The sequence below is a fragment of the Copadichromis virginalis genome, linkage group LG2 (assembly GCF_057382275.1).
Source record: "Copadichromis virginalis isolate Kocher_CV1m ecotype Utaka linkage group LG2, C_Virginalis_male_GT1.1, whole genome shotgun sequence".
In the NCBI taxonomy this organism is placed as follows: Eukaryota; Metazoa; Chordata; class Actinopteri; order Cichliformes; family Cichlidae; genus Copadichromis; species Copadichromis virginalis.
Genome location: NC_140619.1, coordinates 31775529 through 32036751, shown reverse-complemented (window position 1 = coordinate 32036751; position 261223 = coordinate 31775529). Strand labels below are relative to the sequence as shown.

Below are 261223 nucleotides of genomic sequence, written 5' to 3'. Positions count from 1 at the left end.
ATTTCTGTTTTGAATTGAACATAAAACACAAACTCATTTCCTTTAAACTTCTTTTATATATTGTAAAACCCCCCAAACCAAAACATCTTAATAGCGATGAATCTACCAGAGTTATCACAGTTTTTTATTTTCTAGTTTTGTATTTTCTACGTAGTTATTAATTTTATTTCGTTTTGAGTTTTTGTTTTTAACTCAGTTTCTAGAGTGGATTTTCTTGTTTTGGTTTATTTTTTATTGAAAATGCTTAGTTTTAATTGTTTTTTTAATTGTTTATTTAGTATTTTCAGCATTAATTTTAGTCTTTTTAGTTGCAGGGCATATGTCAGAGGCAGGATTCAGGAAAAAGACCAAAGGTATTACAATAAAAATGCAGAACTTTTTGAAAGCAGTTTAGTAGACCTCCGGAGTCTCAATAAATGCGTCCATCAGTGACTAAGAAATACTGAAACTAAGGATCGTTTCTCTATTTTAACTAAATTTTAGCTTTTCAAGTTAACAAAAGTGTTTTAGTTAGTTTTAATTTTTCCCCAAATTTTTATATTTATTCATATTTTAATTAAAAAAAATGTTTTTTTCTACATCTAGTTTTAGTTTTTAGTTAATTCTAACCTCGCCAAGCATAAAATTCAATAAAAAATTTAAATGTTGAAATTAAAATATAATGTTCAACTGCTTTTAGTTCAAATATTGAACTAGCCAATCACATGGCAGCAACTTAATGTATTTATGCCCGTAGACATGGTCAGGACGATGTGCTGAAGTTTAAACCGAGCATCAGAATGAGGATGAAAGCTGATTTAAGTGACTTTGAATGTGGCACGGTTGTTGGTTGTTGGTGCCAGACGGGCTGATCTGAGTGTTTCAGAAACTGCTGATCTGCTGGGATTTTCCCACACAACCGTCTCTAGGGTTTACAGAAAATGCTTCAAAGAACAGGAAAGATCCAGGGAGCAGCAGTTCATTGGGAAAAAAAATCTCTTGTTGATGCCAGAGGTCAGAGGAGGCTGACCAGAGTGCTTCGGGTTAGAAGGAAAGACAACAGTAACTCGCTTAACCCTTGTGTTGTCCTCGGGATTCCCATATACTTGTTTGCCATTCGCCTACGGGTCATTTTTGACCTGAGGACAACAAAAGAGCATATCTGGGCAATCAGCCATCAGCAACAGAAGACCACACCAGGTGCCACACCAGTCAGCTGTGTGATGAGTCTACTGAAACATTTGAATGTTCAGAATTTGGCATAAACAACATGTAATAGCTGCCATCAGCCGCAATCCAAATGCTTTACAGCACGGCAGATTTTAGAGCTCAGTGTATCTTTGTTTATTACCTTAATTTCCTTAAAGATTGGTTATGTAGATTACTAATGAATACAAATATAGAAAAGTTGATCAGTTTAAAAATATATTATATCCATGTCATCCTCCTTATGTGTAGCAGTTGGTCCTTCTAGTACTTCATTGTCCATCAAACTAGTCTGGGTCTTTAATTATGTATCAGGTCATAATAATTGAACAATTTGTCCATTTTATATATGTTTTATTAATTAAAAACAGGTCTATGATTTTACAAACAAGCTTTTACACTCGAAGAACAAACACTCATATAAAAATACATCTAAAAAACTGAAAATGGTAAATGTGAAGCTGCTGATATGTTTGACATATTTATCTACTGTACATATTACACCTTTAAATTCGTACATGTGCAGTCTTTGTTAGCTACAACAGTTTTTTTGTTTCATTACTTTTTAATACAAAAATATAATTTGAGATGCATGCTCTTAAGAGCAAATGAAGGATGTCCACTACAGAGTAGTGTGATGCTTAGCCAGCAGTTGCGTAATGTCTGTCTGACACGTGGACTGGTCAGCGGGACATCATTCGCACAAACTCTGAAAGAGACGAGAAAAGAAGTGAGAGAGAAACAGAGGAGGATAAACACGATCAGTCAACTGATCCCATCAAGGCCTTCCCACACCTTCAAAGTCCACCAGGCCATCTCCGTTCAGGTCAGCGTCTTTGAGGATCTCGTTGATCTCTCTGTTAGTCACTTGTTCTCCCATCAGCTTCTTCATGGCCTCACGCAGCTCCATTAAACTGATCTGGCCATCACCATTAGAGTCAAACTGGATACAGACAGAAAGAAACAGTCCTTTTAAGCACAATTATGAATATTCTTCAATTATTTACTTATTATATTTATTGTGTTTTGCTCATGCATTTGTGACTTTAATTACACAAAATATTAAAGTTTTATAATCTAGGAAATCTTCATTTTTAACAGAAATATTCCTCATGCATTGTTGTAGGTTTGTCGGCCACTAACATGATGAGAAAACTGCCCTGAAAGGTCAAATGACAACTAAAAACAGTGAAGGTTTCTTTCCTCTCAGACGTTTGTTTTGCACTTACTGTGTTTCTTTTTGGATTCATTTGCTGTAGCCTAACCTTCATAGCTCTCATTTCTTTATATGTGAATATATTTTAGTATTTCGGACCTGTTTGGCCTTCTATAGCAGGAAAAATGAAGGTGTCATTAAACACAGATGTGTTTGTTTTTGTTGGTTTGTGTTGTGTATCTGTATGTTTTTGCTTATTGTTTTATGTTTTATGTGACCTGCCCTGGGACATAAGGTGACGTTTAATATTTTTGCTATGAACTGACATGCTGACATCTAACGTATCTGGTAAATTGATGCACATTAACATACAGTATACTATTCAAAGGTAAAAATGAAGTGGCTCTGTTTGCTATTCCAGTGAGTGAGCATGCACAATGCCAGGATCCTGAAACGGTCTAACCTGAGTGAATCCAGCCATCATTAAACTATGCATACCTGTGATTTTTCTGCTATGAAATGTCACAATATCTGCTGTGAAAAAAGCCTACCTCCCACTTATGGTTACAAAGATCGGCCTGTCTATTTGAACCCATAATGAAGGTCTGCAAAGGAGAAATGAGCTTGACTTGTTCCATAAACAAACTGCACAGTAATAAATGATTATTTTTATCCAAGTTTCATTCCAGAAACTCCTGCGTGCTTCTATTTCTTCTTTTATATTTGAAGGGTTATGCTTAGTCTTATTTGTTTATCGTTCCCAATGGATTCTGATTTACAGGCCTCCCCCACAACTGATATTTTCATAGCAGCAAAGTCACATGCTACAATCCAATGCTGCTGTTAATAAAGTCACTACAATTAAATTTATGTTTAGGTCTTTATGTTGTAAATGACAGCATGTCTCTTGACCTCTTTGAATGCGTCTCGCAATTCTTTGACTCCGATCATGTCAGCTGTCTCTGCCAGCATCTTGGGTCCCATCAGCTCTACAAAGTCCTCAAAGTCCACTTTACCGCCACCTGAAACACACACACACACACACACACACACACACACACACACACACACACACACACACACGGTTGCCATCTATTTCCACTCTGTTCTGCTGTCTCGTGTATTTTAGGCTGTTGCTGCACTCACAGATCTGCTGGCTCAGTTCAATGAGCTCCATCTCTGTGGGCATGTATCCCATAGTCCTCATACACTCGCCCAGGTCTTTGTGACTGATGTAGCCATCTTTATTCTTATCAAACTCCACAAATGCCTCACGGAGCTCTGGTAAGACACACACACACACACACACACACACACACACACACGCAAAACACGTGTTATTACTGGTAAGGCGGGTATCATATCAAATGCATGTACAGCTAAAAAAAGCGGATAAATCACCTCACCTTCGATCTCCTCTGGCCGCAGCTCTCTGTCCTGCCGTGGGGAAAGTTTTCACATATTAGCTTCATGTTTCACACAGTTATAGATTTCCCCTCACCTTGCAAACATTCATACTGAAAATATTCACAATGTTTGTTTGGCAATAAGACAATAAAAAGTAAACGCAGGCATTGAGGAGCACAATCTAAGCACACAGACATACAGCTTGTGTCACTTAACACGTGATGCTAGACAGAGCACAGATGAAAAACAGAAGCACCAAGTGAAACAAAACAGAAAAGATGAATAATGAGAGGAAATGTTAAATATTTTTTGTTATGTATAATTAGCGTCTTGACGTCTGGCCAATGTTTTTGGACAAAGATTCATTTTTTGAGAACTATGAATCACAATGATATTTATGTTCTTTTAACTCCAGGGTGTTGCACATCAATGAAATGCTGAAAATGATCCCTAAGCTGCATTAGATAGAAAGCTCCAGGGCATCTACATGGATTAAACCGTATATCTGATTATTGTATGCAGGGATTCCTGCACCATAGATTACAGTGAGTACCCAGATTACTTTTTGGAGGATGCCAGGCTGCAAACATCTAGAGACTAGGACATGTCAGAGGTTTAGTTTTAGGAATATGTCCACTGTCCGGATGTATGTGTCCGTACACTAAATATATACATTACTCAAGCTTGTGTGTGTAACCCGAATTATTATTTGATTGAAATTGTTTTGATCAAATTCTCATTTTCACACAGTAAAAGAAATACTGACAATAAAAGTAGAGCAAAGCAACGTTGTGGCTAGCATTCCTTCCAGCAAGAATCCCCAAGCGTTCCCAGAAGTGTTGCACTTCCACTTTGATGTGAAGTTTTCTATTCCAGTTGCCCCTGTTTGGGCAGTCTATTATTTCTCCTAATCCAATTAAAAAAACATCCACTAAAAAGGTTTAGACCATTATTTTATTTTATTTTTGTCTTCACCTATATGAAGTGAAGCAAAGGCCACAGGTCATCAGTGTGATTGTTTCACAGTTCACACAAAGGCCTGCATCCTTTCTTTACCAAGGGCACGTACAAGCTCCACAAGGCCAGTCAATGATTTTCCAATGATCTCTCAGTGATTGACCCCTTTAAGCTTGCCCGTTGCCTGGGGATTTTAATTGTCTGACCCGAGCCACTAATGCAGGGGGGGATGACACAGCTGGTAAAGAGCAGGAGGGTCAGCCACGATGTGGGGATGAAAATGAATCGACACAAGTGGAAAAAGTTGCACTTTGGCTGTGGTAGGACACAGTGTGCACACTTCTGTGACTTCCTGTTACATACGAGCGTCCTAGCAAAGCCCTGTTTAAGGAAGATGCAGGCCGGGCCCACGATGTTGTGCAGCATGTTGCAGTTCTTCACCAGCGCACCGAGGGACTCCTTGGACGGTTTATCCTCTACATCCAAATCCTCATCTCCCTCCAGCTGCTGGCTCATTGCCCTCACCTTACGATGGAAGCGCCAGTGTATCACCCGCTTTGGAAGCAGATCAGGGTGTTAAACCACCAAACTTACTGTCCGTCACACCAAATGTGCGACTGATCAAGCAAGTCAATATCTTTTCAGAGGCAAAGTAAGACCCCTGCTTTTCTACAGTCAAACGTTGGAAAGGCAATAAGCCAGAACTATAGGATAGATACAGCTGCTCATTATTGCAGGAGGCCCTCATCAGCCTCAGTCCTCACTGTGAGAAACCAGTTTGATTTGAAAATAATCTATAAGTCTCAATCCTGCTGCTGCAGCTTCAAGCTGCTGAAACTAGCTGATGTGAGTTTGCTAATTCTCTAGTGTAAAGACTGACAGCTTAACTACACGTCAGTAAGTAACACGGCTACAATAGTAGGAAGCAGTGAACATTACAAGTAACAGTAAAAAAAAGCTAAATAAATAAATATGGCAATCATGGATCTAAAATCACTATTAAAATAAATGCAAGCATTGATAAGCTCATCATATATATATATATATATATATATATATATATATATATATGGATTTTGTATTTATTTATCCTTTAAAATGCATAAATAATCTTGAGAAAAGTATGACAAATTAATTTTAATTATTAAATGGAGGATAATTAAAAAATAAGGAATAAATGAACAAAAACTTATTTTCTAAAACAAGTGTGGACAGTAAATAAAAAGGACAAATAAATACAGATCCAAATACAAAGAATATACATTTTTGTAAAATTAATTTATATGTTTTAAAATTTTAATCTAGTCTTACTTTAATCTATTATTTTGATCTCTTTAATTTGCACGTTTCGATTTTCTGCACACAAACAGTGTGTCCTTAAATAGCACTTTAAGTGATGCAGTCTGTATACTAAGCTTTCCTGTAACTACCATAAAAGGAAACAGTTTCACTGGTGGAAAAAAAAAGGAAAGCGTTAGAATTTCGACAATATATTTTTTCCTGTTTTCTTAATTTACATGCAATCGTTAAAATGATACAGTGAGACAACATCCAAAGAAAGCTGCGGTTGTCACGGAGGCAAAAAGCTTCAGTCAGCGAGTGCAAGCAAGAGGATTAAGCTGCAATGAGTTCGAATCTAACAAAGAGGAGATAAAGTACACTTACCTTCTTCATTTTATCGTTCAGAGATGGTTTGTTCCCCATTACCAGACCTCCCCTGTCACTTTTCTATGTTCCTATTTCCCTGCGCTCTTCTTCTGTGGACCTCTAAAGTCAAGTTCAAGCTCACAAGCTAAAAAATCCCTCTGAGTTTCCCATTCTGGTTAATAGTCATCATATTGGATAAAACAGAGATGGAAAAAGAGGAACGGCCCTCATCCATTCATGGTCATCTCCACTGACCCAAACCAAACTGAACACGTTACCAAATGATCTTCCCAAAACAAAAACAAACTGGATGACTGAGCAGAAGTGGAGCGCACTGAACACAGCTCGCTTATGTGTCACTCCACAGAAACAGCATCACTCTCGGCTCTTCACGCGGTGCTTTTAATCCCCCCCTCATTCCTCTCTGTCACTCGGTCTTCCCTCCCCCCTTTCTCTCTCTCTGTCTCATGTCAACATGTTGCACGAGCATTCAAATGACTTCATCTACAGTGTGAAGAGTTTTAAAGGGAGAATTAAGAGGACACGAACGGAGCGGGATTAATCCATGCCCTTTCAGATTAAAGAGGAAAGGGTGATAGAGAGAGAAAAAAGGGAAGAGAATACATTAAAGACATTCAAAGGAAGAAACGGAAACAGACATACTTTTCTCATGTGGATAAACAAGAATCTAAATATTTTAACTTGGCCTGGAAATAGAGCATGCACTATTTGAAACCATAAATATTAAAAACAAGATATAAAACAAATTCTTGGCTAAAGATGAATATCAGAGGTGAAGAACACCAGAGGGTTTTATTACTTTAGATGTCTTAAGGCTTGGACTTTTTGTGGATTACATATCACTGCATGTGTGCACTATGTGGTATTAAAGAACACATGATGTAAAATGAATGTAAATATGATGATGTTTGTCACATCAGGTTGACCTCTTGTTGCCAGTAGGAGTGCTATAGCTGTTACCTAATATCAACGTCAGGCTGGGACAAACTGGACAGTGTACGCTCACTGGCCTCTTTATTAGGCACACGGTTTCAGCTTCTCATTAACACAACATTTAATCAGCCAATCACATGGCATCAACTCAATAGGTTTAGGCATGCAGAGATGGTCGAGGCGACCTGATGAAATTCAAACTGAGCATTGGAATGAGGAAGAAAGGTGATGTTAGTGACTTGGAATGTGGTATGGTTGTTGGTGCTGACGTATTGGGGTTTTTGGATTTTCCCACACAACCATTTCTAGAGTTTACAGAGAATGATCCAACAAAGAGAAAATATCCAGCGAGTTCAGTGCTCTGGGGCAAATTGCCTTGTTGATGTAATACCCACTCGTCATTTCTTGAATGTGGCAGAGTTCACTATACTTAAATGACCTCCACAGTCACCGGATAAAACAATGTATGTCAAACATGTGGCATTCAACACATGCAATAAATGCAAAAGGTGCTTCTATATGATGTTCTTCTTTTGGCTTCTCCCTTTAGGCATCACCACAGTGGATCATCTGCCTCCATCTCACTCTGTCCCTAGCATCCTCCTCTATCTCACCAACCCTCTGCATGTCCTCTGCATTTTATTTACAACAATAAAAGAATCTTTATTTATTACATTTGTTGTTATTTATTATTATTTTATATTTATGATTTATTTATGATGTTTTAGAGTGTGATCCCCTTCTATCAGTGGTCATTTGTACATGTAGCATGAGGGCTAATGCAAAACATAACATGTACGTTTTCATTGCTTTGTCATGTATGTTTAAAACATGTCCAAGCTATTAAGGGTCCCTGTGACACTCAGTTCATGGGCCCCAAAGATCACAAAAATGGGTACAAAGTGTACAAAGTGTACCAAATGTAAAACGTGAAAGTGAAAAAATGAAACCTGCTAAAGTAACAAAAGAAAAACTGAGTGTTTGCGTTTTTGAAAAATATAAGAAGTTGACTTAGCTGTGATTTGTGAAGTATTTTCCAACAAGTATTAGATGTGTTTTTCAATTATGTGGTAATTAAATTAGAAACCAATGGAAAAATACAACAAGTGAGCTGTAATGCTTCACAAAATGACAGCTTATGCAACTCACAGTGAGACCCTGGTGGCGTTCAAGTGCGTCAGCTCACGTCGAACTGAAAAGCACAATGAACTTCAATTTGAACTTCAGCTCTTACATCCATGGACTACTTTGGCTGAGCTGTCAGTTATAATGGCATAAAGTTAAAATCTCAAGTGGAGGTTATGAGAGCAATGCTAAGTGGTCATCTGAGCTTTTACAAAGCATCTGCCGGCAAATCTCTCCAAAAGCAGATTTGGCATGCTGCTTACTACAGTGCATCCATACGGCTCGTGTGTGTGTGCTTCTGTGTGTGTCACTCATCTTTCTGTTTAGTCACATTGTGGGGACTCTTTTAATTTTAGATTTTAGGGTGACGACTAAGGATCAGGAAAAAGAGATTCATAGGGTGTGTGTGTGTGTGTGTGTGTGTGTGTGTGTGTGTGTGTAAAACACTGCAGGAGGTAGATTTAACTCATCCAGTTTTGGCTCTTGCTGTTCATTCTCCAAATTTGTCTCTCTTGTACTTTTCCGTACTAAATCATACACCCAGTTAGCAGTTTATTATTAGCTATTAGTTGCCCTAATTGATACATACAGTGTGGGGTGGAGAAAATTATAGAAACAGCAGTGGATACATCTACAAGCGTACAGTTGAATGAAATACTACTCTCAGTCAGCAACAAGAAAACATGAACATAGAACACTAGAGCACAATCAGTGTGTGCAGAGAGAGTTCTTAAACTCATTAGCTAAAACTAATGGCAACTCTGCATGCATGCGTTGTCTATTGCAATAAGCTCCAGTGACCACTAGAGGCCACCTTAGGACCGGTCTAACATCAGTATCACTTGCCAGCTGCAGCAGTGGATGTCTGGGAGAGTACCAACTTTTTATTTGCTTGTTTATTTTTTAGGAGATACTTTAGGCAGATTAAGCAGTCATATATTAGAAATGGAAATCTAGATTTCTAGTTTTCCTTTTTTTTCTGCAATAAGACTCTTATTGTGATTGATAAACACGGAATGCCAACACTGGAATTAACGAGTTTGCAGCTTAAGAACGCTTTTGTGGCATGAAGATAGATCACTTCTCTCAAAGAGCTTTCATGTGATTTGATAGAAACAGATTATTTTATTTTACAAAGGTACATGAGGGAGTCACTACAGGAGATGTTTGGGATGTAAAGCTTTTCATCAAAGTGGTGGTCACATGAAAACTGTTTAACACAGTTGCGTGTTTTATACACGTTTCTGTGCAGTGGTTCTTATAATATATAATACATCTTAAAAAAACACACCAGTTGTTCTGGGTTCTACAGGGAAAAAACAACAAAAAAGGGAGTTTTTCTTCCCACTTTAGCTAAGTGTTTGCTTAAAGGAGGTCGTCTGATTGTTGTTGTTTTTTTTAATCGATTATAGGGTCTTTTCCTTTATAATATAATGCACCTTTAGGTGGTTGTTGTTGTGATTTGGCTCCTTAATAAGTCAAAATAATAAAATGTGACAAAAATATTAGACGTCATTTATTTTTTAATTGAAAGATCCAGTTTTACACATCTGTGAGGACATGTGGACAGTCAGTATCAGAAGTCTGATAAACACATATCATGTTCTTCATTTACCTCATTCAACTGTGCAAAGATCTACTGAGTTTTAATTAAATAAATATGCAGAAATATTCAAACTTTTAAAGGGTTCACTAACTTTCAAGCACTGCTGCAACTCCTCTAACTGGAGCCCAAGCATCACTTTATAGTGCAGATGTGCTGTGATTTTTCTTGCAAAGCTTTCAGTGCAAGACTTTCTGTATTTTTGATTTGTACCTACAAATCAAAATTAATTTGCAATCAATTAATAATTAACTGTCATTTCTAAGTTTTACATTTTTAGCTGTCTGAGATGGAAAACATATTTCCGAAAGTACCAACCTTGTACAGACTATTAGTATTAGTACAAATTAGTACAAACCTTGAGTAGAGTATATACAATTCAACCTTCAAACTTACATACATTCATTTAATAGATAAATATGAGTATCAGTTTTTCAGCACATAATATTAGCAGATTAATCACTTCTTTCTGTGAGCTCCAGCATGATTCACTCTATTGGCTGCACATTGAAACAAAACTTAACACCAGTAATTGCAACTGAAGACACCATTAAATCTGATTAACTACCAGGTTGGGTCTCTCTTACTGATGGTTATAATTAATCACGTAAATGAGATGGTCTTGAGAAGTGGGCGCACACACACACACACACACACACACACACACACACACACACACACACACACACACACACTGTTCCTGGGTCCTGAATACTCTTTAGTTGCTCTTCTCAGGACATCAGCGCTCAGCGACTGTCATGCTTGCAGTCTGTGGTTAATTTGAATGCACACACACTTTTAACTTAACACACCGTGCATATGTGCGTGTGTGCTGTGTGTATGATAGAGATGTGCCATACTCAGGTAACGTGACTCTGTCTTTTGTTTTGGACTCAACATACTCTTGATCTCTGATGTGAGTGTGATCTGGTGTCAGGTGTACATCAGCAGGTTTCCAGAAATGAGAGCTGTCGAGACACCGGGAAACACTAGAAGAGACAGAACAGACAGAAAGTGAAGAAAGGAGGGAAGGAAGAATGGATAGAAGGAAGGAAGGGATGAAAAAAGGAAGGAAGGAAGTATAGTTGTAGAGCTCCCTTAAGACTTAAGACTGTCTAAAATAGAGGCCAGTGCAGAAGTCTATTAAGCCTGCCTCATTTCTAATGGCCAGCAGAGGGAGACTGCTTTGGTTCCAAAATGAAGTCAACAGCATTGTAAGTTTAGACGATAAAACCTGCAGCTCGCTTGGTCTGTGCCCTCAGTGAAAACTTTCTGATGAGTTTATCATCTCACTTGGAAAGTTCAAGTGCATGATGTTTCTTATTAGAGCCAAAACATCAATGTCAATAAAGCGGTGTGTGCCGTGTCCCTTCGTTTGTGATTCACCCTTCCCATGTGGCGGCTAGCTTTAAAAAAAGCTGACAGGATGATAATGATGAAGTCAAAGTTTCAAAAATGTGACTTCACTAACTATTACTATGGTGTAACCATCTTTTATATACAATTCATGCTTCAGACGCATTCATAGTGCAGGAAATGTTTGGTTTAAAGTGAGGATGCTGCACCGTGTGCACATGGTCCTCACTCGCTCACATGAAATCATTGGACTGTCACCTGCTTTGTTCTCACATGGGCTGGATTACATCACATGAACTTCATACTAGAACGCCGGCAGGTTAAACGTCAGTTAACGTTCAATTTGTGCTGCGTTGCATGCAGAGCAACTTTCTGCAACCATTTGCATATTTTAGGCATGCTTTTATAAGCAGATGCTTTCATGTATTGTTATCAAATTCATGTTGAACATATCGTCGTGTTGATGGATAGTTGTTATTCGGTTAGTGAGGGGGAAATTACTCTTACTTGGGGTTTGTTCACATAATTCATTTAGAAATTCAGTTTCTGACCAAGATCACATTCATGTGACCAAGGGCCCGATGGTGCACTCACTCACAGCTCTTAAAGCTGCTCCTTCAACACTGGTGTTAAAATTTCAGGTTATTTTATGTAAGCAAGTGTGATCTGAGGCTATATTACATATTGTTGCACTTGAGTACTCAAGCTTCTCTTCTCTCCGACTTTGCTGGCTGCTTTCTCCCACTCACTTGCTGCTCTCTCTTAATTTGGATCACTTGCATCACCACTGACATCACTTTTTTTTTTTTTTTTTACATTGCTTTCCTGTTTCTAACCTCAGCCCCACTCATCGTCACCCTCCTCAGAGTTTGCTGACGCGATCAGGTGGACATGACTCTTTCTACATGTCAAGAAAAAAAGAAAATACTGACTGACTCACAAGCCATGCTTGAAATCAGCAGCAGGAAGCGGGTAGGGATTTAACTTCGGTGTAATCCCTTCTGATTTTATTTTCACACACAAACCGCTGTCTCACACCGCGAGCCCACGCGTCTGGCCCTCGGGTTACAGCGCTGTAATGGTGTGGCCTATCGTGCCGTGTCATGTGTCACCTCTTAGCATGTGATTGATGGGATGTGATGCGATATGGAGCTGATAGAATGGCTGCAGCGATAGGGTGTCCATCAGATCTCTGGCTGACTTTACTGGTATCTATTACGGATTACACTTTGGTAATGTTTCCCAAAGTAGAGCTTAAATCCTCTCAAACTCACGCTATCATCCTTCTACTCATTGCGCTTTGCAGCTCTGGCTTTTTCCACGAGGGTTAAACTACAAGGCAAAATGGTTAATGTTCACCTTGCCGTTGTGAATTTAGCTTTGTGTCTTTCTGAACTGCCAGATCAAAGAGAGCAGGGCTGCGAGAGAGACCGCTACTTTACAAAAGCTGGACCACAGCCACCCTTTAAATTTGAAGTGAAGGCTTAGGCTTAGGGTTTCTGTGAAGCCAGACATTCAATCAGCCAGAGAACTTGATGCACATGCACACACATTTATTCACTCACACACACTCTAACACACACACACACACACACACGGTAACAAAAGTGTCAGACATACATACAAGAACGCACACATACACGTCCACTGCAGAGTATGAAACAGATGAGCTTCACACACATACACACTCCTACCTGTCCAAACACCGAGTCCACTATGGGCAGCAGGTCGACGGGCTCCTCTTCCTTCTCCTTCTCTCTCCTCCGCGGTCCTTCCATCAACTCCTCCAGCTGTTCCTCCAGCGCTTCGCTGTCCTCACCCGCCTCTGCTGCCGTCATTGGGGGTAATTTGGATTTTTGATTGCGAGCAGCAGCTTGAGCGTCTCCGCCACCCCCGCCCTGGTCGTTGGTTCGCTTCTTTTGCTTCTCCACCTTCTTCTTGATAGCAGCCTGCACCTGTGGGAAGGCAGGGGTGGAGGAGAGTAGAACAGTACACTCAAACTTATATCAATATAAAGCATGACCGATACTACTGAGACTGTAGATGAAATACAGTGCCACAGCGCTCACTGCCTGAAACGTGAGATGTTTAGTTTATAACATTTGCTCTAGGAAGATGTGACATGAACATACTTTGTAAGGAAGATGCCAAAATAAGAACAATACACAACTTGCAGAAGTCGAAATGTTATGAAATGCATGCATTATAAAAATCTTTTTAAAAAGATCATTTTTAACCTATTACATAGAAATCCTTTAACCCATTTACAGTAATCCAGTTTGTTTTAAAACTTTAATAAGTTGTCACATATGGGTAACATGTGTTTTCCACAAGAAATCAACAGTTCATCTTTTGTATCAATGACTCTTATCATTCTTTCGGCAAAACAAAACTTCAGCATGCACAATATAAAATGTGATATAGGCACACAGCATGTAAGGATGCACACACACACACACATACACAGACACAATTATATATATATCTATCTGCACCCACTCACCTGTTTTGCGCTCCTCTCTGGTGGCGCGCTCATCGCTCCAGCGGCTCCCCCGGGTGCCGGCTCTCGAATGATCATGAACATCTCGGTGTCACGGGCTAACACACACACTCTCTCTCTTCGTCGCTCGCCCTCCCCCTCCCTCCCCCTCTCGCTTCCCTCTCCCCTGCTCTCCTCTCCTCTGCTCTAGCTCTTTATGTCTTAAGTGTAATAAAACTCCCCCTCCCACCACAAAAAAAAGTCAGCTTGGACCGATTTCTTTTCTTAAACTCTGAAAAATGTGTTAAAAATTCAGTCCCCTTCACGCAGTGATTGCAGCTGTCTCTTTGTCCCGGGAAACACAAAAGGAGTTAAAATGCTACGGCTCAAATGTTCTCCTGCTTCCTCCTTTCCTTCCAAGTATTTCCTCCAGTTCTTTTCCTCAGAGTTTCATCAAGCTTCTGTCCATCTCTCTCAGGTGAGGAGGTTTTTATCATCAGCTGCTGTCTTGGCTCCGGGATTGAGTTCCAGCACCTCTGCCCCCACTTGCTATCTCCAGATAATTTAGGTGACACTCTATACCTCCCGAACTTTAGCTCCCTCGCGTTTTCTACCTGTAGTGCGTTGACCTCTCTCTCTCCTTCTCTTCCTCCCCTTTTTCCACCTTTTCCCCTTCATCACAGGTAAACTTCCCTCCTCTCTGCCGGGTTCTCTACCTCAAACACAGGCTTTATAAAAATCTGCCTTTCCTTCCCTATAATTCCCGTAATCTCGTTATTCTCTCGTGTTTTCCCGGTCGTTTACACTCATCTTTTCCCATCTTATCTCAATCTTTTTCCCAGAATCCTTCTTCCCCCCATCTTTTTCTCTTTCTTATCACCATCATTTCCCCCTGACAATAATCCTCGTCGCTCCCTGTGCTTCTCCTTCTTCTCGTCTCTTTCTCCCAATCTATCTGCCCTCAATCCCCTTGTCACATTTGAAGCCTTTGTTGTAAAACAAATTGGATGTTTTTCTGCAGTGCCCAGGTCAGCTATTCATTTAGAAACAGTGAGAGATAGAAAGAGATGAAGAGTTGCAAAAAAACAAACAAACAAAAAACCAACCTCAGCAGCCATACGATGATGAAAGGCTTTCAGTGAGCAATAACACATCACCTCAGGGAAACCTGCATGCATAATCTCATCCACCAAGCATGGCTGAGCCCACACACGTGCATGCACAGGTGAACATGTAACCACTGACCCCTATTTTTAGACACGAATGTTCTCATAAGCATGTAATGTTGTGCTTTTCAGCTCGCTAGAAACAACTCCATAGCCTTTTGGTGTTCTAAAGCAACTAATTCCACTAAAAGCATCATCTTTCTATAAATAAAACCCATCAATCAACCCCGTCCATTTCACTAGCAGCTTTGAGCTGATGATGCATCTCACTCCCCCCCCCCCATTTTGTTCCTAACTGCCTCCCCTGAAAGCTCCCTCCATCGCCGCTCTGCCCCTCGCATCTCCAGTTAACCTCCGATAGTGTGCGTTCTCCAGACGCGCTGATAATGTATAGCTTCACTTCTCTCCAGTTCCTAATGAGGTTTCCATTAATCATCTTAACCCTGTCTTTCGGCTGTCTTTCTTTAGCCCCTCTCCTCATTGATTATTGATAAGATGGAGAGACAAATTCTTGAGTGGAGGCAGAAAAGAGATCCATTACAGAAAAGCCAAGTTACACGACTGAGGGTTAAAAATAGCGGCTCATATTTTGGGAACAGACCCGTCATCTGATCGAGGAAAGATGAAGAATGAATGGACGAGATGGAAAGAGAAATTAGAGGTTAGGGAAAAAAATGTGTGTGTGTGTGTGTGTGTGTGTGTGTGTGTGTGTGTGTGTGTGTGTGTGTGTGTGTGTGTGTGTGTGTGTGTGTGTGTGTTTGTTCATTTTCTTTCATCTCAGGCTTATCTGACCTTAAAGAAACTCAAAGATGTGATGAATGGCAGTGGGAGGGCCAGCTGAGCAATAATGTAGACGTGAAGGCTTGTGTTACTGCGTGTCGATCAGCCTGTAATAATATCTAATTACAGATCAGAACAGTTAGAGAAGAGAAGGGTTCGACTGAAGGCTGTACGTAGCCCTGACAGGTCAGTCCCGCAGTCTGTGAGTAATGTATGCAGATGACACACAGAGATTAAACAGGCAGAACAGGTACATTTTATTCAGGTCAGACTAATTCTCATTACTTATTTGGTCGTAATGGTAGTCACAGATTACCGAATTGCTCAACTGGCAGGAGAGGACTCATTAACCTTGCTTAACTGCAGAGTGAAAGAAGAACACAGAGCGTATCTGTGACAGGTAAACACCAAACTCAACCACGGGTAGGATACAGGTAATCAGCTGATTAACACAATGTTGTGACTCAAATGTTCAGCTTTTGTTGAGCTTGTGTCAAAAATGACGTTTGTTTCCACTGGTTGAGGGTTGTTGTGTTATATTGTGATACATGTTAAATGAAATCTCTCTGACGCATCATCAGCAACAAAGAAATAATCACAATAAAGTCCACAAAGGTTTTTATATCAGAAACTATTGACTGTCTTTTTATTCATTCACTTTTATTTCATTTAGCTTTCTTCTCCAGTGAGTTTTCATCCTTGCTTTAATGTTTTGAAGTTTCAGTGTTCGTTTTTTTTATCATAATGTAATACTGAAGAATGTAACACTGTGTAAAAGCCTGAATCACTGTCCTTAAACACATTGAGAAAATTGGGCCAAAAAACCATCTACAGCAGATGAACTGTAGATGCAGATGACACAGGACCAGAGAGATGCTTCTGGACCTTCAAATGATTGTTAGCAATATGTACGGAGGAGATCAGGAGAGCAGGGTAACAGTAAATATCTATAGCAGACATGAACACTTCTGCAACATTTTACCAAGTGGGTCACATGAGAAACTGTACTTTTGCACTGGTGCAGCCCTCCACAACAGTCCCAGTTTCTCATGGTGCCCCTTGGTCAAATTAATTGTCGTTCTGGTTTACAGCCACCCATAAAGCACATCGTTGGCTCTGTCGTGGTTTTCAGGTTTCAGAGATCTTGTGAAAATTGATGGAACGATAAACATGGAAAAGTCAGAAGACGTCAGATTTTGTTCGACCATGCAGTCCCATCTTGACCTGCATATAACTGAAGCAGTGTGGGATCATCCCAACAGAGAACAACACAAAAATCCAGTCAACATCCGAAGAAGAGCTCTGAATGTCCTTCACGAAGCCTGGAGAACTATTCCTGAATACTACTTTGAATACTAATAAATTACAACAAGGCTGGCCTACTACAGTTCAGGCTGTGTTAGAAAATAAAGATTTTTATGACATAAGTTGACTTTCAATCTTGTTAGAACTGTATAAACTTGGTTTTTCCTTCTTCTTCATTAAATCCCCAAATTCCTAGAAAAATATAAACAATCAAGGGGTGGCTCAAGACTTTTGCACAGCACTGTATTTCAGTGGCAGTGTTTAAAGTTACACATTATAACACATCACTTCTTAAAAGCAACGGACTCACATTCATACCGGCACCTTCAGATGACAACCATCTTTCCTATACAGTCTGTGGATAGTTCTTGATATTTAAGTTTATGTTTTACCACTTGCAGCATATTTCTAATTTGTCTGAGCTGATCATTTTTAAAATCTTCATCTAACAGCTTCCAGTGGGTCGCATTTTCATGAGGGTGGCATTCATATGTTGCACAAAAATGCTTTAAAGTTGCTTCATTCGAAGTTAGCTTTGGCTGCCCTCTGCTGGTACTACATGTGCAATCAAAGTTAATTATACCCTAAAACTCTCATGTCAGCTATCTAGACCAGGGGTCAGCAACCTTTAACACCGAAAGAGCCATTTGGACCTGGTTTTCCACGCAAAAGAAAACACTGGGTATTTGACATTTTAGATGTCAAATACTTTTTGACATCTAAAATGAAGATAACACTGTATATATTGTTTTTTACCTTTATGCCTTGTTTGAACAACTAAGGTGTGTTGCTTATGAAATCCTTGAAGTGCTACAGAGAAAATTACATTTTATTTATGTAAGTAACACATTTTGAACTCTTAAAGAAATATAACAAAAGGAAAGACACCCAGCTGAACTAAAATGATCCATGTAGCAAACAAAAACTGTTATATCGCCTTTGGGCTTTTGGAGCCTTGACCTGACTTTTAAAAAATAATTGGAAAAAAAGCACTATGCTGCTAAAAAATGAAAAATAGATATTTGCAAAATTCTGCCTAAATATGTATTTTACCTGGTTAATATGTGTAGCGGGGTGTGGTCTGCAGCGCCGCTGCAGGGGAGGCGGACGCACCTGAGCGGACCCGCAATCACGCCTCGCCGCCTTTACGTCTGTGCTGTTGTGTTGGTATGCGTAAGGCTGTGAGCTAGTGATGGCCAAATGAAGCTTTCCGAAGCACTGAAGCTTGTATTGAAAAACGGTTCATTACTCGAAGCTTTTCAACACAGTCCTCTCCGGTGACATCTGGTGGTGAAAATTTTGAAGAGCAGCTTGAATCTGCAAAATAAAACGGACTGCTCAATTATCAGTGCTCACTCAAGAGTGGAGTTCTCTCTGATATTGGGCCACCGTTCCGTTGCTTTGAACATGTAATTGGTTTTGTTTTCTCGATTGGGGGGCTGAAAAAAATGTAATGCGTATTTGCGTAATACATTTTGATCAATAAACTTTCCCTATTTAAACATGCACTATGGTGTGGCCTTTCTTTGCTCATAACTCCTTGATGTTGGTAAATACAATAAGTGAGCAATATATATAATATACATATGATAATGCACAGCACATTATGGAGTATGCCCCTGCTGTGAAGTCCTGCCTCCATCTACTTGTCGTTTAATCACTGGACAGCTGGACAGGTTCATACAAAATATTAGATTAGGCCAATTGTCCTATACATATTTTTGACCTAGGGGTGGGATTGATTGTGAACTGGAAAGGGAAAATGCTTAGGAAGCTGAGTACGGCTGCATCGTCACTGATTTGTAGAATCATTTTGATTCGATACAGGATCCGATTCAATTTGATTGGAATCTGGAAAGTTTTGCCTCAGTCAGAAATATTACAATTCTGGTCATGTATCAGTATATATCCATAATTTCGTATCTATTAAAAGAAAGCTGACACATGTGAGACTTAATTAGAGATGTAAACAGAGAGTTATGAAACCTGCAGCTGCAGAAGCCAGCGGGGAAAAAAAGAGGCAAACACAGCGCGGACCCGACGACGCACCAAAATCTGACTCTGACGCGTCGGGTCCGCGCTCTGTGTTTACGTTTGTATGCAGAATCCGTAAACCTGCTCCCAGTTACTGTTTTAGCTGCATGGTGTTTGACGACATGTTGTGAGGTTTAACCTGAGATGCTGGCGTTTCAGGCATAATAACGTTAATTTACAAATCGACACGGGATTTTAATGAATCAATATCACTTTATTCAATTTAGCATGGATTGTAATCAGAAAAGCGATAATCAAAACCCACCCCTAATCAAGAACTTGCAAAGTAAAAACATGATCTATGTAAGGTAGCCCTTTTGTTATTTACATTTAAAAAGAGGATTAGTGTTACTGTGCGCTGGCTGAGTCTGTTTCTTTTCTTAGAAATAGTTTCTCCTGCCCTGGAGAAAATCCACTTGCATGGAACAGAAGAGGCTGTGGAGTGCAGGAACTACACTGTAAGTTGGTAGATATGCAGGTATCCCTGGGTCCTGCAGACTATCACCTAAAAACAATAAACAAAATGATTTTCTAAACTGTGTAGCAATGTAATGTACGTATAGTGTCAAATACATTTTTGTAGTCTTCATTAGCTTTAATTCACATGGAAGTGTTCCTAAAGTCATATGCTGTAATGATATTTACATTATGAAAACATGATTTTGGACATTTCAAGTTTTTCACTTCGGCAGATAAAATGAATTGAGCAAAATCAACTCAAAATATTCCCACACGCCAGAACGTCCTCTCTTCCTCGCTGGCTCCATATCTGTCAGTGGAATGATCACCTCGTCGCTATCTGTCACCATCAACACACTCCACGAATCCCGTGGATGATTCACTTCCTTATATCCGTTTGAATCAGGTACCGAAGCAGTTACGTGCGTAATGAAGCTTCGGACGTCACTGGTCACGTGACTTTTGCCAAACGAAGCAAGCCTCGACACAGTGCTTCTGAACCAGTGTGTTGTTTTTTTCGACACACGCTCCGGAGCGTCAGCTTCAAGCGGGCCATCACTACTGTGAGCTGAAAAGCTACAGCCTGCTGTATGTGTCAGCAACCGTGTGTGAAAAGTGGTCAATAAAGACATGCTGAAAAGCATGTTCATGCAAACATCGTCGGGTCTGCCGTGATATGTTTACAATTGGACTTCTGCTCCTGAACCTCTGCGCACAGCGTCTGCAAATCGGGGCTGTACGAAGTCACTTTCATCTTTACGCAGGACTGTAAGCTGTCATCTGTGAGGCGTGAGCGGCGTTTGTTTTTAACATAGCACACGGTGGAGAATAGCTGCTGACATCATGTGGATCCGAAGATCCATAATTGACCTACCTGGGGTTGAAAGTCTCGATAGATGCACGGCGTTTCGGCGGGTATACCGGCTTCCACGAGTGTGACGCTTATTTTGAGCGATGAAAAAAATAATAGAATATAATTTTATTTTTATATTTCAATATCACAATAATCTTCCAATTTAGAACTACAAGTTAAAAAAAGAACTAACATAAATAAAATACACTTCAGCTAAATACTTCTAATTTATTTTCCAAAACCACGCGGAGCCGCAGGACTAAAGAGTCGCATGCGGCTCCGGAGCCGCAGGTTGCCGACCCCTGATCTAGACATTGGTGACTATCACTTCACATTACATTTGCTTTACAACATTAAACTCCGAGGATACAAACAGATGATTAGTAAACTACATTTCAGATTAGTGTTAGACAAATATGAAGGTGGTGGACGAATCATACTGCAGAACTCATACTGTCATAACATACTACACCCATTATGTTTTCAATGGCACTGAGATAAAACAACTGAATACCTTAAAAAAAAAAAAAAATGGTATTGCATTGTTAGATGAAACACAAACAATGTGCCGAATGATAGCAGTAGATATGCTTTCTGTAAAGTACTTTAAAAAAAATACAAAAAGCATTAAAAACTTTGCTAGAAAATCCAGTTAAAAAAGCCAAAACAAACCATGTTTTGATATCATAGTTATAAAAACTCACATTAAAATACAAAATGTCAAAAATGTTTTCTTTAAATGTCTGTGTTTCAACAAAAATTACTCAAAAAGAAGACACAGTCATCTGTTTGGAACTAGTTTAGGTGCAGATTAATATGCATTAGGTGCACTGCTGAATATATCCATCAGAAGGAAGACGTGCATTCGACTGACTGAGAATAAAACCAGTGTGTGTGCTCACCACAATAAAAGACTGTGTCAGGTTGTGTTTATAACAGTATTTGTCAAACAGCAACGGAGCTCGGTGGCACACAGAGGAATAATGGATCAAACAGATTAGGTTTTAGCTAAACAGTTCATTGATTATCTTTTCATGTACTTTCTTTGCAGCTAGATTGATTGAAGTGTCGCCTTTCTTGTCCTTCTGATGTTTCATCCACAGCTTGACAGCCTTACAAGACCGTCGTCATACCCCTAAAAAGTCCTTGTAATAAGACAGATGTGTGAATGCTAATGAGACAAGTCCCTTAAAGTGATTAGCAGCAGAGTCTGCAGTTTGATCCTGAATCCGTTTGATGCGCAGTGTTGGTTCTCTGATGAAAAAAAGGCCATCTATCCCCAGTGTGGCGTTACTATGGTGAGCGGCTCCCGGTTGTGTCCGTTGATGATCGGCCAGGGATTGAAGTAGGGGAAAACAGGCTCTTTGAATTTTGCATCATTGAATGTGAAGAGGTGGCTCATGTCTCCAGCATCATAAAACGACACTAGGCCACGACCGTAGTCCAGGTATATCCCCACTCTCTTCGGAGGTTTGGAGGGATATAATAAGTTCTCCTCTATGTCAGTGCAAGCTTCATACTCGCTGGTGCCGTTTCCGCTGTCCCTCAGCACCAGCGTCCAGAAACCATCATCCGGGCAAAGGCTGATCTCATCTTTCCTGTTGACGGAAGCTGTGGCCACACCCAGTCCCCACGCCGTCTTAGAGCCTACCTCGACCTCCCAGTAGTGTCTGCCTGAAGAGAAGGCTTCAGAGCCCAGGACAATGTTGTAGCGGGTGAAGCGCTCGGGGTTGTTGGGCAGGTTCGCTTGTAGTTTTCCTACCTGGACGCTGGTGCGACACGGGGAAACCCACAGACAAGGGTAGGCTGTGTCTGGGTCAAGGGTCACAGGTGTCACAGCTGGGAGGACATGAAAAACAGAGACAAACCAATGAAGGTGAAACATGTTTACAAGAACTGACACCACCCAAACTCCTCTGGAGTGACCTTCAGCAAGATACTGAATGCCAGCCTGCGCAATTAGTGTAAGACGAGCATCAGCTACATGGACGCAAATTAAATATAAATAACGTGGCTCCGATGTATCCAGAGATTAAATAAATTTCTGGAGAGCAGCCTGGTTTTACAGCAGTGATGTTTGAGGTCATCACAGACCCAAAGTAAGCATGTGTACGCTCGACTAACAAAGAGGTTAAATTCAGAGAACAAATGGAGTCACGCTTGAAACTCACTGCCAGTCAGAGCAGGCTGAAACGAGACTGAACAATGAGTTGAATCACAAATATGTCTTTTCTAGACGCAGCCAAATCTTTTTAAAGGAGTATTCCAACAAATTTTGATGTCACACCACTGTTTGTCATAAAAAGCATTAGTGAGTCTGTGAAATCAGTTGTATAAGGCCTTCTGTTGCTCTGCGGGGGCTTTGAAGTTGGATTTGTTGTATTGGGGCCTGTGGTTTTGGTTTTTGAAGGATACTAGAGGCTACAAGCGCTGCGTCAGTGTTTTTTCCAGACTAGGCAGTTAATGACTAATGAGCACTATTGTTCTCTTGACCTTGGTTTGCATGATGTGTGTTATCTTTATACCTGGCTGAAGAATTGAGCTCATTTTCCTCCAAATCCTGTACTGGAGAGGTCCCAGAAAGTCTCCAGATTGCAGGTCCACAGCCATCTCTGCAGGGCGCTCAAACAAGCTCTCTGCCCTGAGAGGGAGAGGGAAAGAAAGTCGTTTTAAAGATTATGAAACATCCAAAACTATATGCTTGTGAACTTGTATTTTATAGCATATTCGAAGTATTTAAGTAAGTACAAGTAACCTTCATTTAAGAAGAAACTAACGAAACCTTTACTCTCCACATTTGAAATGAAATTTGAAACTGAAAAAAATGTGTTTCTAGCTGGAACAATCACAACCTCTCATTCTGTTCGAAAACAACTCAAAACGGACGTGATTGCCTTGTGACTTTTGGACAAAAGTCATGATGAGATAAATGAGAAGATGGCCTAGATATTTGATTAGCTCTGACAGAACTTCTTGGATAAGATTACAGTAGTACTCACCCTCCAATAAAATCTTTGATCCCCTGAAACAGATAAAAACAGGCCTGTGATTACAAACATGGGACTTCCATTCATTCTTTATTCAGTATTCTTTTATATGTGCTCCAGTTATTAGCAAAGTATACTGAAAGATTATGAGAAATATGTAGCTCGTCCATAAATCCTTCTCCTCTGCCCCGTCTCTTCTTCTCTCACCTTGAGTTGCTCAGGATTTTCTTCTTCTCTAAGTTTGAGCCGAAGTTTATCGGCTGTAATCTCCAGTTGGCTGATCTGCTCCGTGGACTGAGTGAGCGCCTCCTCCAGCTGCTGAAGCTTCTCCTCCTTCTGCTTCTGCAGTTTTTCCTTTATGCGCTCCTCCTCCTCAACGAGGAACTCCCTCATACGGCCAAACTCTGCAGAGACCAGCTCCTCCAAATCTCCCGCTCGCTCCTGAAATGCAGCGAGGAATTTGGTCACAGAGAGCAAGAACTTTGCCAGTCAGTAGGTAAAGCACAGCTGATTTGTACAACTTTTTTTCTTTTTTAACCTCCTCTAACCTGGCGTCCACATATGTGGACATCCAATTTTGGGTTGTCTAGACCACAATACTACATTTTGCTCTACAAGGGCCTGATGTCTCTTACGAGGACATTATACTGCCACTGTTTTATCGAAATTTAAAACGAATGTCCCCATATGTGGATCTCTGGCCCTTGTAGACCAAAATCAGATAAAAAGATAACTCTTTGTTTTTTAATCGCGTCCCCCAAATAGCAAAAAGAAATTAAAAATGCATGCCATGAAAGAGTTCGGGTCTTAGGAGGTTAAAGCAATAGCACGACTCAAAAATGCCCCTTAAAGCTGACAGAAACCAAGTCTGTCTTCAAAATGCTTAACTGCTTTAGAGTTTGTATGATAACGATCTCTGAGTCTTTTTAAGCTCTTCCTGGGGTGGAAAAATACCGAGCTATGCTGTGACAAACGGTGGGGTTCAGTTTTATTTTGTCACAATTGAAATTTCTGTTACATACTGTTGTTTTAATAGGGTTTATTATTAGAGAGTTATTATTATTTAACAAGTATATTATTATTTTTTTAACTGTTGCGTGTCAGTGAAAATGAGGACACACTTAATTCTCATTGACAGCAATGGTGTGACACTAAAACCGGAAGTGTCCTATTTTACTGTTATTATTGAATAAAAATACAGTTTTTTTTTTCTTCTCTGGAGATATGACTACAATCTTATGTTCAACAGATTAAATCAACAACTTTAAACTGTGACCATTCAGACCAGAAGTGGTTCATTAAATAGGAAAAATCAGTATTTGTTATGAGGAGACGATACATTTTATGTCATATGTGGCACAAATTATTATATCTTACTGAGATATAAAAGTTTTTGCTAGCTAGATAGCTAGCTAGCTAGATAGCTAGATAGATAGCTAGATAGATAGATGTCTGTATTTTTAACACAGAGAAGAAAAATTGACAAACTTCCTCTGCTCAACCACATCCTGTCATACTGACAGAGAAAGGGAGAAGTGAAGAAAAAAAATCTGTGAATCTGCATGTAAACTGGGTCAAACAGACAGACAGGAAAATACACCCACTGACACATTTAAACACACAGATAGGAAAGGAAACGGTCTGTGATAACCTGGAGCAGAGCTAGACGAAGTTATCTGCCACGGCAGAAATGCTCCAGTGCATTCTCTAACACTACCCTCATATGTGTGTTTAACACACACACAGCGAGCGTTTCAGTGAACTTCTTCCTGTGCCTGTCGAAACTCTATCAGCTGAGTTCCCTCGCAAGCTGTGTGACATGAAGCAGTTAGGGCACATGCACAGCCTGTGAAAGAAGAGCGCATGACGAAGATAAACACAAAATGATGTGTATGAATGTTCATGAACCTCCCTTTTTAGTCCAGGATGAGCTCCTGATAATCATCACGTCTAAATAAAAGATGAGTAAGAACATGGTGTGTCAGCACCAGTCATTAGTACCACCAGTCATCCCTCTGTCTTGACAGGTAAAGGTGGAGGAATGCGTCAGAATGTTGCCTGGCCGCTAGAATTTCTGGTTATATTTAGAGGACAAACACACTGGAGTGTTTTTCTTTCACAGTGCTTCACAAAGAAACAGCCAGCACACACAGAGACGTGATACCTTAATGAGGAGGATCTTTTCATTGGTCTGTTTTTGGAAGAGTGTGGCCTCCTGTGTCTGCACCTGAACCCTCTCCAGAACCACAGACAGCTTACCCTGCAGGACAAACAGATAATCACATAAAAACGTTTGTTGAGAAGAGGTTATATAAACCAGATTACGCTTCAATCAACAGTTAATTTGATTTGTGCGTCAGTCCGAACAACGTCCCGTCTTTAATGGGAGTCATACATCCGCCAATCCTCAACTGAGCGCCCTGACCCCAAAAATCTAACAAAGCTGGAATTTAGCACTGCTTAAACATGTTAAGACACACAGAGAGGCCTCTCAGAGCGGGTCTCCAAACAACATGATGAAGGTCAGCTGCCAGGTTTGAAAGGTAGTAAAGCTCACACAGGCCTGCTGAATTCCTGTAATGCACAAAAATACCCAAAGGCTCCTGGGGCAGACAGGGAGTGTGCTCTTTAAAGCACAACTGCTACATATATGAAAAGCCTGCTTGCTACATTAGAGCAGTTGAGTTTTGTAGTAAAAAAGTAGTTTTGACTTGACTTATAGGAATACTTGTGAAACTTACAGTAATGTAGTACAATAAGAGGAGTGTCCAATAAGCATTGTAAAGTATGGCACTCCTTGAAACTCTGATTGCTTGTTTTATCTAGAAGCTCCAGCTGTTACACTATAGAGGAAAAATAATACAGTAGAAAAATAAATCAAATTTGGTGATTATGTTGGTCAAATCTCAATACCATGTCTGTGTATGCCTGATTTAAGTTTTTGGAAGACCGGGAGCCTTAAAAACGAGCCAATAACAAAACAGTACCCTGTAGCTTTCAAAAGCCTCTGTAATGGGGATGACATTGTGGTTCTTGTGGTCTCGAGACATCCCGCACACTAGGCAGATGGGAAGCTGGTCATCCTCACAGTAGAGCTTCAGCTTCTCCTCGTGCTCCTCGCACATATCCAAACCCATTCCCAGGCGTGGCCAGTGCCCGATGGACGAGGCCACGCTGCTCATGCTGGAACCCCGCTCGCGGTCCTCGGGCATCTCCAGCGTACCTTCGTGGTCCCACACGCACATCCCCGCGGCCGCGTCCATGGCGCGGGCTCTGCGCACACTATCCACCACGTTGCACAGGAGCGAGTTGGGTCGCAGTTTCCGGGCGCACGACTTTCTACACTTCGGGCAACTCGAGAGTTCGTCCGCCTTAGCTTCCCAGCACTGGATGATGCACACCTGGCAGAAGTGGTGCCCGCACTCAAGGATCACGGGATCACGGAAGAGTTCCAAACACACCGGGCAGGTGAGCTCCGACTGTAGCTCTTCAAGCGCGCTGGCCTCCGCCATCATTTACTGCGCTCATACTTCTCAGAAGACACGTCTGTGGGAAACACTGTGACAGGGAAAGAAGACTAAACTGCTCTTCCGTTCACATTCAGAGAGGGAGTGGTCTGACGCTGACAGCAGTACGACTTTTTTCACGGAAGCGACCAAAGGCGTGTAGAAACACGCTCGGCTGGGCGTGATGAAGGGCTCCTTTAAAGGGCGCAGTGTGTTTATGATTGCCCTGAGCGAAAGAGGGTTTCTTAGAAGGAAGAGAACAGTAACAAGAAAGGTCACGTTATTGCTGCGAGGAAATATACGCGGAATTTTTAAAAGGGGGTTGTACCAATTGTCTTACTTGTTGGTTTATAAGTTTTTAAATTATTAAACACTTACAGGAAATAAATCAGAAACGTGTGAGCGGAAACTTCTGTGTAGTAGGGTAAACGACACAAACAAAAAAGTGATTTCCCGTATTTTCCAAAAAACGATTGCCCGTATATAAACAGCTCTGAATAAGTTGTTGGCCTATAAACTCATACAAACATATGGCAAACCTATCTCTTTTTGAGCATATCAAGTCATTTTGAGACAGAAACATAATTCCTGTCATAAAGTAAAATCTGCAATTAGTGTTTGCCATAGTTGCTTTTATTTATCCTTTATTTATCCACCGAAAAAGTTTTTATTGACATTAAAAATGTAGGGTTTTTTAAAGGTCTTGCCAAGAAGGCAGCATAAATTGCAACAATTATGACATCATAGCTCTATAAAGATGTTTTAAGTGGCCAAAAGGGGCTGGATTCATTACAATGTAGCTACAATAACGCAGAAATACTTTTACTAATTTCTATATTTTATGTATAATCTCTTCTTAAATCCTATTGATCACAGTCTATTTACAAATATAAGTAAAGACATTAAACATGGAAACATACAGAGACATTAGAAATCAGATGATCGCTTTTTGGAACAACACCCATCTCAGACAGAATCAAAAGCATTTAAAGGCTTTTGAAGATTGAAATTAAGTTTTGAAGCATTGAAATGCATTTGAGTTTCCTTCTTCACATATACATCACAGGTTTTACCCTACATGTTTTCACAGTGACGGTGTAATCAAGTCCCATTCATGGCATTTATGGATTTGACTGCATTACACTGTAGAGGCGCAGCTACTTAATATAGACAGCACTGAATAAATGTGTGTTAATACTCATGTAAGAGAGCATTAGCGTACACGTATAAGGGCTCTTCAATTTGGCCTTTAATTGGGATTTAAATTAAACTTGTCTCCCCAGGTTATCCCCAAGAACACACACACACACACACACACACACACACACACACACACACACACACACACACACACACACACACACACACACACACACACACACACACAGCCTTCCAGTCAGCAAAGCATGACACAGAGCAAGGAAGAAGGGAAGGGAAAGTAGCTGACACCAAGAAAAAAAAAACACTCTTGCCAGCATTCTTCAATTAAAATTATATCCCTGCCTGTCCATGGATTACACGCTAATACAAATAAAGTCTTATTAGTCTCAGTCAATTTTATACACGTTGCATGATTAATGTCAGGGTCATGTAGGTCATCCTGCCACCTGCTGTTGTTCCTCTGAGTGCTCAGTAGATGGCCCCGATGATCAGTCTACCAGGTGCATTTTTAAGATAAGGACTGATGCAGTATTTGCTCCTTTTCTCCTGGATTTTTTCCTCCAGACGCTAAATTTGAGACCAGCTTGTTGTAAACTGTATCCATTTCACAAATTAGTTATCAGAATATTTTGGGAGGGAGGCGATATAATAAATATTATAACAAGTTTTCCATTCTGGTGGTTTTCTCATGAATATTAAAAACATTTTCTCAACAAATGGTCTCATTTCTAAGATTATTTAGGGGTTTCTCAGAGAGGTGAGATTACGTCTAAACTTTTGTGTGCCCAAAAACTCAAACAGCTTGTGAGTCTTCTTCTTCTTTCCACTTCTCCCTTTAGGGGTCGCTACAGTAGATTATCTCACCCTGTCACTAGCAGTGTTGGTCAAGTTACTTGAAAAAAGTAATCAGTAACTAATTACTGATTACTCCCCCAAAAAAGTAATCCCGTTACTTTACTGATTACTTATTTTCAAAAGTAATTAATTACTTAGTTACTTAGTTACTTTTTAAAAACACGATTTACAACCTGAAGAGGTGATAAAGTGATACATCTTTCAGCCCAATTCTACTTTTTCTACATAATCCATCATACAAAATGTAATCAAATGGAAAAGTCTCTTTTTAAAACTTGTTTTATCAGTTTTAATCTTTTAACTTTATGCATCAAGCAAAACATTTAATTATATGCAACATTCTCTGACTTGAATAAATTAGTTTAACATTTAAACCTATTTTCTACACATTCCAGCACATAAAATAAAATATTTTTTGTGTTTTCACTCACTCTTTCAAACAGATGCAAGTAAAACACAGCAGAAAATAAATAAAGTCAAAGACTCAGCGGTCCTTTTGCTCTATTTTCACCTGTAAAGCAGGAGCAGGGTAGGCGGAGGGTTACCCTGGTGTAGGTGTGCTGCGGTCAGTTGAAGAATCCGCGCGAGTGTCTCTGTGAGTTTCCCATCACGTCGTAGCTACTCGGTGCTTGCTCGGAAGTTTAGGGGTTTTTTTCGCTGTAAAAAGAAGTTTTCTTCCCACGCACGATGAACACTAATGTTTTTGTCACTTTTTATGGAATCAAACTCAAAGTAAGGTCAGTACTTCCACACTTTAAACGCTGCACGCTCATACTCTCTCCCGCACTCAATATATGATCCATTGTTGATCTGCACACAGCTGCTGTCACCAACGTCGCACTTGCTTACGTCACTGTCATGAGACATTCTCGCAAAAAAAATCACGGTTTTAGTAACGCAGTAACGCAGCGTTCCTACGGGAAAGTAACGGTAATCTAATTACCGATTTTGCAATAGTAATCCCTTACTTTACTCGTTACTTGAAAAAAGTAATCAGATTACAGTAACGCGTTACAGGTAACGCGTTACTGCCCATCTCTGGTCACTAGCATCCCCATCTGCTACAACAGTCCTCTGCATGCCCTCCTTTCTAATCCAGAGAAAATCTTAACATCTTTAAATCTGCCACCTGTCTTTTTGTTAGTCCCACAGTCTTCAAAGCATACATCATAGCACGTCTTCCTACCTTCTTGTAAATCCTCCCTTTCATTCTTTCTTCTATCATGCCACAAATCACACCTGAAGCCCACTCCACCCTACCTGCACTCCTTTCTTCACCTAGAGCATACCTCCACCTAGGCTCTCTTCCACCTGCTCCCTACACCCGTTGTCAAAGGAGACTCCAGACTTCATCTGTCAGCCTGTCCATCACCATCTTAAGTAGGAAGGTCAGTTCCCTGATGTAATGCCATCCCCACATTTCACTCCTACCTCACACCTCACCGCTGTCTCGCTGTCCTCATACATGTCCTACACCAGCCTCGCATACTTCTCTGCCACTCCTGACTTCCTCTTGCAGTCCCACAGTTCCGCTCTAAGCTCCCTGTCATGTGCTTTCTTTAGATCCACAAAGACACCGGTCCTTGTACTTGTATACTTCTCCATAAACACTGTGAAAGTAAATATGGCATTTATAGTTTTTGTTCTGCATTTGTGTGCGTTCTGTGTTAATTTTTCACTACACCGTAACATCCTGCATTTCTGTAGAAACAGATCAATCGTGGCTAGATGTAGAGGCAGTGTGTTTCACACATTTAAAATCCTATAAATCATAGAAAACTGAAACCAGTAAATATGACATTTTCCCAATGCCCACAAATGCTGTAGATAGTGAGAGAGTAATTCCATGAGGTTTGATGGCTGAATAATACCAAGTAATATGCGGTCAGGCTTACTAAAACCAGAGGTAATATGTATCCAATATGTATAATCTTAAATATGTATACATTTAGTCAGTTTCAGTTATTATGTAAATATATTTTCACCTGTGCAGTACTGTGAAAAATTAAATACGTCCTTACTACTGGAATTAAGTGGGTAAGAAGTAATTTAATTATTTCAATTTATTTATATAGCACCAAATCACACAAACAGTTGGCGACAGTGGGAAGAATCTAACTATCTATCTGCTATATCAAAAAGAAACGTTTTAAGACTAATCTTAAACGTAGAGAGGGGTCTGCCTCCTGAATACAAACTGGGAGCTGGCTCCACAGAAGAGGGCCAGGAAGCTGAAGGTTCTGCCTCCCATTCTACTTTTAAAGTGAAGTAGTCAGGCACTGCTAATCAAATGCAAGTATGACCGGCTCTATAAAAGCAGAGGTTTAGAGCATTCAGATGTTGGTTAACACAATGCCATAATCTTCCCAAGATTGGAAATTCCAGCAAATTCACTCCAAAAATTCGCAACAATGCAAAACTGCTGAAACCCCAAAAGCTCTCAGACTCTACAGGCCTCAGTTAGCATGTTAAATTTTAAAGGTCATGACCATTAGAAGAAGAATAAACAAGTTTGTCTTGTTTGGAAGGACTATCAGGAGAAAGCCTCTTTGCTCTAAAAGAACATGGAAGCACCCATTATTGTGATGACTGGGCCGTGCAATAAAACAATGATCCCAAGCATAGCAGCAAATCTACAACAGAATGGCAGAAAAACAAAACCATCAAGATATTGCAATGTCCCAGAGAAATTTCAGACCTTAAATTGATGTCCATGATTAAACAGATGGACACAAGCCGTCTTCTTTGCAACCAACGCTGTAAAGAAGAGTGAACCACAATTCCTCCAGTGATGTGAGATACTGATAAAGTCATACAGAAAACCATTACTACAACACAGAACCAGTAGCTTGTAGAAAACAAACTTTCCTTTCACACATAAGTATCAGGATGTGTTTCATTTAGATGTGTGAAAAATATCTAATCTGTAGTTTTCTGCTGTGATCATGGTTTCTTTCATATTTTTTGCTTTTTCTGCATTCTGACAATCCCTAAATGTAGTGAATCATAATTTGTTTGATTAAAAACTGACTAAAATGGAGAATTTCCCCAAATTGAGCACATAACAAAATAAAGAAGCCACATACTGCTAGTAAACATTTGCTATTTTGGCAATTGAGAAATCGGGGAAGCTCTGCGAGGAGCTTTTTTTGTCTTTCAGAATCCTACTGGTTCTGACATCGAGCGGAGTTTTGATGACAGAAGGAAAAACTGCATTACACCGAAACCAATGAGACAGAAAGAGAAACAGAAATATTTGACAGCATGTGATTACATAAATACATAATTTGTCAAATGACTGTCAATAAACACCTGATGCTGCATTAAACATGTGCTGGAGCTGGTTTAAGACAGTGGTAACAGAAACGAGTGTTTGATTTTCATTATGAAAAGCATCGCATGTCACACCGCTCTGCCTTAAACGAGACACACATCTCAAAGTTTTCCATGATGTTTCTCTTTTTTAGGTACAAAGTATAATAAGGGAGATTCTCCTGGCTATTAAAAATTCTGGACTAAGTGTACTCAAGATAAAAAATCAACTTGTACGAGACAACAAACAGGGAAGGCAATGTCTGTTCCTGTGACTTTACCACACGTTTTTTGCTCTTTTTAAAACTAATATCATCAGTGCATGTTGTGTGTCATCAGACTGACATAGTGTGACAAATAAAATCCCAGGATTTGTAGAACTCAAGGTGTTCCTACAAGTGTGTAGGTCCAAATTTATCCATTTACCTTGACGAAATTTCCAAATGATTAAAATTTGAAAAGAATCCAAGATTTTTTTTAAAAATCTGTGACGCAAACTTGATTCTCAGAAGGGAGCCTGACTGCTCGTTAGCAGGGGAAGTTTGATTGTAAACGTCGATGTGGGTGGGTAAGAACTGTTACCACGCTCTTGGTATAAATGAGGAAACCGCAGCGTTAGATTGCAGATGCAGAACTAACAAACAACAACTGTGGATTATTTTACTCTGGGGATTCGTCTGCTTACTAGAATCTGTTTCTGATCTACAGCTGACCTGCTCATCTGTTACAGAAGATGTCTCAAAGGAATTTGCTCCAACCCTCCATCAGAGCTCTGTTTCTACTTCTTCTTTGTAGCCTGGTTGTTGGCGAGATCGGCAAGGACTTCTCCCACTGCCCTAATTTCTTCTATAATAAAACTCCCCCACAGGGTGTCAGCGCACCAGGATATCAGCCAATATGCCAGCGCTATAGAAACCAGTACCACTTTGCCAGCCTGTATGATCGTCAGCGTCGAGTGCCTTTGTTCTCTGCGTACAGACTGAGTCCTGCTGATGGCAAACGACCCAAATCCGTTTGGATGTATGAACCGCAGGTAAGAAGGAGCAGACACTTATTTTATAGTGTTGTGTTCATTGTTTGTTTTTTTCCGGTGAAAAATAGAGATTATACGTAAAAAACACATGTATGAAAAACACAGTCACATATATGTTTTCTTTTGTGAACCCATGAAGAAAGAGACATTTGCATCTTCAAATGAGGTCATGTTTAAAGCTATGTGACTGTTTAAGTCAAACAGAAGCAGCAAACTCTTTTAAAGTTTCTAAACATGGTCATGTCCTTTTTCCTCCGTCTGTCAGTTGGCATTTTCCGGTGCCAGCCCAGATATGAAGCATTTTGAAACCCCTGTCGACCAGAATGTGATTGAAAGCCAGGCGGTGCTTGATGACTACAGGAACTCCAGCTTTACCAAGGGTCATCTCAATCCCAGCTTGCACCAGAAGACCCTCGACAACCGGAAAGCCACCTTTACCCTGACAAACATTGTCCCCCAAAAAGAGGGCTCCAACTCTGGACCCTGGAACAAACTGGAGAATGACGTGTTGAGAGATTTCAAGATGTTCTGCAACGGGACCATGTACGTGATCACCGGGGCCATGCCATACAAATCTGGGGACCACTGGATTAATAACAGGGTGTCTGTTCCTGAATACATGTGGTCTGCCTACTGCTGCCCATCATTCAAATCTGATCTCCCTAATAATGTGAAGCGGTTTTTCCCCACGTGTGCTGCAGTTGGAAGAAACGACCCGAACAGCGGTGAGGAGATTGTGCCGGTTAATAAGAATGCGAAGCCCAGCGTGCGGGGCTATGATGTGAGGAGGATGCCGTTAGAGAACCTGGAGGGTATCCTGGCAAAAAGACTGGCCATGCCCATCAGTCTGTTTGATAACCGCTGTCAGGCATAAAAGCCTTTAGCTTGACCGGACTCTGATAAACTCGCTGCAGTTTTAATTATCGAGCTTCTGCTTGATTATTGAGGACATGATGGACTGAAATTGTTTTTTCCCCCTGATTGACTTTGTAAAAATGTAATTTCCCCTCCTGCTAAGGTCATTTCACTCACATTTAATAGCATTATAATTTTCCAATTAATCAAGACTGAAGTGTGTGATTTTAATGTTTATTCTCCAATAGATTCAAAAGCCAAACACAGAGAGTAGCAAGCGCTCAGTTCTTTTAAATAAAACTGCACTGGTTTTAACATGAGTCAGTTATTGATTACATATTACAAATGTACATTTGAGCTGGAACACTATCAATAAATACTAAGTCTATACAAATGTCTGATTTCATTTTTTCCTCTTTACAAAAATGACTTAGTGAATTTCAGCATTAAATCATAGAAAACATTTTAGGGGCAGACAAGCTTTCTGGGTCACTTTTTTTCAGAGGTTTGCCACTGACGTTACCCAGTTCAACATTTAATGATGATTGTGTCAAACTAAAGAAAAATAGTTGAAATGAGGAATTTCTCATGAATTATTTGACCACATAAAGAAAATAAATAAACTGCAGACTTGCTGTGAACTGACAGTTGCTAAATAAAGGTCGAAATATGGTATGGTGAGTTTTTATATGTTCAGAAAATTTGGTTCCCACAAGAGAGCGAGTTTCAGTGACACAAAGAACACGGTTCTCAGGCAAACCAGTGTTTACTGAGACAAGAAGAAAAACAAAGATCAAAGCAAATGGATATGGTTTAAATAGTGGTTACCCATAGATAGCATCACAGCATTTGTGCTTGGTGTGTTATTTCCAATCTTTCCAATCTCAAGAAGCCCTAATTTTTATAGAAAACTTGATATAAAGCTGGAGACAGACTCTCTGAAGGAAAATGCTGCAACACCACAAGCACCCCTTCTTTCTTCTGGCCATTTCTTAATTTATCAGCAAGCAGGAACTGTACTGTCACTTGGTAAAAAGCTACAGGAAGTGACTTTATTATCTAACAACATTTATTTTCTAATAAATGAGGTCGTACTCTGGTTCAGATGGGCCGATGATGAAACTTAAATGTCTGAACCGCAAATAAGATGTGATTGGGTTCTTTTTTACTTGTTGTCTTTCCTGTTCCTGCAGAAAATGGCTCGCTGGAGCTGATCTGGTAGTCGTTCCACATTCATGCACCACTCACCCTTACTCTGCAAACAAACTGACCTTCTGACAGATGGACAGCTTTTTTATGCCTTCTTTAAAAAGAAAAAGACTTAATACTTATAGAGACAGTGAAAACATATCTGGATACAGACTCTTTGTAGGAAAATGCTACAACACCGCAACTCCTGCATGGCTCTTCCAGCCACTGAAAACATGGTGCTAAATGGGATGCACATTTCACGTGTTGCATTGTGAACTGTTGCATTGTGCACCACATCTAGCTATACTCGATGTGCACAATCACGTGGCAAACAGCCAAATGATGAACCACTATTTAAATCATATCCATTTGCTTGGATCTTTGTTTTTCTTCTTGTCTCAGTAAACACTGGTTTGCCTGAGATCCGTGCAACACATTTCACAGCCTCAACCCTGACTTTTGGGGGTTTCTTTCTTTATCATTTCCTGATGTTGCAAAAAATGTACCAGTGGAGCCGTCCTGGTTAGAGCTGCCGCACAACTGAGCTGTTCTGGGTCAGGAGGCCAGAAATGAATCTTTCCAGGGTTCTCTCTCATCCAACTTGACTGGCTGAGCTAACAAACACGGCTTGTTAGCTTAGTTTGTAGTTGTTCTACATTCACGCACCGCTCACCCAGAACCTGCAAACAAACCAAACTGCTGAGTGTCATACAGTTTTATGTCTTTTTTAACTTACTCTAGACTTTAGCCGCTATTTAAAAACTACGAAGACACAGTATCTTATGTCAAATACACAGCGTGCCAGGTTATGTCAAAGTGCTGTTTTCATTGCATAATGCAAGAAAGCCCTTCAGTCAATCAGAAATATCAGTAAGTGAGATTTATATCTGTATAACTAGTGCACAAAAGAAACTCTCAACAACAGCCCAACACTTGAATATGTCTAATATGGCAATATTTTTTTTATAATTAATGATAATAATAATAATAATATAATTTTTTATAATTATAATATGATATGATATGATGATATAATATGATCATGACTCAGACAACATAAAATAAGTTGACTTTTGTATGAAAGCACTTCTATTCATCAGCCTAATCTATTTTATTACAGTTTAGCTCAGTAAAGTCTCGCCAGTGCACTGTGAATTAGTTTAACCTTAACAGATCTAGTTTTGACTTTTCCTTAAGGTCTGAAATAGATAAATTCAATAAGACTTCAAATAAAGAGCAGTTTCTTTCTACTTCCGTAAAACGTTTAACTTTCTATTTACTCATAATAACCACAAAGAAGCGACGTAGATAAAAACAGAACAACTCTGGCCATGTAACATGCAACCCTTTCCTTGCATGACTGCAGCCTGCATGCAGGCAGTAATGAACAGCTTTGTCATAAAGATGAAACATTTTTTTTCAGCCAGATTAATACGTGAAGCTCTTCCCAACACGCATTTTCTAAAATGTGACGGAAAGCCAAGCAGCGTTTGAGGATAAAAGCAGGTCTATTCAAACTGAGGGCCCTCTCACTCCCATGCTGCACTAGAAAAGCTGCGAGGCCATCGACACCCTGAGAAACATGATTACACTGTGGGTAGAACTCCAGCACTCGGCCCTTGAGTCATCTGGTACGAGGTAAGTTGAAGATCCCGTCAGAACCAGCCTGAAGTGGGCTGGATAGATGACAAGCAGGGCTGTCGTTAGTGAGCACAGATGGTCTACTTTGCTCTTTCTTCAAATATGAACTTCCTGACTTGGAGATCTTTTCCCCTCGACACACATCATGCTGCTGTGGGAAGAACAGAAATAATCCTGAGAGTGGAGAAGACTTTGCGAATTAGGTTCACCACCTTTCTAATATCAGGACTTAGCTGTAGAGTGGGCGATCATGAGGGAAAACATCAATCTACCCTCACCTACCACTTCACCTTGCTAATAGATTGCCTTTTGCCTTAACTCTTCCTGTCATAGAGTCAACAAGGTGCTGGAAAGTGTTGATCATCTGGGTAAGGAAATCCCAGAAAGTTGATTCTGTTTCTATTCCATGGGAGAAACGCTTCCTCACTTATTCAAGTGGCTTTTTCAGTCTCAGTTGACTAAATAGAAATCATCAGAAACAGAAGTCAGCTGAGACCGAAGACATCACTTGGATGAGTGATGAAATGTTTCTCTCACAGAAACCGCTACGTCCAGATGAACAGAATCAACTTTGTGGGGAGATGCTGGAAACACTCGTCAGAGGGTTTGGTCCATATTGACAAGATAGTTCGAGATGGTTGTGTGTGGGAAAATCCAAGTAGATAAACAGCTTCTGAAATACTCAAACAAGCCCACATGACAACAACAACAACCACGCCACGTTTAAAGTCACTTAAATCTTTCTTCCCATTTCTGATGCTTGGTTCGAATTTGTTGTCTTGACATGCATGAATGCATCCAGTCAGCTGACTAGACACATGCATTAACAAGTAGCTGAACAGGTGTACCTAATAAAGTGGCTGGCGAGCATCTCCATTTGATAGCCATCATTAACAAGAAGTTCTGAAAAAGCAGCAGCTCTTTGAACAGCAAATTTTTTAGTCCTTGAATGAATGTGTAATGACAATGTTGCCTAGCGATGGCTGAAAATTAAAATTTATGATGAAGGTAGTCACACAAAAAAGCTTTATGGCGTATTATTCACTAACTCGAAACTTTTCCTCATGAATTAAGATGTTTATTTTCTAGCAATGTGACGAAAACACAAACATACAAAATACCAAACTGTCAATTATGTCATCCAAAAAAGAAAACAAGGCCATCAGCTTTAACGTACTGATAAAGAGGTATGAATGAACGATGTATTCATCATTATAAATAAGTCCTGGCTGTGCACGTACATACAAATAATAATACTTCCAGTTAAAATGGCTAGATGGCAGAGACTGACTTTATTTCTCTTTCAACACAAAAACACCAACCAGTCCTTCCTGCCAGCTTTTTAAAATGTGCCTTCATTGTTTACTCGACCAAAGTCTGCCATGTATGTGCTTTGTTATCTTAAAGATAATCACAGGGAAAGACATGAGATTGTAACAGTCACATTCATCAGCTAAATTCTACCACAACCATAAAAAAAACTTTAAAAAAAACCACTGTTCTTTCCCTAAACTGAGTTTCTTGTGAAGCCTCTAAAAGCACTGATGGTTCTTCAGTTGCTCCACATCACTAAAGCCCCTTCCACAGTTGGAGCACTGGAGTGTTGCCTTTTCGCTGTTGTGTATGAGTTGGTGTCTCTTTAGGTACTCCACACGGCTGAAGCGCTTGCCGCATGCTTCACAGCCGTATGGACGTTCACCTGTGTGAATCCGCTGGTGCCGTTCCAAATTACCAAGGCGACTAAAGCTGCGTCCACAGTGCTGGCAACGGTGCGGCCTCTCACCCGTGTGCACCAGATGATGGCGCTCCAGCGACCGTGAGTGTGTAAAACGCTTCCCACAGATCTCGCAGCAGTGCGGCCGCTCGGCGGCGCAGGCGCACTCGTGGTTCTTCAGAGCCCAGGCGTGGCTGAACGTGTTGCCGCAGTGAGCGCAAGGGAAAAGACTGTCCTCTGCTCCGCTGCTCTGTAAATGGGCGCCACCTAGTGGACACGGGTGCTCCTCCAGCTCGGCTTCCGAAGTGAAGCCTCCTCCACATTGTGGGCAGAAGTGGAGCAGGTCCCCGCCGCCCTCCTCTTCCCCGGCGCTCTCCCAGACGCTCCCCGGAGCAGATAGGTGGGGCGGATGCTCCGACTCTCCGTGCTCCACCACATCCTCTACAGGCATGACCGCAGCTGAGTCGCTCTCTCTTAACTTCTTTGACCAGCCTAACCTCAGCTCCACATCCCCAGCCACTCCCAACCTCTCGCCCTCCTTCACCCTGCCTTGTCCTATCTGGTCCTCTTTGTGCAGAGTGGGTGGCTGAGGCTCCAGCTCTCCATCCTGCTCCATTCCATCGAGACCAATGTACTTAGGGGCCAAGCTGATCTCGGACCCACAAACCACTTCTGAGTCATGTTGAGAAGCCTGCTCGCGGCCTCTTTCGGCCCTTAACGCAGACTCCAGGCCCCTCAGCTCATCCATGGTCATTCCTCCCTCTGATGGTTCTGCAGAGCCCACCTTCCAGTTCTCCTCTTCACTCTCCCCTGGATGAAGAGTCGGGGGACGGTCTGACAGATCTCCTGAGCAGAAACAGAAGGAGGAGGAGAGAGTGAACGAGCTGGTGTGGGCAATCATTTCCGTTTTCCTTCAAGTACTGGTCTCTGAACATTTTCTCTAACTTGCCCTCCCTCACTCAGTGAGTCCTGGGCTCATTACCTTCACTCGGGGTTCTGGAGCCAGCGTGGAGGTTCTGGTTGGACGGATGCATCTTCAAAGCCTCCTTGATTAGTCGGAGAGAGGCAGGCTGATAACCCTCTGTTTGGGCCAACTGCATAGAGAAGCAGAAAGAGAGCTACTGTACTGGGTAATCGACTGAGTCCAGGTACAATGAGACATTCACTATTAAATTTACTCTTGTTCTAAAAAAGCTTGTTAAATTTCCACATGATATGTTTACAATGCACCTGAAATAAAGATACAGCTAGGTGAAGGACTCCTTTCAAGCGGTGAAAGACTTCACAGAGCAGGGAGGCAAATTTATGCACATTATGCATGGTTTGAATATTCAAATCCAGAAGAGAAATGAAGAGTGGATCAGCGTCCTGCCACTTGGTGATGTGGTGGAAAGCTTTTCTAACAGTAGTGTTTCTCCCTAAAAGCTTGCTGTGCATGAGATATGAAGAGCCCCACTCCTGGCTCCTCTGGAAGCTAAATATCAAATCAATAGGCTTCACTTTATCCACTATATCTCTGCAGTGATCTGATAGAAGAAGAATTTGAGCAAAACTCTTTCTGTATTATTATTGTCTGTCTGTGTCTACATGCTCTCTCAGTGTTTATGAAGCTGCAGAGCAGAGCAGAGATGCTGTGCCACTTTCTCCTCCTACTCCTCCTCTGAGAAAGCCTGTCTCCCTCACCTCCTCTTTGATGTTGGCCTTCTCCTCCCCCTCACCGCTGAGGCTGCCCTCCCTTTCCTCTTCCTCCACCATCCCTCCCTCGTCTTCTTCATCCCGGGGGAACTGGATGAGGTACATATCTTTGGCCTCCTTCCCCCCTCTTCCTCCCGCTCCTGCTACCATGCCCACAGTTGCTCCACTTCCTCCTCCTCCTCCTCCACCACCACCAGCACCGCCACCACCTCCTCTTCCTCCTTCCTCCCACACACCTCCAGGCCACGCTTTGCCATAGGCTGCTGCTGGGCCTTTTTTTGACTTGCCTCCTGTGGAGAAGGGAGGGTGGTGAAGGAGGTGAGAGGAAGGAGAAAGTGAAGGGGAGGGGGAGAAGCAGGAAGAACAGCAAATGAAATATGAGGGGGAGAGAGATAGGTGGGAGGATGTGATTGGAAGGCCAGGGGAGGGAGAGATGAAGGAGAGAAGAGGGTGGAGAAGTGGGAGACGAGGAAGAGGAGGAGGATGAGGGGATTGGAGATGCAGACGGGAACAGGAGTGAGAGCAATGGGAGCAGGCGGCGGAGGAGGAGTGAGCATGATGAACGAGTTGAGGAGAGGGGGCGTGGAAGGACAGACAAGAGAGCGGAAAGGAGAGAAAAACATGTGACAGCGAGGAGTGAGAGAGAGGCGGAGAGGAGAGGAAGAAGTGGAGTTGGTGGGGGTCAAAAGAGGGGCAGGAGGAAGAGGAGGAAAGAAGGAGGGCACGGTGAAGGAGAAAAAGATAAAAGTAGGATGGAGAGTTGAAAAAGATGAGATAGGAAGAGAGAGAGAGAAGTGGAGAGGGAGTGTGTAATTATGGAGGGTGGTGGAGGTGGTGAGAAGCAGGAGAGGAGAGGGGGAGTGTGTGTGTGTTCAACGTGATGAAGTAGAGAGAGAGCAGAGCAGAAGGAGGTGGGGGCAGGGAGAATAAGAAAAGGAGAAGAGGGTGTGAGGAGAAGAGGAGCGGGAAGGGGAGGAGGTAGAGTTGGAGGGAGACGGGGAGAAGTGAAGGAGGTGGGGGGGAGAGGAACCAGGCAGGAAGAGAGGAAAGGAGGGAGTGAGCAAATGCAGAAAGAGCGAAAGGAGTAGGAGGGACAGAATGCAGTGGAGAGAGGAGAGGGGGAGGTGAAGGACAGAGGGAGAGCGATCATGAAGAGGAGGCGGAGGAGGAAGGGGGGTGAGGAAGGAGGAGGGAGGGAGAGATCAGCTCTTGCCAGATGGTTTTCCAACAAAACAAGTGCGTCTTCACATAAACTGCACCTAGACTGCATAGCATTCACATTGTTATTCACGTTAAAGCCACAATCATAGGGAAATACTGCAGGATGTGCTGATAAGCTGCCATTGAACTGTATACATCATGCAAACTAAAGGTAAACAGGAAGAAAAGCTCCAAGTCGCCACACACAGCAAATACTTACGAGTCACGTCAAGTTTTCGCTTCTGCCGGCCTCCAGCTTCCTCCACCGGTGCTGCTGCCGCCACCAGCCCGGCGTTGCGGCGGTTGGCAGCCCAGCCCATGCCGTACTTGCGCTCGGTTCTCAGTTTGCTCTCTGTGAGCCTCAGCCGCAGTTTGAGAGCCTCGTTCTCCTTCCTGTTGAGGGACAGCTCCACCAGGTAGTCGTTCACTGTCTCCTGGAAGAGTTTGGTGATCTCGCACACCGAGGCACGGATCAGGCTGTCCATGACGGCGGTCAGATGCGTCTCAAATGTGGTCACCGATTCTTCCATCATCCTGTCCGCGGGGCTGCAGATCTGATGACGGTTTCACACACAGTTCGTGATCAGTTGTAACACAGCTTTCCTGCTATGATCGCAAAAGTTTTCGATCGTGTGATCAACTCTCCCCCATAGCCGCTGTTGGTTAACTTTACTGGCTAACCTGCTGCTAAAAATTAAACCTAAATGATTACGGCAGTGAAATGAGACAGGGCTCCGTGAATAGCATCACGGTCATTCCGCCTCTATTACAACTTAATTAAAGACTATACCTGCCCGGTTAATCTGTGCAGTGCCAAGGCGGCGATGCTGGTTAATCGACGCCAAAATCACAACCCCCGTCAGCCCGGCTTGTTAGTAAACTTATAATGCTTCTGTGCGTGCATTAATGTTAAAGTACAGCTGGAGCAGCAGCCTCTCCGTAACGTTGGAAAGTGCTAGCAGACTGGCTAGTTTAGCCCTGAATACGCACCATTTGTCGGATGACACCGAGGAGCCACCACGGCGTGAAACAGCGGCAAAGGTGTAATTTCACGGATCACGGAGACGCTCGGCAGCTGTTTGTGTGCCGAAATACGGCGACAAAGGATAGCGCCATCCAACTTCTGCCCTCTCTCTCTCCCTGCCAGTTCCCTTCTCGCCTCATCCAGCACTGCTTTTAATTCTTGAGAACACTACGCATGCCCGGTACCGTAATTACGCTACACTCAAGAGCAGCCGCACCCTGGAAATACCAAGCACTCAGGTTTCACAAGCCACTTTTTATATAATAATTTCAGCAGTGGTGATGATTTTTTAAAGACATAAGGATACAGAAGAGCTTCCGCTTGATATTATTGTTTTTAGCACGACCCATTTGTCACATGATTGCACACGTTTTCTTCTCAATTTCACAGTCAGGGGTGGCGACAGTACAGACTTTATTTACTTAAGCAGAAGTTGAGCAGTAGGTTAAAAAATACTCCAGTAAAAGTTGAAGTAGGCTACTGAAACAACTTTTTGCTTATAAAGTTGGAATTCAGCTAATGAGCCTGAACATCATCAGCTTAAATGCAAATTCATCTCTGCAACTTGATGCAACCTAAGCCTGACCATGAACACCACAGGCACTGTGCACCAATCCAACACAGAGCTTTGCTGTGAATTCACCACATTAATGCAAACGAACCTGTTTATCGTGGACAAAACTACCCAGTATTTTCATGCAACATTTGAATAACACAAAGTTAGTACAGCTTAGCTTGTTTTGCAGGACAAAACAAATATACATAATTTATTACAGCATATTATATACAAATCCAATGCGTGATTGAAAATGATGACATCATATGTAAGATTTAAATCTTCAGTTTATCAGTCCTTACCCTTACATATAACCTGTCTTCTTCCCCTTCTGTCTATCTTTCTGCATCTTTCTATATCAAAGAGAGCTAACTTTCTACAAGTTAGCTCTCTCTTTTGTCTCTCTGTGAAATACATCTGCTGGTAACTAGCAACAGACTGTGCTGCAAAATGCACACAGCTGACAGAAAAGTTGGATTTAAAATTACTACTTAATAAAAACGTAACTCCCTTCATGCTGTCTCCTCTTCTGTAGTGCTAGACAGTTTCTGAAGTATCGCAAACAAAAACACATGCACTCCTTCCACCGACTTTTAACTCCCGAGTATAAACGCTATAGATGAACCAAATGTAAGAGTCTGTTAGAAAATGTAAGTAGTAGAAGTAGTAGTAGCAGATGTGCGGATATTTCTTTAAAAATGTAGGGAGTGTACAGTAACGAAGTATTTGTACTTAGTTACTTCCCACCTCTGTTCATAGTTTAGTAGTTTTAAGACAGAAGTGCGTATACAATTGCATTACCAGTTGCAGAAAAAAACGACAAAGTTAGCATAGTAGAATACTAAAGTTTTTCATGTTCATGTTCATGTCACTTTAAAGGGTTTTAATTGTTTCATTGTTTGAAAATACATTTGTAAATCAGTTTGCCTAAATTTAAAAATAAGACTAGCATAATAATAGTAATAATAATAATAATAATAATAATAATAATAATAATAATAATAATAATAATAATAATGATGCAGAAATAAGGATTTTTGGAAAATAATCTTAAATCATATCCTTTGACAGAGGGATAAGAGTCTGTCATCACTTAGCAGCACTGAAATTGGAGATCAAATTTTTGTGGAAACAAACACAGATAATGTTCTTAACAAGAAAGAAAGCACATCAATTTGATGCTCACCTGCAAGCGCATGGTGACATGGAAAGTTGCTATATACACACAGAGTGATGCAGATAAATGAGAAAATGTTATAAACATTATGTATTTTAGGAGCAGAATGGAGTGCAGATATTGCTGCCCTAATTAGATCTTGAGTATGAGAGTGTGGTTTATGGATCTGCATCAAAAGCACTTCTTGCAGGATTGGATATTGTCCAGGCTTGCTGTGTGGAGGAAACAGCTGCTAGAACATTACTTGTTGAAGTTCAGAGGTCATGGAGACAAAGACTCATCAAAACCAACCTTAAAGATACCCTGGAAATGAGAAGGAAGAAAGAAGTCAAGTGTTAGGAGGGGATCGAGTGGCAAGAAGCATGGGAACATGTGACAACTGGCTATTTTCATACAGCTTTGTTATGGCCTTCAGTCACAATGTGGACATGAAAATAGAAATTGACTGACTGCAGCTCAGGTAAAGAAATAATAAAGCATTCATTTAGTACTTGAGTTTTATCGATGTGGAAAGAGGAGACATGCAAGATATTTTTAAATCGACACTGACAGAGCTGTGGAGAAGGATAAGGGTGCCCATTTTTTTGAGAATTTCACTGGTGTCTGATGTGCCTAAAATCAGAACATGACAGTAATGAAGTGCCACACAAAAGGACCGAATCTAAGACACATACAGAAGAAAACCCATAGACAAATTTTAGCATGGAGCAAATAAGTGGAATTCTGTGTTTGTAGACATGCAAGTGATACATTCTTCTAGATTTCATGGAGCAATATTCTTGAAAGTAAATACTTAAGGAGGTCAGTTTGATTAGATTATTTCTTCATGAAAACCTGAGATATAGACAGAAGATTTCTTAAGCTGCCTACGAGCCTGAAACTGCAGGAAAAAACCCTAAAAATAACTACGATTCCCCCCAGCTGGAAAGATGGTGCAAAATTTCAGAGGAGAAGGAGTAAGTTCGATGAAGCATTAGAAAGTGTTCCACAGGATGGAGAGAGTAGACTTCAGTGGAAACAGAGGTGATAAGGAGGGTTGGGGTAGGTATGGTGATAAGAAGAGAAATGCAAAAGGACAGATGCTAGTGGGGGTTTTTCTGAAAAGGATGGAAATGCCTGTGCCTCCTTTAAGGAGAGCAAGGAACATTAGCTGATGTATAAGATTGGAGGAAGCTAAGCACATCCAAAAGGTGCAATCTCAATTAAATCAGGAGACTGTAAGGTGGTGGCAGGGGAGAATGTAGCTAGACACCATTCAATAGTAGTCTGTAAAATGGCTTTGGATACGAGTGAAGGCAGAGCCATGGATTAACTGGTGGGAGCGGAAGAAGGAAGACTGTTGCACAGAGTTCAGGAAAAAGTTGAGCCAGGCTCTGAGTATTAAGGAAGCGTTAAGACACTTAAGATGACTGTGAAAGTACAGCTATAGTGCTGAGGGAAATGTTGAAGAATGCGTTTGATCTATCCTCTGGACAGAGAAAAGAGGATAAAGAGGCTTGGTGGTGGAATGAGGAAATACAGGAAAGAATTCAAAGGAAAAGGTTAGCAAGGAAAAAGTGGGATAGTCACAAAGATTTAGAAGAACTGGGAGACAAGGCATGTTCTCCCCGTGTCTGCGTGGGTTCTCTCCGGGTACTCCGGCTTCCTCCCACCGTCCAAAGACATGCAGCTTGTGGGGATAGGTTAATTGGATAACCCAAATTGTCACTAGGTGTGAATGTGCAAATGAATGTGAGTGCGAATGGTTGTCTGTCCCTGTGTGTTAGCCTTGCGACAGACTGGCGACCTGTCCAGGGTGTACCCTGCCTCTCGCCCTATGACAGCTGGGATAGGCTCCAGCGCCCCCCGCGACCCTGAAAAGGATAAGCGGAAGTGAACGGATGGACGGACGGATGGGAGACAAGGCATATAGCCTATTTGGTTCATTTGAAGAGTTTCAGTCAGGTTTCAGAGTTCATCACAGTACAGGAACAGTTTTAATGAAGGTTACAAATGATCTGCTTATGGTCTCTGACAGTGGACAAATCTGTGCTTGTCCTACTAGACCTCAGTGCAGCAGTGATCATATATTTTATTATAGCGATTAGAGCTTGCTGCAGGTATTATAGGTACTGCGCGGCAGTGATTTCAATCATATATATCTAATAGACTCCAGTTTGTTCGTGTAAATGGGGAGTCCTCTTCACACAGTAAGTTTAATTATGGAGTTCCACAGGGTTTTAGGGTGCTAGGACCAATTCCAATTGCATCACACATGCTTCCCTTAGGTAGACTTGTAATCAAGACCACCTAAACCAAGACCAAGACAATACCAAGATCAGAGGGTATCGAGACCAAGACAAGACCAAGACCGAGTCAAGACTAAGACAAAGTCGCGAGGAGACCAAGACAGAGACAAAAAAAAGTCTTTAACCTGCAGCCAGACGGCTGTAACTCAGGAGGTAGAGCAGGTTACCCACTGATTGGAAGGTTGGTGGTTTGATCCCTGGCTCCTCCAGTCCTCTGAACATCCAACTCTACCCTTGTGTAACAGTGTTTATATGGTATTATTCCACTTGCCACAAATATCAGTGCAATGGGGAAACAGCGCCCCCCCTCTCGGTGTGGCTGGTTAGGTGAGGCTGGCTGCAGTAATCGCTGCCAGTCTGCCGTAGCCATACGAGAGGTGAGTTGTATTGTTCCGCACACGATATAGCCAAGTAGTACAGACACATAAAACATGTTTGATTAGCTGACGAGCACCGAGTGTAATAAGTGCTTAGTGGACACATGTCCAACACCAGTTTTATGTACTTTTCATTTGTTTATTAATGTGTGAAACTGTATGCTAAAGCGGAATACTAATGGATGCTCTGCCGTAGTGTGCTGTGCGGAGTGGTGTGTGGCGAGCCATTTGCACTGATACAACACCGTTGTTTCCATTCAGGTACATCACTTGTTGTTGCTGTTATTTTATTGTATACTAAAAATTGTAATATGGCTGCAGTAATCGCGGCCAGTCTGCCGTAGCCATACGAGAGTGTGCTGTGCGGAGTGGTGTGTGGCGAGCCATTTGCACTGATACAACACCGTTGTTTCCATTCAGGAAATAAAGTGGCAACGATCGATCAGAGACTCCTTGTCTTTTTAAAAACACAACACAACGCAGAGTCGAGGAGTCTGTTTGGGCCGAACTGTTGCAGCGGGATGAAGCAGAAACCGGTTACACTTGGGCAATATCATTAGAAGGCATAGCATAGATTTTCACCTTTTTCTTTTAAGGACATCCTGATAATAATGTATTACAGTAGTCCAGTCGAGAAATAATAAATGCATGAACTAGTTTTTCTGGCTCTCTTCCACATCGTGTCTTTGTCTTCTCTTCCTCCTCCCACCCCATTCCTCCTTCCCCCTTCCCGAGCCGGGTTTTATCGGAGAATTCTTCCTGTTAAAAGGGAGATTTTCCTTCCCACTGTCTCCAAAGTATTTGCTCAAAGCGGTTCATATGATTGTTGGGGTTGTCTTTGGTTTCTCTATACCGTACAATATAAAGTGCCTTAAGGCAACTGTTATAATATGGCGCTATGTAAATAAAATTGAATTAAATCTCAATGAGAGAGGTGGAGAAGGAAAAGGCCCATAGTGAGTTGTAAGAGGCCGAAGTTGTTTAAATATGTGTTGCTATTAATGCAGGGCCATTAGCGACTTTTGTAATTGTGAAACACTTAAGTCTGGTAGGTGGCGGTAATGCGTCTACAAGCTAGTTGCCAACCCTACAACCAGAAGAAGAAGAAGAAGAAGAAGCAGGAAGGCGAAGAATACCAGCGGCTGCACCTTGAGGGAGAGAAGCGTTGCAATAATGCCGATGTTTGTAGTGAACACCAATGTTGCCAGAGGTGATGTACCGGCAGCTCTCCTGTCCGAGGCTACAGAGGAGCTGGCCAAAGCTATGGGAAAACCTGCACAGGTAGGCCGGCACGCGCTCATTCTTCCACCTACCCTCACGCGATTGTACGTCATAACTATCAATCAATGGCTGTCCCCTTTAATTCCGCATGTTTAGATTTAACTTCTCTGATGAAAGCATATTATATAGAGCTCCACTCTGTAAACTAGGCTGGCTTTGTCTTGTGTAATTATGCAGACAGTGTGTAGACTGCCAGCGCTGGGAGATCATTGATCGGTGGAGTTGGATCACTCACCCGCTTCAAATGCAAGCTTGGCCATAAGAATATCTGGATGGCGCTTCATTACGTCACATTAATACTCTTATAATCAAGTAACCTACTCATAAATAGTCAACATTAAAGGAGACAGACATTTTATTCTCATCAATGATGAGAATAAAATAAAATAAATATATATATAAATATAATTCAATAACATGAGTCATCATGTTATTGAATTATAATCAGACGATTCTATGGTTTCTTTATTAGACTAATTAAGTGCTTAATTAAGTGCTACATAGGCGACAATGTTAAAATATATTATAGAGATTCTCTACTTGTGTACAGAAATGGAAAATAAATGAAGATATTGGTAACTTTTCAAAAATCCACAGCCTTCACTGGTTAATTGTTTTAAAATTTGTTTGCACCGTTTTGTGCTTCTGTCTTGTACACACCAGTACGTATCTGTGCACATCAACCCTGACCAAATGATGATGTTTGGAGGGAAGGGAGACCCCTGCGCACTCTGCTTCCTCTACAGCATTGGCAAGATCAGTGGTGCTGCCAACAGGCAATACTCTAAACTGCTGTGTGGACTGCTCAACAAACACCTGGGCATCTCTCCTGAAAGGTACCAAAGACACACTTTAACCAGCACATTTTTAATAATTTGATGAGTGAAAGTAACATGGTTACAGAAGCAATCCCCACCCCCGTCTGGCTGTCAGTGTCTACTCTCATTGACCTATTTTTCCTTCTCTCTTGTGTATTTCAGGATGTATATTAACTTTATGGACATGGAAGCAGCCAATGTGGCCTGGAACAGCACAACCTTTGGCTGAAATGGAGGTCAAAAAAAAGATCATTCCAGAATTTTCCTACAGGAACTTACAACTGACTAAATGATGAGTTGAAGACAATTGGTGATCCACTTGTAGAAATACTGACTACCTTAAAAGCACTTATCCAGACTCTTTAGCATTGCACTATAACTTTCCCATTTAGATGCAATAAAGCAAATCCTATAAACCATAAATGATTTTCTGTTTTCCTTTGTTTTCAATGAAAAAGGATCCTGACAGGTATGTGTTAGAGCAGTCAGGGAGCTGTGATGGAATCTTACTTTGACTGGAACACTATGTGGACGGCACAGGGGAAATATTACGATTGCATGATAGTGAAAGACAAGCCATCTGTTAATTGTTGTTTATCCCATTTGAAACTATCACTGTAAACTAAGTGCTACTGAGTGTTAATGCTCTGAAAATGTTGTCCATTAATGAGCTAAGCAAGTTGTCCTTGTCATTGTGCCTGGTCAAGTATCAGGTATATTGTCAGGATACATATTAAGTATTATTGAAATACACGGATTCATACAAAACTCACTTTGAAGTGTTCATCATCAGGCCATAGGAGCCAAGCCATTAACTGTATATATCCATGTACCCAAGCATGACAATTAAGCTGTTTTCAGGCTGTGCATACAAGTGTAGATTGTTCAGTCTGCTGTAGCTCTACAAAAATCTATGCAACGTTTTGGCTGGGCAAGATTTGCTTTAATCTTCCGTAGCATAGATTCAACACTGTGCCGGAAACATCAGAGATTTTGGCCCATGTTGACGTATCATCACACGGTGCATATTTGTGAGATTTGCATTCATGACGAGAATCTCTAACTGTCACAATCAAGAAACTAGTTTGAGATGATTGTGACATGGCACATAATCCTGCTGGAAGCAGACAACAGAAGATGGGTATACTCTGGTCATAAATGGATAGACTTTGTCATCAACAATACTCAGTTGTACAAAGAGTTTGTGAAGTAAATATTTCGTCAGTGATGACACTGTAAACCTGCACAGTCTGCTTCCTTTTCTGTATTTCAAACTGAATATTGCAGAAAGAGAAAATAAATCATTAATTTGGGGATCAGGCATTCATGAAAGGGTTTAATTTTCTCAGGTTTTGGATTGTATTTAACTTTGTCTAGCGGTTATTTTTGGGGCTTATCTGTGAATTCTTCAAGCATGGTTAAAATATCTCCACACAGCTTGATGCTTTGCATTCTCATAATAATAATAATATTAATAATAATAATTCAGTTTATATATCGCCTCTTAAAAACTGTCAAAAGCGCGGAATGCCAGGTTAAAATTAAAAGCCAAATATTAGTCAAAACACTTTTTGAAATGGATACGAAACACAAAACTATTAAAAATAAATAAATGTACAAATAATAAATGTCACGAACTCCTACCGGAAATTCGTGACGGGAGGAAACGTCATATCACTGCGCGGCGGGAAAAGTTCAGTCAGGAAATATCAGGTTAAGCTGTGGCCTTGTGTTTTTCAGTGTCTTTGCTGTCCCTAATTGGTTCAATTCAGTAGTTCAGGTACAGAAAAACAGCTTCTCTCGCATGCAGGTAAAAAAAGAAGCAGGTTAGTGTTGTATGTAGCAGACGAATAGACCGGCTCGTGCTGTATTAGATGGTTGCCATGGTAGCCGCTACGTTTGATGCCAAAGATGGCGAGAAAATATAAATATTGCGAACGGAAAATATCTGTCTGTTATTAACTGTATATTTATGTATTTAATTTTCACTTGCTTCAAAAATATTGAGCGTTTTAATAAATCCATGATTACTTTGGGTTTTTTTTCTACTATAAACCGACGTAGCAGTGACGTACCCGTTTCCTTCTTCTTCTCTTGAGCGAAATGGCGGCTGAATATGTTAGGTTTATGTACATTAGCTAACGCAAAACCAATTTAAGACACGATTTTGGTATCTAGGCGCCATAATCGGGTTCCTTCTTTAGTTCTAGTCTAGCAAATTTCTGGGTTGAAGGCGAAGTTCAGAAAGTCAAGCCTCGAAGGAGTTTCACTGTGCCGCACTGTAGGTATTTGGATAGATAAGGAAATCACCCGCCATGTGTTAACAGTAGCCTCTCTGAAGTGGTTATATTTGAGATAAAATGACGCATGCACGTTGTAATAGTGATTATTCGTCTGTTCGACGTTAATTTTGAACCGGGGTTTTAATCTATCACCATGGCTTATAGTAAAAATGAAGTGGTTTACGAATAGCTGTTTATGAATGGTGATCAAATGTAGTTAACCGTCTGGGTTAGGTTTTTACTGCTGTTTTTGTTCAGTTTTTTTTTCCTTAAGGAAATACGGGAGAGTGAACTACTTGTCTTACTAGGTAACTAAACTTGCATGCTAAAATAAATGCAGTTTAAACCTTTCTGTTGCAACATGTGATGGTTTCCATACAGATTAATGGAATAAATGTAAACATGAATAAAATAAAAACCTAAAAATACATCCACCAGTGATATTTTTTAAAAAAAGTATTTTTTAACTAAATCAGGTTATGAATGATAGTTGCTCTACCAGATGGGAATAAGGGAATAAAAACGTGTATATTTGCTGTTTGTAAGTCCTGTTCTAAGTCCAGACCTACTTATCATTTCCACCTAAATACTCTTTTATGTATTTAGCGCCATAACATTAGGTGGAAAGTTATGGGGCAGAGAGGAGACTTTATCAGCAAATATACACTTTAAATTGCTGTCATAATTAATGTAAAGCTTGTAAGAATACCTAACTTCATCTCTAATCCCTGTGTTTAGGAGTGAAGCTACCACCACACACAAATTTATGATACTAGGATATCTGCAAGTCGCTTTCAAAGATGTCTGACATTCTAACAAGAGGGTTCAAGGCCCAGCTGACCACAGCTATGGAATCTATTTCGAGGAGAGCCGTGTTTGAGATAATGAAGATTTTTGAAAACACATTGTATGACAATCAAATGGAGCTGGCACAGAAAGGACAAGAGGTCACCCAACTTAAAATAAAGCTACAGACAGCAGAGCTAAAGCTGAAAGAACTTGAGGATGCAAGAGGAAGACAGGTAAAGACGAATCAAATCCAGACGAATCCGTCGCAAACAGAGGTTGAAGTTGTCACTGAAACTCCAGGACAGTCTTCTGAGGTCCCTGAGATTGATTTTGAAGGTATAATTTTAAATGTAGTTACTTCTTTGACTACATTATGACTAAGTGACATTTATGAACAAATAGGTGTTACTGTTTATAACCTCCAGGGCAGTGGTGGAGTGCGTGTGCAGAGTTGATCATAATTGATTATTTGATTTAATCTTGGTAGACTGTTGCAAGATTATTTTTACTCAGTAAAACAGTTGCCTGGCTTAACTTTAAGCATGTTTGCAATTTTCGTGCATTGGTTTGTGCAGTACCCGATGACTGGTGTTCTCCTCTGGGCTACGAGACAGTGACCAAACCAGATGAAGTTGTGTGTCCCAGTGTACGACTACGGGCGTTGTCCATACCTCTGTGTCATATTACAATCCCCAAGGATGAGGTATGTAGTTGAAGGTAGAACTGTGGATGTAGCATCCTTAACCACCAGAGAAATCTGCAACTTGACTTTTATGTTTTCAGAAGAGGAAAAAAAACATCTTCGTTTTGTGACGACTTGAGGCTCGCTTACAACGTTTCACAGAAAACTGAAATTTAGGAGTGCAATGATGTGTATACAGCTACATAGTTTGTAAGATGAGAATTTACAAATTTGTTTGGTTATCAAATGTTTTTGATTGACTAATTGTATTTAATAATCATATGAGGTGGCATGCAATGCACACTGGTGCATTATTATTACTTTCACTAAGTGGTGAAAACACATTTTTAAAAATGAAACTAATATAAACAATAGCTAAACCTTTAAATCAAACCGAAATTTACAAATGCATACTGAAATTGTGCAAGTTCACCTAAGATGTTGTGGCTCCTAATGACTTGATAAAAAATTAAAATGTTTACTGCACTCTTCTGTTCTGTTACATCTATTTACTTTACTTATTTACTTTAGCTGAAAACTAAAAGAAACAAATTCTTCAGATGATGTTTGTCTCTTTATGCAAACACAGCTCCATGAGCATTTCGTTTACTTGTAAATTGCCCTGTTAGTCTTTGGAGATTATCATCTATATGTATATCTATATTTTAGGGAGTTCGCTGTGACATTGACTTGAACCAGAGAAGAAAGAGTGCCAGGAGATCCAGTAGAAGTGAGTCTTAATTCTTTCATTTACTATTTCATGCCAGAAGTGACAGCGTGCCTCTGTTTTCCATGTGATAATATTGTTGGTGGGTGTTGTGAGCAAAAGTTTCAGTGAATCATCAGATCTGTTTATAGTTTTCTACTCAGCAGATATTTAATTTTGCCTAATTACTTGTGCCAATTAATGGAGCAGCATGATTAGCTGTCTCTTCAGTGAATCTGTCATCCTGAGGTTGAACTGGAACTGCCCCATACTTGAAATACTATTATTTTTCTGATCTGCACCCTCACTGAGCTCAGTGTAGCAGCATGTGAACCGGTTCCCCATCTATTGTTGGATCTGGTTGGAGTGGCCCTATAACTTGGTGCAACTCTCAAGAGCAGAGACGTGTCACAACAGTGAACTGGGGTGTGCAATACAAAGAAAATCCAATGTGCCCAACCTGGGCAATCAAGCTAAGCAGTCACATGAAGGTGCTTGTCAACTAAAGAAGTTGGCACAATCTAGCTATCAGCGTGTTCACATGAAAGGGTGGGTGTTGACAGAGTGTGACCAGTAAGAAATGCGAACCAGTCTACTGACATCAGGGCAACTGATTTTACAGAGAAAAGGTGAAGATGTTAAGTACATAATACAAGCTGAAAGTAACACATCTCCTAAAGACAAAGCAGCAATTTGAGTTTGCGTGGGTTTAAAGATGTTTGGTCATTAAGACTTAAAAAGAGCTGCTGTGTTGTTATAAAGTTCAACCTATTTGAAGTAAGGATGGAAAATAGGCAAAAATGTTGTCTGTAAGTTAGCTGGGTATCACAGCTCTGTCATTAAGACTGATTAGAATTTGATGGATTCAAATTGCTTGTTCATTAATTTGATATGTAGATGTGCATAAGAGAGTTTTAGATTTTACTGTCTCAGATGCAGCCCTGTGGGGTTGAATGGTCTGAGAGAAAAGAATTTATATAAAAACAGAATTCAAATTTAGGTTTGCTTGCATGTGCTTTTGATTTAAGATCAAAAAGTACAAGAAGGTTCCAAGTTTTAGGATCCTGTATTAATGCTTGTAAAACAATGGGATTGTTGTTTACACTAAATAGAACCAATTGTATGCTAAAATAAAAGATACTTTAAGCTGCTTTCTTAAAAAAAATGCTCAAATAAGTCTCCAAATATACTTGTGTGTACTAATAAATCACAAAGCCTTCCCAAGTAAGCCTTCCCTTATAAAATTTAAGCTGCAGCTCTTCATGTGGATGTGTATTACCAGTCTGCAATCTGGCTGATCTAGGAATAAGAAAGTGTAAGAAATATCACCATTTTCCCCTTCATATTTGCTTATTCAGTGCTCAGCTTGTGATATCAGTTAAATGTTTGCATTAGTTTATTTCAAAATGCAAATGCACAGTTTGGCATATAACATTCATGTTATGTTAAATATTTTTTCCATGTTTTTCTTCACAGTTTCAAATTTAATAGAGAGCAAAAAAACAGGTAAGGACAAAAGATTTCCAGCACATGATCATTGGTTTCAGAACATTAAAAATGATGTGAAACTGTTACTCCATGACATCAAAGAGGAATATCCGGACCTAATTGCTTTGGGACATCATAGACGAAGGAGGAGAAAATTAACAGGACAAAAGCAAGAAAATGAAGTGAAGAGCAGAAGAGGGGAAAGAAAAACTGCATCAACTGAGTCCACGTCCAAAGAACATGAAACAATGGAAAGTGGCAGCAAAAATGCTTACTCCTGCAAGATTTGCAAAAAAGTTTTCGATACAGAATTTGGCCGAGATGTGCACGTACGATCACACAAGACGTGTCGAGGCTGCAAGAAAATCTTCCCATTTCCGAGCACACTGAGACATCATAAACGTAATTGTGCAAAACTCAAGAAATTGTTGGCAGCCAGCTCTGAAGGCAAACCAGCTGATAAAAGAGAAAACCGTACGGCAAGCAAAAAACAGGCCGTCAGTGAAGAGCGCACCCGTTCCTCAAGCAGCAACAACAATAAGGAGGGAAATAAAAACGCGGGAAGGTACCCCTGCACGCACTGCAGCAAGTCATTTGATTTTCGGTTCAAGCTAATAGAGCACATGCGGATTCATACTGGTGAAAAGCCGTATTCATGCAGCATTTGTCAAAAGACGTTCCGCATTGCTCAGTCACTCAGATTGCACATGGTGAAAAGACACAACGACCAAAACACGGAAATAAATGGAGACCTATATTGGACCAAACCTTTAGAAGAGATCGAAGAGAACACAGGGGGTTCAGTTTCTCCCCGCAAACACACGAGTGAGGAAATTGTGCAAAACAAAGAAAGGCTTCAGTCAAAGAAAAGCTCCAGATGGCAAACAATGGGCGTGCGGCACAATCGTGGCTTCATGTGCTTATCCTGTCACAAGGTGTTGAGGAGCAAAATAATCTTGATTGAACACTATCGCATCCACACAGGAGAGAAACCCCTAAAATGCGACAGGTGTCCTGTGATGTTTCGTACTAATGCGCAGCTTTACGTGCACAAAAAGAAGTGCCACTCTCCACCGGCAGCTATCCAGTGCAAGAAGTGTGGGAAACAATTACCCTCACAAGAAGTTTATGACAAGCATGTGTCTAAATGTAAAAATTAGAGGACTAAACCAAAGGACTCCTCTAGTACCACTGTGGACATTGAAACACTGAATTTTGTCTCTGGTGGCTTTAAGTTAAACTGTACTGTTTGTTTGTTTTTGTTTAATACAATTACATGATTGTCTTTCATCTCTGGCATATTTTAAAACAATACATAAAACATAATAATCCACAATCAGGTGATGTATGCTATCAACAAATTGGTATGAAGAAATGTCACTAAACTAAGAGTTACAGTTTTTTTAATCCACCTAAAACTTTTTTTCACTAATAACATGAAAATACATTTTGGGGTTTAAGCAGTGGTTCAAGCTAGTGCAAATGTATACTAACCCTCAGGAATTTCAGTCTAAATACTTCTAAAGATGTTTTTGGTTTTGTTTGGGTTTGTTTTAAATATATTAAATACCTCATAAATTGGGATAGTTCTGTACGTCAAAAGTTCTGTAAAACCAACATTACCTTAAAGCAGACTTGCACTTTGACCATAATAGTGACTGCAGTAGTTGTGGTAATGGATACTGAAAGATACATGGATCCCTGCTTGCTAAACTCTATTTTAAAGGCTTACCCTCTTGTTCTTGTTTATAACTTGAGCTAAATGCCATTCTTGGTGTTTTGTGTTTAGCTTGTCCTGTTTTTGTCAACAGGAATTTGAGAAATCGCACGACTTGACCTTTCACATCATCCCAAATTGCCTGATGTGCTTGAGTGCTTGAGCTTTTCATGTTGACTGTATTTACTGGAAAAAATCAGTTATTCTAAAGGTTCAACTTGTTTTATATCTGAAAACATTTCATTGTTCTGAGGTTTTGATACCTTTGCAATTTTTATACAGTTCTAAATATATTTTGTACGTTTGTTCACTGTTTTTTGTTTTTTTTGTCCAAGTTTACAAAAATATGAATGTGTTTTACCTTTTTATCTGCTCCAAACCAAATATGTGTTTTTATTTTGGTCGTGTGGGTTTTTCTTTTTAACCTATATGTAATAGGTGATCTTACAAGCCCGTTATACTTTTTCTTTGTAACCGGACTGTAATTGCTAGATTGAATCGTTGTCACTTTTAAATAAAACCCCTATTTTATACCTTTTGTCATTTATGTATTTAATATGAATTTATAGAAGATTCAAATTGCAGCAATAGGGATTTTCGATGAATACAAATGAATGTGCTCTGAACCATTTAGCCTTGTTATCGCGAGACTTGCGGCGGTGATCACGTCGCAGTTACCAACCTGCTAGCTCAAGAAAAACTACATTGAGTGTTGTTTTAATGCTCAGTGAAGATATTTTCCCACCGACTACTGTCGGCCATTACGGTCCTGTGCTTTTGGTCGTTTCTTCTTCAGTTGTGCTGTGAGCTTCAGGGTTGAATAGTAAAGGCTACGCTTGATTGGCTCCCGTGTTTACACGTTAACCGGAGGTAACGTTAGCTAGCTCGGTGTAACGGCACTGAACGCCTTGCCTGGTCACAGCCAGTTTCTCAACGCTAGACTGAAGTTAACTATGTTTATACTCTTCTTCCATACAAACTGGCTTTTTACATTACAGCATATTGCTTGCCATCATCGTGTGTAACACTAGCAGTAGCTTAAGTGATAAACCATATAGGAGTTTTTGTGATTATTATAACATTACTATGAAGCAGTACACATTGTAGATATCGAGTTATAAATGCTGGCAGCTGTTATAAATGTCTGATGGCGTAATGCTGTAAATTGGCTGTTTAGTATGGCAGCATCTCATGGCAGTTCATAGATGCCACGGCAGAGTGTATAGCGGTAGCCACGTCGTCCGTCTACTCCCTCTGGAGGCAAACCACAGAAGAAAACAGCAGTGGCAACCAGCTGTTGTCATTAAAACAGCATCCACAAAACAAAGGACAATGGAGTCTGTGAGGAGCGCTTTCCATGCTCAGCTGGCCACCGTCATGGACTCACTGCTGGCAGCAGCTGTGTGCGAGATAGCCAAGATCTTTGAGAGCAGCCTGTGTGAACAGCAGGCGGAGCTGGCGCAGAAAACCGAGGAGCTCTCCATCCTCCGGTGTAAGCTGGAGAAAGTGGAGAGGAGGCAGAAGGCAAAGGGTGGAGGGAGCGAGGAAGGAGAGATGTCCTCAGGAGACAGAGAGGGCAGCTTGAGGCAACAGACCCTGACAGGATCAGGTATTACAGCTGTCTTTGATTCAAGCTGGTTCATGAACAACTCAATTTGGTCATCGTCAGGTCATCGTCATCATATCTATACCTGCTCATCCCGTTATCAGCTCCATTGAACCTGTTGTGTTCATCATTATGTAGACCTATTACCTACTGAATTAGTGCCAGAGATGGTTACAAATTACAGTTCTCTCGCACAGGACTGAATATGGGAAAAGATGTCTCTTCTCATTCTGACCCAGTAGGAGTAGTCAGCCAGAGCCTTGGTAAACTGAAGGAGGAGGTCAAAGGTCAGGATGGAGCTTCAGTAAAGCACGAGGTCAGACCCTCCCCTGCCTCTGTGTCATTCAGAAGTTGCCTGTTTTATTAAACTGCAGCAATTAAGTCTTTATGACTTCTTAACATTCACCTGCTAAACTTTCCCTGCCTTTTCTAAGTCTTATAGCTACATTTTACTTTTTCAATTCAGCGTGCTGGGTCACGGCCTGGCCTGGGGTCTTTCACAGCCCAAGCGCCAGAGAGAAGCCTCGCAGCTGGGGACGAGATGCAGATTGATGCCCTGACTGCTACACAAGCTAAGACAAAATGTAACTAAGTCACAATCTATTGCTAAAACAAGAGAAGCTATGAGAATAAATAATCAAAGCGAGAATAATAGTGAGAAGGCTGAAAGTAGCTAAATTGTGGGTGTTTTTTTTCTTCCATATTTCTTTGCAGTATCTCACTGGGATCAGAGCAGTCGTGGTGCAGACCACAGACCCCTTCAGGATCAAGCCTCTGCCCCATTTCTCTCCATCTCCCAGAGTGGGCGCTGCTCCCCCAGACCTGACCCTAGCCTAGCTCAACCAGGTGAGTGGTTACCTGGGTTGGACACCACCCGAGGTGGGGTGTCCAGTCTGGAGAACCTACAGGCAGACACAACCAGCTGCACTGGTGCAGCTAGCAGCAGCTCTGGCACAGATGCGCCCTGCTTCAGGCCTGGTTTTGGCTCAGATGAGACCAGTAACGAAGATGATGACAACTCTTTCCCATTTCTGGACCAGGAGCCTGAGAACCAGAACTCCAACCAGAATGCAGAGAGGGGGGCCCAGCAGGATCAATCCCAAGCCCCACCTGGTGAGTCACTATGGAGACCAAGAGACGAAAGGGGTGGGAGAGCCTCCATGAATAACACCCGGCGAGTCACAAATTTTGGAAACAGAGACCCTCTCCGACCCCAGTCTAATACACAGCTGCTCACTTTACGACACACAAACGCTCTTAGCCACAATCCAGCTTCAAGTGGAGGGAACGGCCGACCTTACACCTGCCCATACTGCACAAAGTGTTTTACGTACCCCTCCCACCAGCGCAGACACCTTTTGCGCCACACAGGAGTCAGACTGCATCCCTGTCAGTTTTGTGAAAAGAGCTTCCTCACTCCCTCTGAGCTCACTGTGCACACTCGCACACATACAGGGGAGCGGCCTTTTGGCTGTGCTCAGTGTGGTAAACGTTTCGCCCGCAGCGGGAACCTGAGAGCGCACCAACGGGACGTTCACATGGGGAAGAGGCCCTTTGCTTGCACAGAGTGCGGAAAGAGATTTGCCCACAGGGGAAACCTTAGGGTTCACAATCACAGAGTCCACCAAGGAGATCCCTACTATATGGATAACCAGCAGGAGCCTGACATAGTCCCAAATCCCATTTAAAAAGATTTTTTAAATTAAAAAAATGGATCTGCACTTTGAATTTCATTTGCACAGTAAAATCTAAAAACTTCTTTGAAGGTTGCCTGTATTAGTGAGCACTTAAAATAGTTTAAAATACTTCATTTTTTTCTTTTATTTGTTTCTGTTTTGAGACAAGTGTTAAATTAATTATCCAAAGTTTAAGCTGCATTTATTGACCCACAGAATCAAAGTTAGTTTCTAAATGTTTTTTTCAGTTTTGACTTATAATTTTGGGTCCCGCAAAAAGAAAGCTTCTTATTTTGCTGTATTGTAAATGAGTAGATGTGATTTTCCAAGAATAAGAAACATTGGCTGCTGATGTGAAAAATGTAATAATAATGATTCTCCAGGCTGACTTTATCTTCCAGTGATGTTCTTCCCTGAATGTGGACAGTTGGTAAATGAATCCAAGCACCTTTTCATTATTTAATGTGACAAAACTCCAAAATAATAATATTTTTTGTAAAGCGAATAAAGAAAGACTAGTTGGTATTAGCTTAGGACATGTGGCATGCAGAGGTAGGATAGCACATCTGTTTCTTCACATTTGTCCTGTACTGCCTATCTCCTCAAACCATTAAGTTGAATGTATTGTGAAAAAAATGGAAATGTGTTCCTTCAACAAGTCCATAATCATGATATTAAAAAACTGTACTTTCCTTTCATCTTGTTTTTGCAAAGTGAAATTAAACACCGTAGTTATGCATTAACTTGTATTTCTCCTAAGCCTGAAAAATCACTTCACTTCAGAGTTTGGTTTTAGTTTCGCTGCACAAGTCTTTGTCAGACTCTAGGGGGCAGTGCCAACACACAAAAGAGTTATAGAAACAGCTTTGGACAGCTTTGCACATTTTGATAGTGTTGCCCTATATTTCAGATCTTTTTCCCTGATGCACGCACTTGTGTCATCGTGCCATCTCTCAAGCTGTGCTTGTTAGGCAAAATCTAAACGAGAGTACCTCAGCTACTGGGTTTAGGTGCTCAAGACCCAATTTCTCTTTAGCCGTTTGGCTTTAAAAGTGTGCAAAAACAGCAGTTTAATTATTGTCAGGGGGGCCATTCTATTTTTACTCCAGTCCATATCTTCAAAAGATGTGCTGAAAGATTTTGAGCCTTTCATAAAACTATATTTGCATATGCTTTTATGAACAACACCATAATAAGTCCCCGTGTGTGTTTTCTTCTCTCCATATAGTTCCTGAAAAAGTTACTTCCTAATTGTGGAAGTGAGTGGATACAGAACCCAGATGTCTCATTCTATGTAAAATGTTAAAAAGTATTTTTCACTCTTAATTATTTAAGTTAAATCAGAATCCATTAAAACTCGAAGTTGGTATGAAATATTCTCTGAGTTACTGCCTCTTTCATGTAGCTTAGGGCTGCAAAAAAGACAGAATTTAGTTCTAATAACACAAACTTAAATAACTTTAACCTCAAGCATGTCTTCTTACGCACAAGCCTAAAAATGCCTCAAGTGTGTAGGTTATGTGGAGGTTGATGGGATATTTGTTCGTGTCTCATCTCAGGAGCTGAGTGATGCCTGGCTGACCTCTGTGTATGTATGTATTCCCCAGGCAGCTGAGTCCTTGCTTTGCTCATGGAAAGATTACATTCAGTGACCTCCCATCCCCCAAAAGGTCACCTGTGTCCGTGTCTCCCTCTGGGTTTTGTGCTCACAGTTGTGAAACGAAAAGAAATCCTGACATTTGTAACAAGTGAACAACCAATTCTGAAGTGAAGCTTATAAAGGACAAAGAGAAAAGCAAGCATGAGGAGTTTTGTGTTTTACTTTATTTGTATTTTTGAATTTGTGAGTCAGATAAGGGCCAGTGCGCCTGTGTGAGTGAACTGCTGTTAATGTGAGCCAATTGAACCCCCCTACTGTGTAAAGCTGCAAGCTCTTACGGTCCTTTTCGGGGCATGCAGTGTTTAAGTACTGTATTTATGACTGCAATGTCAAATGGTAAGCCAAATCTATACATAGACTCAATAAAGGGTTGTGTATATGTGCTTGCATCAACAGGCAGTCAGTCACACAGGCTTTGCAGTGTTTTCTGTTTGTATTTTTAGTTATGTGTAATCCCCTTTCTGGTATAAGCAGCTTTGCCCCAGTGGGTAAAAGCAACAAATGAACAGCTGAGTAGTCTGGAAAGACTATACAGCATTACTGCTTTAAAACTATGCGATAAAAGGTTTGCATAAAGGCAAAATATATATGCAGATATGCTCTAGACTATAGTGCTCTCTGGCATTTCAGCCCAAGTCTTAATAGCTCCATAGTCCATTTGCCCAGTGATCTGATTGGGTAGAAATTCAATTGCTCTCACAGTTGGCACAGAATAATAACTATATAGTGTCATTATGATTATAGTGTTGCCATTCTATATTTCAGCAGGGATCAGGCCATAATGTGCTCACCATCTTTCAGATTATTTGTCTTTAAACTGCTGTACCTCCAGCCACCTCCCTGCCGTAGGTCCAAAGAGTCATTCCATCATCATCCCATAATCCACCAGGAGTTTAAACGATCCCCCTGACACCCAGTGAATGCGCCCTCCTCCCCAAACATGTCATGCAGATGAAAAAATGAAAAGAATAATTTTCCCCCATTGACATATCAGTCAAATGCAACTGTGGAGGATGTTTATTTTTATAGATGCACTCCTCTCTTTTTCATTTTCAAACATTTTCTTGTTATTCTTATGGTTGTATTTATGTGTTACCAGTTTCTTTTAATGTGTTTCTGTCTGTGTGTACGCGTTTTGAAGCCATGAGGGATTTAGCACTGCCCCAAGGCTGTTCGTAATCTACCCAGTCCCACCACTCCCCAGGGGCTGTGGTTTCATGCAGGTTGCCATTACTGTAGTGAAACCCCCCCTTTAGGGGATTGCAATGCTGTCTCCAGCTCAAGGCACTGAGTTGATCCATCATCTGCGGACTGTGTTTAAGCACTCACTTAATGTGCTAATAGTGTTAGACTGGGGAGATGCTGAAGAGCTTTTAACTTTCATCAGCTAAAGCTTTGTCTGTTAGAAATGCTGATTTCATGGCTGCTGAGTCGAAATTGTAAAATATTACGTGAGGTTCTGGTGTTTGATAGCAAGAGCTTTTTATCAAAGAGGCTGATGGGATTGTTTCCATAGATAAAGATGATGCCTACATGGAACCTGAACCAGGGTGGGGGACTCAGAGGGTCACAGGTAGTGGACGGAATCTCCTTCGGGCGCTGGGTTTCACTGAGCCTCTTCACATGCTGGGGTCACAGAGCGTGATGGAGGAGTGGAGTGGGACTACATTATCTTTCCCTTTTTGGAGTTCCTGTGTGTGTGTATGTGTGCGTGAGAGTCTGCACGATTGAGTGTGTTCTCCATAGGCTGTTCTTGGGTTGCTAAGCAACTCTGTGTCTGCACGGTGAAGTGGGGGTGGGAAGGAAGAGAAGCACCAGGTCAAGAGAGGCAGACATAAGCGTCGCTGCTTCTGATTGGATCTACCAGTGCTCCTGATGAATGATGCTGATTGTTATCATATTGGCTGGGTGTAGGCCTGAATCATGTTGGGATATCAAGGTCCATCACCTCCCTTCTTCAGTCATTATCTCTATCAGTATCTGATTCAGATACAGTCCGTTCACCTGTGAGTTTGTGTGTATAAAAAGTGTGTTTTTACTTGAATTAACACAGGTACAACCACACTACACAGTTTAATCTAATACATAGGTCTTAATTCCCCTAATGTCACATTTTAGATACAAGTGTTTCACGTTTGCAAAAGCAAAAACAGGAGGAGAGAAGAGAGAGTTTAGCGATTCAGTTGTTTTTGATCTATACAGGAAATGTTAGGAAAGGATGGGCACGGGGACTATTTTATAGTTTCCTTTCCATACTCACAGATAACTAACCAATTTTGAGTTAAACAAAAATCAGATATTCAGGCAATTCCCCTAAATGAAAATAGCAAACTAAATAATGAACCTATGTGGGAAAATTTGGGGTGTTTTTCTTGAACAGAGACTGACTTTTAAAAGCAATGTGGTCATTAACATTACTCTGATGTAACCTTTGTAATTAGGGGTTTTGTTGTTTATTGGATGGCTTCTGCAAGTAAGGTGTCCCACTTTATATGGGGCTACAAAGCATTTCTGTCATTTGTCCCAGATCAAACATGCCTCACGAGAAACGTGTTGCTCCTAAGGAAACATGCATCCAAACTGAGACCTCAGCAAAAAGTACCTGAGAAAACAGTTTTAACACGTATTGCAACAGAAGAAGGGACTGCATGCGTGTGTAAGAAGATTTTCACATAAGATCATAATAACAAATGTGCATTTGTGCATATTTAACCTGCTTATATGAGACATATGACATATATCCCATCCATATTTAGCTTCTTGAGGTCTAGCAGTCTATTAGCGGGTGTCCTGTGCAATGAATATTGCATCATGTGTGATTCAGCAAATCAGATCTAAACTGTTTACTTCATTTCAGCTAATTCTGTTGTCTCCCACTCACAATCTAATATCCAGGTTGTGATCACTTCAGTCTTTCCTCAGAACAATGTTATATCTTGTCCTTGTCTTACTCACTAGAAATGGCACTAATAATTTTTCATGCCTCCTTCACTTGGATGTTTTGAATAATATTAACAGAGTCTGCAGGGGTGTCCCCACCGTTTCTACTGAAAGAGATAGTGAGAGGACACAAAACAGCTCAGATTCTCTGTGTAGGGCAACGAGTCCAATCAAGGGAGGGAATGATGGGTGGTCACGCTCTTCTGTTACCAAGGTTACAGGATGGGTCCAAAGCCAAGCCTTGACAAAAGGCACCGTCTCTACAGACAGAAGAGAGACCCAAGGCCACACAGCCAGGTCCAGGGTCAGGCAGAGCATGGAAACAAGGAAAAGCTGGACTTTAAATTTACTGCAGCTAAACAAAACTGCTGTAAGTAAGGTGATAATGATAATTACTGTGTGTGTGTTTACTCGTGTTTCCACCTGTTGTAATGATTTGTTTTTCCAACCATAAAAAGTAAACAAGAGGACACTGTAAAAAGTGTTTTAAGCTCTATTATACCTGTTCTTTTATTTTTCATTAATTTACTAAAAGTTCTGACTTTAATCTTAGAATCCTGAGACAAAAGTCAGAATTCTGAGAAAAAATGTCAGAACTTTGACACCCAGTGTACGCTTTATTAGAAAAAAAGTCAGAATTCTGACTTTAATCTCAGAATTCTAAAATTAAAGTCAGAATTCTGAGATTAAAGTCAGAATTCTGGAAAAGAAGAAAAAAAGACATGCCCACTTTTTTTCCCCAGTGGCCCGAATCCTCTTTCGTAATTTTGAGCTAGATAAATTCCTAAATTTACTTAATGCTTAAATGTTCTCTTTACCATTATAGGGAAAATTGCACTGTTGAGGCACAAACAGTTACCTTACATTGGTTGAAAACAGAAGGACTTTGTCACATTTACAAGAATAAAGGTGATTAGTAGTAGTGCCAAAGTTTAGTTTTGCAGTTCGATGCTTTTCATTTGCAGCTTTATAATTTCTCACATCAATTCCTCTTTTGGTCTTGTCATAAGTGCTGTGGCAGGGTATTACTAAAGGTTAATACTTACCCTACTTTTGGATGAGGTCTGTGTAAGCACAGTAGTCCCGCCAACCTGTTGTAGGGACAGCCAATCAGAAGGAATTTGGAATAAAGGTAGGGAGGCTTTAAGGGGAGAGGATCTAACGTGTCTCCTTTTACACAGTGAATAAACCGAAGGGCTGGAAATTCCCAGTTTCAGGGACTCTAGCAGAGTCATGATCTAAAAATGCCATTAGTCCACTATAATATGTACAGGTAGCTATACCTATGCATGGGGAAAAAAGGGGTTTGTGGTATATTTTATGCTGGCAGGGGGCACAGAGAAGGTCAGATATGGCAGCAATGTGTGGCGCATTGCTCATCATTGGTAAGTGGTGGGTGGGGGAGGGCAATGCTGGCAGTCTTGGAGTAAGTCAGATAAACAGCTCTTCTTGTTCACTGGGAAGGGGGAAGGTTAAATCCTGGTGGCAGACAGCCAGCACCAGTGATGACACCAACTGTCACTGGCAGCCCCTCACTCCCTGCTGCTGTGCTAACTCCACTGTGTGTGTGTGTGTGTGTGTGTGTGTGTGTGTGTGTGTGTGTGTGTGTGTGTGTGTGTGTGTGTCCACTCGAGCATTGGTGTGTGAACTGAAGTGCTATTTCCTTTAGCGTGTGGTCATTTTTGATCCCCCGGAGTAAGGATGGGTAATATGGTTGATAAGCGCAAGTGGAACAGCTGTTTAATGAATCCCCACAACTCTGTAGAACAGCTCATCTGAAGCATTTCATTCATGCTTCATATTTATTTATTTATTTGGTACTTTTCTTACTGGGCATTACTGTGCTTTGCTGTTTGGCTACTGTGTTAGTAGTGTGTCAAATCATTTGTCCAGCACATTTGCTCAGACAACTTTGTTTACACTGTCTGCAGCTTATAGTAGAATACACATCATATGAGGATATAGAAAAAGTCTTTTAAGGTAAAATGTGGATGGACAGAGCTAGGATAGTACGATGTGGAACACTTTGTAGAATGGTAACTTGATAAAGTTATTTTTAGACACAGCTCAAACTTGTTAAAACAAACTAACTAAATTATTGCCTGTCCCTGCTTTTTAGTGTGTATTAACTGACTGTATTAGTCTGTCTGCTACTTCAGTTTTGTCTCCAGGTAAAGGCTATAGTCGTCACTCTTCTGTTGTTCATACTGACCACATAGTCAGGCGAAACACTCTCCTGCTCTCTCTGCTTTCTCTCCCATTAATCACAACCTTATTAGACGCTGTACCACTTCCGTTCTGCCACCCACTCCTCTATCCTCAGCTTCTTTATCATTATTAATCACCTGCATTCAGTGGTCAAGCAGATCTCTAGTCTGTGATGATTGGCTGTGCTAGACAGTGGGCGGGGCCCTCGCTGATGCATCATACACAGTACCAGCACAGCAGAAAAGCTCCTCTCTTGCCCTCCCCCTTCCTCTACCTCTCACTCTGCCTTTCATACATACGCCAGAGCACAGACTGCAGCAGAACGCAGGACCAGAAGGATTTTCCTTCTCATACTGGAACAGTCGAGAAACCAGTGGGACAGAGGTACAGTTAGCCAGTGAGGAGGAAAAAGACATTATTCATAGAGGATCCACTGAGGAGTACCTGGCTTTTAAGCTGCCAAAGTGAGTGGTTGTCCCTTTGCGTTTATCCCCACTGTGTATGTGTGTCCATGCGTGTGAGTTTACTGCAGAAGCAGCAGCAGCACTGCAGATGCCACGATCAGGGACTCTGCTCATCCCTCTTTCCCCTCCCCCCATTCTCCTCCTCCTCATCTCCTCTTCTTCTGTTAGAGCATCCATTAACAAGCAGGGACTTTTCCCATTTCTGAGTGCGCATTGATTGTGTATGTTGCATGTGTTTGTGAGAGAGCAGAATCGGTCCGGCCACACCTGGACGCAGCAACTGCAGGGGGGACTCGGAGTGCGCTTGATTTTCCTTGCCTCATGACTAATGTGTGCTCTTGTGAGGTACAAATCAAGCTCACCACTGGTAGTTTTTGAACTGTTTCCAAATGATCCCCTTTCTCCAGGTTTGCATCTGGCTCTCAGAAGCACTTCTGTGGACTCCCTGGTGCATCCATCCCTCTTTTGGGGCTGCCCCACTCCCTCCCCCTCAGCCTTACTTAAGTATAGGATGACAAGCTGTGCGCCCCTGTGCTGAGGAGGCGGGCAGCAGTATGGGCACTGTGCTGAACGGCATCCCCACCACCATCCCCTTCGCCACCAATCTGCCACCATCACGCTGCCCCACCAAGACGGGCACTCCCCCAGGCCCCGCTGATGGGCGAAGACACTGACTCCACCCCAGCTCTCAACCACCACGGCTTCCTCCCCGACCACAACTATGTGACTGAAGGTAAGAAGATGACACAGGAAGCTGTATGTGTCTGTTCTTTGTATTGAAGTATTTCCTTCAGGCAAGTGTGTATCTATGTATTGAACTTTTGGAGTGTGAGTAAGACAGAGTGCGTGACAAAACTAGCTCAGGGCAGCTTCCTAAGCTTCTATAAGCTCTGTGTTAATTATTGTTCAGACAGGAGCTGCCCTAGTCACCAAAACATTCTTTGTCGCAAAATTATATCATCTAAGGCAACTTTTCCCCTCCTCTCACACTATTTCCTTTTTCCCACCCGGCACTTTTCATTCATTATTTTGTTTATGCTACTTTGTGTTACACAGCTATTTTGTCACACCGCAGGGAGGAATTGATCTGGCCCATGCCAGAGTGTCTTCACTTTTGTCTCCAGTTGTGTTTGTGTGTCAGAGAATTTTCCAGAAAAACGAGGCATAAAAATTCCACCACACTGTTTTTGTACTTGCATTGCATGTCGGCTCTTGTATGTGACGCGCGTGTTCTCCCTGTTTGCTCCCCCACTCTTCTATATAATTGGCTCAGGTGTCAGATTGAATACATGATCTAAGACAGGGGGTATATTGACAAACCCAGCAGCCTACAAAACTGTACAAACCACTGAATTTCTTTGGTTTCTTTATAAAGCATAAAGGAGATGGATTATGACCGTGGATAACCACGTTCTACTTATCTTATTACCACCACTAATCTTACCTGCATGCTGGCTTTACCTGTCTGCTTTCCTGCCTCGTCTGTCTGTTTCTTACACTCAGCTCATTGTTCGCTACGCGCCTTAGACCTGAACAGCGGATTATCATTTTGGGGTCATGAACGTGTTGCGAGCTTATTTGTGATCCTCCTATCACTGTAGAAAGGGAATTATGCTTCCTCTGTGTGTGCTGTGGCATAATTTCCCCTTGCACAGAAGCACATGCTGTAGTCAGGGGAGACTGTAGTGCTGCCTGTTGATTGTGCAAATACTCTTGTGTGTATTCAACACACCACTGAAGATTACATTTGTGCATGTCTTTGTCTGTATGTGAAGGTGTGCTTTTCTGTTTCTTCTTACATATACTGTGTTTCCATTAGTAAATTGTATCCATTTCAGGAAAAAGGTTTTTAGTAAGTGACTGGTAAAAGAAAAAGAAAAATTAGCCTTAATACCCCTTAATACCTCTCTACACCCATCCATTATTGCTATAGTAACAGCCAGCAATGCTAAACATGCTGCTTTTCATGCTTGGCCAGAGTGATTGGCAGATCATCTCCACCCACCAATAATGGCAGTATTAATTATTCCACACACACAGGAATTATTCAGGACTGAATTGCTGATGAGCTCACACCAAGGTGGACACTGCTCAGCACTGTTGGTGTGACGGGCCGTGCAGCGCATTGTGAGCTTTAATGGAGAGGACGTTCAGGAGTTCCCCAGATGACCAACAAATATTTCTTCTATCTCAAAAAAACAAAAAACAATAAATCTGGGAATCCACTCCAACTCCCTCCACCTTTCGTCCATGTTCACCCCATCCCCCTTCCGCCTCCCCATTTCCACCTGCCCCTTTTTCCCCTGTCTGGTCTCTAATGCAACACACAGCATTGTTGGGTGCTGAAGTGGCACAATTGCCTAACAATTATCCAACAGTGCTCTAAAGACTGCTCAAACACAGTACGCGTGTCTGAGGGAAAACCGAGCTTGGTATAGACACACAGAAGGAGATGGTACATGTGATTTTTATTCGTGGGTTTATTTTGCTGTCTCCTGGTTGTGTGCCTGTATGTGTGTGTTTCCATCTTTCTTTCTTTTCTTTTTCCTGTGTTTACATTTATATTCGTGTGTGTGTGCATCTTTTTGTTAGTTCAGGTTTGAATTTGTGTGGATGTGTGTCTGCAAGTGTTGTGTCTATGTGTGTAAATGTGTGTCTGTAGATCTTCTAGTGGGGATTCCCCTCCCCTGTAACTCCTACAGGGGAGGGATGCTTAAACTCCCTCTTCCTTGCAGTCCCTCCTCTCTTGAATTACATACATTGCTTACTCCCCATCGTCCACAAACTTCCCTTGCCTTCAAAAGTATCTCATTTGGTTCAATGAATCGAGTAACAAATTCTAATTTTTAAAAATAACCCCATTATTATCCTATGCCTCTATATATAAGAGTGCCCATTATTAATTATTATTATTTACTCGAGCAGAAATTGAAAATAAAAAAATCACTAAATGGTCATATAACAATTCCACATGTATCTCTAAAAATGAAAACTGTGTTACACTGAATATCTTTGGATGTTTGCCCTGTTTAGTAACTTGTAATGGGGAGATTTGATTATGTTCCACATTATATGTCATTAAAGACTATTCTAAGGCAAGTTCTGAGTCATTAAAGTAATTGGTCACGAGGGAAAATGTGACCGAGTAGCCTTTCCCTGGGCCATGCACACTAATGATTACCTGGAAAGCTAAATGAAAGTGAATAAACAATACATGCTTAAGACTTTGTCCCATTAGCTTCCTGTGTTCATCCTTCATGTGTTGCTAGCTTTTCCCACCAAACCCAATATGTTATTCTGTGATCATGAATACACCACCAGCTGATTTTCTTTGGTGAGTACTCATGACCAAGTGTGGTAATGTAGTAACTCAGTCCCTACCCTTAACCCCGCCTTCAACCCCCTTTGCTGCCCTGGTCCTTTTTCCTTCTTATTTTCCTTCCTTCCTCACCCTCTGCTTCCCTGTTGCCCTCCTCCCTTCCTTCCCCCCTCCGTCCATCCTTGCTCCTCTTGCAGGGCTGCTCCTGGCTATAGCCTGAAGAGCTCCGCCCCATCCTGTCCACCCCTCTCCACCCTGGAGTCCTCCCCCAGGATGTTGAGCCCCATCCAGGTCCTGTGCTCCGACATCACTACCCTTTCTCTGGAGCCTGAGCCTTTTGCTTCTTACACTGAAGGTGTGTGCTCTATCCTCTTCTATCCCGAAGGTCATATCTATGTCACACAAATGTGCCACATGACCCCAGTGTGAGATGTGAGAGTTGCATGTGTGCACATCTGTGTGCTAATGGCTCCATGTGAGAGTGTGTGAGTGTTTGAAAGAAGTGTGTGTGTGTGTGAAGGAGTAGTTTGAGTCAAGTGCATTTCCATGTGAGTCTGACTGTTATAAATATCTTAAACATCACTTTGTCTCTGTCTGTCTGCCTCATCCTTTTTTATGTGCCACTATTTTTATATCCAGCTCTTTATTTTTATCTCAGTCTGCCTGCTCGGATTGTGTGTGTGATTGATTTCTTTAAATAGTTTGACCAGATGACACCCCGCCTCCTTCAAAGCATTGCTATCTTAAAAGCATTGCTATCTTTCTTCTATTTTATACTGAGGGAGAAAACACACGGGCACTTCACATCCATGAAAACGAGCACACACGGAATAAAATCAAATCTGTGTAGACATTCACACAAAGGCCTGGAAATGCATTTTTTTCCCATTCTCATTTCATTCCATCACCTTTATTAATGTGTCGTCTGTAAAATGTCTGAAAGTTGTGAAAAAAGCTTTGAATTTCCTGGAGAATTGCTTGGTTTACTTGACAAGCAATCCATATAATTGCTTTGCTTTGTGAAACACTACAGACAACAGTTACATTTAATTTCCAAGAAGATAAAATCAGTGAATTTTCTGCATTTTGTGCAAAAGAAATTCAGGATTGACTGATCTATTAATGCAAATAAATGTAGAAGGCCAGAGGAATGCATTAAAAGGCAATTCTGTTTGTTTTTAAAAAAAAAATATGAAGGATTAATTTTTCAACATTTATGAGCTGTCGGAACATATTCTGAGTTTTCAATATCACTGGGGTCAGACGGGGTGTAAACATACTAAGCCTCTCATCTTTTTTTTCATGCTAGTCTCACAAATCTGCCGAAAAATAGATTTTTTTACAATCAAAAATGAATCACAAGCAGCTTTGAGAACACGTGTAGTCAGAAGAAGCTCCTGCAGCTTGGTAAAACCGGATTACAAGTGTATAGTCTACAGGCGCAGCAGCTCGCTTGTTTTGTAATTCTAATTGTTTATATCTATAACCATTAGGCTCACACCAGCTCCTCTATTCTGCTGATATTTGTGCAGAGAAATGGCAGACTCCCTGCTGTGCTGGGCTTAAATCACTCCTCTCCACACACGTGCATTTCTAACAAACACATGCGCCAGTTCTTTTTCCCAGATAACTCCAAAACTGCAGGACAGGGATCAATTTGCCATCTCCCTCCGGCAGGCTCTCCCCTCCTCCTCCCTCACTCCCTCCAACCCGTCTATTTCTCTACAGGGTAATTGAGTACACACACTTGTGCACACGTATGCAGGAAATGCGTGGTGCTTGAGCTACAGCTCACACACACACACACACACACACACACACACACACACACACACACACACACACACACACACACACATCTCCTGCTGAGTGGTGGCTTGTCCCTGCTTTTAAGGAGCGTATGTTTTTGGCTTGGCTCTAATGGTCCGTGTTTACCCAGACCTAAGATATCTATAATTGGACCTGTAGGATGTCTGCTTCCCTTTCTGCCCCCACACCCCCCAAAACAGGAATTCTGCCTCCCTGTGTTTTTACCTCCACCCTGATCTGCATCTTCGGACTGACAATTAAATTAACTGACTGATCACTTCAGTTCTATCTGTCAGCTATTTTCACTGCTAATGTTGTGAGAAAACTGTGACATCTAAAAAATATTTGCTTTGTTCAACCAGCATCCCCAAAATTCAAGCCATACAATTAATAACAGTTAATTTTGTATTTACTATGTTGTGATTTTTAAGGCACTGCTGTCCGTAAACACTACAGTGTTTGTGTATTTGGTGTTCATACCCTGTGCCTGTTTTATATCTTTCTGTATCATTGGGTTCATTCATGTTTGTGTGTTGTTTTGTGCTGTATGTGTGAGCGCATGCACTTGCAGTCACAGTGTGTTCCTTCAGCTTCTGCAGTGTGGCAATGAGTCAGACTGCTGATGCTAATGGACAGTCTGTGGGAGAGACAGACTGAGGAAGCTTGCTGCACTGTAGCACACTTATCCACAAGACAAAAACCTACAGCTTCACAATGGCACACACATTGCCTTTACACACAAGTGAACTGGACAGCAATACTTCTTGGGAGAGAACCACAGTGATCATGATGGTAGTTATCTCTGCAGTTGTTGCTTAGATTCTTATTAGGTGTTTTTCTCCTCTATTAAAAAGAGTGAAAGACACAGATGGGTGTGTGTTTTGTGTGTGTGCACAAAAAGGAAACAGAGGAACAAAAAGACCAGAAGAGGATCCAGGTTGAGAACAGACTGAGGCTGAGCCAGGAGAGAGTGTGTGCTCCATATTTTATTCAGCTATACTGTGTGCCGCTCCTATGGTTTTGCTTAGCTTAGCTCTTTCTGACTGTGACCTGACTGGAGACACAGTTGTCTGTATGCATCCAGCCTCTCACTCACGCACGGAGCATTAAGCTCACACATTTTCTTTGCCTTATTTTATGCACATGTGCACGTAAAGCCCCTCTGGTGCACATATGCGCGTTTGTGAATTGGACTGCATACACAGGGGTCTGCATGTCTGTGTGCATCCCTTAATTATCTGCCTATCCTCAATTAGGATCACAGCGTCTGCTTCATCTCCTGGTATTAATTTAGCAACATTTGTTAGTGGACAGAACTAGAGCAGCATAATTATTTTACCACGCTCCTTCTTCCTGTGAGGGTTGGATTACTGAATCCCACTTCCTCCTTCACCAGATTCCATATATGGCTAACCTTTACCAGCACCGTCTCCACTGGTTGGCTCTGCTTGTTACTATGGCAACCGCTACACACTGGAGGAGCCCCACCACCACCACTATCACCACCGCTGCCTCAGCTTTCTAGTCCTTTCCCTTCACCATCCTTTCCATTTTACCACCACCAGCATCACCACTTCTTGTGCACACTAGGCAGCAGAGTGCTGTGGGGGAGGGATGAGAGAGGGAGAGAGGAAGAGAGGTGAATGTGCAGAGACAACCAAGAAGAAACTGAGACAGAGAAATGGGGCAAAGAGAGAGATTGGCAAACAGGAGATTAGAGATGACAAAAGAACATGTGGGTTGAAAGGGAATGAGAGAGAGCCTAACATTGAGGGGGAAATTGTCACCGAATAATAAGAAAGGTTCTGCAGCATCTGAGAGATCAAGAAAGTGTGTGTAATAAAGAAAGATGGCTGAAGTAAAGAAAGAGGTAAGAAGTGATACACAGAATGTATGAGGGTGAATGAGGTTGTGTTGTCGTGGAGATTGAAGAGCAGTCCCCGCCTTTCCTCATCATAAAATCTCTCTTTCTCAAGGCCACAACAAAATAGGCAAGGCTACAGCTTTGAATCACTCCGACTCAATAAATACACTCTCCAAGCTCTATTTTTATTACAGCAAAGCTTAGTAAGAGCCATGTTCTTTTCTACCAACACCATGTGCTGTATAGAGAAATCCAGTAGACGCTGCAATGCCTTGTTGTTATTTTTGTGGTCAGCAGTGAATTTTCAGTTGCAGTTTCAGGGTTTTTATCATGATTATTTCCATACTCGGTCAGTGTGTATGTTTAGGTCAGCAGCCCAGTGCGATGCACAAGTTAAACAGTGTTATGTGGGACAGAAACCGAGATTATTGTTGAGATAACTGGAGAAGTGTTTGTTAATGCATTAAATGTCTGGCTGTTGTCAGCAGTATAAATCATCATCTACCTCTTCATCATCTTCTGTGGGGTCATCACAGTGTTTCATCTGCTTCCGTCTCGCCCTATCCCTAGCAGCACCATCTATCACAACAAGCCTCTGCATGTCCTTCTTGACTGCATCCATGACTCTTCTCTTGTTTCCTTCTGCCTGGCCTCTTGCTTTGTTGCCAAGCTGCTAACCTGAGCTATCCCTCTGATATATTCATTTCTATTATTGTCAGCTACTCCAAATGAAACTGAGAATGTTTTCTACTCTGCCACCACTTGGGCTCCTGTATTTTTGTCAGTGCCAAACCACACATCGTTGCAGGTCTCACTACCGTCTTGTAAATCTTCCATTTCTCTCTCACTGCTATATTTCTGTCACAAATCACCACATGTCTCCACCCACTCCACCCTACCTGCAAATTGTTCTTTACCTCTATTGTGCTCTATTCATTGCTTCCGATGGTTTTTAAACTTTACTACCTCTGCCTCTTGCAGTATCTCTCTCTCTAATTCACAACTATGTATTCTGTCTCGCTTCTACTGACTTCCATCCATCTTTTCTCCAGTACATTTCTTCACCTCTTTAGGTTCTCTTCCACCTGCTCCCTACTCTTAGCAAAGGGCTAACGCCTGCAGTAAGATTAATTTAGTAAAAAGAAAAACCATGATGGCAAATGTAAAAACAAATGAAAACAGCCTACATCAGCACATCTAGCACTCCATAGTCATTTGTTACTTATTTTTTGTTCTTTAGATTAAAAAGAAAACAATTTGTGGGTTCGTGAGAGGTAATATGTTGGAACTGTTTCTCGTTCAGCTGCAGTAAGTTTGTTGATTTGCTATTTGTTGAACTTCACACTATCCTAAGTGAGGTTTATGTTACTTCCCGAATAAAGGACTATAACAAAACAAATGATAATAGAGTAAAATATATATATATATTTTAAATGTGTCTGTTCACAATGGCATTCGTGATCTTGGAGGAATAGTACTATAACTTAGCCAAGCTTCCTACCGGGTCAGTTACATACCTTCTCATCACTCATCATTTTTACCAAACCTTACAGTTTAATCTATCCGAAAGAGGTTTAAGCACAGATACTTTCAAGCAGCTTTGTCTCTAAATCTATTGTATGTTTACAACTAAATCTTCAATCTGCTGCACAAAGGCAGAGGTGAAAGGAGGACAAGTGAACGGAGGAACAGGGAGCAGATTACATGCAAAGCTGAACCACACACAGGTCCCAGTTGTCCTCACACGCGCTCACACGCTCTTCTTTTGACGACACAACTGTACACTTTTCCGTTTCATGTTTTGTGTATTGTGTTATACAGAATGGACCACGTAAAGCACTGAGTCACTGCACTAAATGCTAAGTGGATAATAATGTGCCGATATTTTAGCGCTTTAAATGAGCCATTGGGTTATTGTTTAGGGAGCGATGGGAGCTGTGAGGTAAATATACAAATGAATGTTATATGAAATTAGCGATTAAAACTCACTGTGTCGTGACTTTAAACACGCAGTTGTTTATGCCCTTAATAGAGGCCAAGGAGTACGCATTCACCCCAGCATAAAAACATGAACCCGAGTGACTCTGTAGTCTTGTACGTCATTGTGTATGTATCATAGTGGAACACAGAAAGCACCTGTGCCTACTGTGAAACAGCTGTGTGTGCGGTTGATTTCCTTTGTTTTCATGTACTTGCATGTTCTTTATAAAGCTCATTCTTCAATTTCAAGCACAGTTATGCAACAGTTATCAAATATTGTCTCATTCCAAACATGAATTTGCATATTTTAATCCACTTACATGTTAATCCACTGACTGTTGATTTGGTTTAATAATTTAGTGTGAGATGAACATTATACAGATGAATGATGATGTGCGGCTAATGGCTACTCCTCTCTCTTTCACTGTCATTTCCACTCTCATACTGCACATCTCCTTCTCTTCTTCTCTCTCTTTCTGCATTCATCTTTGTCTTTATACTTCCAGCTGATATCATCTCCACTGTTGAGTTTAACCACACTGGAGAGCTCCTGGCCACGGGAGACAAAGGGGGCCGTGTGGTCATCTTTCAGAGGGAACCTGAGGTACTTACACATGCGCACCACACCAACACTGACACACTTGCACTCATGCAGCACGTTCAGATATAACATTTTTCATTTGAGCTGTGAGGGTAGCAATGAATGCACTTGGTTCCCCTCCAGCTACACTCTATATTGGTTGATAAATACTTGATGTCCCTGCTGTGTCAGAGAGTGTGTCATTATAGCTGTGCGGAGTCCATGCCAAGCAGTTTCTGATTAACATCGAGGTGATGGAACATGCACATCTTTCACTTTCATCTACCTTTTTTTCTCTTTCATTTCCTTTTCTTTTCATAGAGCAAGACTGAGCCCTTCTCCCAGGGAGAGTACAATGTCTACAGCACCTTTCAGAGCCATGAGCCCGAATTCGACTATCTTAAGAGTCTGGAGATTGAGGAGAAGATCAATAAGATTCGATGGCTGCCTCAGCAGAACGCTGCACACTTCCTGCTTTCCACCAATGGTGAGAGCTTCCTGCATACACACCCTGGAGAAAACTGGAAGCTGATGTGATTGATATTTTCTACATTTGCTGTGAACCACTTTAAATGATTGCTTTTTCTGAAGGCATTATCTAAGAGCATGTTTCTGAGATACTGTTGCTTCTCCTTTACCCTTTTACACCTGAGCACTGCCAGACCGTATCTTATTAAAATAGTACCTGTCTTCTTAAAAAAAATTAATGAGTGTGACCCACTTTAAAGCTCCAAACAGCTTTAATGGCAAGGCCTCCTAAAACTACTATATGTTGCGTGTCACTTCTTTTTAATTTGCCATTGGAGGTCTTCCATTTCCCAGGCTCTCCTGTATTGTTGTAAAGATGCTATGCTCTCTCAAATTCAAAATTTTGCCTCCCAATTACCACTTGAAGATAAATTTGAATTTGCCCCAATGTTCCTTACCCAATGAGGTTTTTAGGATTGTGGCGCTGTTACTGATTGAACTGAAAAAAAAAAGCCTTTGGCTTAAGGAGTTAACATGTTTGTGTGGGTGAGGAACGTCTCGTAATTAAGCTCTTAAGTCAGAAGCAGATTTTCCCTTGCCTAATCGCAGACGAGTTTCTGTTTGTGTTGCAACTCTTCTCTGTAGTACATTAGGATGTGAGGTTACACTCTCATTTTATGGCTGGAATACCGGTACTTATTTTAGTTTATATTTACCCTGAGAACCTGAGTATTGATTTTTTTAAAGTACTTTATTATTTATAATTGAAGGCATGAAATATGTAGGACCTGCCTCAGCAGCTGAGTAGCAAACATGCTGACATGTTTGTTGTTGCTATTTTCTCAGTATAATACAAAGAGTCCACGCTTCCTTACCAACCTGACTGTGTGATAAATTAGTACATAATATAAATGTTTGTATTTTTTTTTTTATTACAAAACAAAAACAGTTTACTGTAAGTTTTAATGATTGTAGCTTTGATTGTGATGAAATCCCATATTGGTCTCTGGGATTGTTTTTAATCACATCTAGGTAGAGTCTCTTATTATCAAAGCATTTCAACAAGCACCTTTATCTGATTAGTTAATGGCCCTGTTATCCGTTTTCCAGATAAGACCATTAAATTGTGGAAGGTGAGTGAAAGAGACAAACGGCCAGAAGGATACAACCTGAAGGATGAAGAGGGTCGAATCAAGGATATCTCCACAGTCACCTCTCTACAGGTATCTATCTATCTATCTATCTATCTATCTATCTATCTATCTATCTATCTATCTATCTATCTATCTATCTATCTATCTATCTATCTATCTATCTATCTATCTATCTATCTATCTATCTATCTATCTATCTATCTATCTATCTATCTATCTATCTATCTATCTATCTATCTATCTATCTATCTATCTATCTATCTCAGGTTAGGAAATAAAACTGGGTCAGTGAGTACAGATGTGTTTGCATGTGTAAAAATGGGTCACTGGCACAAGGAACATGCGAGTATGTGTGAGCCTGTGGGGGTGGTGAAATCCTCTTTTTGTATCCTTCACTACAGCGCAGGGAGAAAACGTCTACACTGGATCTTAATTAGTTAAAAGCTTCAGTGTTTCTATCAGCAGTAAACTCTTAATAAGAGTAACTCACCGTGCCTCCATATGTCTGGTTATAATGCACCTCTGTCCTTTTGGAGGAGAACCAATGTTAGTGATTCTAACACTGTGCAGTATGCAGAAAAACAAGCCATAAATTTAAAACTAACCATGCAATATTGTGCAGTCCCCTTTTGTGTGGGTGAATTTGTTAAATGTAAGCATGTGTCGACAAACAGCTTTTTAAAATGAAGCTAAATGAGTGAAGGACCGAATGAGCACTTGGACTTGCTAAAGTTTCACTCCTGAGAGTTGCTCCTTTATTATTGATGTCAAAGGAAGTAATGCATTAAATATTAACTATGATACAATTAAATTATTTCAGTTTATTCCACTCTGTATATCTTCTACTTCTTTCATTTCATTCAGAATAAATGTTAAACTGTTCTTTCTTTGGGGTTTTCCAGGTGCCGGTGTTGAAGCCCATGGATCTGATGGTGGAGGTAACTCCTCGGCGAGTCTTTGCCAATGCCCACACCTACCACATCAACTCCATCTCTGTCAACTCTGACTATGAGACCTACATGTCAGCGGATGACCTTAGAATCAACCTTTGGCATCTGGACATCACTGACCGTAGCTTCAGTATCCTTCATGGTTCGAAGCACTCGTGCACAAAGACTGGAGGAGATGAAGACAAACACTTATGTGTGTACGCACATAAAGCAGGCATATATTTGTCAAAGCCCAGGGACTGCAATAATGAATGCATACATTAATGCATGCATACTCAACAATCAATTCCTGCCCACACAAAGCAACAAGCTCTGCAAATCCCACTTTGTTGTATGAAGATATGCACAAAGACACACACAGTGCTGGGGGAGGGGAGTATTATTCTTGAGGAGTGAAAATGTATCTTAATGAATAATTCAGTGGCTGCATAAATATTTCAGCCCTTTTCTGAGTTCTAATCCAGCTCAATAGGACACAGTACAGTCGCATCCCTGACCCAGACAGGATTTATAATATTACAATTTATGTGAATATGGAATTAGTTTTCTCCCAACAATCCCCTCTAGATATATTTATATTGGTTTGCTTTATTCCTGCTGTGAATTATTGATATAGTGTTGGCTATGTATACATTTATATAAACTTTTGTTTATATTTTGTTTGTAGATTATTGGCCTGTGTGTGTTTCCATATTATTTTAATCAGTTTAATTATTTTCTCATTGAGTCAGTTAGGGAGTTAAATTAATAAAAGGATGAATGAATGCATAAATAAATGAATTAATTATGTGCAGTCTATAAAGCGCAGGCCTGAAGAAGCTGGCTCTTTGAGAGTTTTCCTCAGCTGTGGCGCTCTCCATCAGACATTGTGGACATCAAGCCAGCCAACATGGAGGATCTGACAGAGGTGATCACAGCGGCTGAGTTTCATCCCCACCACTGTAACTTGTTTGTCTATAGCAGCAGTAAAGGCACGCTGCGCCTCTGTGACATGAGAGAAGCAGCACTGTGTGACAAGCACTCTAAATGTGAGTAAAACGTGCTGAGAGAAATGATGGACACGCGCATGTTGCATGTTTATAGTTTTTACAGCAAAGATTAGAAAAGATCTAAGCTTTTAGATAAGTATGCTAACCCTTCAAGCAGGCCAAAATTCAACAACAGCTGTATTTTTTTCTTAAATGGAATGGACTGGTACTCAGAGTTTGTCTACTCTATTTGAGCAGTCAAAGTCCATTTATGGATTCACACACATTCAAGCACAAACACTTCTTTTTCTGTGCCCTAGCATTCACATGCTCGCACTGATGGATCAGAGGCACCTTGGGGTTCAGTATATTGCCCAAGGATGCTTCGACAAGCAGACTAGAGTAAACAACCATTTCGCTGCTCTAACTCCTGAGCAGCAGGTGCTCCAAACTAGCAGCGAGGAATGGCAGTGCTTTTTTCTGTAAGCTGGGTTTATCTCTATCCTCTGATTTTTCTTCTAAATTTTTAAAATTGAGGTTTGCATTTGTGGTATTGAGTGGAATTCCTTGATAACTCTTGTGTGCATTTTTTATTGCTTTGGTATTCCCAGACTTTTACTTTACCACAAATTGTTAAAGTTTTTAGGCATTTTGAGCATGTTAGTTCAAAGTGCTGCTGTGCCCAATTTTAAGCTTTACTCATCTACAGCCGGCAAAACTTAAGGTACAATAATACTAAACGAATGGCCTAAAAGATAAATTGTAAGAATTATGATTTCCCCACATTGTAGAAGTATGATTTATCACTTCTGGACCTTTTCTACTCTGTGTAATAATTTTTAGTTCTACCTCAGAACAGGGCTAGTTGCTCCATAAATCTGTCGTCCTTAAGGGGCAACAATTCAAGTCATGGCACTATATTTCTTGTATTTACGTTTTCTCTCAATCACTTTGGTTCATTTCTCAGAACATCGAGTCATTTGTGCATTATAAAAGCAATGTCATTCTTTTAAATAATTTTTTGACGCATTAAACGTGTAAAAGGTTACGTACTATTTCTTTCTGTCTCACTTCCCAAAACATCCCGGCAGTAGTTCACTGTGCAAGTCACCACATGGAAGATGGTTGCAGCATTTGTCACAATATGTGATGTGAATGAGAATTTTTCAGGCCACAAATTCTTCACATCACAGCAGATGTCATGCAAACGACTGTACACAGCCTCTGCAGGCGTCTGCTCTGATGTTTTATTGTATTTTTGGCTTTGAGCTATAAAACAATCTCATCTTTTTCTTTTCTGTTGGTAACGTCGACAAAACCATTTTAGTTCATACACCAAAAATGTAAATGTTAATCCCGACTAGTCTCATACATGCAGTATTGTGTCAGCTTGTTGTTTGGAAACTGATGTATGCCTTAGAAAAATCCCTGTCACTGAATCTTAGCCACGCTTTCCTCGACTGCTTGCGGTATGTTGTCATATATTGACAACATGGCTGCAAAATTTGACTAAAAGAGTGAAATGTTCATTGACATTTTGGTCATAAATAATACTTATGGAACTGTGAGCCAAGCTTTCCTGCCTGTCTTTTCTTTGTTTCCCACTTTTTGTTCCTGTTGTAATGCTTCATCCATTCAGTTTACAGCTTTGATCATGAGTCACTGCTGCAGTGTTCCTGCACAAGCTGTGCTCAGCAAGCAGCTAGATCTTGCATTTTATTTTTCATATTCAGTGTTTAGAGGAACTTTAATAGAGCTCTTTGACATTTGCTAATGTTTATACACTGATGTATTCAGACAGCAACACCTCTACAGAAAGATACAGAAGCCGTGTCCGTGGTCTCTGTCTCATAAATGGCACTTAACATAATGAGTCATCTGAGAGATTTATCTCTGTTCACGAGATAAAAGCACACATATCCAACTGTGTTTCTGCCTTTCATCTTGCTTAACGGCACTCGCTGACCTCTCCTTCTCTCGCCTTTTTGTCTCCCTCCCACTCGCCAGTGTTTGAGGAGCCCGAGGACCCCAGCGCCCGCTCTTTCTTCTCCGAGATTATCTCCTCTGTGTCGGACGTCAAGTTCAGCCACAGCGGTCGATACCTGCTCACCAGAGACTACCTGACTGCCAAAGTCTGGGATCTCAACATGGAGAGCAAGCCCCTAGAGACATACCAGGTGTGTGACTGGCGATGTGTGGAAAAACATGAGGCAGTGTCACAATAAATGACAAGAAACACCAGGATGAATATAATATATTGTATTCTGTCTTACTCAGCTACCATGATGAGAAATGGATAGATCAAGGTTAAGGAGCTCCCAGGGGTCAGGGATCCTTGCAGGTCACAAATAATACAATTGACAATTGGTGTTCTATAACTTTAAGCTCTTCTATTTTATTTGTAGGAGATTTAAAGAACACACTGAACAAAGGAGAAACATTACATATGCACAGCAGGTTCCTTGATTAGCTTTAAGGCTATGAAAACGATCTGCTATGGACTTTGCACAGTTGCAAGAGAGAGGAGGGGGAAGACATGCAGCAAATGCTCTGGGATGGATTCAGCCTGGTGAGCTTTACTGGCACCCCATTTTTTTTGCACATCTTAACCTTACTCTGGACTGATATGTGCAAAACTCTCTACATCATCAAGGCATCAAATGGGGAAAATTCCTTTTTTTTTTTCATTACTTAGGTAATATTAAAAAAACAAAAAAAAGAAGGGAAGGGGAAAAAAGGCCTGAACCTGTTACTGTAGTGGGTGGTGTTACTAAGAAACCCAGCACCAAACTATCAACTGTCATCATTACCACTGACCAAATCCCAGTTGTGTTGTCCAAATGGCGAGGTGACTAACGGTTTACTGAAAGAGGGCATTGTCGTTATGGAAGAAATACAAGATCGGAGAACGAAATGAGTCATGAGCGTAAGATTGTCTCTTACAATCACAGTACTTACAGATGATTCGATTTTTTCCCAAACCTTTTAAGGATAATTGAGAGAAAATGCACTTCCCCTCACTGATGCAGAATCCTCACGACGTTTTTTAATGTAAGATCGTAATCTCTTTGTATGTCAAAGAAATGAATAAACCCAAATTAAAACCGTAAATTATCAGTATGTTGTGTATGCGGGAGTTAATTTACAGGGGCTTAAAAATGCTGTGTTGATATACACATGAAATAATAAGCTTTTTAATATTTACGCATGCTATTATTTACACATACATGCTCAATTTTTCTCCTGTGTCACTTCTAAGTGGCCACGCTAGCTTCTGGTTATGCATTTATAGGCACTAAAACTATTTATCAGCTCCTTTTTTTTCCCAGTATGTGTTTAGTATTCCTGCCTCAGGCCTGTGGGTGAACATGCGTGTTTGTGTATGTGTTCCTGCCTGACGTGTGAGGGCCTGTGAGGCGGCCAGGAGTGGGAGGCTGAGACGCACTGGAGCTATTTATAGGATCCCGAGCCTCCACTCATAAAGTAAAGCGTGAAGGAGGGATACCTTCCACAGTGGCTGACACCTAGATCTGCAATGCAGCAGAGAAAGGGGGGAAGGAGGGACAAAAGGGGTGAGGAATTGGGAGGGAGTATGAAGATGGTGTGATGTGAGGAGGAGAGATGAATAAAAGAGAGTAAATGGTAGGATTAGAGAGAAGGATTGCAGAGGATGCAGCGTACGGTGGCCTCTGAAAATATCTGCATTCAGGTATAAATATGTATAAAAACATGGTCAGGTCTTCATCTAAGTCACAGATAGTGACTCTATTTTAACTATAATAATAATCCTGCTCTTGTTTTTGTTCAATACTTTATTTAAACACTCGGTGTTGTTTGGAAAAAGTATTCCAGCTGCTATGCTAACAGCAGAGTTGATTGGAGTCAGGAGTTAACAGCAGCATCAGCTTTTGGAAATCATGCCTTTTAGAAAAGACATGTTAGAATTTATTGAGGTTAATTTAATTCCATAGTAAGCTGGGCAGACCCAGACAGCTCAAGGCTGAAAGGAATCGGTGAAGCTGGTCTGTTTTATGATGTTATGGAGAACTGAGCCCACAGAAGGAAATCAAAGGAAAACCTCCAGAGAGACACCTCTTTCTTTGTATTTGAAATTTATTAAAGGACAACTTGAAACTGTATGGCACTGCTGGGAAAGTGGTGTTTGGATTGATCACACCATTTGGGAAGAACACACAGTACAAAGGGGCATTGTATAACGATCACAAAAACATGAGCCCAAAGTGTGTAGAGTAGAAAAAGCATTGTGATTTGAACCTGCTTCGACATCTTCCAGTCGAAATCTGTCAGGGAAGACTATTGTCAGAGCGTGGTGTCTGCGCTTTGAGCCTATCACTCCACACAAATAATGATACACATGAAAAGTGAGTACATATTCCTCTGGAGCCTAAAGGTGGATGCAGGGATTGTGGAGGCGTTGAAATGGCAAGCATTGATGCAGGCCAATAGCGGGATGGACTTGTCAAGGGAGAAATTTATAACTTAAAAAGACCATCAAACCAGGAGGGTATCTTTGGTTTGTTATGTGAGGAGAGTGATGCATGTTAGGTGTGCGTGACGAGGCACACCTGGAATTGTCTGCCTGAGCTTGCAGGCTTCACTCCATGTTATCTTTCAGTTTTCCTTTTCTTTGAGGTTCTATTATTTTATTGCTCCAGCACTAGCATTAGCAATTTCATGTTTGTGTATATTTTGTTAGATAGAAAAAGATCAGATTGTATTTCATGACAAATTAATGCAAGAAACGGAGTAATTCCAAATCCATTGTATGTGGGCAGAAAGTGGGTGCTGGGGTGGGGGGGTTTAAAGGCTAAGCTACCTTATTATTTATTTATCTATGGATCTATTTTGTAAATTTACACCTGTACCCCCCCTGGATCATGAAAAATGTGCACAAATTCATGAGGAATGAGGTGCCATGCTCTAAATCAGAAATCATGCGGACTGGGGGGGTGGGAAGAGGACTGTATATTCAGCTCAAGCTGACACGGTATCATTTTCCCCTGTGCAGAAAGACCCAAAGGGAAAAACAAAATTGTCACTGGTTTTGATGTACAACCGTGAGACGACCTCAGTTTGACTGTTTATTGATTGCAAGGTGGCTGCTGGCTGCTGACTTTATGCAAAATGTGGAAAGCGGGGTTGGGGCGGGGGCTCAATGGAGAGAACAGGACCTGGAGGAAGAGGAGGTGTAGATTTCATCTCCTTGCATCACTGGGCAGACACAGTGCTGACACAGGCAGGTCGAATAAAAGCACAAGGAAAAGCAGTTATAAGTCAGTGTATGTGTGCGTGTAAGAATATATGTGTGTCTCTATTATCGCACCCTTGGTAGGTGCGATTGTAGAGAGCTGGATGTTAATGGATTTAGTGATATGGAAAGGAGGGTAGATTAAAATGTACTCCTGGCCCTTGTATTGCTGAAGGTTGGTGTTGTGTCTTATTAGCGTTTCCTTCAGGGAGGATTGTGTTACAGCATGCCCATATTTAATGTGTTTTGGTTGTGCTGAGCTTGGTATGTGTGTTTGTGTGTCTTCTGCTCACTCTTCTATTTATAGTTTACGCTGAGAGTCGATACCTGGGAGTAATGCAGCTGTGAGATGGGCTCGATTGTAATCATATCTGTTTGTGTGTGTTCCTACAGGTTCATGATTATCTCCGCAGCAAGTTGTGCTCTCTCTACGAGAACGACTGCATCTTTGACAAGTTTGAGTGTGCCTGGAACGGCTCCGACAGGTACCTGATGTTTGATGATGGATGTGTGTTTCCAGCTTACAGCCATCCGTTAGTCATACCTGCTTACCCTAGAAATGATGTGATGAAAGCATGAAAACTGCCTTTAGACTAACTGGATCTCTCCTATCCTCGTGCTCTGTACAGTGTTATCATGACCGGAGCCTACAACAACTTCTTCCGCATGTTCGACCGCAACACCAAGCGCGACGTCACCCTGGAGGCGTCACGGGAGAGCAGCAAACCCAGGGCCGTGCTGAAGCCGCGGAGGGTTTGCGCCGCGGGAGGAAAACGCCGAAAGGATGATATCAGTGTGGACAGCCTGGACTTCACCAAGAAGATCCTCCATACGGCTTGGCACCCGAACGAGAACATCATTGCCATCGCTGCCACTAACAATCTCTACATCTTCCAGGACAAACTCAACTCCGAGATGCATTAGTGAATGGATGTCAGCGGCAAAAACAAATGAGTTTACACCCAATAACACACAACTATGCCAGAATGTACACACTATCAGACATGCACACACACTGTCACACGACCAAGAGATGCCTAAAACGCATACCTACACACACAATCAGAACTCATACACAGCGTTTCACGTCCCTCCTTCACCTCCTCCTCAGCCTTCCAGAACTGCAAGGCCCTCGGCAGGGCTAGGAAGGGAACAGGCTGGATTACACAACGGATTATGGATTGCAAAATTGTCCGAACAGTGGATTTCCTGATTGTTAGCCTCTGGATTGATGGTTCGTTCGTTGCTGCAGCTCGGCTTCCTGAGGGGAGGGATCACACCCTCGGCCCCAGAGTGGAGAGACGTTTACATGTTTGTCTTCTTCTTTTTTTTAATTCTTCATGCTCTTTTACTTTTTTTCCACCTCCTCCTCCACCTCCTCTGCTCTCTGTATTTGTGTGCTCAAGCAAATCCTATTCTTATCCCTTGCCCACTGTTTTGTGTAACAAAAACCCTTTGTGGTTGTCTACCAGCGGCACTGATAAGAAATGGGGCATTTATATAACTGGCTTTTTGTTTTAAGATCAGATCATCATTTCAGATCAGCTTTCCCTCTTCTGTTTTATGTAACTTCTTTTTAAATGATGATGATGGTAATTAAAGAGGATGAGGTAAAGTGATTTGCGTGATGTACGAGGATGGGACCCCACCCCCCTTCTCCCTAAGCCCACCAGACGCCTCTGAGCTCTCCCTGAATCAGGAGAGACGACCAAAAACTGGGCTGCGTTCAGCGACGTGAAACATTTACAGTCCTGCAGATAGAGAAGTTAACAGATGATACTATACCACCATGGCCTAACATGAGGACACGCGCTCATATATGGTCCACAGTGCGTTTCAGTAATTCTTGTTTTCCTTGCTCAAACGGACCCGAACGTCTCTGATTTCTGCTTCTGGTCTGAGGCTGCTTTGTGTGCTACTCTGACATTAAACATGTTAAACTCAGATCAAGCAAAAATATTACTAAAAAGAAAAAAAATCTATAAAAGAAATAATTTCAGCAATCAAATGATAAATGCTGCATGTCAAACAGATTTAGCCTAGGTGTTTATAAATTGACTCACTGACTGGCTTGGCTGCCTTCGTAACCATTTTAGATCCAGCTTGTACAAAGGCTTCGGGGGCCCCCCGGGGGGCCCTTTGCAGCACGAGTAACCATAGATGACCGAGCTCCCTTACATTTATTTGTGTCTTCGGACGCTGAAGCATGTTTACCGGTGTTCGGTTCATACACTTAACACGTACTTTTCGAATGAAGCCGTCCACAAAATCAGTTTCTGCTCAGTGAAACTGCAAACTGAGAAGAATGGGGAATGTTTGTGATTAACATTAAAAGAAAAAAGACAAAAAAATCTAAGGGCCTAAATGGTGTCTGTATATATCAGCTCAGTTTTTGACATGTATGAGGTTTCGTTGTTTTTAAACAACCATAAACGGACTGCAGACTTGATCATCGGTACTGATGACTGCCTCCAAAGCTACAGCAAAGAGATGGTACTTTAATCTCTTCGGCCTTCCTCACTGATAACTTTGCTGATGTGTTTATTTTTTAGAAAACAGCAAATTCTTTTATCTGTCCTTTTTTGTTCCTTTTGCTTTTTTCTGTCGGTTGTAGCCTACTCCACGTCCTTACCACACTAAGCCACATATTTTTGTGTTAATGTATGTTGATGACATCAAAATTGTCAAACGAACAGTTATAAATAATGTTAATATGTTTTTTTCTGAATAAAGATTTCAACGAAATTGCATCCAATGGGCGTATCATTGTGATTTTCATTACTGTTTAGTTAGGAAGTCCTAACATTGCTTAACTGTTAATATGTACCCTTTGTATGGCTTTTCAAGTTATGTAGTGTAAGGCGCCACCTTGTGTTATTATGCACTTATTACATGTGGATTTAAAATTGCTAAGGGATTTAATAATGAATGAATTTAATTGAAATAATTACCAAGTTTCATGATTCTGCACATTTTTTCTGTCTGGTTATCTTTCTTCTTCTATCTGCCTAAACTTGAGTTTAAAACCCCCACAATCATCTATTTTATGCTTTAATGACAGTTAATCTGAGCAAAATACATTTCTTCATAATTTAAAAATAACTTGTGTTAACGCTTCATAAATATCAGAAGTTTTTCTTTCAGTCTCTGCTGAAAATCAAATCATTTTGCGTGTTGTTCACCGTCTTCATTGTTCCAGTGTAAATCAAACTCTTCTTATTGGACACATTAACTTGTAGCAGGAAAGGCGCTTGCGTTAAATAATAATTTTAAATGGTTCTGCTCCTATCACAAAGTTGTTTTGCATTGAAAGTCGTGTCAGAATTTGGCGTAATTAAGATGAAAACATGGATAATGAACACTTTTGCCCAGTCATGGGAGTGTAATGATGTGGGGGATATTTTCTTGGAATACTTTGGGCCCTTTACTACAAAATTAATAGCATTTTATTTACAGAGTATTGTTGCTGACCACGTCCATCCCTTTATGCTCACCGTGTACCCGTCTTCTGTTGGCTTCTTCCAGCAGGATATCACACCATGTTCACTACCACGAACATGACAAAGTTCAAATCATCTCAAACTGGTTTGTTGAGCATGACAGTGAGTTCACTGTGAGAAAATCAGTGAGTTCCATCTTAGCACCTTTGGGATGTGGCGGAACAGGAGATTCACATTATGGAGGTGCAGCTGGCAAATCTGCAGCATCTGTATGATGCTGTCATGTCAACATGAACCAAACTCTCTGAGGAATGTTCCCTGAATCTTGCTGAATTTGTGCCATGAAAAATTAAAGCAGTGCTGAAGGCAAAAGGGAGGTCCAGGGTACTAGCAAGATATGATTAATAAAGTGGCCAGTGAGTGTTTAATGCAAGAAAAATCCAATAAATTACATAAGGGCTAGGATCTTGTTTGAATTTTGTGTCTAAAGATCAGTAAAATATAAATGATTTTTTAATAAAACTGCAACACACGCACATTTGATTTCTTAAAATATTTATAGGACACAGTACAGAAAAAAGTAGTGACAACCTAACTTAAACCACATCATCACTCTGGGATCGAAAATGTTCAATATATTAAATCCCTGCACAGCAGAGATGACGACAAATACAGAGAAGACAGACATGAAGGTAAAGAAAGCCAAACCTGGTTAACTGTTCTGTAATAAATAAAAGCTCTGATGCAGCAGAGCTCTTAGAGACTTAATTTAGTCTAATTGCTCCCAAATAATATGCTTCAGAAGGCACTTGAAATCTGTATGTACGTTAAATAATTATAGGCAAAACATATCTATATGACAACCTTGCCTTCAACAGCGGTAGCTACACAACGATGCATGTGCACTTCAACAAGGCAAGTGCAGAAGATCAACACTGATGGTTTTGGCCACAAAAAGTCACGACATACAGAAAGATTTGCAGATGTAGTGTTTGCATAGCATCCAGTAACAAATCAAAATCATGTCATTACTATACTTAAGATGATTAGCTTAAACCGGATGAAATGTTCATAACAAGCTGAACACAGCGAGGTTTACATGACGTTTTTCCTCATGTGGCGTTCGGCAGTAAAGTACTTAAAAACCACATTGTTGTGTGCTTCTTGTTTTTTTAGCATTAACTGTTTCTTCATTATATGTAGTCACGCACGCGCACACACACACACACACACACACACACACACACACACACGATAGATCACATATCTGAAGGTCCATCTACTTTTCTACAGTGAGACACTCAAAAATATTGCTGTCTGATTCTTTTAAGATCAGTGGGTAAAAATCATTAGTGTTCTTCACTGATGACAGTGTTATCCCCCAACCATCTCGTCTATCCTCCCTGCTTTGTCACAACCTCTGCTTCGGTCTCCGTCTCTGAGTGTTGTCCGAGCTGTGCAGTCAGGAAGGGGTTGAAGAAGAAGTCAAAACCGAACTGGAGGGCATTCTGGGCCGTACGCCTCCAGTCATGTTCAATCTTGTACTGTCTGCGGCTGGGAAGGCGGGCGTCGCCGCATGACATGCAGTGAATGGCTTTCAGTTCAAACACAGGCCATTTGGAGCCTAAACGCCCCTCCAGTATGGTACTGAACTCCACCAGGCTGCCAGTGTTTAAGTGTAAAAGCACAGACTTGAACTCGTTACTAGCCCGCAGTACTATGTCCTTAGTAGCGTCTTCATCCTCGATGATCGTCCCGTTCCTGGATTTCCTCTCGAGCGGCATGCCCATTGTAACTTCAAACTTGTATCGGTCAAACCGTTTGATGTGACATTCGTGCTTTGCCAGTTTTTTAAGTTTACACAGAGGATCTTCAGGAGGAGGAGCTGGGGCGGGCAGAGGCTGGGGCTCGGCGGTCGCATTCTTCAAGTCATCACACAGAGGATATGGCTCACCGTACAGGCACCGCATCCAGTTCCCTACAAATACAGGCAGCAGGTTGATAACCGACTGCGGCCCGTTCTCAATGTCGGTCACACGGACATATTTGAATCGTCCCGTCCATGTGACACGATGTCCTTCCAGATGAGAGCAGACAATCTGGGTTTGGGCCATGTTGGACTCCTTCCAGGCCAGAGGGCCGCAAAGGTTGCTGTACTCAGGCCACGTCAGGGTGGAGTTGTACACCTTCATGCCCTCAGACCTGTAGACGTACATCCAGCAGAAGAGCACCACAGCACTGAGCCAAACCAGGATGAGCTTGACAACACTGCTCCGCGACAAAGACCGAAACACCTTGATGGGGTTGAGGCTGAAGCGAGTCCAAAGCCTCAGCACCACCGGCACAAAGCAAACAGTCAGCGTGACCACCATCTTGGTGACCTCCAGGGTGAGAAACCACTGCACTAACTGGATGATGAGCATCGCAGCCATACCCAGTGAAAGTATAGGAAGGGCAAACAGGAAGAGGAAGTAGCCCACACATGTGCGGATGAGTCCTATTGCCGAGGCATTATTAAGGAACACCAAGCAAAGCTCGCACCAAGTGAAGCAAACCAAGTAGGGCACCAAGCACAGATAGGTGCCCTTAAAGCCTCTCAGCTGGGCCATACGGAAGAGGAGATAGACAAGGTGTCCATACAGCAGACATGGCATCCCCAGGTTTAATGCCACGATATCTCCAAGAGGCACAGTGATGAAAGTCTTCCCGAACATTCGGAGGAACCACAGGGACTCCGGGAAGAATTGAGTGAGGGAGCATGCTCCAGAGAGGACCTCTGTGACGAGGGCTTTACGAGCGAAGAGCTGAGCTGAGGCATGAAGGCTGAGGAAGGCGGTAATGGTGAAGAAAAGAGCAACAGCAGCCAGTTCTGAGCAGGGGATCCAGGATTTATCAGCTACAGGGAAGGAGAAAACCACAAAGACCACCGAGAGCAGGAAGTACCTGATAAAGCAAAAAAAAGTAATTGTTCTCCTGCAGAAACAATTCAATTCTTCTTTATGGTAATATTAAAGGAAGAAAAGATCAAATTGAAGCTAATCTTTACATTATTAAACTACTGGCAACTGAGTGATGTGGACTTACAGATAAGGCTCCAAGTGTGTCCATCCAAAGTTGGTCTCAGCCTGCTCCAGGTCGAGACCAGGTTCAAACTGAGCAAGCAGGTCTGTCAGAGCCTGGAAATGTTCCCACGCTTTAGAATTCTGTAGAAAAAAAGGTTTTGTTTTAATAAAACAAAGGTACTATATTATCAGAAATCAATAAATACGTCTAGTACATCGTGACAAACCTGAAATACACGCAGTGTGCAGATGACCATGGAGAAGAACGAGAGGTAGAAAACCAGCAGGGGGATGATGAAGATGAAGAACTCGATTGTGAGGTTGGAGATGATAAAGAAGAATATAAGTGCGTTAACGTGGTGGGTGGGGATCAGGGCGCTGAGCCACTGCATGCCCGCTCGTGACGCCCAGTCGATAAGATGCTCTTTTATCTCGAGAAGGGCGTATAGAGGAAACTTCAGCAGCTTTGAAAAAAACAAGGAAGACAGAATCAGTACGTCGCAGAGATGGAATCAGACAAACAAAATTTTTAAAAATTGAATGACTAAAAAACTTTTTCTGGTGATGTTAAAACAGCTGCCTTGATAAGACGAACCTATGAAACCCACTTCCCACAGGGACTTGAAGGCTATTTAATGTGTTTCTTTGGGGAAATTTATTTATTTATTTATTTTTTAGAAATACGGTGGAAAAAGAGAAGGTGCAGATCTAGTTAATGAGATGATCCTGAGAAAATCAGTTTAGTTTAGACCTGAACACTTAAAACTAGCTATACAACTGATGCTCCCCCCCCCCCCCTTTTGATGAAGCTATTAATTATTATTCATAATCTGGTCCAAAAGAAGCCAGGAATACTCCCCGAAAAAACAAACAAACAAACAAACAAAAAAAGAAGTTCACCGGAAATCTGAAGTCCCAAAAAACATTATCATTTGTGACTGGTTAAAATTTTCAGTGCACTGCAACTTTTAATGTTCATTCAGTGAGTGTATTTGAATTATTTCTGGCTGTTAAATTAAGGATCATATCAACTGACGACTACACAGGTGAAGCTTTGGCTGCACACCTGGTCGTGCTTCAGGTGAATTTATGTCAGGTGAACATTCACATCCTGACTGATCAAGCTTCACTTGAGCTGTTATTATGTGTAATAAACCAGCTTCCAACTGAATATTAACACAAAGGAATGGAAAATGATTTAGAAATATAATTAGATGGTTGATTTTCTTCCACAAAGGCTAATAGTGAAAGAATGAAAACATAGCAGGACCGAAACTGATTAAGTTGCAGAATTTCTTTCACTTTTTCACAGATTTACTAAACTCAAGACAAGCAGAGCGTGAAAAGAAGATGACAAAGGCAGACCACTACCCCCCAAACCACCTTTTGATGCAGGGGCAGTTCATCTGGATTTTTCACTACTATTTCATCATCGTCATCATCATCATCCCCTCCTGCAGCAGCCATAACTGGTGAGGGTGCAATACCCTGGGCGTACTTCTTGGTCATCTCAACAAAGTCATCAAGACCCACATGGGAACTGGCTGCAAAGAAGTACAGAAGAAATATTAGTACTTTTATTTTACTCTGACAGGTCTGTAGGACACTTTGGGCTTGAGGAAATGACAAATTGTGCATGTTTAATCCCATTAGAAGACACATTTCAGACCACACATACCCTCACTGGTGACCATAGTCTCCAAGACTCTCCTCTGTTTCTTAGCAGACCTGTTTAGGGGACCAGGGGAAACTGGTGTGTCTGCAGAGGGTATAAAGTATAATTTAAAAAAATGAATGAATGCCTTCAAAATGTAAATGATTTGAAATACAGTATTATTCCTCTCGGACCCGGCTCTGTGTTAACATGTTCAACGTTCTCTAGCATCTCAGAAACGGGCACCGACTTCTTCCTCTCTGGGTTTAACTTCCAGTACATGAGCAGAGCTGCCTTCCTCACTCCTCTCTCAAAACGAGTCTCTGTACACAACTTCTTCACCTCCTCAAAGTTTTCCAGTGTGATGCCTGAAGAACAAATGAGGATGAATGCACAGACGAACATTAGCTCAATCATGCTCCAGTTTCACACTGGTTCCATTCTTCTAAAAGCTGTGCACTAAGAGTAGCAGTCATACCTTTCCTGGAGGCCAAACACTGCTGCAGCAGTCTGACCGCATCCTTGCGGCCCTGTTTAGCAGCCTGGACGAGCCAAGTGACCGCTGTGCAGTTGTTCAGTTCTTCATCGCTTTCTTCTGCCAATGCCAGGAAGTAGCGGCCCATCTGTGCAGACACACACAGACTTTTAGACTTGCAACACAAGCATTACTGTGACTTAGTGACCTGTCCGTCCTATCAGCATGTCACTCTAAAATAAAATGTATAATTACTTAGCTCATATGCTCTGTCATCACCATATGGCGACTAAAGTCCACAGTGTCTGCAGTATGATCATTGCCACTAACCTTAGTCTGTGCTTTGGCATCACCTGACTTTGCTCTCTCCTCCAAATCCTCAAAGCTGACCTCCTCCTCTGGCTCCTCTGAAACAGAAAATACATTTTCAAAATCCATCCAGTAGATTTTAGGGCTCTTTCAAATCTTTCCACCTTGGACACCTACTAAGGTAACCCTTGTTTTTCTTTTTTTTGAAATCATTGTTTTCTGTGGTATTTCTAGCCCGCTTCCAGAGCACTGGGTGTGCATCAGAGGCCAGTTAGGGTGATATCTGCTTGTACAGCTTACTGGGGCTGGCCTTGGAAAAACTAAGAACCTATTTCGTTTTAAATATCTTTATTAGTAAGCATATATAATACAAGTTATAACTGTTAGGCTGAAATTAATGCTTCAGTTTTTAACCAGTTAGTTTTGTAATTCCTAATAGAAAGCTCTGGAAACTGGCATGATAATGACAGAAACTAAGGGTTACCCCCTAGTAGGTGTCCAAGGGGCAAAGAGTTCATTGAGACCTGCTGGATTTGGAAGGGACCTTTGGTTCCATTGTTTCAGAGTCAATGGGTGATTTGAATAGGGTTTTGGTTAGATCCTTTAAATAAGATGTGTACTTAACTCGAGCTTTAGACATTTTCAAATGTGTTGTTTTACCATATAATATACATACAAATATCACATTTGTAAATTTTGAAGGTTTAATAGAGTGCCAGTCCATTTACAGGGCTAACACAGAGAGACAGAAAGACAACCAATCATGCTCACTCCTCGCCAACTGAAGCCTAACACTAGCCCTTTACTTCTGCCAGCAGCAATTATGATTGAACCACCGCTGAAGTTCTGTTAGTTGTGTTAATAAGGCTGAGCAAAACATGCCAGTGACTTTAACACGACTTCAGTGGTTTTATTTTCCTAAAGTTTTATTTATTTATTTATTTATTTATTTTTAACTCAAAATCATATAGAAAGATGCCATTTGTCCAGGGAACCGAAGTCACACCAACTTCCAGTTTGTCTTACAAAAAACCTCCCTGCTGTACTCTATGTGATCATTTCAGGGACACAGCTTTGAAAGTGAGCACAGCTGTCCCACACAGGGTGCTGTTTAAACCTTCTGTTAGAGAGCAACAGCCAATCAGAGGATGGTGGCCTTAAAGGTAAGAGAGATAAAATAATTTGGTTCAGGCAGTGGATGAATGACGTTGTATAAGAAAAATATAAATTACTTGAACTCTAATTCGCGCAGAGCTAACCAAGAAAAGTCCAAGAATAAACATATGGAGCTTGATATTATGCCCACTTAAAAAAAAACAAAAAAAACCCCAAAACCCAGCTATTTAATATATTAGGTTTTCTTCGGGTTTTTCAAAGGAGCAACTACTCCTTATTACTCTACATTTTTAAATACTCTGCAGATGTTCCCAACAAACAAAAATAGAAACAAGACACCAGCTCAGTGTGGCAATCTGTGACATCAGTGATCCCAGTGCATGAGCATGAGTCACATCCTTCCAGAAACAGCTTTGGCCTTGACAAGACCTGATAATACCACAGAGCCCTCTTGGTTTAATTATCATCTTCCTTTGGCTAATGATTTCTGCTACTCTTAAATCCCAGTTCTCCAAAGGAACAGGATCTCACACCGAAAATGTGTCTGCTTCCCGTAAAGTAAGCGGTCATATTTGTTCTGTTTAAAACTAACAGCAGGAAAAACAGACGTGGAAACACTTTTCCGTCATGCAGGCTGTAAGTGATACTGGTGAGTGAAAGTGGTCTGCCTGTGCCTGCGGATCTCAAGAAGCAGAAGAAATTGTGAAGCATCCAGTAACTTACACTGGTAAAGCCACGTACACTTTAACCATCTGCCTGAGCTCTAAAATAACTGTTTATTTAGCACAGCAAACAGCTGCTGCTCATTCTCCTGGTGTGCAAACACTTCCACAGTGGTGCAGTCCATCTCCCTGTTTTACTTTCAGTACATTCAGAACTTTAAGACACTTAATTATATTATTTTAGACAGTTAAAGAAACTGGAAAGTGTTTACTTATGAAATGACTGAGCAGGTAAGCTAAGTATATAAATCACTGCAAAGGGTTAAAAAGATAAAAAGTGCTATTCCCCTTCAACCAAAAGACGTCTTACTTGCATACCATATTTGTTTAGTTTAAAAAACACATGTGAAACCATCTTTTCTCTTCAGGTCAGCAAAAAGGGAGAGGCTGCTTTACATGCTGAGGTAAATGTCTGTGGTCATGGAAACACTGCACTGCACATACACAGTAACCTGGGAGTGTTGGCTGCACTGATTCCTGAAGAAGTGCAAAGTGAAGGTCGAAGGTCAGTTTTGATTCTCACCTTGCTCTGGTGTGGGAGGAGTCTGTGGAATTGTTGCAGGACCTCCAGCAGCTGATGATCCAGTCATGGGATTCCCCGTAGACGCGGCGTTTAGCTGAGATCTGCCCCCCTGGGAGAGGCTCCTGATTGGTTGCCGAAGAGGCGAGGTTGTCGGTGTGGAAAGGGAGGAAGAGCGGTAAAGAGGATTTGGGGAAGTCCGAGGGGAGGCAGTAGAGGGAGAAGATGAGGGTGTTGCTGGAGGTGTTGGCATTGTGAGTTTAGGATTTGGCCAGTTTGAATTTGTCGTAGTTGAGTTGACAGATGAGCTGCGAGAAGAAGGTCCGGGTCTCAGGGTGGTAGGAGACGAAGGGTCCAGTTTGGAGGCGGATGAACTGGCAGTTAGTGAAGGATCCATGGCTGAAATTACATCAGATTTTTTAATCAATTAGGAATGTTTTGGGGAACAAACACAATCCCTGTGATTTATGAAAAATTATGAACAAAACATTACTGTGGTAATACTAGTAATGCTGCAGTGTGTGAAAAACAGCAATGCATATACAGTATGAAGCACATGTTCAAGGACAAGCAGCTAACAGAGTGCACCTGTTGCAAAGTAACAGGTGTTTTGAAAGGTTGTGTTCCCTCATCATCACATGAGTGAGATTTTACTGGGGGGGGGGGGAACAATCAAACAACCAGTCACAGCCAATGGCTGTCTTCCTTGAGCCTGGTTTTTTGCCACTGTCACCAAGTGCTTACTCATAGGGGGCCATGTGATTGTTGTGGTTTCTTCCCATTTTCAATATTCTAGTGTCTTTACAATATAACGTGTCTTGGTAGGACTGTTGTTGTGAATTAGTGCTATATAAATAAAAATGAACTGAATGCAGTATGTACCAAATATTCATGAGGAATTTTTAAATTAGATTTTTAGTGTGTTTGGTTTTTTTTGTTTTTTGTTTTTTAAGTGTGGAGGGGTGTGCTTGGTCTCACAAAGTGTTTAGGAAGGTGGTATGTCAACCACATGAATACCACTACCAAAACTTCTCAGAATTTATAACAAGACTTTCAATTGTCTTCAGTAAACCTCTCATAGGTTTTAATATTGTGCATAACTGATGTAAAATGTGTCATTTGATTACTATAAAAGAAAAGCTGCTTTCATACTACAGACGAAACCAACAGATCTCAGCCACGTAGCTCAGACTCAGGCAGATTTCCAAAACAAATGTAATATTTACCTCTGTTATCCTAGAAAGCTCCTTTCCTTTTACTAATTAAGGCCAAATAATCCCACACACAATTTTGTTCAGATGTGTGCTACGAAGTCTATAGTCTATTTTAGATATTATTAACCGAGCCCTGGGTAGCTATATTGAGAAGGTGACATCCTTAAAGTGCAATGACTGCAAATCAAGTGTCCTGGTGCCCCTCTTGGATAAGCAGGACAGGGCTCCGATGACAATAACTTTGCCGATAAAGGGGACTTCCAAACTAAATTTAGCACTCTTAATAAACGTTAGCGGCAAAAAGAACGCTATATACACACATACACAATGCCATTTCTATATATAGGGCTACTGCATTTGATATTAAAAAGACAGCAGCAATTGGATGTGGCAGGAGGCGTTAGCTGAAATAACCGGTGCTTTAGGAGCTAACGCTAACGAGCGCTGACATTCAACACTTCTAATGTCGGCTTACCTTTCCCGTGACAACACCAGTTTAATTAAACCCTCCAGATTAAATTGCTTCTCGGTTTGTTCACTATTTAGAGTCCCAACTCATTCTTCCACCCCCCCCCCTGAAATCCGCACGTCCTCTGTTTTTTGTGGTCAAACTCCAAGCACACACGACGCGCCGGAAAGTCTGTCAGCTGCTCCACTCCACGTCCACGCCCACTTTTCATTCTGCGCAATGTGATTGGAAAGCGCCGAAAGCTTGTTTTTATTGATTAGGATTTGATTGGCTGCAGTGGCAGGAAGTTCAAATAACCCTAAAGTCAAGAGAAATCAACTGTCGAACGACTAATATATCGAGAACATTTGTTAGAATTCGTTTAGCATGAGGACAGAAAAAAATGAGTTCAACGGACTACGTCTAACAACGAGTTACTATTTTAGAGCTCGAGGTTCCTTTAAATTCTCCTATTTGTTTTTATGAGTCGTTTATCGATGTATATTTTTTATGCTCGCAAAAACGCAATATTGATTTTGTACCAACAGATGGAACACTAAGATGGAACACTAAACTAAACTTAGCTATAGTCATAATTAAATGTATGGGTTTTGATAATTGAAGTGGATTTGTTTTGTTGAAAAATTATTAGAAAAGAAATGTGCTTTTCTTTAGTATTTATTTAAATACTTTTATTCTAAGTAGAAACATAATCCTTCCCCTGCTCTTTCTCCATATAGCAAAGATTAAATCCTTTGTTTATTATGTATCACTATTATGATATGATAAAGAATGATGCTGTAATGAGGGAAAGATGCAAAGCTAGGACTGTCAAATTGATTGTGGAAATTTGCAAAAATAGTGTAATTTACTGTAAGTCAAATTTAAGAAATACCAGTGTAAGGTGTTACGCCAAACAATTAAGCAATCAGGTTTACTTTAGAGTCTTTCTCCCACAAGCATGTGTAATAATTTTATCCAGACTCCACAGATTAAGATCCACACATAGAGTGCAGACAAGTTAAAGCTATTTACAGGGTAACATAATAGATTTTTTAAAAAGTGTGACAGCATGCCACTAAATATATGAATGGAATGGAATAAACATCTTGCAGGTTTCATTCTGTGAAAAATAATGTGTTGATTGAGATCAGACTATAAGATCTGCAAGAGTCTCAGTAACAGACAAGAAAAGGAAAACATTCAGTTCAGACTATGCTCGGAGGAAGGGCACTTAGTAAAAAAAAAGGAAGGAAGGAGTGCAGACAATTAAAGGAGTTTAAAGACATTGGGACTCGGGGGGGGAAAGAGTGAGATTAAAGTTCAAGTGTAGAAAGTTCAAGAGTAGATAGCACACTGTGGGAAAAGATGGAAATGAGGGCAGTAATTGCTTAACTGCAGTTGCACTAAAGCAGTTATGCAAATGGTTCTCGATTAGTAGATTAACACAATCCAGTTGAGAGGATAATCAGGACCCTTACAGTGCTTTTGGTCTCTCACATGTATGCACACCTGCAATCTGCATACATCAGGAAATCTGTCTTTTAAATGGGCTTAGACACACATGCACTCAGAGATGTGTCTCTCCTAAACTAAGCAAATCAGCTCTGGATAGTTATTTGTATTATTTAGCTTGTTATGAGTCCAGATCTTTTGATTATGCAAATCCCCTTTGCAGATTTGTCAGGACTGCACTGCCCGTGCCTGAGACGGTCACAGTCAACAGTTGTGGGTTTTTAAAATGTGGTAATTACTGAGGTAATTGAACCCTGAAACAGGCTGTTCTTAATAACTCCAGTCTGCTTGCTTTCTCTCTCACTTTCAGTGTATACCCTCCAGGAAGTAATGACTCAAGACTCAAGCAATGGAGACTCCCCATCATGTTTTCTGTCTGGTAAACTTTCTCATGCAGCTGCAGTGATTGGAAACGGTTACATGACACAACATGGCACTGAGAGATTTTGTCCAGGATGCACTTGAATCGCCTCCTCTGTCTCTAGGTAACAGGTCTCTGTATGTAAAATAGAAGCTTCGCCTACAGAGTCCCCCTGTAAACCCAATATCTCTCACAGGAAGAGCGATCTGAGAAGGAGGAGGAGGAGATGAGGTATGGTCTGTAACCATAGCAACCAGAAGGGTTATATGAGAACGGACACTGACTGGAGTGAAGGTGAGTATTTCTAACTCAAATGCAGCCCAGTCACTGTTTTGACCTTTGAAGTTGCTCTCTGTAGAGAAATGGGCTGCTGTACTGGGTGCACTGCATCCAGCTGATACTTTGGTCAAATACAAGACCCAAGGAACATTTTTGTAAAGCACATAGTCTTTACGTAGCATTTGTTGATAAGAAATATATAAACGACATCACAGGCAAGCAACATGTTGTCCTGCAATCCGCTTTACATTGAGGATTGAAATGAAGTAATCCAACTCTCATACAGGGCCACTGTCTAAATATCTTGAAACATGAACCACTTGGATTAATATAACTCCAAAAAGTCTCAACGTGCTTAAATCACTGGAAATTCCAACAGGCTTTTTAAATGTGGAAAACTCAACTCCTTCCCATGGGTTAATTCCCAGCTTCAGGCAGAACTCACATATTGATCTGGCAGTTTTGAGCCTTGAGAGAAACAAGGGTGGAGGAAAACACAGCACTTACACAATGACGGCAGAAATAATTGCATGGAAACAAGCTTTAGTTGTAACTGTTTAGATCTTGGTTGTTGATCTTGATATTACGTGCTTTGTCTCAATAGATGAAAACGCCACAATACTGGTACAGAATTTAATGTGATTTTAGATGCAGTAATTCACAGTGCATAGCATAAATACAAGCTCTAAAGTAAGATTTCTATCTTAATATCAGAGGTTCAATTACAAACTGAAAAGTTATGCAACACATTGTTTAAACTTTTTTCCACCCCAAAAACGATGCTAATACAACACAATAACTGCTGTGGCTGACTCACACTCCCCGTGATGTGGCTATAATGGCACACTGTATTTCTTGAGCTTTTAAATACTAGTGCTTTCTAGTGGAACATCTGAGTGCTTTTGAAAGCAGTTTTTCCATTAAACATATCGTATTTTGGCTAAATGGTCAACGTAGAGAAAAATCTCCTTTACTTTCTTTGAAAGTGCTTTAACAGGTGAAAACGCCTTAAAGACAGATGAAGTCATTCATTCATAATCTGAACGAAGGTTTTGGAAATAGACATGGAACATCAGGCTCTGATTTTTAGTGACTAACAGCAGTGAGTCATGCCTGGGAATCCTAATTACCTTCATATGAAAGTGTTACGTCAGCATGAGCACTGGAGGCTCGAGTTTACGTTGTGTTAAATAGGTCAGTTTAGTGGATGGCTGCAGACATGGACTAAAAGGTGAATGTTTCACCAGTCATGTGACTGCCTGTGTGTTTCCATAAAATCCTGCATAAACAACTAAGTAGTTTGATATATTCCTCATCTGATTCTTAGGGCTCCCCTGAATACTAAGAGCCATCTCTAAAAGTTTAATCTGCACACAGTCATGAATATGTTAAGCTTATTATGGACAGCTCTCAGGGATATGCCGAGAAGCTAAGATGATTATGTTAAGTTAATAAAAGCGGTGACTTCCCACTTTACCATGTTTCTTATAACCAGACAAAAGAAATGTAAATAAGCTGATTTAACATTTAGTTAATTTACAGAGAGAAATCACAAGACCTAATCACAAGGTTAGATTGACGTCAAAAGGAAAAGTTCCTTTATCCTGTTTCTGTGAACTCTACTCCTGTTGTTTTTTCAGAGTGGGCACTGTACAAAAACAGACTAAAAAAATATAATGCTGGCTAAAAAAAAAAAAAAAGTACCTCAGGCAAATCAATTCACAGAAACAATCGTTACAGTTCTCTCACATTTGCACCATGAGACAATGCTTCACCAAAATAAAACCAAACACACAATTATTTCAATATTTTTTGTTGCTGTTTCGTTTGATTTTAATCACTCCATCTGTGTGTCTGCTGGCCTGAGCAGGAGCATGACAGCAGTGCAGCCAAACTCACCCTATCTGCTTTGCCTGCATTATCTCACTCTAAAATGTCCTGTACATGCAAATATGATCCGTGACAGCTCGGAATAGGTCACGACACAGGCAAAGACTAATGTACACAATTAAAACTCCTTACGGACTGTGTGTTTTGCCTCTTCCACTTCCTGTGCCTTGAAATAATGGGCCGCATATGTTGCTGCCACAGAAAACTGTGAGCATGCATGTATGTGGCCCTGCTGGTGAATGGCAGACAGGCAGGCACAGTGTGGAGAGGCAGAGACAGGCAGCTGTGCGTAAGTAATACAGTCTCTAGAAACTGGGTCACACTCACGCCACTGTCATAATATCAGAGTATTTCACCTACTTTTGTGATCTGACAAGTCATATTGTCCTAGAATAAAATAAATATACCCATACACACATGTAATTACATCATTTAGAGCATCACAGTAACACTATTGAGCACACTGAGGTTGTATGATAAGGTTATTTAGTTCATACAATGAAGCACGGTAAGAAGCACAGTAGGTTTTAAATGAAATATACTGAAAATTATCATCACCATCAAATTTATAATTAATAATTAACACATAATACAAAACAAGCACAAAGGACGATTCAGAGGCATCAATAAAACACTTAAACTGATTGCAAAAGGATATTGGGGGTCATAAGGTGAAATGATGAAAGGATATTAATCAGAAACAGTGTGTTAAAAAGTAAGAAAATAAACTTGGAAACACATAAGAAGACAGTAATACTCAACTTTGGCCTTATAAAGATGTAAAGGATAATGAATCTGAAAATATTATTCATTTTTCTATTTTTTAATTGTATTCCTTATTATCTGGCGTAGACTAATGTCCCAATAAGCAAATATTTGAAATCAATTAATTCTGATAACTAATGAAGGGAAAATATCACACACACCCCCGTTGAAAGCTCTTGATAATTCTGTCGTTCACAATACAAAACACAAACACAGGCTCCAAGTAAAAACTTTGATATTTGTCTTGGCAGAATTTCAATTTACAAATTAAAAAGTATAAATTAAATTAACCATTAATGCGATACTATAACTTTGCTAACATGATGAAACGTTAAAGAAATGCACGTTGAGTCTGTGTGTGGTATTAAGCTCAGATGTTTGGGCTGTGCAATGGAAACTTTGAATAGAGTCACGTCAGTAAGTCAAGATGTGATTGAAGAGTGGACTGTTTTCTTTTTATAAATCCACAACTCATGAGGTTGTCATCAACTTTAGTTGGATTTTTGGGTTTTTGTTGAGCTTAACAAAGCATGACTTCTTTTAAAAAAAAAATTCAAAAACATCAAATAGATCTTTTTTCCCCTCCCACTGCATTCACACATGCATCCACCTCTGTGGTCCATTTACCAGCAACCACTTTAATATTTAACACTTGGAACCATCTCTTGAGCTCTTATCTCGCCAATTTGTCATGAAATACCAAAGAAACAGGCAACCCATTGTTGTAAAAATGTCTGTTGGTCAATGGTTCTCATCAATTGTGCTTTTGAGCCTGTGAAATGGAAAAAAAATGTCAGTACTGGCAGCTAAAGTATTTTTTTGTTTTGTTAAGGCTCTAATTAAAGGTTAAAAAACATCTTGATTACTTGATTTAAACACTAGTGGTATGAAAATTATAAAAAATATGAACATTGTATCACTGTCCATGTTTGTATTTTCATTAAACACCTGGTCAAATCATAAGAAATAGTGAAAAAATCATCTTTATCTGAAAAGCTTTAATAACTCAATCAAGTACAAATTTTATATATATTTATATATATCAGTAAAATAACAGGGGATTTTAAAAAGAGGTCAGATAAAGACTAAATTCAAGTTGTAATGACAACACAGGGTAATTATGTAACAGACTAACTGCTCAAACTGACCAAAATCTTACCAAACAGAGAGCAAAGGGGAACTTTGGTGCAGGCTGATCAGACCAACTTTGAAACAGAGGAGAAACAAAAAACAATAACCTATCGAGCTTATTTTCAATATTTCACCTTAACTGAACAGTAGCACAATAAAGGAAATCAATTCGCTAACTCAACAATCAAATATAAATAATAATATTTTATAAATAATTAATTAAGGTCACCCCCCCAAGATGCATCACTTAGCACATTCCAAGTAAACCTTCCTGTATTTAGAAGTGCTGGTTGCAAATGTGGCTGGATCTCACGTGCTACGTGGACCGACCCGCAAGTAATTTAGCAGAGTGAGATGTTTTAAACGTGGCTAATGTGCTTTCAGCAAATGTGAAATGAACATGAGTACATAAAATCAAAGGTTAGGCGTTGCCATTAATGTGTTGAGTGTGGTAATTGCGGCAGTTATAAGAACACAGATCTTATAGCTGAACCACATCCTGTTCAAAAAGTGCAGGAGTCATGTTATTATTATTATTTCTTGGAGCATACAGGCACATAAATTATCGTGATCCCGGGGGGAGTAGCATTAAAAAAGATCACAGAGTAATATTTGGAAGTGATAGGGAACAGATATCTTTCTTGAGAAGGACCTTTTCAAAACCAGTTATGCAAAGATAGGGGCTTGTTTCAGCACGATACATTGCTATGGTAAATAGAGAATATGTTTGTTAAATACTTGTGTTTGTAAATCAGTTCCCAGGATTAAAGCGCACGAGTCACATCCGCCTTATAAAGACAAAGTAGAGCCAGTTTGTACAGGACACTGCACGTTCCCGACACCACCCTGCGTCAGTCAGGCTCCTGAACACCGGCTGCGCATGGACGTACAAGTCCACGCAATTACCGCGCGCAGTGTCATTCTTGAACACGCAGTCAGGTGTCGCGCTACTATCACGCTACCGGCGACGCCGCCCTCCTCCCACACACACACACACACACACACACACACACACACACACACACACACACACACACACATATGTTCACGGCACTGGAATCGTTTCATTTATTTATTTAATAATTCAGTCATGTGGATGAAATGCACAGGAGCGGATGACGTAGCGCGCGCGTTCTAACGTGTGTGTATGTGCGTGTGGGCGTGGAGGAAAATGTCAACGTGCAGCGCAAGAAGAGGCTGGAGCTGATGAGAGTCATGTTATTACGAAGCTTCAGCCTTCGCGTTAGCTGCTCTAAAATATCTGATATCCGGGGAGGAAAGTTTCTAAAGGGGTCGGCTGTCGGCAGTTAGCGGAGCCCGGGGTGTTGAGGAGGCGGGAGAGGTGAGTTCATTGAGCCCTCCACAGCGAAGCGAAGCCCAGCCTCCCTTCCTGCATGTGAAGCAGATTGGGCAGAGACGTTCACAAGCCTCGGGCCACTTGTGACCGCCGTTGACCTCCTATTTCAGGTGAGTTTGTTCGCTTTGCAAAGCCGGGGAACTTCTAGCGTGTGGTTTGTTGACTGACAGGCGGCTAGCTCCTGTGACACATCCGCTAACGGTGCAGCAGTAACGGATAGAGAGGCACCGTCTGGACCTCATCATTTCTGGCTTTCGATGTGAGTTCAGCCTGCCGACAGTAACTATCAAGCTTCTTGTGGAGATGTGAATATTGTGTTTGTGGTTGAATGCTGAACCGATATGACACAGCTGTCCCACTCTGCCAGCTAGCCAAAGAGGAAGCGTGAACCTCGATGATAACGGGCGATTAACATTCAACTGTTTTTGCTGCCCCCCCTTCATATCATCAGAGCTGTTACATTATCTTCCCGGAACAAGAGAGGCCTCTGGTGAAATATTTAGACCAGATTAGTTTGTGGTCACACCAGCACAAGAGCATCGTGGCCGTGTTTGCTGAAAAAACATCAACACATAACACCGTGCAGCTCTGAGTGCAAGGACAGCCGTCCTGGCCGGAGGAGGATGATGATGATGATGATGCTGCAGCAGCAGCAGCCTCTCGCCGTGGGGTGTGGTTGGCTAGCCGGACAAACAGGTTTTCAGCAGTGTAAAAACCCTCCCACCCGGCGGTAGTCTACCCTTTAATCTCCTATTTGACAGCTCATTAGAGGGCCGGCGACATCGCATTAGACCATCATCTCCGGCATATTCCTCTGCCCAGGCAGCCCACTACCATGCATGTTGTGTTTCTCAGGCTCTGTCTGTCATAACAGTTTTGCTGCTGCTGCTGTAGCAGGCGGCCCCAGAGGCTCGTAAATTTGCCCGAGTGGACACCCAGCATGTGTTGCACACTCACTTGTGTTTGATCAAAAGCAGGGATCCACATTGTGATGCCTCCCTTATGAGCTGCTTAACTGAGCCCAAAAAAGTGGAATTAAAGTATCATCATACAAAATACAGATCTGTCTACTGATATTTTGGTCTGCTCTGTCAGATTTAGCAATTACATTTCCTGGGACCCCAGTGTACGTCACTGTTTCCCCCTCTCTTTCCTTCCCTTTCTATAACTTAATTTGTACACTAATACTTCATTCATAATCCTATTGCTTTCTCCATATCTCTGCCTTCCTCAGTGTAATGTGCTGAGTGACAGCCTGCTACCAGAATAATCCCAGTGCTCTGTTATTCTCATGTGTATAACGCTCTCTTTCCTTATCTGCTGCACTTTCCTCATTCTTATTGTGTTGCAATGCCGGTCTGGAGCGGGATGAGGGTATCACTGCTAAAGCGCAACCATGCATGCAAAAGCATACATACTCATAGAGGTACACAGAGAGGCTGAAAGCTTTCAGCAATGATAATTACGACTATGTTAACACATTAATAGACACCAAAGACCAGAGCCTGTGCAATAAACCAGCAGTACAATGTATGTGTATGTGACACAGTGAGAGAGAGACTATTGTTTGTGTGTTTGGGTTGACTAGTCATTGGGGTCAGTAACTTGTAGTCATTCTCCTGGCATAGTAGTTTTTAGGTCATATGCTCCACTAGTGTTGCTCTTGGCTGGGTTACTCGGCCTCTCGATGGGATCTTTACAGTGTATCTTAAGTGAATCTCTAGACAGCCGAGGGTGTGCGTGTGTGTGTGTGTGTGTGCAGACTGTGGAGGGGTGTCTGGATCATGGCCAGCCTTGTTCTGACAGTCTACACTCTGCTGATGACTGCAGTGAGGAGGCTTGTTTCTGTGTGTGTGTCTGTGTATAGGCCTAGGTGTTGTAACCAATATGCAGTGTAAATAAGATACAGTATATTAGCCTGTCCACACCCTCAGTGTTGATTTTTTTTTTAAACTTGGAAAGAGGAACAAGGAGTCAGTGTTTGAGCTCCTATTTGCTTATGTACTTATTGGGCCTTTATGTTGCTGTAAAGTGTACTTAATGTTTAACCCTCGGTAGGCAAGTGTGATCTGTCTGGCTTTGAGTAGATTCATCTGTTAGTGTGTAATAAGCTTGTGTCCATTCAGAATGTCTGCTCAAGTAAAAAGTTAACTATTAAAGTGCATTACTGTTACACATTCATGCATACAGCACTTCACTATACGTGCTTTTTATCTGTCAGGTGCACACTGACACTAGAAAGGATGAATTGGGAACAAATTGGGGTTTCGTATCTTGGCAAAGGACACTTTGACACCTGGGATTGAGATTGAACCACTGATATTATGATTGGCTCCCAAGCTGTAATTGCAACAAATTCAATGATTAATGCAAAAGAAACAGTTGTGAAGTCATTAGTATGTTAAAACAATTGTATATGTCTGCAACCTTAGTTTTTCATATGGCAGTTGAGAACAGCTTTATTGCACTAAGTACTTTCCGCTCCTCTCTTATTTCCCCTGGGGTCACCACAGTGGATGGAGCCACATGTGTGATTTGGCACAGATTTTACACCAGACATAACCTGACTGAGTTTATGTCTCGCCCAGATTTCAGACCAAAGCAGTCTTACATGTGTAAGGCAAATATGCACCAAGGAATCCAAACACTTCTTTTAAACCTGTGGTTCTCAAACTTTTTCTGGCATACCTGACCTCAGAAGTTGAAAAGAGTTAAGGCCATGGATGGTATAAAACACAGGCATAGCTTTCGGCTGAAAAAGAAAAAAGACGCTATTGCGGAAGTGCTTCAAACCTGCATTCTATCTGAAGGCCACCAGATGGCGTTAGCTGGGGTTGCAAAAAGAACTTCTTGTTGTATACAAGTCTATGGGAAAACTAAAGAATCAGTTACTCATTTGGGGTCATGTTTAATTAAAAATTATGTCTGTTTGTAAATCTTGCTCATACTGTTTGAAAAAAGAGTATTATCCATGGTTCATTGGCTGACGACTTGCTGACCAGTCAACGAGTGAGCAGTTTTCAGTCAGAACTGCTCCCTCTCATCCATTTAAAAAAAAAAGCCAATATGGCAACAATGAAAACTCTGCCACTCTCAATTCAACAGTTAATTCCATATTTTTTTTCCCGTAATCATCCTCACCTTACCTGGAGTGGCTCCACATCCCACCAGGGGGGCCCACCCCACAGTTTGAGAACCACTGCTTTAAATGGATGGGTTAAGTCAAATGTAACTCTAACAAAGTCACTGGGAGCTATAAAGCAGGTAATTAGAGAGAAGAAGATAATTAGTGACACAACAACACACATAAAAATTAATAAGGGTAATCCCTTCACCCAAAAGATGATGCTGCAAAGTTTTGGCATGTCACACAGGTTTAATTTTATTTACTTTTTATTTTATTATCTTACAATCTAAAACATATTTCCTCATTTGGAATTTTTTTCTTTTTGCAGTTATAGTATAGTGATTTAGCTCAAGATGATGATCTCAGAGCCACATTCACTGCACTTAAAAAGGCCTTGAAGGTAGTTTTATGTTGATTTATTGTTCAGTTTATATAACGTGTTGCAAAATATGACTTATGATTGAAGTCATGAGTCATAGTGACATTTTTATTCAGAATGAATGTGGGTTTATATTAGCTAAATATAGATGTTGAAGACAAATCTGTTAATTTTGTCTGGTGAATTGTCTTGTTGAAGGGTTTTGCTTCCTTTTCCATCTCAGTGTAAGCTACACAAACAGTTTACACTTAGAGTGGACGAGGTAATTTAAGGTCTACGATCTTTGCTGGTTTTTGTTTGCTCCTGCGAACATTAAAGGTGGTTCTTAGCTTCTCGGTGCCACTATAAAATTTTCCAGTTTCACATAAAACATTCCTGGCTTTCAATGATCTATAAAACTTTGAGATTTAGCGCCTGGCTGCCAGCTTGGGAACATGATGTGGCTCCAGAAGGCTTTGTGGGAACTGTGGGTGGCAGATGTCTTGTAGTTGCTGCACAAATATTTTAGACTCAGGTGAAATCTTGGCTTAGTATTTGTAAGATACATACTCAACTTATTAGGTACACTTTATGGTTTATTATTACATCAACCATGTTCATCAGACCTTTGGAAATTCTGAGCAGAGATGCCTGTTTTTTTTCCTGCATTTCCTGAGTTGTGTGAGTCACAAAAACAATATAAAATACCATATCTGTGGTCACAAACTTTTAGTTATTCCATGTGTGGGTAATTCTTTACTATTTAAAAATACTCTCAGTGCCACTATAACATATCCCCATATTTTGTTTTCAATGCTCCCCAGTCTACACTCACAGACACTTTTTTAAAGGAACACCTGTTCAATGCAAACATCAAATAGCATGATTGTTGGTGTCAGACAGGCTGGTCTGAGTATTTCAGAAACTGCTAATCTGCTGGGATTTTCCCAGACAGCGTTTACAAAGAATGGCTCAGAAAATATCCAGTGAGCAGCAGTCCTCTGGGCGAAAATGGCTTGTTATTGTCAAACGTCAGAGGAGAATAGTCAGACTGATAGCTGATAGAAGTCAAATAACTCCTTGTTACAAGCAAGGTGTGATGAAGAGCATCTCTGAATGCAGAACACATTGAATTTTGAAGCATATGTACTACAGAAGAAGAAGACCAAACCATGTAGTCTTTACATAATTTCCTCTGGGATTGGCTGGTGCTCCTTAAGATCAAGAGGTTAGAGTTTTTGGCTCACTAAAGGTGGACATTAGAAGATTAGAAAAACATTGCCTGTTCTCATGAATCTTGATTTCCACTGCAACATTCAGGTTACCATAAACAACATGAAAGCATGGCTCTATCGTCCCTTGTATGAAAGATTCAACGATGGTTGTATAATGGTGTGAGGGATATTTTCTTGGCACACTTTGGGCCCCTTACTACCAGCTGAGTACTGTTTTAATCCAACAGGCTATCTGAAAATTGTTGCTGACCATGTCAATCCCTTTATGACCACAGTGCACCCATCTTCTGATGGCTTCCAGCATAACAACATGATGGCACACTAAAAACACGCCATGTCACATAGCTCTAATCAAACATTATCGTGTTTCTTGAACAGTTAGTTCACTGTATTCATATGGCCTCCGCTGTCACCAGATTTCAATCTAATACGGCACCTTTGGGATGTCCTGGAACATGAGATTCACATCATGGATGTTTAGCTACCAAATCTACAGCAACTGTGTGATCTATCATGCCAATATGGACCAAATTCTCTGAGGAATGCTTCTGGCAGCTTGTTGAATCTATACCACAAAAAATGAATGCATTTCTGAAGCCAGAAGGGGTACAGTGCAGTACTAGCAAAATGTACCTAATAAAGCGGCAGATAAGTAGATCTGTGTTTTCTGCTGCTATGACGTTATGCAATCTCATCTCATCATTGATCGAGGCAAAGAAATCTCTGATCTCACTTTATGTCGTGTGCTTCTTCCTCTGTAGTATTTTTGACAAGCAACAAACCCTTGGCTTCCTGTTTGCACTAACTCAGTGTACACGAACAGTCAAGTGTGATATGTGCTTATGGGTCTATCTGTGCTTCCTTAGAATAAGAAGAAAAAAACAGGGAAACCATATGTCATGCCTCTCAGCCATTTCAGCTGTGGCACACCTGGTTTTTGATAACAACACTGACATGCATAAACATGCTGAAAACAGTAGAAAGTGTGCTGAAGCCATTTATTGTTGTTGCACATAAACTGCACATAAATTATATGTGCATGTTTCCACCTCACTTGCCTGTGTGTCAGTTGTCTGTTGCGCTACTGCAAATAAATACCCGTTTGTTACTATTGTGAATGGGGTAGAGGACTTTTGGTGGCTGTGTGAATATGTGTCAGCTGTATCTGTCCCTAATTGTTCAGTTTAAGACTCTGTCTGTGAATGACCTCCCTCTATTGCTTTCTCTGTCTGTGTGAATAAGTGTGAGATCAGTAACATTGCCATGCCTTTATGTAAGTCTGGATAGATGAAGAGGGGGTGGGGAGTTTAAGGGGACAGAGGGGAGTTGGGTAAGAGCTAGTTTTCTTTTGTAGAAGTATGCAATTTCCTTCCTGTTTTACTGCTTTACCTCTACTGTAGGTTATATCTTCCACCTTTTCTCTGTTATTCCGTTTCCCTTCTCTCCCTGCCCCCACTGGTTCCCAGCATTCAACTGTGCACACTGTGTAAAAATTCATGTGGAAGAAAGCTTCCTCGCCCTCCAGCATCCACGCATTTCTGTCTCTCAGTCAACCTCGTCTCAAAGATGCAACCAGATAACAATACCATGTATGCACTTACGTATTCTTTTTTTTCTTTTTCTTTTTTAAATCTGAAACTTCTACACAAATAATGAACTGTATGCTTTTCACATCCACCGTGAGGCTCCTTCTTCCCATCATCCTTTGCTATGAGAGGCGTTTTTGAGAGCAAGTGTTGCCTTGGTAACTATTTCTGCCATCTGTGTATGTTGTATGAATGCGTGGCAATGTGTATGTAGAGAAAGATGGAGGCACCTGCGGTCTTAATGCTCCAGCTTCCTCATTGTTGCATTATTTATTTAATAGTTAGCAGAATGACTGGAAGGTTACTGGGTTACAATCCACTCTGAGAAGAGATTAGAGGAGTCCGCTTTCAGCTCAGAGGATGTGTGCCACTGTAACACATCTGTAACAAAATATGCAAATAAAATAGCTGCTATCATAACCTGGCCTTGCTTAGTGAGTAGGAGTATAAGAGATATTCAGTCGTTAATTAAAATTCGTTGGTGTTTATTTCTGTATGCCTCGCTTTTTTGCTGTTTAGCCAAAGGTGATATTTGATTTGAAAAGCTAATTTGATTATTTAATAATCACATTTTCAATCAAGATGTGACATTGTGGCTCCTGTAATCAGAAAACAATGTTAGTGACTGCCCTATTCTAATATATCCTGTATGTTTAGGGAGTAAAAGGAGACTTTGAGGCAAATGTTGCTCTTATATTGTGCTGTGAATATAGCGGAGGAATCAAATGACAGTAATGCAAGCAGCTTCTGCCTATATTTGGCAAGACAACATGAAGATATCTGCTTAAAACAATAATCTATTCAATAATGGGAAGACAAGAAGAAAGCAATAGAAAGGCAGACATGGACGAGGTGAAATTAGTGAATTGTAACTCCATTAGAGCACTGTGTGAGTGTTTGGCTAATTGTCATCTTAGTGATAAAAAAGTAGTGATATGTCATTAGTTTAGAACAGGTAGGAAAGATTTATGGGATCTGCAGCCTGAAGACTCGTGAAAGCAAAGAAGAGATTTCTTAATCTACAGAAAGGAAGAAGGCTACTGTGAGATGCTAAAACTTTGATAGCCAGACACTTTTTCATGCACTGTGGAGCTGCTAAGTACAGCCCAGGGACTGCAGCCCAGGATGGTGATAAATGGCCCATGTGTATATGTTGGAGAGAAAAGGGTGGCAGAGGAGAGTGCAAATGTTAGTCCCCAAAATAGTTTTTGTTCCCCAGGCTATATTGCGTCATTATTTGGTTGCTTGGCCCCGGAGTATTGTAGTTCTGTGTAACCCAGATTTTAACCCTGACTCAACCTTTTTTTTTCCCCTCTCTGCTTGTCTGTCTGTCTCTCTCTCAGGTAGAAACTCTCTGCAAGCTTTAGCAACAATGTAGACGTCCCGATGATGATGATGATGATGCAGGGCCTTGTAGGGAGGAGGAGCAGCGACTGATTTTCTCCTCAATTTTATCACACCCTGCACTCTATGTCCGTCCCGACTGGGCGGCTAGAGTGCTATGTCATCAACCACACCCCCATCGGCTCAACCGTCTAAGAAGGGACGGAAGCCGGAGAAATCGGAGGTGATGGCTGATTCGGTGCCGGCCACCAATGAGGAACTGAGGAGCAAGATCATGGACCTTCAGATAGAGCTACAGCAGGAGCGCGGGAAGGTGAGGGTGAGGAAGAAGAGGAGGTGGAAGAAGCTGAGAACATGCGTTTAAAGTTAATAAATGTGGTTGAGAAGTCGTCTCCTATTTTATCAACTCAGCAGAAACAGGATAGAAATGGTTGCCAGTTTTATTTATAAATTATTTGCAACCAATGTTTAAAAGCATGTAAGCACACTTATAAAGAAGCAATATCTCTAATAGGACAGTAGGGTTACCTAGCGTGCAGTTTGGCTATTCTGTTGCTGTGAAGCAACAGAATACATATACTTCTTTTTTTTTCTTTTTCTTAAAAAAAGGTCTCCGGGCAGTTTATTACTCCAGTCTGCTCACTGACACACAAACCTCCTCTCTGTGCTCATCTCTCCATCCCTCATGGCTAGTTTGTTTTAGTCTGCCAGGACTTAGAGTAAAAATATGGAAATATGCACAATAGAGTCAGGACAAACTTTATGTAAATACTGATGGTTACTTGTCAGGGGTACTCTAATCTATATTCTGCATTATGTCCTTCTATCAGGTATGCAAACTCCGCGAGCGGCTCCAAGAGCAGCGGCAGGCTCGCGAACTTGAGCAACACAAGCATGCCGTAGCACTCACTGACCTGCGTGCCAAACTCCATGAAGAAAAGCTACGTGAAATCGCTGCCATACGGGAGACTCTGGCACGGCAGCATGAAGCCGAGCTGGCCAGAACAATCAAGATCCGGGATACTGAGGTTCAGAGGCTGCAGGGTCTTGTGAATGCACTGAGAGATGGAGCTGCTGACAAGCTCAAAAATGCCCTTCTTGCAGAGGCTAGGGAGGAAGCCAGGAGAGCCTTTGATGGGGAGAGAATAAAGCTCCAGCAGGAGGTAGGTTTTAGTAGGTACAGGGGTGACAAGTATAACTTTTTCACATGTCAGATTGTGGAAAGTAGAACATGTATAGGGTATATGTTGATCTAACAAAGTTGTAAAATGAGTATTGCAGACTTGATTTTCGAGTGCACTTTGTGTTTAAATACCCTTTGTGTGTGTGTGTGTGTGTGTGTGTGTGTGTGTGTGTGTGTGTGTGTGTGTGTGTGTCTGTGTCTGTGTTTTTGTGGGACTATGCACACTTTTGTAATTTGGTCCTGAAAAACAGGAAGCAGGGTGGAAAAGCCTGTTGCCAACCTATTGTTTCACTGTAGCCTACCTAGATCTGTCATTAAACTTATTAATAGGACAAGGGCAAGTATTTACAAATGCACAGCTGATGTTCTTTTTGTTGTTTTTGTTTTTGTGTATATAAATATTAAAATGTGTGCATCGGGCCATTTCAGATTCAGGAGCAGAAAATGGCTCGGAAGCAAGCCGAAGAGGCTCTTGCAAACGCTCTTCAGGCTGATAAAGCCAAAGCAGCTGATCTCCGCACAGCCTACCAACAGCACCAGGACGAGGTGCACCGCATTAAACGCGACTGTGAGAAAGACATCCGCCGGCTGGTGAGAACACATAAAGCTGGAAGCCACGATACTGTGTACCCTCATTTTTAGATGACTGATAATCAATACAAAAAGTATTTTCTAAAAGACATTTATCAGAATCCACTTAACTGTCAAGCCAAGATGAATTAAGTTTAACTTTAAATTGAATTTCAATTGGCAATATCATAATCACAAAGCCCAATATTAATCAAATAACTCCATTATTCCTAATTAAATAAGCAATAAATAATCACCCTTAAGTATTAAATACTAAAAAATCAGAGCAGATTGGCCTCACCAGGCCAAATCTCACAACTTTCCTCACTGTTTTTAAATCCTGTTGGTTTAAAGACACACAGGCACAAAAATCTACCTTTACTTAAGCTTAAACTTTTTTTTCAGGTAAATAGAGGTTTATGTTGTGCTCTGTTGCTAAGAAGCTGATTAAGAAAGTGTTATTGGGGCATTAAAAGTGTAATAGCCCTCCCTGTTATCACTGATTTTATAGTTGGAGATTAAACGTGCCTCTTTATGTGCATCACAAGGAGCTAACTATTAGTGAAGTGCAAAAACAGGGAGGTGTACTGTGTGCAATAAGCAGACACATCTTACACTGCATCATAAACTAAGCATGTTATGCCTGAGATAGATTAGCTTCACGAACCCAGCAGCTGTTAACGCTGTAGTCCCTGTCTGTCCAGATCATATTTGAATGACACACACACTCACACACCTACATACACACACACACTCACACACCCACACACAGATTATACAGATTGGTTTCCTTCTACTGAAGTTCACTTCCAGCTCGGGGCTTATCTCACTGATGTAGCATGAAGGTTAGGAGCTAATTGCCACAATGTCTGTCTTGACCATGTGGTGCTATCTGCAAGTATAAATGTCTGTGTACCTGCTGCAGTTACTGATTTACCCTATTACATACAGGAGGGCTACAGTAACAGGCATTGTTGTTAGTAAAGGAATGCTTGAGTGAGGAAACTCAAAGAGTAAAGCACGGCTTATTGATGGAGAGCAGGCGGTGCAGGAAATACCGGCATTAAAGAACAAAATACGGAGGGAAGTAGAGGTGGTAACAGCTGTCAGGAGGGGTTGCATGAATGCAGAGCAAGAACAGAGGCTTATAAATTAATCAAACCTAAAGCAGAGTGTTATAAAAGCTAAAACATTGTTAGTCTTCAGCAAACGCCATCTTACACTGAAGCTGTGCACAATGTACATACATAAATTATAAAGAAAAACATTGTACATATGAACTAATATTCACATATTGGAGGTGAAACGAGTGAAATGATTAGATTTAGATTTAATCGAATCGGAGTTTTCTGCTGCTTCTCAGAAATCTCTGCACTTTTGTAGACAATAAGAACAATATTTTCAGTGCTTTATTTTGAAAAATAAGACCAGACAGAATAAGACAAGAGATGGACTCCAGCTGCTTAGATAAAGATGATAAATGAGAGTTGAGAGGTGGTTTACATATGAGTTTGTGATGTGTGGTGAGTGAGAGGGTTCCCCTTTTGATTCATTCTGGCATAACCGCAGTGGAGGGACAATAAAGTGTAAACAGAAAAAAACATTAATAAACTAGTAAAATAAAAATAAATAACATGAGTAATAGAAAAAGAAAAGACTGGAAAAGGTCTTAAAAATAAAATATTAAGGACTTCGGTTAGACGTAAAACCTATTTACTAACTCCTTATAATGGCTATAATCTAGTTCTGTTTCACTCCTTTAGATGGATGAGTTGAAGGCAAAGGACCGGGTGGTGTGCGCTCTGGAGAGGGAGCTGGGGTTACAGGCTGGCTATGCCCAGAAGCTTCAGCTCCAAAAGGAAGCCCTGGATGAGCAGCTGGGTCAGGTACGAGAGGCCGAGAGACACAACCATGGCAGCCCGAAGAGAGAAGTGGTGCCTGGACTAGGAGAAAACCCAGACTTGCTCAACAACCAGGTATACAAGTGTCAGTATTTTATGCTTAAGATATTTTTATATGTTCCGAAAGTTTCCCATATTTACAGATATTTTATATTATATTTTATATTACAAATTTTAATACAAAGTAAGCACAATGTGAGGTATTTCTGGTGAGGAGCTTTTAAAGAAAAATAAGTGATAAAAAAAAAATCACAGTGGAATAGTGATTTTGTAGTGCAATTGATAATATTGATATTAATAACAGATGCCATAGAGTTAAAAAGTGAAATTGGCACATCTGTGAATCCGTGAGCCGTACATGGAGAATTTAATATACGTTGTTGTTTATGCAGCTTTTTCCTGATTCCAGCCAACGCCACAAAATCAATTTTGAAGGAATACTTAAGTTGTCTTTACAGACAAACATTATATATAAACAGCGCTGTATAAATGTGTGACTGGGTGCATGAGAGATGCAGTAGATAGTGCTTTGAGTGCTCATCTGACTAGAAAGGCATTATTTAAGTACCAGTCAATTTACCAGTTCATAAATCACATGGTTAGTGTACTTCACATACACATTCACTCTGTGAACAGCCAAATCATCTTTCTTGCCATCACCTCCTTTTTACTGTCCGTCTCCATTACCTGCATGCCTGCCTGCATGTACTCCCTTTTTCAGTTGTTGTCTTCCTCCTCCTCTTCTCCTCTCCCCACGGCTTCACAGGAGGTGGAGGAGCGTGACATGAGGAGGTTCCAGTTGAAGATTGCAGAGCTCCACTCAGTCATCAGGAAACTGGAGGACAGAAATGCACTACTGGCCGATGAGAGGAATGAACTAGTGAGAAAAACACGCGTGCAGTCATTATAAACATACAATTATACATGCAGACATTTTTTAAATTATAATTCGCATAAGTTTAGACACCATGAAGAGTATGGATGTCGAATAAACCTGAATCCGAATATTTCCTAACTTCCTCACTGTTGATGTTGACTGTCCTAGTTAAGATGGAAATTCTGTGGCGACACTTAAGATTACAATGTCCCCCCTCCCTGTTTCCTTCCTCTGTTCAGTTGAAACGGGTGCGAGAGGCAGAGAGCCAAATGAAGCCCATGTTTGAGAAGAATAAGCGGCTGTCCAAGAAAAATGATGACCTCCTGCAAACACTGCAGCGCATGGAGGAGAAACTCAAGAACCTGAGCCGTGAGAATGCTGAGATGGTAAGTGCAACCAACATGTCTTCCTAAACATCTGCTGATGACTCTTAACTCCCTCTTTTTTTAACCCGAAGATAAAATCAAAAAGTAGTAATAGGATGTAGTAGATATTATAGTTTTATCTAGTCTATTCAAGACGTTTTATGGTTTTTAGGGCTCTCTGAAGGAAAGAGGACCTCTGCTGGTCATTTGATGAATAGCATGAAAAATAATTAGTCCATCTGTTTCCCTCCTGCAGAAGGAGAAAGCTTCCTCCTCTCGGCCACCATCACAGCAGCAGTCTGTTCAGGCCCAGATGAAGCGACCAAGCTCCCTGACCGACCTGACCCACGCCCATGAGGAACAGGAAGTAGAGTTCCTCAAGCTGCAAGTTGCTGAGCAACGCGGCATCATTGATGAGCTCACGCAGGTCAGGACAGGGTTACATGACTGTTAACACATAAGGTCATACAACAGTATATACTCAGATAACATTACTCTGTCAGCTCGTCTGTTAGATGTTTTTAGATAGCTCTCACTATAATATCTCTTAATGTATTGGCAATACATTATGGCAAAAGATTATTATTGTAGGCATAATATTAGGCCCCGACAAATGCAGGAGTATTAAGAGAAGTAACAATATTGATATTCAGTGATTTAAAATCGTATATTCCATTATATCAGCTGAAAATCTTTTTTTCTTTTTCTTTCAGACACACGAAACATGAACAGATTTACATAATATTTCTTATGTGTAGTTATTTATTTACTCATTTAAGCTCTGCTTGTTCTGTTTGGATCATCTGGTTGCTATGTTAAACCTGTTCCAAGCATTTTTATTTCCCACAGTCAACTTGCCCTCTGGTGTCCAAACTGCAACATCAGCACTCCACATTGCTCTTCTGTCCCGTCTTTACTTTTTAAATTAATCGGCCTGTATTGAGTGCCGAGGCCAACAAATCAGCAAACAGTTCTGGCTCTGCAAATGATAATATGATTTTTCATGTGTGTACTTCACTGGAAGCGTATAGAGGTTTCTGTCTTGATATTTTATCTGTAATATGTCAGTGGATTTTTTTAAGTGTGCCAATAACAATATACAAATACATAATAAAATCATCTGCATTGCCATGGCTAGAAGGGGGACGTTTATTGTGACAGTACTAACACTGAAGTTGTGCTTCTCTCTGCGTTTTTGACCCCTCTGGATCAGGGGAGCATACATGTCTTATACATGTCTTATACATGTCAGAAGGATCAATGGTTATATGTTTGTTTGTTTTTTAAAAAAACAAAAAACCTTGAGAAGAATGGCCTAGTCTTTAGTTTTTGCCTATGTTTCCCCTCTTATCTTCTTTACATTCACTGACACTGTCAGTCTGACAGCTTGAGTTATTAGAAGCTGCTAAATTCTTGAATTTACAGTTTAATGCTGTGACTTTATTTAATTTGAAATATAGAAAAGAAATGTAACTAAATTAGACTCTGCTGAACAAAACATTTTATGCTGATGGCAGGTAACGTTTTGATTGATGAATGTGAATCCCGTGCCACCACAGATGCCTCCGATTGCTCTCTTAAAGGTCAGAATTTAAAAATGTTCATCTGTTGTGTCCTTAGGAACGTGATCGATTGGTGATGAGCAAAAAGAACAGGAAGAAACCTTTCAAGCTGCCGAAAGTGAGTTTTCATCAGTGTTTTTACACATCTGTTAATCCAGTGGTGTGTAACTAAGCAACTTCCCTATCTGTGGTTGACTGACCCTTGAGCATTGTTTTCACTTGTGTGTTTGTGTTTAATTGGGCTCAGGGGACAATTATGACACCATCCCTCACTGCTGGGACCATCACAGTGAGCACACACGCAGCTAGTTGAGAATTATTTGTTTTGGGGTTTTTTTATTATAGATTTTTTTTTTATGTGAGTATATTTTTGTTCTTTATAAGATAGTGTTACTAGAGACTGGACATGCATCACAGAAACTGCAAGCTGTATGCAGCATTTCATGCTTTTATCTGTGCCAAAGGGATTAAAGGGATGACAATATCTAATTGGCTGAGGTGACAGAGTTTGAAAGAAATAATTGCTAAGTACTTGTGTGTGCATGTTTGGGCTAATACATCAGGGGACATTTTAGAGTCTGCGATGTTGCTAGGAGGAGGAGTTTGTAGATGCATGACATTTATTTTCTTCCTCCTCCTCCTGGAACCAGTTTGTTAGCTTGGCAGGTTCAGCACTGAATTGGGGCACAGCAGCTTGGCTTTTGGACTTGCACCTGGAAATTTGGCTTTCCTTTTTAGGACAAACCCAGACACTGACCATTTTTTTTCGTAGGAGTTTGATTGTAACCAGAGGCTTTGTTGTCGGCTTTTTAGATTTTGTTTAGGAGTGACAAAAAAAGCTGTTGTACTTTATGGGCTGCACTTCAGTTTTTAGATCTGCTGGTGTTTTTGAAGATATGATAGATGTATATTTAAGATATTATTTGTAGTTTACTTTTTGGCCTGGCAACAACATGACAGAGTACATCCTCTTTATCCTCTATTTCTCTTCTTTCATTTGCCTGTGTGCCCTGGTCTGCCTTTATTTCTCTGGTTGCCAGGAAATGACTTATAAACATGATGGTAAGCACTTTGGAGTCTGGAAAAGTTAAAAGCAAAAAAAAGTAAACAGTCAGTGTGGTCATTCAGTCTAAGTTTTTTAAAATGAGATTACTGACTGAATGACCGTGTCTAGATTTAACAAGTTTGAACTTTTAGTCATTTTTCCTCTTACTTTGCAAAAGTAATTGGATTTCTTTTGGGTTTGATGACATCAATATTTGGTTTAAAAGTTTCCTAAGCTGAAATCAGATGCAGTATAGTTCTGGATAATAATTGTTTTTGTTTCCAACTGCTGATACGCAGAATAACATATGTGTAGATCTGAGGTTGATTTAACCCTTTTCCCCCCTCCACTGCTCTCTGCAGAGGCATGTTGTGGAGACATATTTTGGATTTGATGAGGAGTCGATAGACTCTGAAACCTCCTCACTGACCTCTTATAACACTGACCTCACTGACCGCACGCCTGCAACTCCAGAGGAGGACTTGGAAGAGGTAGGAAAGTCCTTTTGTATCCACTGAAAGAAATATCTTAACATCTTAAACAGCTGCAAGATGTGGAAAATAAATCTTGGGTTAATAAATCAGAAGAAAGTAAGATGGAACGTTAACAGTAATTTGCAGATTAATATATGTGATTATGAAAAAGTAAAGGGTGAAGCTTTATGTGTTAATTTGACACATTCGCTCTTTGATATCACAGAGCATTTCCCGTGAGGAGTCAGAGCTTCGTTTTCGTCAGCTCACTAGAGAGTACCAGGCTCTTCAGCGGGCCTACGCTCTCCTGCAGGAGCAGACTGGGGGGTCTCTGGATGCAGAGAGGGAGGCCAGGGTTCGTATCTGCTGCCACCTTCCAAATGTGCTACGTACAAGTCTAACTTCCAATTCAAGAAAATATTTAGAGCATAGATCCTCATTATGGTTTTCTCAGTCTGCTCTATTCATTCCTTTTGTACTTGGATTTAAGTCTCTGATGGCTCATTTTCCCGCCCACAGACCCGTGAGCAGCTGCAGGTGGAGCTCAGCAGCTGCCAGGCAAAGATCGTGGATCTGGAGAAGGCCCTGGCTGAGCGGGGGCAGGTAATAAAGACAGTGGATGGGGACAGAAGCTCACTGGTCCTGCTCTCACTGGGCCTCCTGCATGTCTGTCTGGCTGCTGTGCTCCTTGGCTGGCGCTTTGCTGACCAGGTCTGCCGCAGATTCCTGTGATGTCACTTCCTGCATGTGTGATGTCAGTGCTGTGCCTGCATTCTCTCCTTCACCCTCTGCCCTTACCGATGATGGTGTTTTATTTTAAATACTTGTGTCTGAGTTACTCATTACAGATTAAACACTTCAACCACCTTGATTCATTTTAGCTTTGTATAGATTAACACATAAGATTTTCATGTGGTAGTATATAACTTTCTGTTAAAACATGAAAATACTCACTTAATACAACTTGATTTTGGTTATTTGATGTGTACGAAAGGCATCTTGGTCTGAGAAGTAAGCCAAACCACTGGATGTGTAGTGGGAAAGCCTCTGGCTTTTTTTTGCTTAAAGAAAGTAGTGAGAGAATCACTGAATTTATCATGCCGAGTTCATATCAGGACACTTTGTTTACTTTTTTGTGAAGCATTTCATTGAGTTACTGCATGTTGCCTGTGGCTTGATCCAGCTGGTATTCTGACTCGCTTTGCTGCTGTTTTTCATCTCAGATTGCCATTTGGTCCTCATGTTGCTGTGAACTCTTGTTGCCTGTGATTGCAGCTCTTTTGCTTTGGTTATCTGATTTGGCTTCATTTGTCTGCATCAATAAACTTGTGCTCCTGCCACCCTGTGCTATCTTTTTTGTGTCTGTTTTGCATTTGCTTGTGTCTTTTAAGCTGCAAGTTTGAGGGATGGGAGTTTTGTTCATCACACTATGTCATTGCAGATCCTTTAAATCTTCTTCTGTTCCTGCCAGTGTCATTTCTCGCTCATGTTGTGTTTGGTTGTTATGGCAGGATTCAAAGTGGGTAGAGGAGAAGCAGTACTTGCTCAGGACCAACCAGGAACTGCGTGAGAAGGTACATTAGATTAGCCTTCTATATCAAGGCATTCAGTACTAGTTGTAATACCTGATTTTCATGATCAGATGTGTTCTTTATTAACCACCTCTGAAAACGTTATATTTTGTATAAACATAAGCAGAATAAAAACTTTTACTGAGAAAATAGTGACAGAGTTAGTTAATGTAGCTGTTTAAAAGATAATTATCTATGTAACTCTCAGTTGATTAAAAAATTGATAACATTTATAAGATAACTAAAAGTAAATACACAATTTAAAATGTATGCACGAGAGTAACAGCTGTAAAGATGTGCTGTAAAGTTTGTAATTATAGACACAGAAAGCAAAGTCAATGCAGTTCCTTAAGTCTGCATTCTGTCTAATGGCCAGGAGGGGGCAGATCCTTTGGCTCAAAAAATAAGTCAGGCTTTATAGAAGTCGATTGGAAATAACCCTCAGCTCCCTTGATCAGTGATCTAAGTTAACAATTTCCAGATGATGTTATGGACTTAATCACTAGGTAATTATTTTAATATAAAATTATGTTCTTTTGCAAAACTTTGGCCCACATTAAAATAAAAAAGAAGCCTCAAACATATTATTTGTAAGAGTGGGCCTATTTGATTGATGCCAGTACAAGTGTGCAGTGTCTCTCAGTTTCACAGTCAAATTCACTCACAATTTTTATATATGGTTTCAAAATTGCAAGAAACTGACAAAGCATTGCAGCTAGAGTGGCTTTGTCCATCTTCTTTATACAGTCTATTACATATTGTGCACGGTGAACAGACTTTTGGCATCTTGGACACTGTCCTCAATATTTACAAACAAGACTTTGAAACATTTCATAGTGTTTAGTATGTGTAACGAATCTGTTGTGTTTGCAGATGAGTGCGCTGCAGCAGGCGGAGTCCCGGCTGCAGGCTGAGGTTCAGGATGCTCGGGACCAAAATGAGCTGCTGGAATTCAGAGTCCTTGAACTGGAAGTAAGAGACTGTGCCAACATCATACTGTCACCAGGAGGTGACAACAACAATCTCAGCTCCAGACGCAAGACCTATATACAGTGACTCATCAGACAGACAGACATAGCCTTAAACACACTGCTCAGTTCTTCACTGTATGCATCTGTGTTTCCTTGTTTTGCATGGCAGCTGTGTACTTTACCCTTTACTGAAATTGAATATTTTTGTCAATGAAGAAATGTTTTGTCAAGAATATAATTTTTAAGTAAATAAAAATATATTTAAGTTCACCATCCACTCCCATTTTTCTTCATTTTGTCTCATTTTTGCATGCATATCCCAATTTTCTGTTGTTGTATTTTTCACAATTTGAAAGTTGATGTATATGAACAAAATGAGGACGGATCCCATGGAATTATGCTTTTGTTTCCTTTTTTAAAAAAAATAAGAATTTGCATACCATACTATTAAGATGATATTTTTTATTTCTAAAGTCCCATCACCCTGATGGAGTCCACTCTCCATCAGTTTAAATAGCAGTTGTATCTCAATGTTGGGAAATGACACGTCACTGGCTTAATTTAGAGTTTCAGCATGTTATTCTGTTGGCTTGGTTTCTTTGACCCCTTTTCCATCGGTTTTCACCGCCCTCCTTTGGCAGATCCTGATCATGTTGTCATTGTCATGTAAGTAAATCCCTCATTCCCTGCCATTTTGCATAGTGTCATTGACTTACACCACCATTTATTTTTCTTTTTGTTGATCAGAACTGCCCGTGGTACAATGAATAATTGCATAGCTGACATTATGTGTGAATATTAACACATTGTTTGCATACATAGGAAAGGGAACGCAGATCACCTGCCCTCAATCTCCACATGTCTGCGTTCCCTGAGAACAGTAGCAGTGCCCTGCAAGTCTACTGCCACCAGGAGGGAGTCAAGGTGAATGCACTAGTAAAAAACAAACAAACTAGAACCTTTCTTCTAAATGCTTTCTTGAGTACCTGCACAGTTAATATAACAGCCTTGATGATTTAGTTTGGGGGTTTTTGCAGGATGTAATCATTCCTGAACTGATGAAGAAGTTGGATATTCTGGGAGATAATGGGGTGAGTTCGAACCCACTGTAAAAAAATCACTTTAGTCTTAAAATTTCTAATGAGTCTTTGTCAATGTTGTATTTTCTAAAGAATCTCAGAAATGAAGAGCAGGTGGCTGTGATCCAAGCAGGGACTGTGATCTCACTCTGTGAAAAGGTGAGTGGAAAGTTTCTCTTTTCTGACACACAGTGGACAAACATTGCTATAACACCCTGTTACCACAGCAAAGCCATTTCATTCAAGCCTGCATATTTGATATAGCAAGGATTTAATGCTGGATGCCCTCACTGATGCAACCCTCCCCGTTTATCCAGGCATGGGGCTGGCACTAAGAGTACATTGGTTTGTGCCACACCCCTTGGCTGGGTTAAACATCCCGAGCAATGGACAGTGCACAAGGTGAAGGAGAGAGTGCAGATAGGGTGTTGTGGGTGGAGTTGAGTGTCAGGGGTGATTTGTGAGAGAAGAATAGCAGCAAGAGTAAAACAGATTGTTGTGAGCTCTGCTATGATGTATGATTGGAAGACACCGTAAGAGTGGCAAACTTGAGTTGGTTTGGACATGTGCAGATTGATATATTGGACAAAAGGATGATAAAGATCGAGCTGCCAGGCACGAAATAAATGAGAATGACCACATAGAAGAGTCATGGAGGTGGTAAAGGAGGATATGCAGAAGCTCAGTGCAACAGAAGAAGATGCTAGAGAAGGGGTGAGAGAGGCAAAAGAAGAAGATAAAGACGGATTTCATTTAACTCATTTTTTGTTTAATTTAGATTAATCTTATAGAAGCAAAATGTGAATCCCACACCTTTCTGTGTCTTCATCTGCAGTGGTTGAAGCAGATAGACAGCACTGAGGCTGCCCTCACGCAGAAGATGATCGACTTGGAAAATGACAAGGTGAGAAAGTTATCTACAAATGCATAAAATTCAGCTTTATACAACATATTCAAAGCAACGTGTTAATATTATAGTCTCCTGTTGTTATTATGTCAAAGAACTTATCAAGACTAATACGTAATTATAACTATACTACTATGTACAACATGCTACCTTCTACCAAGCCCTGCATTATAGATTATAACATCTTATTGCAGGAGCTGTTTAGTAAGCAGAAAGGATTCCTTGAGGAGGAGTTGGACTACAGGAAGCAGGCCTTGGACCAAGCCTACATGGTACGAAGCTTGGAGCAATAATACACAGCGTGCCTTTACCTGCATATGAACACAGACATATCTACTGCTTACCATTGTGTATATTTTTACTTACAATGGCTGATGATAAAGTAATTCAGGAATGCAGGGGTGCAGCATTATCATTTCAGCATGAGATAAACATCTAGGACCCTGTTAACCATCACAAATGCAACATGCTCCATCAAGGTAAAATTTGCTACATTGTGTTGGGATACTGCATCTTTTACCACTGAAGTCTAAATTATTTTAATAATCTTAGCCACTCAGTTGGCCGGGATACGTGGCCACTTGTTTATGACCTAAACCTCGATCAGATTTACTCTCTCTTGATTTGAGAAAGTATGATATGATTCATTTATGAATATCCTATTTAAAGTTGCTCAGGAGAAAGTTAAAAGAGTGAGTTTAATAATAAGGTTTTAATTATATATTTTTAAAGCATGAATCTTAAAGCATTCTCCACTTCCACTGATTTAACTAGACTGTAGCCAGATAACAGAAGTTAACACTTAGATCATTCGCCATATAATTCTAACCATTTTACTTGGTCAGTTTTGGTGTTGCTTTGTGTTTATAGTCCCACTTGATATTGTGTTGGGCTGATCTTGGTTCTTACTTGGAATTTGTTGTTTGAACAATGTGTAAAGAAAAGCACAGTTTGTGTTGTTAACCAAATCAAGTGACCATGTAAAAACCAAGGTTGAATAGCCCTCAATGTAAAGTGGAAAAGTGTTCCCCATATCTGCCATGGTCACAGTGTTGTGTGTATGTGTCTGTGTGTTTGTGTGCATATGTGTATTCCCTTGTTTGTGCTTGTGCATGCCTGTGTGTGTTCCTGCATGTGCATGTGCACGTCCGTGTGTGTGTGTGTGTGTGTGGGTGTATACATGTATGCGTGTATATGTGGCTGGCTGTGCAGAGGATCGAGGAGTTGGAGGCCACGCTGTATAGCGCTCTGCAGCAGGAGCAGCCGGCATGCCAGGCGGTGGCTGAGTCGCTGACAGACAGGCAGAGGGAGGAGCTGAGGCTAGCCGTGGACAAGCTGCGGCGTCAGATTCTCCGGCAGAGCCGGCAGTATGACAGTCAAATCTTACAGGAGCGCATGGAGCTCCTACAGCAGGCCCAGCAGGTAAGGCTCAAAACAAACCCAGTCAGGTTGTTGAGTCCTGCCCTCCCTGAATCTGACCCCTGGTACCTGTCTGGAACTTTTAACCCCACCAGATCTCTGGTGCTTTGAAAAAGATGCAGTATCCCTGTACGTGCTACCTGTAACTCTATCTGTAAGTGCATATGTAAAAGTGGGTGAGTGGAAAGATGAGACAGAATGACCTTGGATTTGTGTGAGTGTTTGTGTGTTTCATTGTGATCTGAATACCCTGACACCTTCAGTATCCCTCCACTCAGCAGCCCTTTCGATACTTTACACCCATGGCTTTTGGCATTGTGTTATCCATTGACTACATGACACTACATGTACTCTAACTCACTAACAAAATATCCTCTAACCGTACTTACTGCACATTTTTAATGTATCTACTAATTAATATGCTCAAACTACTGAACCGATTAGAAATCAACATGTTTGCAGGTCCGAGAAATGCATCTGATTTAATTTGTGATATATTTTACAATAATAACTCTGAGAATTATGCTCACTTAAAAAGTCCCCACAGTGTGGCTTTTATTAACACTCGTTCCAATTTCTCTGTAGTTAAGAAGTGATATTTAACTGGAGCATTCACCTCAACCTCAATTTGATTTGCTGCACAAGATATTAACTTCAAAATGTCATGTATTTGTTTTAAAATATGCCTGCCTGCCTCAGTTGTATTTATGTACTGTATAGTGAGCACTCACAGTGGAAAGCTATTTAAACTAATATGTTAGGAACAAAGAACCGAGTCACTGATGAAGCCACTCAGCTTTTAAGTCTCAAACAGTGTCACTGTTAAATCTGCTCTTCAGTTGCCATGGCAGCTCATTCCAACAGCTGCCATGGAGACAGTATGGCATGATGGGAAAGTCAGAAGACTATTTGGAGTGTCTGCAGGAATAGATTGATAGCAGCCTAACTTAACTGTTGAACCATGTGTGAAATAAATAAAGAAATGAAATGAAATGTTGTTGCACCTGAGGAAATGATTGTGTCAGAATCAATCAGATGTGTTTCGCGTGGCCACGAGCTAACCACTTCTGTCTTTTTGTTGCAGAGAATAAGAGAGCTGGAGGACAGGATTGACTTGCAAAAGAGACAAATAAAGGAAATAGAGGAGAAGGTACACACTCAAATTTGACTTGTTTTTTATTAGTGCAAGGTATCAATGACATCTTCTGTGCGGTGGTGTTTTCTAAACTTTTTGTCACTTTTTTCTTCTCTCTCTTTCCTCACCTGTTGATTAAACCTCTTGTGTTCCTTTAGTTTTTGTTCCTCTTTTTATTTTTCTCTTTAGCATTTATTCTTTGGCCTTAATGAAAATGCCCATGGACCCACATCAGGTAGAAGTAACTGTATAATACTAGAATTCGGCACAGTTTTGATGCCTGCCAATAATTCTTAGGAAAGAGTTCAAATTTTCTTTTCTTTTTCTTAGGTGTTAAGGTGCTGTGGTGGCGAGCGAAGATGAGATAAAACCTAATTGTTTTTTATGCATTTGTAGACAGTTCAACTAAACCTTATGGCCTTTTTGATAAATGTGCACTTTTGCAGAAGACTGGAATGCAAACATATTTGAAAATTTAATAAATAACCAGATATACATGAGAAGAAAGTGAGATTTATTTATAAGTAACATCTGTTATAGTGATCCCTGGACCTGGAACATAAAACCCCAACTCCTCTGTAAAGCAAACACTTTGATTTAACGAGGGAAAAATCTGAATCAGACGATTTACAAACGCAAGAAGAGCCACAGCCTCAGCTGAAGGAATGCCAAGCAGGACAATGGAAGGGGACAAATGGAGAGAGGAGAAGAAGAATGAAAGCACAAGGCTGACTGACAGGGTGAACAAGCTGAGCGCCAACTGGATATGGAGGATTTTGGCAAAGTCCAACGTCTGTGCCGTTTCTAAGGAAACAGCAGTGCGTCTAAGTTCGCTGAGCAGGAGCTGAACTATTTGGAGGTTTCTTGACGCACTGAAAAGGAACGAACGGTGAAAACGCAAAAACAGGTTTGTTGTTTCACTTCACCTTTCAGAAATACTCCTTTGCAAATTTGTCACCAAGGATGGCTTCGATTAAGGTTTTGTGACTTTGTCTATTTTTAGATTACAAGAAATCTGTAAATGATTGAATTTCTAATACCACTACCACTGATTTATGTAATTGCACTGTTACACATTTGCCACACTTGATTGCCAGAAATCTCAAAAACCTTTTCGTGAATAGTTTCAAGTAGGAACTCTTTTTTCAGCTAAACTAATACACTGCCAGGTGGAAGTGGCATGCAAATAGCTACCATAACGGTTCAGCTGAGTGGGACACCGTTAATGCTTACATCCTGTCACGGTGCTATAAGCAGACACCTCGTGTCACTGGTAGTTGCATGCATCTTTCTGCACCTCCTTTTTGGTATTAAGGAAACAGTCTTTCAATATGAATCTGGTTTGTGGATGTCTTTTTAGCATTGCAATCATGATTTCTGCAAAAGAGATATTTAGCAAATGTACTTTTTTACCACAAAACCTCTGTTTCCATCATATTTAAGAGGTGCCACGAATCTCCATAGCTGATACTTCCAAGCCAGGATAACTCAGAGCAAAACAATAGGTAAATAAAAAACACTACAAACAAAAGAGAAAAATTGGTGCTTGTTTAATTTTTGGAGTGGACCGTCCCTCGAAATGTTTAGGTTCACGTTTTTTTTGTATATATCTTCAAACAATATTCAATCAACGATATTACTCAACGCACACTATGTCCAGGAGCAATCATCAGTGCAGACACAAACTGTTGAACTGAAGTGATTGTATGACATAAAACTTTTGTATGTTTGTCCAGTGTGGTACAGTAGGAGGTGCAGGATGGGAGTGGATGATTAGAAGGAGGCGTAACCTGATAGATTATTGTGTGTCCAACAACTTGCTTCCAGGCTGTTGACAGTGTGAATAATACATGACTGTATTTTAAGTGCATGTATCTTTATTGTGTGTGTCTGTGTTTGTCTTAGTTATAGTCTGTACAAATGTGACAGAGTTGTTAACTGGAAACATACAAGCTGCCAAAATGAATGTATGAAAACGTGTATGAGTTTTAGTTTTTTTAAGAATTGAGTTTGACACCGGCAGTTCTTGTACTGCAGGTGAAATTAACTTAGTGGGAATAAGCTGACCCAATGGAGGATCACATGACCTCGTCAGACTCAGCAGGTACCGGATGCACTTCAGTTGCCATGGTAAAGGACTCTGTAGGAGCTGATGTGGACCTGCGTGTGCTGTGTGATCGAGTGGAGGACTTGGAGCAGAGAGCGGTTTCAGCCATCCAGCCTGAGAGCTACCTGAGGAACAGGTGAGAGACTGGGTGAGAGGGGATCCAGTGACACACACATCTGCTACTGTACGCTCACTTTTGGCCAACATAATATCACGTATCACACACACCTGACTGCACTGCATGCAAGCTTGAGAGTGCACCTCTGAAAACTACTCACTGCATCTACTGCCATGTTAGGAGATAAAACTGAATCAATTTTTTTTTAATCAGAGACAGTTTAACATTTAAAAGCTCATTTATATGATATTATACGGTGTTAAGATGATGTAATGCGATCTTGTTTTGCTATTTGATAAGGATCAGAGAGTTGGAGACGTCAGAGAGGAGCCTCCTGCTGGAGCTATATCAGCTAGCGTCTGCCTCTCAGTTCCCCAACATGCATCACTCCCAGAGGCTGGACCAGAGACTCCACATGCTCAGGGAGGAGGTCAGGACCATGGTGAGTGCTGTCTGAGAGATTCAGTGGGTCACTGATGTAGAAAATATAAAATACATTTACAGCTTTGAATATGCAAGTTTTAGAAGATGGGAGTAATATGTACTTCAGATATGAATGAGAGGCTTGTGCAGTTTACTGGGATGGACAAAATAATATCAGATTTTACCTATAAAAATAATGAATTCCCATTAAATGCAAAGTTTTAAAGGCTGGATTGTTAATAGTTTAACACTTTTACTGTTATAATATATTTTGCAAGTAGCACACTTTATATACTTTATACATACCTTGAGTAGTCACATAAATTCACTTACAGGCCATTTTTATGCATTTATTTGGCCAAAACAGATACATACTACATGACTCAGCCACTGTTATATACTGGGTTTTTTTTAACCTACACATTCAAAAGAGTCAAAAAAGTGTAGAGGTTATTGTCTTAGGTCCCAAGATTCATTCATTTTGTCTATACCAAACATTTGCACTGAATTTGGAAAAAGAGCATTCAAATTTGCAGCTCCTATTAGACGGTTACTATCACTAAGGTATTCATTTTTATTGACACTGAAGTTTATCATTTTTGGTTGCGTCTGTGTTTTATTTCTATTGCCTGTCTGGTGTATGAAGTGTATGATTGTACTGCTCTCTTTTGTGGCCAGGACATTCTTGTAAACGAGATTTCTATTCTTTTCCTGGTCAAATAAAGGTTAAATTAAAAAAGCAACAACAACAACATGCTAGTGTGATAGTGAGCATAGAGTTTTTTTATCATCTTTGTTGAGATTACATATCTTTTAGGTATCTTTAAGAAGTTTGAATGATGGAAACTTATTTAAAGTAGTTAGTTTGCCACTGTACAGTAAAACAAATACAGCTGATGATATATGTCTTATAGATATCATATACAGCTAAGACTGTTACTACTACAAATACTAGCACACAAACTAGGCTTGTAGAACATGTTATCAAGCAAGATTCTGTTCTCTGTCTCTCTCAGACTCAGGAGAAGGAGCGAGAGGAGCGAGTGTGGAGGGAGCGACTGCAGCGTTGTCAGAGGCAACTGAAGGCCAAAGAGGGAGAGATGAGTCGACAGGCCCAGTATTTTGAAAACTTTAAAACCCAACTCCAACACAAGCTCAGCCTGGCCTGGGAGAGAGAGCAGAGCCTGCAGAATCGCATCTACACTTTAGAAAAGCAGCTACTTGACATGACTGTGAGTGCCGCCACTGGTATGACAACTATCAGAGCAGTCCGAATCACTGGTGGTACTGTGCAGTGCTTGGAAGAACAAGACAGACTATCTTCCATGAGGGGAGAGGGCGAAGGAGAAGAGGAGACCAAGGAAGAGAGGCGAAAGAAATGGCAGCCAAGTGTTGGAACTGAGAGAGAAGAAAGGCGAAAGGGCGATGAGGGAAAAGCAGAGAACAGCATAGGAGGAGGAAGAAACAGTGACACAAAACAGTCCTCAAATGAGGCAAGGTTACAAGGATTCATTGTCAGCCTGCAGGAGGATCTCAGAGTACTGCTGGAGAGAGAGGAGGAGAGGATGACTGAGAGGAAGAGACTAATGGAGCAGCTCCAGGAGGCCCAGGAGAGCAACCACTTCCTCAGCTGCAGCGTGGATGAGATGAAGTCAGAGATCCATCAGCTGAAACTATCTGAGAACTCGCTATTGGAGGAGCTTGAACACCTGAGAGAGGAGAACCTAAGACTGCAGCAGGTCCTCAGGGATTCGGCTAACCACATACCAAGCCAATCATCCGCATGCCTGAGTCCTGAGACCAGCACACCCAACTCCAGTCTGGCTGTTAATTCTGGGACTGCCAACATTTTCTCATATTCCACTGCCACGGGACAGCCATCAGTGGCTTGCTCAGGAGAGGTTTGTAGGATCCAATTAATATTCCATCCATCCATCCATTTGCTTCCGCTTTTCAGGGTCGCGGGGGACGCTGGAGCCTATCCCAGCTGTCATAGGGCGGGAGGCGGGGTACTATTAATATTAATATTTAATATTATTAATATTATATGAATGTTTTATCTATCTATCTATCTATCTATCTATCTATCTATCTATCTATCTATCTATCTATCTATCTATAATATACTACTATAATAATAACTTAATTAGGTAGTCTGACTGTGCTCTCTGAAAATAAAGCTTGATTACAGCAGGAGAAGTTCCATATTTCAAGTTCCTTTAAAGTTTTAAGTACAAAGTACAATAAGAGAGTCCTCCCGAGTATTTACTTCTGGGACATCAGGAGTTCAGGACACTACTGATATCTAAATATCAGAACATATACGACTTACTGATGCCGGTTTGGAGACAAACTGCTGTTTTTAATGTATTCACTTATTATCACCTATTTGTGAACTTAGGCTACCAGTGTTAATTGTTAATTAATTAAAATGTTTTGCAGTGTGAAAATTATCAGTATTTCCCATAGTTGAAGGAAGCATAGGAACTTTACAATTCTTTGTTATAAGAATTGTTGTTATTCTATCGACTTTGTCAAATATTTTAAAATTGTGATTTTTGTGCAGGTGCAGCCTTATTCATCAGAGGTTCCACTTGTTCACCACCAGGCGACAGCAGAGAGCACACAGAGCAGCACAGAGCATTATTCCTCAGCAGTTAAATCAAAAATGCCAACTAAAAGTCATCCTGTAAACCTGTTTCACTACGGGTCTGAATCCAGTGCCAACTTCAAGTCACTTTCCTTGACTACAGAATCAATAGATGAGTTTAAACTTGGAAGCTGGTGCTCTGAAGGGAACTTAAACGTAGAAGAGAGCCCCAGTGAGGAATCTGATGCCCTGAGGGAAGCTTACAGGAGCTTGGGGCTAGATAGAGATCTTAAAGCTCTTCAGGAGCAACGTGACAACCTGAAGGTTGCTCTGCAGCACACACAGAGTCAGCTAAAGGAGATAGCTGAGGAAAATGCTCAGCTGAAGTTACAACTCAGGAAGCAAGCAGAGGAACTAGAGGCAGAGACTGAGCAGAGGTCTTCAGCAGAAAAGGTATTTTACACGTGGTTTAGTAGTCTTATCATTTTTATTTTCCACCAAAGACATCCAGTATATCACTGATCAAACTCTGTATCTCTGTACAGATTAACACACCCTCTACTTATGGTGGGAATGATCAACCCAGGTCATCTCCTACCCAAGATGGCAACATTCTTGCTCTTGCCCAGGATGATCTTATCCAAAGCCTGAATCAGGAAAACGGGGCATTGGCAGAGAGGATCCAGGAGCTTTTGGCTCACATTGAGCGCAAAGAGGATGACATCACAAAGCAGCAAACCCAACTGATGGAGCGTATCTCCCAGCTAGAAGAGGATCAGGTCAGGCTGGAGCAGGAGAACCGGGAACAGGGGTGTTTGATCTCAGAACTCACCAAGAAGACTGAGGATGATCTGAACACCATCATGGATCTGCAGCAGAAGTTAGTCCAAGGAGAAGAAGCTTCACATTTGATGTTCAATCAAGAAACTGACTCTACGAAAACAGGATCAGTATCTGGTAGTCAGCATAATAATCTCTGTGATTTACTAAAAAGCAGCTCACAAAAAAATCATCTTCATCTTGATTCACAAAAAGATGAAGCAGCCCAGCTGACCAATTCAGTCCAGAACCTCAAAACAGACCAAGAAGAATTGACTAAATCCATAAATTCACTCAGAGAGCAGCAAAGAGAAGTAGCTCTGTCAGTCCAAGTACAGACAGAAGAGAAACAGCAATTAACTCGGACAGTATGGGGACTGAAGGAGGAAAAAGACCACATCTCTAAAGCTCTGGCTGACCTTAAACAAGAGAAAGAGCAGCTGAGCAGGGCAGTCTGTGGGCTGAGAGATGAAAGAGAACACTTTAAAAGGTCCATAAACGGCCAAAAAGAGGAGAAAGAGCAGCTAACCAAGTCTTTATCTGCACTTGAAAGAGATAAAGGGGCAATATTAGAATTTCTCTCAAGTGGAAAAGAAGAGCGAGAGGAAATAATGAAGTCACTGCAGAGTTTACAGACAGAAAGAGACCAGTTAAGCCAGACAGTGCTGTATCTGAAACAAGAGAGAGACAAACTAACCGATTCTCTTAAGTGTCTGAAGGAAAAGAGAGACCAGGAGCAAATATCTCACAGTTTAAAGGAAGAACACGACAGGTTGATGAAGTCAGTAAGCAGCTTGGAGGAAGAAAAAAGAAGAACTGAATATTCAGTCCGTTGTTTGAAACAAGCAGAAGAGCAGATAATGCAGGTAATTCAAGACCTTAGGGAGGAAAGAGACAGCCTACAAGGTCTCAGCATCCAAAAACAAACAGAGGAGAGGAATCAAAAGCAGCAGATGTTGAACTCAAGCAGCGCTGGTTTGACGAAGAAGAGTGAGATTCCTGCTGAGACTGCAGATTATGCTACACAAAGATGCCAGACTAATAACCATGGTGGAAACTTAATACAGGTATTGAGAATGGAGTGCATTTGTGCATGATGTCAGGGCCTGTTGTGTCAGTTTACAGAATATCCTTTCAGTATCATGGCATGATTTTTGAGGCATCAAATTTTTTGATTTATAGCAGGAAGAAAATGATCTGATGAGAGAGATTGAAACTTTGGGAGCAGAGCTAAAGAAGTCACAGGAGGAAATGGACAAGAGCCGTGCAGAGGTGGGTTTAAGCGAGTTTGTTATTAGTTTAGAAAAATTGTATTATGCAGATTTTTTTCATCCTTCTTGTCATCATATTATTTTCTTAGAGAGCCATAATATATGTTTCAAAACCACACTTTCCTCATTTTGTATATATCTTCAGATCAAGAGGCTTCAGGGTGAACTGCGTCATTCAGAAACGAGGAGGGAGGAGGTGGAGAGAAAGGCGAGCCAAGCAGCTGAAAACGCGATGAAGCTCACAGATGTTGAAAATCAGATGGAAGAAATCAAGAAGGAAAATTACAACCTCACAACCCAGGTATTCAACTAGATTTACAGATACAGTCAAAATGATACCAGCCCCTAAATCTGCAACATGTTCTACATGTTAAAAAAGTGCAAAACTTATATAATTAGTGTAAGAAGATTTGATTTTCGAACATAACTGGTTGAGTCTCCAAGGACATTTCAAGATTGGTTGACTGGATTGTTGGAAAACGTATTGATCACAGGGCTTTAATTTTACGCGCTTCAATAGAAAAACAAAATACCAGTAACAGTGAAGTTTACCAGTTCCTGCAGCCACGAAGCATCTCCACAACAGGAGCGGCTTACTTTATACTTCTTAAAACAGGCACACTGGACTTAATTTTTAAGAAATAGAGTTTACACCATAAAGAAAACCCCCCAGAGCTTTAAAGTCCTATTTACATTTTGTCTTGCACATTCGAGTCGACTTTTATGTTCTTTTTGGTTTAGATTGGAGTGTGCTGAAGTTTCCAAAGTTTACACCTTTGCCTTTCAAGTCTACTCATTTATAGTCTTTGATGATACTTTTATTCTCGCCTCCTTCTAGCCCTTCTTCTAAGTCCTTCACAGAAATAGTCGTTTTTCTCACCTGCTGTTTTCAAACATCCCTTCAAAGAAAAGCTGTTCTTTCTTTTGCACCTTTTTCCAAGTGTGTGTCTTTGCCTCGAACTCTGTCCCTCCTCTTTGTTACTCATTTATATATACACAATTATATTTGCTTCACAGTTGAATCAAATATAGTTGTATTAGAGTTCCCAGAAGCTTAATTGGGTTTCACCACCAATTGGTGAAATGATTAAAAAGCAGAGTTCAGGTACTGCAGGTGTTGAATAATTTAGACGTGGCTGTACTACATGAAAATCCATCAAGAATTTTAATCATTCAGTGTGTTTTTTGTCTCTGAGGCCTTTCAGCTAATTTTGTACACAAAGTTTAAGCGTTAGACCTAAAGAGCAGCTGTCTCTGCAGGTGAAGGAGCTGCAGAACAAACTGACAGGCCTGCTCCGGGAGAAGACTGACATGCTGTCACTCAAGGCTCAAACAGAGGAGCGATATAACATCCTCACAGCTCAGCTCAAAGCCAAGGTAAGAATGCCAAAATGCCTTTGTTATTTGGATTCTTATACATCATAAAATACTTCTAAGTGGCCGTATGTGTTGAACAAATTAGCGTTAAACTTAAATCATTATCATGATGCTGATATGTTGTACTAGACTGTAATACACTGACACATTCTAATTCTTGGCTGGAGACAGTTTTACTCATAAGTCGTCTGTGTGTGTGTTGATGTGATGTGTGTGTGTAAAACCCCACAGACTGTTGCTCTAGAGGAGCTGAACTCGGAGTATATAGCTCTGAAAAGAGGACAAGGCAGCAGGGATGACGTTAATACTGTTCTTGTCTCACTCAGGGCACGTTACAATGACATCAGAGCTAAGGTGGGTCAGCTGTAGTTTTGCATCTAAGTTTAAGTAATAAACTGTTCTCTCTTTATACTTAATGAACAATTGTCATGTTTAAAATTTTACTTATTTGTAGTATGATGCGCTGCTGAAAAGGAAAAGCCAGACAGACTTGGATATACCACCTTTAAAGGTGAGGAAATAAAGACTAGATTTATGTTCAGGTTCTGCTCAACAGATTTTAGTGGTTCGTTCTGACTGTCAGGTATTTTGTCCAATAACAGGCCAAGCTGTCTTGCCTAGTGGTGAAGTGTCAGGAGAGGAACAGCTTATTAGATCAGATGATGAAGATCTTGCAGAGACAAGGCTGTGTGAACCCCTACCTCACACAGCAGGTCGAGCATCTGCTCAGCGATGCCGCTCTGCAGGAGTACACTGCAGCATTCACATTGGAAAATAACACAAAGACCTGGGATTACGCTAGTGGGTTTACTCCTGAATTTAGTTCAAAATATAAAAGCTGCACCAGTAAATTCATAACTGATCGGACCTGCCCGGTTGTATCCACCTCTGTAAAAAAGCATCAACAAACTGGAGTCACACCTGAAGCTGGAGTAGAGGGCAGAGGGAAAGAAATTTCCATAGTTTCCACCGAATCTTCAGGAAATCATCAAGACTGCGGTAGTGAATTCACACCTGTACTCACAGGATCGCTAAAGAAAGACGCCAACTCATCTGTGCCATCCTCACCAGTGCAAGAGCAAGCCACCGTCCAGGCGTCAGCGTCACCTGCTCTTCCACCAAATGAGCGAGAAATCACTGATACAGTGCCGGTGAGGCAATGCAAATAAATATAATTAATAAAAGCTTATTTTAAAACCTTAATTTGTAATATTTTTTATAAAAAAATAACATAGCCTCAGTTCCAGATTTCTGTGTTATGTTATTTATTGTATGTTTTCTGCCAGGCCTGCATTTATTCTCACTTCACTGCTTTACAGAAAAGTGTGTCTGTCTTATGTTTTTACAGTGAAAGATAATTTTTATAGAGCAAAAACTCTCTGAAATATTCTTTGTTAGGGAACGCTAACATGACCTCAGTGTGCCAGTGCTTAAATTATCAAACAAAGACTGTACTTTACATTAGAAATTGTAGACTCAGTGAAAGTCTAAGACAGTCTATTCTCGATCCAGGCACAGCTGTCTCCTTCTGCCAGTGGACCGCCCCAAGCAGCCAGTCAACCAGAGAAATTAGTGTTTCATCATCCGGAGATAAAGAAAGAGAAGTCCTCCCTCTGTGCCACCAGTGTGACTGGATACTTGTTGAGTCCTACCATTCCCTCCTCTGTCTCCTTTGCCAGTCCAAAGAGGAGGTTGAGTAGTCCTGAGAAGATCCTTAACCTCCACGAACAGCTACAGAAGACCCTGAGGAGCAGCTTTGAGGTACACTTAGGAGTTTTTTAACATAGAGTAACAAAAATATAGGTTAGTGCTGAATTATACGGAAAGGTTGATATAGATTTTTGCTTTTTTCTGATATGAAATAAAAGCCACTCTAATCTACAATTTGTCCTTTGAAGTTTCACTGACTTAGAAGTTATTTCCACGTAAAGTAAGGTAGGTCAAATCCAATCAGATCTTATATATCTAATGAATTCTAATATCTGTCTCCATCCCAAGGCTCCAAAGAGCAGAGGAAGGGGACAGGACCCCAGGAGGAGTCCATCACTGTCAGCTCCTGCAGACCTGAACAAAGCCTCTCAGACTAAGACGCTGAGCTTGAGTTTCAATAACGCGCAGATCAACTCTCTCACAGTCACCACAGCTATGAGCCAAGCTCCACACACTCCAGTAGTAACAACTAAACCAGTTGCCCCTAACAAGTCACCAACACTTTTTGAAGCAGTTGCATCTAGATCAGTTAATGCAACCTTCAGTCCCAGCATCTTTACTAACCATCACCTTAAAGGGGACACATCTGCTCTTTCTAGCTCTTCTAACTTTACTTTTTTCACCCCGGCTGCAAATAATGTCAAATCCATTTTAAGTAATGGCACTAATGAAACATTATCCTCAAAAATTACAAAGAAAATCACTGCAATCCCTGATGTATCCTATGCCGCGCATAAAGCTTCTCTACAGAGGGTTGCTACTTTTGACTCTGCTGTTACTAATCCAAAAGCCACTTCCTCAGATCCAACTGCCTCTCAAATATCAACTGCCCCTGAAGTTACAACTTTCAACATGACTTCTAAAATGGATGGTGCTATCCCTGAAGTTTCTCAGTCCAGTCAGCTGTCTCACTGCTCTCCTGAGAGATCGAACAAGTTTGCCACAACATTCACCGCTCGTTTAGGAAAAAGACCAAAGCCAGGTACTGTTCATACCACTTGGTTTAGTAAACTAATAGTAAATTCTGGATATATTAAGTCCTGCTATCTGTGTTTGTTTTGGTGTGGTTTAGTAATAACTAGGGAATAATAAAAGCAGCAGAGAGCATAACTGTACTTGACTTTTCTGTGTCCAATCCCCTCCAGAAGCTCCAGCCGAGGTTCGTTCCATTGAAGTCATCAAAACAGTGGGTCAGAGCAACCTTATGATTGGCTGGGAGAGACCACCACTCGATGAGCTGGGATGCAGTAATGGCACGTTTGTGTATGGCTACAGGGTAGGTAAACAATACATAGGATTATCTTCGTTTGTATGTGTTTTTCTTGTACTCATTATGTCTTGTTATCTCTCAGGTGTATGTTGATGGGGACTTTCACAAATCTGTCATGAGCTCAGCATGCACCAAGGTATCCACAGCTGTACAAAATCCATCCTGTCATGATAAATAAGTAAATCAAAGTATGAATGAAAGCAGGGCACACAAAGTAAGTCTTGTTTCTGTCTGTGCAGTGTATTCTTGAAAATATCGACCTGAGTGTCCCTGTCCACATCAGTGTGCAGACACTGGGATCTAATGGACTTAGTTCAGATAGTGTACACACCGTGTTTCGGACCTCAGTTAGAACTGAGCCACAGTGAAGCCACAGTGAAGCCACAGTGAAGCCACAGAGATGCTCAGATCAGCAGGTTGGTCCAAAGATTATTATACCAGTTTTCACCAGGTTTGAATATTAATATGTATATTATTATATTTTTTTGAATCTCTGTAGAAATACTGCAGATTCCCAGTGAGTTTGTGCCATTAGTGATTGTTTTATGCACTATAGCTGCATTTGTAACATAATTATGTACACTGCTAAAAAAAAAATGAAAGCAAATCACTTTGAAAACACACTAGATCCTAATGATCTGGACCACGTCTGGTGTTCTACTGGATGCTGGTCAGGTGAGCATGGGAAAGTCAGTGGTATCAGTTCCTTCATCCTCTAGGAGCTGCTCATATACTTCCACCACATGAGACATGATTGTGCACCAGGGGAACCCAGGACTGACTGCACAAGCGTAGGATATGACAATAGGTCCAAAGATTTCATCCTGATATGGAATCGCAGTCAGGATGCTGTTGCTTAGCCTTTAGATGTGTGTGCGTCCCTCCCCAGATATGGCTCCCCAGACCATCACTGACCACAGCTTAATGCAATACTCAAAAACAGTCAGAAAAGATGAGGGAAAAACGTCAGTGACCTCAACCTATAAAACCATTCCTGTTTTGGATGCTGCCTCATTGTTGTGCCTCTAGTGCACCAGCTGAAACTGATTAACAGCCCCACTGCTACTTAACTGACTAGAAGTTTAATTTGACTTGATGATACACTCTAATAAAAAAGTGTTCCTTTAATTTTTTTTTGAGCAGTATATACATATTTTCATTTTATCGTGTTACAGCGTTCACATTTGAAGAACAACAAAATTCAATTAAAAGTATTTTCTCCTGTGTCCTGCGTGTTGCCGCAATATACCACTAAAAAGACTGTACTGTGATAATCTAATTTCTTTCTGTCCTGCGTGTCCTGTGTGTGTGTGTGTGTCTGTCCTTCAGCACAGAAACATCTATATCTGCAGGCCTCTGAGGGAGCGCCCTCACCTCCGCCTCGACTGAGACACAGTCACACTGCTGGATAACCGCTCCACGTCAGGCTCAGGTCAACCAATCAGAAAAAACTCCTCTCACACGGTTATTGCCAGCCTATGATCATGCGGTGACCTGTGGTCGGCCACTAAACCTCGAAATGATGAACTAAAGATGTCATACAAAATACTGTGTAAGATCCTTGCCTCGGCTCTCAGAGTTAATGTGCATGTAAAAGCAGGTCGATCCTCATTGGAGGACCTTTCTGTTTTACAGTCTCATCTGCTGGACTTCTTAAACGAGCGAGACGTTGTGCTTGCCGGTCCACACGATTGCCAGTTTTCTCATGAAAAACTGCTAAGTGCAAATGTTTATGAAGCCAAGCTGAATCATACTGTAAAACGCTGCCTGTGACACCAACATGTACTAACACTGGTCAAACAAGACATAAAAATGACAAAGGGATGTCTGCTTCTGCTGCACTTTTACACTGTGTTAAACACAGGGAGATAATGTGTCACACTGCTTGTCATATTACTGTCTCTGTGGACTGTGGACCTGAGCAGCTGCCTAAAGGGACGTGAAGTATTTGAAAAGCCTTTTTGACAGCAACACACACTGTAAAATGTGCTGACACAACCTTGTACACAAAGTTCACAGTACTTGATTTTTACACACGAAGCCAAATATTTGAAAAGATGTTTCACTCCAAAGACTTCTCTGTTTCCTTCTCCTCATAGGTCTACAGGACTTCTTTAATCACAGACGGCAGATGTTGTTTAAGTTTGAAAAATTTGCACACAATCAGTATTTAAATCTAGAAGAAGAAATTTTAAAGAAGAGATTATCACTGATATTTTTTTGTAGAGATTATAAAAAAATATGCCAATATACCACACACTGTATGTCTTTTTGTATGAGTGACACTTTCATACCTAATAGATGTCATGTTTGCACGCTTGCATTATTTTATTTTTTTTAAATTATAACACGCTATGTTCTTTTTACTATTAACTGTATGTACGGGTGCAGAGTGATCATGGTGCAGCAAAGGTATTTTTCTATCAGTAATTGATAATATTGTTTTCCCATTGATTCCTTACAGCTGTGCAGAGAATAAATGTTTATATGCAGTCTATCTTTACTCTCTGTCTGTCTGTGCATGTGCAGTTTTGGTTTTAGAATTCAAAAGGTATGACACATCTCTAAATTAAGCAATTTCCAGTTTCTCTGTGGTAAATTGAAGTCTTTAACGCTCCCTTAGTGGCTGGCAGTTAAATTAAATAAGCCATTAAAAAACCTACTGGATTAATACAAGAGATATTTTGGAGCTATGTGATTATTCCAGAACAGCAAGCTTCACTGATCGGGTGTGCAGTAATCTTTCCACGCAGTCAACACTAGATGGCAGGCACTGAAACCATCATTGTGTTGGCTAAGGTGCTCTTACTCTGTGATTGTGTGTATAAATCTGACACCTTTCACCAGAGGTTTAATGGAGTGGATGATGCTGATGTGCACTCAGAGAAAGGCTGAAGTTGCCTGACACATCTCACCGCTTTCCTTGTTCATTACAATCCAGGCACAACACCAAAAAGCGAAGAAGCATTTAGGGGCAGCAAGGTGCCAAATATTCACCTGCTGTAGTCGGCAGATTTGGAAGCTCCTCTGAGAATGTCATCGCTCATGCTCAGCAGAAATAGTGCTAGGTGAAGGGAGGTGGGGGGACTGTGTCTTTGTTTGCACTGAGTGAATGGAGCAGTGACTTAAAAAACATTTCTACCTAGGGTAAGTTTAAAACTTGTGTTTTTATATTTATTTCACCTTTTAGGTCATACTTCTTTTTATTAATTTCACACGCTCATTTTTAATTTCCCTGTTGTAAGGGGTTTGGGAAATGGGTCTATCCTTACTTTGAGGTAAATCACATAATTTGAGGCCCAGTAGAGTTTTTTGGGGCAGACTATGATCAGCTGGCTTTCATTGTTGATTAAGCCAACTGCATTTTATATCATCCTCATCCAGTGTAATACTAGAAACCAAAGAGCATATTTAACTTACAGTCTTTAAGTTATAGTCTTTAACCTAACAATACAGCAAGCATGGACAACACAGTCTGCTCCGTGCCAGTCTAAATTAGTACAACACTGAAATACTTTTCCATAATACTGCAAGCTATTCCTGCACTAATAAAACCTTTGAATAACTCGATATCATTCACTGAAGAAGGCATTTCTAGACATTGTTGAATGTTCTTCTCCATGTACTCCAGCTTCCTCCCAAAGACGTGCTTTTTAGATTAACTGGTGCTTTTGAATTGGCTGTAGGTGTGAATGGTTGTCTGTTTCTCGCAGTTAGCCCTGTCCAGAGAGTCCTTCCACCCACCCTGAATTAAATAAGCAGTTAGGAAGATGAATGGAAAGCACATTTTAGGAATTTCTTGAAATGTGATAACCTTGTTGAGGCAATTTTCAGTTTTCTATAAGAAGTAGGAATGTTAGTTACAGACCTAAATGTTTTAGATATTGATGTTTCGTATGAAACCTAATTATTTTTAACTGCTTATCAAACTTGGGAGGGTGTGGATGGTTTTGGGGGGTGGTTGCTTCCTGCCCAAGCTATCACAGAGTGCAGGGCCAGGTACACAGGTGTGGTGTATGAACAATATAACAATAATGAGTAATTATAGCACAATAAAACTTAGATAATTTGAAAGTGGTGAGTGGAAATGCAATTGGGGCTTGTGTACAGTTTAAGTTTGCAGAACGCAAGAAGGTTTTGTTTCCATGCATAAAAACAGAATTCATATCATTCAGCTGATATCATTTTTCTTCAGAGAATACTAGGGGGCGTATTTTCTGTATTGCATGTTAGTCCCATTGCAGTTGCCTCCTAGATGGCTGGTTTTGACTCAACTCCTAGACAAATGTGGTCTCCTGAAGTCCTGCAGTGCACCAACTAAAGGAGCTTAAATGGAAACTGCATTGCAGATACTTTTACACAACTTGCCTTTAAATTAAAGAAGCTGGGCTAGACCCACAGGGCTGCCCATACCCTCTCCAGGGAGACTCACCTTAATTATTAATATATTCTCCAACATACATGATGCAAAGGCTCAGAGTAGTGGCGTGGGCCTATGGTCGTATTTACGTGAGATCTCTGTTGATCCATTCTTAACGAAGCCCACCTCAGCACTGACTCTTCCCATGGAGGCCAACATGGGGTTTACAGAGATGGAATGGTGGAGAGAGATGGATGAAGAAAGAGGAACTACAGATTAAAAAGTGTGAATGCACAACTTGTCTCAGGGGTGTCAATATCAGAGACAGCTGGGCTCAAGAATATTCTGTAGTGATGCTTAAAGACACATCTGGAGCTTTCTCTGTGTATTTGTGTGTGTATGTGTGTCAGAGTGTGAGAGAGAGAGAGCTCTGCAGGGGATATTTCCTTTTTGCAGGACTGTGTCTGTACATAAGTGTGTCCTAAGCTGTGCATGTGTATGTGCTGTGATCCTGACAAGCAGTTGTCATCAGCAGAATGTCTTGAGGGGGGTTTCTTGGAAATGGAGCCAAAGAAAAGAAAGAGGAGAGGAGGGATGGTGTGTTGAGGTTGTAATTTCACCCAGAGGGGACGTTGTCACTCCATAACTGCCACTGACACCCTGAGTGTCCGGGGCAAAGTGTGGGGTGGTGGTTTGGAGTCGACTTCCAGACCTCCAGGGCAGCATTTGCTGCTCACACCCAAAGACGAGCTCTAAAAGCAGGGTTTCTTCTGTTGCTGTGTCAGGGCAGATGGGTCTTGACGCTTAAGGTTGTTTAGTCGAGTTGCCGTGCGGCAGCAAACATGGATGCGATATCAACCCTGTTAAATGGGTATGCCAATGCAGGCATGTGGGTTGGCAACACTGGAACTTGCATGGATATTGTCATATTATGCAAACACACTTACGTATTCTAAAACTGTCATCACACAAAATCGCACACTGCTAAGAGGTAATTCTTTGCGGACACACGTACGTGGCGTTTTGCATCCCATTTCTCTTCAGTCATGGGTTGAAAACCCTGCTTTATTTTCTGTTGTGTCTGTTGTTGTTGCCCTATCAGTCCATCTCACAGCCCGGTATATTTAGAGGCAAAGCACTATCAGAGCTTACAGCTGGCCGCCTCTGATTCAATTCTGACAGATCTACAGCGTTCAAAGCAATCTCCTCTCTTTTTGTCTCACTCATTTTTCAGCCCATCTCCACCTCCTCTTGCTGTCTCATCTCCCTCATAGTCCCATGTTTTTCCTCCTTTCTTTTCACTTCACTGCTTCCATCTCTTATATTTCTTCTCTTTCTTTTAGCTTTTTCCATTATGTCATTTGCATACCTGTGGGCACTCTCAGATCTGTTTACTGATTTTCTTTATGCATCTCTATTTCTTCCCAGCTGCTTGCAAACCATTTTCATTTTCTAGTCACATCTTTACCATTTTCTCAAATAAGCAGTATATTACTACCCTGGTGTCTTTTCTTCAGCATTTGGTCCCTTTCTGAGTTCATTTTGAGGTGCTTTATTGCCGCCGTGGATCATGAAACTCTGTCTTCAAGCCAGATTTTTCTCTTCTCGCCTCTCTCTCTACTTCCCTTTCAATTTTCTCCATTTCTTTATCATCCACAGTGCCTATCAGGTATGTTTTCTCTCCTAGGCAAAGAAATGAGAGCTCCATCACTTTGAGTGAATCCATGTTGAAACAAACATCAAACAAGGCAACTTCTAATTTGGGAAGAGACAAGCAATTAGCTGCTATTACATCCTTGAATCTGTGCGCAAAGGCAACCCTAATCTCATTAATCATGAACAATGGGGGCGGTAATAGAGAAGCATGTTTATGCAAATTCTCCAACACAGTAATCTCCTTCATGCTTAATAGCCAAAACAGTGGTGATGCCTGAAAAAACAATCCCCCCACCTCCTCCTCCTTCTCTGCTTAGCCTTTTTACCTGCTTTTATTCCTTCCACCCCTCCTCTTTCTTCCTTCTTTTTCTTTCTCTCTGCTCTCATGTCAGTTTTTCCATCCCACCCTCCACTGCTTTCAGAAAGTGTGAGCCAGAACATTTCGAAACTGAAGATAAGCATCGATCCCAGTCCTCTCAGACCCTTTCAGTTTGATAGCAAATAACCCTGAGATGGTACGGGACATTGAGTTTTACATCCCGCCTCCTGCTAACACCTCCCCTCTTCCATCTCTTGGCAAAGTCCCCAGCTCATTCCACGTCGCCTTCATCAATTCTCCCTATTTCTTCTGTTTTTATTCCTTTCATTAGCATTTTTATTGTTTCATTGCTTGCCTTCTCCCCCCATAGGTGTCTGTTTGTATCTATTTCTTCATTTCTCCTCTCTTCACCCCCCCCATCCCTTTGCTCTTATTGTTGTTTGTTCAGTATTTTACATTCCAGTCATTGATCCAGTAGCCATACATGATTTGGAGCCAAATATAGCCCAGAAAGACATTACAAGATTATCTCCCTGCCTCCTCTGTCTCTCCCATGTGCTCCTCTTTTTTCCATCTTTTCCTCTCTGTTTTAGTCTTGTCATCTCTCTTGAGTTATGTGCCACATTCAGATAATGACGATGACAATGATAGCGCGATGAAAAGTGTAGTAAGGATGAATCAGGGGCCATGGTAATGGTCAAAAGCATGTGATCCGTAACAATTATTGTTAAGTACAAATGGATCGATTGATTAGCATGCTCACTGTCTGGCTGAAAACCTATTGATGAACTGTGATTGAGGTCAAAGGAATCAATAGAGTAAAAGCTTGTGTAAAGGCTGAGATATAAAACATCAAGATTAAACTTGCTTACATTTTAAATGAGGTGGATTTATATATATATATATATATATATATATATATATATATATATATATATATATATATATATATATACATACATACACACACACACACACACATATGTTTTGTTTTTAAATTCAGGAATTTTATTTGCAGAGTATTTTTAGATACTGACGTTACCACTTTTTAGGCAGGTCAGAGTAGGACATCATTTTTTTGACTTTTTGCCAGATACTTCTGTTTCCTCCTCCACTCCGGAGACATTCACAGAAGTTAATTTTGATTCTAAATGGGCTGAAGGTGTAGATGTGAATGGTTTACTGTCTCTCTGCGTCTACTGTGCATCATTTCTCTCAACCCATTTCAGCTGGGATGGGCTTCAAGAAAAAGCATAGACTGGATTGGATGAACGTTGACCTGTGACAGCTCCATGGCAGCTGACAGGCAGAGATTGACTCTATATTAAGTTGTTTATTTGGTTTTTAAATGTGAAATCCACTTAAATTTACACGTAATGAGTAAAAGCAAAAATAATAATAATAAAATATAAAAGACAAAAGATAAATAAATAAATAAATGTTAAACACAGTCAAGTTGAATACCTTTTAAAATCACAGAGTTTTTCTATTTCTAATTTTGGTGATAATATTTATAAATGCTGAATCTGGTGTTTGCAGACAAAGCTCATTTCATCAGCGGACGAAGACCAAGTGCCTTCATGTGTTCTGAGGGTTGTGGGAGGGGTTGAAGGAGGAGTGTGTGTGCATGTTAGCATGTGTGTGTGTGCGCGTGTGTTTGCCTACAGAAAGAAGCAGAACAAGCTTAGTGTGTTTGGTCTGCGTGGTGGGGAGCTGTCCATTGTCACCGGTGCTGAAAGTGTATTGCTGCTTCCCCACTTAAAGGGGAACGCATTTGATAAAGAGGAGGAAAAGAAAGAGGAAGAAGAAGGACAGAAAAAGCAACGAAGAGTTCATGAGACTGCTTCATTACTGCAACCCCACAGGCTGTCCGCAGAAGGAAGTTTCATGGAAACTTGGAATGTAAGAGAATCTCTAATAAGCTGTAGTTGTCTTACTCGGACACCAAATTTTACTTCCTCAACAGACCTTCTTTCTCTCTCTCTCTTCCTCTCTTCTCTCTCTTTCTCACTCTCACTAAATGCACATCTCACTAATTTGGACACGCACAGAGGTGAGCTGGAGAAGGCAAAGAAAGAGCGGGGGAGGGAAAGCAGAGAAAAACAGAGGGAGATCACCATTCCTCCTTTCCCCTCCAGCTTAGGAAGACGAAAGGCGACGTAGTAAGCCTCTATCTTCTGCTCCTTTTGCCGGTGTTGGATACATATACTAAGAAGAAGTTGTATTGATCTGAGAGTGCTGCTACTGGTGGTGCTGACTTGGACCTGGAAACCCTGTCCTGCTCTGGCCCTGCTCAGCCTGCTGCATCCCGGGTCGCTGTCAGGATGACAGGGTGTGCAAAACGCTGCAAACAAGGTCTTGTCAAGTTTGCTGTGACCCTTCACAAACTGGTCACTGGGACTCTCATCAAAGGTACGTATGTGCTTGAGCCATGGCTATATTCCTAAGTTCTTGAATTTGCACAAGTTGCTTGCTCAGAAAGTGGGTGCTGCAGACAGTGATAGTGTTGCAGGAAAGCCTATTAGCACACAATCAGAAGTGAAAGTTCAGTCCACTTCATTGTTCATCTTCAGCTCGTGCAACTCTTTTCTTCACTCTCTGCGGTATCTACTCTTGTCTGCTATTGACCTCGTTCTGTTCAGTATGTTCTCCACAGGGGGGGGGGACTGAAAAAGACAGAGATGAAGGGAGTAAGCGACTAATAGAGAGGAGAGATAAAGTTGATACAGAACAGAGTGTGTGCGAGTGTGCTCCTGTGATAAATGTGAGTAATAAAAAGCGTCGGTGTGGCAGCGGCGGGGAAAGGAGTTGCACACACATGTCGAGAGGAAACGAAGGGCTTTACTATTGTGATTTATTAGTGGTTAATATGTGTGTATGTGCTTGCATGTTTCTTGTGTCTTCATGTTACTGGCATGATGTTTTTGTGTGTGCGCGTGTGCAGCATTAAAGCGATCCATTTTACTGCCGAAGCAGGAAAGCAGTGCAGGCAAAAGGCACACAGAGCCGTGCTTCAGAAACTGTTTGCAGCATAGCAGCTGCTTGAAGGCACACGCACAAGCCTCCTCAAATGCACACATACACACAAACACACACACACTTACTGTATAATACTCTTTGAGCCAGCTGAAATTGTTTCTGGTGGGATGGGAAATTTCTAAGAATTCAGTGAAACACATACAGTAGATGCACAATAGGCTTACTCAAATGCATGCACGCACACACTCACAAACATGTCTGTGGATGGCTCAAGCTTTCAGCCACAGTGGGTAGAATTGCCCTTGAGGTCTCACACACTCATAACGTCATGAAGGAGCTTCTGCTGAGGTTTGGTTGCATAACAAATCAGTCTTTAGAAGACAAACCAAAAGAGCAACCAGCAGCAAACATAAAGTGCTCCCCTGTCATGCTCACAGGAAATAAAATGCACACTGAGCAGAAAGTAATCACAAACATACACAAATGAGCACATATATGTAAAAAAACCAGGGAACCAGAGATCTGGCTCTGCAAAATATCAGACACATTGAGGTTCAGGCTCATACGCACACATTGTGTTAACTGAATATGAAAAGAAGATGTGATATGAAGTGGCAGATGAACACTATGAACACTGCAATACTAATTACACCTAGGCTTCGTGCTTGAGCTTTGTTTTTCTGAAATATTTTTTCTTGAGTGCTGGGATCCATTTCAGATCACTTTCACAGTCTGCATCAGAAACTGGATAGTTGTAAACTGGGCGGTTATGAAGCCATTTGGAGAAAAAGGAAAGAGAGTCTAATGTAATGCCGTCTCATTTGGCTCACTGTTTTCCTAATGGTGCTTAATTGTATCTGAAATTCTAATATTTGTTTTCTTTTTAAAGATCAGAATTTTAAATAACTGTATGTGCTGGTGATTTTAGGGTAAACTCCAGAAAACCAATGCACTGCCATTGAGGGACTTTTACTGTGTAGTAATGTCTCCTACAGTTTCTCAACTTATAAGCATCCACAGCTTGTTAGCTCCATGTGCTTATTTTCTCTTTCCTTCTTTAAGAGCAACTAATACTACCAAGAATTACAGCTGTTACCTCTGCACAAGAATGCTCCACTGATCAAAACTCATAAATTCAAAGATCAGATCAGTATTTTACTCTCCCTTAAGAATTATTCGTGATCCGTGAAGTAAAAAATATCATCTACTGAGATATTGATCCAGTCATCCATCCATGCAACCATCTGTCCATCCATAGCAGCAAAGTCCTTTTCTGTTTTTTTTTCTGAGATGCTGATGGTAAAAGGGGACTAGGGTTATTACTTTCTGCAGCCAAGAGGCCTGACAGCATTTTCAACACTTCACTGTAAGTTACAGGCTCTTTTCAGATGACCTTTAAGAGTCAGCATTTTAGGACACTTTAAGAAGACAGTAATAAGCTGCGGGGGACAGAATAGTCTGGTCCTCTCACTGGTAACATGATTTTTATATCAGTTTTTTTTTAAACCAGTAGCAGCATGGCTTTGGAAAGAGAAAATACTTCAAGTGTTTAAATGTATTGAAATGAATTGTAAACACAGGTTTGCTAAGGATTTAGCTCTGTAAAGGCTTTCATAGCAGCACTGACATCTGCAGGTACCTGTGGGAAAATACGAGTTTACGGTGGGGAGAAAATAACATTACATTAAATCGCTAAATTCATGAGTGGTTGTCTTAAGCCATCATCAAATCAGTGACAGCAAACCTCACTAAAGGAATTATGCTTCTGATGTTGCTAATCCCATTTCCCTTTTTGAAATTCATGGCACAAATGTGTTTTGTTATTCTGCAGGAAGACAGGAAAGGGACATTAAGGACTGGGATAAAATAAAATAAAATATATATGCAAATCTGTCCTTTACATCTCAGTAGGACTTTTATGACAGGCAGTGGAGCAGAATTACTTAAAAATTCTCTCTTTTACCATAAAGCTCTCTGACTAAATCAGACTCTGAGCTACACAGCAGCTGAAGTCAGGTTTCTTACTAACTAAATTATAATACCTAAAGCTTTAAGACCTGTAAACATGCTTCTGAAGAACTAAGTTTATCAAAGTCACTTAAGCTCTTTGACACGGCTGACCTTGAAATGGCAAAACATTATGCATGACGTTAAAGACATGAGATACTGCTTGTTACATTTTAGATAGATGTAAAGAAAAATCAGCTAAGAATGAATTTATGCAGTTCAAACAATTAGCAGCTCATTGTGTAAATACTTTGTTGAACATGTTTAAAGATTTATAATAATTCACATACAATTTTTTTATTTCCATAAAACCGATACAAAAAATAAAAATGTGAACATAAAATTGGAACAAAATAAAAACAGAGATCATAAAATTGGAACTAAGTTTCTGTCTGTGCACCTAATGACAGTTCAATGTGCTCCGTTTTCTTAATGGCCCTACTGGGGACTCCATTGTCCTTAGGTGGACGATGACAGTGTGACCTGGAGGGGTGTGATTGGGAAGAATAGACCACCAGATCGGAACCCGAGTCATGTTTTTTTGGCAAACCTCTGTGCTAACAACAGTTTGTCCTGCTCAAACACCAACTGTTAAGCAGAAATGTGCACTCGGCACAACGCCCAGCATCCAGTAGGCCTTTTGCAGCCAGGTGTGAAGCAGCAGGGATGAAAATCAACACCTCTAAGTTTCGGAACATCTGCACACTGGGTCGGGGCTGAGCTGCTGCCCCAAGTGAAGGAATTTGAGTATCTTGGGGTCTTGCTCATGACTGAGGGGAGAGTGGACCAGGAGATTGAAAGGGGCATCTGCAGTGATGGGGACACTCTACTGGTCTGTTTTGGTAAAAAAAAAAAAAGAGAGCCCAGAGTAAAAGCAGAGCTGTCATTTTGCTCCTGCCCCCATCCATGGCCACAATCTCTGGGTAGTGACAGAAAGAATGAAATCAAAGCTGAGGATGCCTCCTAGGTGAGGTGTTTCAGAAATGTCCTGCAGGGACAAAGCCCTGGGGCAATCACATACCATGCTGAACCCAGACAAGTGGCAGAAAATGATGGATGAATGGGTGGATAGTGTATACACTGAATATGATGATTGTAGACTGTTGGTTGTGGGTGTGGAGCTACTGCAGGTGGGGAGTGGGCAGCTAGGTGAAAAATATGAAGTGCGATAAAATTGTTGTTTTTTTTAAGGTAAAGGTATTTTTTAAAAATTCAATACTGTCACCCTTTAAACTTAATTCAACTATTTTGTTAGTAAGTCATAACAACTGTGTAGTCTCCAGAGAAAGAACAATAAGAGGGAATCATTTAACATCATTAATCATTTAACTATTTGCAGACCAAATTATTTAAAAAGTTTCTATTTCTCAAATTCTACTAAAAAACATGCTAACTGGGTTGCTCCAGCGAGTTTAGAAACTTTAATATATCTCTGATGCTGCCTGTCTCGTTTTAGCCAGAGTCCTTTATCTTCGGTGTTTCTTGTCAGTTTAAAAAAAAAGTGTCTAAATAACATTAAAAAAAAATTAGAAATTAAAAAAAACATACTAGTTGAATTTTCTGCTTCCCAGAAATCTCAGCCTCTCTCAAGTTCTGCTTTTTTCTTCTAGCTGCAGGCTGTAAAGACTAAATCCCTTTCATCACTTTGGTTTCCCTCTCAGTTCATCTCTGCCTGTCAGTCACTTTCTGCATTGCCTTAGCAGTAAACTTCTCTTCTGCTTCCTGTCATCTCTGAAAACCCTGTAAACATCCTGCCAAGCAGCTCCAGGCTGTAAACAGCCTGCTTGATTTCACTTTTTCTTTTCATGCAGCCTGCCCTCTGGTGCTTCCTCCTGGCATACAAAAGCAACCTGCCTGGATGTAGAAATGTGCGCTCGGCTGTGGTCTGGGCAAATGCGATGGCACCTGATGGGAATCATCAGCAAACAAAACCCTGTTTGGCTGAAAATCCCCAGCCACGCAGAGAAAATACTACTAAAAAATCTCTTCTTATCTGCAGGCTGAATAAGGCAAGAACCCCTGAAACTACTTGCTTCTCACAATAAATTGAGCCCAATTCGTGACCTGAATCCAGTCTTTCTTTATGTGCTTTAGAAACAGGAGGAGAAAAAGATGTTGGTGTTCACTAATGAGAACAACCCAGCATGATTTTTAGTACCCCAATTATAAATGGCTAATAATATTAGGTGACGAAGACCAGAAATGACCTTTTAAAGAGAACTATGTATTCATGTTGTTGAGAATAGATTCCTTCATATAGATCAGAGTTAAAGAGAATATAGTTTGTGATTTCTTTCAACATTATAATATTGCGGTTAATGAGTGTAAGAATACAAAATAGAAAATAGGCCTGGGATGGGAACAAAGAACTGAGGTACAGGGCAGGAGGACAATCAACCCCCACCCCCAGGAGACTAGCAAGAGTTACTGAGGGTGAGGAGCAGACAAAGGGCAAACGGGCACTACCATAAAAGGAGATGGGGGTCAGGGTGTCAGCACCCTTGGCCACTGTACTAGTGTATTTCCATTGTGGGGGTGTTTACTGTATAGGGGGGAGGAGACCAGAGGTTATAACTGTAACTGTTGTGTGGAGTTCTTTAGATCAGCCTTTAGCATAGGAATGCAGTGTGCTGATCTCCAGATGCACCTCTAAGAATAATGAGTAATAAAATGATTGTGTAAAACATGGCAGCATCTTAGCGTGATCTCTACCAGGACCAAAAGAATCGCAGAGACCAGTGTTGTCTCAACAATGTTTATGAGTAATATCCATATGTTGTATTTGTGTTTATCAGACTGGACAGCAGAGGGCATCAGGTTACTCTTTCTCTCTTTCCTTTCCAGATTACTGTAACCACACATTCCCACATTTTCAGAGCAGATTAGAGAAAAATGTAGTGTTTAAAGCTTTAAATATTCACTATCTCAAAGTGCTGGCACACGAGGCAGCTTTTCCTTTGATGGCTGATGCATGATGGACAGCAAGGCGGATTTTCAGACTCAGGGTTCACAGTTGTCAGCCACAGTGACCTAGCTGTGCATTCCTCATAAGTACTTAATGAAATATTCACTAACTCCTCTTTTTTTCCATCAGATATTTGCTCCAGGCTCCCTCTTGCTTTGAGTCGGGGGTGGTGGTGGTGGGGGGGCGGGGGGTTGGCGACTTGGCTCGTATTTGTATTCAGAAAAGAGGAGGAAAGAGTAAATAAGAACAAAGAGCAAGGAGGAAAGACAAATGAGAAGATGGATGAGGGTGTGCACATGATTGCACATTTTTGCACATATGCTCTGAGTTGGATATTGATGTGTGTGTGCTATTATCTCATTGAGTGTGCTCGACAACTGCGTGTGTGTGTGTGTGCGCGTGCTGCTTAGCTCCAAAATGCTGTCATATCACTTTTAATGTGCCATAGGGGACACGGCGAATATTTAATACAAAATATAATGCATAATAATTTTTATGAAAAAGGCTCTCTGAGGTGGGGACGCCACTCTCCCCCCCTAAACGCTGTAATCAATCCCCAAGCTGCATACAATTAACACCTCCATCACTTTCATCTGCAGTGAGGAAGGGAACGAGACACAGAAGGGGAGAGTCAATAGAGTTGTTTGCATTCAGTTCACATAAACCACTGGGGCACTGATGAAGTAAAGAAATAAGACCTGATTCCCTTCAACAAAAATGTCAATTTTATATTTATTTACAGATGAATACACTCATCTGCTAACTATCTGCTTCCAGGAATAGCAGGCCGGCTAGTGAAGGCTGAATGTGTCTGAGAACAGTAACACCCACAGGCAAGGTGACGCTGTCTGCAAAACATTTATGGCAAATGAAGCAGAAAATATTTCAGCCAAGCTTAAGAGTAAATGGATAAACAGCTTTTGTGTTAGTGCGTCTCTCAGTGTTAATGTCCTGTGCAACTTCACGTCAAGCTGCACAGAGCTTAAAGAGCCCTCGGAAATGTGTCATCTGTGTATCGACCCGGGGGGAAGAAGGTTAGATGGTGTTTTTCACGTTCTGACAGGCGACATAAAGTTTGTGTGTGGCGTATGGCGGTGAATTGTTTTGAGAGATGCACTGTGGGACAGAAAAACAGCAGCCATGGCCTTGAGGAGAGGCTGTTGTGATGGAGAGAGTCTAAAAGCAGCAAAGATTCACCAACATGGGCTCTTGTTGTTTTCAAACAGTACAACGCGGTTACAGCTGTTTTTAGGCTAAAATATACATTGTTTTTGTTACACATACATGTTTAAGATCATCAAATACATTTTAATATTAGGCAAAGATAACCAGAGTAAATAGAAAAAACTTCAAAATCATTATTTTGTTTTTTAGAGCCATTCAAAGGTGATGTTTTGATATTGATTGTGATGAGCTGGGGTGCTAGTAAGCACGATTACTGAGATTAACAGCACGGTTTAGATAACTTATCGTTCAATCAGATAAAAAGTATTTGGACAGTTGCCTCTGCACACCACTACAGAGGATTTTAACTCCCATAATCAAGATGGGATTTAATTGCAGACTTTCAGCTCTAACTCAAGGGGATTAACAAAAGTATTGCATTAATTATTTAGGAAGGCAGTCATTTTTATACATAGCTTTCCATTTTCAGAGGTTTAAAAGTAACTGGACATATGACTAAAAAAACAGTTTCACATCCAGGTGAGGCCATGACTAATTACACAGATAAAGCTTCTGGAGTTGAGTTTAATTGTTGAATTGGCAGCTATTCACTGGAGCGCGCAATAGGAGCTCTTAAGACATGTCGATGCAATGAAGGAGGCCTTCGACGTGTTGAAAAACCAAAACAGTTTGGTAAATTCTTAAACAATAAATGTACTGGCTGGCTCAACAGCACTTGTGGAAAAACCATGGGGGAAAAAAGATAGGTTCAAGGTTCTTTATTTGTCACATGCATAGTTATACAAGTATAACACACAGTGAAATGTAGCCTGACACGCTCCTTGACATGTGCAAAAAAATTGGGGGGGGGGGGGAAGAACATTATATATATATATATATATATATATATATATATATATATATATATATATATATATATATATATATATATATATAGTATATACATTGGGTGAATGTGCAGTAGTAGCAGCAAGCAGGTGAATTCTGTACATTAATATGAATAGACATCTGACTGTTTTACAGGATAGACAATATAAACATATTTAAAATTAAAGGAATTGAAATGTACATTGTGCCTTGGTTTAGTGTCTGGAAGAGTCCTGTCTCAGTCAATTATAGATGATGTGAGAGGATGACAGGAATAAGAAAATGTAGTCAATTCAAGAACACTCTTGAGGAGGTAGGCGCATGATTGCCAAGGTCTGCTACGAAGAGATCAGTTCATGAATGGAAATATGGTGTAGCAGCCCTTGGCATCAAGAACGACAGAAGAGTCTCTAACGGGTGCAGCCATTTATTTCCTCACCACACACGGCTCATTCTCTGGACGTTGAGCACCGTGAAAACTATAAAATAAGAAAAAATTGATACCCGTACAGTACCCTTTGAACTATAACAATGAGCTTAAGTTAATTCAGGCAAGTTCAAACAAGTAATTCTGAGATATACAGTCACAGATTAAATAAAACAAAAGGGGTTACTTCAAACAGCATCAAGGGATTACACAGTTCAGTTAAATAAAATATAACAACAGATCATCTCTCATCACATACCTCAGTCCGCTTGCCAAGGGTGCAAAACTCCGGTAAACACTTAAACACTTCGGCCCGTTTCTCATGGGGTGCTGCTAGCTTGCATGACACACATGTCTAGCTAAAAAATAGCACATGGATGTAAGTAATGTAAATAAAGAATAAAAGGGTTTTCAGATAGCTCACAATACAAACGCAGCAACATACCTTACATTAGAAACACACTTATCATACTTATCAAAGTATTATCGTAACTTACATGGACTTTGTACAACTTATTCCTGCCGCGACAGACTGCTCTATACGCGTTACGGGGCATGCCTCTGATCACATCTGTCCTTAGTGCGACTGCGCATACAGTTCCGACAACCCCCGCAAGGATGACTTATGGTACAGATCAGCGGTTCATTACACTCCCACCAATCATGCTATGATTTACAAACTAGCTAATCATACATGATTTGAACAACAACAAAATGAGACCACTTCAACCAATATACAGGTGTACAAACATCATAGAGCAGGTGCCCCCTGGACTGTTACATTGTTTATGTCAGTATGTCAGTTCCTCTCAGATAATAACATGGTTGTTATTATTCTCTTTCAACAAGAACCACCAGTTTTTGAATAGGCCGCTCGATGATGGGGGGCTTGAAGGCACGGTCCTGTTTCTTGGTCTGACTTTGGACTCCTACTTGAACTTTGACCCGACGGACTAAACCATCATCGCCTTCGATAGTTTCAACGATACGCCCCAGTTGCCACTGACACCTTGGTAACATATCTTCCTTGATGATAACAATGTCATTCACTTTTAGATTACGGCGGGTTTTGTGCCACTTCTGTCTTGTGGAGACATTCATGAGGTATTCTCTTTTCCACCTACCCCAGAACTGCTCAGTTAAGTATTGTACTCTACGCCACCTCTTCGCTGCATACAAGTCTTCTCTCACAAATTTCCCAGGTGGTGGTAGACCAACTTTGGACTTCATCAGTATAAGATGGTTCGGAGTAAGAGGTTCAGGTGCCTTTGGGTCACAGATACTGCCCACAGTCAAGGGGCGGCTATTTACAATAGCCATGGCCTCATAAAACAAAGTTCTAAGAGAGGCATCGTCTAGTCTTCCTGCACACTGAGCAGTAGTGGCATTTAGCACATTACGAATGGTCCTAATTTGGCGTTCCCAGATGCCACCAGCATGACTTGCAGAAGGAGCATTGAAAACAAACTCACACTGTTTGTCTGCCAGGAAAGCCTCCAGTGCCTGCATGTCACATTGTTTGAGAGCCTCTCTGAACTCATTTCTGGCTCCTACAAAGTTTGTGCCTTGGTCACAGCGGAGTTGGCAAACAGCTCCTCTGAGGCTGATGAAGCATCTAAGGGCATTGATGAATGCATCTGTTGATAGGTCTTCTAGCATCTCGATATGAACAGCACGTGAAGACAGGCATGTAAAGATAAGCCCATACCTTTTGTACTCCTTACGGCCCCGCTTGATGGAAAATGGACCAAAGCAATCCATACCAGAGTACGAGAAAGGAGCGGAGGCTTCAGTCCTTTCTTTCGGGAGCTCTGCCATGCGTTGCTCCTCGGTGGGGCGCCGAAGTTTTCGACATTGCACACATTTATGTATTAACTTGGCAACTGCTTTGCTTCCCCCAAGCACCCAAAACCCATTTGCTCTGAGTTCTGCTAGGGTTTGACTGCGACCCTGATGACAGATGGTGGCATGGTAATGAGACAGTATTAGTCTTGTAATGTGACTTTCCTTTGGAAGGATAACCGGGTGTTTTAGTTCTCGACTGAGCGTTGCCTTTGTCAGTCTTCCACCTACACGAAGAAGTCCTTCATCTAAGATGGGATCAAGACAACTTAGGGGGCTAGAGCATGGAAGAGAGTTGCCCTTCTGAAGTGTCTTTATGTCTTGCAAAAAGGCTTGTCGCTGAACCAGACTGATTACTAGTTCACAAGCTTTTCTCCTTTCCTCTACCGTCACAATGCTACTGACACGATCTGACTTCATGCCTAGTCTCTTAATTCTTGCAACTATGATGAGCGTTGTCCAGCTGGAAAAGCGGCTTAGACGGTTCAGAATGTCATTTTGCTCATTGGCATGGGTGGCAAAGGTTTTCACCGATTTAACTTCAGGGTCACAGACTAGCAAATCTGGTGAAAAATGTAGTGTTGGGTGTATCTCAGGTTTCCATAGAAATTTAGGACCCGATAACCAGTTCGTTGACAGAATGTCCCCTGCACATAGACCTCTCGAAGCGTGGTCAGCTGGGTTTTCTGCCGTATCCACATAGTGCCACTGAGCAGGGTTTGTGGTTTCTCGGATTAGCTGAACACGATTTGCGACAAACACATGGAATCGCCGTGCCTCATTGCTGATGTAGGCCAATACAACTTGGGAATCAGTCCAAAAGAATTCCTCGTCAATCTGCATGCCGAGCTCTGTTTTTAACATGACGCTTAGCCTTGCGGAGATTACTGCAGCCGAAAGCTCCAGCCTTGGGATGCTCATGAGCTTTGTTGGTGCGACTCTTGCTTTGGCTAACACAAGGCTACAGTGTACTTCATCCTTTCCATTCTTGTATCTGAGGTAGGAACATGCACCATAACCTATGTTACTGGCATCTGAAAAGTGATGCAGTTCCACCCTCACTATGTTGCCAAAGTCTGGAGGATGGTAGCATCTGGGTATCGCTATTTCCTTTAGCCTGTGTAGATCCCTTTTCCATTGCTCCCACCGTGCATGTAGGCTATCGGGAAGCTGATCATCCCAACCTACGCCCATGCGACACAGCTCCTGGAGAATACATTTACCACTCAGGATAAAGGGAGCTACAAGACCCAGAGGGTCGTAGAGGGAGGAGACAGCGGACAGGATTCCACGACGAGTTGAGGGTTGGTCCCTTTTGTCAATGTTGAAGCTGAAGGTGTCACTTTCTATTGACCACTGAATGCCAAGTACGTGACCCTCCGCTGTTGAATCCAGGCTAAGGTTGAGAGGTCCGGTGGTTACTGCCCTTTCTGAAGGCGCAACACCACATAGCGCCTCCACCTTGTTCGAGTTAAATTTGTGCAAGTGTAAACCTCCAGTCTTACACAGCTGCTGTGCATTGATAATCAGGTCTGTAGCTTTTGTGACTGATGGGACGCTAGTCAGTCCATCATCAACGTAAAAGTTCTTTTCAATGAAAGCAGCAGCCGAAGGATAATCGGCTTCGCATTGCTGTGCAAGATATTTAAGGCCGAAATTGGCACACCCTGGAGAGGAACCAGCACCGAAAAGGTGCACCGCCATTCTATACTCTTGGGGTTCTGTTTCCAGCTGACCGCCCTTCCACCATAGGAACCTCAGGTAGTTCCGCATGTTGGGTGGAACATAGAACTGATGGAACATTTTTTCAATGTCGCAGGTGATGGCTACTGCTTCCCTCCTAAAGCGGCAGAGAACTCCTACTAGAGAGTTTATCAGATCAGGGCCAGTCAATAAGGTGTCATTCAGAGAGATGCCCAGAAACTTGGCTGAACAGTCGAAGACCACCCTAAGTTTATCTGGTTTCCTAGGATGGTACACCCCATGATGTGGGATGTACCAAATTGTCTCTCCCTCATGTGCTGGGGGGGCTGGTTCTGCAACACCTTTGCTGATGGTTTCCTCCATGAATGCTGTGTAATGGTCATGGTACTGCCTGTTGGACCTTAACTTCCTCTTGAGGTGTTGCAAACGAGCTTCAGCCAGTCGCTTGTTGTTTGGCAGCATAGGTGGAGAGCTGCCCTTGAAAGGAAGTGGCATCTCATAGTGTCCATCCTTCCTTTTTGTGATTGTGCTGCTGAGGAGTTTTACAAAATGAACATCATCTTGAGAAACATATTTATCTTGATAGTTTCTTTCGCTGAAATCCATTTCTAGGACCTTCAACACATCATTGACCGGAGGCAATGGCATTTCCTTTACTGCCACTCTGTGTACAAAGCTTTGATGTTCCTTTCTATCAAGATATGGATTTGCTGATCCTATGATGCTCCAGCCAAGCACGGTTCTTTGAGCAAATGGATGGTTTTCTGACCCTACAATGACTTCTAGAGGGGCCAGTGCTGATGGGCAATCATAGCCAATCAGCAATCCCACTTCACAGTCTTGAAGTGGCTGCAGCTTGTTTGCCAGTTGCCTCAGATGTGGCCACTGAAGTGCGGTGTCCTTTGTAGGAATGTGAGACTTATCGACTGGGATGAAATCCCTTGTATATGCCTGGCGTAGCTGAACATGCAACTCACTATGGAGCCCACGAACTTGCAATCCACAAGCCACTTTGCTAGCTATGACTGTGTCTACTGCTGTCATTGTACTGAGCCTTAATTGCACTGGCTGAGTCTTCACATTTAGTGCAGAGACCAGATCTCCCAAGATGAAAGTTGAATCGCTCTGTGTCGAGCAGAGCATATGTGAGAATCTCACTGTGGGGGTCTTCTGCCAATGACACAAAAACTGGAACAATGCTAGACGTAGCTGAGGAGTATCTTGTCAATGTGTGTGACATGACATTGCGGACTTCCTTTGTCTCATTTCCTGCAGATGGTGAATCACTGTTTAACATTTCACTGGCTCCCTCAATTCTCTCTATGTGCAAGCAAGTTGGATGATTTCGACCACATATAGTGCATGTGTGCCTTCTTTTGCATTCTTTACTAGTGTGACCCTTTCTTAAACAGCCAAAGCAAAGACGGTTTTCACGAATGAAAGCTCTCTTTTCATCAGGAAGCCTTGTGGCAAAGGTTGGGCACTTGGCGACACCGTGTGTTTCATCGTTGCAGACGAAGCATGGTGGTCTTGGCTTTGAAATTAAGGTCCCTGGTTTACCTGCAGAGTGCTTAGCTTGAGCATTGGTGCTGAGTGCCTTGGTTCTCTTAGGAAGCCTTTCATCTGTAACTTTAGTGGTTAATAAGAAGGGAGAAGCAATGGGGTTGCAGGCTATTCTAGCTTCCCTTTGTAGAAATCTGGTGAAATGAGCAAATGGTGGATACTCTTGACATCTGTCTAGTTCATCCACAACAACACGACCCCATCTGCGTACCAGCCATTCGGGCAGTTTTTTGAGAAGTTTATGATTTTCTTCACAATCATTTAGAATTGCCAGCCCTTTAACATGAGGGATGGCCTCGGCACAACTTTGAAGGAAATCTGAAAACTCTCTGAGGGCTACTGGGTCATTGGGAGCTATTTTTGGCCATTTCATCAGTTTATCCCTGAAAGCCTTTTGGACGACAAATGAACTTCCATACCTCTCCTGAAGAATCTCCCAGGCACCCTGATATGCATCTTCTGAGTTTCGATAGAAGAATCCTTCGACCGCCTTCCGTGCCTCACCAGCAAGATAACTTTTCAAGTACAACATTTTTTCGCCTGCGGGGAGGGGTTTGTGGCCAATCAATGCCATAAAGGATATCTTCCAGTCTATAAACTTTAAAGGGTTACCAGTGAACACTGTGGGTTCAGGTGCAGGCAGACGGTTGGAGACGAACAAGCTTGCAAGCTCCTGTGTTAAGCTGACCTCCTGTTGCCTTTGCAAAATCTCAGGTGGTGCACACTGAGGTCGAAATGATTCAGCCTGTGGATTCAATGGATTCTGAGATTCAATGATTTGGCTATCAAGTTGTGATTTGTCATCTGCTTCATACTTAAGGCTTTCCAATCCATCGTAGTTGTTGTAAGCTCTCACTCTGGCTGCTGCTACTTTTACCTCATTTTCTGCCTGTAGCTGTTGCAGTTTAGTTCTCTCTTCCTCTAGCTTTGCTGTCATTTCTGCAATCATTTGTGCTTCCTTGATTTTCCACTCATGCTCTAAGCTACTCAACTTGGCTTGCTGTTCATGTATTCGTTGCATTGCCTTCGCCTGTTCTAGTTTAGCTGCAAGGTCAGCTTCGGCATCCACACGTTTGCTAGAAGTCGTAGATGTGGCTCCAGAGTATGAATCTGAGCCCTTTGAATGCTCTGAAATAACTGTTTCTGTTTCAGTTTTCCCAAAAACAGATCCATACTCCTCCTTACTTAATATCATCCTTACACGCTCCTTCTCGAGCCTGTCATTAAAAGTCTTATCTATATCTTCTAGTCGTTTACTAATGAGATCACAAATTTCTGTTGTTAGGGCAACACACGCATCCATTTTCTTGACAACATCTGGAGTAGAAGTATGATTACGTCGGATAGGCTCATACAGTTCATGCATTAATGCTTCTTTAGCCTTAATGTCCGTTTGTGTTCTAACAAGGTCTTCGTTTGAGCAGAAACCTTTCAGCCTTGTTCTAACTCCTCTTGCTAACTCCTTCCAGGACTCATATGCCTTGCTAAATGACCTTTCATTTTTCTTGGCCTCCTGTTCATGCATCTCCTGCCCCTTTTCTGTTAGTCTTCGCTCTCTGGAGCTGGACCTGGCCTCTTGTGCCTCTGTAGATTTGTCTATTTCTTCAACAGGGGACAACATTATTATTAATTTTATTTTTGGCTTGTTGCACCTGCCCTTTTAAGTGTATATATCTTAACTCAAATGGGTTGAGTGGTGGTTTCAAACTTATTAACACTCAACTTAGATATTTACACCTTTAACCTCACAGACTGGCAACAAAACCAAAATAATACTGATGATGCCCTCAAATCAGACAATTTGCCACTTACGTTTTTACAGAAGTACAACTGATAGCATAAAGCCCAGATTCAGTCTTAGACATTCTGATGCAAGAAATGTGGGATATTCAGCATCACAACTTTACATGCTACTGTGTTAAATACAGAAGAGGTCTTTCTTTCTTGCATTACTTTAGACTGCCATGTTGAAGATCATTTGCTCACACAGCTTACAAGATGAAGGTGTGCATGACATTGTATTTATAATGTCCTTATTTTGAGTCCTTTACTGATCCAGTAGTCTCTAGATGATGCGATACACTCCTTTACTCACAGTTCGACGAAAGAATAAGATGAGTGTAGATGGCTGCAAGGCAGCGATGAGTTTTCACTGTAGCAGCCCTTGGCATCAAGAACGACAGAAGAGTCTCTAACGGGTGCAGCCATTTATTTCCTCACCACACACGGCTCATTCTCTGGACGTTGAGCACCGTGAAAACTATAAAATAAGAAAAAATTGATACCCGTACAGTACCCTTTGAACTATAACAATGAGCTTAAGTTAATTCAGGCAAGTTCAAACAAGTAATTCTGAGATATACAGTCACAGATTAAATAAAACAAAAGGGGTTACTTCAAACAGCATCAAGGGATTACACAGTTCAGTTAAATAAAATATAACAACAGATCATCTCTCATCACATACCTCAGTCCGCTTGCCAAGGGTGCAAAACTCCGGTAAACACTTAAACACTTCGGCCCGTTTCTCATGGGGTGCTGAAAAAAAAAAAAAAAAAAAAAAAAAAAAAAAAAAAAAAAAAAAAATGATGATGGGGGGTGGGCACGAACACATAAGGAACACATCTGAGACTTGTTCTTAATGCTCAAAATACTCAGGGCGCCACACCCTCCCCTGCTTAATAAAAAAAGAAAGAAAGAAAGAAATTTTTTCCTAAACTCTTTGAACATGTTTGCTGTTGTCAGTACATTTCTTGTGTACTATTAGTATACCTATCCCTGGGTAACAATTATGGTTACACATGCTTCTGACATCTGTTCAATGAAACATTGCAATTCAACAATTTGCATTCAGCAAATTAAAAGTCATGGTAGAAGCTAATCATGAATCATGTTGTGCCAAGTAACCATTTTTCTCCCTCAAGGTTAGTAAACAAGTTCATCATGTTACTCTGAATTTCTGACTGTAACCAGACTCAATATTCGGCCAACAATACACTAGTCTGTTACCACACTTAACTTTGTTTACATATCAAGGCATCTTTTACAGATGGTCATCATCATCATACGTTCAGCATGTGACAAGTTAGCACACACCATAAGAATGAATGTTAGATTCTGTCCATTGTCTGTTGGTGCTACATTTGCTCTATTCTGCTTGTCACAATGTTCATGTAAATGTCTTCATTTTGGATCAGTTTCTTATTACTGTCTCTCACACCTTGCTGGTATATCTTCAGGCCACCAAGGCCTCCACAGTCTCTGGGTGCAAATAGCTCCCATCTTAACACTGTCCATATCAGCTTGTCTGACTGTGGGTTGTCCTAATATATCATATGTCAGCATTTTGGGCTGACGTCGCTCTCTCTTGGGGTGTCTGAGGACAGGTGACAACCCTTGTTCACTGTTGGAGTCACTGTCTCCTTGCTCATCTTGTTGTTCATCCTGTGACTCCTGGTGGTTGTAATGTTGCTCTGCTGTCTGCAACTCAGGTTCGTGTATCTCTCTGTGGTCCTGTAAGAAAGGGTCGAAGTCAGCTGTTTGAGGCTCCCCCAGTTGTTGTTCACCCACCAGAGATTCCAGGGTTGGAGGGATAATGGTGGTGGTACTGTTTTGCTGTGGAAACCTCCACACAAGCTCACCCTCATCCTCACTCTCTACGTCTGTGTCTTGTTGTAGTAGCTGTTGTTGAGCTTCTACCGTTTTTTGTCTCAGGCTTTTTCTTCTTTCGTTTTGCTCCTGTCTGTGTGGATTTTCCACAGGTAGACTGTCACATGGAAGCAACAGGTTCCTGTGTACTGTGCGGCTTTTTCCTCCCCTCTCTGGCTTGATCTCGTAAACTGGGATGTCAGGGCTTTTTTGACTCACCACCACATACACTGTATCCTCCCAGTATGACCGAAGCTTGCCTGGGCCTCCTCTCTCCTTGAGGTTGCGGAGCAGGACTCTGTTCCCCGGATGAAGTTGAGCTCCGTAGATCTTACGGTTGTAATACTGTTTACCTCTTGAAGCTTCTTTCTGGGCTGCCATAGATGCAATCTCATAGGCCTCCTTCATTCGGGATTGCCATTTTGTCACATACTCCTCGTAGCTTAATTGCTGTTCCTGTGAAGGCAAGTTGAACAAGATGTCTATAGGGAGTCTTGGAGTACGGCCAAACAACAAATAGTACGGGGAAAACCCAGTAGCCTCATTCCGAGTGCAGTTGTAGGCGTGCACCACTTTTGTCAATGATTCCTTCCAGTCTGCTTTTTCAAGGTCAGTTAGTGTTCTCAACATGGACAACAAAGTTCTGTTGAAACGCTCCACTTGCCCATTTCCTTGTGGATGGTATGGGGTAGTGTGAGAGCCACGTAAACCACAGACTTTTTGCAACTGGGAAAACATCTGATTCTCAAATTCCCTGCCCATGTCATGGTGGATTCGTGCTGGGAAACCAAAGTTCAGAGCAAAGTGATTGAAGACCTTATCCACCACTGTTTTTGCAGATTTGTTTTTTGTTGCATAAGCTTGTGCAAAACGTGTGAAGTGGTCCATCACTACCAGTATGTACTCATATCCCTGTTTACAAGTCTCAAGGTGCAAAAAGTCTATGGACACAAGCTCAAATGGGAATGTCGTTGTAATGGTGGTCAGTGGGGCCCTGGTAATCTTACTTGGCCGCTTTCTCTTGAGGCATTCGCAGGCATGCATTACAAAATGCTCCACATCGTTTTGCATTCGAGGCCAGTAGAACCTGTCCCTTATTAAACACAGAGTTCTTTCTGCCCCCAAATGTCCCATCTCTTTGTGCAGTTCCCTGAACACAGTGTCACGATGCTCTTTAGGGAGAAGAAGCTGGTCTCTGCCTCTCACTCTCCTATAGAGGACCCCATCATCATTTATGTGCACTCTGCTCCACTGCCTCAGCAAGATTCTGACATCAGGGGGTTCTGCTGTTAGGGCACGACCTTTTGGTAAGTAGTTGTTGCTTTTGTGTTGTAAAAAGCGACTGATGATGGGATCTTTCTCCTGACTCACTCGGATTTCCTCGGGTGACAGAGACTTTCCAGCAGACAGTGTGACCGCGTCTTGCACTAAACTGACGGCACTCAGGCTGACAACAACAGTTTCATGCAGCAGATTCTCCCTCTGCAATACTGCACTTTCAACAGCAGCTCTAGCGACACCCTGTTTGACTTCTGATGTGCACTGTGCCATATACTGCTCAATGTTTAGTGGTAAGCGGGATAGGCCATCTGCATCAGCATTTTTCTTCCCTGGCCGGTATTTGATAGTAAAGTTGAAGTCAGCCAGTTCACTCACCCAGCGGTGGCCTGTGGCGTTCAGCTTTGCTGTCGTAAGGACATATGTCAAAGGGTTATTGTCTGTGTAGACAACAAAATGTGGGGCGTAATATAGGTAGTCCCGAAAGCGTTCACAGACTGCCCATTTTAAAGCCAAGAATTCCAGCTTTCCCGAATGCATATGATAGTTTTTCTCAGGGGGTGTTAATGTCCTTGAGCCATATGCAATGACCTTCATCTTGCCTGCTTGCTTTTGATATAACACAGCTCCCAGGCCCTGTTGTGAGGCATCACAATGGAGTACAAAGGGCTCTGAGAAATCAGGGTAACCCAGAATAGGTGGCTGTGTTAGACAGTCAGTCAACTCATTTAGGGCATTTTGATGGCTCTCAGTCCATTTAATGGGTGTGTTAGGCGGTGGTCGACCTTTCGGTTTTGTCTTAACCACTTTCCCCTTTGCCCTGGGCACTGGTGGCGGTGCTTTATCTGGAGGCAGTGTCAGCAACTGGTACAGGGGTTTTGCCACTTTTGAAAAGTTTGGGATATAGGATCTATAGTAGGACAGGAATCCTAGGACCCGACTCAGTTCCCCCACTGTGGATGGTGGTTTGTCTCTCAGAGCTTGTACAGGGACTATTTCCGCTGGGTCCATGGTATATCCCTCTTCGGACACCATCCGACCAAGGAAACGTACCTTTTTCTTGAAGATGTCACATTTCTGTGGGCTGAGTTTGACACCATGTTTTTGGTATCTCTGAAGGACGGCTCTGATGTGTTCAAGATGAGTATCAAATGAAGTAGAGTGGACTAGGTTGTCGTCCAAATATGGCTGACAGATTACATCCCGCAGTCCCCTTAAACAGTCCTCCATGCTCCGCTGAAACTCTGCTGGGGCTGAGCTGAGGCCAAAGGGTATGCGGTTCCACTGGTACAAGCCCCAAGGTGTGATGAAGGCTGTCAGGGGGCGACTTTCAGGGTCCAGGAACCCCTGATGGTATGCTTTCCCCTGATCAAGAACAGAGAACCAGGAGCTGCCATGAAGGGAATCTAGCATATCCTGAATTCTGGGAATTGGGTGTCTGTCTGGTACTGACTTCCGGTTGAGTTCCCTGTAATCACAGCACAATCTCAATTCACCTGACTTCTTCCGAACGCAGACGATTGGAGATGAGTAGGGTGACCTAGACTCTGAAATCCACCCACGGTTCAGCAGGTCTTGAAGATAGTCTTTCACCTCTTGGTGCAGAGGCTTTGGCACAGATATGTAGGTTTTTCGAACAGGTGTTGTGTCATGCAATGTGATGTGCATGTTTAAACTGGGGATGCACCCAACATCTTTATCATCATAAGCAAAAGCATGACATTCCTCTCTTAACAGCTGTCTCACCGTTTGTTGTTCATTTTCACTGAGATGGTCCAACTTAACTGGAGGGTCCCACTGAGGTGGCTTATGGCTGGAGGAGGGTGTGTTCATAACCTCATTCACCTGTATAGGAGGCTGTGATGAAATCTGCTCCACTGAGTCTTGTGTCTTTTCAGGGGTGATGGGGTACACTGCTTTTATTTCTTCCAGATGTCCCAGAACAGTGTGAGGGATTAAGTTGACATCCCGCTTGTTGGTATTAGCTATCGCGACTGGGATGTACACTGACCTGCCCTCCATTATGGTGACCAGTCCCTCTTGGATGACAAGACCCTCAGGCAACTGTGATGGTTCATTCGGGACAAATAACAGACTCTGTCCTGAAAACTGGGCTCCAATGTGTGCACGGACATATGTGGTGGTAATCTGTTCAGCAGCGAGACATAGTCCCCTCTTTCCTGCCGATACTGTGCCCACACTTTGGTTTTGGTCTGGTGACTGCAATAGTTTTAGTACTGATTTAGCAGTGTGTACTGATACTGAAAGGATTTGGCTGATTTTTCGAACGTTGCGTGAGCTTGGTTGTCGCTTGCCCCATTTACTCACAACTTCCTCTATTACATTAAATCCAATAATGGGCAGTTGTGCAACATTGGGGTCACTGGATACAAGCATTGGGACTAGAAGACAATTTTCAGGGTTACAGTCCAAATAGAATTCTGTCTCTACCCACCCATCATATGGGATTTCACTACCATTAGCTGCTAAAGCCACTAGAGGTTCTGTTCCCAACAGCTCAGCAAGTGGCCTGACAGTGCTGTGTGGTAGGTGTTGTTCTCGCCATTCATTGTTAATCAGACTTGCCTGAGCTCCAGTGTCCCACAGGGCCTCTACTGGTACCTTATCTAGGTGGCACTGAACTGTGCATCTTTTCCCAATGAGACTGATGAGCTTGGTTTGCCGTTGTGAGGGTATATAACCATTAGATGTGTCACTTGTCAATTTGTTGCTGTTTGGCTCTTTGGGGCCAGTTTCAGTGCGTGTGAAGTCATTTTGTGGTGCTTGTTGATGCGAGGTGTCTTGCCCATAGACAGGATTTACCTGGGACCTGGGTGATGAGTGGGCTACTGTGGGTCCCGGCTCAGTAGCCCCCTCCCGTTTCCCTGGGTGATCCTAGCCTGCCTGCACCCTCGGGAAAGGTGACCCTCCTGACCACAGCGATAGCAGTGTCTACACAGATCACCAAGCTGAGCCTCTCTGCACATTTGGCAACCTCTAGCACGTCTTGTTGTAGGAGAGAACCGACTGTCCATACTTGACCTTACTTTTGTTGCTTCCAAAGTCTCATTAAACATTTTCTTTACTTCAAGCACATCAGCTTTCAGGCCTTCAATCAGCTTAGCTGTCTCTGAATCCAGGCCCTTATTCTGTCCTTGCTTTTTCTTTGTGGCACCTCCTTCACCCCCCTTTGTCTGGGTTTCATCCTTTCTGTCTGGTTCACTGTTCAAAGGTGGCTGAGTGTGGTTGTGCTGTGACTCTGTGTGTACCTCATTTATCCTTGGTGTTTTTACTGTAGTATTTCTCCTCAGTTTATTTTGTCGCTCTAATTCAAGGCTGGCTGCTTCATTTATCTTCTCAATTAGAACCTCATCTGTTACTTGGTAGTTGCTAAGATAAGGCTTTAACTGAAACTTCACGGCTTCACTGAGGAGGCCAGTCTCTAATGAGCGCAGGAACTTGCGCTGAATTAAGTCTGGGCTGAACTGCTCCCCTTCATCGTCATCACCAGACTTCCAGAGCAATTTCTCTCTGAGTTCTATTGCCCTGAACAGAAAGCACTGAGCAGATTCTTTGGGGTCTTGAGATATGCTCATGAGTTGATGAAGCAGGTCAGCTGACGAGTCTACTTTGTAATGTCCCCGTAATATAGTTCTTAGTGTGGGAAGTGTGAGGTCACGCTTCACTTCCAGCAAGTCTCGAAGGTGAAGGCCAGGGCTTACTGCCTTAATCACAGCTTCAATGATTTCAGTCTCTGAGTAGCCTTTCTTAAGCCCGGAATCAATTTGGTTGGTCAAGCTAGTGAAAGATAACTTGTCTTTTTGTCCTGCTTCCCCGATCTGACCCCAGATCCGAAAGTCTTTTCTCAGAGTCACCTCTGGTGTAGTAAAGGGTGCAAGCTGACTTACTTGTTTTTCACTTATCCCAGCTGCACCTCTAAACTCGGTCCCCAACGCTTCAATTTTTTCTTCCAGAACACGTCGTGCTTCTGCTTGAGCTTGTTGGAGCTGACTGTACTCTTGTTTCAGTTTTTCTATCTCACTGAGCTCTGCTCGTTGTATCTTCACTTCAGCTACAGGATGTTCTTGTAATGACTGTATGAATGACTGGAGATCACGGATGAACTGCTGAAACACTTCAGATTCCTCTGTTTTTTCAATCTCGTCCAGAGTACTTTCTGCCAGCCGAATCAGAGCACGTCGGGACTGTCCTTTAAAACCCACCCCTGCTGGTTCGCTGCACTTAAGATGCTGGCATACCTTGGTGAGTTCGGGTTTCCCAAGTGTCCACAAGGCTGTGCTGATCTCATCCTGTAGTTGTTCCATCTTTACCAGATGTTGATTTAACGTGTTCTAGGTTCTTGTCTGGAGCAGGAAATCTGCTCCTGGCTGGTGGCTCGCCAAATTATGTTACACACTGAAGGATGACAGGGTTCATTCAGGTGCACATGAAGATTTATTGCGCTGAAACACAGCAAAACAATTCAGTGTTACTGGCGGCTTCCATTGTAATAACTGGCCTGCGTTACTTTTGTGGCATTACGTGTAATGGCCACGTATTAATCAGCCCTTAACACACAGAGAAAATGACCAGTACACAATAGACAACATAACATGTACTGGCTGGTCTATTTCCTATAACTTTAACTGAAACCCGCTAACAGTTTCCTTTCACCTTACTGATGGAACAACACGTTACAGAGATTAATGCAGGAGGCTAACATGACTTAGCTAGCGCACAAATGTTACTAGGATTACCCACAGATAACGTGAAACAACTCCCTTATTCGCTCACATTAAACACCATATAAACAAGAATTACACTCCAAACATGTTAAATAAGCATCAACTTTACATAAATGTATGTAGTTCTCGTATATTGCTCTCACCTGAAACACAGCAAAACAATTCAGTGTTACTGGCGGCTTCCATTGTAATAACTGGCCTGCGTTACTTTTGTGAAGGATTATTTTGCCAGTTACCCGTTTGGCTGAGCCGCCACTGCCACCTACTGGCGAAACTAAATACCGCCCTCACATCACATCAGGTGGGAGCAAATGAGCTTTTCGCTCTGTGTTATGATGCAAACTATTGTCACAACAAATAGCAAAAAAATGATGATGGGGGGTGGGCACGAACACATAAGGAACACATCTGAGACTTGTTCTTAATGCTCAAAATACTCAGGGCGCCACACTAGCTTGCATGACACACATGTCTAGCTAAAAAATAGCACATGGATGTAAGTAACGTAAATAAAGAATAAAAGGGTTTTCAGATAGCTCACAATACAAACGCAGCAACATACCTTACATTAGAAACACACTTATCATACTTATCAAAGTATTATCGTAACTTACATGGACTTTGTACAACTTATTCCTGCCGCGACAGACTGCTCTATACGCGTTACGGGGCATGCCTCTGATCACATCTGTCCTTAGTGCGACTGCGCATACAGTTCCGACAACCCCCGCAAGGATGACTTATGGTACAGATCAGCGGTTCATTACATATGGGGAGTTTACAAGCAGGTGAAAACCATCCATTGCAAAAACAGAAAGGCCAGATTAGAGTACCATCAAAAAGATCCTGCATAGTTTTTAAAGAATTTTTGGACTGCTGAAACTGAGATTGAACCTAAATGATGGGAAGTGATGAGTGTTTAGTAGGAACTGCTCACTGCTTTTACATACATAAGCAATGCCCATCTAAAATACCACATAGTATATATATATCTATATATAATAGTATTAGACAGTCAATAAGACTATCCTACCATGCTTTTTGAATGCTCAAGTCAACTGAGAGAAGCTGTTGATAATTCTTGTTACGTTCACCGCTACAATCGACCCCTTTCTCACACACATGTGATCGATTTATAGACTAAGATTGATTATGGTGACTTAAAGACTTTCAGAGATCCTGCTTTGTGTGGCCAGCAGCCTAAATCAGCAGATACTTATGCTGCATTTTTATTTGAACACAGAGCACACCAGCAAATATTAGCTAGCATGATTTTTTTTAAATGAACAATAATAAAATCAAAGTCATGAATTTTCTTCTATTTTTTTTTTTATATTTGTGAAGTTATAAACACAATTTCTTTCACTCCTGGTGTGCTGGTTTTGTAGCAGACATTTTAAAAAGGGAAATCTTAAAGCCTGAACAAACACAACTGCATGTCTTAATAGGGGTTATTTGTGTTTTTATGATTTTGGTGAAATGATCCTTTACATGATGATTATGCGGTATGATATAGTCATAGCAACCAAATTACTCCACTGGGCCTTTTATACACTTTGCTTTGTGGTCTGTGTTGGTGCAACTAACACATGCTTGGCTTTGTTAAAGGAAAACCAACATGCGATTGTCTCTTTGCTGCAGAAATAGTCTGCTCTCCATGGCGCTACACGTCTTTCCCGTGTCTGGCAGGATCGTTGAGCTCGTCTCCTTTGCTTCTCACTTCAGTAAATCAATCTGTTTGTCCTGATGACTCAGATGTCACTAAGCCTGTTAGGAGCCAGTCTTCAATCTTGCTTCCTAATACTGCATCTAACTGTTCTGTCTGTAGCTCTCCTTCTTTTCCTCCTCACCTACACCCCTTCGGCCCTCCCTCCTAGAATTACTCCCATCTGGTCTTCAGAATATCTGCTCCTGTTTGTCTTGTTGTCTTCTTGCCACTTCCTATACTCTTTCCTTCCCTCTGCATTTTCCTCTCTCTCTGCCCTAATCTCTTCTCCTCTGTGCGGTTATCACTATGACAGATTCCATTCAGCCTTCATCTAATAAGACCGGACAGCAGCTAACCAGCCAATTTATTATTCACTGCCTGTTCACCACTTTCTGTGCTTGTCAACACCGTCTGTATGCTGTCAAACGCTTTCTACCTTTCAACTCCACAGTCTAACCCCATGTACTTTTCCTTTGCCTCCATTCATTCACCCAGGCTGCCGTCTCAATCCCATAAAAGGTCTGTTGTGTAATGGTTAATAAATGATGAGAGAAGGGTTGGCTGGCACTCAGAACGATCCAACGAAGGCTGGACAGGACTGAGTAGCAGCACACACGATGTCAAGCTAATGTCTTGGAAGGGTTTGGCACTCGGCCTAATGTGATGAACCTGTTGCCGTTACTGTTACTGGACTGCAACTAAACAGTCTAGAGTGCTATTTTAGTTTCACTGTATTAAAATGACTAGAAAGCTAATGGCTCAGTTAATCCGTGTTTGTTATTGTTTAAAGTATTTAAACAAAGGTGATGATTTACAGTAGCTCCATTTCTTAAAGAAATCCTTTAATGATCAGGTCAGCTGATCATTAAAGGATGATTGCATGAATTATTCATGTCATCTTTTAATAAGCTTATGCATTGTCACAACACTTTTTTTTTGCCAAGCTCTCGTATGGATGGTCAGAGAATCATCAAAGTCCAGCACATCCCAAAGATGCTCAGTGGGGTTGAGATCTGGACTCTGCGGTGGTGAACCCATGTGTGAAAATGATGTCTCATGCTCTGTGAACCACTCTTTGATTATTTGATTGCTATGAAATCTGGCACTGTCATCTTGGAATATGCTTGCACCATCAGGGATGAAAAAAAATTCCACTCATGGAAAAAACTGACCATTCAGTTTATCCAGAAACTACACCTCCAGTCCAGGGGAACGTTCTTACCCATTTCCCTTAGCTGAATTTTTTCTTGGCCTTGCAGTGATTTTTACCCGAGTTAATTTACATGAATGACAGCAGCATCATTACCTTAAGACAGACAGCTTTGTGTAACCAGTTTAATCATAGTGATAATTGTTCCCTACCTGAACAGACTAATTATTCCTTTTTCACATGACTACAAATCGGTCCCCAAGAATAACACAATGTTAACCCAGTCTGTGTGCCTCCCTAAACAAGAAATATTTTGTGCTTAACATAACCAGACTTTAAATACTACCTATGTAAAATCAGAGAGCTGTTTTTGTAGTTTCTGGAGGCAGTCATATATAATTGATGGATCTGAAACTCTTTTCTCATTCTCCAAAACAAACATTGTATTTTTTTTTTGTTTCATTTTCCACAATGCTACTGTCGTATTGAGAAATGGTAGATGTACAATTGTCATCGCATTGCCTCAGGAATAACTGTCAAGTGGTTACAATAACTGTGACAGCGACCACTCTGACTGTGAAAGTAAATGTCATTATTTTTCTGCCACCATTTAACGTGCTGACGCCTGGTTGATGACTTTAACCCCTGTCCAATCGATGTCATGACCTCTTTTGGGCAGCTGTTCACAATCGGCTGATGCTGTCTGAGCCCAGTATTTCTTCACTTTCTTCATTTAAAGTGCTGCACGATGGTGACATGACTGCAAAATGACATAGGTCCTTAGCAACCTTGCTTTTACATAGGAATATCAACAAAACACAGCCACTTAGTTACTTGAGATGAGTAGTTGAACAATCTTATTGAGTCAAGTCCCTACAAAGTCACATCACATCAAATCAGGCTTCAGTTATATGCAGACCTTTGCTAATCTGTGTGAGAGTGCTCATAGTGGTCCAAGTTGGACCACAATTGCTTGGAGACAGGTTGGCTTTCACCAGGCGACCTCTACCGTCACCTTGCAATTGCCAGTTGTTACCCACGAATTGAGACTGCTGCATGCTAAGTTTCTGACTGCCAAGTTTAGTCACCTCAACTACTTCCAATCAATCTCCAAATGCAAAAAAACTCAATGCAATCACTGGGAAACCACTAATTTTTCCTGGCTGCATGGAGATGTCTGTCCTAGTTTTACTCTAGTGTGACTGAATGAAGGCAACACTTAGTGTTGGTGTTCTGAGGTTTAAAAATCAAACCTCCACACTCAAAACAACCTGAAAATAAACACAAGATTTGCCCAGACCCTCTGACACTTATGCACTTTCATTGGAGCTTTCCAAACTGATTTCAAAGGACAATGTAGAAAAAAATATACTATTTTATAATAGCACTGAAAATATTGCTGGGTACAGATGGCTTATAGTTGCTGCTGGTTGCTACAAAAAGGAAGCCAGCGGCAGGCAAGTCCAGCAGTTCGATGATCCATCTCCCATCTGTGGACTGTTCCGAAACAGTGCAATATTGTCTTTGTTTCCAACAGACAGGAGTCATAACTCTTTAAGTTCTAACTGAGCTGAGTTGAACATGTACATGGAGGCGTTTGCGTCATTGGAGAAGTGATTGATGCTGCAGCTTTTCCTGTGCAGATGTTCTCACTGTTTCTGGGTTTTGGAATTCAAAGATTTTTGAGAAACTTTTGTTCAGGCTTTTTTTTCCAGAGGACAAACCATTCTCACTGCTATAGAATAGAATAGAATACAATAGAATAGAATAGTCCTTTATTTTGATTATACATGTCTTGTGGGTGTTCCACACTAACTGTTCTGGAATAAAATACGAAAAGTAAGACAGCAGGAATAAATGACAAACAGGAGAACTATATACAATCAAAATAAATATATATAAAAACAAGTAAAAGGCACACAACAGAGAGCACGACAAGATCCACTGAGTAACTGCTTTGGAGGTCTTTACAGACTAAAAAGTATCATCTTCTTTAGGCTTGAGGGGCTTTTGCCCAAGGTTTTTCAGCTATTTTCAAGGTTAAGAATTGACTTTCTATTCTATTCTATTCTGTAATTGCAGCTTGTTTTCTTCAGCCTGTGTTGTTTGAAAACTTGGTATTTGGAAAATGTCAGCTTTGCAGAGACTGATCAAAACAACACGTTTTTCAGCGTTCCCCCTGTGAGCTTTTTCAGTTTATCCACTGGGTTTTCAAAGTGTTTGATCAACCGAAGGCTTTTCTCTCTATTGATGGATGTGTATGTAACCCCTTCACTGAAGTTAAACATCATCACTACAGCAAATCACGCTCCCTTATCTCGCCTATTCAGCCGGGCTTTCAGAATTTAATCAGCATGTCTTTGTGTCATTGCTGTAGTGTGTACTCAAAGACCTGCTTCTCTGTGTTGATTTATTGCCGCTCTTACTTGCTGTAAGCACTGAGTGTTTGTCAGCGTTTGTGCGTATGCGTGCACGCATGTGCAAAATGTTTTTTCCTCTTTAGTGTTTGATTTTGATAAGAGAATCACGTATGATCTCCTCCTTTCTGCAGAGATAGAAAAGGGATAGGGGAGGTGTGAGCTCTTGCATACCCAAAAAATGTCTCTCACCATTGAACGCACTCACTCACGCACACACATACTCCTGCCCTGCAGTGCTCATTTTTCTCACTTTCTTTGTCTATCCACCTTTCACTACCCTGTTCTTAATTTTCTTTTTCTCAGTCTCTTGCACTGCCTTCTTCCCTCTCTTATTTTACTCTGCATTGATCCTGAGCATACAGGCTACTGCAGCTAGCCTTTAATGAATGCCATGCCCTAATGACTTTATCATTGGCCTTGATGGCCTCAGCTCAACCACAGCGATGGCTCAGCTGTAAATTGTTTTCTTAACTAAAGCCATGTGAGGAATTTCAATAAGGGCTGCCATCAGTGGCATCAGCGCAGCCTGCCAATCTGAACAACCGGTGTAACACAGAGGGCACCAAGGGGTTAAGCGTGACTGATGGGAGTAAGGAGTGCATGTATGAGTTGGACTGTGTTGCAGACTGGCATCGCTCTCCTGGGTGTATTGTTGTAGATGGTGTGTGGCCTCTGTGTGTGCGTGTGTGTGTGTAGTTGATGAGTTCATCAGGAGACTTGAGCACAAAAACATGTCTGATACAGCATGTCGATGCAGTCGCTGACAAATGCGAGGCAGCGTTTCTGAGGACGTAGCTGTGCCACACGTAGAGGGTTTTGTCCATGACCCACCCGCGAGCAGAATAATTACACGCACACAATCGCATACACACACACACACAACACCTGCCACACTTGTGCATGTAGAGATAAAGCAGCGAATGCACTCTCCACACTCAGACTGTTTGCCTGCTGAATAGCAAAGGGGGGCACGGATCAGTCTATTCCTCCCTTATCTCCCCTCACCTCTTGCACTCCTCATCTCACTCCATCTCTTTCTTTCACGGTCTTCCCCTCCCACCCTCTCGCCTCCTCACTTTGCCTCCCCTGCCGTTTGTGAATCCTCCTGATTTGTCTCTGTCTCCTCTTTCTCTTCTCCTCACCCTCTCCTCTTTCTTCTAATTTCCTCATCTCTTCTTCCTCCTCTCGCTTGCCCTCTCTTGAGTTTTGTCCTCCTCTCTTGCCCCATCTCTCCCGTCTCTGTCTCTGCCTTTTCCTGTGCAACAGTGTGCAATTCCCCATTCCCCACCAGACAGACAAAGACACGGAGCGACTCAGACGAATGGGAGAGAAAACGGGAGCAGGTTGAAGCAGAGACATAGAGGCAGATACATGAAGAGGCACAGAGGAATTGATGGGATGACAGTCTGGTGACTGGGGACTGGTGGACAAAGAGATAGAAGGGATGTAAAATAGACAGCTTCAGTGGCAGGGTAGACAAAGGCAGTCTGAGAGTGGATGTGTGCCGCTTATTTCATTTACACACGCATACATAGAAACACACACACACACGCATACTCTCTCTCTGTCTCTCCCACTCTCTCTCCTCTCACTCACACTCTCTCTCTCACACACACCCTCGAGCAGAAGCGGCAGAGCTGTGTGGGTGTGAGGCAGCATGAGAAGTGATATCTGTACTTCTACACATACAGCTGGCTGATGGACTAACTTAATCACAAATTTACGCTCACCTACTGTACGCATACTTACTAGCACACCTTGATCATAGGCAGGCAGACCAGCGCGCGCTCATAAACACACTCACTTACGCCAGCACGCACAATCTTCCAGCAGCCAGAAGTCAACATGGGTCTTGTGATGGGAACCTTTTCCATGCAATCCAAGCAAGTGTCCTACCACAAAGGTAAGAATTTGTATTTGAAATGCACACACTGAACACGTTTGAATCCTGAATGTGAGGATTTGCATGTTACTGTGAGCAGCATCCATCATGTTGCGTCATTGTGCTTTAGTGATGGAGTCATATATGTTTGCTCAGAGTGGTGAATATGGCACAAGAAGTGCATTATGGTATTAAGATGAATGTGCTGTAAGCTGAAATAAGAAGTTGTATAAAAAAGAGAAATTGTTATTCACTGTTGCTTTAGAGTGCTCCAGGCCACCTGTCCTCTGTTTGAACTGTGGATTTAACAATATACATGTGTCCGTGTGTGTGCATGTGTGCGCGCAACTGTGCCATTGGGCATGTCTATAATAGGTGATGGTATTTACCCCTGTCTGCTTTCCAAACCAGCCCACTCTCTTTCCTGCCACGCTACTGTTTGACAGGTGCTGACACTTGACACATGCATGCTGTACCCAGTATGTATGTGTATTCTTTGTCCACAGAAAATATTTATGCACCTAATTGACTGCTGAAAATGTAGGCGTGTGTGAAGAATCGTGCATTTTGTGTGTGTGGTGGCTGTGGTATTGTGCCGTAAATCAAAGCGTTGTAATCCATCAGCTTTTGGCCGTGGTCTGTCCTGCATCTGTTGACCTTAAACCTTGATGGCTATCGCTGACAGACACAGCGCTGCATCTCAAATACACACAGCAGAGGTTGGAAAATCGGGAGCCAAATCACATCTCGACGAGGAAAACAGAGGGATAAAATTCAGAAATCTCTAATTGGATCATTAACTGGAGTGAGATCATGCAAAACTGTCTGCATGTTGCATATGCTGTGACAAAAGAAAGAAAAAAACACCGGAGGTGATGTAAATGATGTAAATTATATGCTGTGAATGTCCCTCAGGAAAATGCCTTCCAGCTCTATATTCTCAGTGTTTTCCCTGTCCAACAGTGCAGTCAGACAAAGAAGAGCTGAGAAAAGTCCTTAGAGACCCCATAAATGGGCTCCTGAAATACAAACATATATAGCATGCTGCGTGGGTTGTTTATTTCAGTGCCTGACCTGTACCTCATTTTCCTGCGTGGAAACAGCTCTCAGTCGATATGTGCTAAAGAGATACTCAAGGCACATTTTTAGGTTGGTTGTTTTCTGCAGTCCACAGTATGAACATGCGTGTCAGATACTTTGTGTTCGTGGTAGCTACTTCCATTTCAAACGCAGCCCATTTACTCGTTAGGGAAGGCAACAATGCTTACAAAGCAACCAGGATGTAGGGTAACCTCTAAATAGCAGCCACTTTGAAGTTTCCACTGTTAGGGTGTGAGGCGGAAGTGATAGATGAGTAAAAGTGGGAGAGAAAAAATTGAGAAAAGTTGAGAGAGGAGGCGAGGTTGCTTCTCAGGGGGCTGCAATGTGTGTGTCACTGAACGTGTGTGTTTCGCCATCTGCTGCAGTGATAAAAAAAAAGTGCCCTAATGAAAGCAGGCCAGGATTCATTTTGCATGGAAGGTTGACCCACCCTTGATCACAACTCAACATGAGGCAATGGCCAGCTGAGAAGGACTTAAAGTTAACTAGCTGAGGATTCAAACTTTAGATGAAAATTATAGATGTGGATTTAAGGAAGCTGTTAAATTGACAGGACAAAATCAGAAACAATACTTTTCAGCAACTCACTTCTCTTAGTATTAACCGTTGCCATTGCTGACTGAGGGGAATAATGTTATGAACTAGTAATTTTATCTTTATTTTGTATTATTTTGGAGGACCAGGAAGACTGTATTAGCCCCTTGAACCATAGACTAAAAAGCTGCAAAGTCTGCCCCACTGACTGGGAACAGAACCTCGATCTTACATCTGTATCTTGAGCTCTCAAACGCCAAAAACAAGCCAAAGATAAAGATGCAGTTATGTTAAAAAGAAAGGACACCATCTTTCAGTTTTAAGGTTTTCATATCAGGAAAATCTGACCTTTATCTGGTCTTATTATATGTTTAACAACAACAAAGTCAAAACTCAGCTGTTCGGCAATGCCAACCAAATGTTCTTGATTAACTGATCATTACCAAGTTTGATCACATCTATAAAAGCAGTGCACAGGTCTGGTGCATTCAGGTGTGTGTTAACACAATACCAAGAAGGAAAGATATCAGCAATAATCTGAGAGAAGCAATTGCTGCTGCCCATCAATCTGGGAAAGGTTATAAGGCCATTTCCAAACAAAGTTAAAGTCCATCTTTCTACAGTGAGGAAAGACTACTTACAAGTGGAAAACATTTAAGACAGACGCCAGTAGGGATGGGAATTAAGAACTGGTTCCCAGTAGTCTAGTTCTATTGGAATTGTTAGTCTGCCTTCCTATCAATCTCACTTATCAGTTCTTGCACTACAAGATTTCAGTTTGTGTGTGGAGGAGGAAAACAGTGACACAGTCTACAGCGTGGATATGGACATTACTATTATTTTATTTTATTTAGTATTTTTTTGCCCATAAAAACAAGTGTAATGGTAAAGTGCTAACTGCATCAAGGACAGAAACAGCTTCATTATGCTGCTAACGCAACTTTGCTCTTTGCAAGCATCTGCACAGATAGCATGCTAATGCTAAGCTAGCCAAGAACCCAGAGTGAAAGCTGAGTGAATGCCGACCCCAGCCCAGCAGCCAGACCCTGAATTTCAACAGGTAACAAACTGATGAGCAGTCAGACTCCAGCCAGTTTCTATCTTTCTTTAATAGAATCACTATGACGATCACTTAAAAGTCTCCTCGTGCTGGTTTTCATCTTTTCTTTGTGCTGTTAACTTTTTGTTCTACTGAGAGGCTTTGTGTAATATAAGATGAAGATTATATGTGTGTCCTCATTAGGACAGGGATTTGTGTTGGTGTGTAAGACATTAGCCAGAGCTTTATATTGTGAAACTGTAATTGTGAGACAATGCATTTCAGGTCATTTTACAGAATGACATGAAAGTAATGTAACGAGTAGTAGAAGGAGCAATTAAAAACTCGAATGCATTACTTTAAACAAAGTGTCCTGTATAATAATTACTTATTTGACTAATGACCCTAAGACCGATCACAACAAAGAGGGGAAATACCTCCAACAGGCGCAACCATCTGACCAGATGGTGATGGTCATAGTGGTGACTCTCAAAGCGAAGCTGGTGAGAATCGATAAGGAATCGAATCAATAAGTGATATTGATAATGGAATCGTAATCGCTATATTCTTATCAATTTCCATCCGTAGGTGCTAGTCTTTCCAAACTAGACATCCCAGCAAATTCACCCCAAGGTCAGACTGTGCAATACCCAGAGAAATTGAAAGTGATAAATGCTAAAATTCATGATGGTACAATTGCAAAAAGTCTGAACAAGTATGCCTTCTTTAGAAGGGTTGCCAGGAGAAATCCTCTTCGCTCTAATAAAAAAAAAAAAACGTAGTAGTATGGCCTACATTTGCAAAGCTACTTCTGAGCAAACCAAAAGATTTCAGGAACAATATCCTTTGGACAGATACAACTGAAGTAGAAGAGTTTGGCCAAAATGCACAGTGCAATGTTTGTGAAAAAACAAACACCTCGTACCAGCTGTCAAGCACGGTGTTGGAGGGCTGATGATTTGGGCTTGTTTTGCAGCACCTTGCAGTCACTGAGTTGAAGTCCTTGTCAAGTGTAAGGCCGTTAGCTAAGGCTTGGCCCAAATTGGGTCATGTAACATGACTATTAGCAAATCTACAAAAGAATGGCTGAAAAAATTGAAAATGTTTGGCAGTCTCTCAAATGATGTGAGAGACTGTTGAAGTCGTACAAGAAACAATTGTTTAAAAAAAGTTATTGCTCCTAAAGGTTGTTAAACAAGCTCTGGTTCAGTCAACAGTGTACAGTCATAGGTGTACTCAGTTTTTCCCACACACTGCTTTAACTTAATTTTTATTAAATAAATAATAGTATAGTAATATGTCACTTAGTTTTCATCTGAATTAAAAGAAATCTTATCCTAGTAGGTGTTTACATATAAGTAAAAATAAATAAATAGATAAAGATGTTTTTTACAGTGCAAACTCCACAAATGTTATCACATGGATTTTTGGTTTGTTAGGTCCATTTGAAATCAGGAGCCAAAGTTAACAAACACATCTCAGCAACTGTTTCATGTATTGATGCCTGACTTTGTGCATAGATTGATCACTGAGGTTGTTTAAAAATATGGTGTAATTAAAGCACTGCAACAAGAAAAGGCACTCTTATTTTTTTGCTTGATAGATTGACCTTCTAAAATTGCTTGCTAATGTATAGTGACGTCAAAGGGAGATCAGAAGAATGGTACAGCCTGGCCAACACTATACTATATTTAATCAAAATCTAATGACTGCTAGGTTTTTCCTTTATTCTTTAGCATGTCTATGCATAGCTTTACAATAAATGGCTGTGTGTATTTGCAAATGATCTCTGTGAGCCATAACTCTGGCTTCAGACTGTTTTAATTCGTCTGTTTCAGACTATGTTTTTCTACTCTTGCTTCTGTATGATGTCAGTGAGAGCAGATATCTTTAGTATGGTCATCACAGATGCACAGCTCTAACTAAGAGAAATGCCACCGACTTGCTGTTCAAACATCCTGTTTGGAAAGGCACATCCAATCAGAAGACCTTTGGCTTAAAAGAGGAGGTGCTTATTTTAGACAGAAGTGAACTGAGCCCCAAAATAAGATATCAAGAATTATTTTAAATTGTGAATCATAGAAAGCTACACTAGTAAATTCCATTATTAAAAATATGGAGCTGAAACATAATGGACCCATTACTTTGGAGTTCAATGACCTTGTATACAGTAAACCATATGACCATATGTGGCAAAGTGGGTAAAAAACTATTATATTTATCTATGTCCCACCACACAGAAACTGAGGGCATGTCAATATGTCATAATGGCATCACTTCCTGTTTGGCAACCTTGATTTGTCGACACCAAGTGTGGCATATAGACGTGGGACTTATTGTTATCGGCACTCCCCATTACCCTTTTATCATAATTCATTTGCGATGGCGACTGCACCCTGCTTAACTTCTCGGCTCCCTCATCGCTGCTTGTAGCTAAATTTTTCTGCCACTTTTGATGGATCCAGTTCATGCCAGCAAGTGACAACGGATGTTAACTCCAGTGATCACATTTAGATAATGCTGTGGACAAAAACCCAGAAAACTCACATCATTTCCTACACATACTCACCATTACATTTTTAAAAATTCAGTATGACATTTGTAATATTAAATTAGTTTAGGACTCAAAGCACAAGAGACTCGAAACCCTTTGACTTGGAAAACCGGTTGCTTTGGTTTTAAAAAGCTAGATAAATGCAGTCCATTTACAGTCCTATCCAGCACATATTGTGGTGATGAATTGACTGGAATGAATTAAAACGAGTTGCTAAACTACACAACTATAGTGGGTGCTTTTGCTTTCAGTGTGGGTTTCTAAATGAAGTCAAACTAATGCTGTGGCCTACATAAAGTCATAGCTGTTCCACAAGGGAAGCTTGAAGGCTGAGTTATTAGCCATTGCCCTCACTGGCTCATATAGCCATAGGCTGGGATTAAGGCATTTATCAGTATGTGTCTTTTTTCACCTGGGGAAAAAAAGACATTTATCCATTGCTTGTACACAAACTACTCTTTTCCTATGAAATATTTCCCAGCGGTTATAAACTACAAAAGCTGCACCTTTGCAAACAGATTCATCTCCCGTTCCTGTTTGCTCCATTTGTTTCTGCCTTTGCTTTCAGTACTCTATGCCCGCTCACTTTGTCAAGTGAATTTTCTTTCTCTTCCTGTCTCTCTCTTTGTCTTGCACACTTTCACCTCATTTCACCTTCTCATTTTGTCTTTCATGTGTTGGTCCCTTCAAGTCTTCCCTTTGTATTCGCAACACAGTTCCCTTCTTGATCTATGGCTTTTCGTCCAGCTTTGCTGTTTATCTCTTGGTTCCTTCCTCTTTCGCTCTCTCGAACCCTCGCATCTCTTTGTGTTCTGAGTTTTGCACAGTACAGCCTTGTCCTACTCTAAGATCACTCCAGCTGTTTGAAGTTTTGCTAATCATGTTGGCTTTTAGTTTCGGGGCGGTAGAATACATGCAAATATAATGCGTTTGTGCATGTGGGTCTTCTGGAGAACAAGTGCGTTTGGCTCAACGTTTCCATCTGCTGCAGGGCTAAAGGGTTGAGAAGAGAGGATCTCTGTATCTTTAATGGGCTTTATAGTTTCCACCTCTCTCTCTCATCCCCAGACATCAAAAGAAGTAGACCAAAAGGGCCAATTAGGACAGCAAAAGAGCTTTATTAGGCACATGGCATCACGAAAACAGCTTTCTGCTTAATCTCATGCCCAAAGCACATGTGTGTCTTGTAACAGTTGCTATCGTAATGCAGTGTATCACCACATGGCGGCGCCTCCTGTCTCATGACTGGTGTCACCCCCTTTTTTGTTCTTCTTCGCACTCCTCCTGTAATGGATGCTCCCGTGTGTACGCGGACTAGTGTGCTCTTCAGTAATGTGTGGTAGAGGTAGCACTTATTTTTGATATTGTAAATAAATGAGTACTTTTTGGAAAGTCAGAAGCTGTTGCTCATTCGCTATCCACCTGCACACCTCCGCGGCTGGCTTCATCTCCACCGCACGTTACAACTGGCGCCCGAACTTTTTCCCCTTGGACTTCAGACGATTTTTGCATCCCGCCGAGGATTCTTCTCTTCTAGCACGTGAACTGTCTCGGAAATCCCCCAAGTTTTGCGGACGCTCGGACGTTTTCTCCAGCCATGGCCGCAGCCTCAGCTCAGGTGGGACCCGACTAATTTCTGGATACCGCGGTGTGCCGCTGCTCTGCTTGGGAGAAAGAAAAAGAGAGAAGCTGACTCCGCGACGCGAATGGACTCCGTGGATTTGTTATTTGGACGTGCTGTTGGTTTCGTCTTCTAAGGATTAATTCTTCTGTGGAGAGCCTGGACATGAACATTTCTGCTGGCTTTCCATTCCCCTTTCCCTCTGCTGAGACTGACTGTAGCACATGTAAGTGAGAACTTGGCCGACTACAACCGTTGGTGCTGGTCTTCGGCTCAGTATAACGAAACGATTTAAAATTAATCTTTGCATTTTTGTCTTTCTAGTCTGATCTGACTCTTTTACTACTATATCAATAACTACACTGTGCCCTGGAGCGGCTTAATTTTTTTGAAATCACAATGGCACACTGCCCAGACGACTCTGACTCAGACATGGAACTTACCTCGTTACCTATGTGCCAGATAGTTGAAAATGTGACTCCTAGCCTTAGCCAACAAGTGGTGGAGTTAAGAACTGAGGTGAATAAGCTTAGTGATTGTTTACGTGACTCACTGAACATACAGCAGAGTTTACTAAGGCAGTGGGACCAACTCACAATGGGGAGCTCTCCCCCTCCTGCAGTCCCACAGTCTCCTGTTTTCCCAATGGCCACATCGACACCTCATGTTCCTGCGAGGGACAAAACTGAACCCACCAACAGTACCAATCCGTTCCTGCCCAGCAACCCATTTCAACCTACAAATCCTTTTCTCCCATCTCACTCACTTGAGCTCAGCAGCACTTCCAGAGTGATTGCGGCAGCTTTACATCACGCAAAACTGGAGCCTCCTGTGTATGCTGGGGACGGCAAAGTGCAACCTGAGGACTGGTTAAATGCAGTTGGCACATACAAAGCCTCATTGAACCTAACCGATGGGCAATTGCTAAACGAACTGCCACACTTTCTTGCAAAAGAGCCCGGGAAATGGTTCAAGGCATTGAGCTCCCACATCACATCATGGGCTCAATTCTGTCAACTGTTTAAGACAGTTTTTCTGCCCTCCGACAACCAAGAACGCATCCTGAGAGGAATTTTGGATCGTGTTCAGGCTCAGGACGAACCACTCCCAACCTTTGTTGCCCACATGTTGAGTGAGTTTGACAAACTGAAGAGTCCTCCACCTGAAAAAGACAGAATCGACCTAATTAGTAAACATGCTCTTGAAAAATACAGAGTTGCCCTGTATGGCGCTAATGTCACTTCTGTAATGGACCTGCTGCTACGTGCTCATGAGCTTCACTCAGTGCTTGGACCACAAAGACCACAGCCTGCTTTATGTAGCAAAGACAACTATAAGCCTGAACCTTACTGCTTCAAATGCTCTCAGCCAGGGTTCACCACACGCACCTGCCCAAACTGTAACACCCAACCTCATTTGCCACAACGAGCCTCGAACACCGCTAGGCATGGCCCAGTCCAGCCATTGCCGGCACCTGGCCCCTCTGACCCTGGCCATGAAAAGGTGGAATTAAGCAGCACCACATCCCAGCCACAATACAGGCAGTCGGGAAACTACAGGGGGGGGAGGACATTTCACAGAGGCCAACCTTCCCCCAGTTACTAACGGAGCCTCACACGCCCGATTCACTACGGGGTGGACACAGTCTTGGACACTTGGAAGACAATTTTTCACAAGTCCACTGGAATACCCCACTAAGAACGAAAGTGAACTTCAATGCTTCATCTGTGGATGCTACCCTCGACACGGGTGCTTCCCTCTCGGCTGTACGAACAGATCTCATTCAAGTAAATGACTCTCACCCTAGAAACACAAGTGAGTGGAATGGTCCTGCAGTTAACCTTGCCAATAATGCTCCCTGTATCCCTGACGGTGTTATTTGGCTCAATATTGGATTCATGAACAAGAACTTTTACCAGCGTTTTGCAATAATACCAGATTTGTCCTCTCCTTTCATTCTGGGAATGGATTTTATGGCAAGAGCTTCTGTTTCTATTCACATTCCCACTAGAACCGTCTACATTGAGGACATCCCCTGCCCACTCGCAGACGATGAAGAGGACCTTCAAAATGATTACTCACATTCACCTGGAACACTGATGTCTTTGGACTTGGTTCGCTCAGACTTAACAGCCAAACTGTCTGAAGCAAGTCTCTCAGAGAACAACAAGGATGCTTTACTCAATCTGCTCAGCAAGTTTAGCTCCTTGTTTGATGGTCAACTTGGTCGAACGGCTCTCACTGAGCACGCCATAGAGACTGGCAATGCAACACCTGTCAATCTCCCACCCTATCGCATGTCACCTGCTAAGAAACGTGTGATTGAAGAACAAGTACAACAAATGTTGAAGGACCACATCATTGAACCTTCCACAAGCCCTTGGGCAGCTCCTGTAGTCATTGTAAATAGAGCGGCCACGGAACCAAGGTTTTGTGTGGACTTTTGAGGGCTCAACCAAGTTACCCGAAAAGACTCTTATCCCCTGCCTCGTGTAGATGAGTCTTTGGACTTTCTGGCAAGAGGAAAGTTTGTCTCGACATTGGACTTAGCGCGAGGCTATTGGCAGGTTGCTGTAGCAGAGGACTCGAAGCCTAAAACTGCCTTCATCTCTCACTGCGGTCTCTTCCAGTTTCGGGTGCTGCCCTTTGGGCTTTGCAACGCACCTGCAACTTTTCAGAGACTCGTGAACTCTGTGCTTGCTGGCCTCATTTACAAAACGTGCGCAGTCTACCTGGATGACATTGTTATCGCCTCACCTACCTTTGAACAGCACTTAGTGGATCTTGAGGAGGTGCTGGGCAGACTCCAGGCTGCTGGCTTGTCATTGAAGCTCAAAAAGTGCCAATTCTGCCTCGATGAATTCACCTTTCTCGGGTACCGCATCACATCATCAGGTGTTAAGCTCGATCCAGACAAAGTAAAGGCGGTTAAGGAGTTTGATACCCCAACCTCAGTGAAACACGTCCGTCAGTTCCTTGGCTTGACTGGCTATTATCGACGCTTCATTCAGAATTATGCCCGCCATGCCGAACCTCTTCACGCCATCACCAGAAAGGACAATGCTTTCCACTGGGACGACAGCTGTCGAAGGGCCATGGACACTTTGAAGGATCATGTCACATCAGCCCCGATCCTGTCATTTCCAGACTTCAACCATCCCTTTTCCATTCACGCCGATGCATGTGACATTGGTCTTGGGGCAGTGTTGATGCAAAAGGATGACAAGGGTCGTGAGTACGTTGTGGCTTTTGCTAGTCGCTCCCTTCACAAAGCTGAACTCCCCTACTGCACTTCAGAGAAGGAGTGCCTCGCTGTGATATGGGCTCTGGAACACTTCCGCCCGTATGTTGAAGGTGTTCATGTTACTATCTTCACTGACCACAACAGTCTCAGGTGGCTCATGTCTCGTCAAAACCCAACGGGCCGACTCGCCCGCTGGTCACTTCGTTTGCAGGACTTTGATTTCACAATAGTGCACAAACCTGGTGCACGGAACAAAGTTCCCGACGCACTGTCACGCAACCCTTTGCCTCTGACCTGTGACAGGCCGACTGATCTTTTACCAGATCATGCTGTTATGGGCAGCCTGGACATTCGTACTCTGCCCCCCGTCATTCTGGCTGACCGTTCACAATTGAGACAGCTGCAGTTAGACGATCATGTCACAGGTCCACTCCTCAGAGACATTGAAGCAGACTCTCTGAACAGCTCGGACAATGCCACCTTGTTACAGTATGTTGTGTATGACTCTCTTTTGTATCACAGAGAACCCAAGTCCACATGTGCTTTGCACCCTTTGAAAGAGCTGAAACTGTTTGCCCCTACTTCCATTAGAGGCACCTTGCTGGACTATTACCACGACCACCCCACAGCAGGTCACTTGGGTGTTTCTAAGACATTGGCTAGACTGCGTTTTAGGTTTTTCTGGCCCAAAATGGCAGCTGATGTGAAACACTATGTGATTTCATGCTCAGTGTGCCAACTCACCAAGCCAAGTCAAAAAAAAGCAGCCGGTCTTATGGTTCCCATTGTCCCCCAGAAACCCTGGGAGTATGTGGGTGTGGATTTTGTTGGGCCACTTCCCCGCACCCCCACTGGTAATGCTTATTTGATCGTGTTTGTTGACTATTTGACTAAATGGGTTGAAGCCAGTGCTGTCAAAGAAGCTACATCTCAGGTAGCAGCTGGTAAATTCGTCACTGACATTTTTGCTAGACATGGTACACCCACTTACCTGATTTCTGACAGAGGGTCTCCTTTTGTGAGTGAGCTTTTTGAACATGTTGTTTCTGCATTAGGCTCGGTGCACAGACTCACTACGGCATATCACCCTCAGACAAATGCTACTGAACGCGTCAACCGGACTCTGAAAACTGCAATCCGCGCTTATGTAGGTGATAAGCACACATCATGGGACAAGTTTCTCCCTCAGATTTGCTTTGCTCTGCGCACCGCCCCTCATGACAGTACAGGTTTGACTCCTGCCATGATGCTTTATGGTCGTGAGTTAGACACCCCGCTTGACCTTATCACTCAGCCTTCTACAGCAGGTGTTGATGAACCGGGTGTGCCTTACCCTGAGACTCTGAGAGCCTCCCTGCAGGAAGCTCACGACCACGCCAAAGCAGCTTTGGACTATAGCCATGACAGACAAAAACATTACTATGACTTGAGACATCGACATGCCACGTTTCGTGTTGGTGACCTTGTGAGAGTTAAGACACACCCCAGGTCAGATGCTCAGTCTAACTTTACTGCTAAACTTGCACCACTGTTTCAGGGACCATTGTGTGTATCTCAGAGACTCAGTGATGTTAATTACAGGCTCACTTGGGTGGACTCCGGTGTGGATGCAGGTGTTTATCATGTTGTGAACATGCAACCGTTCCATACCTGGGACTCTCTCACTTCCAAAGAACATTCTGTTTCATCGCCTGCCGAGAGAGAGACCGCAGAGGGTCTGAACTCTGACTCTCAGGCCCACCCTGGCCCCCCTGCTGACACTGACATTGGCTCTGAGCCATTCCCCTTTGATTTACCGGACATTGACTCTTCTTCTGGTGTGGGCGCTGTTCCAGAGAGTGTTTCACCCAGATCTGTCCAGCACCCAGCTGCTGGTGGACATTACAATCTCAGGCTCAGACGTTGCCCCAGAGTTACGTCTGGCTGGAGCAACAAAAGATGGACTAATGATTTTCACACAACCAGGCTTGATCTGAAGTGAAATGTTCTGGTTAAACCTGTTTGATGCTGTCTTGTTGCATTGCTACTTTGAGTCATGATATGTAGATGTTTCTGTTTGCTCTACTTAATCCAGTTTTATGGCTCTTTAGTGTGTTAAGGTTCATTCTTGGCATTTACTTTAAAAACAAAAAAAAGGAAAAAGTGAAAAAACTAAGAAGACTGATTTTCCACTGTACATGTTCGTCTTATTTTCACCAATTTCATTTTTAAATGGTCTTTTGCCCTGTGTGTGCACTAATCTTAGCTGTAACCTCTATGTATAGGGTACTGTTAGGTGTGGTGTGTGCTTTTCCAGCTGTGTATGGCTGAGGACAGCCTTTTTCTCACCAGGGGGGGACTATGTAACAGTTGCTATCGTAATGCAGTGTATCACCACATGGCGGCGCCTCCTGTCTCACGACTGGTGTCACCCCCTTTTTTGTTCTTCTTCGCACTCCTCCTGTAATGGATGCTCCCGTGTGTACGCGGACTAGTGTGCTCTTCAGTAATGTGTGGTAGAGGTAGCACTTATTTTTGATATTGTAAATAAATGAGTACTTTTTGGAAAGTCAGAAGCTGTTGCTCATTCGCTATCCACCTGCACACCTCCGCGGCTGGCTTCATCTCCACCACACGTTACAGTCTGTGTGTTGTTTATAGGCGCAATGATGCGATTGCGATACTGCCGTAGAACCTCAGCTCCCATATTTCTTTACATTCAAGTTTGTGCCGTGCAGATATTCGCAGCAAACATGCTTTCCACTTTTTAAAAAAAAATGTGACCGTAATTGAAGATTCTTTCTCGGTGTTCCAAATTAAACCCACATTCAGGCATTATATTATATAAGAAAAAATCAGCACACTGTATATATAAGGATAATTCATTTGCATAATATTTGCAGGCAAATGCTTTGCATAGTTCTTCAAAGATAAACAATATTTTCCATGCAATTTATCTCTGTAGACCGTTCAGCCTTGTGCTTGCCTCCAGGCCTTTGTAATACCGGCGCCAATGAGAGAAATGGAGATGATGAATATAGATAGCTACTTAGTCCTGACTATATGGTTCAGTCTGTATGCACAGATATGACAGCAGTGATGCACATCACTTGAGCTAAATTAATATGACAGCTGAAATGGCACTCGTATAATGAGAGTAGCAAATGTTGCCAATGTCGCATTTAATGCCAAAAGAACGTGAATTTATATTCAGATCAAAGTTGCTCTGGTTTCAGTGGATAACAGACATCACTTGGTAGCAATACAGGCACTTAATCTGTCCACTGAGCCTAGTTTGTAAAAAGTACAGAGCAAAGAGGCAACGCCTTGTGTTCCGTCTTTTTTGCAAATGAATCCAAAATTAGATTTAGCACATACGCTTTCAGACCAAGCGCTACAGAAAGTGTTTTTGTATTGGTGCAGATATTATGAAGTGCACTATGAAACTGTTTCAGGGTTAAAATAACATAAATACAAATCTCTTGTACATTTTAAGTGGAACAGCAGAGAATTGAGAAAAAACAGACTACAAACAGACCGCCTGTCACCAAGTGAACCCATGTCTCAGAGTTTGTTTTGCGACCCCTGAGAAATAAAGAGCTGCACTGCAGTGAGAAGCCAAGACTAAGATAAGATGAAAAGAATCAATTACCTATTAGATGAAATAAACTCTGCAAGGAAAAGAATATATGGTGGACATCGTTACAATCACTGACATTCTTATCCGTGCCTGTATCTACCGTTTCTGTCACGCTGCTCCTGTTTTTGCCTGAACATAACCAAACTGCAAGTAAAGTAAAATGAAATCCTTTCTGACAGGATGCCCTAACTGCAAGTACCTCAGAGTGACCTTATACTAATCGGGTTAGTGAGTCACAGCTGTCATGCATTTGATACATATTCTTCATATACTCAGGATGGCAAGAAATAAACACGAGCTACCATGTTTAAAATTGAGTACTTTCCCTATTAACTATCAATCACTTAATGGACCGTCATCTATTTTAATCAATGAAATGCTGTCAGCTTTAGCTGCACATCCAGACTGACCTCAAATCTTGTTTTTTTTTTCCACTGATGGTTAAAAAATCTCCTCTAACATCTCAATGTCAAATACGAATATGTTCCTATTCCTGCTTCCTTTGCCATGTTTACAAAGACCTCACATCCCAGGTCAGTCCAGTTAGCTGTAAGACTAACAACTTAGCTCAACTAAGCTACTTCCTCTGCTCACTTTTCTCTCTCTCTCTTCATTGAATCTTCTTTAAACATCTGCCACATTCACATTTTATCTTCTGCTTTGTCTCACTCTTTTGTGCTTTACTTCTCTTTAATGTCTATCCTTCCTCCTTGCTTTCCATTTGTTTGCATACCATCCTCCATCCCTCTTGTTTTTCTTGCTTTTACCCCTCTCCCTTGATAAAAACAGATCAATTGCAGAGCCTCCTTTAATTATCCCCTTTTTTTCCATTCTTTGATGGGCGCCTGTAAGAGACTCAGGATGCATTTGCTAATAAAGATACAGGGAAGCGTCTGTGTGAGAAGTCATTTCAACAGCGATAGATATTAGTATTGATTTTTCTTAATAGACATGTCCCCTGTTCAAAGCCGCGATGCCCCTGATGAGTAATTGCCAAAGCTTTGTTTGCCATGATTGATTCATAATCTATAACTCTTGGGATGAATCCTTCATGTGGAGAAGCAGGTGTTTTTATGGGGGTTTTTTCCCACTGCAAGTTAGCACTGAGGTGGGTCTGAATGTGCAGATTTGACTTTATTCGCTTGATTTTCTAAAGCTTCCAAAAGCATTTGAATCTTAATCAAAATCTTCAGAGTTTTATTTTCCCTCCCCTGGTTTTTTCCCTAATTTCTTTTGTTCCACCGTCCTCATCTCTGGAAATGTGATGTTTGCATGTCCCACTTGCTCTCCTCTGCCTTTTCTTTCTTGCAATACCACTCGCCCACTCTCCTGGCTCTTGTTACCCACTTCTTACTCTTTCATTCTCTCTCTGCATCGCACTCTAATCTCCCGCTGGAAGCTCTTCTGGTATGCTTCTTCCTCCTGATTTTTTTTCCTTCTTCATCCTTTATTGCCAAATATGCTTCCATCTGTAATTCTGCTGCTTTTTCCTTCCTCCTTACATGCATTTTTGAAAGAGTCACACACACACACACACACACACACACACACACACACACACACACACACGCACACACATATATATATACACACCTCTTCCTGCTCTTGCTGTTCTCTCCTCGCTTCTGTCTCATATCATCTTTCCTTTAAAGTCTGACAGGGGTCTTGTAAAACAGTCTGCAGCCATTCACTCACATGCCTGCAGGGAAACACCAGGCAGTTCTGTACCAATATTATACACACAAGCATAAAAACAATCACACACACTCCAACCTTTCACTCCTTTCTCTCTGCTCTACAGACAGACTTTGAAATGATTACTAGATGGAGAAACGTTTCTGTCAACGTGTGGAAACAGGCCTGTCAGAGACCGCGGGGAGATAGGGAGGGACGGAGATTTGAGATTGGAACAAGCTGGGAACACTGTTTGAAACGACAGAAACACTAGGCTGATACAAGCGCAGAGATTTATGGGGAGAGATGGCAAGATATAGGTGTACTGGCGAGGGCTGTGCGCCGGAAGACAAATTCATAGAAAAGGAGGTGTCGAGAGATGGATAGACATAGTTTAAGGCTAAAGAAGAAGTAGGCTGCAGTGAAGATAGAAGGGAATAACTCTGATAGCCTGTAAAATCAGTTATATAGCAGGGCAAGCAAAGCGGAAGAGCAGTTTGTGTGTGTGGCAGGAAATGATTATGCTCTACTGTGCCGACTGCATGTCATTTGGATGCCACTAGCATCCACAGAGACCTCATCCTATGATCAGACAGTCTTTCTGCCCATGCTTGATGCATGTGCAAAATGTATGTGTGTGTATATGTGTGCCTCTTTGTGTGAGTAACCATATGTGTGTTTCCATGTGTGTGTAGGCAGGGTGAAAGCATTACACCCCACTGCTGTCCATTCTGTCTTTCTAGCTGTTGTGAAGAAAAAAAAATGCATCAGCGCATTCATGAGCACATTTTTACAAAAGCAGATTGCAGTTTCCTTTGCTCACCAAACTAAATCTTTTCTGCTAAATCTGCCCATATGGCTTCCTAACAGTCTCGCTTTGTTCATTATTCACCATCGGCAGGCAAAAAAGTGCCCCGTTTTTGAAGCTGCTGCCACATTTGCGGAGGCATTACTACTACGGACTGCTGGCTTGATATAAAAGGACACTGTGACTATTTTCCAAATCGTTTACTAAAAAAACATTTGTGGAAACAACTGCATCTCTACTAAACAATATTTTTTCCCCCCCATGTAGTGAGAAAGGAAAAAAAGATTTTATCGACAAAGAAGACGAAGAAGAAAACCATAACCAGCTAATAGTGCAATTTTTACATGTCGTGCCCTAGTGGAAGCTTCATTCCTGTATTTCTTGCCATCAACAAGCACAGGGACGATTACGCGAGAGCTGTATGAGCTGTATGTAGGATTCGCAGCCTCTGCTCTCTACAGTCATTTGACAGGTATGATAACTGGATATTTTATTGATTGATGTCACCAGTTTAATATCCATTTTAATTATCATTATATAACGCGGTTGCATAACAAAACTTCTGTCTCACTTGCCAGATGGCCTGTAGGGTGAACAGGCTGGGATGGGGTGGGTGTGATGTTGCTAGTGAGGATGCTTTCTATAGCTGTTCTACAAAAAAGTTCTGCAAAAGACTTCCGAAGTTTCCTTAAGAAGCACATCTGTTTGTGAGGGATCTTTATCACAGCAAAGATGGGTGATAACAGTGACAGATTATTGATTCCTTGGGACATAAAACTGTTCACCTCCTCCTCTGCAGTTCCACATGAGCTGCTGATTGAGCTGGGACAAAAATTTACAGTTACTCTTTCTCATGATGCTTAATAACCATCCATTCAAGTATTTTCTGAACTGTTTGTCTAATTTGATTCAATCTGATTACACAGTGGAGTTAGACGCTATCCAACCTTACACTGGGCGCGAGGTGGATTACACTTTGACCAGTCTATCAACTGATATTGTGTAAAGATCCCTTATGTATGGTAAATTGTGTAGGCTGAAACAAAAGATATGCACATTAAGGACACACTTTTAAGAGAAAAAAAAATGTTTTCACATTAATGAATGCAGTGCAGTCCAGCACAGCACCACCTGGCAGAAAGTTGTAGACTTCAGGTTTAAAGTAGCCATGGAGTGACTGTGGCATTTTGGATGGGACTTTGTCGGTAGATCCAAATGCAGGACTCGCAAGACAAGAAACTAAAAAAAACAGCTTTAATTCTGAAGCCTTTCAAACAAATTACAAAAACGAGGCAGGGCTCGCGCCAGGAAAGCAAATCCTCTGAGTCACAGGGAAGCACAGACCAAGGGAGCACACAGCATGATGGAGGATACAACAAAGAACACAAACAAACTGAGGGTTCAAATACGCAAGAGGAGATGAGGTTAGAGTGGAGACACCTGAGGAGAAACATACAGCTGAACTAAATCTGATGAGGAGACACTGGGAGGTAAAACTTAACACGAGACACAGAAAACACAGGGAATGTAAAATAAACTAAAACAAGAATAGAATCCAAAAAAACTCTAACCACTCGCCTGAGAAAGTAAAAAAAGAAACACCAACAAACTATACCACGAAACGCCAAAATACCACAAACTAAGAGTCAAACATCAAAGAACTAAAGTGAAACTTCTAAACTTAAAATGCTGGGTCACAGACCGAGGACCATAAAAAAGTGTAAATAAGATTTCACTTTAAAACTGTACATAATTATATTTACTCTTTGGAATTTTACTTTTAACTGAGTATTTTCATAAAGTGGCGTTTCTGCTTACAGTCTTCAGTCTTTCATGTGCAGCACATTTGGTTTGTCATCTGTGACTGTCTTCCTGTTCTTCTCACACTTCCCTCACTTAGAGTGGTCTACTTTGTTTGTATCGATTAGTCTGTAATTAAAATGTGATTTCATCTTTGTGTGTGCAGCTCTTAAAGGGAATAGCACACACTCCTGCAATATTATCTGACACTCGTCTTGATCCCTCTATTAGAGCCATATTAAATATCTCACTCTTCTCATCCTTTGCCTCCTCTCACTTTAATCTCTCTCTTTTCTCACATCCATGACTTTCAGCTGTTTCTCCTGACCCGTGAAGCCAATCTGCCACCACACACACGCTCCCTCACTCATTCACTCACTTTCCATTCCTTTATCCATCCTGCTCGTGGGTAAGGATGGATTAACAAGAGCGATGGATGAAGTCAGCGGAGGTGCTGATGGACTAAAGTGGCCTTTTCGTGAACAAATCGCAATGCTGAGGAAGCAAAGCTCAGGGCTCTTCGTAATTCCCGTCACATTCACGTGTTTCCCCTTCACTCCATGATTCATATTTACCTCTCCAGTCAGTGTTTGAGCAAGTATCTATTTGCATATTTGTTCTCCTTTAGAAGGAAACAGATGCGTTTACGTGTGCGGATGTAACAGGGCATGTTTGTTGTTTTGTTCAGAGCGATTCATGCGGCGTTATCATCGACAAGTCAATGGGTATACTAATATTAATTTATAATTTAGTGAATCAACATCCTGGCGATTTCATACTGAATCACTGATGCTCCTCTCGGGCTCTTGCCTCGCTGTGAGGGTGGGAGGGTGATAGATGGAGAGAGAGGGAGGGAGAGAAATGGAAAGAGGGAGGGCAACTACAGCCCCCAATGAAAAACAAGGAGCAGGGAGGGAGGGGAGGGAGGGAGTGAAGGAGTTTGGGGAGAAAGGGGGCGAGAGTGAGAGAGAGAAAGAGAGGAGGAGCGCCACAAGATGAAGTGTGAAAGGATGAAAGAGGGGATGATGGAAGGAGGGTTTCTGCCTAGAGCAGCCATTGAGAGAGGAGGTGGAGAGAGAGGAGGAGAGGATGAGAGGAGGAAAGAGGGCGAGGGAGTGCGTGCGTGTGCGTTCTAGCTGCTGAAACACGTGACGAAGAGACACAGACTTCAACACACAGACGCACTTGTTTCCACAACGACGGCGGCAAACATGGGGGCTGTGGTGGGCACGTTGACCATGCAGACCAAGCAGAGGAGGCCATCCAGGGGTGAGGGAATACACACACAAACATGAACGCACGCATAGACATACTCACACACACAAAACACACAAACATAATGTGGGGGTTTTTTCTCTCTTTTTCTAATCGGCACATGGATGCACGCATACGGGCGGTGAAACTTTTGACAGTGTGTTGTCGTTGTGGCTTTCACACACACGCTCACTCCGGCACAATGTATACAGCGCAGGTACGAAAAGCTGCAGAGCGAAGATTAATAACTGCCGGTATTTCAGTTGAGATGCAGTGAAAGAAGGGGAGCAGATGGTTTGTCGAGAGAGAGAAAGGAAGAAATGTAGAGACCAACAGGTGTTCCCAGTGGAAACAAAAAAGTGAATCTGTTTATTCTACAACAAACTTTCAGCCAGGCAGTGTCTGTGCACCCAGGTGATTGTTGTTGAGCTTATCTTTTTTTGACACAGCAAACCGAGGGAGGAATCTAAGAGCTGGCTCTTTTTTTTTTCTTTCTCTTTTTTTTGGTCTGTGCGTGCGCACGCGTGCTGCTCTGTCTGTCTGTCTGGCTGCATGCTCAGACGCGAGCCTCGACACTGGTAAACACACACATGTCGAAGGTATTTGTCACTCTGCTCACACACTGCTTTTCTGTCTTGCTGTTACCTTGGAAGCACCGTAACCATGGCAACAAAAGATGTGGGGTTTGGGGTGGGTGGGGTGGGGTTTGGGGTTTTTTTTGATGAGATTGGGGTTTTCCTAAGTAAGTCAAGGCCACGTGAAAGAGACTCAGATAGTGAGAGATGCAAATTTGCAGATGAAGCGAGAAGCGGGATGTATGAAAACCTGTTGCCTGTAAGAAATGTTTTACTCCCTCGTTACTCATTCTAAAAAAGAAATCCTGTAAACCTCTTTTATGTAAGTCTTACAAATCTAATGTGGCTACTACAATGAATGGGCACAGTGAGCAGGAGATCAGTGCCAGATGGAAAAAAAAAATCCCCAACCCTACCCCCTATTAATAGTCATTTAAACTTATTTGTCAAGGCAGACTGTTATCAGTTTTCTGTCCAAGCAGGACCTTTTCCAAATCAGTGCATATGGCTGGCTTCATCTTTTGAATAAGCTCTTCCACTCCACCACTAGCTCAGACAAACACTTTTCCCTAAGGGTGTTCAAAACCAAAAAAAAGCTAGGCGTAAATTTGTTGCTATTTTGATTGTTGATGCACTTAAGTTGTGGAAACGCATGAAATCTGACTCTTGCTGCAAATGAAAACAAGTCTTTTTACCTCCACAAATACCCAGCGAAGAGATAAAAAAAGAATGGGATGTGGAGCTGTGAAGCTATTTGGGGTTGGAGGGGGAGAGAATTGTGTGTAATTCAGCTGTTGTTACTTCAGCATCTTTCTCCTACTCTGACATGTTAGCTTTATGCGGGATTAGTGCGGCGGGGCTTGTATGCATGCAGGCGCCCGTTTCTTTCTTTGGTGTTGCAGATAACTTATCCTCACAACACTGACAGCAACACTGAAAATGGGGGACAGTGCATGGCTATAATATTGTGAGATTAAATTTCTACATGATTGATCTTCTGGGCATGAGCTCATCACTCCTGTGTCATGACAGAAAATACCCTCGCCGCGTTCGTGTCCTGCACCTGCTTGAATATTTACATGCCTGTCTGGACTGTCTGTTTTCATCAAGGCTGCGTGTTGTTCTCTCAACTTCCTTTATTTTCTGCCAAGTTGTTTTTTCTTCCTTTTTCTGACAGGCTCTTTCTGGTGGGAGTTTTCTCCTACTGTCTTGTCTGCATGGTTTTGTCTGGCAGGCTCGCGCCTGTTTTCCTCCTCATCTGTTGTGGTGGCCTCTGACAACTCATCTCTCCAGAAGAATTTTCACCTGGCATATTTTTTTCCACTCCCTGGTGAATTTTCCATTTTTCACTGCCTCCCTTACTTACTCCCTGCAGCAATGTTGTCTCAATCTCCCTCTATCCTTTTATTTTCTGTCAATCTCTCTCTCCCTCTTATCTTTCTTTTGTTTTGCTAGTTGCTTCATCCCTACCAGCCCCTGAACCTCTTCCTCTTAATGTTTTTTTTCAGTTTCACATCCTCCCACTGCTTTTTCTACTCCCAGTTGTTTCCCCCATTTCTCCCTCCCACATTTGTCCCTCTTCATCTTACTTTCTTCTAATTTTTCCCCACCACACTCTCGCATGCCGCCACCACCATCATAATCTGCTCCATACCGCTCCTTTCCTCCCCTCTCACTTTTATGCTGTTGTTCTTTCTCTCATTTGCTCCCTCTCTGCATCACCCACACTCCCATTAGCTGGTGTGAGTGCTTATTAAGTCATCTCATCATCCTCATCCTCTTGGCATCCAGCAGTGTGTCTCTGCCTGTGTGTGTGTGTGTGTGTGTTTGTGTGTTCTGCAGATTCGGAGTCTAGACATATGTTTACTCAAAAATCAATACTGGCGTGCTGCTATGTGTGTCTAAATGAGCCGTATTTATAACTCCCTCTTTGAAAACATAATCAACAGTAGCCAAAAAAAAAAAAGTGACACACTTTCCTGTGTCTGTTTGAACATACTTTAGCAATCCAAACAGTCCTCCTTCAGCAGGCTGAAGGTCAGTATCCAAGCAGTGATATGTGTGAGTGTTTGTTGTTTTACACACACGGGTGCTTAAATGCTTTGTTCGTCAATAACTCTGGATTTCTGCCTTGTTTTTAGCCCATGTGACTGGATACATTTATTTTTCTGTGTTTATGTGTGTGTCCCCAAATATAACAAGTCACTGGACCTTCAGTGAAGCACTGAAAAGCCAGTAAAGGATTGGCCTTATGTCCCATGACTTGAATATTGACTATGGAAAACAATATGTTTCAGAATGAGGGTTTAAATTCACTGCGTGAAACATGATTATATATTCAGCTTTTCCGGGGTTTATACTGTTGCTTGCAGCTATTTAAATTGCCTCTTTCTTGGAAAGCACGCTCCACCATGCAGAGGCCGGTAAGAGAAACTCCTCTTTAGCCGGCCAGGATGACAGATTAGGCTAATTCAGATTATGCAAATGAGATACTTTCTGGCAAGGATTACAGGACACGGTACTAGAAAGAAAGAGAGAGCATGGCATAGATAGAGTGGCGGACTGAGAGGAGAGTTTGGCAGAGGGGGGGAGATAAGAAATGGAGGAGAAAGAAGGAATCAGTGGGAAACAGAAGAAAGGAAGAGATGCAGAAGAAATTAGCGCAGCATTAAATACCAGAGGCAGGAGTGGTCAGGAGAAAGTTAGGAATTAAATCCTCTCCATGGGCTTTAGGAAGAGGGTGTGTACAGACGTAAGAGGGGCTTTTTTTGTGTTAGAGTGCTTGTTGGGGAGAGTGACAGGTAGTCTTTCTTTGCTGGCAGCTCAGGCCACCGCTTAACACTCTGAACAAGCTCTGAAAGAAATGGGCTCAGGCTGTTGGTCACTGTCAGACACCACGGTTTATAATAGGTTATGCAGCAGATGGAAGTGAAGTTCTCGAGGTTGCTTTCTAGGTTGGGTTTATTTAGGCTTTCTTTATCTGCTAAGTTTGCAGATTTTGTTGTGGAACACGGATGATGTAGGTTTCTAGACCTCACCTGTTCAATGAAAACTTTACAGAAGTTATATGACCAGATATATTCCACCACTACGCACTTTCATGTGTTTAAAAGGAGGTTTCCTGAATCAGAAGACTCCTTTTACATTTGATAATAATCCCGCAAAGGCTCACAATGAGGTTTTGAACTCTATGTAGAGTAAAGACAATGAGTTGGGATTAGATATGTAGAACTGGGTGATATCTCCTAAATTCAATGTTAGTTTACATCTGTAGACATGTTATAATGAATTTACATTGCGAAATGAACTTAAAAGTAACTTTGGATCTTAACTGCTAACCAAGGAAGAAGATCACACAAGCTCGTGTACACAGTCTATTTCTAGTAACTCATTTTCTGTTTTATTGGAGCAGCATAATGCTCGAGCTCAGTGTTTTCCTTTGATCGGGAACCAAACAAGAACACTGTAGCAATTACTTCAAATATTCAATGTGCTCAACACAGCGTAGCACTATCTATTTTATTGTTTTGTAATGCTTCAAAACTAATCAATAATAGCTTTGTAATTCAGTACATGTTGTGACTGTGTATTGATGTGTCCAAAATGTTGTCGATTGTGAAATTCTCACTGAGCACATTCATTTTCTCTGTACCTTATAAATCACTGCTTGGATGAAGAGGATTAGCTACAGTAGAGTAGAATTAGTATGAAATTAGCAAGTCTGTGTGTGTTACTTTGTTTTTGAAGCATGTTCCTCTTTGCTTCAAAATCTATTAGTCCTCTGCTTCCTTAAATGTATTAAACAGTTTTTCTCTCTGAGAAACATCATATTAAAAAATCATAAAAAATCATATTTACTGATTTAGGCAGATTTTTATGAAAATGACAGGATTGTTAAAGTGCTGTATTTTTTTTTGTATTCACAAATAGAAATGTGTGCCAAATTGAACAGTTGTAGTTAGTAGAATTAGAAAATACCTTTGTACAAGGCTGCTCTGTCTTTGTTTTTTCCACACTGTCTCCATCCTCTCGCGCATCAGTAAAAACTCCTAACAGCCTGCGCGGAGCTTGCCAACTGTGTGTGGGTGTGTGCACGTGAGCGTAAACAAAGATGGTGAGCATATGCCAAATGGAAACTGTTAGCTGTTTGTTAGTAAACTCAGTTATTGTTGAAGTTAGAGGCTTCAAAGGATTGATGGTAGGTTGTCCATGCAAAAGTATTATTTCACTGAATATCATATGAAGCCCTGTGATGGATTGATACCTGTCCTATGACAGCTTCACTCGGTGAAGTGTTAGACGATAGTGTGTTAAAGGTATCTACCAATCTTATCTAGCAATAAACTGATATATTTTCATAGACTTAGATGTAGAATTAAGCCATTAAACATACGCAGGAGAGGACACTAGTTTGTGAAAGCTCATAAATAACTCGTAAATAGCTCTTTCAAGCTATCTGTGGCCATTTAGTATTTGTAAATGCATATTTTCATCAACTCTTTCTCACTATGTCATTCTCTTCCTCTTCCACTTCTGTTTCCTCCCTCATTTCCACTTCATCATCTTCCTCCTCTCCTCACGCCACATTTCCTCAACTGAATTCAAGGCGGTAACACCCAAAAACATTCATAAACATGCTTATTCATTCCCAGTATTGATGCAATTATTTATTGTCAGCAGATTAGACATTTCACCCTCTCTGATAACAAGCAAGCTAAATATCAAAAACAGCTCCTTATAAGCTAAAATAATGCCAGCTAATGTTGGGTTCTAGTGTCCTAAAAATCACACTTTCCTTCTGATAAACAGTTTGATTACTTCCTCACATTGTATGAGAGTTTATTCACTTAATGTCCAAGTCCAACACTGTTAGAGCCACTTCAAAGAAAGTTTCACTAATGCTAGCAAACAGCAGCTAACAGGGGCTAATATAGGCTAACTGCAGCTAACACCAAATGCAACAGTGCTTACTGACAGAAAACTTCACAATATCCTCAAAAACTCACCTCAGCATCGCTGTCATTGAGAAGAACTGAGTTTTACTGACTCGTCGACCCCTTTCAAAGTTTATATAGCCTCCTGCAGATTAAATAGATGTATTGACAGATGAGGTAAACAGTGGAATAAAAGCCTACACTCACTACAAATGAGAAAACAGATTTCAGTTTGCTACAATCTACTGACATCTAGTGGTAATATTTTACACACTATACCTTTAAAGTAGACCCTTTTTGCATTTCTTTATCCTCTGTCATATTTATGCTGTTATAATCATGGCAAAAATTTAGAATAATGAGGTCAGTGTAGTATTAGTAGTCCCTGTGAGTCAAGCTATAGACTGCTCTGTTTGTCCATTTTGTTCTGAGGTTTTTCTTCTATGCTCTTGCATCTGCGCAGTGCCATAGAGAGGAGATATTCTAAATCTGGTCACTGAAACTTGGCTTAAAGGGTGGGGGAAAGAACCTGCAGCAGATTCAAATCTGTTTAGTATTCTGTCTGCTATAAAATAAACGCCTTCTCAACTTTCCACTAATAATCTGGTGTCAGCTTGTTATTCTGGTGTGTAACATGTGTTGCAGGGTGTTTGTTGTTTCGCTGTACCTGTGTATAATATCCCAACAGAAATCCCAGTGAAGACAGCTAATGAACACAACTTAAACTACACTTAATCATTTATACTAATGAGCAAATGTCTGACAAATTGGATTAAATTCTACTCTTGCCGCTAAATTAAATTTTCCCCAGCACTGCTACTGTAATTTCACAACAGTAAATAAAGCAAACCTGCAATCGACAACTCTGTGGGAAACCTCTTGATACGGCAGAGCCCCCTGCAGTCTGCAAGTCAGCGGCTGTACTTCAGCTCAGTTGGCTAGTGAAGCTTCTCTTTGCATACACATAAAGACTTTAAATGAGTGCCATCTTGTTAAGAGCACAGAATTTACAATTTAGTCTTTTTTTCACTGTGATTTTGATTGTGTGGATGCATTAAAATAAATCGCATTTGAGCAAAAATCTTTGTTCAGCTTATCAAATTGGTCACTGCACTGATATTCTATGAGAAAGCTAAACATTAAAATGTGCATCACATTTTTAGCAATCATGGTACTGTTCTCTGTGTTAGGTTTTGCTACCCCCTGGTGGTCCACAAAGGTTATAGCAGTTCTTATAGTTCCCAATACTCTTGTTATTCAGGCTTGCTGCAATTTTTATAAAGCCCACAGGGCAAATTAGAATAGATGTTCTCTCAGTGCCTGTATTCATAGGTACTGATTTATACAAAGTGCTGTTTATATTATAGAGTACGGTATATGAAAGGTATGTTTAGAAAAGTCACTTTGTGGTGAATTAGGCCGTCTGTTGTTTGAAGCTGACTGTGTGTCTTAATGGGAGCCATTAATCAAGTCCTGATCTGTTCATGAACTTGTACACAGTCACAAAACAAACACATATGGCGGTACGGTGTAAGGTGAGTTTATCATTGTTACAGTGTGCTCACTGCCCCAAAGAGTGAAGGACACCGACTGTAATACAGGGGGGAGTGGGGCTCTGTGGGGAGAGAGAGGGTGTGTGGGATAGAGCGAAGGTCAGGATAAGAGAGGAAGATGCCCCAGGGAGGAGAGAGAAGGGGGGATAAAAAGACAGAGACAGAGAGAGGCAGGTGAGTGCTGATTTCACTGTGGGAGGAAGCAACATAGATGGAAAGTTTATAATCACGAGAGAGAGAGCAGGAAAGAGTTTAAAAGCCAACTTTGTTTAGAATTGTAGTGAAAAACCACCACCAGTGTTTGAAAGTTTGGAGTTCAATTTTTCCTTATTGTGCAAAGTTAAGCATCTTAAGGAATAAAAACCAGAAGGGGCTAAGGAAGTACGGGAAAAGTTGAAGACAGAAAGCTTCAGGATAAACAGCGAGTCCAAAGAAAAGAAGAAAATAATCAGAATGGATAGAGAAGAGCAGAGCGAGAACAGTTTACATACTATAGCCATCATTCTGCTGTGCTGTGGGGCCGTCAAAATGCTGCACCTGCTGGGAGTCATCACTGTGGAGGGTGAGTCATTATACTATCATCCACCTTTAAGTCAACCAACAAAGTCAGAGTGTTTCCACTGCTGTTGGGCTGTCAACCAGCAAAGCGAATGTTATAGTTTTTCTCAAGACGCAAAAAAAAAAAAAACAGGGATAAATAAAAAAATAAGCAGTTAATAAATGCAAACTGCTGCTGGCTGTTCTGTTGTCAGATTTGCACTCTTACCCACATGAATTCTGAACTTCTGTCATTAACTACTCATAGCAGGGAACTGCTGTAGAGGACTTGTGCGTGCATATTTCTCCTGCTCATTTTAATGATGCGAATCTGCAGTTGACTCATGCACATGCATTGCTTTTCCCACTTATAATAATTCTGCTGCAGTACAGAAACATCATCTGTCATGTACTATAAAGAAAACAGAGCCTCATACAGCCACAGCTCAATAAAAACCAAAGATTTAAGAAAATCTCTATATGTTAACAATGCCACTGGTGTTGGGATTCATTCCAGAACTTTGTAGTCTGAGTTGTTAATTTGACGTTTGCATATTTTAAAATGGATATTAATGCCATAGTGCTGGATATATTACAAAATTTCCCTACATTTGGTTTTACTTTGTTTCATAATGAAATGAAATGAAGAAACTGAGATGATTTTAATCAATGAAGACCACAAGGGAGATTTTCTCTCTGATGATCAGTGGAACTTTTAGTCTCTGGGAAAATTTTACTCTTTAAAGGTGTATGAATGTTAACTAATGCTTCCCCATCTCACCTGTGAGGTATTTGTTCTTTAAATTTACTTACCTTAGATGTATTGATATTAAGGTCCATGAATCACAGATTCTGCCTAAAGGGCTTTTCCAGCTCTGCACAGAATCAGACACCCTCTCTTTTAAGACCTTAGTATAGTTGATATACGTGTTTACACATGCTATGTATGCTAAAACATACAATCTCTCTATAATGGAGCCCTTTGTGATTATATATGATACTACTATAATACGGACGTCGTGTCTGGTCGTTATTTTGCTTGGAGTGTAATGGTGACTGTGCTGGTATGATTAGGCATTAGAGGCCTATCAGATGAATTCACACGATTGTGTGTGTGTGTGTGTGTGGTTGTGTGTCTGTGTGTGTGAGCCTGAACCTCAAAACCTACACCTCAGTACCCCGGTGTGACGCTGACAATGTCTGATCTGCTGGGATGAAAATGACCTTCAAGTGATGTGTGACCGTGTGTGCATGTGTGTGTGTTTGCAGGTAGCTGTGTTTGTGTGCGTTGAACACGTTGAGGGAGGAGGGGTAAGGAGCTATATAAAGAGACTACAACTCAACATTATAAGTTATACAAAGTCATAAAGTCATACTGCTCCCATAAAGTACAAAATGTGAGACCACAATTCAGCAAGCACTTACTGAATTGCGTAATAAATTATTTTGATTTTTTTATTGTGACTTTTATACTTTAAATTGACATGTGCAACGTTAGATAATATCATTGCACATGAGACTGTTCTCACCGTTTCAAAGCATCTCCACAGCCACATTTGACAAACGTGTGAGTCAGCAGGCCAAAGAGTCAGTATATCGTATTTGATTGTAGAATTCAAACCTGCTGATTCAAGCTACGATGGCAAACTTTAGGTTTTTTGTGTGAAGTTCTGAATACTGAATCTGAAATCTGAAAAGTTCAGGCTTAATTTAGCAGTGAGATAAAGCAGTCTTTGCCTTGCTCAGTGAAATGCCATCTCAGTACCCATCATTCACTGGGAGAATAGAACTGAAGAGGGACTGGTGTAATGAAGCTTTACAAACCACTAATGGTTTTGTCACACAGATAAAAATGTCTCATTTCAAAACTGTTAATGTTTCAAAATGTGAACTGCCAAGGACAGAGTGAACCTTGCACCCCGTGACACCAATTAAAGCTAAATGGGAACCATTCAAAAGATTTAGCTTTGTGCCTGTGCTGGACACTGTCACTGTGCCTGATACTGTTCAAAACACATTCAGCTAAATTTTCGTCTGGACAGCAGCCGGCACAATAGTGACTTTGATAGGGATAATGACTAGTGTGCTAAAAGGGGAAATGGTCCATAATTTTCTATGAAAAACAAACTGGGTGATTACAATCTCTCATAGATCTTCTTAACTGATGCAAACACAGGGAAGTGCATAACAGCTTCTACTAATAGGACCATTCACCTTTTTTTCAGCCTTAATTTCACGAGGATAAATGAAAAGAACAAACATTTCTGAGGATTTTCTCAGCTTTTAATGGGATCTTTTTCTTATGCTGCTTAGTCAGACATTAAGGCATCAGCCTTCATTAAACTCAGCAACTCATTATTTCAACAAAAGCAACATCTTTTTTTTTATTTATTTCTGCCATTTGCTAATTTTAATAGTGTCTACTGCTGGAATCTTATCACGCCACTCCATGGCCCTTTTCAGCTTTAATTAGAGCCTGGCTGGATTCTTGTGGCCAATGTCGATACAGATTGTTAGGGATACACTTCATTAGGTACACCTTGGTAGTACTTGGTTGGACTCCCTCTTGCTTTCAGCACCGCCTTAATTCTTCTAGCCGCAGATTCAGAAGGGTGCTGGAAACATTCCTCAGAGATTTTTTTTATTAATATTGAGGTGGTGGCATCACATAGTTTCTTTCTGCAGGTTTATCGGCTGCAGATGTGAATCTCCTGTTCCACCACATCCCAAAGGCGCTCTGTTAAATTGAGATCCAGTGAATATGAATGCCATTTGATTATAGTGAACTCATTTTCATATCAGCTAACCAATTTGAGATGATTTGAGCTCTGAGACAGTATGTGTTATCCTGGTCATAAAGGTCAGATAAACAGATGGACATGGTTAGCAGAAATACTCAGGTGGAGTTTAAACAATGCTCTGTTGATAATGAGGAGCCCAATTAGTGCAGAGAAAGTATCCCCTACGACATTACACCACCAACAGTTGTGTAATGCCAGAGTGTTGTGAGTTCAGAGATGCTGTTCTATATAATTTGGTTGGAATGTAAATGCACTGAGGTCTGTTTAAATGGCGGATACTTGCGTTACCAAGCAGATGAATAAGGGTGCCTAACTGTGTCGCTGGTGAGTGTATATTGGCTGATATTCTTCATATATGCATGTTTTAAAAAACTGGTATGGAATAATGTGAACACAGCATGACTCACCATCTGGTAAGCTGTGCATTTTAATGCTAGTTGTACTGCAGAAAGTTATGGAAACAGTGAAGTATGGGCCATTTTACAAGCTTAACCCAAGCTTTTTTTCCCTGTATTATCTTTTTGCATTAAAAAAATAATAATAATAAATAAAAAAAACTCCACACCTGTTATTTTCTGTTCAGCAAGTCGGCACGATTGCCAGTAAATGTGGTGATAACTTCCTACTGAGCCTGGAAGTTTGTGGAGGAGGCCGCCTACTGATAACAGTCATTCAGTGGGCTGATAACATAACGGGGGCACCATGACCATTTTATCATATTCAGAATTTTTATTACTACTTCTATTAAATTATGCACAGTTATAACACTATGCATAATTATTACATTGTAGATTGCTTTGGGGGGAAATTGTTCACTGGTTTAAATGTGTAAATGAGTGTCTCTAAAAGAGGGCGAGAGAAAATGTCTTAATTTTATATTGTTGTGTTCACCTATAACCACCGTGTGTGTGTGTGTGTGTGTGTGTGTGTGTGTGTGTGTGTGTGTGTGTGTGTGTGTGTGTGTGTGTGTGTGTGTGTGTGTGTGTTAAGTCAGAGTCAGTGGTGTGTCCTCTTTCAACCTCCCCTCCAGCGAGGACAGTAATGAGTTGTTAATGATAGGGCCAGTAAGAGGAGCAGCGTAGAGCTGCGAAACTGACCTTTACCTCTCTGCACCTCCATCTTTCATCCTCTCCTCTCCTTCGCCTTTTTGGTCACAGTGTGTATCATTCTGCTTTTCAGAAAGACAACATTGTTCAAACCCGGTGCATACATATGACTTCACTGAGCTAATGTTGTCCTTTTCTCTTCATCTGAACAGTCACTCCCTTCCTGTCTACATCTATCCTTTTACTCTTTAATACTGATTTTTTTTCCCCTATATTTTTCCCCTTTAGACAAAGCTGATGATGACTTGGAGATGACAATGGTTTGCCATCGACCGGAGGGCCTCGACCAGCTAGAAGCTCAAACCAACTTCAGTAAAAGAGAGCTCCAAGTGCTCTACAGGGGCTTCAAGAATGTAAGTGACTGTAAAAGTGCACTGCAACACTTCACCTCCAGTTTTTTCATCACGACTTTCCTCCCGCTTAACTGTCTGTAACTTGAGTATGAGGGCATAAACAATAAAAACATCTCTTTAAATCAAAGAAAAACACCCAGTAGCAAAAGACATTTGAATGATTTGTATTTATGTAGTTTTTAATTTTTTTTTAACTTTGTATTGGCTTATATACACGGATGATAGCAGAGGTGGTGCTTTTAACCTGTACTGCAAGCAGCAAGTAGAGGGAGATAGGTATATCATAACATCTACCTTTAAATACACTCTATGGGTTTTACTGAGCTGACCTACCTAAATAGCTACAAATTAGTGTGGAGATCATTATGAGCATCCATCATTATATTGGACATGCAGACCTTTTTTTTCTTTCTCTGATTTACAAAAAAATCCTCTGCGGTGCTACATGCACGCCTGTGCAATAACCTGGTTTGCCTAAATCTCGGAGAATATATAATCTCTTCTTTAATACTGAGCCAATGTTTGCCAAAGCCCGGATTCAAAGTACACAACACTGTTACATTTCTTCTAGTGAAACAAAGTGGTTTTATTATCCTCCTGGTTTTCTTTGTGTAAGTCTGTACATTTAATTTCAGTAACAATGACTCTGCTTCATGACAGAGTGAATAATTTTCACAGGTAAATAAATGGGCCAGAGTACAGTCTGCATTTGTGGTCACGCAGTAACATGCAGTAAGTTGTGAGATTAAACATTCCAGGTTTCTTTTTGCGTTTTTGGGAGAGTTTATTCATTTGTCACTTAATTGTAACACTACCATTTTAATGCAGATATACTCTGTTTTGGGTTTTTTTTGTTCTTTACTACTTTCACAGATTTTTGTCGTAAAGTATATTTTATATTGAGGTTGCATTCTTTAGCTTAAAGCTCTTTATCAAAAATAGTCTCATAAGAGACACCCTGCTGTGATAGTCAGAAACTGTAATTAGATGTACCTTTGGTGATTGTCAGGAATTAGACTGTAATCATTTTAAGCAACTTTAATATGGCTTTTTGATGACCAATCATCATCAAGTCTGGATTTATCCAATCTCCGTGCCTTATCGGCTTTTGTATTTCTCCACTGTTACACCCTCCTGTGTACTCTGTTTACTTCGTTTGTGCTTGTTCAGTTTTCACATTGCCCTTAAACTTTGTCCTTTTGTCCCTCTCTCATTCCAGGAGTGTCCAAGTGGTGTCGTAAATGAAGACACCTTCAAGCAAATATACTCCCAGTTCTTCCCACATGGAGGTGAAGTGTGTGTGTGTGTGTGTGTGTGTGTGTGTGTGTGTGTGTGTGTGTGTGTGTGTGTGTGTGTGTGTGTGTGTGTGTGTGTGTGTGTGTGTGTGTGTGTGCTGTGATGTTTGCATTTATGTTCGTCTTTGTCTCTGCACATTTTCCTGCCAGTGTATTAGCAACTTTTTTCTTCTTCTCCTGCAGATGCCAGCACCTACGCGCACTACCTGTTCAATGCATTTGACACAGGACACACAGGATCCATAAAGTTTGAGGTTTGCTTTATACTAACTCATTTCCACTCAATACATCTCAGCTCTTTGATACTCACCTACCATACGCCTCCCTTATTCAGTTTGTCATTCTATATCTGCTTCGTTCTCCATCAGGACTTTGTAACAGCTCTGTCCATCCTGCTGAGAGGTTCTGTCACCGAGAAGCTACAGTGGACCTTTAACCTCTATGATATCAACAGAGATGGATACATAAACAAAGAGGTTTGTCTTAACTTCTTCTTTTTTCCACATGTCAGGTTGTATTCATCATAACTCATGGTGTCTGTGTTCTGTTTCACAGGAGATGACAGACATCGTCAGAGCAATCTATGACATGATGGGGAAGTACACATACCCTGTTTTGAAAAATGACGCACCCAAACAGCATGTGGATGCCTTCTTTCAGGTACCATTATCTGCTTCCTTTATTTATAAAGTAAAAGTAAAGTAAATTTTGATTTATATAGCTCCTTTCAAGATAAAAGTCACAAAGTGCTTCACAGAAGCTAAAACATAAAAATAAAAATCAACTAAAAGCAAGTTTAAAAAGATGAGTTTTCAGCTGTATATTCAATGAAACCGACAACATCAGCTTAGCACTGCCTACTTTACTTATCCAAAAGTCGCTACAGTAGAAAATAAATGACCCATTACTGTTGGCTGCAACATCCACCCAAAATATACAATGACCGAATCTCAACCTCATTGAATATGCATCCATCAAGCCAGCCATCCAGTTTCTGCAACGTATCCCTGTCTACTCTGCTTAGACTGTGGGGGAAGCACTGTAAGCAGAGATGTTCATACATCCATCTCCACAGTCACCTGTCCGAGCTCTTCTGGTAGAACATGAAGGTGTTTCCAAGTCCAATGGTAATTTTATAGTATGTAGGGGTAAAAATTCAAATTTGCTCCGTATATTATTATAGAACTAATCTGACACAAAAAATCCACTATCCACTTGACATGGTCATATCAGCAGAGCTGGACACACTGAGCGGCTCAGCTAGCTGAGTTAACTGATTTTAAATGTCAAAGTAAATAAATTAGATAATGTGACGTTTATAAAATTCATCAACTGTCTCCTCCCTGTAGACAAGGCTAAACAAGCAGCATTTATTTTATGAAAATCAGCTGCAGCTGGAGTGAGTGGATACAGGTGGGGGTCACTTAGGGAGGTCAGGTCTCTCCAACTGTAATTGCAAACTGTAGTATGTCAGTCCTTTGGGGCTCCCACTGACCTGGTGCCTGTCTTGTCTGGTAGCAACAAGCTTCTGTCTAAGCCAGCTAAATTTTCTGTAACTTGCAGCTCGCTGATTCAACTATTGATTTAAATAGGCCGATTTACTAAATGTGTTTGTAGCTTTAAATATCACGTATTCTTCCATCTGCAGAAAATGGACAAAAACCGAGATGGTGTGGTGACTCTTGATGAATTCATCCTTTCTTGTCAAGAGGTACTGGCTTGTTTGCTTTTTCCTTCAACTCACTCTAAAGGCTTCTTCCACTGAGAATAGTTTAACTAATGCAGGATTTGCATATAATGGAAAACATGATGGCTGACTACAGTGCTGTTGCTAATGTTATTAGTGCATTTGCTCTCCGAAATGTCAGCATGTCTGCACAAAAGACCACCACAGTCACAACAGTTTTGCTAACTATTTATTATTATTTACCGAAGGCCTCTTAGATTTTGCAAGTCTCACTGTACACGCTATTAATTATGGCTGTTAGTACAGTTTTCCATCAGTATTTATCTGCAGAGATCATTAAAAATTTATGGACCTTTACTGCCCCCTAGTGGCCAGTAAAACGAATTAAATGGTGATTGTTGGCCGACTTTCTTTTCTCACAGTCACCACTTCTTAATTCTCCTTCATCTTTGCACAGGATGAAAACATTATGAGGTCCCTCCAGCTCTTTGAAAATGTCATCTAGACACGAGGGAGATGGTGCAGCAGACGAAGCACAGAGTGTGAGAAGAGAAACGAACAACAGGAAAAAGAAGGAGGAGAAGGAGTGATGAATAAGAATCTGCAAGCAAAAGGAACAGCCTAACTTGTGAGAGAAGGCAGACAAGAAGCTTGTCAATTTGGGTGTGACTGTTTTCCACAAAACCTTCTGGAAGGCATCCTACTGTAAGAAATCTAAGGCGATAAACCTTCACTGGTTTTGGAAAGCCTCCTTTAGACAAAGTTGACCTTTCTGTGACCACTTCTCTCATCTCCACCTCCCTCCCTCGTTTGTTGCTGTTGTCAGTGTCATCTTGGATGGTGCGCACTTAGTGCCACTATGTAAATACTGCCCCTCTCGCATTTGGTTGAAGGCCTTTCTGAATTATGTAAAATTGTTACCATGCAAGGACTTAAATTCCTGAATGCAACTTAGCAGAGAGAGCATCCAAACCCACACTTTGCTCAATAGAATCTTAAATAAGAGCATTACAAATTTCTGTGTCAATACAAAGAACATGAGCAATATTGTGAAGCATGCACAAGAGATTCCTACAGTGTAATAAATGAATATGTGTCATAAAACTCGGTGGCAATATACACAACATCTTGCTAAATGGTTACGTTTGGGATGCCCGGTCTGTGTGCAGCATCTCACCGAGCCAGCTCGGCCAGTTTTAGACATAAAATCAAACATAGGCCTCTAAAGGTTTGCAGAGCTGAACGTGTGAATGTGTCCCAGCTTGTGACATTCTTAGGTCTTGTGACAGCTTGCGACAGTCCTCAGAGGCCTCCTTAACTCCTAATGTGTGTTCCAGTATCGTCGGTCGGTGTTTGAATGTTGTAATGACTCGACTGTAGATATTTAACTGTTGTGTCTGTGGATTCTTCTCAGTGTCTTGAATCACTGGTGTCTGTCTGTGTGTCTCTGACTACCTGTCTGTCCTTCTGTCAGATTGGATATAACCCTATAATTATTCTACCTGCCACTCGGTGTTAAATAAAGAGCCCATTTAGAGGTTTCCCGGCATGCAGATGGAGAGCAATACGAGGATGTGCACATGTTTGTGTGTGTGGTGTCCCGGTGTGACGGTCCCATTTCCCTGAATATTAAAGTCTCGTTTATTCTAGCATGTAGCTTCATCTTCAAATGAGCTGACTGTGTTTTTGCACGAGAGGCGAGGTTTGTCTTTAACTCTGTCTGTTGAAAACGTCAACTCAGAGCTACCAAAACTTCACTGTGAGGGAGAGATGTTGAAGGGAAGATTGCAGAGGAGGACAAAGCTCAGAGAATAAGACAGAAGATGAAAGTAAAGACCTTTTCACTGATTATGGAGGAATGGAAGCCATGTTTCAAATAAGAGCCATCGTTTTTGAAGACTGAGTAGTGCAAAAATACATTTATAAATGGTTTACTGTCATGCCTACTCACTGTGCTACCAATATAGTGATTTAAAAAAGCAAAAACAAACAAACCCCAGACATACTTTCACATAGACGGACGGATAGACAGGCAAACAGACAGACACACTTAAAACAGTCAGAATGAAATAATGTGTGTATTGAAATACTGTAAAAAATCATTATATTTATCAATAAACTTTTCAAGAAATAAAATCAAGTAACGTCTGCTTTTTCCCCCCCACCATGTTGCTCCATACGGTTTTTCTGTTTTACACCTTATTATATGGTAAAACCTTTAAATAAGCACATGAGCAAAAGGGTCACAACAACATTTTATACTGTACCCATATACAACGTAAGTACAAAAGGACTTGTACATTTGTGCCTCCGTTTCAAAGAACACGGCCCACAAATAAAGCATGATAATGTGCGTTAGGAAAAAAAACCCCAAACTTCACCATCACTGAACATGCATCACTCCTTTTATTCCCCAACTTACAGCTTGTTTCCTATTTTCCTCACTTCGCACCACCAAATCCAAGCATCTATTTTCTGTTTATTACTCCTTAAAATAGCTTTTCTTTTCTGTCCATAATGTAACACTGTTGTTATAATTTTGTTGGAGCGCCTTACAGGTGACTGTGATGGTGCGCTGTAGTCTCGTCAGAGTGAGTACATCTATAAATGAAGGTTTAAACACCAGAACAATTAAGAATTAAAGAGGAAGTAGATTTTATCTTCGTTGTGTTGAGCAGACATTCTTGTTTTGTACTTTGATAAAAACACAAAGAGATCTGGCCTTTCTCATAAACACATTCCAACCCGTGCACTTTGTTGTGTAGCTGCTGGAGTGCAGGCCTAGATGATTATCCTCCCACTAAAATTAAAAAAAAAAAAGAAAAAAAAAAAGGTAATAACAGAGCCAGCTGTAATCAAGTCCACTAAGTAGGGTAGACTAAGGCGATGGTCGCACTGAGAAACCACACCTTTACAAAACACTGATTCTTGCATCTCAATGTGGAGAATTAATTACCTCCATCATGTCTCCTCTTATAAGTACGAGCGCAAGAGGACAATCACATGGTGGCGAGAATTTTTTATGGTGGTAAGTCTTTTTTCGTATCCTTTGAATTTGTGTAGTCCTGGTGTTTCCAAGTACAGAGCTGCAACATTTTGTCCAATAAAGTTTCTGCTTCAGGACTCACCACGACTTCAGGTCCACTTTCACAACCACTCAATCGGGTTCTTCCGTTTTTGTTTTTTTTCTGGTCACACTTTCCCCCCCCCCCCTCCACAGTAAGGATCACAGTAAGTCCTACTGTCCTCATGTAGGTCTAATTTAATTAAAGTATCCTCGCAGGGCTGTTAGAGGATGCTCAGTGATTACCGCTTGGTGTCTGGTCTCTACTCCCTTTCCTCGGCCCAGGGTTGAAGGTTCTGCAGCGCATACAGGGAGGAGTTATGGGCGCACAGTGGATCTGATACCGCTGATTCGCTGAGGGACTTCTGGAGGGCGGACTGCTGCAGCTGCAGGATGAGGCGATTGGCCTGCTGACGCTCCGCCTCCCTCTCCTCGGCTGTCTGCCTCCTTAAAAAAAAAGAAAAAAAGAAAAAAAAGAGAGAAATGAAACATTATTTTTGTTCAATAATTTTAAAAAGGCTGTGTACGATTAAAGGAGAGCGACAGAAAGTCTTGAAGTCGGAAGATTGCTATTTGCAAGATGAAAACAGCAGCTGTGCCTTGTTAGGAAAAAGGATGGCGATGCAATAGATCTGTTCGAAGCATAAAAATGAACTCAGTAAAAATATTTTGGGAATCTGAAAGGTGAATTAAGGGCTTATTAATCAAACAATACAAAACCCTTCCTTGTTATTATTTAATTTAATTAGTTTCACTTATTTGTTTATTTTTTTTAGAAGTTTTTCAATTTAATTTGGTCGGAATTTAAAGTATTTAAACTTTAAAATTATTTCCACATACTAAACATACTACACTAAGCTAAAATTTAAATATTTTCTGTAAATGTATAGTCACATTTATGTATTCGTTTTCTTTTGCGACTGAGTCCGTTAACAGGAAGATGTCACTTGGAAAGTGGAAAGTTTGTGTTTTCAGCGTCTAATAAAGAAGTCAACGATTTTTCCTGGAATTTTTTTTTAAGTTCCTATACGGGCATCATTTTTGACACGTTATCATGACATTTCATACCAACCTCCACTTGGTCCTGCGGTTCTGAAACCAGGTTTTGACTTGCGCGTCTGTCATCTTGAGACTCTTTGCCAGAGCTGCCCGCTCGGCGCTGGCCAGGTACTTCTGTCGATGGAAACGCTTTTCTAACTCACATATTTGAACTCTTGAAAAGGAGGTGCGCGGCTTTTTCCGTTTAGGAGGCGTCCGGTTCTGGTACGGGTGCCCTATTCTCCGCGTAACGGCAAATGGCACCAGAGCCGCTGCAGGAAGGAGAGACGGGGAGACAGCGATAAATATGAGGTGAGATTTTATACAGCAGCAGACAGACGATTTCTGTGTGGAGATCCAAGGCCAAATATCACAGAAATCTGCCCTGTGCGACAACAGTGCCCTGTTTATGCGGTGCATATGTGAAATATGGTGATTTATATTATATTTATTAAGCAAGTTAAATCTGAGCAAATCTTGAAACAAAGCAATAATAAATAGCGAGTAAATATTTCTTCTTGAAGTTGTGTGAACTTTAGATATTCGTGGCACTGGTAATTAGAACAAGAGCAACAACAAGCATTTTGGTCTATCACCGTGGAATTGTGTGTCTGTATATTTACAACTATATATAATACATGTATTATATCAGGCCTGTGGTCATAAAAGCTTCCATTAATCTTCAATAAAATAGGCCACAGGACTATTTGTGTAATAAAAACGTTTCAAATCCTCTTCACACACCCTTATAAATACAGAGAACTGGTTATAGCTTTTATTATTTTACATAATTGTGCTTCAGTTTCCTTGAAATTTATGAGATAAATCACTCCATAGTCCAATAATCAGCTTATTTATAGTTATCTTTAATTCCATAAATTAATGCATTTATTTGAGTTACTTTCATGTTTATTAGAAAACTGCAACAACGCCAGGTTGTTTGGTTTAACTGTGTTAATGCACTGGGCTTGTTTTTCGCAAAAACGTGACGCAGAAATTAAACATTCAAGTTCTACAACTGAACCCAATTGAACAAAGCGGATGATGACGTTTAATGACAGTCTGTAAATGTAGTGCATTCTAGTATTTTTTAAAACAACAACTTGCACAATGTTCTATATATTTACGCCTTTTTAGATAAATAACGGGCAAATAAATTAAATAGGCTTTAGAGTTCTACAGATATTTGGCAGAGGTGCTGGTTTTTGTAATGGCTGAGCAGCACTTACTACCGTTTTAAACATTATAAAATATTAACGAGGGGAAGTCATTAGTTCTAACAGCTGGCCTACCTGATATTCTGTCCTTGGCAAACCTGTTCCCTATCCAAGGGAAGCACAGACCTCCAAAGCCAGGAACAGCGCTTTGCACGGGGGCCGGGGGTCCCGGGGCTGTCACTGGTCTGTGGGCTGGGACGCGAATGACTCCCCGGCTGCCCAGACTCCTGCTCTCTCCGTATGAACCTGAAGCCTCCACCGGAGGCATTACACCGGAGAGGGAGATCGAGAGCGCGGTATATGAGGGCGCGTTGGCCCCAGTCGGGCTTCCCAAACTGTAATAACCGTCTCCGTTACTTAAATCTGATCCACTTTGTCTTCCCGCCGTGCGCGCGTTTTCTGGCTCAGTACCGGCTCCCAGAATCTGGTCGATGCCGAAGCTTATGGGCTCGTGATGGGCCGGTTTTGGAGGAGGGCTCGGCGCGCTTGGTGCTTGCTCCATTCCTCGCTCGGTCGCAAAAAGGGCAAGAAAACTGAAGCAGATGGGGGGTTTTAGGCGTTGTTCGCTGTGAGGTCAAACTGTACCAAAACTCATCATCAGAAGTGTCGCCATCGCTATCCAGCCGTAAACCCAGAGTCCAGCGCGTCCCGGTTGTCTCTAACAGGCCTCTTTCAGAGGACTGGGTCCTCTCTACAGGCTGTGGTGAAAGTTTGATGGGCGTTTGGCGAGATGTGACGTTCTGTCCTCCTCTCAGCGCATCAAAACGCTCCGTCTAGCAGCTCCGTCCTCCTCCATCCCTCTCCACCTTTCATTGGCTGGCACTGGAATGACTGATTGAATGTCAGTGGGGGTAGGCCAACGATTTGGCACAATAATCAAGATTTCACATAACCACGGGCGTCAGCGTGTTATATATATGGTAAGATATGGCATCTTGATGTTGTCTGAGTGAGTCAGTATTTCATTTGGCGTTTCTTGTAATTCTAATAGAGAGCAGGGAGCAAGCAATAACTCTATGAAAATGTAAATGGAATATCGAAAAAATCGGACCCGGGGGGAAGGACCAATGTTCTCTGCTGTTTGGCGATGGATTTGAGCATTTCAACCAAATAACGTTTTGTCATTTACCTGTCAATGTTCTGCTCGTATCCAGAAATACATCCTGAAAAATCACTTTTTTCAAGTTTTGTAGTAAATAAAGGAAAAACTTTTTGCATACCCTGAAGTCTGACGAACTGAAAATTCTGCCCGTTTCCACTTTTCAGGCTAGACGCAAAGTGCGAATCATTTGTCCTCATACTGCTGCTGTCATTTCTTGACACATGTGGAATGTGCAAGAATAATAAGTTCACACGAAAACTGGCTGAAAGCTGTTAGAAAAAAAACTTGGTGATATAATCCCCTACAAATATTCTTCACCTTATAAAGAACTCACCAAAAAGGAAGAAGATACATTCCCAGTTTATATTTAAATCCTTCACTTCGTCCGCACCATATAATCAAATACAAAGAGTTAGTTGTTACAATTTGCATTTTTTAATATTCCTTTGTACTCTGTCAGGTGGGTAAAATGTCGGACTTTTAAATTTAAACCAGTAAAACGAAATTCGGTGTCCGTGAAGTGTCACACTTAAAATTTTAATCTTACCACATTATTGCCGAGTACAGAGAGAGTGTGATCACATTTTCTGGATGTTTAGGTGTGACGTTACTTACAAATAATTTCTAAACATTTACTTCATGCTCTGGTTGAACGTTTCTATTAAATGTGGGAAGTAATATCAGCTTACGAGAGGCAAATAAACACCCCAAATCCATGATAATAGCACTCCAGTGCGTAATTACGCACATCCAATTCATGACATGACACCCATCATGTAGCTCTTTAAAACAAAAAAACGACAGCAGCCTTATTGAACGTTGGCAGAATCACCAGCACCTATTGAGCTTGGCAAAGCAATACACGGCCTTATTTGTTCCTGGTAGCCAGTGCCACATTAAATGACCTGACAAGGGAAAGCCACGGGCTACTTCAGATAAAGTGTCCGGACTCTGGAAGCTGCTAACCGCTCAGATTCAATGTAACAGGCGCCCAAAGTGACCGGGTAATCACATTTTCACTAACTTGTCTCACGGACAGACAAATGTGCGTGGGGTTGGGATGCGGCAGGTGGCTTTTTAGGCTATCACATTACAGGACTTTAACAAACTAGTAGCTACCCAACATACTCATTTATTGACAAGGTGGTTTATATTCGTTGGCTTTTGTTCATGTATTTAATCCGTGATTGGTTTGGAACTGCTGCGCTTTAATTGCCGAATTAATTTATTTAAACACTTTATTTAACATTATATGGATTCTGTTGTTTTCTTGTGTTTTCGTGCGCAATTTTTGCTATCGTCAGTCTATTGTTGTTTTTAAATCATCAATAATTATTTAAGAAACAACTCAATTCATATTTTGTAGTCCACTTTAAGACCTGGGAAAATCTTCGGATTAAATACATTAAAATAGTTAAATTCCAGCTTGTGATACAAAATCAAATGCAAAAAAGGAGCATATATATATATATATATATACACATATATATGTGTGTGTGTGTGTGTGTTTTGTTTTTTTAAAGAACCCATATCTCGCCCTTTACAATAAAGTCTTATGAAGCAATATGCGATGGGACAAGGCCCGGGGTGATTGTTTGGCAATATGGACAGAGTGTTGGCTGGTTCGCCCTGCCATATGTGAGCTCACCGGTGGCTTTTGATGGGGGAGAATTGGTCTGTTATAGCTGTCATCATTTCAGACATTTTTATGTTTCTTCTCTTGATGACATTTGCAAAGATTATTCCCTTATGACGGAGTTGTGAACAGAACACAACACACATTCAGCTTCTTTTAATTGCACGGACACTTTTTTTTAATAGGATGAGTCACACCTACATGGCAATAACTGCTGAATAGCTGTTTCAAGAAAATGAATAATTATTGTATTTATCCTGACTCCTGCACAGAGTGAATGTAGTCCCACCAGTCCGCACGGAGCACTCGTTGCAGATGCTGGGTGTTAGTAATCTGGTGTAATCCAGTGATTATGATTGATTATGACACGTTATCCCTGACCTTCCGGGATTCCACGATGGCACGGGTTGTCCAAAAACAGCCCAGGAGAAACCCCAGCTTGCATTCTGCCAGGTTTGTAAATTCATTGATCGCGTGAATGCTGGATAAAAAAAAGTGCCGGACTTTTTCATTGGGTCGTGGATACAGCAAGAAAAAAAAAATATAAGTTTAAAAAAAGATGCTGAGGGTCCATTTCAAAAGCAGCCTTAAGGTGATCTCGTTTAGACCAAAATATTTAGGCACTGTTTCGGAAAAACCTACCGCCGGTACAATTAAGATGCACATCAATCCTCGTTTTTTTTCCACAGGCAATATAAAGCTGACACCCTGATTCCAAAAGTCCAAAAAGAAACGACAACAAAAGAGTGAAAGAGTGCGATTTGTTTGAGAAATTACCACTTGATCTGCATAATCGGGGGTCTGGGCTGCAGCTCGGTACCCGGGGGCTGCGTTTTTATTGCGCGTCTCTTCGCCGTTATCAATTTCAGCAGCGCGCCTGACTTTTTAAAAGGGGGACGAGGCCGGCTGCTTCTGAATAATGAATGACACGCTTTTATATTGTCGCTAAAGTGCCCGTGATGTTACAATATGAAAAGGCAGCGGTAAGTAATAGTGCATTTAAAGGGGATGTAGTGTATTATTATGATGTAAAAGAGAAGGAGAGAGGCGAGAGGGAGAGAGAGGGAGATGAGTGGAGAGCAGAACCCAGAGAAAGAGAGAGATTGTTTTATTACAATAAGAGGAGATGAGTTTGCCTCGCAGCGAAATGGGGACCAGTTAATGAAACTTTACCGCAGCTAACGATTTCCCCTCCCTCGCTCTAAAAACCGCCCTTATGAAATATTTAAACTATTTAATATAGGTGGTATTAAGCTGAAAGACACTGGCATTGGCCATCTGACAACATTTACAAGGCTGTGGATTTTTCTAAAGTTGGGTAAACAAAGCTTTACGGCCCGCTTTTTTTTTCTCCTCTGCGCACATACACCAGAAGTCGTGTAGTAAATCACGCTTACATTGAGCGCAATATAGTGAAAATGTGTTTTACTGTTGGGAGACTTGATTTAGTCTAATTTACACTCTTCTCCATACCCACGCCATGAGTCCCCCCCTCACAGATGCAGCATAAGCCCGTCTTGTCTGTAACGGGGGGGGGGGGATTGCATGGCCCCAGTGTGGGGGGAGATAGTGTTTCATATTGACATGCTCAGTGGGATTGTTGGATGAGAAGAGAGCAATGGGATCCCCCATCAGGGACACAGACAGGACCATCCTCATCCCTGGGCTGTCACAGGAACACTGCTCTGTGCTCCTGTGTGGACACTCTTATCTGCAAGACACTTAAAAAGCAGATAAACCATGTAAAATGTCACCGTAAATGTCAGTTATATGGCCTGGTAGATATTAAAGGGTTTTAATGACCAAATATGAAGGTTATAATCCCAAAAGGTTCATTTTATTGGAGGGAATCTATTTTATATTTCCCTAAAAGACAGATGATAGCACACCTTTTGCCTTTTAAATGTTGTAGGGGCTGATTATAAAAACGTAGTGGTAGATCTTCCTGTGTTTAGATAAGACACAAGTTTATTATTTATTTATTTATTTATGTATAGGGATGGTATTTGTTTCAGTGAATGTTGCATTTTTTTGCTAAACTCAAAAAACAATGTGCTTTGGTTTTGTGTGTGTGTGTGTGTGTGTGTGTGTGTGTGTGTGTGTGTGTGTGTGTGTGTGTGTGTGTGTAGACCATGTTAGCCTGTCTGATGGTTGAATGCATGGCTGCCTCTTCACGCTGGTTAAAAGTCAGGGAGGGAGAGTCGGAGGGAGGGGGAGGAAAAGAGTGAGAAAGGGAAGTAAGTAACCGCACAGACATGGATTTTAGGGATGGACAAGAGCAAAAAAAACCCAGGATGGGTGGATGGCTAAGACTTAGATGTGAGAGAAAGAGTTAAGGCATTAGTCCGGGAGGCTGATGATAATTGGACACATGGCTTGAGTTTGAACAAGAGGATTCTCAAAGTATACTCTTTTCTTTGTGTGCGTGTGTGCGTGTGTATCTAGCTGTACGTTTGGAAGTTGACCTGTTAGATGTAAGCTGAAGGCTAAGTAAAAGTTTCCCTGCTTTTAAGTCTCTCATCACACTCAATAGCTTTCAAAGGGATCTGCCATTGACAAAATGACTGATGCAATTAATAAGTGAGTGTGTGGGGTTTTTTTTTTTATCTATAATGACTGATTTATGTGTGCATGTCTGAGAGAGAGCGTGCCAGGGTGGGCTTGTGCTTAAGAGCAGCTGAGTGCTCTTGAACGCCCCTGGTCGTGGCACTAATGTGTTAATTCATTACTGCTTGTAGTCAGCTGCATTGTGTCAGTGCAGTGTTTCCCATCTCCCTCTGTCTGTGTTCTCTCCACTTCATAAAAGCCGATTATGCTGCATGTCGCCGCTGTTCCACCCGTTCTCTCATGCCTCTTGACCTCCTCACCCCTCCTGTTGCCTGCCCGCGGGGCGCTCATGCAGGGGAGCAGAGGAGGGAGGGACAGAGGACCAGCTGCCACCAGCCATAGAGCTCTGGTACCTGGCAGAGGCAGCTACTCCAGCACCCTGCTTTGCTGGGCCTTCTGGCCCCTCAGGGTGGGGGCTGGGGGTGGGGTGGGGGGGACACCAGCCTCATGCCACCAGCCCCACCTGTCTTGCCCTAGGCGTAGTGTGACCGATTAGACACACACACTCAGATATATACAGCGTTTCCCTGCTGAATGAGTCTAAAAATTTGAGTTTTGATCCAACGTGAAATGAAAATATTGCAGAGGCCGCAGAAGTTGTGCAGTCCAGGGAATCTTTCATTTCAATTAAAAACGCAGCACTAGTACGAAATCTTTTATATGCTCTGCGCATGTGTCTGTTTTAGGAAATAGGTCTATATTTAAATACAGATTTCCTCAACACACATGCACATATTGACACTACTACAGTCCTCTGCACGCTCACACACACACACACACACACACACACACACACACACACACACACACACACACACACACACACACACAAGGATACACAGAGGCACTTTGCTGTGAGGCGTGAAAGAGCGAGAGCTAAGTGAGGCCACTCTGGAGCACTATTCTCTATATTGATTTCCCATTATCAGACCCCAGTCCCTGTGGAGTCATTAGTACTGGGATCAAACAGACAGACAGAGAAGGAGACTAATACCAGTCACTTACACCAGCACAGGGAGATCACCTTACCTCCCCGAGGGTAGGAAGGCCAGAGAGGAGCATAGGAGGAGAGGAAACGAATGAGAGGGGGGTAGTGGATGCATGAGTGCAATGGGCTAACAGATGGAGATGGCAATGTGTAGAGTGAGAGGAAGAGGAAAGAGGTGGGGTTTCGAAGTGGAACGTTCATGGGCAAATGGTAGACACCTTTGATCACTTTATTTGCCCACTCTGTTTCGTCTGTTGTGGTGGAAAAAGCTTTCGCTCGACTTTTTAGCTATAGACATCTGCAGCAACCCACAAACATTTGCCTTTTGTTTTTTGCTTCGTAGATCTCATTATGTTTTCACAGGTGACTTTTCTCTTTGTCCAACCTTGTAAAAGCTGGCCAATATAGCTCCTCAGCCTCCTCTCTGTCAATAATTTTATAGTAAAGATGCAATGATGAATGGTTTTCATGTAGCCAGCAGCTGTCCCCACACCGGAGAGAGAGACAAAGAGGGAAAGAGAGAGGGGGACAAACAAAGAGAAAGAGTGAAAGAGGAATATGAAATGTGAGATGCTCATTTTGGTCCCTTGCTTCATAATTTCTGTGGATGTATTTATCCTCCATGGATTCAGAGGGAGCAATGAATTCGTCGTATGAATCAACACCATCAATCTTATTCACTTCTGCCTGCCAGTGAGCCCTGGAAGTGGTGGTCAGGCTTCAGTCCGCACACTCAGATCGGGCCACACTGACACACACACATGCACGCTCGCACACACACTGCTCAGACGGGGGTGACCCTGGCCTGACCCCCCTGCTGACCCCCAATCTGTTCCCCAACCTCACACCATGAGAGCCCGGAGCACACTGGGATAGGGACACGCACGCTCAAAGACACACACGCACTGGCACATTGTGCAGCGTGTGATCTGATGGATATTTCCTCAGACAGTACCATGTGTGTGGGCAGAGTGCGTGCGGACACCATGCTTACGTGTGTATCTAAGTGTGCGTGGTGCCATAGCCTCTGCCCCCTCCCACTGGTGTTAATTGATTCTTGGTGCGCTGTGCTGATTGGTGTGAGGACCCCTAGAGGCGGGCTCAGTTCACCCCCCAACACACAAACACCATGCCCCCACCCCCATTTTATGTAGCACCTGACTCACACACATGCACAGTACACACCACACAGACATACAGTATCTCTATGTAATGTATGTCCACAAACTGTTAAGAGCGCATGTGTTGACTGTACCGGTGAGAAAATACACATGCACATGCTCACACTTGTGTCTTTCAGGGGGTTTTCACACCCCGGTAAAGAGGAAGCTGGCTAGCTGACATGAGCAGATTGTGGATCATATGAGACAATCCGCATAGAAAAAATCAGTCTTAGAGGTGATTCGTGAACAATATAGGTGGGCGTAGGTGTGTGTGCATGTGTGTGTGTGTGTGTGTGAGAGAGAGAGAGAGAGAGAGAGCCAAAAGAGACAGTAAGAGAGATGAATCTCCGGTTATTAATTTCCAGCCGCGGCCCCTGGGTGAGATGTTAATATAGGGCTGATTGTGACTAATTTCTTATTAATTGCCATCAGCGATTACACAGTGGCCAGTAATGTGGCTAATTTGTTGAAATGAATTTGGTTTTTGGAGGCATTTTAATTGCTGCAGGTGGGCAGCGTCCTCTGCACACTGTCACTTTTGTTTTTCAGCAGGAAACTTTTGACGTCGCGCCGCTGCTGTGTGTGACTAGTAACAGCAATAATGTGTGAATTATGTCGCATTATCCTAACAGCACAGAATGTGTACATGTCTGTGTATGTGTAATCTTCGCATGCGTTTCTCCCTCTTTGTCTGAGGACATGCACGGAAACAAATCTTTGCAGCATCAGTGTAAATGTCCTTGATATCTTATTCATCAGCCTTATGCATCCTCCGCCTTCCATATATCTTCGCACGTTCACGATCATTACAGCAGGGATGGAGAAACATTTAAGTTGTTGCCTTTGTTTGTTGAATGTTTATAGCTTCCGTTTGCACAGTCTCAACGACCACTGAGGAACCAGTAGATACAAAATCCAAATCCTCCTATAAAAGAGGAGATGCCCTCTGGGCAGCCATAGCTCATAGTTGGCCTGATTTAGTGGCAGCCAGGAATCTGGGCTTGAATAAAGACAGAGAGAGCGAGGGCAGAGTGGGAGAGAGAGAGGAAAAGATAGCTCCCTGTGTGATAAATAGCCCAGGCTCCCTCTATTGCATTAGCCGTCCGGGCCGATAGATTGCGAGCCCAATAGACCCAGACGTATGCGATTGGTTTCTCATATAAAAGTTGCATATTAAATTCCTTCACAGGACTGTGCCCCCCAAGCATGAAGGAGGGAAGGAAGAAATGGGAGTTAAAAAGCAGAAAGTGGAGAAAGCAATGGAAGAGCAAGAAAAAGGCTTTTTATGAGAGATGAAACGAAGGCAGAGTTGGGGAAGCCTGAGAAGAAGCGGGAAAGATAATGGCAGGAGAAAAGTAGCTTGATGGTAGAAAAGACAAATGGTGATGTCATGTATTTAATAAGTCCGTGGATATTGGGCGATGAGTGCGACCGTACGTCCATTTAATCAGTATTGCTTCCCAATGAAGATTTCTCTCCTGTTTGTGCACGCCCGCCCTTCTTCTGTTCTCAGCCGTTCTCCACACACTAACGACCTCTCTAATTGTTTCCAAGCTCATTAAGATGCTGATGTTTTAATAGTAATTAATCCGTCATTTGCCTACATGCAAACGCGGGCCACTGAGGTTTGTTCATCGCTCTTTCAATACACTGATAATGCAGTAGCCTAGTCAAAGGAGACAACATCCTGCTAATTTAGCTCATCACTGTTAATTGGTTGTTAAGTGCCTTTAATTACCAAGCAGGCTTTGGGATTTAGGTCTGCAGAATGAGAGGGATCCCCGTGATTGTCCCTGTTCGTCTAATGAATCTTGAGTGAACTTTGAAAAGTGGAATAAATGACCAGAGAGTGAAAAGAGACTCGCACTGACCCCGTTCTCTTTTCCATCTGAGCTCCCTCCTCATTTCCTTTCTTCTTTTCCTTCCTTTTCTCTGTCCTCCTGTCCCTTCCTCCATCTCTCTCTCACTCCCTATCTCTTTCTCCAGATATTATTAACTCATTAAGTTTTTTTCATTATTTTTAATAAAAGATGAGTTATGGCTTTAGCCTCACTGTGGCAGCATCCCCCATACTCTCGCCCTCCCTCCCTCTTCTCTCTCTCTCTCTCTCTCCCTCTCTTCCCCTTCAACCATTTACTCCCTCCCTTCCTTTTCCTCATCCTCCCATTTTCTCCTTCCTTCTCAGCCATATTGCGCCTGCTCTGATACATCTGACCCCTGAACTGCAGTCTCTGACCTCGGTGTTACCAGTTGCAACCTTCTGTCCGTCTTCTTTCCTTTCGCCACACTCACTCACGTCTATCAATCATCTCTCTTTCTCATAGCGCTGAGCAGTCTTAAGATGGCATTCATAAGATTTATGATTCATGATTCTCTCTCTTCTCCTCTGTCTGTGTGTGTGTGTGTGTGTGTGTGTTTGCAAGATAGGAGAACAGAGAGAAAGAAAAGGGGAGTGCGAGAAAGACAGACTGAGGGAGAGGGAGAAGGAAAGGGGCTTGTCGATGACAGACTTGAATAATGACAATATCTATGATTGATAGCTTATATAGGGCTAGTTGAGTGTGTGTACTGTATTTTTGTCTGTGTGTGCGTGTGTGTTAGAGTGACAGAAAGAGAGTTTATGTGTTCCGTTTTCACCACATTAATCTAATGTTAAAGGAGCCATGATGAATGGTTTTCATGTGGTTTGAGCTGTCAGTGGTCACAGCGATGGAGAAGAGCAGCAAGTGACCAGAATTACCAAGGGACACATGATTTTTATGTAGGAATAGAGGGACTCTAGAGGGAGAAGAAAAAAACAGAATCAATTTTCTCTCTGATATTAACCAACTTTAGTGTTTTGAACTGTGGAAGCCCGACGTTATTCTTTTTCTTTCTCACAATGTAAAGTTTCTTTCTCAATTTAAAATTCCTTCTTCTTCTTTATTTAGTTTTGTATTCATTTATTTTGCAGAGCCACGCTGATAATATACATCTGATAGTAATGTGTGTTTAAAGCTGCAAACTGTCAGGTAAAAGATGGCCACAGGTATGGTCACATCTGCTCTGCTTAACAAGCCTCTCTAACCTGCAGCTCTAAAAAAAAAACAAATATTATGCAACAAATACAGTTGTGGTGAAATGAAAGCACAACCTCTTTCTATTCTAAGGTATTACATATTAGAAAATCATAAACAAAATCTGTTCTTTTAGATAATAACAGATTCAGATGAACAACAACCCATGACATATTACACTGTCATTAGTTATTCTGCAAAAACTAAGCCAAAATGCAACAGCAATCTCTGAAAAACTAATTACACTGTGATTCAATAGTGTTTGCTGTCAGAGAGGTGACCTCACATTTGACTACTTTGATATACAAAGGATTTCATGGTTGACTCGGTGACTGCAAGGTGTTCAGGTCCTGTGGCTGCCAAACATGTCCCAATCACTACCCCTTCACCGCTGTGCTTGACAGTTAGTACGAGGTGTTTGTGCTGAAGGGATGTTTGGTTTTGACCAAATGTGGCATTGTAATTATGGCCAAACATCTTCACCTTGGCTTCATGTGTCAGAAGGAAATTGTTCCTGAAGTGTTGTGGTTTGCTCAGATGCAGCTATGCCAACTTCTACTTTTAGAGAAAATGAGCTTTCTCTTGGCAACTCTTCTAAAAAATTAAAAAAAAAAAACAACTATATTTTTCTAATGATACTGTTATGAAATTTAACATTTAATATGCCAACTGTGTAGAGTCTGAAATGTAGTTCTTGTGTTTTTTGCATTTTCTCTGAGCATTGCACGGTCTGACAAGGGGGTGAATTTGCTGGGACGTCCACGCCTGGGAAGACTGAAGACAGCTGTTTTGAATGATTTTTCACTTGTAAATATCCTCTCTCATTCTACAGTTATGGACTTTACATTTTTGGGAGATTTCTATATAATCCTTTCCAGATTGATAACCAGCATTGTGTTAACACACACCTGAATGCTCGAGAAGCAGCAAACTGTTAACATGTCTGCTTTTATAGAGGGTCTCACTTAATCAAATCCTTTTGAGTATCAGCACCTGGTTGCTGGTTAACCTCCGAATTCCAGTAGAAGCAGTAAAAGTGAACTTCTGCGTCTGCATTTTGGTGTAGGTTTTCTTAAATACATAATTACACCATGTAATTTGTCATGTGTTGTTCATCTGAAGCTACATTAACTTAAAAAAAATGTTTGTCCTGATATGTAAAGGCTTATAATTACCTCCTTCTTTTTTTTTTTTTAAACATAACTGTAAATACGAAGTATGTGACCGGTTAAACTTGGATCTCAAGTTTTTTGAGAAAAGTTTTTTCTGTGGGTTTGTTGTTTACTGCATATGAGAAGATGCACAATGTTAGCCTGACAGCTTGAGGTAAAGCACTTAATTGCTCTCAGGTCAGGTGTTTAGCCTGAGCGAAATATGTCATGTTCTGTACCAGTATCACTTTTTATTGAGACATTGTCCGCGCAGCTGCCAGCTGATCAATGATATCCCATCAATTTTATATAAGAACATATCAACACGTAGTAATTTGCACTTTTACTCGACTGACTCCAAATGTCATCTTGCTGTCAGAACTCCCCTCTCAAACGATTTTAAGTTGTTCTTAAAATTTCGTTGCTTGTCAAAAAGCCCCATCTAAGAGGAGAGAGCCTTTCCTGAAAAACATCCAAGTCTAGTATTTCCAAGCTTACATTTGCTATAAATTCCTTAAGTTATGTTTGGCATAAATGTCTGCAGCTGAACAAAGGCTCTTTTTGATCTTCATATTTTACATAGTCACGCGTGAAAGCAATGCCTTGCTAGAAGACATGAAGAATGAAATACGTATGAGATCTGTTCAGCATTGAGTAAGACAGACTTGAAACAATCAAAACTAATCCGTTATTTCTCTAGAGTTGAATTGAAGAAATGACTCTCCTAGCTATAAACCAAATAAGTGTTTCCATGTGGCGAACTGGATTGTAAAATCAGTTGTTTCCAGCTACAACCTAACATGCATGTATATATATTAGTATACACTTCTGAGTCATTCCTCAAAGGAAATAGCTTGAAGAATGGAGAAGGTTAAGTGTTAATGTGGCAACAGTTTGAAGCGATGTTTGCTGACAGCTGTGATGAATTGTTTCCAATGTGCTTGTGTTCCTTACCATACACACACGTTTTCTGCATCATCCCACAAGATAAGATCTGTTCATGCTTAACGGCCTGTATTGTCTCCAAAAACGGTGGTATGTATCATATTTTTTATTTGAGCTGCTCTTTATTGGTATGTTTGCTTTTTGAGGAACAGTGCATGCCATTTATTCAGTCCATAGTTACATTTACAGTATGATTCGATGCTTACACTTACCAGCTCTGTACCACAAAATGATAAACGGTAAAACAATATATGGAGGGGGCTCCATTCTTTAAAATCTACACATAACATTATTTCACATGCTACACATTGAAAGGTCACATATTTATCAACACATAAATAAGTGTAACGAGAGTCTATTTATCACCTTCTCCCTTCCGTTATCTCATTTTATTGAACATTTTTAATTTAACACCAATTCTTCCTTTTTTTCCCATTCTGAAGACGTGGTATTTTGTATTCCCACTGGAGTGCACTCTTGTGTCAGGATATAAAATATCCAGTCCTTCATAAAATTGATGAACAACAAGTTAATTGGCTGGTCTTCACTGGGTCCTGCTGTGCTTCATTACTATCCACAGTTAGTCTGATTAAGAGCATTTTAGGGCCATATGTTGCCCTGAGTGACAGTTGGCTGCAGTCAACTAATTGTGTTAAACAAGTTCAGTTTTAGTTCCGTCCAAGTAGAAGCAGCATCATTTGTTTGGTCCTGGGTGGACTGAGCTGGCTGTGCGTGTGCAGTTGATTCTTACCGATGAGGCGTAGAGTTGCAGAGATCCTTATCTTTGTATTCATAAAGACACAAATGAAAAGGAGCAAAGGTTTGCTCGTCTATTCACTCACCGTTGGTAATGTATACATACATACGGGGCTACACATAAAAGTTTCAGGAGGTAGGACGGGTCCTGTGGAGGAAATAGCTGTATGCACAAAAAGAATACTGCAGTATTAATGTACAGATCAGACAGCTGACCCAAAATCACAACAATAAAATTATGTAATAAACTAAAAGAGAACTTGTAGAATCTGGTTAAAGTAATTACTGGATGGCAAACATGTTCGAATGATTATGTGCTTTAATGTAGATTTGATGGACTGTGTGTCTGCGCACACTCGTATGTGTGCTTGTTGCTACAGAGCTCTGTGCTCTTGTCGGCAATATGGGCGCAGATTTTGTCCTTTGTTGTTGTAACTGAGTCAGACTTTGAGCTCATGCACATAAAATGAACAATTAAGTCAATGATAGTCACAAAATGCATAGAAAGAAATGATAACAGGATGTGAAACTGGATAATGTAACTCCTTTATTCTGGAAGCAAATTTCTCAGCCTAATAAGCATATGGCAATATGGCCCGATATGCTGCGGATGACACAGCTAAGATGTGTGTATTACAGCTCGTTTGTTCTCAGCTGGACTGGTTTGTGGGGGCTATAGGGATGTCAGAATGTATTTCTACTTACATGATGTACTATGGATGTTTCTACTGTGATACTGGATGCTTCCAAATAGAGGGGGTTGTACATCTTTGTCTATCTTTTGTCTGTTTGTTGCCCTTTTGTCATCGACCTGATGGATTCCTGTTCTGGGTTGTTTTGTAAGCACACCATCCACCTCACAAGCACAAGCTCAGCACAACCTGGGTTCACTGAAAAGAATGAAGAAAGACATATATGTGCATTTGTGTGAGTGAGAAGATTTTATTTTTCAGAGTATGACAGAAACACATTATATGATTTAGTGCAATGACATACTGAAAGCAGGGTATCATATAGAGCTTTTTTCATAGCATCACATTCATCTGAATGTTGGTGCTGCAGCATTGTCACTCCAGTCTGGATGCAAAGCATGATATATTTTTTTTTAAGTACTCAATTTATATATGATGAGGTTTGAGTCATGACTGTGCAGGCAATAACACCAGTACTGACACAAACTCATCTGCAGCATTCTGTATTCATGTTTATGAAGCATAATGTAACAATAGCCTGAATAATAATTTACCTTCCATCACCACTGACATCTGTGGTAGCAGTGCCATTTGCAAATTGGATAGATGTTGTGGCTGTCCTGCTGTTCATTTCTTGAAGCATGACGTTTTGATGTGTTAGACCTGCTCTGCAGGTGGCAGGGGTGTGGCCGCACAGCAGCGTTACCTCTGTAAGCTGGTCTCTGGCTGAGGAAATTCAAGGTAAGATGGAAACTGGGGATAAGGATATACTGTAAAATGTATTGACACTATAATGTTTGCTGTCTTATACAAAACAGTCAGAAACCAAAAACTGGACTGGTGCATTTGTAGTCTTACTGACTTTAGGCTACAAGCCACATTAAACCATATATTCATACAAGGTTTTATTCTGTTGCTTTAAACACATTATCTACCTCACATCCGTGGCCATTTTTGTCATGGCCAAATTAGAAAAACAAATTAACCTAAAATGCATGTATTTGAACTGTGGTTAAGTTGAAATACCTGAAGGAAACGCACTCAGGTAAAGGGAAGATGCAAAGTCCACACGGAAACCAGACACCAGAAACCTTCTTGCTGTAAGTGCTAACCTTTTCACCACCATGCCAGCCAACTCAGCTTTATTGATTTTGTACTCTCCAAGAAACTGATTTTTTTATTCCTTACTTAAACCTGGCAGTGTGACTCAAATATTTGTCCCTCATCAGAGTTTGCCCGGGTGATTACACCCTCATTAGCCAACAGCGAATGAGGAGGAGGTCTCGCTGCAGTCTGAAAATGGTTCTAATGTTGTTCAGAGAATGTTGGATATTTTTTGAAGCAGCTGATTAAAGTCATGAAGAAGGGTCCTTTTTATTGTGCTGTGGTATACCATGCTCCATGAAGTTTTCCAGATTGGTTACAACTGGGGATTTTAACATACAAATTAATGACAACTCTGACGTCTTTGCCAGAGCTTTTATCAGCATCACGAGTTACCAGCATGCTTATGGCCCCACGCATACCAGAGGACACAGACTGGAGCTTGTTTGTACTTTGAGTTTAAATGTTGTTTGGATTTGTTTTAGGAACATTTTTATTTCTGATCATCACTGTATTCTTTTTAAAAAGTATTTGTGCCTTTCTCCCCACTCAGGTCTCAAATTTCAAATTGTTTTTCTGCTGATATTTTTTTATGCTTTCAATTTATTCTTATCCCCTAATAACAATGTTAATCCTTTAATATATGTTATATTAGTCATTGTCTTATCAGTTTAGATAAAGTATGTCCTGTTAAAAATGAGGACGTACTCTTCTCCTTGCATAATTTATTTATGGTTTAAGGTGTTCTCGTCAAAAAGTTGAACTTGTTTACCCATTCATTGCTTTCATTTAAATAATCTTTTAGTTTGTTTTAAAACTTCAGAAGAAATACAATGGCTGCTTGCTTTTCAAACCTAGTTTCAAAGACCAAAGGTAGTCCTAGGGTTTTATTTGACATTGTGATATTGTTACTCCTGCTCCACCTGCTGTCACAAATATTTCAAAAATCAATTATGAAAATGTTCATACTTTCTCTGCAGGAAAAAAAAAACAAAAAACAGAAATGTGAGAAATAATAATAATTCAGCATCTTCACTGTCTGTTCCTGCCCCAGCTGAGCCTGTTATTTGAAGATTTTTACCTATTTCTTTTCTTTATCTGTTGAAATTAATTGAGTTATTGACATCATCCTCCTGTTCTCTTGATATTTTACCTGCAACTCAAAAATGTTTCATTTACTAGTATTGGTTCCTATGTGCCTACTGTAATCGAACTTCAGTGATGGCCGATCAAGTCCCTGCTTATTTAGTCACATATTTTTTTTAAAAAAAAATATTTTTTTAAAGCTTAATCTTTCTCTTCTTAGCACTTTTAAGACCAATCTCAAAATTGTTGTTCTTTGCTCACCCACTGAGCCTAACCTCTTCCTTTGATACTGCTGAACCTCACATTATGCTCTATAGACTGGGATACTGGGTGGGTGTATCAGGTTCTACTTTGTAGTGGTTCTTTTCATATCTGTTTGGATGATCCTTTGGTCTTCTTCCAGTTCTCTATCCATGGTGTGCCACAAGGTTTGATTTTGGGGGCCTTTACCATTTCTGTTATATCAGTTCCCTCTTCAGAACATGGTGATGCATGCATTTTTAAGGATATTTCTTACCACTGCTGCACAGATGTCATTAAGCTGTATATTCTTTTTAAGCCCCATATGTTTCTACATTACAGATCTTGTACAGGTGTTGGATGGCTGACGGCCAACTTTTTCTCTAACATAATGAGGAGAAAATAGAAATCTTTGTTTGTGCCCCTGATAAATTTATGCATGGGCTAATAGAAACACTAGATTCACTTTCCACTTTTACAAGTGCTTTTAGTATCTTGTAGTAGTTTGTGATATTAATCTGGAAAACAGCTATAAAAGTACAAATGTTACTTTTACTTACTTTGAACAGCTTTACCTGCTGATACAGAAGGGGATATCTGCTGGCTCCTCCACCTGCTGTACATAGGGTATCGGCATCTCAGTAGATGGGTATAGGCTGACCTGAAGTCCCTGTTGAGGGCTCCGTAGAGGATTGGATTTAGGGCTGAGTTGGCATAGCCTAGCCACAGCACAATGGAATATTCTGGCACTGTGCCAGGGTCTGGATGCTCCTGTAAGCCCAGCACTGTGAATAGGATGAAATAAGGTAACCAGCACACCACAAAAGCCCCAATCACTGCTGCCAGTGTCACTGTGGCTTTGTGCTCCCGCAGTGCCACAACTGTAATGCTGGAAATCACAGTGGTGGTAGTGGAAGAATTGCTCCTGCAGTTGTAGCTGGTGATGCAAGTGGGCCGTTCACTGACAATGCGCTTGGCCTGTGCACGTGCAATGCGAAGTATTCTGAGGTAGGTCCAGCACATAGCCACCAGAGGCAGGTAGAAGGTGAGGAGAGAGTCAGTAAGCACATACGGTCTGTTCAGTTCAAAACGACATTTCCCCTCCGAAGCCCAAGGCCCGTGGTTCTGCACTGTCCCGTTAACGGTGTTCCATCCCATTTGGATGGGCAAGAAAGACACGGCCAGAGACACAGTCCAGACACTCGCCATGGCTACAGCAACTCTCCACGGTAACACCAGTGATGCATATCTCAGAGGCATGGTCACTGCCAGGTAGCGATCGACACTGATTGCCAGAAGGGTGAGGATGGAGGCAGTGCACAACATAACATCCATGGAGATATAGAAGTTGCAGAAGACTGCGCCAAGTGGCCACTCTTCATTTAGCTGTAGGAGAGCAGAGAAAGGGAGGACTAAGAGGCCGAGCAGCAGGTCTGTCACAGCCAGCGACAAAATGAAACAGTTAGTGAGGCAGCGGAGACGTCGAGAGGCACAGACAGCCAGGCACACAAGTACATTACCAGCGACAGTCAGGAGGATGAGAAGGATCAAGATGAAGGCCAGCATTACTTTGGACAACATTATTGCTGTTACTTCACTGGAGTCAATCAGACGACATCATGACCGCTGCTTTATGTGAACCATTGTCCTGTTTTTGTGTCAGATTTTAATCAGATGAAGGGTGGTTGCTTCAAGGACTCTCATTGATTAAGTGCCACTTAAAATCTTGGCCACCCACATGTAATTCTTTTATCTCCAGCTCTCCCTGTATTTCCAATGTAGGTAGTAACTGATTGTTTCCTGTTGTTGAAAAACCTAAAAAGTATCATATGGACTGATAAGAACAGATTTTCCATACATACTAATGACAGTAAAAAAAAAAAAATCCGACTGGCTGTTGGTTGGTTGTTGAATGGCTTTATGTCTGCAAGGCTGATTAACAGTGGTTCATGGTTCATCTTTCTGTCTTCAGCACCATTTCATATGGATATAGTGACACCTAGTGGGAAAAGACAAAAAGTACAATTAATAAGCCATTATGCCGTACAGTCACAGACACACTTCTACACTCACACGTCAAAAAGATGCGGCTTTCTTATAAATTGGTTGTAACTGTAATTTATGTTATGTAACTGCTAATATACTACTACTGTAATAACCCTTTAATGCCTGCAATATTAAAGCAAAGGCAGCTAGTCAAACAAATGGTAGATGTCATATTAGGACAAACTGGGTTACACTGATAAGATCCTGTCCTGTTTGAACTGAGGAGGTCATGTGAAGGAGCATTTAATTGCTTGTAAATTCAGATTTTGTTTGCCAGAGAGTTTGTTGTTTCTTCTTTGAAAACTTCAGTAGTGTGTCTTTAAAATGACACATATTAACCTGTTGAAATGTTGTTTAAGGTTGAAATTAGTGCTACATATGCTACAGCACCAGCAATGGCTTCACTTTTGTGCAGCTTTAGATGGTTGCATGCATGTCTTACACCTAATGTTTTAAATGTATAATGCATGATGCTAATTATTTCATTGTGAGCTTGCACATAATTAATTCATTACATGCATCATCATATTTTACATGTATGCCACTCTGTATTCTTTTATGCTTCCATTTTACAAACCTGTTTTCAAACAAACAGTCAATCTGAAAAATATCTTTCAGTTATCGGTAAATATTTAAATCAAGGGCGTCTCATACACAGCCTAATTGTTGATATGACTGGATATAAAAAGAGAACTAGAGTGTGTAAAAGATTCTGTAAAACAATATGTGAGCAAATTTTCTATCAATAGCAAGATATTATTAACATAATATATAATAATAACAACAAGAGCACTCAGAAAGTACAACTCCTCCACGAAGGGCAATTGCTAAAGTTTTATGTTTTTATTACAATATGATGACATCAGTCTGTTATGGCATCATTGTGTCGTGATAGGCATCATAGTGAAAAATAAAAAGTTTGTTGTACAACTCTCTTTTTGCCCTTTTATATGATATGTTACTCAATATGTTTTCTCAAATGTTTTTTCAAGGACAACATTGACCTCGGGTGCTAAAAATGATGGTCAAGGTAAAATGCTTAGCCAACCTAGGTACTCATTTCTCCTAGTATATTCCTGTGAAATTTGAAGACAATCCATAGATATTTTATTTATTTATTTATTTTTTGCTAATATGAAGTTTTCACTGGTTTTCACATTTGCTGTGCCCATGACCAACTTGATTCAAATTTTATCAAAATTAAATCAGCTCGAGATGTCATTTAAATCCACCAGCACACAAAATTTGAAAATTATATCTTGAAAACTGTGGTCAATAGACTGCCAACAACAGACAGACAGACAAACCAACAGAACCAATAATATGCTCCCTTCCTTCGAGGGAGGAATTTTAACAAAAAAAAAAAAAAAAAAAAGAGAGAGAGAAAATTGAGCAATCTCTGAATGCTAGTGGCAAAGACCATGACTAAATGGCCGTGATGTTCAGGCCTTCAGGTGCCACTTCATCCATAATACACAATATTGAGGTGGAAATCACCGCAAGGGTTTAGGAGCACTTCTGAAAACTGTTATTACTAAATCAAACTAAATTTTAAAGCAGAAAACCTTGAAAAAAAAATCTTTTTTTAATTAAAAATGGATAGAAGTGAAGTCTTTCACTGTCTTGTGAGCAGAACAAGGAACGAGGTTCATATTCAGAAAGGAAAAGGAAAAGTTTGGGAAATTATTGGCTTATAGAAATGGCTGTCAGGGAGTTTTAGGATTACCTGAAATACCAAAACTTGCCAGCTATGGATATTTTTCCCTGCTTGGGTCAAATAGCCCTTGGACACCTGTTGGAGGAGTTTGTTAACTTTTGGAGGAAAGATCCACTCACAGGTTAGAACTCTACTCTGAAAGGCACTGGGAAAACCAGATCTAGGGCTCAAACATTTATTGTGAATATGATGCAACACCAGGTAAATGTCTCGGCACTGTGTGATAATGCACAGGCTTTGCTGAGGTCTAGCTTCCTATACTAGTTGTATTCTCACCTGGATGATTAGAAGAATCAAAGTTTAATGCACTTCTGCATTGGCTTTCCCTCTAAGTTATATCTTTTACAGTCTATCTCAACCTGAGTCTGAGTCTATAGATGGTGACAAAAGGTAAAAGGCTGTTGCTAAAGATGTGATTTATTTCTCTACAGGACAGGTTGTTCGCTACTGCAGGAACATCAGGAAGGTTCAGTGTTTCTATCACAGAGGAAGTGGAACTTCTTTTTCGAATGCTGTGGTTACGCCAGCCTTCTAAAACAAACATGGCAGCCCATACGGAAAAGAAATAGTAAAAACTTATATGTGATTACTCATGAAAGTGGCCACTTTCGCATTACTTTCATATATTGTTTTAGTAAGTATCCAAAACATACAAGTTTCATTATATAATTTTTCAAGGGATCTTATATCTGTTTTCACACTTATATGCTTTTCATACAAGTTTCACACAAGACAGATACAAACTTTATAAGATTTATATATATCTTTTCCATATGGGAGGGACCTGAATACTTTCTAAAGTGACTTTGTGCCACAATGGTAATACACAGCACAGTGCAAAAGTCTTAAACCACCCATCATTTCTCTGGGTGATGGGTGATGAGTGCACTGATTTATTGAAACATGCAAACTTGAATAGAAATATGGTATAAGTACTGCATACGGTGACAAGTATAATTCAAAAAGAGAGTGGTTATTCTTCAGCACAGCCTGAACTCTCTTGTAATTTCTTCAAGTAGTCTTCAGGAATAGGTCTCCAGGCTTCTTGGTTGACATTCATATTCTCTTGTTTGGATGTTTCCTGCCTTTTGTTCCATTTTCTGGCAAGATGATCCCACACTGCTTTGATTTGAGGTCCAGGTTGGGCAGGTCAGTATTCCATTATGTGTTTTTCTATCAAGGTATCCTTTTATTGCATTGGTAGCATGGAGGGGATCATTATCATGCTGAAACATGAAGCTGCTGCTAATTAGACATTTTTCAGATAACAATTTGTAAGACCTGCAGCGACTGATTTTCAGTACATTTTTCCTCAGTGTCACACATTTCTACCTGTTTCCTTTCCCGTTTCCTCATGGCCACTGGAAGCTTCTTGGCCTTACTAGCATGTGACCCACATATGCAAGTCTAATGCAGTGTCCTGATTTAAATGTGCCCAAAGGTTATTCACTGTGTCCTATCTTCATCTTATTCCCAGCTTTCCTGTCTTTGCCTGTCACAGTCTGGCGAGGGCAGCCTGTATGAATTGATGAGAAGGACCCAAAATGCAGACTCCAAGGAACAGGGAACAAAACTTGAATGTTAACAAAAGGCGAGCCATTTAATGAGGCTGGTAAAAGGTAGTGATGGGACGTTCTGTATCGAGGCTTCGGAGCGTGTGTCGAGTAATGGAGGGGGCGTTTCCGCGAAGCGCGTATCGAGGCTTGCTTCATTTATGGGAGGAGCTGAAAATGATGACGTCCGAAGCCTCGCTGCCCGGCTGTACCACGTGACTGGTTCATGAAGCGGTTCGAACTTTGCCGCAAATAATCATTTTCCATACTGCCAGCATAAATATACACAGTATACTGCCATCACTACACTATAGGTGTTTTACACACTCCTTTTGTTGTTGACATTTACAGGCTGTGTGCAAAATGCCACACTCTTCAAATTCATGCCAGCTATTATTTTTACGTCCAGTAGGTGTCCTGCTAGAGCAAATGAAGCTTCATGAAGCTTCGCGTTGGGGTGAACCAATTGGATGAAAAGCTTCAGTGCTTCATGGGGCTTCATCTGCCCATCACTAGTAAAAGGTACAAACAAAAGGCAAGGCAAACTGAAGCAAAATTAACACAAACCTAAACTGGGGAATCTAAACCACAATATGAAAAAACCTGGACATGAAACCTGGCGTAAAGAACATGGCGTGAACAACAGACGACCTGACAAGGAATGACTGAAGACACACGGACTAAATACACACAGGAGGATAATGAGGGAAACGGAAACACATGGGGAAACAGCTGACACACATGAACATAATGACGTCACAAGGGGAGAGTAAAACTAAAAACATTGAACATAGGAACACAGGACCCCTTCAAAATAAAACAGGAAACATAATGAGACGCAGACATGACAACCTGAACTTGACAACATAAGACACAGACATGAAACACATGAAGGGCAAGGGAGACTTAACAGGGGTTGGAAGACACAAGAGGAAACTAATAACAAATGAAAAGAAAAAATAACGAACTTAACCATATACCATAAACATCAAAATAAACTAAAACTCAAAACACAGAGTCATAAGAACCAGGATCGTGACATTTGCCCCGCTGTCCTATCACAATAACAATAAAAATAAAAACATTTTAAAAATATATATCAAGAAATAGAATGGCATCTTCACAGTGCCCATTCTGATGAGGATTCAGCAAACAGTAGATGAATCAACTGAAGGACAAGATGCATCTCACAGATTCTGTATCAGGTCTTTTGCAGTATTTTCTGCATTTTTTTAAAAAAAAAGACATGACTTCACATACTGTTCATCTGCTAAGGTAGTTTTAAAGCCATTCTTGTTTTGTTCTCCACATCTCACGTTTTCTCCAGTTTTTAAAGGTCACACTGCACACCATGCAGCGATATACCACCAGCTAACACATCTTCGGGAATGACGTAAAAATACTATTTTGGGGGGTCAAACTTGCCTTTCGTCATAGATTAATCTAAAGAACACTGAAAAAATGATGTGCTTTTGTACCAGGCTGCTAATAACAAAATACCTAAAGATACAATTTAGTTTAAAATTGGTTCTCCTCATTGCTAAGTAGTCTGTAATGAATAGACCCAACGTTGGTTCATCCCTTGAGTTAGGTGTCTTTTTATGCTTAAATAATTCATCGGTCAGTGTTAAGGGGTCAAATAAACAAAACAACATAAAAGCTTTCCTCTGAAAATGGACAGGGACTGGACTGAGATGAGTGAATCAACAACTAATTGTCAAAGAAGAAATTTCGAATGACCTTCAGAAAGCTTGGAAAACAACTGTTCAAGACCACTTATCCAAAATTACAAGAAAATCTGTCTCCTTGGAAGCAAATTAGAAAGAAATGAAGGGGGGCGGGGGGGCTTAAGACTTTTGCACAGTACTGTATGTAGTTTTCCATTAATAAATAACAACCTTGAATGACAAATTATTCAAAGCTTTACATCCAGACGTTAATGCTTTGTTTTCTACATAGACCTTGTTTACAGATTTACAGAGCGGTATTTGTACTCTGAGAACACTAATGAGATGTCGGCTTACGCTTTTAATGTGTGCCTGGTGGAATGTGGAAAACCACTACTAGATAGGTAAGAGAGATTGTGTGTGGGCAATGTGTGTCTATTAAATGTGGTTGCGTCAATAGGTGGTGGGTAATGTTTGCCTCTCTGTTTTCTAACACTGTAATGGATAATGGGAGATTTGCCAGACTTGGTTCAGTGCCACTTGCTTATCATGTTAGATAAAGATGCTGAGACTCTGGGCCGATGGCTTCAAATCAAGACAGGAAGAAAGAAATGTTTTAATTAAATCTGGTTTCACAGAAACCAGCACCAAATCTGTAATCTTTGAACTCTTCTAATCTGCACATTTCTATGACTTACTCAGCACTGAGCTACATCCAGAGCAGGGGTAGGCAACTCCAGGCCTCGAGTGCCGGTGTCCTGCAGGTTTTAGATGTCCTTGATCCAACACAGCTGATTTAAATGGCTAAATTACCTCCTCGACATGTCTTGAAGTTCTCCAGAGGCCTGGTAATGAACTTATTATTTGATTCAGGTGTGTTGACCCAGGGTGAGATCTAAAACCTGCAGGATACCGGCACTCGGGGCCTGGAGTTGCCTACCCCTGATCCAGAGCAAACACAGATAACAGAGCCACTAACGCATGAAGTGCATTTCCTAAATGCACGAGCCTTTATGTCTCACAGAACAACAGACAGACCCCAAATTTCACCTATTTACATCATCAAAATGTGTCACTCACTTTGTCTCTCATGCACATTTTCTTGCAGAGAGCTAGAAATAGATTTGGCTTGCTTTCAAAACAGGCCTTACAGGCCTTACAGTCATTTTTTTAAAACAAGGGCAACTTTATCACAATCTTGGGCATACCATACAGAAAATGTATATATACGCTATGTATGCGTGTGCTTTTCTTACTTGCTCTGAGCTCAGTGCATTAGTTCAACTTCCCATGTCACAGTGCATGTGTGAGAACTTAACTATGCTTGCTTCCTGTGTTTATCTTTGCATAAACATTTGTTTTAATTTTAAAAATTATATTATTATACAGCCTTGACCAGTCACTTATAGTAAACACATAATTTATTTAGCACAAGATGCAAAAGACCCACGTACATTTGTCTTTCATCAGTATAAAGTCACCAATAGTCTGTGTAGATAGTAAAAAATAAAGTCAGTCAGTGTCATTCACCTTAATGCTGGGAAACAGAATGTGATGATGTGTAAAAATGAAAGAAAAAAAAAAGATTAAAAAAAAAATCCCTCATTTAGACACTTTATTACTGACCATCTGTTTTCTTTCACAAACCACTCATTAGTTGTCCCTAATGGAAAGCAATGGTGAGTGCTACTGCAGCTGTATGCAGTATATAATAACACACATTCATGCATGCACATGTAGGTCTGCACTGACACACTAACATGACCCAAAACATATGTCTTGGTAATGGATTTTGAGGACCGTAATGGATTGTAATGACTGCTGAGTATTTTGTTTTCCACGGGATATAAAAGGCTGCACTATCCTCAGAAGTTTCTTGCAAAACAACAGTTTAAAAAAAATGTTTTCAGGTGTTGAGGAAAAGGGTCGCATGGGTTTGTGGATATGAAAACAGCACTTTAAGAGTTCATCCTGTGTTTAATAAGGTGACGTCCAGTATTTTGAGGACTTAAGAGAGATGAAATATAAAGTGATTAACTGTTAATTGCAGCAATATTTTCCTGTCTTTGTCTTCTCAATGTAGGGAGATATAAATGAGCTGAAGAGGCTTCATCCTGTCTCACCCAGATCTTTCTTTACTCAGCAAGCTTGTGAAAAGAGTCCAATTTGGGTATAAGGATGAAAGGCAGGCAGAAAAGTACTTAGAACAGTGGCTCTTTACCAGACATGGTCTAAGCTCTGGGATGAGTAATGGAGTTATTTATCTCTCAGCTGGGACTCTCTGCCTAAATTGTGATATTCTCCAAATACCAAGTGTTCATCCTCTGACCTCTTTTTTTTTTTTGTTCGCCAGATGCGTCTTTTTAGAAATAAACTAATAATAAATGGATGCTCCTCATCATCCCAATAGGTAATCAAAGTAATCACATCTATTGTGATAAATGCAATGTAATGTCTTTTGAATATGTTTAGATTAATCTACCCTCTCAACTGACTCCAAAAGGTAATTTCACCCCCTGCTGAATTGCAAGGGGTGAAATTGCCTTTTCAGACTGGTTGCTACAGACTAGTCATGGATCCAAGGAATAACTCAGCTATACATTCATTTATGTTTCAGGAAGTGTGGCAATGGCCTGAGATTGTGCGCTGAATCAAATCTCTTGTTTTGCTATGAATTCATGCATTTTTGAGTACCATATTTATTTGATTATGATTGGACAGCAGCTAAGTGGTTAAATTATTCAACGGCAAAAAGAAGATTAGACTGTACGGCAGCTGGTGCGATTCTGAAAACGTAATTTTTTTTCAACTATCATCAGATCAATAAACATTTGTCTTGTGCTAAAGAGGACTACTGATGTTGAAAGTAACTCGTGGATCATGTGCATATATCGTCCATTAGAGAAACATAATACAATCAGGAATACAAATCTTTAATTCGTCTTAATACAGTTTAATTGGGTATCAAGTACTTGGCTCACTGACTTCCTCTGTTTTTGCAAAGCAATCTGTGGCTGTCTGCTTTGTTGTGAATGTGCGTGCATGTTTGTCTGTGTGTATGTGTTCACATTTGTCTTCCTGCTTGCCTTTGTTTCTGTCCTTTGGTCTTGGGTGCTTGGTAGGCTAGCTGTTGTGTATTCTAACCAGTGAAGGAAAGCTGTGGAATCCTGATGAAGCATGGAAATGAAACACACTGCGACAGACACGTCTGCAGACAGACAGGGGGATCAGACGCATAAAATATGCATAGACACTAACAGCATGCTTTGCTGTGGTACACGCACGTACACACACACACACACACACACACACACACACCTACACACGCACACACACACACACACACACACAAACACACAAATGCAAGTTTGGGTCACATGGGGGTGATTGATTGAACTCAATATGTCATGCTTGACCTTGCCAGATCACATCTGTCATGTTATCATTGCAGCCATATAGAGTCCTTTACAGAAATAATGTTGTGTAATGTGGGTTAGACACACACAGACTTAAAAAAAAAAAAAAAAAGACCAAATCTGCACACAACTGTATCAGCTGTATCCCAGCTGATACAGTTCATACAGTTACCAGCAGCACATTTGAAAGGGAACTTCTGAACTGCTGAACTGCAAATAAGATGCAGTGACCATGTCATGACACTAAACCACATCCTCTTGCTATTCTTGTAACCGTTTCTCGTTCTTTGCTCACTTAGGTGTAACATCCAGTTTGAGCTGTGTATGTGGCGACCTTTATTTGAATAACTGCACACTTTAATTTTATATAGGCCAGCTTATGTCAGAGTTTGTATATCTTGCTTTAAATGTATGATATTGCATGTCTCTCAGAGAAACAGCAATGGTGTTTTAAAACAAAGTGGGTATCATTAGACGTGACTGCACAATGGCTGAAAGAGCATAGCTAGTCCTTCCTTAACTCCATAAAGATCAATGAAACCAGTGCAACAGTTAAAAGCCAGATTGTCTCAGTAATCTCTTATATACAAAGTGATTTACAACAAAATAATATTATTAGATATAGCCAATATTAAATGCCTATAAATACCAAATGTAACCTTCTGGAAATCACTAATTTGAAAAAATAGAATCAGGAATTTAATTATTTTGATCAGATTTTATTTCCCAATACTCCTACAGTTTAAGGGATAAAATCATTATATTTTGTTTATCAGCAACTCCAGGAAGACTTTATGGATAATAGGACAATAGGACAATGCATAGTAATGTACATGCTAACAAGTACATGCTAATATGTAACGCAGACATATTTGTTATGTCTTGTTATGTCACAGACCTTCAAAGTGTAAAAGAGAAATTATCACACAAAGAATAATCTCACTTCCTCATATTCAGAACTGATTACATGACCTCTTTGTATATTTGTCTTTGTGCCTAGTTCACATGTTCACATCAGGCTCAGAAGTGGCCCAGCTGAATTCTACACAGTTGCAAACCTCTGACATCTGACAGTTTCTATTCATGACCACGTCACTGCCCACATACAGTGGGGCAAAAAAGTATTTAGTCAGCCACTGATTGTACAAGTTCCCCCACCTAAAATGATGACAGAGGTCAGTAATTTGCACCAGAGGTACACTTCAACTGTGAGAGACAGAATGTGAAAAAAAAATCCATGAATCCACATGGTAGGATTTGTAAAGAATTTATTCGTAAATCAGGGTGGAAAATAAGTATTTGGTCAATAACAAAAATACAACTCAATACTTTGTAACATAACCTTTGTTGGCAATAACAGAGGTCAAACGTTTACTATAGGTCTTTACCAGGTTTGCACACACAGTAGCTGGTATTTTGGCCCATTCCTCCATGCAGATCTTCTCGAGAGCAGTGATGTTTTGGGGCTGTCGCCGAGCAACACGGACTTTCAACTCCCGCCACAGATTTTCTATGGGGTTGAGGTCTGGAGACTGGCTAGGCCACTCCAGGACTTTCAAATGCTTCTTACGGAGCCACTCCTTTGTTGCCCGGGCAGTGTGTTTTGGATCATTGTCATGTTGGAAGACCCAGCCTCGTTTCATCTTCAAAGTTCTCACTGATAGAAGGAGGTTTTGGCTCAAAATCTCACGATACATGGCCCCATTCATTCTGTCCTTAACACGGATCAGTCGTCCTGTCCCCTTGGCAGAAAAACAGCCCCATAGCATGATGTTTCCACCCCCATGCTTCACAGTAGGTATGGTGTTCTTGGGATGCAACTCAGTATTCTTCTTCCTCCAAACATGACGAGTTGAGTTTATACCAAAAAGTTCTACTTTGGTTTCATCTGACCACATGACATTCTCCCAATCCTCTGCTGTATCATCCATGTGCTCTCTGGCAAACTTCAGACGGGCCTGGACATGCACTGGCTTCAGCAGCGGAACACGTCTGGCACTGCGGGATTTGATTCCCTGCCGTTGTAGTGTGTTACTGATGGTGACCTTTGTTACTTTGGTCACAGCTCTCTGCAGGTCATTCACCAGGTCCCCCCGTGTGGTTCTGGGATCTTTGCTCACCGTTCTCATGATCATTTTGACCCCACGGGATGAGATCTTGCGTGGAGCCCCAGATCGAGGGAGAATATCAGTGGTCTTGTATGTCTTCCATTTTCTGATGGTTGCTCCCACAGTTGATTTTTTCACACCAAGCTGCTTGCCTATTGTAGATTCACTCTTCCCAGTCTGGTGCAGGTCTACAATACTTTTCCTGGTGTCCTTCGAAAGCTCTTTGGTCTTGGCCATGGCGGAGTTTGGAGTCTGACTGTTTGAGGCTGTGGACAGGTGTCTTTTATACAGATGATGAGTTCAAACAGGTGCCATTCATACAGGTAACGAGTGGGGGACAGAAAAGCTTCTTACAGAAGACGTTACAGGTCTGTGAGAGCCAGAGATTTTCCTTGTTTGAGGTGACCAAATACTTATTTTCCACCCTAATTTACGAATAAATTCTTTACAAATCCTACCATGTGAATTCATGGATTTTTTTTTCACATTCTGTCTCTCACAGTTGAAGTGTACCTCTGGTGCAAATTACTGACCTCTGTCATCATTTTAAGTGGGGCAACTTGCACAATCGGTGGCTGACTAAATACTTTTTTGCCCCACTGTACGTACTGCTTCTATACTTTTTTTTTCTCCTCATCTTTGCATTTAAATGCAATAAACTATAAAGAAAATCTGATATCAGACCATAAAAAGAGACTTAAATTGAATTTGCACTGACTGTGCTGTCAATTAAATACAGTTTCATCACCTATTTGACCAATCTTAAATGAATTTAACTTTTTTATTTCTATTAATTAGCATTCTTGCTTGGCTGCTGAAAAGCACTCAAATAACACAGTGCAGATCAAATATTAACTCAAACTTGATTATGCTGCCTGGCTACAGCATTCGCCGTGTTTTCACACGTTGCTCGTTTAAATTTGAAGACATATTAAACAGCAAGTATAAATTAGGAAACTATCACTCACCTCAGCGCTTCTTCTCCTTGTCTGTGATGACTGCCCTCGTTACACTGCTCTGCTCCCAGAGCGAACCACAGTCTTGCTCGTGAAGTGTGTGCATTTGTGTGCGTAACGAGTGTGTAAGTGTGTGTGGGAAAGAGAAGAGAGAAAGAGGAAGGGAGTAGCAAGTCCTCGTACAGCTCCATTCCGCTCTCTCTCTCTTTTCCCTTTGCTCTCTGTGCGTCTCCTATTGTTGTCGGCTCAACTCCTCAGGGTAATTTGCTTTTGAAATTATTTTAATGACACTGCCATTCTCTTGTCACATTTTATAAATTGTATGTGCCATATGCCAGAACAAAGAAGATTCTCCTCAACAGTTTGATCCAGACTGGCCGATATTACCTGAATAAATTAGGCAACCTGTTGTATTCAGCCTTAATGGAATGCCCAATAAGTCCAGTATGGGTTGAGAGACTCAAGGCATGGTATTTGCGCTTGTGTCGTTTCTTGCCTTAATATTTCTTACTGATCTAAATTCTTCTGCTTTATAAACTTTCTCTGAGAATTGGAACCAGATGGGCTCGAGTGATATCAGCAGAGATGGGCAGTAACGCGTTACTTGTAGGGATTACTATTGCAAAAACGGTAATTAGATTACAGTTACTTTCCCGTAGGAACACTGCGTTACTGCGTTACTAAAACCGTGATTTTTTGCGAGAATGTCTCACGACAGTGACGTAAACGAGTGCGCCGTTAGAGACAACAGCTGTGTGCAGATCAACAGTGGATCATATATCGATTGTGGGAGAGAGTATGAGCGTGCAGCGTTTAAAGCGTGGAAGCACTGACCTTACTTTGAGTTTGATTCCATAAAAAGTGACAAAAACATTAGCGTCCATCGTGCGTGGGAAAAAAACTTCTTTTTACAGCGAAAAAAACCCCCTAAACTTCCAAGCAAGCACCGAGTGCGCAACGACATAATGGGAAATTCACAGAGAAACTCGCGGATTCTTCAACTGACCACGGCACACCTGCACCAGGGTAAACCTCCGCCTACCCAGTCCTGCTTTACAGGTGAAAATAGAGCAACAGGACTGCTGAGTCTTTGACTTTATTTATTTTCTGCTGTGTTTTACTTGCATCTATTTGAAAGAATGAGTGTAAACACAAAAAATATTTTATTTTATTTTATGTGCTGGAATGTGTAGAAAATAGGTTTAAATGTTAAACTAATTTATTCAAGTCAGAGAATGTTGCATATAATTAAATTTTTGCTTGATGCATAAAGTTAAAAGATTAAAACTGATAAAACAAGTTAAAAAAAGAGACTTTTCCATTTGATTACATTTTGTATGATGGATTATGTAGAAAAAGTAGAATTGGGCTGAAAGATCTATCGCTTTATCACCTCTTCAGGTTGTAAATCGTGTTTTTTAAAAAGTAACTAAGTAACTAAGTAATTACTTACTTTTGAAAATAAGTAATCAGTAAAGTAACAGGATTATTTTTTTGGAGAAGTAATCAGTAATTAGTTACTGATTACTTTTTTCAAGTAACTTGACCAACACTGGATATCAGTGACCCATTGGGTCAGAGAGATTTCTAAATCAATCTTCCTATTTCTGGCGCAGTTTTTTAGTCAGCCTTTGTGCCTATTTCTCACATGCTTTGGCTTCTAGTGTGGCTTAGATCTCTTTTCCAATGCTAATTTATCTTCCAAACTTCAGTCTGAACAATCAAAAGTCATTGTCACTTCTCTTTTCATACTGTGTTCCTTTTTTTGACTCCCCGTCTCAGTGCACGTGGCCTAGCTCGTATCATAGCTGGGACAGAATTCAGTCTCCCTTTGTCTCGTTTTGTGCTTTCTCTTCCTGTTAGAGAGGCTCCCTCTGCCTGCTGCTTCTTTTTATTCCTTCAGCTGTACATCAGTTAATCTCTGTTGCATCTCTTTTTTATTCCATGCTATGCACCTTTAAGCCCTACCTTATTTTCCTCCTCCTTGAGTTCCAGTTTATTTCCACTACAAAACTATGAGATAACATATCTTCTGTCATCCATTATCGCTCTCTCCTTCTCACTTCGTATATCTATTTTTCTCTCATTGCCCTTTTTTGTGTACACAAATGTTGTCAGTCATTTCTAGGTGCCAGTTCCTAATATTTCACCTTTTTTCAGTGTTATATCAATAGCATGTCTCAGTCTCACACCATGTTTCCATAACAACAAGATTTCTAGAGGACCTTCTGGTATTTCGTAGATGGTGGCGAGTGCCTGACTGGCATTCCTAACTTGGAGTCAGTTCTGAGTTAGGACTGCCAATGGCTCTGTTTGTGATGCATATTAAAAATAAGGCTGTGGATGGATGCCTTTTAGCTCAAGTGCTTTTACAGCAAGTTAGAGAAATAAAATAATAAAATAAACTATTTAAGCTGGCAGAAAGTATGCAAAAGGTAGTTGGCAGTGAAACCCCATATACTCATTGGCTACTTTATTTGGTGCACCTGTGCAATTCCTCGCTGTCGCAAATATCTAATCATGTAGCAGCAATTTTAGGGATTTAGACATGGTCAGAATGACCTACTGAAGTTCAGAGCACGAGAATGAGAAAGAAAAGTGATTAAAGTGACACTGAACTTCAGATGGCTGCTGGTTTCTGAAATATCAGACTATCCAGATGAGGTGAAACAACAGATCTGCAGATGTACTAGGAATTTACCACACAACCAACACTAGGGTTTATAGGGTTTGCAGATAATGACCCAAAAAGAGAAAATATCCAGTGAGCTGCAGTTTTCTGGATTTAAATGCCATGTTGACATCGGACAAGAATGGCCGGACTACTCAAGCTGATTTGGTGTAGCAGTGGAACGTGGAGAACATAATTACTTAATAAGTTACAGTTAGTTTCGTGAAACTGTGATAAGATGACCCTGCAAGTACTGAAGCAGAAGCAAGAAGAGCCTTGATGTCCTCAAAGGCTTTTTGACGGTGATCTGACCACTAGAACTTAACTTTGGGAGTTATATTAGTTAGAGGAACCACAGGAGAGAATTTTTTAAAAACTCATGGTAAAACTCCATTCCAAGAAATCACTGACATTGTCTCTTAGTAGTGGTAGGAAGGAACTCAAGAGCCTCCACTTTGGCTCTGAAGGGATGTGCGTTCTCTTGTTCAACCACCTTAACCAAATAGGTGGCCTTAGAAAAATCACATTTGGCAAGACTCATTCTAACATTTGCCTTAATTAGATGAACAAAGCCTGGATGCACCTAAGATGATCTTGACAGGTGTTGCTATATAAAACTACATCATATCAATACAGCACACCCTTCCAAACCAGAAATGATGCAGTTCGTCTGGCACTGGAATGTGGCAGGAGGATTTCTCAACCCAAATGGCATAACTGTAACTGAAAATAATTCAGCTGGTGTGATAAAGGATGCAATTTCTCTAGCATGTGGTGTCAAAGTGGATGGGAACATCGAACAACAACGCAGTGTAATAATTGAGCATAACCCATCCTTTCTAGATTATTCTAGAAGGGAAGGGCTATGCTATTCTATATGTCCTAACATTAAAATCAAGATTATTCAAAGACACTTAAGATAACCCTGTTCGAAACCTTTAGATTTCTCTAAGACCTCTCCAACTACTCCCAACTGGATCTAAGCAGTTCCCCGGAGTAGAAATGATGTAGTTCAGTTCTACGAACTGGTGAAAATAGTAGGAGCACACATTTCCTTGTAAAGGCGAATTAACAAGAGGCAAAGGGTCAACGCTTGGTCCCCTAGGCCAGGGGTTAGCAACCTTTAGCACCCAAAGAGCCATTGGACCCGGTTTCCAGGCAAAAGAAAACACTGGGAGCCGCAAATACTTTTTGACATCTAAAATGAAGATAACACTGTATATATTGTTTTTTACTTTTATGCTTTGTGTGAACAACTAAGGTGTGTTGCTTAAATCCATGAAGTGCTACAGAGAAAATTACATTTTATTTATGTAATTAACACATTTTGAATTCTTAAAGAAATATAACAAAAGGAAAGACACCCAGCTGAACTAAAATGATCCATGTAGCAAACAAAAACTGTTGAGAGCCACCAGCCTTATATCGCCTTTGTGCTTTTGGAGCCTTAACCTGACTTTAAAAAAATAATTGGGAAAAAAGCACTATATGCTGCTAAAAGATGAAAAATAGATATTTACAAAATTCTGCCTAAATATGTATTTTAACTGGTTAATGTGTGTGGCGGGGCGTGGCCTGTAGCGCCACGGCAGGGGAGGCGGACGCACCTGAGCGGCACCCGCAATCACGCCTCGCCGCCTTGACGTCTGTGCTATCTATGCTGTTGTGTTGGTGTGTGTCGGGCTGTGAGCTTTAACACTGGCTGTATATGTACAGCAACCGTGTGTGAAACGTGATGTCACGGGGGTGGGCTTGGAAAGGATTTTGGAAAGGATAGATATTGGCATTATTGCAGGCAAACCAGCCAATAAAATGGATGAAACACATCGTGACTGGGTCCCAGCGCTACACAAGGGACCTGCTTCAAACATACCACCATGCCAATCAGATTACTTCTTCCATGTGAGGGTGAAGAGGTGACCCTTCTGGATAAGATGGTGAAGGTTTGCTGCGTTTGGTGAACAGTGTGGTAGTAAAACCAGGGCAAAATGAAACCTGCTCCTGTTAAATATTCTTAAGTCTTGTGCTGTATAAATAGCGGTATTTTTTCAAAAGATACAGTAAATAAAGTAATGTTAGAAATGGGTGATATCATGTAAACACCGTCATGATTTTGTGTAAACATTTTGTCATTTGTAAACTATAAATGACTTGGATTCTACACTGTAACTGATGTGATGTTCTACAAAGTGGTTTTAATTTAAAAAAAAAAAAAAAGAGGCAAAATTAGTTTGTTTCTTTATTCAACTTTTGAACAGTGGTACTCAGTCAGTACATATTCAGTAAATGCAAATTATTTACATGGCAGTGCACTACAGGCATAAATCTAGACCCCTAGATAAAACATTATGGGTCATCCCGCAACCCACAGCTTTACTGTGTTCCAGCAAAGTATCCAATAGCAGTGACAACTCCTCCACAGTAGCAGGTGGAATTTTTCTTTTTTGAGGACGGCTCCTTTTACCATTCTTTTATGACTGGTCTGTGTTTCTGCTTCGGACTGAAGGTCAGACGTATCACAGTGTTCACGTAGATATCTCTGGAGACTGCGTTCTGCTTCGTGAAATGTGTCTGGAAGTACAAACACAATGTATGGCCAGACATAAATTAGGACACCAAAAACTTGTTATTGTTACATTTATACAACACCAATCCAGATGATACCCACCATGGCTTATGAGAAGCTGGACTGGTGCATAGGTGAGCCATGTTGCACCAGGATGAACTCTCCTCTTTACTGCGGCATGGATCCTGAATGTGTCTCGCGGAGGATATGGAGGCCATGACAATTTCTCCCCATTTATCCATGAACTAGGGACTATTTCTGTACCACCAGTGCTGAACTGCACAATGCACCTCTTTCATTTTTACCTTTTTTTCAATTTGGAGGGTTTTTTTGCCCTGTCTAGGATAAACAGGAAACAGATAATTACAATATATTTCATAGTCACTACAAAACTTGATCTATTGACTGAACTAAATAATAAATAATAGCTTAAAGCTTATAATAATAGCTTATAGCTTTGGCATGCCGTTGGTTTTTAAATGTGCTCTATAAATAAAGATTGTTGTTGTTGTTGTTGTATATAGGCAACTCCGTTTTCCTCGTCCACACGTAAATGCTAAAACTGAGTTTTCGAAAATATCCACCCTGGCAGGCGTCTTTAAAAATCTCAGTTTTCAGTTAACGAAAACGCAGTTTACGTGTGGACAAAAGGTGCAAATGCAAGGTAGGTGAGTGTGCAACGTAAAGGTAGGTGAGCGTGCAACGTAAAGTTAGGTGAGCGTGCAACGTAAAGTTTGAATTGAGTGCGAATTGAAGCGGGTGCTCTCCAATCATTAAAAGTAACAAAGTCATTGAACACATTTATACAGTTACCTTTACGTTTATCAATCATATATCACAGATTTACAATTTTTTGTAGTACTATGCTAAAAAGCAACTACAGAGCGAAAGTCTGGGTCAAGCGCCGAGGCGACGGCAAGAACAAAGGAACCCTCAAAGTGTTAGGCTAGCTTTGTAAGGGAATATAACGGAAAAGTATAAAACGAAAATGTTTTCTTTGTTGATAGACTTTGTTCGCAGTGCAATTTATTTGTTGTTTTATTTGTTGCCGGATTGTAAGATGAAAGTAGACACAATTTCGGGCTCCCATTTTGTCCGAAACTGTACATTAACAAGTTTTTTTACTGTTATTCAAATGCAACAGTGGAAATAACGAATAGAAGAAAATTCATTCATTCTTACCTTATACTAATCGTGGTGCAGGCCAGTGCAGTGCATGAACTGATGCTTTCTCCGGTCAACTCTGCTGAGAGTAAATCTAATGTCCTGCTCAACTGTACAAGACAATGGTTACCTGGAGGGATGTACCACTGTGAGAAGGGTGCTGTGGAATAGTCCAAGTGATCGCTGCTTTAATTTCCCGGTCAACTAAATTGCACGTCGAAACGATTTTTTTAAAGCTGATGAACTAGACCAAGGTCACTGATAACAAAAAAAACAATAAATCTACTTTCTCCCGTACTTTATACCCGCTCAGTTGCAATGCAATTTAACGCTCAACTACAAATCGATGGCTTTTTGATGGTGACCGGCGCCGAATGATGGTCAATTATAAATAGACGTTTTCTCAACGTTGTTGTTGTCACCTGGTCGACTACAAATAGATCAAATATCAATGACAAAAAAACAACGGTAAATCAACATCATTTCAACGTCCCTATAGTAAGACCGTCGGTTTACCACAGTATTTCAATGTTGTTACAACAGTGGCATTTCAACCCTGACCATAACGACGGATCGGATGAAAAATCAACATCAATTCAATGTCGTCTTGCTATCTGGGCAGATATGTAGACTAGTTTTTAAATCCAGTAGGACCGGAAGACCCCTGTCCTGCTGTAACACTCCTTAAACATCCATCCATCCATCCATCCATCTTCTTCCTCTTTATCCGGGGCCGGGTCGCAGGGGCAGCAGCCCAAGCAGAGAAGCCCAGACCTCCCTCTCCCCAGCCACCTCCTCCAGCTTATCCGGAGGAACACCAAGGCATTGCCAGGCCAGCCGAGAGACATAATCTCTCCAGCGTGTCCTGGGTCTGCCCCAGGGTCTCCTACCCGTGGGGCATGCCCGGAACACCTCACCCAGGAGGCGCCCAGGAGGCATCCTTGTCAGATGCCCGAACCACCTCCTCTACATCTCTAAGGGAGAGGCCAGCCACCCTTCGGAGGAAGCTCATTTCCGCCGCTTGTATCCGCGAACTCGTTCTTTCGGTCACTACCCACAGCTCGTGGCCATAAGTGAGGGTAGGGACGTAGATCGACCGGTATATTGAGAGCTTTGCTTTTAGACTCAGCTCTCTCTTCACTACGACGGACCGGTACAGCGTCCGCATCACTGCGGCTGCAGCACCAATCCATCTGTCGATCTCCGGCTCCCTTCTCCCATCACTCGCGAACAAGACCCCGAGATACTTGAACTCCTCCACTTGGGGCAGGAACTCATCCCCGACCCGGAGTGGGCCCATCCCTGGAGCCAGGCCCGGGGAGGGTGCCTGAGGGCGAGCGTCTGGTGGCCGGGCCTTAGTCCATGGGACCCGGCTGGGCACAGCCCGAAAAGGGGACATGGGCCCATCCTCCCCCAGGCCCACCACCCGCAGGAGGCACCGAAGAGGACGGGTGCATCGTGTGCCGGGTGGCAGCCAGGAGCGGAGACCCTGGCGGACTGATCCTCGGCTACCAAGACTGGCACTCCTCAAACATTGTGACCAAAACCCAAGTCATTTGGACTAAAGCCAGTGCTAGACTGAGCTACTTCTCTGTTCAAAAGTCAAGTCACCAAAACTTAAAGTAGAACTTACTCAAGCCTGCACTGGCGACCCCATCACGCCTTCTTCAGTAACCATATCATCATGCTTTGAAACACTAGACTGTTTCAACTAATAGTTTTGTTACACCAACTCAGCTGTTAAAGCAGTCAGTAAAGCATCCTTAAAAGCCTGTCTGTAAAGATTAAAATGTACAACAATCTTCAACACTGATCTCTTTTACATTTATTCAAAATCGCCTCACTTAGATAATCCACAGACTCTGCTACTGTAGCCATCATTTCAACCTGAAAAAAAAGCTACTAGCACTGACTTTGCTACTAGTTATTTGCTACCACAGTACAAACCAGGACACACCACTCAATAATGGCAAGCTGAAACATCCCCCCACCCAGCTAACTGCCTCTCAACCCCAGTCTTCATCCCATGACATATACTTAAAACACAAAGCCCACTTGCGTCATTTAAGTTCCAACTATGCTGTTGTTCACCTAGACAGGAAAGTGACACAAGGTCTTAATCCGTTTCTGCACAAAATAACATAAAAGAGCAAGCCAACTAGCCCACAAGTAGACCGAGTTGCTTATCCCTGCAGGGAAAGTTAATCTAGAGAAACTCCTCTACTATCGATACCATCCCAAAATAACCCGACAGCAAGTCAACCATACAGCCAAAGCAACAACTGCCTCACACAAGGGCATTCTACAGAACACGTCAAATTTACCATTACTCCAATAACAGACCCAGGCCAAATAGAAACAAAAGCAACCACCAACAGGTGGTGATCTCCCTCCAAACCTGCCTGCAACTTAGTCCTTAGTAGTTGGTATTAGCACCCACTTTGTTATAAGGGACTCTAGCGTGCGACAAAAGAGGGATTCTATACAAGTAGGATATGCATTACCTATTTTATTTACAGGAGATGGAAACAAAAAGAGGAGTAAATTAGTGCTGCAATATATGCTTTGTTGGGTGACTATAGGAGCTGAAGTGCGTCAGTCAGAGCGCCTCCATACCATGTGAGGACAGAGAAAGAAACAAGGTTGGCTCTTCATATACACTGAGTCACAAACAGCCCCTGATGACAGCTAGCTGGCAAGAATTCATATTTTCCACCCATGAGTCACATGACCCAACAAATCAGACTAAGGGTCATGTGCTGTAAATGGCACTTGCTGAGCACTGCATACCTTTGAAAATAGTCTCTCATCTTCCTCTTCTGTACTCATTCTTTCTCCATCTCGCAGGCTTGCACATTGTTTGTTTGCTCACCCAAGGAAATACTTTTAGCTAGCTGACACACTTTATGCCAAACTAAACAGAAACGTTTTTGTGTATTTGATTTGGATTTGTTGAGCTACTTGGAAAGAATTTGAAATTGCATTTGAAACCTCCTACTTTAAAAACAATTAGTTTTTATGCTCACTGTCTTCTTGAGTGATGAAACATCATCACATGTGCACCTTGAACGCATCACAGGGATGAGAAGAAAATAGGCATGTTTTGAGAGTAAATAACAACCTGTGGGATGTCTTTATTTTCCTACTACTGAGCAAGTATATGCATGCCATCATATATTATCTAAGAGTAATATTAACAAAGAGTTCACTGTACTCAAATGGCCTCCATAGTCATTAGATCAGTCCAATAGGGCAGCTTTGAGATTTGCATTATGCAGATTTTCCTCATGGAAAAAGGTCTGCAGTAACTGTATGATGCTATCGTGTCAATATGGATCAAAATGTCTGAGGAAAATTTCCAGCACATTGTTGAATCTATAGAGCCATAACGAAGCCAAAACTACTAGCAAGGTATAACTAATAAAGTGACCAGCGTGTGTAGTGTCTAGTCTATGTCAACACTATGTTCAGAAAAAAATATATACTGATCAGCCAAATCTTTATTTCGAAAATGTAAGTAACAAGTGTTAATACATACAAAAACAAATAAACACAAAATAGCTGGGAGCCTTTCTACTCACAAGGAAAACCAAAAACCAAAAAGCTGACCATTTCCCGTTCAAAAAGGAGCAAGAGGAAGCAAATACTTCTTACTGATAAGATATAAGTAAATGTTTGAAAAAACCAAACAAACAAACCATTTAAGAGCTCTAGCCCCCTCTTCTGGATTTTCTTTTTGACCCATCCATACAGGGTTTTTTTCATGTGATTTCGCTTTTATTCTTATAAATAACAGTTTTTGATATACTGCAAATGTTAACTTAGCTGGCTACTCCAATGCACCCAATTTATCTCTATGTTTAACAGATGAGGAGCTGTGGTAAATATGCATGAACGCCTTGCTGTGAAACTCTGTCATGTTATTATGATAAACCGCTACCAGGAATTTAGATTTACTTGTGATTGTGTTTTGTAAGGATGTCCTGATTTGCAACTTCAAATGATGTTACTTGAGAGTCACAAGGCGTGGTACAAATGATCTCACCTACATTATAACACAGACTATATAAAATGTATACTTCAGGTCCTGAGAAGTGAAGCAAATGCAGAAGTGCCTCAAACCCGCATTGTTTTCTAAGGTTACCAGCAGGTGACTCTTATGACTTAAGGTCAGGTGCTGTGGTCTATAAACCTCTGTGAACACTTTTACAGAGGTATACAGTGACTTAAATGACCATGATTTGAAATATAAAATTAAAAACTTAAAAAAATGGGTGGCCTATAAAGGGACATGTGATAAGTATGTTAAAGTCACACTGCAAAAAACATTAATTTGGTAAATCCTGGTCCCCACTAGAGTCAAACAGGATGATATATTGACAAGCAGCCTATGAGTACCGTGTGATTTCTTGGTTAGTTCAATTCTTGCCACATTCAGTTTCATTAAGTTTCAAATTACCAAGTTGGTAAGGGCAAAAACTTTACACTTGAAGCTTCTCAACACAACGCCCCAATGGACAAAGCAAGAGTAGCTCTACCTTTCATTTACAGTCTATGGATTATACACATTGGCTATCACTTGTGAAGTACCCAAAATCCCTTTATGTCCTCACTTTAGTAAAGAATACTATTTCATTTTCAAGGATCATTTCAGACATGGCTAATTTTAAATGTGCGGCGTGAGAAAGCCTCTAAAATCACCATCATAACAAAAGTAAACAGCGATATGCTGATGATAGATCAGTTTTTCATGTGTCTGTAAGGTTTTGACAGCATCATTGGTTGAGGCTGTCAAAACCTGACAGCCATAGCCTTATTGGTTGAGACCCAACCTGCCAATCGGCCTTTTATATTGTGAGCTACATTGGCTGTCCAAAAAGTAATACTCACATAGAGTATTTTGATTGGTCCTTTGTCTTGTGAAGATGTCCAGAAGAAACTAATCCGTGAGTCATCCATATTTCCCCTAATAGGGACTATAACAGAAGAAAAGCTGTAAGGATAATCATCAACCAGTTGAAAATGGTTTGAAGTTTGAGTTTATATTTACAGGGTACTTTTTTTTTTTTTTTAAAAGGGTGGGGGGTGATTGCTTTGGGAGTGTCATACTGATGATGAAGTTCATAAAGACTTGAGGATGATTATTGGTTCATAAATGGATCGTTTGGATATTAATTACTTCCCACTGGTCTCTGAAAAGTTACTATTTACTATTCTAAGAGTGTAGGTTATAATTAATGTCAAGAGAGCGATCAATAATATTAAAAAAGGTCTCATCAATTATGGATGCTTGTTGCCAATTGCTGTGTAAAGGATGCTGTCAGGAATGGAAAGCTAATGGTTACCAAGGCAACAATCTGTGGGAGGTACAGGGTAAATACAGTTTATTTAAGGAGTGTTTTTTTCAGTCCACAACTGGAATATTAATTTTATATAAGATTCTTAAAACCAGCTATTCAGGACCCAGTTAACATCTGCGTCACTTCACATCTCTTGCTGTTTTTTGAGGTACTAGTGCAGTTTCAGTTTAGAAAGTATATAGAGCTGCAGGAATGTTCCCTATTAAAGAGACAAAATTGCTGCGGTTGCTATACATGCAGTCTTTTATGTGTCTTTCAGCTAACATTGCAAACATTACAAAGTTTTTTAGTGATTGCCAAAGTCAGTATAATTTTTGCTTCATGCTGCTGGAATGTGATCATTAGATCCTTTTCACTGTATTCACATGCATATCAAATTAACCATTAATGAGGTATGGAGAGCTAGCCAGGCAGGGCTTGATGACGTGGCCTCTGGGTTATTACAGACATTTTTTAGTCTTTTCAGATCAATTTTAATGAGCAGCAAAATTCATATTAAAAAAACAGAGTGTGGTTTGATGTCTCATGCAAGAAAAAACCCAGGAAGCTTTTAACCCATCGTCCCTATGCAACATAAAATTGTTAAAGATTAGCATTAGTATTGTAGTGCTTGCCTAGCCATTCGGATTGTTAAAGCATTTTCTCCACTTTTACCTTTCTGGTTGTAGATCGAGGAGGAAGGGGGAGCTCAAATTATCTGTAATAGAACACAGCATCAAGCCATATTCTCTGATGCTTTGCCGTCTACAACATTTGATTTCACAAGCTCAAATGGTGATCCACAAAGGGAAAAGTCAGAGTATGTTATGTGCAAGATGGCTGAATAATGGTTTAAGTCATCAACGGTTCAACAGCTAGATGCTACTGTGAGAAAGCAGACAACCTGCGTTTTTCAGATATGAAAACATGAAAAGATCTTTAAAAAAAAGCACAAAAAAAAATGTGCACGTACAGGCCCGGTTGGACACTCAGACATCCTCTCGACTCTAACAC

The 261223-nt window shown here is 41.2% G+C and overlaps 15 protein-coding genes and 1 long non-coding RNA gene across 41 annotated transcripts; 8 read left to right on the top strand and 8 right to left on the bottom strand.

Moving 5' to 3' along the window:
* Nucleotides 1-1545: 1545 nt before the first annotated feature.
* cabp2b (calcium binding protein 2b) lies at nucleotides 1546-13972 on the bottom strand. Of its 3 annotated transcripts, XM_085466401.1 has the most exons (8): nucleotides 13894-13948; nucleotides 13085-13345; nucleotides 5069-5260; nucleotides 3748-3778; nucleotides 3488-3622; nucleotides 3254-3363; nucleotides 1981-2128; nucleotides 1546-1894 (listed from the first exon to the last, which is right to left on the bottom strand). In XM_085466401.1, the coding sequence occupies exons 1-8, from the start codon at nucleotides 13924-13926 to the stop codon at nucleotides 1869-1871; spliced, it is 936 nt and encodes a 311-aa protein (XP_085322527.1). In that variant the 5' UTR covers nucleotides 13927-13948; the 3' UTR covers nucleotides 1546-1868. The 3 variants fall into 3 exon arrangements, with proteins under 3 accessions (XP_085322527.1, XP_085322509.1, XP_085322520.1); XM_085466383.1 differs by lacking the exon at nucleotides 5069-5260 and having other exon boundaries at nucleotides 13894-13972; XM_085466394.1 differs by lacking the exons at nucleotides 5069-5260; nucleotides 13085-13345; nucleotides 13894-13948 and adding an exon at nucleotides 6371-6663.
* Nucleotides 13973-20577: 6605 nt separating this feature from the next.
* On the bottom strand, nucleotides 20578-27058 carry LOC146717724 (zinc-binding protein A33-like). Its single transcript, XM_085430134.1, has 6 exons — nucleotides 26441-27058; nucleotides 25618-25713; nucleotides 23661-23894; nucleotides 23466-23488; nucleotides 22992-23107; nucleotides 20578-22305 (listed from the first exon to the last, which is right to left on the bottom strand). Exons 1-6 carry the CDS (start codon nucleotides 26966-26968, stop codon nucleotides 21740-21742), a joined length of 1563 nt encoding a protein of 520 aa, XP_085286260.1. The 5' UTR covers nucleotides 26969-27058; the 3' UTR covers nucleotides 20578-21739.
* A 5807-nt stretch (nucleotides 27059-32865) lies between these two features.
* On the top strand, nucleotides 32866-34563 carry LOC146717723 (endonuclease domain-containing 1 protein-like). Its single transcript, XM_085430123.1, has 2 exons — nucleotides 32866-33320; nucleotides 33586-34563. The coding sequence occupies exons 1-2, from the start codon at nucleotides 33021-33023 to the stop codon at nucleotides 34192-34194; spliced, it is 909 nt and encodes a 302-aa protein (XP_085286249.1). The 5' UTR covers nucleotides 32866-33020; the 3' UTR covers nucleotides 34195-34563.
* Nucleotides 34564-37964: 3401 nt separating this feature from the next.
* On the bottom strand, nucleotides 37965-50846 carry LOC146717721 (uncharacterized). Of its 4 annotated transcripts, none has more exons than XM_085430045.1 (5): nucleotides 50782-50846; nucleotides 41837-42170; nucleotides 40405-40706; nucleotides 39704-39815; nucleotides 37965-39567 (listed from the first exon to the last, which is right to left on the bottom strand). In XM_085430045.1, exons 2-5 carry the CDS (start codon nucleotides 42147-42149, stop codon nucleotides 38540-38542), a joined length of 1755 nt encoding a protein of 584 aa, XP_085286171.1. In that variant the 5' UTR covers nucleotides 42150-42170; nucleotides 50782-50846; the 3' UTR covers nucleotides 37965-38539. The 4 variants fall into 4 exon arrangements, with proteins under 4 accessions (XP_085286171.1, XP_085286145.1, XP_085286153.1 ...); XM_085430019.1 differs by lacking the exon at nucleotides 50782-50846 and adding an exon at nucleotides 44618-44665; XM_085430027.1 differs by lacking the exon at nucleotides 50782-50846 and adding an exon at nucleotides 44618-44665 and having other exon boundaries at nucleotides 40405-40703.
* mif (macrophage migration inhibitory factor) lies at nucleotides 48123-49560 on the top strand. The gene is made up of 3 exons (XM_085430005.1): nucleotides 48123-48319; nucleotides 48983-49155; nucleotides 49300-49560. The coding sequence occupies exons 1-3, from the start codon at nucleotides 48212-48214 to the stop codon at nucleotides 49364-49366; spliced, it is 348 nt and encodes a 115-aa protein (XP_085286131.1). The 5' UTR covers nucleotides 48123-48211; the 3' UTR covers nucleotides 49367-49560.
* LOC146717720 (uncharacterized) lies at nucleotides 50790-60826 on the top strand. Of its 8 annotated transcripts, none has more exons than XM_085430083.1 (8): nucleotides 50790-50850; nucleotides 52158-52544; nucleotides 52784-52911; nucleotides 53560-53620; nucleotides 55073-55102; nucleotides 58605-58723; nucleotides 58874-58991; nucleotides 59122-60826. In XM_085430083.1, exons 2-8 carry the CDS (start codon nucleotides 52220-52222, stop codon nucleotides 60093-60095), a joined length of 1755 nt encoding a protein of 584 aa, XP_085286209.1. In that variant the 5' UTR covers nucleotides 50790-50850; nucleotides 52158-52219; the 3' UTR covers nucleotides 60096-60826. The 8 variants fall into 8 exon arrangements, with proteins under 8 accessions (XP_085286209.1, XP_085286197.1, XP_085286190.1 ...); XM_085430071.1 differs by lacking the exon at nucleotides 50790-50850 and adding an exon at nucleotides 50884-50947; XM_085430064.1 differs by lacking the exon at nucleotides 50790-50850 and adding an exon at nucleotides 50900-50963.
* Nucleotides 60827-67138: 6312 nt separating this feature from the next.
* On the top strand, nucleotides 67139-86720 carry LOC146717719 (serine/threonine-protein phosphatase 2A 55 kDa regulatory subunit B gamma isoform). Of its 2 annotated transcripts, none has more exons than XM_085429992.1 (10): nucleotides 67139-67355; nucleotides 67763-68088; nucleotides 76834-76931; nucleotides 77229-77394; nucleotides 78486-78598; nucleotides 79432-79609; nucleotides 80343-80507; nucleotides 82455-82624; nucleotides 86110-86201; nucleotides 86346-86720. In XM_085429992.1, the coding sequence occupies exons 2-10, from the start codon at nucleotides 68013-68015 to the stop codon at nucleotides 86638-86640; spliced, it is 1353 nt and encodes a 450-aa protein (XP_085286118.1). In that variant the 5' UTR covers nucleotides 67139-67355; nucleotides 67763-68012; the 3' UTR covers nucleotides 86641-86720. The 2 variants fall into 2 exon arrangements, with proteins under 2 accessions (XP_085286118.1, XP_085286110.1); XM_085429984.1 differs by lacking the exon at nucleotides 67139-67355 and adding an exon at nucleotides 70872-71029 and having other exon boundaries at nucleotides 68025-68088.
* Nucleotides 86721-90366: 3646 nt separating this feature from the next.
* Nucleotides 90367-98890, bottom strand: wfs1b (Wolfram syndrome 1b (wolframin)). Its single transcript, XM_085429972.1, has 10 exons — nucleotides 98704-98890; nucleotides 97018-97413; nucleotides 94678-94754; nucleotides 94351-94495; nucleotides 94067-94240; nucleotides 93897-93977; nucleotides 93602-93762; nucleotides 92446-92682; nucleotides 92241-92359; nucleotides 90367-92099 (listed from the first exon to the last, which is right to left on the bottom strand). The coding sequence occupies exons 2-10, from the start codon at nucleotides 97409-97411 to the stop codon at nucleotides 90551-90553; spliced, it is 2937 nt and encodes a 978-aa protein (XP_085286098.1). The 5' UTR covers nucleotides 97412-97413; nucleotides 98704-98890; the 3' UTR covers nucleotides 90367-90550.
* Nucleotides 98891-105564: 6674 nt separating this feature from the next.
* On the top strand, nucleotides 105565-129075 carry jakmip1 (janus kinase and microtubule interacting protein 1). Of its 4 annotated transcripts, none has more exons than XM_085429930.1 (23): nucleotides 105565-106084; nucleotides 113624-113937; nucleotides 114455-114787; nucleotides 115237-115398; nucleotides 117141-117353; nucleotides 118045-118158; nucleotides 118395-118541; nucleotides 118777-118947; nucleotides 120141-120200; nucleotides 121490-121618; nucleotides 121827-121955; nucleotides 122120-122203; nucleotides 123112-123174; nucleotides 124045-124143; nucleotides 124965-125066; nucleotides 125180-125233; nucleotides 125315-125380; nucleotides 126057-126125; nucleotides 126323-126400; nucleotides 127341-127550; nucleotides 128632-128697; nucleotides 128841-128917; nucleotides 129013-129075. In XM_085429930.1, the coding sequence occupies exons 2-22, from the start codon at nucleotides 113782-113784 to the stop codon at nucleotides 128889-128891; spliced, it is 2556 nt and encodes an 851-aa protein (XP_085286056.1). In that variant the 5' UTR covers nucleotides 105565-106084; nucleotides 113624-113781; the 3' UTR covers nucleotides 128892-128917; nucleotides 129013-129075. The 4 variants fall into 4 exon arrangements, with proteins under 4 accessions (XP_085286056.1, XP_085286076.1, XP_085286064.1 ...); XM_085429938.1 differs by lacking the exon at nucleotides 105565-106084 and adding an exon at nucleotides 106111-106233; XM_085429944.1 differs by lacking the exon at nucleotides 105565-106084 and adding an exon at nucleotides 112096-112438.
* Nucleotides 120207-121481, top strand: LOC146717717 (uncharacterized). Its single transcript, XM_085429961.1, has one exon. It carries the CDS (start codon nucleotides 121036-121038, stop codon nucleotides 121171-121173), a length of 138 nt encoding a protein of 45 aa, XP_085286087.1. The 5' UTR covers nucleotides 120207-121035; the 3' UTR covers nucleotides 121174-121481.
* A 450-nt stretch (nucleotides 129076-129525) lies between the features above and the next one.
* Nucleotides 129526-142864, top strand: LOC146717715 (uncharacterized). 4 transcript variants are annotated; one of them, XM_085429905.1, is made up of 18 exons: nucleotides 129526-129589; nucleotides 130720-130925; nucleotides 131208-131349; nucleotides 132347-133231; nucleotides 133897-134373; nucleotides 134466-135806; nucleotides 135922-136011; nucleotides 136156-136311; nucleotides 137271-137387; nucleotides 137619-137741; nucleotides 137842-137898; nucleotides 137990-138538; nucleotides 138900-139148; nucleotides 139386-140079; nucleotides 140246-140373; nucleotides 140450-140503; nucleotides 140607-140783; nucleotides 141697-141760. In XM_085429905.1, exons 2-17 carry the CDS (start codon nucleotides 130753-130755, stop codon nucleotides 140733-140735), a joined length of 5364 nt encoding a protein of 1787 aa, XP_085286031.1. In that variant the 5' UTR covers nucleotides 129526-129589; nucleotides 130720-130752; the 3' UTR covers nucleotides 140736-140783; nucleotides 141697-141760. The 4 variants fall into 4 exon arrangements, with proteins under 4 accessions (XP_085286031.1, XP_085286023.1, XP_085286040.1 ...); XM_085429897.1 differs by having other exon boundaries at nucleotides 140243-140373; XM_085429914.1 differs by lacking the exon at nucleotides 140607-140783 and having other exon boundaries at nucleotides 140243-140373; nucleotides 141697-142864.
* A 5875-nt stretch (nucleotides 142865-148739) lies between these two features.
* kcnip1a (Kv channel interacting protein 1 a) lies at nucleotides 148740-215297 on the top strand. Of its 5 annotated transcripts, none has more exons than XM_085429852.1 (8): nucleotides 148740-149114; nucleotides 210055-210179; nucleotides 211399-211468; nucleotides 211658-211728; nucleotides 211843-211950; nucleotides 212030-212134; nucleotides 213123-213185; nucleotides 213619-215297. In XM_085429852.1, the coding sequence occupies exons 1-8, from the start codon at nucleotides 149027-149029 to the stop codon at nucleotides 213664-213666; spliced, it is 678 nt and encodes a 225-aa protein (XP_085285978.1). In that variant the 5' UTR covers nucleotides 148740-149026; the 3' UTR covers nucleotides 213667-215297. The 5 variants fall into 5 exon arrangements, with proteins under 5 accessions (XP_085285978.1, XP_085285994.1, XP_085285987.1 ...); XM_085429868.1 differs by lacking the exon at nucleotides 148740-149114 and adding an exon at nucleotides 178440-179093; XM_085429861.1 differs by lacking the exon at nucleotides 148740-149114 and adding an exon at nucleotides 185582-186147.
* LOC146717714 (uncharacterized) lies at nucleotides 157117-159406 on the bottom strand. 2 transcript variants are annotated; one of them, XM_085429830.1, is made up of 2 exons: nucleotides 157392-159406; nucleotides 157117-157184 (listed from the first exon to the last, which is right to left on the bottom strand). In XM_085429830.1, exon 1 carries the CDS (start codon nucleotides 159392-159394, stop codon nucleotides 157964-157966), a length of 1431 nt encoding a protein of 476 aa, XP_085285956.1. In that variant the 5' UTR covers nucleotides 159395-159406; the 3' UTR covers nucleotides 157117-157184; nucleotides 157392-157963. The 2 variants fall into 2 exon arrangements, with proteins under 2 accessions (XP_085285956.1, XP_085285948.1); XM_085429822.1 differs by having other exon boundaries at nucleotides 157117-157491; nucleotides 157630-159406.
* On the bottom strand, nucleotides 164434-164773 carry LOC146717713 (uncharacterized). The gene is made up of 2 exons (XR_014914819.1): nucleotides 164709-164773; nucleotides 164434-164501 (listed from the first exon to the last, which is right to left on the bottom strand). It is a non-coding gene; the product is annotated as an uncharacterized LOC146717713 (long non-coding RNA).
* A 107-nt stretch (nucleotides 215298-215404) lies between the features above and the next one.
* On the bottom strand, nucleotides 215405-219240 carry tlx3a (T cell leukemia homeobox 3a). The gene is made up of 3 exons (XM_085429886.1): nucleotides 218556-219240; nucleotides 217298-217535; nucleotides 215405-216672 (listed from the first exon to the last, which is right to left on the bottom strand). The coding sequence occupies exons 1-3, from the start codon at nucleotides 218980-218982 to the stop codon at nucleotides 216489-216491; spliced, it is 849 nt and encodes a 282-aa protein (XP_085286012.1). The 5' UTR covers nucleotides 218983-219240; the 3' UTR covers nucleotides 215405-216488.
* Nucleotides 219241-231266: 12026 nt separating this feature from the next.
* Nucleotides 231267-236989, bottom strand: hrh2a (histamine receptor H2a). 2 transcript variants are annotated; one of them, XR_014921968.1, is made up of 4 exons: nucleotides 235567-236989; nucleotides 233131-233302; nucleotides 232590-232774; nucleotides 231267-232047 (listed from the first exon to the last, which is right to left on the bottom strand). XR_014921968.1 is itself a non-coding variant. In XM_085466371.1 (3 exons), the coding sequence occupies exons 1-3, from the start codon at nucleotides 236585-236587 to the stop codon at nucleotides 232756-232758; spliced, it is 1212 nt and encodes a 403-aa protein (XP_085322497.1). In that variant the 5' UTR covers nucleotides 236588-236989; the 3' UTR covers nucleotides 232407-232755. The 2 variants fall into 2 exon arrangements, 1 of the variants encoding a protein (XP_085322497.1); XM_085466371.1 differs by lacking the exon at nucleotides 231267-232047 and having other exon boundaries at nucleotides 232407-232774.
* Between the last annotated feature and the right edge of the window lie 24234 nt (nucleotides 236990-261223).

Bases quoted from the DNA above. Each gene is read 5' to 3' on its own strand.
- cabp2b (XM_085466401.1), bottom strand. From the start codon at position 13,926: ATGAGCGCGCCACCAGAGAGGAGCGCAAAACAG. The intron at 3,779-5,068 runs GTATGTAACAGG...TCCCCACGGCAG, and splicing joins AGGGCTTTGCTAGGACGCTC to GACAGAGAGCTGCGGCCAGA. The intron at 3,623-3,747 runs GTGAGGTGATTT...GTGTCTTACCAG, and splicing joins GCGGCCAGAGGAGATCGAAG to AGCTCCGTGAGGCATTTGTG.
- LOC146717724 (XM_085430134.1), bottom strand. From the start codon at position 26,968: ATGATGGCGGAGGCCAGCGCGCTTGAAGAGCTACAGTCGGAGCTCACC. The intron at 23,108-23,465 runs GTGAGTACTACT...TCTCCCTCTCAG, and splicing joins ATCAAAGATTTTATTGGAGG to GGCAGAGAGCTTGTTTGAGC. The intron at 22,306-22,991 runs GTATAAAGATAA...ATGTCCTCCCAG, and splicing joins GAGCTCAATTCTTCAGCCAG to CTGTGACACCTGTGACCCTT.
- LOC146717723 (XM_085430123.1), top strand. From the start codon at position 33,021: ATGTCTCAAAGGAATTTGCTCCAACCCTCCATCAGAGCTCTGTTTCTA. The intron at 33,321-33,585 runs GTAAGAAGGAGC...TCCGTCTGTCAG, and splicing joins TTTGGATGTATGAACCGCAG to TTGGCATTTTCCGGTGCCAG.
- LOC146717721 (XM_085430019.1), bottom strand. From the start codon at position 44,638: ATGACCTCTGAACTTCAACAA. The intron at 40,707-41,836 runs GTAAGTATTTGC...CCTTCTCCACAG, and splicing joins GCGAAAACTTGACGTGACTC to GAGGCAAGTCAAAAAAAGGC. The intron at 39,816-40,404 runs GTGAGGGAGACA...TTCTCTATGCAG, and splicing joins AGGCCAACATCAAAGAGGAG to TTGGCCCAAACAGAGGGTTA.
- mif (XM_085430005.1), top strand. From the start codon at position 48,212: ATGCCGATGTTTGTAGTGAACACCAATGTTGCCAGAGGTGATGTACCG. The intron at 48,320-48,982 runs GTAGGCCGGCAC...TGTACACACCAG, and splicing joins CTATGGGAAAACCTGCACAG to TACGTATCTGTGCACATCAA. The intron at 49,156-49,299 runs GTACCAAAGACA...TGTGTATTTCAG, and splicing joins CTGGGCATCTCTCCTGAAAG to GATGTATATTAACTTTATGG.
- LOC146717720 (XM_085430083.1), top strand. From the start codon at position 52,220: ATGTCTGACATTCTAACAAGAGGGTTCAAGGCCCAGCTGACCACAGCT. The intron at 52,912-53,559 runs GTATGTAGTTGA...TCTATATTTTAG, and splicing joins TTACAATCCCCAAGGATGAG to GGAGTTCGCTGTGACATTGA. The intron at 58,724-58,873 runs GTCAGACCCTCC...TTTTCAATTCAG, and splicing joins GAGCTTCAGTAAAGCACGAG to CGTGCTGGGTCACGGCCTGG.
- LOC146717719 (XM_085429984.1), top strand. From the start codon at position 70,948: ATGTTGAGCCCCATCCAGGTCCTGTGCTCCGACATCACTACCCTTTCT. The intron at 77,395-78,485 runs GTGAGAGCTTCC...TCCGTTTTCCAG, and splicing joins CTTCCTGCTTTCCACCAATG to ATAAGACCATTAAATTGTGG. The intron at 80,508-82,454 runs GTGAGTAAAACG...CCCACTCGCCAG, and splicing joins GTGTGACAAGCACTCTAAAT to TGTTTGAGGAGCCCGAGGAC.
- wfs1b (XM_085429972.1), bottom strand. From the start codon at position 97,411: ATGGATCCTTCACTAACTGCCAGTTCATCCGCCTCCAAACTGGACCCT. The intron at 94,755-97,017 runs GTGAGAATCAAA...TTTCTGTTTCAG, and splicing joins TCCTCCCACACCAGAGCAAG to AGGAGCCAGAGGAGGAGGTC. The intron at 94,241-94,350 runs GTATGACTGCTA...TTTGTTCTTCAG, and splicing joins GTGTTTGGCCTCCAGGAAAG to GCATCACACTGGAAAACTTT.
- jakmip1 (XM_085429930.1), top strand. From the start codon at position 113,782: ATGTCATCAACCACACCCCCATCGGCTCAACCGTCTAAGAAGGGACGG. The intron at 115,399-117,140 runs GTGAGAACACAT...TCACTCCTTTAG, and splicing joins AGAAAGACATCCGCCGGCTG to ATGGATGAGTTGAAGGCAAA. The intron at 124,144-124,964 runs GTAAGAGACTGT...TTGCATACATAG, and splicing joins TCAGAGTCCTTGAACTGGAA to GAAAGGGAACGCAGATCACC.
- LOC146717717 (XM_085429961.1), top strand. From the start codon at position 121,036: ATGACAGAGTACATCCTCTTTATCCTCTATTTCTCTTCTTTCATTTGC.
- LOC146717715 (XM_085429897.1), top strand. From the start codon at position 130,753: ATGGAGGATCACATGACCTCGTCAGACTCAGCAGGTACCGGATGCACT. The intron at 133,232-133,896 runs GTTTGTAGGATC...ATTTTTGTGCAG, and splicing joins CAGTGGCTTGCTCAGGAGAG to GTGCAGCCTTATTCATCAGA. The intron at 139,149-139,385 runs GTACACTTAGGA...CTCCATCCCAAG, and splicing joins CCCTGAGGAGCAGCTTTGAG to GCTCCAAAGAGCAGAGGAAG.
- LOC146717714 (XM_085429830.1), bottom strand. From the start codon at position 159,394: ATGAAGTCAGATCGTGTCAGTAGCATTGTGACGGTAGAGGAAAGGAGA.
- kcnip1a (XM_085429842.1), top strand. From the start codon at position 186,321: ATGGCACACTGCCCAGACGACTCTGACTCAGACATGGAACTTACCTCG.
- tlx3a (XM_085429886.1), bottom strand. From the start codon at position 218,982: ATGGAGCAAGCACCAAGCGCGCCGAGCCCTCCTCCAAAACCGGCCCAT. The intron at 217,536-218,555 runs GTAGGCCAGCTG...TCCTTCCTGCAG, and splicing joins TGCCAAGGACAGAATATCAG to CGGCTCTGGTGCCATTTGCC. The intron at 216,673-217,297 runs GTTGGTATGAAA...TTTTTTTTTAAG, and splicing joins AACCGCAGGACCAAGTGGAG to GAGGCAGACAGCCGAGGAGA.
- hrh2a (XM_085466371.1), bottom strand. From the start codon at position 236,587: ATGTTGTCCAAAGTAATGCTGGCCTTCATCTTGATCCTTCTCATCCTC. The intron at 233,303-235,566 runs GTAAGTAAAAGT...GAATTTCCTCAG, and splicing joins AGCAGGTAAAGCTGTTCAAA to CCAGAGACCAGCTTACAGAG.